This window comes from Peromyscus californicus, unplaced genomic scaffold (genome assembly GCF_007827085.1).
Source record: "Peromyscus californicus insignis strain IS unplaced genomic scaffold, ASM782708v3 Scaffold_2__1_contigs__length_46816999, whole genome shotgun sequence".
Classification (NCBI taxonomy): Eukaryota; Metazoa; Chordata; class Mammalia; order Rodentia; family Cricetidae; genus Peromyscus; species Peromyscus californicus.
In genome coordinates, this window is record NW_026294540.1 from 27,105,097 (window position 1) to 27,388,808 (window position 283,712).

At 51.1% G+C, this 283,712-nt stretch overlaps 6 protein-coding genes, 2 long non-coding RNA genes and 1 pseudogene across 15 annotated transcripts; 6 read left to right on the forward strand and 3 right to left on the reverse strand.

Annotated features, from left to right (window-relative positions):
• Positions 1-25,524: 25,524 nt before the first annotated feature.
• Col26a1 (collagen type XXVI alpha 1 chain) lies at positions 25,525-172,503 on the reverse strand. 3 transcript variants are annotated; one of them, XM_052754030.1, is made up of 13 exons: positions 172,161-172,503; positions 127,271-127,393; positions 114,377-114,480; positions 50,679-50,740; positions 42,145-42,301; positions 39,114-39,212; positions 38,372-38,524; positions 35,575-35,658; positions 33,389-33,441; positions 32,455-32,490; positions 31,203-31,253; positions 27,896-27,980; positions 25,525-26,975 (listed from the first exon to the last, which is right to left on the reverse strand). In XM_052754030.1, the coding sequence occupies exons 1-13, from the start codon at positions 172,316-172,318 to the stop codon at positions 26,815-26,817; spliced, it is 1,326 nt and encodes a 441-aa protein (XP_052609990.1). In that variant the 5' UTR covers positions 172,319-172,503; the 3' UTR covers positions 25,525-26,814. The 3 variants fall into 3 exon arrangements, with proteins under 3 accessions (XP_052609990.1, XP_052609992.1, XP_052609993.1); XM_052754032.1 differs by having other exon boundaries at positions 114,377-114,474; positions 172,161-172,501; XM_052754033.1 differs by lacking the exons at positions 50,679-50,740; positions 114,377-114,480; positions 127,271-127,393; positions 172,161-172,503 and adding an exon at positions 45,942-46,324.
• On the forward strand, positions 68,244-72,536 carry LOC128120713 (60S ribosomal protein L27-like; annotated as a pseudogene).
• A 17,943-nt stretch (positions 172,504-190,446) lies between the features above and the next one.
• On the forward strand, positions 190,447-196,847 carry Ift22 (intraflagellar transport 22). The gene is made up of 5 exons (XM_052754034.1): positions 190,447-190,580; positions 194,661-194,737; positions 194,862-194,951; positions 195,211-195,413; positions 196,389-196,847. Exons 1-5 carry the CDS (start codon positions 190,542-190,544, stop codon positions 196,535-196,537), a joined length of 558 nt encoding a protein of 185 aa, XP_052609994.1. The 5' UTR covers positions 190,447-190,541; the 3' UTR covers positions 196,538-196,847.
• Positions 196,848-197,874: 1,027 nt separating this feature from the next.
• On the reverse strand, positions 197,875-200,411 carry LOC128120264 (uncharacterized). Its single transcript, XR_008221815.1, has 2 exons — positions 198,439-200,411; positions 197,875-198,406 (listed from the first exon to the last, which is right to left on the reverse strand). It is a non-coding gene; the product is annotated as an uncharacterized LOC128120264 (long non-coding RNA).
• Positions 200,412-200,815: 404 nt separating this feature from the next.
• LOC128120265 (uncharacterized) lies at positions 200,816-222,061 on the forward strand. Of its 4 annotated transcripts, none has more exons than XR_008221817.1 (6): positions 200,816-202,006; positions 204,844-204,961; positions 208,266-208,480; positions 214,900-215,059; positions 215,235-216,406; positions 216,504-222,061. It is a non-coding gene; the product is annotated as an uncharacterized LOC128120265 (long non-coding RNA). The 4 variants fall into 4 exon arrangements; XR_008221818.1 differs by having other exon boundaries at positions 200,829-202,006; positions 215,235-215,271; XR_008221816.1 differs by having other exon boundaries at positions 200,831-202,006; positions 215,235-222,061.
• A 14,649-nt stretch (positions 222,062-236,710) lies between these two features.
• Positions 236,711-251,928, forward strand: Fis1 (fission, mitochondrial 1). Of its 2 annotated transcripts, none has more exons than XM_052754036.1 (5): positions 236,711-236,957; positions 248,242-248,374; positions 250,814-250,890; positions 251,298-251,403; positions 251,610-251,928. In XM_052754036.1, exons 1-5 carry the CDS (start codon positions 236,934-236,936, stop codon positions 251,705-251,707), a joined length of 438 nt encoding a protein of 145 aa, XP_052609996.1. In that variant the 5' UTR covers positions 236,711-236,933; the 3' UTR covers positions 251,708-251,928. The 2 variants fall into 2 exon arrangements, with proteins under 2 accessions (XP_052609996.1, XP_052609995.1); XM_052754035.1 differs by lacking the exon at positions 236,711-236,957 and adding an exon at positions 247,351-247,504.
• Positions 251,929-252,052: 124 nt separating this feature from the next.
• On the forward strand, positions 252,053-261,544 carry Cldn15 (claudin 15). Its single transcript, XM_052754038.1, has 5 exons — positions 252,053-254,009; positions 258,308-258,472; positions 260,114-260,195; positions 260,287-260,403; positions 260,491-261,544. The coding sequence occupies exons 1-5, from the start codon at positions 253,793-253,795 to the stop codon at positions 260,591-260,593; spliced, it is 684 nt and encodes a 227-aa protein (XP_052609998.1). The 5' UTR covers positions 252,053-253,792; the 3' UTR covers positions 260,594-261,544.
• A 4,683-nt stretch (positions 261,545-266,227) lies between these two features.
• On the reverse strand, positions 266,228-272,100 carry Znhit1 (zinc finger HIT-type containing 1). 2 transcript variants are annotated; one of them, XM_052754041.1, is made up of 5 exons: positions 271,958-272,100; positions 269,527-269,697; positions 267,053-267,132; positions 266,752-266,921; positions 266,228-266,658 (listed from the first exon to the last, which is right to left on the reverse strand). In XM_052754041.1, exons 1-5 carry the CDS (start codon positions 271,974-271,976, stop codon positions 266,637-266,639), a joined length of 462 nt encoding a protein of 153 aa, XP_052610001.1. In that variant the 5' UTR covers positions 271,977-272,100; the 3' UTR covers positions 266,228-266,636. The 2 variants fall into 2 exon arrangements, with proteins under 2 accessions (XP_052610001.1, XP_052610000.1); XM_052754040.1 differs by lacking the exon at positions 271,958-272,100 and adding an exon at positions 271,312-271,542.
• A 67-nt stretch (positions 272,101-272,167) lies between these two features.
• Positions 272,168-282,683, forward strand: Plod3 (procollagen-lysine,2-oxoglutarate 5-dioxygenase 3). Its single transcript, XM_052754039.1, has 19 exons — positions 272,168-272,297; positions 272,625-272,716; positions 272,840-272,976; positions 273,056-273,219; positions 273,329-273,441; positions 273,559-273,622; positions 274,917-275,014; positions 275,226-275,327; positions 275,470-275,595; positions 275,736-275,857; positions 276,057-276,161; positions 276,292-276,417; positions 276,669-276,810; positions 276,915-277,028; positions 277,158-277,226; positions 278,418-278,522; positions 279,356-279,502; positions 280,832-280,957; positions 282,061-282,683. The coding sequence occupies exons 1-19, from the start codon at positions 272,177-272,179 to the stop codon at positions 282,214-282,216; spliced, it is 2,229 nt and encodes a 742-aa protein (XP_052609999.1). The 5' UTR covers positions 272,168-272,176; the 3' UTR covers positions 282,217-282,683.
• The last annotated feature ends 1,029 nt before the right edge of the window (positions 282,684-283,712 follow it).

Sequence of the window (283,712 nt, forward strand, 5' to 3'; positions counted from 1 at the left end):
AGGCATCTCCCCAGTCAGTCTGGGCTCCTGGGATGCTCTGTGAGCTCATAGAGAAGCAAGGCTCCAAGCGGGCTCTGGGCTCAGGAGCTTCGGTAGATTCTGGCTGCCCTCCTTAGGTCTCAGGGGGCCGGCAGCCATCAGGGGACAAAATCTAGACACATGGGAGGCTAGAAGCAAAGTCCCTTTGACATTAGCTCTCAGCTGGACACAGTCCGGGATGGTGTGGATCTAATGTCACCAGCGAGGGGTTTTTGTTGTTGTTGTTTTATTATTTTTACATTTATTGTTTATTCATCTTATGTGTGTCTGCGTGCTCACACACATGTCACAGTGTGTCTATGGAGGTCAGAGGATGAGTTGGTTCTCTCCTCCCACCGTGTGGGTCCCAGGGATCAGACTCAAATCATCAGGCACCTTTACCTGCTAAGCCATTTTGCCAGCCCCTCCCTCACCAGTGAGTTTTGCCAGAGCTGACTGCCTGCCTGCCTTTTTTGCACCCCTTAAAGGGGACACGTCGGATGTGTCCACACTGCCCCGTTCTGTACTCTTTGTCCACAGAGCACAATGCCAGCCAATTCCAGGAGGCTCTGGGGCCTATAATTGTGTCCTCAATACTAGGTCATCAAAGACTTCAAGGGGCCACTTGCCTGGTTTCCATGACATCATGTACCTGAAAGCGGCCCGCCCCAGCCATGTGCCGTGAATGGGCCTCTTGTTCTCTCCAAAGCCAGCGTCATCGGTGCTGGGTTACGGGGAGGTGACTGTTAGCTGCTCTCACCCAGCCAGACCCCAGGGGCCAGGTGGGTCCGGGAGTGACTCAAGATGGCCTCCAAACATGTTCAGCAGCCGCAGGGCCTTGAGTTCTCTGCAGCTTAGCTGGCAGGTATGGGGAGTGGATGCCACACTGAGGAGATCCAAGCTCTGAGCCACAGTTGGCACCCTGGGACCTGGGTTGTCAGCGCCTGCAGTGAACAGCTGGGCACTGACATCTCCCCTCGGGACTCGGGGGCATCTAGGGCCAGTGTAAAGTGAATAAGTCATTGGTGGGGTAGAGAGGGAGGCTGGGGGCGGGGTAAGCAGAGACCACGCAAAGGGATGCTTCTCTACAGAAGTGGGGAAACATGAGATGTAGAGGGGGGAAGAAGCAGGGTGCCCGGACTCTGTGCTGGCCTCAGGAGGTGTCCTTGTCAAGCTCGGGCAGAGTCTCAGGATATAGCCCAGGTTGGTCTCAAACTCACATTCCTGCTGCCTGCGCCCAACTGAGTGCTGGGATTATAGGCCTGTGTCATCACACTTGGTTTATTTCTGGCCGTTTTAAAAGATGAAAAGCATTCATATCTGATGACATACAAAAACCAACAAGATGGCAACTGTTTGAAAGAATTCTATGACTAATTTTTTTTTCTTAAGACAGGGTTTCTCTGTGTAGCTTTGGAGCCTGTCCTGGAACTCACTCTGTAGACCAGGCTGGCCTCGAACTCACAGAGATCCACCTGTCTCTGCCTCCCGAGTGCTGAGATTAAAGGCGTGCGCCACCACCACCTGGCCAATTTGTTGTTCTTGTTAAGTAAATGAATACTTAAGAAAATCTTGGCTAGGGCTGTGGCTCAATTGGTAGAATGCTTACCTAGCATGCAGGAATCCCTGGGTTCCATCCTCAGCACCCCATAAACCCAGCATAGTGGCTCATGCCTGTAATCTCAGCACTGAGGAGGTGGAGGTGGGAGAATCAGGAATTCAAAGTCATGCTTAGCTCCACAGTGAGTTCAAAGCCAGCTCGGTACACAGGAAAGCCCATCTCTCTATTCATATCAGGGCTGAAAAGATGGATCAAGTGGTTGAACACGCCTGCTGCTCTTGTAGAAGACTGGAGTTCGGTTCTCAGCAGCCACATTGGATGGTTCACAGCCATCTGTAACTTTAGCTCCAGGTGGGGTTCCAACTTCTTCTTTTGGCTTCCACGGGCATCTATACACATGTGGTGTATATATTCACAAACAGGTATGCACACACATCATCATCATCAAAATAAGTAAATGTTTTTGTTTGTTTGTTGGTTTTGAGATAGGGTCTATGTAGCTGTGGCTGTCCTGGAACTCACTCTGTAGCCCAGGCTGGCCTCCAACTCACAGAGATCCACCTGCCTCTGCCTCCAAAAAGAGCTGGGATTAAAGGCATGCGCCACTATGCCTGGCCACATTTTTTTTTTTTTTTAAAGAAATGTTGAAAGCTCCTAACTCAGCTTCTGCCCAGGTCTGTGCATAAACTCAGGAGCCAGAATCTTGGATCCAAATACACAAGCTGAGCCAGGGAAGATCTTGGCACTTTGGGATTTTCCTTGTGGAGCAAACAGCTTCCTCTCTGAGCGTTGGCAGGGATAATCAGAGCATGACAGCTGTCACTCTCACATCAGAACGCTTGGCCTGGGTCTTTGGAGCAGGGTGCATGGGAACCACTCACTTGGCCTTCTAGGCTCTCCCACTCTCTTGTCTGTGAAACGGGCCCAGGTCTCCTGAGGATTCACTAAGCTGACATGTTCAGTGGGAGAGGCAGCATCTTTGTCCCATCACCTGGCAGTCCAAGGCATGACAGAGTGATGTTTAACCTGTGTTGAATGAATGGTTAAAGGCATCCTTGAATGCCTGTAGCTCTCCAAAACTACAAAGGACAAACTGGAGAGCTGGCCTAGAGAGACAGATCAGTGAGCAAAGTGCTTTTGAAGGCCTGAGGACCTGAGTTCCATCCCTAGAAACCATGTAAAAAGAAGGAGTCTGGTGACCCACGCCTGGAGTCGCAGCCCTGGGAGGCAGAGGCAGGAGGATTCCTGGTGCTCTCTGCCCAGCCAGCCTAGGAAACACTGAGTCCCAGGTTGAGTGAGAAACTCTGCCTCAGAAAACAAGTCAATGGCCTCTGAGGAACAATGCCCGAGCTTGCCCTGTGTCCTCCAAACTTATGGAGACTCGTGTGTGCCTGCGTGCACGCACATGCATCACACACACACACACACACACACACACACACACACACACACACACACACCATACAAAGGAAGATAGTAAGTACTAAACAACAAGAAACTCCCCCAAGAACCCCGATCTGCTGCCTCTTGGGAAGTGGGTTCCTTATTTTTGCATCACCATGACCACAACACGTGACAGAAACAGTCAAGAAAAGGAAGATTTGCCTTGGCTGGCAGCTTCAGGGGGTTTCAGTCCCTCACGACGGGCAAAGGAAAGCAGAACAGCTGTCGGGCTTGTCCAGCCTGTTGGTACTGAAGAGTGACATTGTCGTCTGCAATGTTCACACGCACACACAATATTACAGGCTGGAGAGATGGCTCAGCGGTTAAAGCGAGCTTGCGGCTCTTGATGAGGATCTAAGTTCAGTTCCCAGCACCCATGTCGGGCACCTCATATCCACCTGTAACTCCCACTCCAGGACATCCTATGACCTCTTCTGGCCTCCACGGACACCTGTATTCACATGTGTGCATTATCTACACACACACACACACACACACACACACACACACACGTACACATAATTAAAAATAAAATACATCTTAAGAAGCCAGGTGGACAGCTTTTGGATCTAATTGATGGTGGCATTGGAGGTTGTCATCACACACACACATACACACACACACACACACACACACACACACACACACACAACTAAATCAAAATTTCGAGGTCGGTGAAAGTTGCACGTTTGGGAGGCACAGGAAAGAGCAGCAGTGAGGCGGAGGCCAAAGCTAGTGTGCACAAGGCTAGCCCTTTCCTCTGACCTCCTGGCTCGGCTTCTCCCTTGCTTTGTCCATGCCAGGCTCACACGAGAGGGTCCTTGCAGGCAGAAGGTGGAGGAGCAGTGAGCGTATCCTGCCCGGGGAAGAGGAGACTCGGGGCAGCATTGTTCTTAAAAGTTTTTGTACGGATATTCAGGGCTCTGTGGAGTCCAAGCTGTGCAGGGATGAACCCCCCAATTAGAAAATCCTGAGCCTCCTCTCACTGGGGGTGGAGAGCAGAAAGAGCCTTTTTTTTAAATAGAACATCTGATTTTAGGACCCTCCTGTCTAAGTTGTAAGGGTATCATGAGGTAGAGGTTGGCATCGTGGCTCTGGGTCCCAGCACAGTAGCTTCCTGGTTATACTCTTGAGGGTAATTGTGTGTGTGTGTGTGTGTGTGTGTGTGTGTGTGTGTGTGTGTGTGTGTTAGGATCTCATGCAGTCCAGGCTGGCCTCACATTCAACATGTAGACAAGGATGGTCTTGAACTTCTGATGCCATTGCCTTTACCTCCCAAGAGCTGGGGTTAAAGGTGTGTGCCACCATGGCCAGCAATTGGTCTTGTAGCCTGCTGATTTCGGTCTCCACCCCCCTACACTCAGACACCCTCTGGATTACTTCTGCACTGCTGTGACCAAATGCCTCAGAGAAGCAACCTGTGGGATGGTGCTCATTTGGACCATGGTTTCAGAGGCTTCTGTGGTCATCGGGCTCCCCTGGGACAGCATGATGGCGGCAGGAGTGTGTGGAGAAAGAGGCTGTTCACTTCATGGTGGGTAGGAAGCCAAGAGAGACAGGAAGGAGCAAGTTCAAGATGCCCCCTAAGAACTGCCCCCAGTGACCTACTTCCTCCAGCTAGACCCCAAAGTTTTAGAACCTTAAAAAAAAGAGTGCCAGCTTCTGGGAGCCAAGTCCTGAACCCATGACTCTGGATTGCATAAGACTTTTTGAAGGGAATTTCATGTCCAAACTACAATACTCTCCTACTCAGATCATTTGATGAGTGAATGGATGGATGAGTGGGTGGTGGATAGATGGACAGATAATGGATAGGTGGATAGACATATGGATCATCAGGTAGGTGTGTGTATGCATGAATGAATACATAATGGATGGATGAGTGGGTGGATAGATGGACAAATAATGGATAAGTGGGTGGACATATTGATCATTGGGTAGGGCTGTGTGTGCGAGGTGTGTATGTGTGTGTGTTTGTGTGTGTCTATGTATCTGTGAATGAATACATAATGGATGGATGAGAGGCTAAATAATTGGATGAATGAATGGGTACAAAATGGATGTGAGTGGATAGATAGACAACAGATGGATAATTGGATGACTGAATGGTTGAATGGATGGGTTGGATGAACAGATGGTTGAATGACAGGTGGGTAAGTGAATGGAGGATAAACCAGTGGCTAAGTGGACAGACGAGTAGAGGGATGGGTAGAGGGGGCATGACCTTTTGATACAATTGCAGAGCACCCTCAACTCCTTGAGGTGGTTTATCCTCACAATGGACTTCAAAGTAGGGCTAGACTTACTAGTCCCATTCTACAGAATAGAAAACTGGGCCGGGCGGTGGTGGCGCACGCCTTTAATCCCAGCACTCGGGAGGCAGAGCCAGGTGGATCTCTGTGAGTTCGAGGCCAGCCTGGTCTCCAAAGTGAGTTCCAGGAAAGGCGCAAAGCTACACAGAGAAACCCTGTCTCGAAAAACCAAAAAAAAAAAAAAAAAAAAAAAAAAAAAAAAAAAAAAAAAAGAAAACTGAGGGCCAGCATGGTAAAGGACCTTGTGACTCACACAGGGAACAGCTGTGTGTCTCTTGAATCCTTGCTCCTGATGGGGTGTGTGTGTGTGTGTGTGTGTGTGTGTGCATGAGAACACACAACACATAAGCCCGCGTGTGTGTGTGCCATAGCATACCTGCGGAGGTCAGACGACAACTTGAGGGAACCCGTTCTCACGTCCACTGTGAGGAGATCTGAGGATTGAACCTGGGTCATCAGACTTGGCTGCAAGCCCTGCCATCTCCCTGCCTCACCTTGTTTGAGACAGTCATTTGGCTTCCTGACTGGGCTAGCTGGCCGCCCAGTGAACCTGGGAATCCTCCTGTCTCCACTCCCCCAGTACCGGGTCATATATATGCTCAAGTTTTTCTTATGTCAGTCCTGGGGATCAGACTCAGGTCCTCTCACCTCTGCACACGGAGCCATCTCTCCAGCCCTCCTGGTGTCTTTTCTAATTAACCCTATGATTTCCTCTTTATTTATTCAGACTACACCCCTTCTGGGCTACCTGGTGCTGGGTGAACTGGAGATGTGACCCACTCCCTGGGGAGCCAGCTCACGAATACCCAGGGAACAGCTCAAGTTGATGGTTTTGCCTAAACGCTGGTTGGCATTATGGATTCATGTGGGTGGGATCTGGGCCACGTCCTCGGGAAATGGGGCAGAGCTGGACCTGAGGGAAGGCTGCTCGCGCCAGGCAGGTGAGGAAGACCTTGCTGAAGCCAGGCTCAGGCTGCGTAGGAGCCGGGTCACCAACCCAGCTCCTATCTGTGACCCTGAAACAGGGCGTGGGCAAGGCCAGAAGCCGCAGGGGTGCATCTGCGATGTTGGAAGGGGTCCCCACAATAACAGAAAGGGACTGACACCTATCCAGGACCCCTGCATCCATCCAGGAAGCCCTGGGCAGGGAGCCACACTAGTCACACGACCCCACCAAGGCCTGTGGTCCCTGGGTGCCGCCTCCCTCAGGCAGCGGAAAGGCAGCCAGGGCCAGGGCCCACCCACGACTGCCCACCTCGGGCGGGCGAGCTGCCCTCCGCCGTCCTGGGAGACCTGGGGCTGGGTTGGAGGCCCAGCCTCAGAAGTCGCCTCCACGGGCGCCAGGTGCAGCACGGTGGTGCTCATTAGGCCTTGGAAGGCGGGCCGGGCTTACGGTGCAGCCTTCTGAGAATCCCCGGAGAAGAAAGGAAATCAAAGGCCGGGGATTGGGAAACAAGGATGAGGAGATAATGAAACAAGATTCCTATCTGAATAATTTCCTCTAATTGCTGGTAAGAGACATTCATTTTCCTTTTGAAGCTCCCGGGGCCCCCGGGGCGTCTTGGGACGTGCCAAGGTGGCAGCCCGTCTAGCCAGCTCGTCTCAGCGCTGCCTGCCGGGCCGGGCTGGCACCGGGCCACGCGGGGGCGGGCAGCGGGGTTCTGCTCCGCTTGGATGGGGTGCGGGGCTCTCCGCCTGGGATGTGCAAGAGGCCTCGGGAGCGCCGGCCTTTGCACCAAACTCGCGGTTTCTCTCTCCGGTCTGAGATGGGCACACCACTCTGATCCCGGTCGCTGCTTTGTGCAGCCACTGGGTTCTGCGGGGAGAGGCCTGACGACCCGCTTCTCCCCCACCCCCACCCCTTTTCTACCTGTGACTACAGATGAGGGCCGTGAGGTCAAGGCCAGTGTGAAAGCAGTCTCGTCTATCTGCCCACAGCGCCCCCTAGCTCCTCCAGGGAATTGCAGGCTCCATGGTGACGCCCACTTCACAGATGAGGGAGCTGAGGTTCAAGGAACAGGACTGGACCCACGGAGAGGGAAGCTGGGCGCATACATTCTGCCTTTGATATGCGCAGGGTCCCCGTGATACAAGAAGTGGCCCTCGCTTGAGACTGTGGGGTGGGGTGCATTTGTGGAATGTGGGGGGACGACTCCCTGGTCTCCCCTAAGATTTTCATTCTCTTTGATCCCTGGCCCTGTATGAAGAATAGGACGCACATGTTCCAGGTTACTGACCACAGAAATCGTGGAAATATTGGCTGATTTTTTTTTTAAGGAGTGTGTGTGTGTGTGTGTGTGTGTGTGTGTGTGTGTGTGTGTGTGTGTGTAAGTTTCTTTCAGATATTTTTCAAGAATCTTTGCCCAGGAAGCTGAAGAGCTGCGCTGCTTCTCATGTGATGGGGTGGGGAAGTGTCCCATAAAGGACTTGCGAGGACGACGTCCCTGCTTCCCTGGAATTTTGGGACAAGGCCAGAGGGCCGCCTGGAGGAGGTGGTACCTGCTGATACACAGACCGCCTCCAAGGCTAGGTTCCTTAGTGTGGCCTTCAAAGCCTTCCCCCTCCCCCCCCCCCCCCCCCCCCCCCCCCACAGACACACACACACACAGCTATTCTCTCCTCAGTCCTGAACTGGCCTCTCCAAACTTGCCATTGCTTCCGGAACTTGCTAGTCTGTTCCTGTCTCCATCTTTGTCAAATTCTCCCCTCTGCCGTGAAGGTTGCCTCTGTGCTTTTGGTCCCTAATGAACCCAGGCCCGGTGAGTGCCTGCCTGTCTGTTCAGTGCATACCTTACCTCCTCTTCCAGGCAGCCCCCTGTGTTTAACCCCAGCATGGAGAGGAGGAGGCCCCTCGTTTGACCTCAGAGCCTGGATGACACTGCCTGTGACCTGCCCCCTGACCGGGGTGTGTAGAGATCAAAGGCTGCTCTGTCATGGCGAGAAAATAACAGAGCAGCACAGATGAGCCCTCCCGGACGAAAGCCATGCACGTCATTTATTTTTGGTATTTTATGGGCCTCCTTGGAAGATGAGAGATGGACAAACAGAATTGCACCCTGGCAAGTCTCCGGTCTCATCCTTCGGGTGGAGGAGGGAGATCTGAAGACAGTCCCTGTGGCCCAGGACTGAACCCCCAGATCCTGCCCAGAGCCAAAGTCCCGGGGATGGAGCTGGCCACGGGCAGGTGCTTAAATCACAGCGGAGGTTCCCATGACTCACAGTCTCTCTCCATCCCTACCTCTATCCCACAAGGGTTCTGTGGCCTGTAGAGTGGTTGGGAGGAACCCAATCCTATTTTACAGATAGGTAAGCTGAGGTCTAGATGTGCCTAGTCTGTGACTTGGTTTCCCTAATATAAGAAAGTGCTGTTGTGAATTCTCACTGCCATGATGGGCCTGGTAGTCCCGGTAACTAACCATGAGCCAAAATGAGGAGGGAGGGAAAGAGAGGGAAGGGGAGAGAAGGGGAGGGGAGGGGAGGGGAGGGAAGAGATTGGGTGGTTAGGGGAGGGTGTTCTGCTCAGGTTCTGGCCCTTGTCTAGATGCTGATTTAGCAGGTCGCCTTGAGTCCATTCTTTACATAACTCGACCTCAGATTACCCCTCTGTAAAACAGGATTGGGATTCCTGGGGCTAGTGAGGGGCTGGGGTGTGGCTCAGTGGTAGAGCCCCTGCCTAGAATCCCCCAGTGAGGGGCTGGGGGTGTGGCTCAGTGGTAGAGCACCTGCCTAGAATCCCCCAGTGAGGGGCTGGGGTGTGGCTCAGTGGGAGAGCCCCTGCCTAGAATCCCCCAGTGAGGGGCTGGGGTGTGGCTCAGTGGGAGAACCCCTGCCTAGCAAGTGCAAGGTGCTAAATTCAAATCCCCAGTACCTGGGAGGGGAATTGCACATGGCTACAGCGCTGTCAGGCTTATGTAAACTGTGATGTGGGGGAGGAGGGCAGGGGCAGCTTCTGTCCAGCTGTTCAGAGCTGCTCAAGAAAGTCCTAAAACTGCAAAGACACAGGCCCCCCAGGAGGATGGTAAGATGCAGGGTCAGCCACATGATGGACATGCTGGGACAGGAGGACAGTGTGGGGGACTGCCTGTCCCATTCGCCACCTGCTGAGTAACGGATGGCAGGTAGGAGCCCCTGGGGACTGTGGAGGAAGAAGGCAGAGATGGCCCCTGATTTACAGGTACTGGGGAAGGAAGCGCAGGCTAGATTTATGGACACTCAAGTGACTTGTTGGAGCCGAGTTTATTACCCGTCACAGGCATCTGGATGTGGATTTATGGCTTTCCAAATGATCCTGTCTCGAAGAAAAACCATCCACAGCGATGAATCTATAGAGAGGGCTGAGCCAGAGTGAAGTTCAAGGCCTTCCCATGGTCCCCCGGGGATGCCTGGGGCTCGGGTTTCTGAAGCAGACCCGTGGGCTCTGGGTGCAGACAGCACCATGTTCTCTGGGGTCTTGCCGGTGCCCACTGTGCCAGGGGCAGAGGGCAGCATTGTAGCTGTGCATACTGATGAGGCAGGGGTGGGGTGGGGCGAGCGTAGGACATTGCTCCCTCCTCCCTGATTCTTTCCTTCTTTCCCCTTTCTTTCTTTCATTCCTCCCTCCCTCCTTCTCCCCTTACTGTTTTTGAGCCAGGGTCTCCTATAGTCCAGACTGGCCTCAGATTCACCCTGTGGCTGAGGATGACCTTGAACTCCAGAATGTGGGATCACAGGCATGTCCAGCTCATCAATGCTGGGGGTGGAACTCCAGGGCTTCCGGTATTCTAGGCAGCTCTCTGCCAACTGGGCCACGCCTCCAGCCTCCCTCCTTAAGACGGAGTCTTGCTTATGTAGACCAGGCTAGCCCTGAACTCACTATCCTGTCAATCTCTACCTCCAGAGGATGACTGGCATGTGGGCCCACTGTCTCTTATGGCTTAGCTCTGTCTCTTACAAGCTGTGATAGCCCAGGAGTGGCTCTTCTATAGAGGTGGGCAAGCAGTTGACATCCGCAAACTACCGAACCTTTCTGTTTCCTCATCCAGAAGTGAGCAATAAGTACCCAGGCGAGGAGTCCTGAGGCATACAAGATACCACACGCACAGTGCTTACCACAGAGCCCTGGCATTCAGTAAGGCCCCCATAAATAGTTCCTATTCCATGATCACAGTTATTACCCAGGCATCCCAGGCCGTGTTTGGCACAACCTGACCACCAAACAAGATGAGTTTTTGGCTGGAGCCAGCCCCATTCGGCAGAAGACAGACCACTTACCTGCTGTGTCTGCCTGGATTCCAGTGAAGTAGATCCTGGCCAGTCTGAAAGCCGCCCGAGCGGCTTGGATGATTTTACCAGAGCTGAGCTCGGTACACAGGACAGCGTGCACCGGCATGTTGCCAGCGCACACCCATGCAGTCTTTGCTTTATCCCATGTATGTGTGTTTGTGTGTGTGTGTGTGTATACGTGAGTGTGCATGTGTGTAAGGTGCATGCCAGTCTGCATGCTGTCCATCTTGGGTTTTTTTTTTCAGGAGAGGTTAATTTTTTAAGCAATTTTTCAGAATTTTGTACAATACATTTTGACCCCATGCACCCCCTCCACCAACTCCTCCCAAAGAGACAGGGTCTCTCCCTGGCCTGGAACTCACCAAGTAGGAAAGGCTGGCTGGCCAGTGAACCCCAGGAATCCCCCTGTCTCTACCTCCCCCATGCTAGGATTACAAGTACACACCGCCATGCCTGGCTTAAACTTTTTAAAATTGCAAGTGCTTATTTATTGTACATGGATGCATGTGTGCCGCAGCACACCGGGGGAGGTCAGAGGGCCAGCCTGTGGGAGTGGGCTCCTTCCTTCCACCACGTGCTTCCTGGGGATCGAACCCAGGCCATCAGGCTTGGCCGCAAGCGCCTTTGCCCGCTGAGCCCTCTCGCTGGCCTGCTTTTTGAGTTTTGATTTCCCTCTTCAGTTAACTTTCTTGGTCTGCAGAGAGCTGCCTTGTGTGTTCTGAGATTTTTGTTGTGCTCCATGGGAGAGAGAGGAAGGCACGTGCTTACACGAGTTTGACTGGACACAGAAAGCCTGGGGCTGAGTTTTACAGCCTAGTGTATTCATGCCCTTGCAGCCGGTTACTCATAGATTTTTAATTTTTCCTTCCTTCCTTCCTTCCTTCCTTCCTTCCTTCCTTCCTTCCTTCCTTCCTTCCTTCTGTTCTTTGCCTTCCTCCTCCTCCTCCTCCTCCTCCTCCTCCTCCTCCTCTATCTCTCTTTCTAAAAAGAGATTTATTTATGTGTCTGTGTGTGACCCAAGAGGGCTAGAAGAGGAAGTTGGATCTGCTGGAGCTGGAGCCACAGGCAATTGAAGTGCCGTCTTTCCACCCCTTTCCTCCTCCCTCTCTCCCTCCTTCCCTCCCTCTCTCCCTCCCTCCCTCCCTCCCTCCCTCCCTCCCTCCCTCCCTCCCTCCTTCCCTCCCTCCCTCTCTCCCTCCCTCCCTCCCAGTGCTGAGGATGGAACCTGGAATCTCATGCTCTCTACCCACTGAGTTTATATTCCCAGCCCCCAGATTTTTTGAATGCCGAATAATCTCAGAATGATAGTAATTCAGGTGTCGTGTTGTGTGTCCCCCCCCCCTTTCCAACTCTCCTGTCATTTTCTCGTCTCGCTGTGGGGTTGGCAAACATGCATTTTTGGGTTCGCAGCCCATAGGGCTCCCTTTGCATCTACTCTTCCGCGCCCAGGGCTGGGCGGCAGCAGCTGCAGACAGTGTGTGAGGGAGGTGTCATGGCCGGCACCAGTGTGACTTTATGCACACAGTCCCTCCAGGAGGACCCAGGAAGTCCATCCAGAACCACTCCTTTGTACAGGTGATCCCAACACTGATGAAAATGGCAAACATCAATTTTTTTATAACTCTGGAAAATTAACTAAAACCTTACAAGAAATCAAAAAGTGTTTCTTTCGTTGTTGTTGTTGTTATTTATTTGGTTTTTTTTTTTGGGGGGGGCTGTCATTTTTTGTTTTTTGGTTTTTTTTGAGACAAGGTCTTCTCACTCCAGTCTTGGCTGTCCTGGAGCTTACTATGTAGACCAGACTTGCTTCAAACTCACAGAAATCCCCCTGCCTCTGCTTCCCAAGTGTTGGGATTAAAGGCGTGCGCCACCATGCCTCGAGGCTATTATTATTTTTAAAACATGGTCGAGAGCTGGGGAAAGGTACAGCTGGCAATTATTTGCCCTGTGAGCACGAGAACTGGAGTTCGGATCCCCGGTATCTGCGTAAACGCTAGTGGGCATGGTGGCCTGTGATCCCAGCTCATGGAAGTAGAGACGGGATCTGCAGAGCAAGCGGGCTAGCTCAACCTGCCCAGCTATGGGTTCAAATGAGAGACCCTGCTTCAACAGGGAAGGTGGAGAGCAATCGAAGACACCAGTGTCAAGCTCTGCCACACACATACACACACACACACACACACACACCCCACCACCACCACCACCAAGCTACATAAAATGTATGTAGTTGAATCACAGTAAGATTGCTACATTTTATGGGTGTGTGTGTGTGCGCACGTGCACGCGCATGGGTGGGGTTTGTATATACACATGTTCGTATGTGTGTGTTCATGTCCATACGTGTACAGAAGCCAGAGGTCAGTGTTGGCTGTCTTCCTCAGTCACTCTCCACCTTGCCTTATGAGGCAGGGCCCCCCTCACCTGGAACTCACCGACTCTGCTAAACTGGTTGATCCCTGGGCCCCAGGGATCCTCTGGTCTCTACCTACTGAACACTGGGGTTAGTAGGTAGAGACCAGAGGTGTGCGCACACCCAGGTATGTATTTTTCTTTTTTAACATGGGTACCCAGAATGCAAACTCGGTTTCTGATGTCTGTATGGCGAGGACTTTACCAACCCAGCCCGGCTCTGTGCTGGTTTTTATTTGACTTCACCCAACTCTGAGGGCTGTGAGACCAGTTCCCATGGCAGCCGCTGACAGGCTTAGAGCTTCTAGAACAGTCCTGTCCCCAGGGAGCCATTGCGGTTTGATTTGACTGGAAGTTTCCTGGGAAGTTCCGTTCTGTGAGACGCTAGGGCTCTGACTGACTCACAGCTGACTGTGTGAGCAACTGTAGCTCCAGGGCGCTTCTCTGGACAGTCGCCCACAATGGTTTATCTGTTTAGCATGCAGCTTCCAGAAGAAGCCAGGTTGATGACAGGTTAAACTAGGACTCGAAAGGATGCTGGGCTGTGGCTCAGTGGCAGAGAGCTTGCCTCCCATGCCTGGTGCCCTAGGTTCAAGCCTACTACTGCTAAAAAAGAAAAGTCTCTAAAAAGAAAAGTTGGAGAGACCTCCTTGGAGGGATTCGAAAGCTCCACGATGCTCTGGGGACTCAAGGCCCAGTACACATTACCATATATATCCCTAAAGTCCTGTGGATGCCCTCGCCTTTCCCTCTGGATGGCTGGATGACTGTCCTCAGTGGCTTTAACTGTTTTGTTTTGTTTGTTTGCCAACTTGACACAAGCGAAAGCCATCTGGGAAGATGGAACCACAACTGGAGAAAACAAAAACAAAAACAAAAAATAAACAAAGAAAAAACCCCGCCTCCACCAAATCGGCCTGTGGGGCATTTTCTTGACTGATGATTGATTATGGGAGGGCACAGCCCACTGTGGGCGGTGTCACCCTGAGCAGGTAGTTCCTAGACACTATAAGAAAGCAGGCTGAGCAAGGTATGAGGAGCAAGCCAGTGAGCAGCATTCCTCCATGGTTCCTGCTTCAGCTTCTGCCTCTAGGTTCCTGCCTTGAGTCTCTGCCTCGACTTCCCCTGATAATGAACTGTAACCCGTAAGCTGAAATAACCCTTTCCTCTCCATGTGGCTTTGGGTCACGGTGTTTATCGCAGCAATCGAAAGCAAACCGAGACCAACAGCATGCGTTAACCACTGAGCCATCTCTCCAGCCTTGACTCGTCATATTCCTGAGAGCCACAGCTCAAACTCCAACAGACCCCTACTTCCCCACACAAAAGATTATCTCAGAAAGGTCGTGCACTTAAATGTAAGAGCCCAAACCATAAAGCCTTTAGAAGGAAATGTAGGTGACAGTAACTGTAACCATGGATTAGGTGATGGTTTCTTTGATGTAGCACTTACGATTCAAGTAATAACCGAGAACAAAGTAGACAAATAGGTGCCTTAAACACGAGGTCCCCCCCCCCATCTCACACAACAGGGGATGTTATCGGAATACAAACTCGCTCATAAAATGGGAGGAATCATTTGCAAACACTGGACACAGTGTTGGGTTGTTTGTTCATCTGGATACACGAAGAACAAGCCAGTGATAAAAATCCAAACGCGCCAGCTCAACTCCGACCCCTCAGCTGCGGGAGCGCTTGGTGTTCGGCGAAGAAGCCATTGCCTAACCAGAGGCCACAGCTATTTACACCTGCCTCATTACCAGGATGTTGCAGTTTTAGGTCTGTGATCTCCCCGGAGTTAAATGTTTTATATGCTGTGAGGTGGAGGCCTATTGTGAGGAGAGGGACTTCAATCAGCGTTTCTTCAAAGGCAAACAATGGAGGGAACAGTCTCTGGGAAAATGCAAATCAGAACAGCAGCAGCACTCCCTGCTCACGAGGGAGGCTGTAATAGAAAAACCATAATGACAAGGCTGGAGAGGCAGCTCCGTGGTTAAGAGCGCTTGCTGCTCTTGCAGACGTCCCGGGTTCAGTTCCCAGAACCCACACTGAGGGGTTCATAACCGCCTGTAACTCCAGCTCTAGGGGATCTAAGGCCTCTGCTTTCCTGCACGTGTGCACACACGTGGACTCTCACACGCACATAATTTAAAGAAAAGTTGGTCTTTAACTGTAAATTCTAACAAACGTTGTGAGGAGGGTGTGGCGGGGTTGCGAAACACTTTGAGAGTTCATCTGTCAGTGTCTGAGTCTGTAACCCAGTTACTAGAAGGCCTGGCTACTTCCTTGGAGGTATGGTATCCATTACCTCTCACTCTGAGGAAAAATACCTGACATGGACAGCTTAGGGGAGGAAGGGTCTGGGGTCTTACAGTTAGAAGGGAAACAGTTTACCCTGCAGGGGAGGGCTTGGCCACAGGCAGCTCCTGGGTAGGGTGGGGGTGGGGGCAGCGTGGAGGGAGTACTTGAACTCGTGCCTCCTCACGTCTTAGCGAAACAAGCTGCAGAGAGCAGAAGAGAGTAAGTAGGTCAGGGTTTTAGATGCTCAAGACCCACTCCCTCCAGCAAGGCTTCCCCCTAACGGCCCACAGCTTCTCAAAGCAGTTCTAGCAAACGTGTGAGCCCACGGGGGCTTCTCATACTCTAACCACACCAGATTGTTTGGGTGGGAGCCCGCCAAATATGGCTCCTCCCCCAGAGAGGCTCAAGACCACTCCCACAGGTCATATGCCCAGCTGCATCCCAGAAAACAGACACGTGGTTCTTCAGGTCTCTCGGTCTCTCATCCCAGTCTCCTCTCTGAGGGGCCGGGGAACCACCCGGAACTCTTTACCCATTAAACCTGGGCTTTTCCAATTCGGTCTGATTCGGTTTAATTTGTATTGCTGCGTCAGCGGAGAGGCTTCAGGGTGCAAAGACTTATCACAGGTGAGTGCCGGTAAGCTATGAAAACATACGTCCGCATGAAGCCACACACAGAGCTCAGTAGTTAAAAAGCACTGATCTCACAGGAGACCCGAGTTCAGTTCCCAGCACTCACACCTGGCGGTTGTAACCCCAGCTCCAGAGAATCTGATGCCCTCTTCTGACATCCCCAGGTATGTGTACACACACGTGCACACACGTAGGCACATAAAAAGTATTTTACAAATAAAAAGTCATACAAAGGTGTAAGTCTTAGCATTGTTATAACAGTCCAAAGGAAGACAGCACATAAGTGTCTTATAAATGGGTGGATAGACCACTGTACTCTCTGGAACATCCACGCCATAGAATATTATTCATCCATGAAAAAGAACCATGTGTTTGATACATACTGAAGCACAGCTGGATCTTTAAAACATGCTAGCTGAGGGCTAGTGGGTAAAGGCATCTGTGAGTGGATACATATAATTTTTAATTAAAAAAAACATGCTAATAGAAGCTAGGCACAAAAGTCCACGCATTATGTGAAGACTCACATTATATGAAATATCTGGAACCAGTGAGTCTGCAGAGACAGGACATTAGTGGCTGGCATGGACTGATGGAGACCTGCCAGTAGATGTAGGATTTTGAGGGGAGTGAAGGGTGAGATGTTTTAAAATTGCTTAGTGACAAATGAGGCTATAGGTTTTAATTTTTGTTGTTTTTTTGTTTTGTTTTGTTTTTGTTTTTCAAGAAAGGGTTTCTCTGTGTAGCCCTGGCTGTCCTGGAACTCACTCTGTAGACCAGGCTGTCCTGGAACCCAGAGAGCCACTTGTGGGTTTTAATTTTTTTCCTCCTCCTCCTCTTCCTCCTCCTCCTCTTCCTCTTCCTCCTTCTCCTCTTCTTTCTTCTTCTAGACCAGGCTGGCCTCAAACTCACAGAGATCCACTTGCCTCTGCCTCCCATGTACTGGGATTAAAGGCGTGCGCCACCACCACTCAGCAAGGTGTTTTAATTTCTTAAACATTTATTTATTTTGTGTGCTCTTGCATACTACAGTGTGAATGTGGCTGTCAACGGACAACTTTCAGAGTCGGTTCTCGCCTTCCACCATTTGGGTTCCAGGGATCAAACCTGGGTCGTCAGGCTTGGCAGCAAGCACCTTTTCCCACTGAGCCATCTTGTCAGCCCTGATGCTATGGTTTAAACATGTTCTTCAGGGCTGGAGAGATGGCTCAGAGGTTAAGAGCACTGACTGCTCTTCCAGAGGTCCTGAGTTCAATTCCCAGCATCCACATGGTGGCTCACAACCATCTGTAATGAGATCTGGCGCCCTCTTCTGTGTACATAATAGATAAATAAATCTTTAAAAAAAAAAATAAATAAATAAACATGTTCTTCAAAATCCCCATGTGTGAAGTTTAATCTCCAATGTGGCAGTGAGGGGTGGGGAGGCTTCTAATTACTGGTTACATCATGAGGTTTCCTCCCTCCTCAACCCATTAATTAACCCATTTAACTCCAATTCTCTCCCTCCTCCCTCTCTCCTGCTCCTCTCCTTTCTTGAACAGGGTTGGTCTTGAACTCACAATCCTGCTGCTTCAGCTTCTCACGTTCCGGGACAACACGCTGCTACCCAACACTCAGCTCAGGAGGTGGATCTCTTTGGCTCAGATGCGTTCAGCCTTCTTGTCTCTCGCTTCTCCTCATCTTCCGTCCTCCTCCGTGGACGGCACAGACACAGAGCACCCCCGCCCTGCCGTCCTCTTCCGTGGACAGCACAGACACAGAGCACCCCCGCCCTGCCGTCCTCCTCCGTGGACGGCACAGACACAGAGCACCCCCGCCCTGCCGTCCTCCTCCGTGGACGGCACAGACACAGAGCACCCCCGCCCTGCCGTCCTCCTCCGTGGACGGCACAGACACAGAGCACCCCCGCCCTGCCGTCCCATACTGGCCTCTCTGTCTTGACTTTCTCGGCCTCCAGAGCCAAATAAACCTCTGTTCTTTATAAATTATCCAGGCTTGAGTTTTCTATTGGAGCAGCATTGAAAGAAACCGATAGATGGTTTCATAGTTCTGGGGGTATATTAAAACCCAATGAGTAGGGGGCTTTAACGAAAGGATTTTATGCATTTTAAATTTCTATCTATCTATCTATCTATCTATCTATCTATCTATCTATCTATCCATCCACTATCATGTATTTATCATCTATCTATCCATCATTTAGCTATCTATCTACCTACCTATCATCTACCTATCATGTATCTATCTATCATCTATCTATCCATCATCTACCCATCTATCATCCATCTATCTATCATCTATCTATCTATCCATCTAATCTATCTATCTATCTATCTATCATCTATCTATATGATAGATGGATAAATATGATAGATCTATCTATCTACTACCTACCTATCTATTTATCCATCTATCATCTATCTATCATCTGTCTGTCTATCTATATCATCTACCATCTATCTATCTATCTATCTATCTATATATCTATCTATCTATCATCTATCTGTGTGTGGCACATGAACCCTGTGGCTCTTGTGTGGCCATCACAGGACAACTAGCATCGGTCAGTTCTCTCCTTCGACCGTGTAGGTTTCAGGGATTGATCTCAGGCTCTCAGGCTTGGTGGCAATCATCTTTCCCTGTCCAGCCCTCTTGCCAGCCCAAGAATGGGTTGTACAGGATGGACATTACAAGTCAATAAGGCTCTTATTTCAGCAGGCGGGGGACAAATTGACCCACAGGCACTAGTGTGACAGCTTTCCTGTTGTGTTGTCTGGGACCCCCAGCCCGATGCCGAGTAGAGCAGTGACGTCCGTACTTCATCTCTTTCCCAGCCTGCTACTGCTGCAGTCTTCTTTTCAAATGCACTTTAGGGGCTGGAGCGATGTCTCAGTGGCTGGGAACTCACTGTTCTTCCAAAGGTCCTGAGTTCAGTCCCCAGCACCCACACAGCAGCTCACAACTGTCAGATGCTGTCTTCTGGTGTGCAGATATACATGCAGACTAAGTATGCATATACATAAAATACATAAATAAATACTAAAATAATAAATAAAACAAAATACACTTTATTAGATAATCAGGAGTATTTTTCTTTCCTTCTGACAAAGGCTCTCACTATCCAAGGCCGGCCTCCAACTTGCTAAGAAGTCAAAGATGATTTTATTTTAAATATAAAAGATGAAGGGGGTGGTGGCACACTCCTGTGATCCCAGCACTTGGCAGGTGGAGGCCAGATGATCATGAGTTCAAGGTCATCCTCAGCTACTTAGTGAGTTTGAGGCCAACCCGGGCTACATGAGACCCTGTTTCAAAACCAAACCAGACCTCGTGGCTTTTGCCTATAATCCCAGCTCTTTGAAGGTGAGGCAGGGGGATTAAGAGATCAAAACTAGTCTGGGCTGCACTGGACCTTGATTCAACAGAACAAAAGGAAAGAAAACCCAACAGCCAAAAAGAGACTTAAGTTTTTGGCACATGTCTGTACGCCCATGTATACGTGGGGGACCACATGACCTCAGGTGACTCTCTTGGCTGCTCTCCAACTTGGGGGTCTCCTGCTAAACCCAGAGTTTGTTTAGCTAGCCAGCATCCTCCCAGATTCCCTGTCTCTGCCTCCCACATGCTGGGGTCACAGGCAGGCCGCCACACCTACCCAGCATTTTCCTTGAGTGCTGGGATTTGAACTCAGGTCTTCACACTTGTGTAGCAAGTGCTGAACCCGATGAACCACCTCCTTAGTGTTAGATATTTAATTCCATGTGTTAAGTTCTATCTTAACTGGGCTCTTGCAGAGCACCTGAGTTTGGCTCCCAGCTCTCCCTCACACCGGCCTGCCACTCCAGCTCCAGGGGACCTGACGCCCTCTTCTGGCCTCCATGGGTACCTGCACTCACATATCAACAAACACTTTTTCTATCTTAACCTTTGATATTTTTCTACTCCTTATTGATTTGTTTGTTTATTTATTGTTTTTCTTTTTCTTTGAGACAGGGTCATCATTAGCCTAGGTTGACCTCCAACTGTCACCCTCCCTGTCTGGCCCCCTGGGTGTTGGGATGGCAGGCAGGGGCCACCATAACAGGCTTCAACTGCTGTTATGATGAAAACATCTCTACTTACCCTAAGATCAGGTCTTTTCCTGGTATTTGTTTGTTGTGGCTGAAACAGGGTCCCATGCTCCTTAGGCTGGCTTCAAACTCACTATGTAAGCAAAAGTGACTTTAAACTTCTAAACCCCCACCCCCTTTCCTTCCCCAGTGCTGGGATCACAGGTGTGTGCTACAGCACATGGTGTGTGCGGTGCTGAGGATGGAACCCGGGGCTCTGTACATCCTAAGGAAAGACTCTGCCACCTGAGCTACATCCCTGGCCCTGGGTTCATTTTTAATGAATTTCCCCTTGTATATTTAATTCTTTAAATCTTTGGAAGTTGATATTGATAGACGGTGTGAAGGAAAGAGCTAATTTTATCTCCTTCCAAATAGCTAACCAAATGTCCCGGCATCACTTCTGGAATATTCTAGCCCGTTCCCTGTAGATCTGCAGAAGCCACTTCAGGAAACGGAGACCAGTGGTCACCATAGCAACTGGGGATGCATTCAAAGCCTCCCTGCTTATGAAGTAAAGGGCCGAGTTCAGCATGGTCTTAACGCCCATCTTACCTGATAAAGATACACTTTTTGGTCTTGTCTTTTTTAAAAAAATTCTCACGGGGAGAGTGGGGATGGCTTAGTGAGGCATGGGAGTTGAAAGGACCAGGCAGACACCATAACAGGCTGTCAGTCTTCTCTCAGAGATCAGGCCTCAATTTCAGTTTCCTGAGACTTGAGCAAGCAGTTTCTGGGAGGGCCATGAACAAAAGACAAAATAGTCCTTGCAGTAGCTCCCTTTCTGCACGTACACTGACCGTTCAAGGTTCAGCCAGTTGTTTACCGTCTGGGACCCCTGGGGACCCCTCACCAACTTAGAGCTATGTGCATGAGTCAAGAACAGAACCTGGGCCACTGAGTCAGCCCTCATAGCCAGTACGTGCTAGGCCAGCCAGCCTCCAAGGCAGCTCAAGGACAAAGCCTGGGACTTGTTCAGGCCTGCCCCTAAATGGATAACTGCAACCCCCAACTAACCCTAGCCAATTAAAAGATACTAACATGATTGCCACTCACATAAACCAATCATGACTCTTTTCTTATGTAGTCTGTAGACCCCAGCCCCTCCCTTGCTTTAAAAACCCTGCCCCATTGCTGTTCAGGGTCTCTCCTGCTCTGCTGCTGCATCAGATGGACGGAGAGTCCCGAATTAACTCATAACAATACAAAGACTCTTTGCTTTTGCATTGTATTCAGTCTCTTGGTGGTCTTTGGGGACTCTGGGTACAACAATAGTGTGTACTTGTAATTCTATGCTGGAGAGGCAGAGACAGGAGGATCTGGGTGGCCAGTTAGTTAGTTGAATTTGCCTGCCCCCATGCCACTGAGAGACTCTGACTCAAAAAAAATAAGGTGGAGGGTGCCTGAGAAATGATACTCAAGGTTGTCCTCTGGTCTCTACATGCCACACATGCACGTGCGTGCATACACACACACACACACACACACACACACACACACACACACACACACACAAATCAATGAACAAAATGTAATAAAAATGAGGCCTTAGTAGAAATAGGGCTTCTCCTGGCCCAGCAACAGTCCAGCCAGACTGAGTACCCCTTCGCTTCCAGGGAGCATGGCTTCTGCCTCTACAGACAACAAAACCCTTCCTCCCACACTGAGATTTCTGGCTTAGGTCCATGAATCCACTGACTTTATGTCCCTTTTGGTGTCCAGGCCTTGTGGAGAGAGAGGAATCCAGCCTGACCTTGTCAGACACAGAAGCAAGAGCAGTCCATGGACTGCACATGTGTGTCCCCTGAATTCACATATGAAAGCCTGTGATGGCTAACGTGTCAGCTTGACGGAATCTAGAATCACCAGTTTCTAGACTGGGCAAAATGAGGAGGGTGTGGTGGTACCATCCCAGGGGCCAGGGGCCTGGATTGAAGAAGAAAAAAAAAAGTGAGCTGAGCACCAGCATCATCTCTTTTTGCTTCCTGACTGTGGATGTCATGTGACCAGCCGCCTCACGCTCCTGCTGCCATCCATGCCTTTGCATGGACCATTCCCTCTCACTGTGTTCTAAAATAAACCCTCTTATCCTTTTTTTTTAAAAAAAAGATTTATTTATTTATTATGTATACAGTGTTCTGCCTGCACAAATGCCCACACTGTAGGTCAGAAGAGGGCACCAGATCTCATTACAGATGGTTGTGAGCCACCATGTGGTTGCTGGGAATTGAACTCAGGACCTCTGGAAGAGCCAGTGCTCTTAACCTCTGAGTCATCTCTCCAGCCCCCCTCTTATCCTTAAGACACTTTCATCAGGTATTGTCAAGACAATGAGGACAGTAACGTACAAAGCCTGACTTCTGCATGACAGACAGATATTTGGAGGAAGGAGAATGGAGGAAAATGAAAAGGAGAAAAGACGAGGAGGGTTTTGGGGAGGCGATGTGGTCCTGAGGAGGGAGCCCTTGGGAATGGGGTTCGTGTCTTTCTTAGAACAGACATGCATTGTGTGGTAATTTCTTCCCATGAATTGAAACATTCCATCATAGAGGGTGATCTTAAGACGCAGGAAGTAAGCAACTCATAAGTCTCAGGAAGTCCCTGAAATTTATCAGCTTCATAAACACCACCCCTGCCCCTGAGGTTCTATAAGGAGAAAGGACGGCTGAGAAGGGGAGACTCTCCAACCTGTCACTCTGTCTGTAAGTCATACAGACAGCTCCAATGTCACCCGTCACCCAGGGTGGGTGATGCAGCTACCTCTGAGTCATCCGTGTTCCTGTCCTTGGCTCACTAAGTTGGACTTTGGTGGCATCACTACTTTGGTCTGTCCTCAGTCAGTCCCCATCTGGAGTGGGTAGATATCACTCACCCCAGGAAACGTGCCACCTATGAGAAGATGCAGCAAGGAGGGAGCCATCGAGGAACCAGGAAGAAAGTCCTCAGCACAGTCATTCTGACCGCTAGTAACTTGATCCTGGGTTTTCCGTCTCCTAGAACTGTGAGGCCTATCTGTCCAGTCCTTGTGGTCCGTGGTCTATTTGTCACTGCAGCTCGAGATGCTTCTTGGGGGCCATCCTGGGAGCCCCGCTAAGAAAGACTTTATCAGGCGTTAGCGAATGCTTTTGCTACAACGCACCCACCCCTCGCCTGGCCCACAGGTAATCAGAAGCCTGGGGAAAGCCTGGCATCTCTGCCTTCATTCCGCATCCGCTCCTTGTCTTTGGGTCAGCTACGGTCTGGATTTCTCTGCCTGTTTCTGTGATGAAACAGAAGAAGCCCTTAAGGGAAAAGGGCTTCTTTTAGCTCATAGCTCCAGGTACAGTCGTTCTGACGCAGAAGTCGAGGGGACAGGAGCTGGAGGCAGCTGTTCGTGTTACGTCCGTGAACAGGAAGCAGAGAAGAGACACTGTTCCTGCTCAGCTCCCTTTCTCCATTCACAGCCAGGGAATGGTGCCGCCCACAGTGAGCAGGTCTTCCCCTATCAACTATCACTGTCCTGAGGTAACGCTCCACAGGCATGCCCCTGTGGGGAATGGTGGGGGGAGGGGCTCTCCCAGCTGATTCTGGTCAAGTTGGTAGTTAACACTAAACAGCATAGCTAATCATCTCTGCACGTGGGCCTGTCAATCACGCAAGGAGTGTCTTTCTAAAAACGGTGATACCTCACCCGACTCACTGGCTTCAAGGCTGACGGTCCAGGGGTGAGATTCACTGAAACCCCCTGGTGTCAGCATCCACACGGTCCCACACCACAGCCCTACAGCTTGCCTCTAAGCCAACAGTCACCTTGGACTCCAGGAACAGCCGAGCCCCACAGACATCCCATGATGAGATCACTCCCAAACAGGAGCGATCATGCTTTGGGGAGCAGCTCGTCCCCTCAAGCAATATGGATTGCATCGGGTCACCCTGCAGAACCAGAGCTGAGCTGATGATCAACCCAACCCCACCTGCATCAGGACTGCTTAATTACACACGCCTCTGTCCTCTGCTCCAGCTCTCCCTCCATCTAAACCTAAGTCTCGTGTCAGAGCCCTGAATACAGACCGTGTGTGTGTGTGTGTGTGTGTGTGTGTGTGTGTGTGTGTGTGTGTGTGTGTGTGACTAAACCCCTTTATCTGTCCCTCTTCTCAATATGAGTACATCGCTGAAATCTCCCTTTTCTACATTTTACCATTTGTCATCTCTTTAATTAGAGAATTGGGAACAAGTGACCCATCCGTTGGTCGGCTCTCACAGCTGGAGATTTTGCCCCCAACTCCTGTAACAAGATGTCAGCAACCAGTTGAGTGGCAGGCGACTGCTAAGCGGCCAGTCACAGGGGTTGGACAAGTGAGAGGTCCTGGGAGGAAGAAGTTAGCAGTCAGCAGAGGCTGTGCGGCTGGGGACAGAATGAAAGAAGGTAACAGAGGAGGAACACGCCGCATGTGTGGCCCAGAGGGACCAGCATCCTGCCTCTGTGACACTCCTGTTCCTGTCCCGAGGGTCCTCTTAGGTCCTGGCGTCTTACAGAAGTCCCTACAATCCTATCTTCTTGATCCCTTCCAAACATCTCCTTGTTCCCTGTCTTGTGACAACAGTCTTTGCGCCTGGTCTACTGAGCAAGTTCCAGGACAGGCTCCAAAGCTACACAGAGAAACCCTGTCTCAAAAAAAGAAAAAAAAAAAAATTGAGGTACTTGGTAAGCCATATAGAAGATGACCACACTGTCGGTGCCTTGTTTGTTCAGGAGCAGTGACCAGTTAATCAACCCCAGGTCCCCGGCATCCTGGAGGAGACCCCCGTGACCCTCCTTCAGTGCTGAGGATGCTGGGCACACCGTTGTCACTCAGCTGGAGAGGGAGGGCTCGCGTGTCCCCGCTGTCTACCTCAGCACACACGACAGGCTCCTCAGCTTCCCCCGCCAGCCCGCGCCTGGAAAGGTATTTAGTTTGCCTTTTACAATGTGTTTGTATGTGCACATGTGTGTGGCTAACTGCAGAGGCCAGAAGAGGGCATTCGATACCCTGGAGCTGGAGTTTCAAATGGTTATGGGCGGTCCAACATGGGTGCCACACATGGACCTTGGATCCTCTTGCAAGAACGGGAAGCCTTCTTAACCGCTGAGCCATCCCTCCAGCCCCGTCTTAAAATACAGATGCATTTATTCATTTGTGCATAGGGGTGCACATGCTGAGGTCAGAGGACAACTTGCAGGAGTCAGTTCTCTCCTGCCATGTGGGTCCTGGGGATTGTACTCAAGTCATCAGGATTGACGGTAAGCGCTTATACTACCAAGCCACCTCACCGACTCCAAGCAGCCACTTCGGAGGGGTACCTTCCTTCCCTATTCGAGCTGCTTTCTTGTGTTCCTCTGCCTCAGAAACCTTAAAGTCACCCCGAAGCCGGCCACAGTCGTTCATCAGTTCTCTGGCATGAATTAGCCGGGTGCAGTCCAGCCTCCCCCACAGCTGCCAAGTCACAGAAGGGCCAGAGTGGGGAGAGCACCTTTATTTGAAATAACATCACAGGTCTCAGATCACATCTTGGTAGAGACAGAGAATAGCCCAGGAATAGCCAACGGGGTCCAGGGGGACAAGGTTACAACCTTGCATCAGCACCAAGAGCTTTAGGGATGCTTGCTACTGCCAAGCGGGGAGACATACACGAGGGTGGTACCAGCCCTTTCTGCTCTCTGAGTGTAAGGGTTGTGGCCGGGAGAAGAGCACCAGGGTAGGTGGGTCATAAGAGGCCAAGCACCAGTCAGAGAGGCCTTCAGAGCTGTGCACCAGCTCTGCTGTGGAACCTGCCAGGACCCCAGCCCCAAGGTGTGGGGGCATGGCCTCTAGCAAGCCTAGGACATGGGTAGTTTGATTCTCCGTTGAGGGGACACGGACTTCCATTGTTCCACCAAAGCAGAAGGCTCTAGAGATGTCCATAAAAGACTCAGGGTGACAGAGGCTGTAGGTCCTCTCCTGGATGGACGGTCCCATCAAATGCTCCCTCCTTCTCCATGGGGGAAGACAAGTGGGGGCCAGTGGGCTCAGCAAGACTGGGAGACCATAGGGAGCTTTGCTTTCTGCTCATCTCATCCCCAAAGACCCTACTTCCTGGTCCCCAAGTCCACTCTGGAAGCTGTCTCCCTGTCCCCAGCCCTAGGAAATGACCAGAGGAAGCAAGGCAGGTCCAAAGCCCTGTAGTGCCCCTACATCTTCTCAGGCAGCCCTGCCTCCCAGCAGCCCAGCTGCCTCAGGAGTCCTCTGGGCTACACACCTCATAAAGAGGAGAAACTAGCAAGAGTTGTATGTCACGGCTTCAGCAACATGGGTTAAAATACCATATCGCACCCCCCACCCTGCCCCCACTGATATCCAAGATCTGGGTCATGTGTACTCTCCACACCTCGGTCCCCAGGCTGAGTGGGGATCACAGACCTACCTTTTAAGGGTTAAATGAGACAATATAGGGAAATCACCCTAGCTGGTCCTGGCCCCTGATGGAGCAGGGGCTCAGCCATTGAGAACTCTGGTTATTCTCCTACCTGCCATCCAGCCCACCCAGACCCGGTCTCCAGCCGGGAGTGGGAGGTGGGGGACAGGGGCAAAAGAAGGGCTCTGTCGGGGTGCTAGTCTGCACTGGGCTTTGCCCCTTGGAGGCACCATCTGTCCCCCAGGACCCCAGGCTCCCAATGTCTTTCACGATCGTCCCTGCCCGATGCCCAGTCCCGCACGGGGCGTCTTCAGGATGCAGCAGTGGTTGAGCCCCAGGGCTGGGCTTGTTCTTACTTCCCATCGCCAGCCTGGTCTGCGCTCCTCTGTGCAGGGTCCGGGCCCAGCAGGGCAGCCAGGATGCCATCAGGTTGAGGACCTCCCCGCTTCATCTTGAGGTTGGCTCTGAGGGCCGCGTCCTGCCCAGAGCCTCCCTCAGGGGAGGCCAGGGGATCTGGAAGGAGGGCAGAAGGGTTGCTCAAGACAGCCTCAGTGTACCCAGTGGCTGCTGCTACCAGAGTCTGGGTGTGTCCAGTGTGAGGAGGCAAGCAGGCTCTGTCTCGCATTCATTCACTCATTTGCTAATGCACTCACTTATTCATTCAGCAGCACACACATTCATTCACCTACTAATTTGCTTACCCATTCACTCATACAGTTCCCCATTCAGTTTTCTCTGTTCATTCATCTTTTCCATTCATTCACCCATGGAGTCATGCCACCATTCATTCATTTTCCCATTCATCCATTTTCCCATTCTTTCATTTGTGCATTCTTTCATCCACCTACTCATTCCCCTGTTCATTCCTCCCCTTCTTCATCCATTCACCTCCTTACCCCTCCTCCCATTTATTCTTCCACCAAGTCACCCTCCATTTGTTCGTTCCTCCGTTCACTACTTATCTATGCACCTGCCCACTCATTCTTTAACCCATACCAAGAGGCATGAGATCCAGACTCTGCAGAGGCACCAGCCACCCCCAGCTTCTGCAAGGAGTCCCCAGTGTATCAGGAAGACACAGGGGAAACTCCATGGGGACAAGGACGATAAGGACAAAGAGGAGGGCTCAGGATAGCTTAACCAAGGAGCACATTCTGATGTGGGCAGCAGGTAGAGGGACTGGCCTGAGCAAGACATAGAGGTGGGAGGCAGCCTGGCTTGTCCGGGTGTGGCTGGTCATCTCCTGTGAAGCCAGGGAGGGGGGCTTTGACATTGAATGTCCTTGAGCAGATGAGGGACAGATTCAGAGGGGTTTAGTGCAGGCCATCAGACAATAACATGGTGGAGTCCCTGAAGCAGGGGACCACACAGCTTTGGCAGCCCCCACGAGGGCAGTAGGTCATGGGAAAGTGGGAGGCCTGGTCGCTACTCACCGTGGACCCCAATCATGTGTTCCAGGATGAGGACCCTCTCTGCCAGGATCTTCAGGGCCTCTCGAAGCTGCTGCACACCCTCACCCTGGTGCGGATGAAAAGCCAAGTTCAGGGTCTCAGTCAGGCTGGGGTGAGGCCAGGCACAGAGGCTATGCAGACACAGTGGACATCCCTCACAGCCCTGCCTCTTTGGCAATGTCCACACCACTACAGACAGACATCAGAGCCAAGCACAGGCTGTGTACCAGGCCGGTGCTCCCAACAGGGCTCACCAACAAGCAGCTCAAAACCCAGTCAGTCAGCATCCCTGTAGTTACACAGCATGGACCGTGCTGACCGGGGCTTCAGCCCTAGACCTGATGGGCTCAAGCCTAAGTTTTTCTCCTGCCGTGGTTTCCTAAGGGCTCCTTCCCAGCATGCCCTATGATGATTTTGTTTATTTGTCAATTGATGCAAGATAGAGTTATCTGGAAAGAGTAACTTCAATTGAGACAATGCCCCCATCAGATTGGCTTGTAGGCCAGTTCATGGGGCATTTTCTTGATTAATGATTGATGTGGAAGGGCAGAGCCCACTGTGGGTGGTGCCATCCCCTAGGCAGGTGGACCTGGATTGTTTCAGAAAGCCAGTAAGCAGCATTCCTCCATAGTTTCTGCTTCAGTTTCTGCCTCTAGGTTCCTGCCTTGAGTCTCTGCCTCGACTTCCCCTGATAATGAACTGTAACCCGCAAGCTGAAATAACCCTTCCCTCTCCATGTGGCTTTGGGTCACGGTGTTTATCGCAGCAATCGAAAGCAAACTGAAACGAACAGCATGCGTTAACCACTGAGCCATCTCTCCAGCCCTGACTTGTCATATTCCTGAGAGACACAGCTCAAACTCCAACAGACCGCTACTTCCCCACACAAAAGATTATCTCAGAAAGGTCGTGCACTTAAATGTAAGAGCCCAAACCATAAAGCCTTTAGAAGGAAATGTAGGTGACAGTAATTTTAACCATGGATTAGGTGATGGTTTCTTTGATGTAGCACTTAAAATACAAACAATGACTGAGAATAAAGACAAATCGAGTGCCTTAGATGAGGTTTTTTTTTTTTCCACAACGAGGGATACTATTAGAATGAAAACTTACTCATAAAATGGAAGAAAACCGTTGCAAATATTGGGCACAGTACTGGATTGTTTCTAACCTGGAATATACGAAGAGCTCTTGCAAGCTTTGGCTTCCCCGATGACGGACTGCACCCTGAAATCCAAATGAACCCTTTCCTCCCCAAGTCGCTTGGGTCACAGTATTTATCACAGCAATAGAACTAACTCTGACTAGGACACCCACCTTCCAGAAAACACCAAGAGGCCAGAGCGCTCAACTCAGGGCCTGCAGGCAGAGAAAGCGATCCGTAACTGCCTGGACCGTCCACCTGAGAGCGTTGGCCAAGTCAGCTTTGTGGACTAGGCTGAGCCAAGCCAGAAAAAGGCTCAAGATGGCCAAACCTCCCCAGAGTGCTGGTAGGAGCTAGTGCCAGGCACATTTCCAGAACCTTCCTTCCGTGCGGCTCCGTGTGAGGAGACACCTGACTGCACCAAGGTGAGCTGCTGACCGTTGAGAAGATGGACACCAAGGCAAAGGCAAGCCAGGTGGCCAAGGGACAAGGCTGTCACCCCTGAGCTGGAGTCAGGGCGGATGTGTGTCTCTGCCTGTGGAACATGGTGGATCTGCTATTCCGCTCAGAGTCAAGGGGAGTCAAAGAGGGTCCACTAGGTGGTAAGAGTGAAGTCCCCAGTAGGAGAGAAAAGGCAGCTGTGTGCAGGGTCCGTGCCTCCCAGCTGGGGAAGGGGCTGTGGGTGGGGAGCGGGGTCTTCAGAGTCTCTGTCAGAGACCTTGACAAGCTGTCCCCTTCCCCTCCCTCCGCTCTCTCCTCTCTTCTCTCTTCCCCTTTCTTCCCTTCTCTTTTCCTTTTCCTTCCTTTTCTCCCTGCCCTTCCCCTCACCTCTCTCCCTCTCCTCTTCCCCCTTCTCCTGTCTTTCTATCTTTTCCTCTCTCATCTGATTTCCTTTTTCCTTCCCTTCCTTAGGTGCTTTGTTTTGTTCTTGTTTTTTAGACAGGGTTTCATTATGTAGCCCAGGCTAGCCTTGAACCTGTGCTCTTTCTGTCTCAGCCTCCTGAGCACCAGGATCTTCCTTTCCTTAAGTACAGCAAGAATCTTCCAAAGCTCCTCCCCCTCCCCCGTGCCCTGGCACAGCCTCACTCCTGCAGCCCAGGCCTCCTCCACCCCTGCTCCCAGCTCACTCTCCTCACACACACACACAGGAAGCCCCCAATGGTCATTTCCATTCCCAGCCTGTTTTTGTTGTCATTTGTTTTTTGATCCCCACCCCACCTCACCCTACCCTACCCCCACCTCCCATGTCTCAGGTCCCCCATGCTGGCTGAGGACAACATTGAACTTCATGCATGCTGGGCAAGTACTCTCCCAATGGAGCCACACTCCCAGCCCTGCTTTTACAGCCTCCCCTGAGGACCCCAACACCCCGGTTCCTTTTCCTCAACCTCCAAGCTCTGCTCGTCCCAGTCTCTTCTTGTTCCCATCCTCCCTCATCAGGATTTGAAGTGAAGCCCCTTCCTCCACCTGTTGTGCCTCACATCCACCAGCCCAGTACTCCTAGTTGGTGTGGTGGCTGCTCTTTGCAACTTGACGCTTAATAAGGGTCAGTGTCTTCTCCATAGGGTTGTGGTTTCCTACCAGCCACTCCTGAGAATACTCCTCCCATCCCAGCTCCCAGGGTCAGTGTCCCCAGTTGTGGCATGCCCACAGTTACAAGAGTATTCACACTGTCACCTCCTTGAGCTGAGAACTACCCGAGGACAAAGAGGGACTCTATCCTCAGCAGCCAGAACCCATCTCAGGGCTGGCCTTGGGGTCCCCAGCTTTCACCTCTAGTACATGATGTTGTGGAATAATCCTTTTGTACACTATGAAGATGTGCTGCTCTCCTTGGTTTAATAAAGAGCCAACTGGCCAATAGCTAGGCAGGGAGAGGTTAGGTGGGAGAGAAGACGGAGAGAACGCAGGGATGAAGAAGAGTGGACTTGCAAGGAGACGCGGGGAGAAGAAAGAAGAACACATCGTGCTGAAAAAAGGTGCCGCCACGTGGTGGAGCATAGATAAAAAATATGAGTTAGTTTAAGTTGTAAGAGCTAGTTAGTAACAAGCCTAAGCTATTGACCAAGCATTTATAATTAATAATAAGTCTCTGTGTGGTTATTTGGGAGCTGGCTGGTGGGACACTCTAACATACATAGTTACCTCTGCAGTGGTGGTTTTGTCCTCTTCTCCTTCCTTCACACTGGACTCACCCTAGGAAGCAAGTCTCATGGTCAAGATATTGGGTGCAATGCAAGGGCACCTCTCCACCCATGGGGACATGCAGAGACTGAAGATAGATGGTCTGGGGTGAGACAAGGGAGAGCGAGGCGTACACCAGGACATCACTTGTGCAGCCCATTATAGAGAGGTGTGTAGGATCACCTTAAGAACTGCTTCTGAAATGGGGTACTCAGGCTTGGAACCTGGGGAACTCATGTGTCAGCTCTTGTGAGTGTTCATTAAATTGCCTTCATCTCTGGGCTCTGTTTCTCTGTCTCTAAAATGGGGCCAGTAAGGCTAGCCACATAGCATATCATATACATGGCCAATGACTGCTTTGTGACTTCTAGAGGGTTGCTTAATCTCTCTGTGCCTCCATCACTCACCTCTAAAAGGTGATTAATAATAATAATACCTATCTCGTTGCTATGAAGGGGATGGAGTAGATTAATACTGAGCAGGAGCTTAAGCTAGCCTGGGTTCTAGAAGTGTTGTCAAAGCTGTTGCTGCCATTTTTCACTAGACAGAGGCACAGGAGGAGGCAATCTTTGGAGGCTGAAACTCCTGAGTTCAAAATTCCAGCTCTACTATTGTGTAGCTGTGAGATTTTGGGGAAAATTATTTAATCTCTCTGAGCCTCAGCTGCCAGTTCCAATTAATCAGTATAATAAAGCATAGTCTGGATAGGTGATAGTGAGACTTAAACACATGATGAAGGCTATGCCCCACTGTATCAGCACAGTAGGTATTCAGAAGAGATCCATCCTCCACCTCCTGATGCTGATATGAGGCTTGAACATGAAGTATCAGCTTCTTTGGTCTTGGAGACTGGAGCTGAAACCTATAAATTCTTGTGCCTGAAAAGGGCCATGGAAGCCAGCTGTCTGAGCACCAGATTCTAGGAGGTCCAAAGAACCAAAGACACCTTCCTGGTCATACAAATTAGTAATCTATAGCCCTAGGCTACAAAGTATTAATATAAAATCCTAGACAACTTGGTATATTAACCCAGGTAAGCTGTGAGTAGACCTTCCCAGGACAAGCCTCAACTTGAGACTGTACCTGGTTCCTGCCCTCCAATCCCTCTCCTAGTTGGAATAGACAAGCCTATGTTTGGGGACACTATAGGACTGCACACAGACATGGCTCCCAATTTCCCAGTGCCCAGCCCACTGGCTCAGCTCATACTTACAGATGGCCTTGCCACAACCTGCTCATCCACCAGTCCCTGGAAAAGAAAAAGGGCAGTGGAGCTCTCCTGCCTTTGATGTTTTCTGCCTCTGGCTCCACCTGTGCTGGGTCTCAGTAAAAGAGGAAGCTGGAAGTTCAAACTTGGAACCTGACTGGGTCTGTAACTCCACCCATAGCAGAAGTCTGACACTGAGCCTTGGGCAAGCCTTTGGTCTAATCTCTTGTACAGTGAAGCAATTCCAAGCATGGGTATCATGCAGAGGGGAGAAACAGGTGACTTTGCACTTGGGCAGAAATACCTACAAGTGACTGAGGCAGGAGGATGGTCTTATAAGTGCCAATCCAGAGTTTATATGTGCTGAACCCAGGGCTTACATATGCAGCTATTTCCAGCTGCTCACAAAGCACTTCTTAACCTTTTACCAAGTGGGGACCCTAGCTCCCACCCTCACACAGTGAACCAGAGGGACCTTCTAGAAATGCAAACAATAGCATGAGAAATTACTCCCAACTCACTCAGTTCCATCTATATGACAGAAACCTTCACAGAGGTCCACAATAATACCCAGACACCTCACCTAGTCTCACATCCCATTATCCTTTCACTCTCAGCCTTGTCGCCAGATCAGGGCAGCAGCACTTGTACTCCCGCTCTCTAAACTGATGGACCACATGGCTGGAGAGGCAGAGCAACCCTAGAGTTTGGGACTGCCCAGTCAGGCTTAGGACCTTACTCCTTCTCCAATAGGTGATCCCCAGGGAAGAAACAAGGGTTCAGGCATCGCTGGGTGACCTGATGAGAATGTCTATGTGGCTTCCAGCAACATCTAAGCTCTCTGGGACTCAGCTCATCAAAAAGATGGGAGTGGTACCACACTGGAACATTTACACCCCAGACTATCCCTATACTACCCTAGAAATGGCTGAGTCCTTACCTGGGATCCAGGTGCTCCTGGAGGTCCTGGGGGGCCATGTGGTCCTGGGGGACCTGTGGGTAGAGTCATTGATGAACACTTGAGGCCAGGAAAAGCTCACTGCTCCCCATCAGATCTGAACAGGGACATTCCCAGCATCCTGAGCTTGCCCTGGGCCTTCCCCCACTGGTAGCAAACGAAAGTTTGATGAATGAATATCAGAGAAGATCCAGATTCTCAAGACTCCCCCACCCTTCAGATCTCAGAGGCCCACCTTCATCTACCCATCTCCTTCCCATTTCTAAACTACATGGTCACCCCAATTCTGAGACCTGAAGACAGAGCAGGGAGCTAATCCACAATGTCCCAGCCCAGCCTGTCAGTCTCCTGCCAATTTGGAAACCTAGAACCAGCCCCTCTGACATCCCCCCAACCATTTTGCCTTGGTTACCATGAGCACCCACCATGCCCATCCAAACCACACATTTAGAAGCACTCTGCTGGGATCTCTGATGGCCCCCACTCTGGATAGACTTGATTGATAACTTGACAGTCTAGCGTCATCTGAGAGGAGATGCCCAAGTTGAAGGATTGCCCAAATTAGAATAGTGTGTGGGCATGTCTAGGAGGCTGTCTTGATCGTAGTTAACAGGAGAGCCAGGCCCACTGTGGGCAGCACCACCCCCTAGGCAGGTGGTCCTGGCTGGACAAGCTTGAGTCTGTGAGTGAACTGGCGTTGCAGCTTCAGGTCCCCGCCCTGACTTCCCTCAATGGCAGACTGTGACCCATAAGCTGAAACAAACCTTGTCCTCTCCTAAGCTGCTTTTGGCCATGGTGTTGGTCACAGCAACTGGATAGAAACGGCAACACCCCAAGTCTCCAGTCAGGCCCTCTTCGCCCTCACCCCATGGATACCCTTCTGGAAAGTTCCACCGTTGTTGTTTCTTCCCATCAATTGAGCAAACTCCCTATTATTCGTTCCTGGTTCTCTTAGGCAGCGCTGGCTAAGAAGAGCCTACAGGACCTTCTCCCCTTCATTATCCTCATATCTCTTTGGTGCGGGCCAGTCCCTGCTCATGGCCATCACGGGTTCCACGCCTGTTTCCCCCAACAGCCCAGGGAATGTCCAGAGGACCAGACTTTCAGTCCTCTTCCCTGCACAGACTTAACACGTCCCAAGACTCAGGGAACCCTCATCAGAGTGTGCCAATGTGGCCACTCTTAGGAGTAGCCATCCCAGGCTGCAGTCCAGTTATAAAACAAACACCACCCCTGCATCCCAAGCATGCCAGAGGTGTGGCATGGCACCTGGAAGTCCTCAGTACCCCACAAATCTGCTGCCTCATCTCTCTCAAATACAGCCTTCTGTATGAACCCCATTCATCTCCTTTTCAAATCTGTCTCTCACCATTGCTTTCTTCCATTCTACAGAAGCATGGGGAGGGAACTCAGATCCTTGTGCACTCAGCCCCTGTCCCCAGAACAGAGGTAAGCAGCGAGGCAGCGGTCACCTGCATTGTGTCAGCTCGCTTATGGAATCCGTGGAGCATGACCTGTGAGCCTCTGTGTACACAGAGGGCCTAGGAGGGATGGGAAATCCCCAGTCTCTCTCCTCCCATAGGGATCTTGTTTTTGCTGCCCACTGTACATCTGCAACACACCCCACGCCAAGGTCCTCAGCTCCCTCTGCTGCCCTAGTCTGCCCCTCGTCTGGGCTTGTACGGACCCTGGTGCACCTCACACTGTGGTTCACACAAAGACAACCGGGGACCACTTCATTCAGACATCTGTTCTAGTTGACTCGTTCAGGGCAGATGTGTCCAGTTGTCTCAGGGTGGGGGGCCTCAGGTCCAACTGGAAACCATAGACTGCCCAACTGGCCTTCAGTTTCCCCAGGACCCCTGGGCTTAGGGCTAAGGGTGAAACTAGGCTGAGTGCTTGACTGGGTTGGTTCCTAGCACTGCATAAACCAGGCATGCTGGGGGCACTTCTGCAACCCCAGAACTTGGGAGCTGGAGGCAGGAGGACCAGAAGTCGAAGGGTTATCCTTGGCTATAAGAGTAAATGGGAGGCCGGCCTGGGCTACATGCTACTCTGTGTCAATAAATGAATGAATGAATAAATAAATCAATAAATGAATAAATAAAGTAGGAAAAAAGACCTTTGTGCTCCAGATAAGCCCAAGAAGGAATCTTCAGTCTACTCACCAGGGGGACCAGGGGGACCTCGGGGACCTGGGACCCCAGTCAGCACCGTGTCAACAACAGCAGGGTTCAGCTGGGTGTCTCCATCTGCAGAGACAGTCACGTGATCAATAATCAGTTGGGATAGAGGTGGCCAATCTGGAGGCTGAGTCTGAGGAACCAGGGGGCTCCCCAGAGCTGAGTGCAGCACCCTCACCCTGTGTGCGAATGGACACTCTGCACTTCCTGCTCAGAAGTAGTCAGGGTAAGGGGTGGAGAGGTGGATCAGTGGTTAGAGCACCTGCCACACAAGCTTGAAGATCTGAGTTGGAACCCCCAGCACCCACATACCACAGCTGAGAGTGCTAGCATCTCCCTGCAATGCCTACGCTGGGGCCTGGGAGCACCAGGCTTGCTGGTCACCAGTCGGCACACCCCAGGCTAGTAGGAGACCCTGTCTCAAATAATGAAAAGCAGCGGTGGAAGACACTCGATGTCAGCCTTTAGCCTTTACACACACAGGCACACACCTGCACACACACACACACACACACACACACACACACAGGCACACACCTGCACGCGCACACACACACAGGCACACACCTGCACACACACACACACGCACATGCACACACGCACACACACGCACACACACACACACGCACGCACACACACACGCACATGCACACACACGCACACACCTGCACGCGCGCACACACACACGCACACGCACACACACACACACACGCACACACACACACAGAGGCACCCACCTGCACACACACACGCACACACACGCACACACACGCGTGTGCGCGTGCATCAGGGTGGATCCTCTGCTGGACTCCTCATGGCTTAGGGACACACTTTAGTGGCCATTAAGATCACTGCCCACTCCTCAGCACCGTCTGCCTTTTCCCTAACTAGGGACATTTCTTCAAGGAAGCCCAGGCTGCAGTCGAAGTCAGAACTGACCCCTGTCCCACCTGGCACCCTCTGAATGCACCTAGACTCCCATCCTGCCTGGGGGACAAACCCAGGGACCGTGTCCTTCAGTATCCAGAGTGGTTCCCTTAGCATGGCCACCTGGCTGGAAACTGGAAACCGAGGCCCGGATTCAGGAGCAGTTATCAGTGCTCCGGTTTGTGTTATGTGTGGGGGCTGAGCAGGGGTCTCCCCTACTCCATTCCTATCACTGCTAACAAGAACTCCATACCCACGCTGTCAATCAGGTTACCTCCCATCCACTTCTTCAACATTTCATTTTGAGGGCTGGCAAGGTGGCTCAGAGGGTAAAGGCACTTGCCACCAAGCCTGATGACCAGAGTTTGATCCCCAGGACCCACATGGTGGAGAAAACCGACATCCACAAGCTGTCTTCTGACCTCTGCATGTGAACTATGGCATGCTCCTCCCGATAGAAAAATAAGTATAATAAATTTACTTTAGTTTACTCTTCTTTTGATGCAATTGTTTATTTATTTATGGGGTACTAGAGATTGAATCCCAAGCCTCATGCATACTACATAGGTGCTCTACCACTGAGCCACACCCCAGCCCCTCACTGGGGGATTCTAGGCAGGTGCTCTACCACTGAGCCACACCCCAGCCCCTCACTAGGGGATTCTAGACAGGTGCTCTACCACTGAGCGACACCCCAGCCCCTCACTGGGGGATTCTAGGCAGGTGCTCTACCACTGAGCCACACCCCAGCCCCTCACTGGGAGATTCTAGGCAGGGGCTCTACCACTGAGCCACACCCCAGCCCCTCACTAGGGGATTCTAGACAGGGGCTCTACTGCTGAGCCACACCCCAGCCCCTCACTGGGGGATTCTAGGCAGGTGCTCTACCACTGAGCCACACTCCAGCCCCTCACTGGGGGATTCTAGGCAGGTGCTCTACCACTGAGCCACACCCCAGCCCCTCACTGGGAGATTCTAGGCAGGGGCTCTACCACTGAGCCACACCCCAGCCCCTCACTGGGGGATTCTAGGCAGGGGCTCTGCCACTGAGCCACACCCCAGCCCTAATTTTATTTTTAAATACACTTTGATTTTTTTTCTTTTGAGACAGGGTTTCCCTGCGTAGCTCAGACAAGCCTTGAGTTTGCTACGTATTCCTGACTGGCTTAGAGCTAGCATTGATTCTCCTGCCTCAGCTTCCTCAGAGCTGGGGTTTAGGCTTGTGATATCATGAACAGCTCCTCCAAGATTTTAAAATAACCCTGGGGTTAGGGTTAGGGTTAGGGTTAGGGTTAGGGTTAGGGTTAGGGTTAGGGGTTAGGGTCAGGGCACTTTACCAAAATTGCTCCTCCTTTTTGAGTGGCAGGCTCCCTCCCTCACATCGTCCCTTAGACCCAGAATCCTTGACCCTCATGCTCTGTGTCCTCACAAAGCAGGTATTTTTTGTGCTCTGTGGCTCACAGTCACACTGTGGTCCCCGAGAGACCAAGTAGGTCTAACTTGCCACTTTTTATGCTCAGTAAATGCCTGTTGAGTGTCTTACAGTGAGGAGACATCTGGAAGGAGATGTGACAGGGGGTGGCTTTGGCAGGGTGGCCTTGCCAGCTAAGAGAGCTGATTGCAGCTGGAGGTGGCCTGTGTCAGACCTGGTGAGTTGAGCCTTGAGGCCCAGAGCAGGGTTGGAGACCCTCACCATTTTCTCAGGGGCCCCTCCTTCAGGACCAAGCCTCATTTCCTGGCTGATCCCTACCTCTGGTGGACTCCCAGCTTCCCTAGGGTCCCTAGGGGAAAGCTATTTCCCCCCAACAGACAGCTTGGCTCACCCGGTCCTCCCACCCTGGGGCCCAGTACTCACTCTCCTTGTCTGTGGGTGGCTGCAGGGAATAGAGGACGCCTTGGGGACTGCTTGGCAAGAGGCTGGGACTGCCTGCTGGGCCAGGAGGACCTGGTGGACCAGGGCGCCCCATCTCTCCAGGAAGCCCGCGTGGCCCCGGTGGCCCCAAGAGACCTACAATGGAGAGCAAAGGATTTCAGTGAGACTGACGGCGGCGGTGATGTTTCTGACAGGGGAACTAAGGCCGGGAAGGGGAGAGGACTGGCCAGGGTCATTTGGGCACTCAGTGACAGGCTTCTGGACACAGAGAGGGTTTAATTAAACCTGTCAGGGTTAACGAGAAGGCTTCCCCTTCCTGGTCCCCTGCAGAGGGGACACAAGGTCAGCAGAGGATGGACATGATAACGTTAGAAGTGGAATCAGGACTCGGGAGGAGTTTAACTCTGAAGCAAGGACCAAGGGTGGGCCAGTCCTGAGCAGAGGTTGGTGCTCTCCAGCATGCTGGGAATCATGGGATCATGGGATTCCTGAATGGCGTTCCCGGTGCTTGGAATAAACCCTTGGACCTTCTCAGCCCTACCCTACCCCCAAAAGGTCCCTGTAGATTCTTGTCCTGAGGCACCCCTGAGATTGGGGGGGAGGGTGAGAAGAGAGGGAATGAATTTGGGGCTAACAAGCAAGATTGGGGTGCACGGAATGCAACCTGTGCTCAGGTACAAAGCAAAGCACAGTCTCTTTAATTCAGGGGACAAATGTTCCTTACCTGGAGGTCCCACTGGGCCCTTCTCTCCTGTCTGGCCCCGGTCACCTTTGGAACCCGGGGGCCCAGCAGGCCCTGGTGGTCCCATCTGTCCTGGAGGTCCTGGGGGGAGAGAATAATGGGAGAACACTGTGGATTGATGCCATGGAGGCTCCAATTCTGGTCACATTGACTGTGCTCAGACGAGTTGTTGGCAGGTGCTCTACCACTGAGCCACACCCCAGCCCCTCACTGGGGGATTCTAGGCAGGTGCTCTACCACTGAGCCACACCACAGCCCCTCACTGGGGGATTCTAGGCAGGTGCTCAACCACTGAGCCACACTCCAGCCCCTCACTGGGGGATTCTAGGCAGGTGCTCTACCACTGAGCCACACCCCAGCCCCTCACTGGGGGATTCTAGGCAGGTGCTCTACCACTGAGCCACACCACAGCCCCTCACTGGGGGATTCTAGGCAGGTGCTCCACCACTGAGCCACACCCCCAGCCACCCTGGTGTACTGGTTATTAGAGGTGACAAGCTGTCTTTCCCTGTCTGTGATTCCTATAACTGCGTTTTCCTCCCTTTTACACACAGGTAAACTGATCAGCAGAGAGGCACAGGCTCCTGCTCCCGGCCACAGAGTCAGGCTACAGGTTATTTTCTCACTTCAAATCCTTCTTTCCTGCTCTCTTCTTGCTTAAGATCCAGCACGTGTGGCAACCGAGCCCAAGTTGCTCTGAAGGGTCTGCAAGGTCGGGCCTCCCCCTTGAACCACTCCCCTCTTGAAATGTTCTAGAGGCCTGAGAGGAATGTGGCGCAGGTCCAGTTATCCCAGCACTTAAGAAGCTGAGGCAGGAGAATCAAAATCTCAAGGGTAGTCTGTCGACCATAGAAACTTTGTCTCACAGTTTGGTCAGCTGAGGGCCGTGCATGTAGCTCATCATTTAAATTGCATTTGACTCTGGTCTGTGAGGAAGAGTCGGGCTTAGGGGGTGGGGTGGGAGTGTGTTCTGAAAAAGTGCGCGTTGCTGGCCAGTTCCCCAGGTCGGGGAGGAAACCCAGGAGTCACCATTAGTGGGGCATGTCTGCCACCTGCTGGCCATGGCTAGAACTTCACTTTCTCTGATGAAGTTCCAGCCAAGCCCATCATTGACTTTGGAGACAGCCAAGTAAGTAGACCTGGGGCCTGTGTCCTTGGGGGACATGGGATAGGGGGCAGAGATGAATCCTGGGGTTTGCTGGGAGAGGAGAAAGAGGGGAGCAAATCATGTGCCCAGGACTCTTGTGGGGCTATGGATCACCAGCAAACTGGTGACCTTGGGGCAGTTACTAACTTGTCTGAGGGTCGATCGATACCTCTGTGACTCTGCTGTTCTCACGCTTTGATAGAAGGTTGGAAACGACACCTAACAGCCAGGCCTGGCTGCCTGCTGCTGTAACCCCAGCACTACTGGAGTGGGGTGTCAGAGTCAAGGGGATCGTGGGGACTTGCGGGGCATCCAGCCTAGATCCAGGTTCAGTGAGAGACCCTGTCTCAAGGGAATGAGGTGGAGAATGAGAGAGGACTCCTGATGTCCTTCTGTGGACCTTGTGTGGGGACAGGGGTACACACACACACACACACACACACACACACACACACACACACGTGCACGCGCACGTGAACTAGTGACTAACACTAGTGACTAGACAGTGACCCTGTCAACCGTCTAGTTAATCCCCTCCCCCAATACACACACATACACCACGACCACAGTAAACAGCCTGAAGCCAGCATGAGCCGGTGTCCTCGTTAGCTTTAATTGTCAACTTGACACAACCATGAGTCACCTGACAAGCCAGTCTCCGCTGAGAAACTGCCTAGATACCATTGGCCTGGGGGCATGTCTGTGTGTGGGGTGGGGTGGGGGTGTCTTCATGGTTAATTGGTGTAGGAGGCTCCAGCCCACGGTGAGGTGGTGCCATCCCACGCCGGGTGGTCCTGGTCTGTGTGTGAAAACCAGGTAACCATGAGCCTGGGAGTGAGTCAACGAGCAACAGTTTCTTCATGGCTTTTTTGTTTTGTTTTTGCTTCAACTTCCTTCCCTGACTTCCCTCAGTAACGGACCGAGCTGTAAGCGGAAATAAACCCCTACATGCCGGAAGCTGCTCTTTCTTGAGATTTCTTCATCAAGCCACAGGGAAGATACCAGGACCAGCAGACATTGACAACAGCAACTGTGTTGGCCACAAATGACAGCACCCTTCGGCCACCCCCACCCGGTACCAAAGCCTGGACCTCCAGGGACAGTCTATACAGAAAGGACATTTGATTTTTGCTCTTGACAAGAAGCCAGGGATGGTGGCCCAGGTCTACGATTCCAGCACACAGAAGGCTGATGCAGGAGGATTAGGAGTTAGACAGCAGAGCTTAGAATGGATCTACAGGGCTCTATGTGTCATAGGAGCAGCGGAATACTTCCAGATTTTTCTTTTTTCTTTTTATTTATTGCCATCCTGGGGGGATGAACCCAGGGCCTCACACATACTAGGCAGATGCTCTACCACTGAGCCACACCCCAGCCCCTTCACTGGGGGATTCTAGGCAGGTGCTCTACCACTGAGCCACACCCCAGCCCCTCACTGGGGGATTCTAGGCAGGTGCTCTACCACTGAGCCACACACCAGCCCCTCAACAGGGGATTCTAGGCAGGTGCTCTCCCACTGGGACACGCCCCCAGCCCTTTTTATACTTTCAGACAGGGTTTTGCTAAGTTTCCTGGGCTGGTCTTAAATTCGCTCCATGGCTCAGGCAGACCTTAAACTTATCATCCTCCTGCTTCAGCCTCCCAGGTAGCTGGGATCACAGACCTATGCCACCAGTCCTGGCCAGATCTTCACCATTCTAAAGAAGAGTGTGAAATACTGGTGTGATGCTTAATCCACCGTATTTTTTAGTCATGAGTTCAAGTTTCAACACATTACATGAGCAAATCAGACCCAGGAGGCCAGGGCGTGGCACCCACTCTGACCTCATTCCCTGGCCCAGTTCCTCCCCTGTGGGCCCTGCTCACCAGCTGGACCTGTGGGTCTTCTCCTTCGGGGCCCTGGGTGGGCAATGGGAATGGCATCTGGCAGGAAGTCCTCATTCCAGGTTGATGGGGTGCTCTGCGGGGGTGGCAGGTCATTGTCTGGGCCTGAAGGCTGCTCAGCTGCCTCCAGCAAGAGGACCTAGCCAGAGAAGGGAGGAATTCAGGCCCTGGCCAGCAAGGACGGGGATAGATAACAGGCAAAAAAATGGGGTCTCGATACACAAGGGAGTATTATTCAATCATCAAGAAGAGTGCCATTTGCAGAGACAGCATTAGGTTATGCAAAATAAAACAAAGAAAGACAAATACTGTATATTTTCTCTCACACTCAGGCTCTCTCTCTCTCTCTCTCTCTCTCTCTCTCTCTCTCTCTCTCTCTCTCTCTCTGTATATGTGTGCATATGTCTCTGCCTCTGTCTCTCTCTCTGAGTTGAATACAATTAAAAATACATGAAAAAATACAGCACACGCTTTTAGACAACTTGGTATAAAGCGTGGGCTGGCAACATGGCTGAGCAGGTAAAGGTGCTTGCCGCCAAACCTGATGACCTGAGTTCAGTCCCTGAGACCCACATGGTCCTGCTTGTCCTCTGGCCTTCAAATGTGCACTGTGGCATGTGCATGCCCCTAACCCCATATCCACAAAGAATAATTTTTTTTTGAAAAAAATTAACAAAAATGAAAAGAAAGCTGGGCATGATGGGCACACCCAGGTCCCCAGTATTTGGGAGATGGTGACAGGAAGATTAGGCATTTAAGAATTCAAGATCAGGCCGGGCGGTGGTGGCGCACGCCTTTAATCCCAGCACTCGGGAGGCAGAGCCAGGCGGATCTCTGTGAGTTCGAGGCCAGCCTGGACTACCAAGTGAGTTCCAGGAAAGGCACCAAAGCTACACAGAGAAACCCTGTCTCAAAAACAAAAACAAAAACAAAAAAAAAAAAAAAAAGAATTCAAGGTCAGCCTGGGATACATAGGAGTTCATGGCCAGCCTGGGCTACATGAGACATTTGTGTGTGTGTGTGTGTGTGTGTGTGTGTGTGTGTGTGTGTGTGTGTGTGTGTGTTGTTGTTGTTGTTGTTGAAACGGGACAGGAACATGGGTATGCAGGGACACATGACCCTGATGGTCCCTGAGACCGAGCTGCTCATGGCGGGTTCTGCCTCTCAGCATCCTTTGGTAGGTACATCCCCGTCCATCCTCTCTCCTCCCACATCACAGTCTTTATGACTCTCAGGCAGCACTTTCTGGACCCTCCAGTCATTCCACAGCCACTCGTCACTGTGACTGAGCGACAACCAGGCTCTCCCTTCCCTGACACAGAGGGACTGTGAGGCGGGTGCTCTGCTCCCTCTCTTTGTGGTGCTCAGATTCCTTTACCGGGGAATGGTTATGGATGAATGATGGACAGAGAGATGGGTGGAGGATGGGTGGTTATACGGACGGGTGGGTGGATGGACGGGTGAGCGGGTGGGTGGATGAGTGGGTGGGTGGATGGATGGGTGGATGGATGGGTGGTTATACAGACGGGTGGGTGGATGGACGGGTGAGCAGGTGGGTGGATGAGTGGGTGGGTGGATGGATGGGTGGATGGATGGGTGGATGGACGGACAGGTGAGCGGGTGGGTGGATGGGTGGGTGGATGGACAGGTGAGCGGGTGGGTGGGGTGGATGGATGGACGGGTGCGCGGGTGGGTGGATGGACGGGTGAGCGGGTGGATGCACAGATGGGGAGATGGGTGAGTGAATGGAAAGGTGGGTGAGTAGATAGGAAGGTAGGTGGATGTGAGGAGTGGATGGGTGGGTGGGTGGATAGATATGAAAGAAGTAAGATACACGTGGCCTGTCTTGGTCCATGGCCCTTGGTACCCACCTAGCAAAACTAAAAAGAGACAGTGACTCCTCAGTACCCTCTGCCTTTCCCTCTCCCCTCAAAGAAGGCAGGGGTCGAAGATGGCAAAGACTGGGAGCCTACGTCTGAAACTATTTCCCTTAATTCACGTTTTCAAGTAACATATGAAAACGCCATCATAAAACCCATAACTTTAGTGCTGACTTTTAAAGGGTTATTTTTATTTTATGTATGTGAATATTTTTCCTGCATGTATGTCTGTGCGCCATGTGTTTGCCTGGTGCCCACGGAGGTCACAACAGGGTATCAGATCCCCTGTTACTGGAGTTATGGAAGGCTGTGAGCCATCATGTGGGTGCCGGGATCCAAACCTGGGTCCTCAGAAAGAGCACCAAGTGCTCTTAACTTCTGAGCTATTTCTCCAGCCCTTTTATGTGCTGATTAAAATAATAATAATAATAATAGTAATAATAAAAATTAAAATTAAAATGTCCCAAACCTAGTGACTCCTAGCTGTTTCTGAAATTTCCAGCAGAGGGCGCTGTGTGCCTGAGCTAGACACAGGGCAACCAGGGCTGGGGTGGTCTAGTCTGGAGTCTGGTGGGTCCAACCTAGGGCAGAGGGGTACACCTGGGAACCCTGTTACTCCCACTGATGCCGACAATCAAAGGGACAAACAGCTCACTGGGGCTTCGGCTAGCCTGAGGTTTCACGGGAGTTGTGCCTTTCCAGGCCGGCTACCTGGGACCCCTCTCCACCCGGCGCCAGGACCATTCCTCCACGCCACTCTCTTTGATCCCTGAGCCAGGAAAAGCCTGTGCATCCTCCTCCTCCTCCTCACACATGAACCGGAAACAGAGGCCCAGAGACTGAGCTTAACTCCTTTGAGGTCACCCAGCAAGCAACTGGTCAGACCAAGGCCTTGGATCTCCTGATCCCAACCCCCGACCCCCCGCCGCCCCATCCCCCGACCCCCCGCCGCCCCATCCCCCCACCCCCGCCTCCCCATCCCCCCACCCCCGCCGCCCCATCCCCCCACCCCCCGCCGCCCCATCCCCCCACCCCCGCCGCCCCATCCCCCCACCCCCCGCCTCCCCATCCCCCCACCCCCGCCGCCCCATCCCCCCACCCCCGACGTCCCATCCCCCCACCCCCCGCCGCCCCATCCCCCCACCCCCCGCCGCCCCATCCCCCCACCCCCGCCGCCCCATCCCCCCACCCCCGCCGCCCCATCCCCCCACCCCCGCCGCCCCATCCCCCCCACCCCCGCCGCCCCATCCCCCCACCCCCCGCCGCCCCATCCCCCCACCCCCGCCTCCCCATCCCCCCACCCCCACCTCCCCAACCCCCGACCCCCGCCTCCCCATCCCCCCACCACCCCCGCCGCCCCATCCCCCCCCCCCCGCCGCCCCATCCCCCCACCCCCCGCCGCCCCAACCCCCCACCCCCCGCCGCCCCATAACCCTCACGACAAAGGGAAAGTTCTGACTCCTGCTTGAGCCTGGGGGCGTCCCAGAACTCTGTGCTGCAGAGGTGAGGGGGGAGTAACGGAAGGAATGTGTGTGTGTGTGTGTGTGTGACATGAGACAAGTGACTCGGGGCAGTGGACATGAACACGGGGTGACAGGAACCTCGTAGCCTGAAGCCCCAAGGGGGATTTTTGCCTGGCTACTGAGAACACAAAGTTGTCCATCAAACAAGGGCAGGCCCAGGGTGCCGTTGACAAGTAATTGGGGTGCACTATATCCCAGCATCCCCCAGGGCCCTAGAGATGAGCAAGGGGACAGTCTCAGGTACATGAAACTGAAGCAGGGTCATGTGAGAGGATGAGAATGTATTGGGGGGGATGGAGAGACGGGGGGACCAGGACAAACAGCAAGCCAGAGGGCCCCAGGAAGACGTGTCCACCGTATGTCGAGGAGGACTGACCCTGATGCTTTTTCCTGCTAAATTCCGGGCGTCTTCAAAGGGAACTGCCACCAGCTCTTTACCTCGGCACGAAATGCTTGGCTGACTCTTTCTGGATACGTTCACCACGGCCCACAGAGCCGGTGAACCCAGGCAGAGTTGCCCCGGCCTCAGCCTGAGCCCCCGCACTCCTGGCTTGGCAGGGCTGACCTCCCGGGGGGAAGAAATTCCATCTGCGCCCCGACTGGGCTTAACAGGTCTGACACGGAACACAGTCCAAGAAAGGCAGACCATGGGCTGGTGGGAGGGCTCCGGGGGGGGCAAAGGCGCTTGCAGCGAAGCCTGCCGACCTGCGTTTGACCCCCAAGATCCACGTGGTGGAAAGAGAGAAGCGACTTCTGCAAGTTGTCCTCTGCTTGCACACACACACACACACACACACACACACACACACACACACACACACACACACACACTGTGGCATGCGTACCTGCACTCAGGAGCATGCGCATCAGTCCATCAAGAAAAAGTAAAGATAGAAGAGAGAGAGGGAGGCAGGGAGGGAGGAGGGAGAGAGAGAGACAGAAAGAAAGGAGAGAGAGAGAGAGCCAGACTACCGATCTTCTGAGACAGTGACCCGATGGCGTCATCACAGCCAGGGCCCCACCCTCCTCCATCAGAGACCCGAATGCTGGGACTGTGTAACTTTCACTCCTTGGGGTTCCCTCCCAGTCCTTGTGGGTTGTGGAGCGGGAATGGGAAAAAGAGAGGACGGAATACGGAAGAGGAGCCGGGGCCCTGCTGGCCTCTTGCCCATCACCCTGCCCAGGATGAGAGGAGCCACACCCTAACCGGCCACCTGTCCCTCAACTGTCCCTTCATACCTTGCTCTTGAGTGTGGCCCAGAGAGGGAAACACCATTAGCCGTCAATTATGACAGTCTCTTTCTGCTTGCTCGGGTGTGACTTCCTGGCTGGTGACCCCTGGGTGATTCCACAGCCCAGTGCTGACCCGTGGGATGCGATGAGTTTGTTGGGGGCACTCTGTCTCACCTTTGCTTTTTTCTACATTATTGCTATGGTGTGGGGATGGGATGCCTTGAGCTGCGGCAGCCACTTTGTAACCTGAGGCATCCCGCGGGAGCTCAGAAACGGATTCACTGGGGAGGCGGAGGGGGAGAGTCAATGGCCGTCCTGGGTTCTTTAGTCACTGAACAAATCCCCAGACCATCAACTCCTGGACTTCCGTTTGAACAGACATACTCAGGGTATAAGTTGGCTCACTCCTGGTGACTAGGGTTGTCCCTTCCAACTTCATGCACCACACAGTCTCCAGGATTCTGCATAACTGTGGCTCTTAGGCAGACTGCTTCAATTGCCCCCCCCCCCTTTGCCTTTATAGTACCAGGGACTGAACCCCAGGCCAGGAGACACATGGGCACTGAACAGGCAGCCTGAAAACGACATTGGAGGTGAACCAGGAGTCCTCAGCCCCTACCTGAGCACTCAGGTGCCTGTTTGAAGCAACCTGGGCCGAGGAGCTGGGCTCTGCCCCAGGATGGGCCCCATGCTCCCCAGCTTCAAGCTGCCTCCCTGGATCCCGCGGCCCAAGCTTCTGGATGCTCCACCCCATCTTGTAGCTGGCCCTTTCATGATGCGCTGAGATCCCTCTGCCAGCCCGAAGGACAGAGGGGGGCCCGCCTCCAGCGGCTGCCGCTTGCACTGTTGAGACCCTATGGGCAGGGGCTGTCAGGAGTGGGGAGACAGGAGAGGAATTGCTCCCAGCCAGAGGGCATGCATGAGAGCCAGGTACGAGGGAGGCCGCTGGCCCCCAAAAGCTGTGACTTTTAACACCCAGAATACTGAACCAGAGCCAAGCCAAGCCGTCAGTTTTTCCTCTGTGCCAAACCCTACCACGGCTTTGGAAAATGCCCATCAGCCGACTCTCCTCCCCTGCTCTGAAACCTCGGGGGTAGAAGTTTGTCCCAGCCTCATCCCCAGCCTCCTATCCATCCTTTCCAAGGTTGCCCTGGCCCTGGCTGGGGAAGCCTTCCATCCCTCACCTTCCCCCCACCTCCAGAGATCTTGACTCCAGAGGGAACAGAGGCTGGCCTGGGCTGGGAGACCCTGCCTGCTCACACAGGGGTTTGATCTCAGAAAGCTGTGCATGTCCTGGAGCCTTGAATATCCTAGGTTCTGCATAATACCACCCACAGCCTGCCCTTAACTTTTTTTTGTTATGTGAGTGTGTGTGTGTGTGTGTGTGTGTGTGTGTACAAGGTGTGTACACAGTGGTGTACCTGTGGTCAGATGCTGTGGGATGGTCTGTATGTCAAATGTGTTGCTGATTGGTCAATGAATAAATCACTGATTGGTCAGTGGCCAGGCAGGAAGTAAGGCGGGACTAACAGAGAGGAGAATTGAGAGAACAGGAAGCTGGGTGAGGGAGACACTGCCAGCCGCCATCAGGACAAGCCGCATGTGAAGATGCCGGTAAGCCACGAGCCACGTGGCAAGGTATAGATTAATGGAAATGGATTAATTTAAGCTGTAAGAACAGTTAGCAAGAAGCCTGCCACGGCCATACAGTTTGTAACCAATATAAGTCTCTGTGTTTACTTGGTTGGGTCTGAGCGGCTGTGGGACTGGCGGGTGAGAGAGATTTGTCCTGACTGTGGGCCAGGCAGGAAAACTCTAGCAACAGTCAGAGGACAACTTGCAAGAGTTGGTTCTTTTCCTTTACCATGTGGATGCTGGGAATTGAACTCAGGTCATCAGGCTTGGCAGCAAGCACCCTTACCCACTGAACCAACTCACTGGCTCTTCTTCTTCTTCTTCTTCTTCTTCTTCTTCTTCTTCTTCTTCTTCTTCTTCTTCTTCTTCTTCTTCTTCTCCTCCTCCTCCTCTTCCTCCTCCTCCTCCTCCTCCTCCTCCTCTTCCTCCAATTCCTCCTCCTCTCTCCCTCTCTTTCTCTCCTCCTTTTTTTTTTTTTTAAGACAGCGTCTTGCTATGTAGCTCAGGCTAGCCTCAGACTCACAATCCTCCTGCCTCAGCCTTCTGGGTGCTGGGATGACTGGGCTAGGGTCAGGAGAGTCTTCCATACTCTTTGTTTCCCGAGTGTGCTCAACACTCCTATTTGTGTGCGCACATGTATGTGGGTGCATGTGGGGGTACACATGCATGTGTGTACACATTTGTGTGGAGGTCAGAGGATGATCTCAGATGGTCCTCAGGCCCTGCCCACCTTGCTTTTTGAGACAGAGTCTCTCGTTGGGCCCTGGGGCTCACCAAGTAAGCTGGGTCAGCTGGCCAGCCAGCCCCCAGGAGCCTCCTGCCTCCACCTCCCAGCACTGGGGGTCGAAAGTGTACACCATGCCTAACTTTTTCACCTGGGTGCTGGGAATTGAACCCGGGTCCTCATGCTCGCAAAGGCACGTGTTTTACTGACTGCGCCGTCTCCCAGGTCCACAGTCTGTGAATTTGACTCCTTGACAAATTATACAAATGGAAACTTGGGGCTGGCTCCAGGCACCCATGCTTTCTGCTCTCTCCTGGCTAGTCCTCCCTCTCCAGCTCCCTGGAGAGAGTTCTCTCTCTCTCTCTCTCTCTCTCTCTCTCTCTCTCTCTCTCTCTCTCTCGAGCTCAGGTGAGTCCCGCCTAACCCTGCTGGCTCTGTCTAGACAGCCAGGCCACTACAGAAGTTCCTATGCCTTCAAAAGGCTCTGTGGCCTCAGCAGGGCACACGCCCCCCCCCCCCCCCCCCCCCCCCCGGCCGCCCGCCTTGCTCATCACCCAGCCCTCTGGGCGTGGTGGGAACAGAGCATGGCCCTACCACGGGCATGCCATAGGCACCTTTGATCTTGCCCCCTGCTTTCTGGCCAGAGAGGCAATGAATGTATTGCAGGATGAAAGCAGGACAGCCATGCAAGAGCAGGATTGACTCCGAAGAAACCTCACCCAGTGGGGAACCAGAGCAGTGGCTGGGCTTGTAAGCTCCGGGTCGGCGGACCTGAGCGTTTGTTCCACAGCGCCCCCAAGCGGAACCATAAGGCAGACTCCTATCGCCTGGAAAGGGCAGTGTGCTCCCGGCTCCCGGCTGTGTGAACTGTCACCCATGCTGGGGTGGGCTGGGGTGATGCAGCTGTCTCTGAGCCATTTCTCTTCCCATAAAGTGACCCTTCACCCATGTTTCTGTGAGTAACCCCAACCAAACTCAGTGGGTCATCCCGGTGGACTTTGCTGGTAATCGGTCTGGGCTCCATTTCTAGGGTGAGTAGACACGCGCGCTGTGTTTCCCCAGGAAAGGTCTTGTTACACAACACACTCCCTAGAGGGACCACAGTGTGGAAGCCCGAGGCCTGTGCAGGGACCCAGACACGTGTGTCTGATGCACAGGGTTGCCTGTCCCCGGGACACCCGCTGAGGACTTGCCCCTCGGGCTGACAGTCCGTCCCCCATGGCTTTCCCCATCAATTCCCCTGTGCCAGTCCCAAGCAGGTCCTCTCAGCTGGGAAGAGCAGTGGGAACTGGGGACAGTACCTCGGGAGGGACATCGACTCCCCGAGACCTTATTCTCTTCCTGTCTTAGGAGGCTGCTCCAACTGAGGCCACCCAGAGCCGCCAGGCCTCTGCCGTTCTCAACGCCTGAGGCCAGTCTGCTCAGGCTAGCCGGGTTCCTTGGGAAGGGCCTTCCTCTAGTCACATCCAGCACATCCCTCCAACCCCCACTCACTGTCAGCTCCCCAGGCCACCATCTCACCTTGGCCTCCAGCGTGGTCAGGCGCTCACTCATGTCGCTAAGTCGGGTACAATTCATACATTCTGGAAAAAAAAAAAGGGAGAGAGAGAGAGAAAGAAAGGAGAATCAAAATGAGGTATAGTATAGAACCCCCAGGAAAGGGAAGCCTGGCAACGAGGGTAGCCTCTAGTTACAGCCGGGTGAGAAGTTTCTAATGATTTTGCCTGGAAAACTTCTATCCATCCGTCAGAGCCTTATCCTTGAGGCCCGCCCTCTACTTACATCTTGCTGTGCGTGAGTCAGGCTGGGTAGGGACAGTCAAGGAGGGCATGCTGAAGACTATGGTGTCTAATGGGAGGTCTAATGGTGGTTGATACGTGTTGAGACCCACACAGGCGTAAATGCAGGAACACTCTCTCTCTCTCCCTCTCCCTCTCTCTCTCTCTCTCTCTCTCTCTCTCTCTCTCTCTCTCTCTCTCTCTCTCTCTCACACACACACACACACACACACACACACACACAGCCACCAGTCACGAAGCTCCCCTAGGCCCTCACTACTTCTGGACTTTAATTGTCTGTTTACGTCTGTCTCCCTAGACCAAAGCTCTTTAATGTGGAAATAGACAGTTCAAAGCTGCTCTGGAGAGCTTTGATTGCCTGAGACCTCAAGGCTCATCTCTCAGTCGCTCCCTTTTATTCAACCAGTTCAAAGCCCAGATTTGTAGGAACCTCCTTCTGGAGAAACACATGGCGGGAGACTCGGGGGGGGGGGGGGGGGGGCTTTGCCGGTTGACTCAAGAGCTGCGCCCACGTGGGTGACAGGGCCTTGGCCACAGGCCGCTGAGAGGCTGAAACCCTGAGCGAGTGGCCTTGCTGGGTCGCTGCCCCCTCCGGAGGGGTGTGGGCAGTCCTGGTGTAAGGCTCTGGTTCTCTGAGTCTGCGCAAGCTAAGCCAGGCACCTGCCTGGTGTCCCACTCGCATAAACAGCGTGTTGTGGTGCACACTTATAATCCCAACCCTCCAGAGGTGGAGGCAGGAGGATCAAAAGTTCAAGGCCAACCTGGGATACATAAGCCTCTATCTCAAAAAAAGTAAAGGCTGGGGAAGTGGCTCGGTGGGGACGGCACCCACTGTGCAAGCATGAGGATCTGAGTTCAAATCCCCGGAACTCTTGTGGGGAGCACAGACAGGAGGATGGCTGGGGCTTTGCTGGCTGCCAGCTCAGGCAGGAAAACAGGGAACTCCAGGTTCAGTGAGGGACCCGCTCTCAAGAGAGTAGACATTTGCTGTCTTCTGTCCTTCTGGCCTCTGTCACGCACATACACATGCACCGAAATAATAAAACAAAACAAAAATAGCAGACTAAGATGCAAAAAGAAAGTGGGTGATAATGAAAAGCAGAGAGGGGATTTGGCCAGTGCACCCCGGGAAGAGGAGCCGACAAAGGGGTCACGTGACCCTAAGTCCATCTCTGGTACCGACACGAGCTCTTGGCTAAAGAGGAAGGGAGGGAGAGCCATGTCTACGTTGTTGCTTGTGGGGACAGGTCAGTTCTCAGAAGTGAGCTTCTTCAGCTCCTGGCTGCAGCCTCCTCTGCATGGGTAACTGTTCGTGTGGACTCGGGGAGGGGCTTTGTCCTGCTCTTTCTGGAATTCAAGGTGACTGTAGGTTTAGGGTTTTTTTTTTTTTTTTAAGATTTATTTTATTTTCCATTATGTGTCTGTGTGTATGACTGTGTGTGTGTGTGTGTGTGTGTGTGTGTGTGTGTGTGTGTGTGTGCATGTGAGTGCAGGTGCCAATGGACGCCAGAAGAGGGCATCGTATCTCCTGGAGACAGAGCTACGGGAGACGATGCATAAGTTCTTGCACCTGAACTCTGTCTTTTACAGGGATGGCAGTGCTCCTAACCACTGAGCCATCTTTCCAGCCACATGACTACAGGTCCGCATGACTGGAGCCTCTGTGGGTTCTGGAGGAGCTTGTAGATGCTGACCGTAGGGTGTCTCTTTGACTCTAATCTGCCCCTTCACTATGGACGGGTGATAAGCTAGATCAGGTAGCACCAAGTTTTAGATGGATACCCCGACTGACTAATGGACCTACGAGCAGGGGTAGCAGCTGACCCAAGTAAAGCATGAATGCAGAGCAAAGACGGGGATACCAGGCTTCCAGGCTGCTTTGACTTAGTTGCCTTATAGGTCCAGGTGAGGAGTCTTTGCCTCTCTGCAAATGAAGTTTGAAGTGTCCATTTGTATTGTTTTGTTTTTGAGATACTGGGGATTGAACTACAGTAAGTGAGCCACACCCCAGCCCCTCACTGGGGGATTCTAGGCAGGTGCTCTCCCACTGAGCCACACCCCAGCCCCTCACTGGGGGATTCTAGGCAGGTGCTCTACTATTGAACTACATTCCTGGCTCCTTATTGTAGGGTGAGGGAGGGCTCTAGGCAGGAAGCTCCTTCCCCAGCTCTCTCTCTCTCATTTTTTTTTCCCGAGACAGGGTTTCTCTATGTAGCTTTGTGCCTTTCCTGGAACTCAGTCTGTAGCCCAGGCTGCCCTCGAACTCATAGAAATCCGCCTACCTCTGCCTCCCCAGTGCTGGAATTAAAGGTGTGTGCCACCACCACCTGGTCCCTGGTCTCTTTTTACTTTGCATTTTGAGACAAGATTTCACTAAATTGCTCAGGCTAGTCTTGAACTCGTTCTATGGCCCAGCTTGATCTACAACTTTGCATCTCTTCACCTCAGGCTCCAGAGTAGCAGGAATGACAGGCAGGTGCCACCTGGCTCAGCTCTAAGTGTCTGTTACAGTAGGATTATGAGAACAGGTGAGTCGGGCTCTGTCCTCCACCCCCACCCCCACTTCCGCCCCCAGGCTCAAGCCGAAAATCCACTTAGCAAGAATGATGGCACCCAGCCCATCTCCTGCTTCCCAGCCCTACTTGACTTATTGGAAGGAATCACACGGCTTGCATGGAGCCCTCCCAGTACCACACACACACACACACACACACACTCACAGAGCAATCCTCCCCCCCCCCCCCTCCCCTGGCCTGTTCCACATCAGTGGTTTATAAACAGGTTTTAGGAACAAGGACTCTCTCTCCCCTCTCCATAAAACCCTGTTACCCCATACATAAAACAGATTAAAGATGGAGCGATAAACACTGAATATTAACACAAGTAGAGGAATGAGGATGTATACAGTATCCCAGGCTGAGGCCAGACAGCACTTTGCAAAGGAAAAGCGAGGGGTGGGGGGGGTGTTTCTGTTTAACTTGGTAGATTGGATGCACATGTTCCCCTAGAGGGGAACCAGAGGTAAAGAAAAAAAAAAAAAAGTACAGCAGAGCGCAAAGGCCGAGGCTATCTCAGCAAATGCCTGCCGCCAGTAACATCTTGTGAGACGGAATGTGGGCAGGCATTCCGCTCATCCTCGACGGGAGCCAGGTCAGTCGTTAGGCCCAGCTGAGGTCCGAGCAGAGAGGGAAGGGTCCTCTCTGGGATGGGACCAGCCGAAGAGCAAAGGGCCACGGACGCTGGAGTTTAGGGAGGCCACTGATGGAACACTGGGTCCCAGGAGACCTGCCTCTTGAGGTGGGCCTGCACGCATGTGTGCGTGAATGTGCGTGCGTGCGTGCGTGCGTGTGTGTGTGTGTGTGTGTGTACAAGTAAACCAGGGTCTGCAGCATGAGCAGGGGCCCTAGAGGATTCCTGACGCATCCCCCCTCTCTCAAAGCCAAGGATTCTTGGGCCATTTAAAGGAAGTCCTTTAAATGGGTGGATAAAAATCTAAAGGAGCCCAGAACCACCTGTCCGTCACTCCAGGCCCTGTCTTGTGCCACACGGTCCTGTTTACCCATTTTTCACTCATCTCCCATGTACCCTCATCCATCCCACACTGAAGTCCCGTGTCCCCCCCCCCCCCCCCCCCCCCCCCCGCATCCTCCACCATCACCTACTCACTCCCTGCCCATACATCATCTGTTCCCTGATCCCCCAAACCTTATCCCCTACCCATCCCCACCCCCATTTACCCCTGCCCATCCCCCTCCTCATCTACCCCCCACTTATGCTTCCTCATTATCCTCTACCTACCCCTTCTCCCCTCTCCACCCACCCCCATCCTCCTCCGTCCTTCACCCATTCCCCAATCCTCTAGCCACGCCCACACCCACCCTCCTTATCCCCCACCATATCTTGAAACTCACGTCCATCCTAACCTCCCAATCATCTCCCTACAGAACCCCTTATAGATCCCGACCCCACCTTGAGCCTCTGCCATATCCCTGAGGCCTTTTGTGGAGTTCGTCAACTCTAAAGGCTCTGAGCAGCAGGATGGTGTGTATGTGCAGCGGCTCTTTGATTTCCAGCAGCCATGACCTCAGGGCAGTTGGGACAACTTTGGACCCTTTTTTTTTTTTTTCTTTGAGACAGGGTTTTATATAGCCCAGGCTGGCCTTGAACTTGTTGTATAGCCAAGGATGACTTGGACCTCCTAATCCTCCTGCCTCCACCTCCTAAGTTCTGGGATCGAAGGCATGCACCACCACACCCTACTTGGCCGTTGCTGCAAAAGTGATTTTCACCTTGAGCCTTGGCACCCCCTGCCCAGACTGGGAGGTCCCCACCCCACCCCAGGGGGCCGCCTTGAAGAGCCAGAAGGCCACAGTGGACCTGGGTTGTGGTAAGTTCCTGCCTTGGTCCTTCCAGGTCTCCGGGCGAACCACACATTCCTGAGGCCTCTAAAGGCGTCTAAGGTCTGTTTCCAGGGTCCGGAGCAACAAATAAGACCCTTGGCAGGGGGCGAGGGCGGCTGAGGGAGGAACCTTAGGGCCTATGGGGACCTGTTTCTGGAAATGTTTTCGGCCCAACCCAGTCTGCTCTGGCTGCGGCTGCTTTGGCAGGTGCGTGGTGGCTTGGCCCTTGCAAGACACAGGGGGGTGAGGCATGTCCCACGCTCCAGCCTCAGAGGGGTGTCTCAGAGACCCAGCCAGCTTGGACACCCCATGCCACCAGCCTGAGCAGGCCTTCCACATCTGGTTGGTTTATGGCTCCCCTGGAATATGTCACCAACAGGCAGTTAAAGCCTGTTTGTTTAACTTGTTCTAATTATTAAGCAGCGTAGGTGGGGGGCTGGTCCTGTCCCCTGGCTCCGGGACCCAGTCAAAGATTTATCTGCCTTGCTCTGGGCCTCAGTGGCCCTCAGTAAGATGCAGGCTTTAATTTAGGGGACTCTGAAGGTTTGAGCACATCCTGATTACGGTCACAAAATACTCAGGGCAGGAGAAGCTGGCACCAAGGACATCCCTGGTACCTAGAACATAACCAGGCGGACAATCTGTTGATCCCTGTGAATCGTAAATGCCCCAGGTGACTGGGGAGATGCTCTCAGTAAAGGACCTGCCTTACAAGCATGAGGACCTGAGTTCGATCCCCAGAGACCACACACAAAAAAAAGATAGGCATGTAGGTGGTGCCCATCTGCGGGGCCTCTGGGCCCAACTGGTCATCTAGCTTATCAAACTTGCTAAGAACTTGAGAAACCTTGTCTCAAAAAATAAGATGGCCGGTTGTGGTGGTCCAGTAGGAGATGGAGAGGTGGAGGCAGGGGGATTGTGAGTTTCCAGGCCAGCCAGGACTAGCAAGGTGGCTCACTGGGTAAAGGTGTCTTGCCTTTCAGTCCCAGTAGCCTGAGTTCAATCCTCAGAACCCAAATAAAGGTGGGAGGGAGGACTGACTCTAGAGAGCTGTCCTCTGACCTCTGCGTGACCTCTGACCTACACACACACACACACACACACACACACACACACACACACACACACACGAGAGGGGGGACACCAGGCATGGTGGCACATACCTGTCATTCCAGGACAGAAGGATTACTGCAAATCTGAAGTTAGCCTGGGCTACAAGTGGGCTTTGGGCCAGCCTGGGCTACATACTGAGACCGTGGGCCTGAGCCCTCTCTTGCTCACTGCAGGATGATATTCGTTCCCTCATCTGTAAAAGGGCTCCACACTGGATCCGCTCCAGGGCCTTGGGCAGGTTCCTGTGGTCCTTCTTCATCCGTAGCTTCTCACTAACAGACTCCGCCCACAGCAGGGTCCTTTGGCTATTTGCATGTGTCCAGCTCTGCGGCTGCTGCTGGTGGCTCTACTCTCAGAAATCAGGCCCCACCTCCTGCGTGAGGCTGCATTCCCGAGGGTGGGCTCTGAGAAGGGCTTTGTCGGTAAGGTAGGAGTTGGCTACTCGGGGGAGTTTAGAGACACGGCAGAATCTCACTAGGAGGCCTTGACCATCGACCCCAATGGGGACTCTAAGGGGACAGTGATCTTGTTAGAGGCCCCAGAGTGGACGCCAGTAGGCACAGGCAGTGTGCTGTCAGTGGACCAATGCAACCAAGGGCTACTCCCAGGAGATTCTTAGATCAGGGAGACCCTTGATCTCTTAGGCCCTGTTGGGAGAAGAAAGAAAGGCCACAGGAAAAGACGCTGCCAGGCGAGGGCAGGGGGCAGCAGGGTGTTCCTCCGCCCCAGGAACAAGTGAGCTCAGTGTCCCCAGTGTCCCCCGTGTCCCCCGTATGGCAGGTAGCAGAAGGCAGAGTCAGGCCTGTCTCAGTTCACATCTATCAGGCTTTGTCCACTTTGCCGCACGTGGAGTCAGCTGTGCCCTGCCCAGGAGACCCGACCATTGCCGTCAGCCACACATGGTGGACTGACTTCCTCTTCCTCCTCTTCCTTCCGCCCTCCCCCCTCCTTCCCCTTCCTCCACGGAGTCTCTGAGGACTTCGATTGGTCACACTTGCCAGACAGCCCCCAAGGCTCTCCGGAAAGAGCCCATGTGATGGCAGGCTTACTGTTCCTGCCCACCCCATCGCAACACCCAGTCACCCTAAGGAAGCCACGACGCCTTCGGCTGGACCATGCCCCTCCCACTGGACCACACTCCCCACAGCTGGGCCACATCACCATTCGGGCCACACTTCTCACTGGGACGTGCCCTCTTACAGGGGTCAGGACCCCTACAGCAAATGTCACATCCCCTCCTTCTCGGACTCTCTCTACCTGGGCCACGCCCCCTCCCACTGGGCCACACCCCCTGGCTATGCCACACCCCTCTCATTAGCATAAGCTTCCTCCACACCTGGCCGTATCGCCTTCAGCCTGGCTGGACTCTTTCTTCTAGGATATACTCCCTATATCTTCCCTCACACCTTCCCCCAGTAAACCATAGCCCCTCCAGCTGCCTGCTCCTCATAGCTAGACCACATCCCTTCTCACGGGGACAGGCTCGCTTACAGTTAGGTCACGTTCTCTTTCAAATGAGCTACGCCCCTTCTAATAGGGCATGACCTCTACGGCTGGGCCAAATCTCTTGCCACTGGACCACACTCCTCCTGCTGGGCCACACCCATATACATACATACACACACACACACACACATATATATATCTGGGCCACCCTCCTTTCATCATAGCCAAGCCCCTCCCCTTCAGCCGAGCCACGCCCCATTCAGTGGAGACATGCATCATCCTGCTACTCCACACCCCTCAGTTTTGCCATAGCCCCTCTCTCTGGACCGTACTCATCCATGCATCCAGGCCTCTCTCTCCTTCCCGCCCAGCTCATGCCTAGTCTCCCAGTCTTGGCTCCAGACAGTCCCGTTTTCTGCCTCTTTCCTTGGCTCACAGTCCATCTTCGTTCTTGGAAACGGCACTTCTGTCCCAACTAGAAAGACGCCGTGGACAAGAGGGGAGCGGCACAGCTCTGCGGAGTTGGAGTTGGCTTCATCCATTAGCAACGCGCCGCGGAGAGGAAGCTGCAGGGCGAACGCTAGGGGGCGCTGCGCGCACACGGTCCGCGCGGCGTCGGGGGAAGGGTGTGAAGGGAGAAGGTGCCCATTGGATGCCCTAGCCGGAGTGGGAATCCTCACTTTAATAAAGGAGCGCTCAGTGGCTCCCAGGAAACTCAGCAAGGGCTCTGCCACAGTAAGATTCCTACCTGGGGAAACCCAGCAGCCCCCGCAAAAAAGCCGACCTAGAGGGGTCACGACTTTGGGCACGGCGGGATCTTCCCATAGAGAAGCCCCGAGTTCTAAAAGGGCAAGCTTGCCATGCCCATCGAGCGCTGGGCACATCAATATGGCCTCTACGTTAGGAGAGAAGAACCATTAGCTAACCGAGGACCAAGAACGCAAATTCAGAACAGACCGTGAGAAAGCAGAAGAAAATAAAAAAACAAATCTTCCAAAACCCCAAAGCAAAAATCACAATGTTATTCGGTTTATTCGGTATCCTTAGAGAAAAATGAGAGTATACTCTATCCTTGTTGTGATTATTTTTTACACTTATTTACTTTGTGTGTGCATATGGGTGTGTGGGCACGTGTGCCGCATGCGTGTGGAGGTCGTGCAAAGGATAACTCTCGGGAGTTGGTTCTCTCTTTCCACCATGTAAGTCCCAGGGATTGGACTCAGGTCCTCGGACTTAACGGCAAGTGCCTTTACCCACTGAGCCAACTCACAGGCCCTGGTGGCGGGTAGTGCTAACGGTCAACTTGGCAGAGCCTATAATCACCTGGGAGATGGACACCTGCAGATGCCTGTGGGGTTACCATGGTGAAGGTAACTGATGTAGGGGGACCCACAATTGACTGTGGATGAGACTGTTCCCCGGGCAGAGTCCAGGGTTCTGACAGTGAACAGAGCTCTGAGGATTCATGGCTGTTTCCTGACAGCTGGGGAGATGTGAACAGCTTCAAGTTCCTGCTCGTTTGACTTCTCTCCCATGACGGTTGTACCTTCAACTGTGAGCCAGAAAACGAAAAAACAACAAAACACTCTTGCTTTGGTCAGGGTGTTTTTTTTTTTTTTTTTTTTTTTTTTTGGTTTTTCGAGACAGGGTTTCTCTGTGTAGCTTTGCGCCTTTCCGGGGACTCACTTGGTAGCCCAGGCTGGCCTCGAACTCACAGAGATCCGCCTGGCTCTGCCTCCCGAGTGCTGGGATTAAAGGCGTGCGCCACCACCGCCCGGCTTTTTTTTTTTTTTTTTTTTTTTAAATCACAGCAGAGAGACCAAAAAAATGCACATTCAGAAATAAAATTTTTAAAAATCAGATAGAAAAGTCAGTGAAGGATTAAGATATAGGGATGTTTTTAAAAGATTAGAAGGGGGAAAAGAGCGGAAATTGAAGAGAAAGAAAAAAGGAAATTGGAATAGTAACGTTGGAGGTCCAAGGTTCAAGAGAAAGGAACCAGACAAATGGGAGGGAAGGGAACTAGCCAAGAAGTTATCGGAAAAGTTTCCCTAAAATGGAAATGTTTTTACGCGTTTGTAGGTTGAGGACCGTTGAGACGGCTCAGCAGGTAACGTGCCTGCAGCCAAGCCTGAAACGTGAGTTCGATCCCTGGCACCCACATGGTGGAAGGAGAGAACCGATTCCTGCAGGTTGTCCTCTGACCTCCGCAGGCATGCCTTCCCCCATTAATATAACTTTAAAAAAACATATGAGGGGCTGAAGAGATCATTTAGTAGTGCAGAGAAATAGCTGCTCTTCCATAAGACCGAAGTTCAGTTCCCTGCAATGGTATTGAGTGGTGTACAAACTCTTGTGACTCCAGCTCCAGGGAATCAGGTGCTCTGTTCTGTCTAGTCTAGACAGCTACACACACACACACACACACACACACACACACACACACACACACACACACACCACAGAGAAAGAAATAAAAACAAATCCTTAAAAAAGGCATACAATTGCAAAATTTCAGTCTCTCTGAGTTAAGGAAAACACTAAATGATTCCAACGATAAAACGAGGCCGATGGGAAATGTCAGAAAGTCAGGTTAGTGTTGGAATCCTGAATAGTAACAAGCAGATGGAAGGGGAAGGTGGCGCCACCAGCATTCTTTTGAGAAAGATGGTTTTTCTGGCCAAGATTCTATACCCAGCAACTGTCACTCAAGATTTGAGACTAGAATAAAGGCCTTAGTTTCGGACACGCAAAGTCTTGAAGCACATATTTATACTCCACACGCCTCCTCTCAGAAAGATGGTGAAGGATGAACACCGCCCGAAGAAAAGAATTAACAAGAGAGAAGAGCACAAAACGTGAATGTGCAAGACTGGGGCGGTCAACTTGGCTTTGAACCGCTGAGCCAAGGATGACCTCTTACTCCGAATGCTCCTGGGTGTGGAGTTAGAGGTGTGTGCCCCCAGGTGCGGTTTATGCAGTGCTGGGGATGACACCCAGGCTTCAAGCATGCTAGGGAGGTGCCTGACCAATGGGGCTCCATCCCCAGCTCCCACTTCCTGTTTTAAAAAGTTCTAAGCCTTAGCTGGGTGGTGGTAGTGCACACCTTTAATCCCAGCACTCGGGAGCCAGAGGCAGATGGATCTCTGGGAGTTTGAGGCCAGCCTGGTGAGATCCAGGACAGGCACCAAAACTACACAGAGAAACCCTGCCTTACAAACAAAAAATTTGAAGCCTTGAAGAACTGACTTTTTCCCGTATATGATATATTTGAAAAAGTTATTTTTGGTGTTGGCATTTAAACTCAGAGCCTTGTTCAGGCTTTGTATACTTCATATGCACACTCCCACTAAACTACATACCAGCCAAAGACAGTTACTCTTTTTTGTTTTTTGAGACAGGGTTTCTTTGTATAGCCTTTGCTATCCTGGAACTAGTTATGTAGACTAGGCTAGCCTTGAGCTCTCAGAGACCTGACTGCCTCTGCCTCCCGAGTGCTAGGATTAAAGGTGTGTGCCACCACCGCATGGCTCAGTTGCATTTTTTTTTAAATGGGGGGGAAATCAACACTACAGGAAAAGATGCACAAAATTGGATCTGTATTCTGTTTATAATTATATGAAAGATGGATAGCCAGGGATGGAAGACGATGTGGAAAAACAAAAATAGTTGCATTGAAGTGGGCAAGTTTTCCCCTGGTTTTTATAGAACTTCTGGGTGATGTCACATCTTGGCTGAGTTCGCTGATGTAAAAATAGGGTCGGCCATCTCTGCCTCTCTAGAGTTGTTGTGTGGAGTGGGAAGGAGTCAAGGTAGAAAGGGGTATCTATCCTTCCCATTTCCTTCTCTCTCTCTCTCTCTCTCTCTCTCTCTCTCTCTCTCTCTCTCTCTCTCTCTCTCTCTCTCTCCTTTTTTAAAAGTTATGTGTATACATGTGGGTCTGTCTGTGGGTTTATCGTAAGAGCACAGGTTCCTGCAGAGGCCAGAAAGAGGGTAGGGGATTCCTCTGGGACTGGAGTTATCAGCAGTTATGGACCAGCTAATGTAGGTGCTTGGAACTGAACTCAGGTCCCCGTAAGAGCAGTGTGCTGGCTGGTTTCTTCATCAACATCTCACCAGTCCATGGTGCAACCACTGCTAAAGAACTTCCTGTCTGGACTGGAGAGATGGCTCAGAGGTTAAGAGCACTGGCTGTTCTTCCAGAGGTCCTGAGTTCAATTCCCAGCAACTACAAAATGGCTCACAACCCTCTACAATGAGATCTGGTGCCCTCTTCTGGCACTCAGGCATACATGGAGGCAGAACACTGTATACATAATAAATAAATAAATCTTTAAAAAAAAAAAAAAGAACTTCCTGTCCATTTCTAGTAAGTCTAACTATAAGCTAACTTGACCAGGGAGGGGGGGAGGCTAGAGAGATGGCTCAGAGGTTAAGAGCACTGGCTGCTCTTCGAGAGGTCCTGAGTTCAATTCCCAGCACCCACATGGTGGCTCACAACCATCTGTAATGAGATCGGGTGCCTGCAGGGATACAAGCAGACAGAACACTGTATACATAATAAATAAATCTAAAAAAAAAAACCTAACTTGATTAACATGCCCAACAACAAAATGAACATAACATCTACCAAGAGGCATGCATGAGAACGTGTGTAGCAGCCTTGCTCATAGTAGCCCAAGTTACAAATAACCCTGGTTTCCGGACTGAGAGAAACGGCCCAGAGGGTGAAATGCCTGCCTCCGAAGCACGAGGACTTGAGTTTGCACCCCCAGAACCCACAGAAATCTGGATGTGCACACATCATCTGCAATCCCAGCTCTCCTATGGTGAGATTAGAGACAGAAGAATCCACAAAACTTCTCAGGCTAACTAGTGTGGCACAGAGAGAGCATAGACAGGAAAGGACCTGCCTCAAACAAGGTGGAAAGGAAGAACCCATCCGGAGAATGCCCTTTGACCTCCACCATGTGCTCCATGGCATACATGTACTCACAGAGTGAGAGAGCAAGCAGGAGAGACAGAGACAAGGAGAAAGAAAGAAAGAAAGAAAGAAAGAAAGAAAGAAAGAAAGAAAGAAAGAAAGAAAAAGAAAGAAAGAAAGAAAGAAAAAGGAAGGAAGGAAGGAAGGAAGGAAGGAAGGAAGGAAGGAAGGAAGGAAAGAAGAAGATTGATTCCCAAATCAGAAGCCCATCATGATGGTGCAGGCCTTAATCTCAGAGACTCAGGGGCCTAATGTAGGAGGATGGCCAGTGAGGGGCTGGGGGTGTGGCTCAGTGGTAGAGCCCCTGCCTAGAATCCCCCAGTGAGGGGCTGGGGTGTGGCTCAGTGGTAGAGCACCTGCCTAGAATCCCCCAGTGAGGGGCTGGGGTGTGGCTCACTGGTAGAGCCCCTGCCTAGAATCCCCCAGTGAGGGGCTGGGATGTGGCTCAGTGGTAGAACACCTGCCTAGAATCCCCCAGTGAGGGGCTGGGGTGTGGCTCAGTGGTAGAACACCTGCCTAGAATCCCCCAGTGAGGGGCTGGGGTGTGGCTCAGTGGTAGAGCCCCTGCCTAGAATCCCCCAGTGAGGGGCTGGGGTGTGGCTCAGTGGTAGAGCCCCTGCCTAGAATCCCCCAGTGAGGGGCTGGGATGTGGCTCAGTGGTAGAGCACCTGCCAAAATGCCCCAGTGAGGGGATGGGGTGTGGCTCAGTGGTAGAGCACCTGCCCAGAATCGCCCAGTGAGGGGCTGGGGTATGGCTCAGTGGTAGAGCACCTGCCCAGAATCGCCCAGTGAGGGGCTGGGGTATGGCTCAGTGGTAGAGCATCTGCCTAGAATCCCCCAGTGAGGGGCTGGGGTGTGGCTCAGTGGTAGAGCATCTGCCTAGAATCCCCCAGTGAGGGGCTGAGGACATGGTTCATCAGTAGAACACTTTCTTAGTTATATAGGAGGCCCTGGATTCAATTCTTCATCATTCAAATAATAATCATAATAATAATAAAAATAATAACAACAACAAACACTCCTAATTATAAACACAAGTAAGAGGAAGCAAAGTATAAAAGGCTAGCACCATGGACAAGTTATTATGCGCAAAGCTGAGCAGGAGTGGGTAGAGACCAGGCTCTCTGCCTCGCTTACAAGCTTTCCAGTCAGGTCTGCCCTCCCTCACCCCACCCAGGAGACCCTCAGCTGACCAAAATGGCAGCTTGCTTCTCTGTGGCTGTCTGTCTGTCCCAGGGCATCCTGGTAGCTTTCTGCTGGCATTTCCTCCTGTGCATAGGAAGTGCCTCCACGCACAGGAAGTGCCTCCACGCACAGCTGCTCTGTCCCCCCAACAGCTGTTCTCCATTTCCTGAGGGCCTCAGGTTGCAGGCGTGCAGGGATTAAAGGCAGAGATAAAGATCTTTGATAAAGATGGTTGGAGTTCCTACATCCTGGCTTATGTCGAGAGAGAGAGAGAGAGAGAGAGAGAGAGAGAGAGAGAGAGAGAGAGAGAATGGGAAGGGAGGGAACACGCACTCCCAGTTGCCTGGGTGGGCCCAGAGGCCAGCTACCTGGAGAGGACAGAGGGTAGAGTGAAGGAACGTCCCTGGACCTCTTGTCTCCTCTTCCCCAGTACTGGGATTATATGCATGCACCAACATGTTCGGCTTCTTCCCCACCCCACCCCCCTCCACATGGGTTCTGGAGAATTTGAACTCAGATCCTCAAGCTTGCAAAGCAAGAACTTTCCCCACTGAGCCATTCCCACAGCCTTACATCAGGTTTTTAGCGCACAACTTACTGATGAGTGAAGATTGCCTTTTTTTTTTTTTTTCTGGAGCTGAGGACCGAACCCAGGGCCTTGTGTTTGCTAGGCAAGCGCTCTACCACTGAGCTAAATCCCCAACCCTACCTTTTGCCTTTAAAGGACTTTCCCAGGGCTGTGTGTAGGGTGACACTGGATGACGCAGGCATTTCCCACAGAGGAGCAAGCTCCTCGGTTCTCTTAGCTCTATGGCTATGGTCAGTGATGATCACAGTGTTCCTGTCCCCTCACCTCACCCTGTGGGACAGACAGCCGCAGGGAACTGGTGACACCGCCCAGTTTCGAAAGACCAATGACAGTTCGGTCTGGCATCATCTGGCTTCAGTTCCCAGAGCCTCAAATTAGGCAGGGGAAATTAAGGATATACTTCAGATGTCCAAAGAAAACAGGGGTGAGAGCCAGAAAATGGATCATAAAAGAATCTGGATGACTCAGCCCCAGCTGCAGAGGGCAGGCTCGATCCCTGCTTATGGGAAGGAGCAAAGGGCGGCTTTCTTCCTTCACAGCCAAAGGAGACCGAAGGTCCCCTGGATCAGTACCTTCCCTCAGTGAGGTCCTGGTTCAGCCTATTTCCCAAACAGAGCAAGAGATGCTGGCTTCTGTTCCTGGTTGATAGGAAGTGAGCTGAACTTTTTTTTTTTTTTTTTTTTTTTGGTTTTTCGAGACAGGGTTTCTCTGTGTAGCTTTGCGCCTTTTCCTGGAACTCACTTGGTAGCCCAGGCTGGCCTCGAACTCACAGAGATCCGCCTGGCTCTGCCTCCCGAGTGCTGGGATTAAAGGCGTGCGCCACCACCGCCCGGCATGAGCTGAACTTTTATTTCCAATTGTCCTGTTTCTTCTCCTCATAGGGAAGTACAGGGGAGCGTGACTTGAATTTTTAAATTATTATTGTGTGTGTGTGTGTGTGTGTGCCAGGCACAGGTGTGGGGGTGAGAGGACAACTCTGGAGAGTCATTCCTCTCCTGACACTTTTCCCTGGGTTCTAGGCATCAAAATCAGTTCACCATGCTGGCACAGCAAAGAGCCTTTACTTGCCGAACCATCTCGGTGGCCCATGTCTGGGGTCCTGAATGAACTGCTGCCCCATTTGGACTAAGTCAATCTGTTTCCAAAGTCCACCTGAGAAGGGGCTGGACCACCCTCGGGGGTGGGTTTTTAATTTCATTTCTGTTGCTGTGATCGACCATCTTGACCAAAAAGCAACTTAGGGGAGAAAGGGAGTTTATTTGGCTTACATGCCGAGGTTATAGCCCATAATGGCATGGAAGTTAAAGCAGGAAATTGAAGCGGGTCATATATATCCAAGGTCAAGAACAGAAAGAAATGAACACTCCCTGCTGCTGTCCAGATAGCTTTCTTTAGTTCAAAGCCTAGGGAATGCTGCCCACAGGGGTGTAGCTGGAAGTTTTCCTGTGTCCTGTCCAGTCCCGCAGCCACTTAGACCCAAATAAACACACATAGGCTTATATTAATTACAAATTTATGGCCATGGTCTATGGTTCAAGTTTCTTGCTAGCTAGCTCTTATAACTAAACTCAGCCCATTTCTATTAATCTATATGTTGTCACATGTTCCGTGGCTCTACCTGTGTGCCATTACATGCTGCTTCCTGGACAGCGGGATGGCATCTCCTCTGCCTCTGCCTTTCTTCTTCCTGTCTCTCTCTTGGATTTCCTGCCTGGCTATACCCTGACTCCCCACAGGCTAGAGCAGTTTCTTTATTAACCAGTCATAGCAACACATATTCACAGCGCACAGAAAGACCATCCCACAGCACAGGGGAGTCAGTCTTCCTACATCAATAAACAATCAGACCACCCCTACAGATGCCAACAAGACAGTGTGGTTTGGGCAATCCCTCAAATGAGATTCCCTTCTCAGGTGACTCCAGGGTTTGGCAAGTTGACACTTAAAACTAACCAGCACAGTAGTCAAGTACCTGGGAGTCTGAAAAGCAACCCCAGGTGGGTGCACATCTGTAAACCCAGCACTCAGGAGGCGGAAGGATCAGGGTCATCTTTCAGATCATCGTGAGTTTAGGTCAGTCTGGGCTACGTGAGACCCTAGATCCACAAAACCCAAACAAGAGAAACGAAGGAAGAGGTGGGGGAGAAGGGAGGGAGAGCAGAACGTGAGCAACGCCCACCCCACAAGAAGTGAGACCCGGCGAAGATGAGAGGCTCTCTCCTCATCTACCAGCTTACCTGGAAAACCTAAGATCTAGATTTAGCGGAAGATCACAGAACCCTCCAGGATCCCAATAAGCAAGATTCTCTGTCTGAGGTGTGTCTTAGTAAACAAGTCTAGTTCTCAGAGAAATGGGTACATAACCCCTAAAGTCTAAGATCATAACCTTGTTTATTTAATTAAATTCCTCCTTTTGTGATTTTATATGTGTGTGGATTTTTATTTGTGTCTGAATGCATGTTGAGGCCAGAAGTCAACTCCAAGGGTCTTCCTCAATCACTCCTCATCTCACAACTTTTAAATGAAAGACTCATTTTATTTGAGTATATGCATGTGAGAACAGATACCATGGAGGCCAGGCACCAGAGCCCCTGGAGCTGGAGTTACACAGGTGTCCGTGAGGCCCCTGACATGGGTGCTGGGAACCTAACCTGGGTCCTCTACAAGAGCAGTACACACCCTTAACCGCTGAGCCATCTCTCCAGCCCCTCCAGTTTATTTTATTTTGGGGTTTCTCACTGAACATGGAGCTCACTTTTGTTAGTTGTACATGGTGGCACATACCTGTAATATCACCATTCAAGGGGCTGAGGCAGGAGGATTGCCACAAGTTCCAGGGTAGTCTGAGCAACACACAGAGTACTTGGTCAATCAGAGCTTTACAGAGAGATCTTGTATGGACAAAAACATGAAGAGGAAATTCATGGAAATTAAAATTAAAACAGAGACTCTTGTACACCTCATGACCTCATGAAGAAAGTGCAAAGACAAGCTATAGAATGAAGGGACACGTAGGTCACATGTCTGATGAGACCTTAATATTCAGACCCTGTCTTACAGCTCAACAACAAAAAAGTAAGCAGCCCGATTTAAAAAAGAGATTTGCCAGCCGGGCGGTGGTGGCGCACGCCTTTAATCCCAGCACTCGGGAGGCAGAGCCAGGCGGATCTCTGTGAGTTCGAGGCCAGCCTGGTCTCCAAAGCGAGTTCCAGGAAAGGCGCAAAGCTACACAGAGAAACCCTGTCTCGAAAAAAACCAAAAAAAAAAAAAAAAAAAAAAAGAGATTTGCCGGGCGGTGGTGGTGCACGCCTTTAATCCCAGCACTCGGGAGGCGGAGCCAGGCAGATCTCTGTGAGTTCGAGGCCAGCCTGGGCTACCAAGTGAGTTCCAGGACAGGCGCAAAGCTACACAGAGAAACCCTGTCTCGAAAAACCAAAAAAAAAAAAAAAAAAACAGAAACGATTTAGGACAAGATACAGTTATTAAACAATATAGTGGCTTCTCAGGGTGAAAGGTTAGCGGAAGTGCCCTTCTCTCCTTTCTGCTGGGTACTGGTTCCTTGCTGTCGAAATGGGCAAGTTCATGAAACCCGGGAAAGTGGTGCTGGTCCTGGCTGGATGCTACTCCGGACGCCGTCATCATGAAGAACATTGATGATGGCACCTCAGACCGCCCTTACAGCGATGCCCTGGTGGCTGGAATTGACTGCTATCCCCAAAAAATGACAGCTGCCATGGGCAAGAAGAAAATCGCCAAGAGGTCAAAGATCAAGTCCTTTGTGCAAGTTTATAACTACAATCACCTCCTGCCCACGAGGTACCCTGTGGACATCCCCTTGGACAAAACAGTTGTCAACAAGGATGTCTTTAGAGACCCAGCCCTGAAACGCAAGGCCAGGCGGGAGGCCAAGGTCAAGTTTGAGGAAAGATACAAGACAGGGAAGGACAAATTGTTTTCCAGAAGCTTCGCTTTTAGGTATATTTTTGTTCCCATCATTAAATATATATATAATGATTTCCTAAACACACCGGAGTCACTTCAAAGTGATTAGTTTTGCACTGTGTGACTCTAACCTCAGGAAGTCATTCTAAAAACCAAAGTCTATTACATGTCCAGTCTCCGTTAGATAAATGAAATGCATGGGACTAGAAATGTTTCAAATTTTTGGAGTTAATATTTGAGTATGTTTGCATAAACTTTATCAGTTGAGCTTGAAAATCCAAAATGTTCCTTCCTCAGGCTGGATGGACCCCATCCCTTTTTAGGCTCCTCAACCAATGCATTTTCTCAACAGTGTCTGAGAAACACAACCACCTTTTTCCTTTAGCTAGGCAGGAAAAAAGAGCCACCCAAATGGAATCTCTTAGGCTCTGTTTTTGCATGTGTGAGCTCTGCATGCATCAGAGATGACAGAGAAAAGGTACCTTGCAAAAGGAACAGGGTTTGACATGAAGCAACAGTACTTCTGGTTTTAATGATACTGTTTCTGGCTTTAAATATGGCCATTTCTGGTTTAAAGTTGGGCTATTTCCAGTTTCAAGGCTTCCATTTTTGTTCTCAAATAGCGTCCTTTCTCGTTCAAAGTTTTATCACTCAGCTCCAGGCTTACATATCTTGTCAAAGGGACAACCACCAAGCTTCTTAGAGAACTCCTTTCCACAGGAGCTTCACCCAGGACCCCTCCAGGAGGACAGCTTGTCTTTGGAGTCAATTTGCAAAATCTTCATCCCCCAAATTAGCGCGATGAAGCTGTCTAGAGAGGTTAGGGCCCCTCCCCTTTACCGTGTAGAAGCCAATGGCAGGGCTGGAACTGAGCCCAGTCTTCTGTTCCCAGCTAATGCCATCCCCATTGCCTTGGCTTTGTCTGTCAACATGACACAGCGGAGAGTCACCTGACAAGGGAGTCTCAATGGAGGACTTGCCCAGATCAGATTGGGTAGTGTGGATATGCCCGTGGGTGATTGTCTTGACTGTCAATTGACATAGGAGGACCCAGCCCACTGTGGGCAGCTCCATCCCCTGGGCAAGTGGTCCTGAACTATATACGAACACTATCTAAGCACGAGCTTGTGAGCGAGCCAGCAAGCAGCATTCCTCCATGGTTTCAGCTTCTAGTTCCTGCCTGAATGCCTGCCTTGACTTCTGTCAATGCTGGACCGTGACCTCATAGGCTCAGACAAACCCTTTCCTTCCCTAAGAGTGTTTTATCATATCAACAGCAATGAAGCTAGAGCCCCAAACTCTACAGTTCTCCCGGGGCATAGTCCTGCTACCAAGACAAAAACGATGGTCACATCCCTCTCCACCGCGCCTGCCTCACTCCGCTTTTCTCTCCTTTGGGCTCCCAGCTCTGCCTGCCCTCTCATTTCCAATTCATCATCACTCCTAGGTTTCAAAGCAGGAACCAGCATCCCCCAGAGACCAGCACGCTACCCTGCATCTCCCCAGGAAGGTGTTCAGGGCCCGGGCCAACCCAACCTCTGCAATCAGCCGTACCAGGCTAGAACCCAGATTTTAGAACCCTTTACTTGGCTGAGGGACCCCGAGCAACCTAACCCCAGAAAGTGTCCTGAGCTGTAAAATGGGTCTACCCATGAGGTTGTTAGCGGTGGTTTTTGTTTCAGAGTTTTTTGTTTTTTGAGACAGGATCTCATTAACTCAGTGAAAGAAGACACCGATGTTCTCTGTGGTGGTCAGTTCATGACAGGCCTTTGTGTGTATATGTGTGCATTGTGCATGTATTTGTGTAGTGCATGCGTGTGTGTGTGTGTGTGTGTGTGTGTGTGTGTGTGTGTGTGTGTGCATTCTTGCACTTGAACTCACATATGGAGGCCAGAAATCTTTCCTCAGGAGCTGTCTACTTTGTGTTTTGAGATCAGGTTTCTTTCTCCCTGGGTCCTGGGACTGGAAAATTAACTAGGATAGCTGGACCGTAAGCCCCCAGGGATCCGCCTGTCTCTAACCCTCCCTCCCTCCCCAGCACCGGGTTCATAAAGCACACACAACCATAACCACCATTTTAAAGTGTGAGTTCTGAAGACTAAACTCAGGTCCTCAGGCTTGCATGGCAAACACGGACAGCTATTTCCTGTCCCCATAAGTTGTATCATTCAACCTTCCCTAAGATGGACGAAATTCAGAGCCAAACAAAGCTCTGTCCCTGTAGATGGCAGGCTCACAGCTCAGAGACGTCAAAAGGCATTAAAGCTAGGCATGGTGGTACACGCTTGTAATGCCAGTGTTTGGGAGGCTGAGGCAGGAGGATCATGGCTAGCCTTAGCTACATAGTGATACCCTGTCTCAAAACAACAACATCCCCACAAACAAAAGGCCATCTGAGGGCCAAGGGAAGCTGTAATGGGATTTTATCTTAGGATTTTTGTCCAGGGACTGGGGGCAGCATGGAGGCCGAATGGAGGGGGCCTGACCAGCTCAAGTAATGAAAAACCTTCTGAGTCTTGAGCTACAAGGAAAAGTCAGTCTAAGAGGCAGGATGGGATGGGGTAGAGAGCTTCCAGCAGGAAGAACGCAGGCAAAGAAGACAGATGAGAGCTAAAAATCGGACAGGATTAATACAGCATTTGCAATGGGTCGGGCCCTACCTATCGTGTGCCATCTGTCTGTCTGTCTGTCTGTCTGTCTATCTATCTATCTATCTATCTATCTATCTATCATCTATCTATCCATCTATCCATCTATCTTCTATTTTCAATATAGAGATCTAGCTATCATCTGTTCATTATTTATCCATCTACTACATATATATCTTCTGTTTCTGTCTCTCTCTATATCACATCAATATAAAATACATATGTAATAATAATTACCATTTGAATTGTGCTAATATTAATATGATAGTATATCTGTATATTAGTATATTTAAATAGTACATCCGTGCATGAGTACACACACACACACACACATACACACACACACACACACACACACACACATATCACAGTGCAATGGATGAAACCCAGGGCTGGCTGAACACCTACTAGACAAGTGAGCTCCCACTGAGCTAATACCCTAGCCTCTCTAGGCCTATTTTAAACACTTCACGAATATTCACTCAGATAAACTTTACCACATCCACATAAGGAAGTATTACCAATATTCCCATTTTATAGGTGAGAAAACTGATTGTTCACGAAAGGAGTGCAGCATGGCAGAACTGAGGTTTGACTTTGGGTTTCTGCTGTTGTTTTAGACAGTGTCTTACAGTTAGTTCAAACTGACCTTGAACCCCCATGTGATGAAGGGCACCTTACTCTTCGATCTCTCTGCCTTTGGAGTGTGAGGATTACGGATGTGCACCCCCAGATCTAGTTTACGTGGTGCTGGACGGAACCCAGGGCCTCCAGAATGGTAAGCAAGCACTCCATCAACTGAACCACAGCCCCATCACTGAGGCTGGGATTCTGTCTCTAAAGTATTCCGCATGCCTTTCTGCCATGTTCTTATGCCCTTGGCAAACCAGAAACAGCTCTGGGTCATTGGAAGAGAAGATGTGAGCGGGTCCAAGGCTGCTGATTCAGGGACTGGGCCTGCACAGTCCTCTCCAGGTATCATGGATGTCATTACCACAGCCCTCCAGCAGATGGCAGCCACGCACCTCTGGCTGGGGGCGGGGCGGGGGGGGGGGGGTCTTTTCTTGCTTTGCACAAAGACATCTGTGTCCTAACACAGTTGCTGTTTGGCTTGTCGCCAGGCGGCGTGGACCTCCACTGCAAGGTCTCCAGTGGGAGAGTGGGCTGGCTGGCTTTCCGTTTTAGACAGCTCACTCCCGATGGGGTGACGCCGGTACAGCTGAGGCGCTTCAAAAGGGCCCCACAGACAGCACGACAATGGGCGAGCAACTGAGAGAAGGAACCAAGGGCTTTGAGATTCCAGATTCAGCAGCCAGTGGGTTGGACTGGGTGGTGGGGGCCACCCAGCAAGAATTAAAAGTGGTTCCAGGGAACAAGGAGAAACACTTCTTTTGTTTGGTTGGGACAGGGTCTCGCGTAGCCCAGGCTGGCCTTGAACTCACTATGTATCTGAGGATGACCTTGAACTCCTGATCCTCCCGTACACTGGGATTGTAGGCGTGCGCCAACCTGACGAACATGGTGCCAGCATGGTGCTGAGGATGAAACCCAGGGCTTGAGGCACGCTAGGGAGCAGCTTCTCAGGTGTGGGGGATGACGAGACTATGGAACACACAAGAAGGATGCTGGATACCCCAGAGGGACGCCCGGAGGAGGTCAGGATGCAGAGGTTTGAATCAGCGCATCCTGGATGCTACCTGTCTGACTCTTCAGAGGTCTGATGCAAATTCCATCGCACAAATCCAGATTCAGCCAGAATGCCTTCCCATCCTACCGCAGTGGGACTCTGAATCGCTGTCCATTTCCTGGCCTAAAATCTTATTTTGTGTGCGCACGTGCATGTGTGTGTGTGTGTGTGTGTGTGTGTGTGTGTGTGTGTGTGTGTGTGTTTATGTGTGCACAGGCATGTGGAAGCTAGAGAAACCTCAGCTGTCACATTTCAGACACCATCACCTTGCTTTTGGAAACAGGGTCTCACACTGGAACTCACTAAGCAGATCATGCTTTCTGGCCAGCGAGTCCAGGGGCCTCTGCCTCCCCAGTGCTGGGATTACAAGCACACAGTACCATGCTTGACTGTGTGTAGTGGGGTGAGTGGAGGGATATGGACATGGGTGTGGTGTGTGTGCACACGTGCATGCACGCGGAGACCAGAGGGGGTGTTATGATCTCTCCTTTATTACTCTCTGGTTTATTATTGAGTCACAGTCTGTCCCTGTCTGTCCCTGAACCTGGTCACCTGTGCTGTTTTTCAGCCGGGCTAGCACCCTGCAAGCCCCCGCGGTCCTCCACAGTGCTGGAGTTAGAGGCGTGCGTGGGGTCATGCCCAACTTGTCACTGTTACCCAGGTCCTCGTGCTCATGAGAAGCACTTTTACCCCCGCTGAGCCGTCTTCCCAGCCCGCCTGGGCCAAGGTCTTCAAATGCATTCTCTCCATGGAGCCCCAGTGCCTTCTGACTGAAAAACAGTTTGCATTTCCAGAAGTAGACAGGTGGAGTCCCATCACCACTCCCCACCCCCACCTGCCCCCCCGACACCCCAGGAATCCCTTCTGCAGTTAGGGACAGAGGAAAGGGATCCAGTGTCCCGCAGCCTGACCAGAGAACCCGGGCTGACACGGGCAACTTCAGCCAACAGACCGGCCACTGTCTGGGGGAGCCTCTCTCTCAACTGCTTCAAGCCGGAGCCACTGTCCCACGAGACAGGCAAGGATGATTTGGTTTCTACTTAGCCTCTCCCACCACCTCTTTGATTAGCAGCCAAGACATGTTTCTTTCCAGGTCCGAACGAAAATAAAATAAAGCATGTTACAGAGCGACTCCCTCTCCTCAGATTCATTTTTAATGTGGTTTTCAGCACTGGCTTACTGTGAATAGGCCTGTGTGTATAGGCACATGTGCTTGCAATATGCCCGTGACAGAGGCCGGCGGCCGCGAGCAGCCGGAATCGGCAGGAAGGAAGTCAGAGGCACGGCTTTGAGGATCGGGTCTCTGAGGGCCGAGGTGTCTGTCCGAAAGGCTGTGGGTAAATGTGTTTTCATCTAGAGACTTCGACCTCCAATGGGACCCATGGTTTTCTCCAGCCAGATAGGACGGGAAAAGGATGGACAGATGGATGATTCAAGAGCTGTGGCTTCCAGGGTAGGAAACGGTTCAAGAGCGTGGCTTCTGTTCACTTGCCTCACAAGCATGTGGACCTGAGTTTGGATTCCCAGAACCCACTAAAAAATCTGGGCACAGGAGTGTGCCTCTGTATTCCCGGGCCCCTGGGTGAGATGGGAGGCAGAGACAAGGGGACCTAGGAGGGTTCAGGATAGCCCAGCAGGTTAGGCTCTGTTTCAGACAAGGTGGAAGGTGAAGAGGTTATTGTCTCACTTCAGTGTGTGTTCTATTGCATGCAAGCATGCATGCGCGTGCGCGCACACACACACACACACACACACACACACACACACACACACACAAGCACTCACAAGCTTCTTAGAGCCATGAGAAGCAGAGCAAGGAGGGCGGGAAGCTCTCCTACCGTGGTTTCTCAGGGTCTGGCATGTCACAACACTGGGTCATCGCAGGCAAGTGCCTGTCCGTCCCTTAGCCGTTCGGCCTCAATTTCTCCACCCTTAAGAGTCACGTGGGTGTTGGTGAGATGGTTCGATCGGCAGAGACACTTGTTTCCCCAGCCTGACAGGCCAAGTTTGATCCCCAGGACCCTCGTGGTGAAAAGACAGCTCTGATTCCTACCTGCTATCCTCGGACCTCCGCACACGAGCCACGGCATTTGAGGACCCCAGACACACACACACACACACACACACACACACACACACACACACACACACACTAAATAAATAAATAAATAAATAAATAAATAAATAAATAAATAAATAATTTAAAACATTTTAAAGAGGTGTTTGGCTTAGATTTTTTTTTTTTTTTTTTTTGGTTTTTCGAGACAGGGTTTCTCTGAGTAGCTTTGCGCCTTTCCTGGGACTCACTTGGTAGCCCAGGCTGGCCTCGAACTCACAGAGATCCGCCTGGCTCTGCCTCCCGAGTGCTGGGATTAAAGGCGTGCGCCACCACCGCCCGGCTTTGGCTTAGATTTTTTAACTTTCATTTCTTTATTGTTTTTCTCTTCTCTTTTTAAATTAATTTTTTTTTATGTGTATGAGTGTTTTGCCTGCATGAAGGTAGGCACACCACATGCGTGTAGTGTCCAAAGAGACCAGAAGAGGGCATCAGATCCCTGAATTGGAGGTACGGAGGGCTGTGAGCCACCATGTGGCTGCTGAGAACAGAACCTGGGTCCTCTGCAAGAGCAGCCAGTGCTCTTAGCTGCTGAGCCACGTCTCCAGTCCCTTCTTTTTTAGTGTGTGTGTGGTTGCACACACGTGTGCCAGAGGACAACCACCTGTGTTCATCCTCAGGAACTCTATCCACTTCCTTTGAAGCAGGGTCTTTCATTGGCCTGGAACTCACCAACTAGATTAGGTTGGTGGGCCAGTGAACCCGGGGCTTCCTCTTGTCTCTGCCTCCCTGGCCTGCACACCACCATGCCCAGCTTCTTACAGGGGTGCTGGGATTGAACTCAGGCCCTTGTGCGTGCCAAGTTTTATTGACTGAACAAATACATTGAATTTATTCCCCCGACCCCGTCCCTTCGACTCTCACATTCACTGCTCTCCCTGGGTGGGGACATGAGGGTGAGGCTGGTGGCGTATCACAGTCTCTGTTAGAATTTGTCATTTCTCTGCTATTCTGTAGCCCTGAAGAGTGCCTTAGATATCACCGACACCCTCCCCACATGTTCTTTAGCTCTTTGCCTCAGTTTCTCCCTCCCACTAGTTTGTTCTTGGTGTCTCTCTGGAACCTGAAGTTCTTGCCTCTCTGGGCCCTAACCAGGGCTTGCTTCTCTTGGCCCCTGTGACAAAGAGCAGGTTCCTCTTGAGAAGATGGTGGACCATGCTTCTGGGTCACTACTTCTGTTTTTTGTGGATGAGTGAATGGATGGGTGTGTGGGTGGATGGATGAATGAATGGATGGGTAGATGGGTGGGAGGGTGTGTGGGTGGATGGATGGATGGGTGTGTGGATGGATGGATGGATGAATGGATGGATGGATAGATGGGTAGATGGATAGATGGATGGATGGATGAATGGATGGATAGATGGATAGATGGATGGATGAATGGATGGGTGTGTGGGTGGATAGATGGATGAATGGATGGATGTGTAGGTAGATGGGTGGATGGATAGATGGATGAGTAGGAGGGTGGTTGAGTGAATGGATTCTGTGGTATAGGATTGAACCTAGGACCTCACGCATGCTAGGCAAATAGTCTACCACTGAGTCTGTCCTGTCAAGCTTGGGCTAAAGAATGAATTTGAGGCCAACCTGGGGAACTTAATGAGATTCTGTCTCAAAATAAAAAGTTAAAACAAAAAAGAGTTGGGATAGTTTGACTCAGTGGTAGAACACTTGCCTAGAATCCCCCAATGGGGGACAGGAGGCGTGGCTCAGTGATATAGTGCTTACGCAGCATACATGAGACTCTAGATTCAATCCCTATCACTGCAAAATCACTAACTAAAGAATCAATCCGAGCTCAGACCTTCATGTGTAGGCATTGCGAGTGATTCATTGAATTCCTCTGAGCTCAGTGGCCTCATGTTTGAAATGAATAAGTAAAAACATCATAAAAATCCTCCCTGCCCGTTGGGCCTCCTGAGGCTCTGCAGAAGGGCGGAGGAGATGACAGGAGGGGTGTGTTTTATGCATCCCAGACCCCCATCATCATATCCCTCAGCTACAGCTTCAACATCTTCCCTACATATGGAAATGCTGGCCGCTCAGACGTGGAGCAGGGCAAGGTATGACTCTCTAATTCAGAAACTCCTCAGGTGAGAGAAGCTGCAAGGGCCAGCGAGAGGGCTCAGTGGCTAAAGGGGCTTGCTGCCAAGCTTGACAATCTGAGTTTGATCCCCAGGGACCCACATGATGGAAGGAAAAAACAAAAAAACCAAAAACATGATTCCCAGAAGTTGTTCTCTGACTTAAACACGTATGCCACGGCACACACATACACCAGCCCCTGTCCCAACACAAAATAAATAAAAATGTAATAGAGAGGGAGAGGGCCTTTGTCCCTGGTCCCAAAGAGAAAGGGGGGAGCTTTGGTGAAAAAGGTGTGCTGACTTACACAGGGCAGCCAGCCCATAGTGACCCGGGAGTTTCTGGTCTGGAGAGTTTGTGGTCTGTGCTGCGGTTTGAGGCCAGCAGAGTAAAGGTCTACTTGGCCCAAAGCCGCCCGAACCCTCGGCTCTCTGGCAGCAGAAAGGGCAGTTCAGGCCTCCTGTCTGATCCATTTCTTGGAACCCTCCATAATCCCCAAACAACAACACAACTGGAGATGGGCCGATGTAGGTAGACCTATCGTGCCATAAGGTCTCCACAGCACTACTGGGCTGTGTTTGGTATAGCTAAGGAACGGTCTCTCCAAGGAGAAAGACGGGCACTACCCACCCACGACCTTTGCCAGGGTCCATCTCTCTCTTCTCCAACCCACCCCTGCGTGTTCCCTCAGCAAGAGGCCCAGAGTCAGCCTAGAGGTACTATACTGACACCTCGACTGTCCCCAGTGTGGTCCTGTGTGCTTGCTGGAAAGGCAGGTGCAGGCCGAGTGTGGCGCAGCCGCTAATCCCAGCCCTCGGGAGGGGGGAACCAGATCACAATCTCCAACGCCAACACGAGGTGAGACGGTTCAGCCGATAGAGCGCTCGCAGCGCGCTTGGCATGACCTGAGTTCGGTCTCCCAGGAACGGGGCAACTGAGTCTGCAGTCATGCTCTAGATTCCACACGTTCACGTGTCCCCCTGTCACACACATGTGTAATAAGCGAGTTTTAAAAACTTAAAAACACAGGTTGGAGCTGGGCACGGCGGTACCTGTCTGTAGTCTGGTTGTTTGGAAGGTGGAGGTGGGAGGTTCAAGGCCGGTCTCAGCTCAGAGCAAGGCCGAGGCCAATCTGGGCTCTGTGAACACCTGTTTCACAAGAAAACAAAACAAAACAAAAATCCCGAAACAGAGAAACCAAGAGAGACGGGAAGCTCTTGCTTTGCAGGTGTGTGGGCCTGAGTTCCCTCCCCAGAACACACGTTAAAGAACACAACACGACACAACACAACACACAGACAGAAAGGAGGTGTGGCATGCACGGCCGTGATCCCAGGGCCGGGGAGGTGGAGACCGGTGGATCCCTGGCGCTCACAGGCCAGTCAGCCTTGCCTACTCGGTGAGTTCCAGGCCACTGAGAGACTCTGTCTCAAAAAACGACATGAACGGAATCTGAGGGACAACAGCTGAGTGTCTTCCGGCCTAAACACACACACACACACACACACACACACACACACACACACACACGCGCGCGCGCGCACGCACGCACGTGCACACACACACACCCCACCACCACCAACAACAACAACAAACGCGGTCGCCTGGGCCTTGTCCCAGCCCTACCCACTCTGACTTTTTGTTAGTGGGACCCCTAGGTGACTCCCGTGCAAAGACAGTGTGAAAAGCTGTCTCACGTGTCGTATTCCAGCCAAAGTATGCCAAACCAGGAGCATGGGCGAGACACTGCCCTGTTTCAGGGAGAAATGGGGTGTGGACTCCCCAGGGACCTTACAGCCCAGGCCAGGTTCTGGAAGGAAGTCCCAAAACTGACGAGAGAGGGGGAAAAAAAAGCGGGAAAAGGTTTGTGACGGAAGAGACCATTGCACAGCCCGTCCCGGGCCCCATCTTCCTGCGGTGGCGGGCACACAGACAAGGTGGCAGGGTGGGAGGAAGGCTGGACCTGGGAGCTGCAGAGGACCTGAGCGGCTGGGTCTCAGAGGAGGAGGGGGAGGAGGAGGAGGCCTAGGCTGCTTATCAAAGGGCAGAACAAACAGATGGGCCTCACTCTGGAGACTCAGTTTCCCTGGGCAGACTTCATGCAGGCCAGGCCCCCAGCTCCTCAGAGAAGGAGTCACGGGCCAAATGGTCGCTCTGAAGGGATCGAGTGCTCATCTCTAGAACCGCCCAAGAAGAGGTTAGGTAACCCTCTGGGGGCATGCTTGAAGGGAGGGTTCCTCCTCCAGTATCTCAAAAGCTGAGCCCCTGCCTGCCCAGAAGGCAGGTCGCCCAGCTGTGGGGAAAGTGACCAGTACAGTAGAGAACAGAGATAAATCTTTTTCATTTGTTGGTTTGAGATGGAGCCTCACTTGGTAGCCCAGGCTGGCCTGGAACTCCAGATCCCCCTGCCTCAGCCTCCCTGGTGCTGGGATTACAGGTGTGCGCCACCCACCTGGCCTCAGTGTGGTTTAGTCTGTGATGTGATAAGGAGGAACGCTTCCTGGGCAGTTCTGAGCGGACTCCGTGCAGGAACAAGGAAAGGCTCTCCAGGGTCTCGGTTTTCACACTAACTGTGGGTCTTACTTCCAGGAATCTCCGTGTCCCGCGGGAAGTTTCCTCTGTATTTCCCGATGGCAGACAGCAAAGGAAATTTAGAAACAAACTTGTACCCAGCAAGTTCAAAGCCAGGGACTGTCTCAGTTACTTTTCCTGTCCCTCTGGCAAAAGCAGTGTAAGACGCAAGGATGGATTTTTGACGCAGCCTGTGTCCAGTCGGTCATGGCGGGGCGGCTGGTCACATGGCATCCACATCAGGAAGTAGAGAGAGGGGGGTGCTGGTGCTCAGCTCAATTTCTCTTCCTCATTATTCCGTCCAGGACCCCAGCCCCTGAGATGGTGCGGCCCACATTTAGGGTGTGTCTCACCCAATCTGGAAATTTCTTCACAGCCCCGCCAGAAGTGACTCCAGATTCTGTTCGAGTTGCCAATCAGTGTTAATCTGCCCTGGACCTGCTAGCTTGGCTGGGGTGCCCCTGCTAGCCTCGCCTCGGGGTGCCCCTGCTGGCCTCACCTCGGGGTGCCCCTGCTGGCCTCACCTCGGGGGCGCCCATGCTAACCTCACCTCGGGGTGCCTCTGCTAGCCTCACCTTGGGGGTGTCCATGCTGGCCTCACCTCGGGGGTGTCCATGCTAGCCTCACCTCGGGGGTGTCCATGCTAACCTCACCTCGGGGGCGCCCATGCTAACCTCACCTCGGGGGTGTCCATGCTAGCCTCACCTCGGGGGTGCCCCTACCCCACGTCCTGTGGTCACGCAGGGGCTCTACTTCCCCTGTTAGCCCTGGTCATTGACAGAGCAGGCCTTCCTGAGTTCCTGAGCCTCACCTTCCCCATCTGCAAAGCGGGTGCTCATCTCAAACAAGGTAGAAAGTGATGACGGACTCCTTGGTTGTCCTCTGACCTCCACAGTGTCCTGAGGCATGCACACGCATCCGCACTCACGCACACACAAGTCCCAAGTTTGCCCCCACTCAGTCTAGGGCTCTGATTCTAGAAGGTTCTGCTACTACTTTGTGCTTGTTTAACTCTAAACGGGGGCTGTGCATGTGTGTGTGTGTGTGTGTGTGTGTCTGTCTGTCTCTGTCTTTCTGTTTCTGTCTCTCTGTGTCTGTCTGTCTCTATCTCTGCTTCTATGTGTCTCTGTCTCTCTTTCTGTCTCTGTCTCTCTCTCTTTCTCTATCTCTGCCTCTATGTGTCTCTGTCTCTCTGTCTCTCTCTGCCTGTCTGTCTCTCTCTCATTCCTGTGTATGTGTTTGTGTCTCTGTGTATGTACATGTGAGTGCAGTGCTCTTGAAGGCCAGAAGAGGGCATCAGGTCCCCTGGAGCTGGAATTACAGGTAGTTATAAGCTTCCCAATGTGGGTTCTGGGAACAGAACTCGGTCCTTTGCAAGGCACTGAGCCATCTCTCCAACCCCCTAAATAATACAAAGTGGGTTTTTGTTTGTTTGTTTAGTGCTGGGGGTTGAATCCAGGGCCTCCCTCAGTGCATGTTCGGTGTCCTAGTTGGCTTCAGCTGTCAACTTGACACAGCCCAGTCTCATCTGAGGGAGTTTCAGTTGTGGGGTTGCCCAGATCAGCCTGGCCTGTGGCCATCCATACCTGTGAGGTCTTGATGGTTGATTGATGCCCAAGCCGCTGTGGGCGGTGTCCTCCCTAGGCAGGGCAGTCTGGACTGCTTAAGAAAGCTCCTCCGTGGTTTCTGCTCTAGATCCCTCCCTTGATTGCCTTCTGCCCTGACTTCCCTCAGCGATGGACTGTTACCTGCAGGAGTGTAAGTCAAAATAAACCCTTTCCTCCCCTAAGTGGCTTTTGGTCATGATGTTTATTCCTGAAACAGAGCATAAGAACAAAGCAAGGACTCTGCCTGCATCCTCAACCTGAACAGGACCCTAACGCTAAAGGATGTGGGGAATGAAATGGACTCTCTGGGGTGACCACTGTCCTGCATCTATCTACCCAAGGGGTAAAAGAGGTTCCGGAGCTCCCTCACCCAGCAGCCCCCCCCCCTCTCTCTCTCTGTCTCCCCTGCTCAGCCCATCCTCCTCGAGAAAGACACATGCTCCCCCAATCTGGAAAGCATTGAGGGCGAACGGCTCCGTCTCAGGCGCAATCATTACAAACCCCCCTGGGGAATGTGAACTCCAAAATGAAATCTCCCTGTCAAAACTTTCGTGAATGCTCTGTCTTTGTCCTGGGATTGGCCCACATTCACGTTCTGCCCGTGAGCACTTGATGGGGACCAGATTCTCAGGGTGCAGAGCGGAGGGTAACCAACCCCCTAAACCTCCTCCCTCTGCAAACTCTGGGGAAGTCCGTCTTCAACCTGGGTCTCCAAAGGACGACAGCTTTTGTTGTGGGGACACGTCGCAAGCCGTAATACCACGTTCAGAGTTCAGAACGCAGGGCTACTCGCTTCAGATAATTCCTCAAAAAAAAAAAAAAAAGATTGTGTGTGTGTGTGTGTGTGTGTGTGTGTGTGTGTGTGTTCTTGTGTGTGAGTGGGAGAGTGTGTGTGTTCTTGTGTGTGAGTGGGAGAGTGTGTGTGTTTTTGTGTGTGAGTGGGAGAGTGTGTGTGCCATACCACACACATAAAGGCCAGAGGACAACCTCAGGCACTGACCCTCACCTTCTACCTTGTTGGGAGACAGGATCCCGACTTGATTGCCACAGTGTAATAACCAGGCTAGCTGGCCTGTGAGCTCCCAGGGGGTGGGTCTCCTATCGCTGCTCCCATCCCTCCCTGAGAACACTAGATTATAGACACATGACTTTCTGTGGGCTCTGGGAGTTGGGACTCAGATTCTCACGCTCACACGGGAAGCGTTTCACCCACAGAACCATCTTCCTAGCCTTCGAATGTAAGCTTTCCTGAAGGTAACAAATGAAAGAGAAAGTAATGCGGGGTGTGTATCCAGGGTGTGCATTGTGGCCAGGGTCCCATGATGATGTCACCTCAGAATCAATTTCTTAGGTTAGAAAAGGAGGCCCAGAGGCCTCAGCTACTCAGGAAGTCTTAGGGGGAGTGCAGAGCTGCCATGGGAACCTGGGGGCCCCAGGCCTGGGGGGCTAGAAGTTCATCATCTGTCAGAGCTCAAGTTGCAGATGCATCCTGCCTGCAGCCTCTAGGACTGTGTGACACACAGTCCACACTCCTATGTTCAGGACAGTATACCCTCCGCTTACCTGAGAGGTGAGGTAACGTGAAAAACCCACTTCGCAGTTGGGAAAACTGAGGCATGGGGATTCAGGCTGGAGATGAATTCCCTCATCTGCTGGACATGCCTAGGTTTCTGCTCTCAATCACCCTGATATAACTTGGATGGTCCACAGGGGTAGGGGGTGGGGGTACTGTGTAGCTGTATTCTCCACACTGAAACATTTCCTCATGGAAGGAGATTCATTAAGACTCAGGAAGTAGGAACTGGAGAGGTGGCTCAGTGGTTAAAAGCACTTGTCTGCTCTTCTAGAGGACCTGAGTTCAAATCCCAGGCCCCACAGGGTGTCTCACAATCATCTGTAACTCCAGCTACAGGGGATCTAACACCCTATTCTGGCCTTTGTAGGCACCAGGCACACATGTGGTGGACAGACATACATGCAGGCAAAACACCCCATACACATAAAATAAAAATGTTTTAAAAGACTTCGGAAGAAAATAAAACTCAGAAGGCTCAAACAGAATTGGTAAGTTTCAGGAACTCCTGAAGAGCTTCACCTCTGGAGTCAGAGAACTCCCTCTTCTGGGACCTGGTCACACACCCCAAAAAGTCCCCCAGACCTCTAAAGTTGTCATGATTTTGCATTTTGGGGTCAACTACAAGACAAACTTGTAAAAGGCTTGAGGAAGTTCCTAGTGCGGAACCTCCACACCATCACAGTGTACCCCACCTTCTTGGAGGGAAATAGAGCAGAGACCGCCATTCATCCCTGAGTACCCTTCCTGCGCTGAAGTCACAGAAGTGTGCCAGGACTCTGATACACTCGACTCGGCTCTCTCCACTGTGGTGCCCAACAGGTGTATCCTGCAGCCAACCTACACTGGACGCAGTGGCGCAAGCCCCTGTTTCTCCTAAGCACCCGAGAGATCTGCTGGTGAATTCTAGATGTTGCCTAGTATCGACCCTGTGGCCCTGGGTCACAAGTCAGCTCACTTGAGTCTTTTCCCGGTGGAAGCTCTCTACTCTGGGTGGTAACAAAAAAAAAAAAAAAAAAAAAAAACAAACCACCAGGGCTTCCAGGATCTGGGCTTGTCTTGCAATCCTGAGCCATCCTGCTGGTTACGAGAGTGACCAGATGTGGTGACAGCATGTCCCAGGCAACCCATAGTGACTGGCTGTTTCCTTGCACCCAATTCTACCTCCACAGAAAAATCATAGAGCGAAATGGTTTCTCTTAATCATAAAGGTAAAATCAGGGAGCTGCGGGAGACAGCCCAGTGGATAATGTGCCTGGTGCACACGTGTGAGGACCTGAGTTCTGATCTCTGGCATCCACTAAAAAAAGCCAGGCACGATCATGCACGAGGATAAGACCCCAGCACCGTGGGGGCGGGGGTATAAGCAGGGACAGGACAATCCCTAGAGTTCATTAACCAGCCAGTTGAGCCTAGTTGATGAGTTCAGGCCAGTGCGAGATTCTTAGCAGAGGGCACCCAATGTCTATCTCTGGCTTCTGCAAGCAGAGGTGAGAACTCCCTGCCCTCTGCTCCAGAGAGGCGAAATCAAGTCAGCATGCTTGCCAGAGTCTGCATCCCCTGGTCTACCTGGTATCTAGGCTGCGTCATGGTAGATAACCTTACAGCCCTCCATACTCAGGGATTACAGCTGAGGGCTAATGGTTCCTCTTCCCGCGGTCTCTCTGATGGCCTGACCTGCTCAGCGAATAGTGTAATGCCTCTTTAAGACAATGACATTCCAGGTCTCTCCCCGGCCCCTACCTCCACCCCCACAGGGCCAGAATAGCATCAGGTCAAGGACTTCCTTAAGCCGCAGCGTTTTCTTCTGCTGCCCCTCCCAGGAGGGGTCTAAAGCATCAGGGGAAACCGAGGCATGTGGAAGCCAGGCTTCGTTTTGCCGAGGGGATGGGTCACAACCATGGGGGGGGATGTACAGGGTCTTGCTTGCAACCTGTGGAGGGGCTGCTTATCACCCACATGGGGTAAAGCCAAGTCACGTCCATCCTACTAAGCAAACGCAGCTGGGAGAGCCTGGCCTGGCTCCCTGCCATACCTTCCTGGACTTAATTCTCTCACTCGCCCATTCAGCAAACCCGGGAGAGTCGGCCTGTCTGCAGAGCACAAACCGCGCGCGTTATTTGAGATACTGAAAAGACAGACGAAGGCCTTGAGGGACCCTGCCTCTGGAACTCAGGTTCATAGCTGGGGTTCAAGGGGGGAAGAGTTGGGGGCTGGTGAATTCTGGGGACATAGCTCAGTCTGTGAAGCACTGGCTTGCAAGCATGACGACCTGACTTCTGTCCCTGGTGCCCAGGGAAAACGCCAGGCATGGTGGCATGCACCTGTCGTCCCAGCACTGGGCAGGCAGAGACAGTAGACCCCCGGGACTAAAGGTCTCACCAGTTTAGCCCAATTGGTGAGCTCTGGGCCAATGAGGGCCCCTGTCTGGAAAGAGGAGGAAGGTGTTCCTAAGGATGACACCAGAGGGCTGCCTCTGGCCGCCATATATACATGTGCATACGTGTTTATACATGCTGCACACACGGACACCAGCACATACATACAAACACACACGCAGAATAAGTGAAGAAATAAATCAGGGGCTGGTGAACTTGATGAGAATTAGAACTATGGGTCAGAGTGGTAGAGCACTCACAAGGCTGGGGCGGGAGGACACATGCTTGAAGTTAGCCTGGGCTACACAGGAAGTAACAGGTCAGCCTGGGCTACATAATAAAACCTGGCCTCGTGGTTGGGAGCCTGCTAGGAGGGTGGGAGGGCCCACCATGTACAAGACCCAGATGACGCTTGTCTTCAGGACAAATGCAAGGTGTCCTGACTGCTCTGAGGTAGCTGCTGGAGAAAACTGAGCCTGCAAATCCCCATTCCCTCTTCCCTAGAGTGAAAAAAAACACACTTTTCCAACCAAATGAGCCCAACAACAGCACACGTTATTTACATTTATCTAGCAAATGCCTTTTTTTGTTGTTTTTTTTAATGTCTCCTCTCTTTTATTTATGTACGTTATGTATATGGATACTTTGCGTGTACATACATCTGCACACCAGAAGAGGGCACCAGACAGTTGGGAGCTGCCATGTGGGTGCTGGGAACTGAACACAGGACCTTCAGAACAGGAAGTGCTCTTAACCACTGAGCCATCTCTCCACCCCTTCTTCTTCTTCTTCTTCTTCTTCTTCTTCTTCTTCTTCTTCTTCTTCTTCTTCTTCTTCTTCTTCTTCTTCTTCTTCTTCTTCTCTCTTAATAGCTAAATTTCTCCTGAACTAAACAACAGACCTTTCTTGGAGGAATTGCTCCATGTACCCCAAGATGTCTGTTTGCTACCCTGAGGGTGTTTGTATCCCCCAATCTCTTCATTTCCCAGGTCACTGGGGGACAAGGTTGTTGCCACCTGCCTGTGATCTCAGAATGAGCCTTTTCCTTTCTTTCTTTTTTTTTAATTTAAGAGTAGGGAAGAGAGAGGGAGAGAGACAGAGACAGAGAGACTAGAACATGAACATCTACAGGTGCCTGGGGAGGTAAAAAGGGGCACAGGATCCCCTGGAGCCAGAGTTACAGGCAGTTGTGGGATGCCTGACATTTTGAGAACAGGACTCAGGTTTCTGATTGAGCAGCAAACACTCTTAACCATTGAACCATCTCTCTCCAGCCCCCAAGGCTGGTCTTCTGACCTTCCTGAGACTGTATATTCATCTCTAGATGGAGGCAGTGTTTGTATCCACCCACACTTCACAGTTATGTCCCGAGGGTCAGTAGGGGTGGATGTTAGTGTGGCCACAGACGTGACAGACGTCCTCCAGGCTTGCCGATCTGAGCCCAGAAGTACAGTGTAACAAGTGGGTGAGATGGTCTCAAAGCCTCCCTGCCTCCCTCCCTCCCTCTCTCCTCCCCCCTTCCCATGAGCGCACATGTGAATGCTTTTCCCGTATGTAAGTGTGTAAGTGCACATGGAGAGGCCAGAGGCCAACCTTGACTGTCTTCCCTCAGTACTATCCACCTTGCTTTTTGAGGCAGGGTCTCTCGTTGGCTTGGAACTTATTGATTCCGTCAGGCTGGCTGGCCAGTGAGACCCAGGGATGCACCTGATTCTGCCTTCTCGGTCCCGGGATTACAGGAACATGCCACTACACCTGGGTTTTTTTTTTAATGTAGGTTCTGAGGATCTGATCAAACTCAGGTTCCCAGGCTTGTAAGGCAAGCATGTGACTGAGCCCTCTCTCCAGCCCGAGTCCCTTTTAACTCTGGCCAGCTGACCCTGCAAGACTGTCACCTGCTCCTAGAGTGACAGGAGGGGGGATATTATCTGGTACCTCTTACTTCTAGCACACTGGGACAGCTGAGAAGGATCACGCCTTGTCCTCCCCACAGCTGAGGAGGTCTGGGCTCCGGCCCAGCTGCCTGACTTTCTCACCTGCCAAATAGAAGCAATGCCTGCCTGTTGAGGCTGGAGCCAAAGGAAGGGGGGGTGCAGGCCATTCCTGTCCCCAGCTGCCTAGCTACACGGTCTGTCCTACCGCTGGAGCCGCCTCCAGTTGGGAGACGGAAACGCTGGCCCTCGGCTGGGTGAGGTGGTGCGTGTCTGTAACCCCATCCCTCGGGAGGGAGAGGCAGAGACATGAAAAGTTGAAGACCAGCCTCTTTAACGGAGAACTTGAGGCCAGACAGGGCTACATGAGGCTCTGTAACAAAATCAAAACAGGGCTGCACGGAGGGTCCAGTTGCCTGCCTCACAAGCTTAAGAGCCTGAGTGCGTAAGCGTGAAGATCGGAGGTCAGATCCTAGAAAGCCACATACACACACACACACACACACACACACACACACACACACACACACACACACGCCAGGTAGTCATGAAGACGGCCAGCCTCAGAAGGTGAAGACAGGGAATCGCCAGATCTGGCTGGCTAGTGAGACTGGCCATCCCAATGAGCTCACCATTTGATTGGGAGACCCTGCCTTGAGGAATGAGCTAGAGCAGCTAGAGATGATGGTTCCTGACGTCTACCCCATGTCACCACATGCCCTTCCACACATATGTACATGCACCTACATATATGTGAAACCACACACACACACACACACACACACACACACACACACGCCAAGTCCTCACAGGAGCAAAAACACGTATCTCCCCCATCTGAAATGAGCAAACACCAAAGCTTTGACTCAGTTTCTCAATTAAAAGAGGGGCAGAGCCTGAGCGGTGTCTGTCACGACCAGTTCAAAGGCAAACGCACAGAACTCTGGGACCATGGATGCTACAGGAATGACAACATCAGTGGATGAATAGATGCAAAACAGGTGTATCCCCCCGGGGCGCAACCAAGAACATTCCAGAGGACGCAGTTAACTGACATGCATTTGGACAGGGGTCGTGCAGGCGATTTTGACATTTGTACAACTTCGCTGGGTTATAAAATTGCTAAAAGACCATAAAAGGAGGTGATAACCCAAGAGGGTGTGCTGGAGAGAGAACATCTGGTAATCTCCCCCCCGCTTTAACAGTTTAATCAGGGTGGTGGGAACATTCTGGAGATGGCCAGTGGTGACAGTTGAATCCACAACGTGAAAGCGCTGGATAGGACCGAACCACACACTTAAAACTAGTTAAATTAATTCTCCGAGTGGGAGAGATGGCTGAGTGGTTAAGAGTGCTCGCTGGTTTTGCAGAAGACTCGAGTTCAGTTCCCAGCCCCACGTGGAGCAGCTCAAAAACAGCCATACCTGAAGCTCCAGGGGATCCGACAGAGTCTTCTGGCCTCTGAGTGCACCTGCACTCCTGGGCACAAACCCACGTGCAAATACATGTAAGTCTGCATAATGCAAAATAATTAAATCTGAAAGCCGGTTCAAATGATCAATTTCATCTTATTTTCTCTGTGTGTGTGCCTACGTGTGCAGGTGCGCACGCTTATGGGGACCAGAAGTCGGTCTCAGAGGTTGATCTTCAGTCATTATCTACATTTTTTTTTGAGACAGGGTCATTAACTAACCTGGAACTCGCCAAGTAGCCCAGGATAGCTGATCAGAAAGCCCCAAGGCTTGTCCTGTCTCTGTGACCCCCGCACTGGAGTTACAAGGGCACATCACCATGCCCGGCTCTGTTTGTTTTGTTTTTGAACCTGACCCCCGCACTGGAGTTACAAGGGCACATCACCATGCCCCGCTCTGTTTGTTTTGTTTTTGAACTTGACCCCCGCACTGGAGTTACAAGGGCACATCACCATGCCGGCTCTGTTCTGTTTTGTTGTTGAACCTGAGTTCTGACAGCCATTTCATTAATTGGGCTGGTTCCTCAGGCTGGTATGGCTGTAGACAATTTCATCTTGTATATCGTTTATTGGATTAAAGAGAAACTGGGAATTGGCTCAGTGGGCAAAGTTCTTGCCATGGAAGTGTTGATGGCTCAGCGGTTAAGAGCACTGACTGCTCTTCCAGAGGACCTGGGTTCAATTCCCAGTACCCACATGGCAGCTCACACCTGTCTGTAACTCCAAGATCTGGCGCCCTCACACAGACATATTTGCAGGCAAAACACCAATGCACATAAACTAAAAATAAGTAAATTTAAAAAAAAAGAATCTGAGTTTGGATCTTCCAGACTCCCAGAAAGCCGGACACAGTGGTATACATCTGTAATTTCAGCACTCCTATAAAGAGATGAGGCAAAGACCAGGAGAGCCCCAGAAGCCCGAAGGCCAGCGATCCTGGAGCGCTCACCAGCCAACAAGAGACCTGGTCTCAAACAAGATGGACCTCCGACGTCTACACATACGCCACGCTACCCGTGCCCACAAACACTATTTAAAGAAGAGATAGCCTGAGTCCAGTTCCCGGTACCCACTCTGAGTGGCTCAGCATCCCATTTAGTCTAGTTCCACAGGGATCCAAAGCCTCTGGTGCACCTGCACTCCTGTGAACACACCCCTACACAGGCACATACACATTAACTAATAACATGGGACAGGACACACTGCCCCGTGCTGCCTGGTGCTGTGGAATTATAGACCTAATAAAACCCTTCCCTCGGTCTTTTCTTGTGGTGATTATTATTAGATTTCTGGGGCTAGACCTCAAGGCCTCATGCATGCTAGGCCAACAGTCTACCAATGGGCTCCATTTTTTTTTTTTTGCTCTAATTTTCTTTGTGACTAGATTAGGTTGAACTGGAAACACAAGGAACAACGAACAGTCTGTAGTGTAAAAGACACTCGGAACTCAACAGTGACAAGTAGGTTTGCTTTGTGACCCTCCCCAGAAGCTGTCTCATCTCTCCAGAATCTCTCCAGACCCCGTGACAAAGATGATCTTCCCTTAGATGGACAGTGACCAACCAGAGGGCTGGCATGCAGGGGGGCTGGGGACTCTGAGGACACAGAGTAATGGGCCCAGGGTCTCAGGTCTTCATGCAAACATGATGCATCTTACCAGGACTCCACCCTCCTTGTGGCCCAAAAGCATATCCCCCAGCAGTGAGTCTCTTCGTGAGTCCCACCTTCCACAACAGCCGCCCCCCACCCCAAGTGTGTCTGAGGAGTCCAGGGTGGCTAGAAGAGTACTGGATACCACAGCATGAAAAGAAAGAGTGAAGGATGGAGGAGGGGGAATCCCTTTCCCCCAGGGCCACATCAGTCCGTGGTCCCTGAGGTCTGTTTAGTCTCTGTGGTCTGGCTCAGGGCAAGACAGACCTTGGTGCCTCCCACATCTTCAGGGCCTGGAAGGAGGGAATTCTCATGGACACATGTTTCCCCTGGATGTGGATAGGCTGCCTACTATCTAGGCTTCAGTCTCCTCTCCCCCCACGCACCCCGTCTTTCTTACCTCATCCCCCCACTGGCGGCTACAGCCTCAGAATGTGATATTAAGATAATAATCCCCTTGGGCTGGGAAGATGGTTCAATGGATAAAGCACCTCGAAAGCACGAGAACCTGAGTTTCATCCTCAGAACCAACGTTGAAAAGCTACGGAGAGTGGCTTGTAATCCCAGCGCTGGGGAGGAGGGGACGGATGGACAGACTGACAGACAGATGGACGGGGGAGGGGGAGACCCGGTCACTAGTGGCAGTCAGTCTAGCCGCAGCAACCAGCTCCAGGTTCAGTGAGACATCCTGTCTCAAAAGCGAAGGCGGCTAAGGGGTGGAGGGAAACATCTCAACTCAAACCTCTGTCCTCCACATGTATACATACACACACCACACACTGACACACACAGTGACAGAGAAAAAATAAAAAGGTCACTGTTTAGAAAGGTATAGGGGTCCACTATGGCGGGGGACACATTAGGCAATACACTGGACACTATTCCACCCTCAGGAATCTTCAGGGCCTTTCCAGAAATCAATCTCTCTCTCTCTCTCTCTCTCTCTCTCTGTATCTGTGTGTCTCTGTGTGTGTGGGTTATACACGTGTGCATGTGCACTTGCTCACAAGGGCTCATTTGGAGGCCATGGGTTGACACTGATGTCCCCTTCACTCAGTCCGCATCGCATGTTTTTGAGACAGCGTCTCTCCTGAGCCTGGAGACGGCTGTTTCAGGTAGATGGGCTGGCCGGTGAGCCTCAGGGATCCACCTGTCTCTGCCTTCCCCAGTGTTGGGGTTACAGATGTGTGCCACCAAGGCTGTATTTTGTGCGGGTGCTGGGGATCGAAACTATGTCCACACGCTTGTGCAGCCAGACTTTACCCACTGAGCCTTCTCTGCCGTCCCTCCAGTGGGTCTGGAAGTGGTGTCCCACTCCAGCCGTGCCTTATCACCCCTCCTTGCTCAGCACCTGTACTCCAAAGGCTCCTTGTCCATCATCCAGCACCCCCGGCCTCTCTATCCATGTCTGCCTGGAATTCCCTTAAAACTGGGAGTTGTGGATGTGGGTTTCCTTCCTCCCCTCTGCCTCCCCCTACCCCAGGGACTGTGCCCAGGTTTCTGATACCACTGTGATGACCAGGAGGTGAACATGAGCTGGATATTTGCCCAGAGACTTCAGAATGAATAGCCGCAGAGTCTGATTCCAAAATAGCATACATTAACAACCTGGAATCCATTCCGTCCTGATCCCGTTAGGCAGGAGGAAACGTGGTCTGAAGCCAATAAAAGGCATCCTGGAACCCTTACGGCCTCCTCCATGGAAGACAAAGGCAGAGCGAGGACATTATGGGATGGACGTGCCTAATAAACGCCGTGTTGGCATCTCCCTTCCACTGGGACGTGGATTAACAGCAGATGTTCTACACGCATGTCGACTTGTATGCTAATCAAAAACAACTGTGAGGTTTTTGCAGACAGGAATTCCATAAATGCAGACCGGGGCTGTTCCTGCAGCTGCCGGGGGGGGGGGGGGGGGGGGGGGGGGGGGGGGGGGGACACGGGACGGACAGTGGTGGAGGCTGAAAAGCCTGATGGGAGCCCAGGCTCCAGCCCTCTCCTGCAGAGCTGCCTGTTGGGGTTGGGGGATCCCTAGCTCAGGGTCAATGATCCAGTTCCTTCTCTGTTCCGGAATGATGCCGAGGCTGTCTGCAAGCCTCACGGGGATGGAGCAGGACACCGAAAGCCTTGGGTTCCTGAGAGTGTGAACCAAGAATTCAACGTGGCTCCTCTGTGGCGGTGGTTCTCAACTTGTGGGCCATGACTCCTTTGAGGGGGGTTGAATGACCCTTTCACAGGGGTCCCTTATCGGATATCCTGCATATCAGACATTGACGTGATGATTCATCCCAGCAGCAAAGCGACAGTTATAAAGTTGCAACGGAAATATGATGTATGATGGTGGGGGGTGGGGGGGGTCACCATCACAAGAGGAGCCGTATTAAAGGGTCGCAGCAACAGGAAGGTTGAGAACCACTGCTCTATGGGATGGATCAGAGAAGACATCCTGGCATAAACCTCTGTCTTTCACATGTGCACAGACAAGTGAGCACACACACACACATACACACACACACACACACACACACACGCACAGACACACATCACACTTGCTCACACACAACAGAAAAGTCACTACTTAGGAAGTATAGGGGATCCACTGGACAGTGTGGTGGGCATCATGAGCCCTCAGAAGAAGAACCCCCAGACCTTTCTAGAACGTTCACAAACATAGGACCCGTATAAATTCTTCCCAGGCTCAGGAACAGGTTTTATCAGAGGTTCCCAACTTCAGAGGGTGAACATGGACTTTGGAACCCCTGGATAAACTTAGACCCCCTGAGACCCCTTTGCCTCCTACACGCCGCCATCTGAGATGAGCATCTTCGGGCGCTCAGGGAGAAGATAAAACCGTCTTAGTCACATGGACGTAGCATTGAGATGGAATCCCGATCCAGGTACCCCTTACCCACTGCCTCATGTTGCTTCCCCCAAGGACAGATACCCCCCAGATCCCCAACTCCACCCTCACCCCTGGCCACTGCCGACACCCAACCCAGGCACGGTTGCTAGAAAGGTGCAATCTCTCTCAACAGACAGATTTTGCTGAGGCCGACTGATGACTGATCTTAATTGCCAGTGTGATAGGATTAGAATCACCATGGAAACAGACCTCTGAGCTTGTTTGGGAAGGATTATCTAGATTAGGTTAACTGGGGGCCGGTGAGGTGGTTCACAGGGTCAAGGTGCTTGCCGCCAAGCCTGGCAACCTTAGTTCAATCCCTGGGACCCACACGGTGGAAGGAGAGAACTGATTCCTGCACGTTGTCCTCTGACCTCCACAGGTGCACACGTGCATGTGCATGTGCGCGCACACACACACGCACACACACGCACACACGCACAAATAAAAACACATGTAATTTTTTTTTAATTTTACAAAACTAAATAGATTAGGCAGTTAAAGTGGGAAGATCCATCTTAAATGCGGGCTGGCGTTCTGAGCTGCATAAAAGGAGGCCGTGAGCTGAGCAGCATTCCTCTCTCTCTGCTTCCTGACCATGGACACAACGTGAGGAGCCGCCTCACACTCCTGCCGCTGTGCCTTCCCACCATGCTGGACTGTACCCTCAAAATGGAAGCCAAAATCGACCTGTATTTCCATTATGTATGTATGTATTGTGTTATGATGTAGGGTGTGTGTGTGTGTGTGTGTGTGTGTGTGTGTGTGTGTGTGTGTGTGTTTTCATGCCACAACATGCATGTGCAGGCCAGAGGATAGCTTTTGGGAGTCAGTTCTATCTATCCACTGTGCATTCTGGGGATGAAATGCGGGTCATCAGGCTCGCCCCGCCCCCCTGCAGATCCTTTCCTTCCTTAAGGTACTTTTTCAGACATTTTGTTACAAGAAGGAGAACAGTAACTAAGTGTGCTGGGTGGTCTTATGTCAACTTGACACAGCTAGAGTGAACTGAAGGGAGGGAGCCTCATTTGAGAAAATGCCTCGGTGAGATCCGGCTGTAAGGCATTTTTTTTTTTAATTAGTGATTGATGGGGAGGCCCCGCCCACTGTGGGTGGTGCCATCCCCTGGCCGTTGGTCCTGGGTTCTATAAGAAAGCAGGTGGCACACGCCTTTAATCCCAGCACTCGGGAGGCAGAGCCAGGCGGATCTCTGTGAGTTCAAGGCCAGCCTGGTCTACAGAGCGAGATCCAGGACAAGCACCAAAGCTACACAGAGAAACCCTGTCTCGAAAAAACAAACAAACAAAAAAAAAAAACAACAACAAAACAAAAAAAAAAGAAAAAAAGAAAAAGCAAGCCAGTCAGCAGCTCCCCTCCACGGCCTCTGCATCAGCTCCTGCCTCCAGGTTCCTGCCCTGCTTGAGTTCCTGTCCTGATTTCTTTCGGTGATACAGACGGACAGACGTGGAAGCCAGACAAACCCTTTCTTCCCCAGCTTGCTTTGTGATCACGGTGTTTTGTTGCAGCAGGTCGTAACCCTGACTAGGACACTAAGACAGGTCTCTTCAGGGCACAGAAGAATGAATGAAAGTCACCAAGGCACTTATCAGACGTGAGCACCATAGGAAAGGAGGATGAGAGTACCAACAGGCTGGGACAAAGGAGGATAAATGGGGGACCACCGCGCCCCTGTTAGCTCTCAAGCCCATGTCCTTGGAGAAGTTTGGTGTCTCCTGGTGAGCTTATGTGAGTGCAGGTGCAGGTGAGAGGGATTACCAGTGTCTGTGACCACACCCAGATTTCTGTTCTGTTTTGTTTTTGTTTTTCGAGACAAGGTTTCTCTGTGTAGCTTTCTTGGTGCCTGTCCTGGATCTCGCTCTGTAGCCCAGGCTGGTCTCGAACTCACAGAGATCCGCCTGGCTCTGCCTCCCGAGTGCTGGGACTAAAGGCGTGCGCCACCACCACCTGGCAGATTTTTTTTTTTAAATGTGGATTCTGAGGATGAAGCTCAGGTCACCATGCCTGCAAGGTAGGTTCTTTATTGGCTGAGTTATTTCCCAAGCCCCAAGCTCACACCTTGAATTGATGCCTGACTTTGGAAAGTGGTTCTAGGCATGTATCTGGTCTTGTAAAACACTTGACTGCGTAATTGATTCAAAAACAGTGTGTCCTGGACCGAGAAGATGGCTCAGTACACACAGCAATCCCAGTGCAAGTGTCAGGATGGGAGTTCAGATTCCAAAAGCCAGGTGGGAATGGCAACCTGCTTGTAATTCATCACCCAGGAAGCAGAGATGGGGGGGTCCTGGGACAAACTAACTAACTAGACCATCCAAATCGGTAAGCTCTTGGTCTGGTATGAGACCCTGCCTCTAAAGATAAAGTGGACAGTGACTGAGAAAGATACCAGATGCTAACCTCTGGGCTTCATGCACGTGTACTTAAGGTGCACACGTGCGTGTGTACACACTCACCACATATACATGAAAATAATTGTATACTTGGTTGGGCTTCATGATGCATACATAACTGCACCCCCAGCATGCCCGAGGCCGAGACAGGAGGATCATGAGTTTTAAAGCAAAACTCTGTCTCAGATAAACAAGGCCTGTGCTGTAGTTCAGTGGCAGAGCAGTTTCTCAGCACGTGCCAAGTACTGGGTTTGATCCCAGTACCATAACATGCACACTCCAAAGATTATTACATTTAGTGTGTGTGTGTGTGTGTGCGTGTGTGTGTGCGTGTGTGTGCGTGTGTGTGTGTGCGTGTGTGTGTGTGTGTGTGTGCGCACGTGAAGGTCAGAGGACAACTTGGAGTCTCTTCTACCATGTGGGATCTGGGGATGGAACTCATCGGGCTTGGTGACAAGCACCTTTAGCCAGTGAAGAACCTTTCTGGCATGGAATTCAAAGATCACCATGAGATCCAAACAGATAAGTACATGGATTGATCCATAGACAAATCATCACGAACCTACAGAACACCAAAGACAAAGACAAAATCTGACAAATTAGCCAATGAGGAAGAAAGAGTTGCCTCCAAAGCCATTCAAAAATGCCTCTGAAATCATCTACACGGACCAGAAGATAACGGCACACGGTCTCCTAAAGGACACAGAGAGATGTCCGTAGACCAAAAGGGTGTTTTTTTATTTTTAGATTTATTTATTTTATTTTCGGTGTATAAACGTTTTACCTGCATGTATATATGTACACCATATGCATGCCCGGTATGAATAGAAGTCAGAGGAGGGCGTCAGATCCCCCCGAACTGGAGTTACAGACGCTTGTGAGTCACCATGTGGGTGCTGGGATGTGAACCTGGGTCTCTGACCACCAGTTTTATACACAGCTAAACTATCGCTCAAGAGCAATGATACAATTCAATAATTTGGAGACAAACAAGCCTGAAAGGAGCCAAAATTGAAGATGTATTAGGGAAATGCAAATTTCAAACTGAGTTACAATCTCTCATCTATGAGTTCACAAAACTTAGTAAGCTTCAGTGAGCGGCTCAGCAGGTAAGGTGTCTGCTGCCAAGCCTGAGGACCTGAGTTCAATCCCCAGGACCCACACGGTGGAAGGAGAGAACAAACTCCCACCTGTTCTCTGACCCCCACATATGTGCCCTGATATGTGTTCCCACACATATACACATGCACACACACACACACACACACACACACACACACACACACACACACACAAATAAATAAATAAAATTTAATTTAAAAAAATTCGGAAGGCCAGGCACTGCTGGCAGACACCTTTAATCCCAGCACTCAAAGGTAGAGGCAAATGGATCTCTATGAGTTCGAGCCCAGCCTGGTCTACAGGGCGAGGTCCAGGACAGGCAGGGCTACACAGAGAAACCCTGTCTCAAAACAAAAACAAGAAAACCCCAAAGTTATTCCCCGCAATTCCACTCACAATTGTATGAAAATAATTGCCTTTCTGTAAGTATCAGATAAACAAACCATAGCATGTTGGGAAATACTATAAAGCCGTTAAAAATCAACTAGAGGATGGAATCTATGTGGACGGACCTCACAAATATCTTATGCAAAAAAACCAAGCTGTGCACAGATGAATTCAGCAAAACTTCATTTTTTAAAAAACAATCCCACACAGCTCAGGCTGGCCTTGAACTCACTATGTAGCCAAAGATGACCTTGAACACCCAATCCTTCTGCATCTACCACCATGGCGCTTACTGGGATTACAGGCATGCAACACCGTGCTTGGCTCAATTATACAAATTTATATATGAAACAAAGGCACAAAACTGAGCCTGGGGAAGATACACCCGAACCATAAGTTAGTGTTATGTTTAGGAAGGAAAAGAGGAAAGGGGCCAGCAACATGGCTCAGCAGGTAAAGGAGCTTGCTGACAAGGCTGAGGACCTGAGTTCAACCCCTGTGACCCACATGTTGAAAGGAAAGAACCAGTTTCTGAAATTGTCCCCTGACCTCCACAGGGGTGTTGTATATCACACACACACACACACACACACACACACACACACACACACACACACGGTGTTGTATAACACACACACAGAGCGTTGTGTAACACACACACACACACACGGCGTTGTATACCACACACACATGCACACAGCGTGCACACATGCATGCACCCACGCACAAAGATGGGGCTCAGTAGTTAAGAACAATGTCTTCTGTTGCTCCTGCTGAGGACCTGGGTTCAATTCCCAGCCCCTACAAGGCAGCTCACAACTGTCCGTAACTCCAGTTCCAGAGGATCCGATGCCCTCTTCTGGCCTCTAGGAGCACTGCATGCATGTATGGTGTACAGACGTACATGCAGGCAAAACAGCCATTCACATAAAATAAAAATAAATGAAATCTTTTTTTTAATAAATAATAAAATCAAGAAGGAAGGGAAAAGCAGAGAGACTACAGTTATAACGATGCAGTCTGGTTGACGTCGCAAGACCCCGTCTCAAAAAGAAAAATACACTGCCCTGGACTTTTCTCAAAGTCAAAGTCAAGGAAACATTGAAGCAAGTATGACCTAATACTAACAGCTATTTAATCTCAGCGGTTGGTATATGAGTATTTTAGGGGGTGTTTTATATGCTTCTTAGCTCAGAAATATTTCTTACATAAGGTTTAAAAGTTAAGAGTTTAATATTACCATCAGGATGTCAGGAGGTTGGCGAAGGCTGGCTGTGCCCGCCTGCCCTGTGGTGACCTGCCTCTGCAAGGGGACATTCCATGGTTTTCTTTTTGGCTATTCTTGGCACGGATGGCAGATACGACCACATTTTCCTGAAACCCGACTGAAGTGACATAAGGGGATTAAGTTTAAAGATAGAAACGGATGAAGATAAAGAAATCCAACAGAGAAACAACAGAAAACAGGGGGAAAAAAATGGCTGCTGACTGTGCCCAATCAGGGAAGGCGAAGGTGGCTGCGGCGTGCACACCGGCAATCCCAGCGCTCAGAGGCTGAGACAGCGCGGTGTGCTGGGGGGGCAGCCTGGTCTACAGAGTGACGCAGGAGAGAGAGACCCGGACGGAGACGGAGACAGAACTCAGCAAGTAAAGGTGCCAGCTGCCAACCCTGATGGCCTGAGTTCAATCCTCAGGACCCACATGGTGGAGAATTGACTCCTGAACGTTGTACACACACACACACACACACACACACACACACACACACACACGGGGGGGGGGGGGGGAACTATTAAAAACAACCTGCTTCTCTCAGTAGAAAAAGAAGGATGAGAAAGAATGAGGGGGAAGAGGGAAAAGAGAGAGAATGAGAAAGAAAGAAAGAAAGAAAGAAAGAAGGAAAGAAAGAAAGAAAGAAAGAAAGAAAGAAAAGAAAGAAAGAAAGAAAGAAAGAAAGAAAGAAAGAAAGAAAGAAAGAAAGAAAGAAAGAAAGAAAGAAAGAAGAAAAGGGAGGGAGGAAGGAGGGGGGTGAGAGGGAGGGAGACATTACTTAGCTCAGCCCTGGTTCAGCAGCAGGAAGGGCTGATGAATTCTGGACCCCACAGAGCCCCCTCCCCAGCGGCATGTGCCATGTACTCGGCCTTGAAGGGAGAGAACACAGAGGGACTGAGTGCGGACTGGGTTCACGGGGGAGAAAGTCTCTGGGTTCCGTCCTCTCCTCAGGCAGAAAACTGGACTCTCCACAGAGGGGAAAAAGCAAATTGCTCCCTACTGGAAGACGCCAGCCATGGTGAAGGATGGAGAGCATGGTGAGACCAGGGAATGAGGTGTGAATTGACACACTGACTTGTCGGATGGTCCCCACCCTTCATTCTCCCGGCTCAGCTTCCAGATGGCCAGCGGCCAGACACACCCAGCAGGTACAGTTAGACACATCTTCTATGAGGAATCCGATCACGTCAAGAGGAGGTCATCGGCGGCTTGTTACACACACACTACAGAGAACACTTACACACGGCACCTCAACACTCACACACAAACACACGCACAGTCATCACAGATTTGATGCACTCACCCTAAACACACAGCCTGTGTGTCCCACCCAGCCGCACGTGCCAATATACACTCAGTGCTCCTCAGCTTACAGTGAGTTTACATCTCAGTAAATCCATCATAAGTTGAAAATACTGTTAAGTCAAAAGGCATTAAATATGGCCGGGGTGTAGCTCAGTAGTAAAGGGCTTGCCTGGAATCCCTAAGTCAGAGTCTGAGGGTGGGGCTCAGCGGGAGAGCATTTGTTTACATGTATGACATCCTGAGTTCAACCCTCAGCACTCTGGGGGGCGGGGGGGGGGGAGGAAGAGAGGAGAGTGTCCCAATAACAATTAAACAGCACAGCTAAAAGGATCAGAGAAAGAGTCAGTTCCTGGACCACTCAGAGACTGACCAGCTGGGAAGACAAACCCATAGGCAATTAAGAAGGCGGTAAGAACACTGCAAAGTTGTGAAGGAAGTGCTGAACAAGAGGCCCGGGCAATAAACAACTGTATTATAAAAGGCAGAGGGAGGCATGAAATTCTGGAACATTCCAAACCCACATTGGGGAATGCAGGCAATATCTGGCCATAAAGAACATTCAGTGGATTCGTGTGCGAACTAGGAACCAAGAGCCAAATACATTCCCTGGGACACAGAGCTAGAGACTCTTCTAGAAGCCCCTGGAACACATAAGCTGGAAGGTGTGAGGGTCTGAGCCATGGATTCCAGCGTTTAAGGGCTCCAAAGAGCATGTGGGCACACTTCATAAACTGAACAGGGGAACAGTTGGCAGGGTGAAGGCTGGCCTCATCTCGGCTGTACCATGCCCTCTTGGAGGGTACATGAGGGACATGACTTTAGACATAGATTCATGGGAACCAGAATCACACAGTCCCATGATTGGCCACACCCAGCCACACGTGACTACTGTGAGACTCCAGCCACCAGGTTCAGATCTCCCTGTCTTTCAGCCGTGTGCATTACCGGAGCAAAACTCCAAGCCCGATGACATGAGAAAGCCCCCCTATGGGAGACCTCATCAGAGGCCAGGACCACAGGATGTCACTGTTGGATACCAGGGCTTCCTTCAACTTTGGACTCAGTGCTAATGCTCACACAGGAATCTTTTAAATCTTGGGTGTTTTTTTTTTTATGTGCTTCTGTGTGCCTAATGAGTTTTATGTGTACTATATGTGTGCAGATGCCTGGAGAGGCCAGAAGAGGGCACCAGATCCCTTGGAAATAGACTTACCGAGACTTGTGAGCCACCATATGGGTGCTGGGAGTCAAACCCAGGCCCTCTTCAAGAGCAGTAGTGCTCTCAAATGCTGAGCCATCCCTTTAACTAACCCCTGTTTATACTGACATTTATTTATTTACCATGCTTGGGGAGATAGAGACTGTAGCACATATGTGGAGGTCAGTGTATGGGTTCCAAGGATGGACCTCAGGTCATCGGGCTGAGTAGGAGGCACCTTTACCCATGGAGCTGTCTTGTTTGCCATATTTATTACGTATATACACCTACAGAGTATATATGGTGTGTGTTCATATATACAAGTATGTGTATGCATGTGGAGGCCAGAAGTCTGCATTGAGCACCTTCCTCGGTCACTCTCTATTTTTTGAGACAAAATTTCTCACTGAACCTGAAGCCCACCATTTCCGCTAGGCTGGATGGCCAATGAGCTCCAGGAATCCTCCTGCCTCTGCCTCCCGGGTATTGGGGTTACAAGTGCATGTCATGATGTCTGGCTATTTCCCATGGCTTCTAGAGATCCGAATCCAGTCTTTACTCTTGCAGGGCAAGCAAAAATGCTGAGTCATCCCCCCCCTACACACACACAGCTCCACCCCACCCCACCCCCATCTTCAAGGCCGGCATCTTTATGATGGACAGGAATAGTTAAGACCAACTCAATCCTTGTATACTGTGCTGCCTAGTTTTTATGCCAGCCTGACATAAGCTAGGGACACGTGAGAAGAAGGAATCTTAATCAAGAAACTGCCTTCATAGGATTGGCCTTAATCAAGAAAATGCCTTCATAGGATTGGCCTGTAGGCAAGTCTGTGGGACATTTTCTTGACTGATGACTGGTGTGGGAAAGCCCAGCTCTCTGTTGCTGATGCTGGCCATGGGCAGGTGGTCCTGGATGGTCTAAGAAAGCAGGCTGAGCAAACCATGATGAGCAAACCATAAGCAGCATTCTTCCCTGACCTCTGCATAAGTTCCTGCCTCCAGGTTCCTGCCCTGACTTCCCTAGATGATGGACTATAAGCTGTAAAGCTGGAGGGGGGGGGACTTCCATCCCTAAGTTGCTTTTGGTCACAATGCTTTATCACAGTAATAGAAACCCTAATTAAGATACATCTGTTGCATAATAATGCATATATAGAGAGATGGGTACAGTGGTGCTTAGAATCTCAGCCCTGGGGAGGCTCAGGTGAGAGGTTCTTGGGATTGTGTCTGGGCTGCACAGTGTTCCAGGACAATCTAGGCTATAGAGCCAGACACGATCTCAAATAACATTCAGGGAGTTCTTGTGGGAACCAGGAACCACAAACCAAATCCATACCCTAGAACACAGACCTCGAGCCTCCCCAGAGGCCCCTGGAACACTTCAACTGTGAGCCACCAGATGTGGGTGCTGAGAACCGAACCACAGTCCTCTGGAAGAGCAGCAAGCGCTCTTAACCATCGCTCTAACACCCCTTCTCCTTCCGCTCCATCCGGGACTCCCAGCCCACAGAAGGTGCTGCTTACACTTAGGGCGGGTCTTCCTAACTCAGCCTAATGTAGAAACCCCCTCACAGACATGTCCAGAAGCTGTCTCCTCGAAGATTCTAGATTCCGTCAAGTGGCCAAAGAATATTAAGCAGCACAGTTCAATTTGATGCCAGAAGGACATATAACGCTGCCCATTTCTTTATCTAAAAGGATATTGTTTCCACTGCCACATGTACCCATTAGCCCTTTTCAGAGAAAGGGAGTCTAGGATTGTCAAGACATCTCCCCTCATAGTTGCTTGGCTCTTCACAGCCTGCAAAGCCATTTCTGAGTCTTGCTTGTTTTTTACCACCAGAGGCCTGGGAAGCAGGCTTTAAACTCCAAGCAGCAGGCATGTCTGTTGGGGTGCTCTGCCAGGTCATGGAGGATCAGGAGATGGAAACATTTGGGCTGCGAGGTTCATGCCCCAGCCTCAGTTTTACAGATAAGGAAACTGAGGCTGGAGTAGACTAAAACAAGCTTGCCCCTGCCGGGTCTACCCACGTAGCAGGTCTGCGCTCCAGCTGTGGGGCTTGTAAGAACCAAGGGCCATCCCAGCAGAAGCTGTGAGCTGAGACTCAAGTCATGGCCAAATGCTGAGGGCTTCATCTCCATGTGGTTTTTGAAGCCCCGTAAAAGAGGAAGTCAGGGCTGAGAATACATCTTGGTGGTAGAGCACTTACCTAGCATATGCGAGGCCCTGAGTTCAATTCCAAGCATTGTAATAAGTAAATAAATTAAATAGATAGATAAATAGGTAGGTAGGTAGGTAGGTAGGTAGGTAGGTAGATGATAGATAGATAGATAGATAGATAGATAGATAGATAGATAGATAGACAGACAGGTGGAACTGGGAGGTAGCTGAGTTGGTAAAATGCTTGCCAGGCAAACACAAAGATCTGGGTTCCCCACTACCCACATAAAAGGCTTGAGCATGGTGGTGCAGGCTTATACTCCCAGTGCTGGGGATGCAGAGAGAGGTGGATCCCTGGGACTTCTGGTCAACCTGCGTACCTTAATCAATAACCCCAGGTCCCAGTGAGAGACCTTTCCTCAAAAAACAAAGTAGCTGGCACCTGAGGAACAACATTCGAAGTTAACCTCTGCCTTACACACACATGCACATAGATGCTCTCTCTCTCTCTCTCTCTCTCTCTCTCTCTCTCTCTCTCTCTCTCTCTCTCTCTCTCTCTCTCACACACACACACACACACACACACACACACACACACACACACACACACACGAATACGTGGAAATGGAAAGGAGATGCTTGACTTCCTTCTCCCTACCCCCAGTCTTCCCCAGCACACATCTTGACACAGAACTCTATAAAGAGAGTTTGAGGCCAGCCTGGGATGCATGGGACCCTGTCTCAAAAAAGAAGCCAAGGAAAAAGGGGAGGAGGCAGAGGAACTGTGGTTCTCTGAAGCTTGGGGTGGAGACACTCATCTGTAGTCCCAGTCAGTGTTCAGGAGGCTAAGGCAGTGGGGTTTTGAGTTTGAAGCCAGCCTGGGCTACATAATGAGACCTTGTTTCAAAACTAAAACAACTTGACAAAATACTCTACCACAAAGGCCCTTCCTGTTGAATACAGGCAGGTTCTAAATCAGCCCAGAGTCCCTGAGGAGTGGCTTAGGACACCAACATCCTCTGAACCCTACCGCCAGCCCCAGGACATCTACTGAAAGCCTGGAGTGACATGGGATTGCACCAGACAGTAAGGACACACACAGGGTCCCCTTGACACAGACTCACACAGGCAGGGGAAATCTACATGCTTACTAACTCTCTTCCCAGACCTCACTCTACCCCACCCCACCGACCCTCTGTGAAAAGCCCATTGCCAAGTAAGTAACTGGAAGGGCTAAGAGTGTTCTGGGTGTACAGAAAGACCAGAAGCAGCACAATGTGTTTCCTGAGCTGAGCAAGAGCTTCCCAGAAAAAGTCAGGTGAGTGACATGGGCAAGCTCATGTGACACACGGGGCTCCGTGGCAGCATGACTGGAGGTGAGCAGAGATGTGATAACAGAACTCCATCCACTCGACCAGCTCTGGGTGAGATGGGGGTATCACAGGCTCAGGGTGAGATGGGAGTATCACAGGCTCAGGGTGAGATGCGGGCTATCACAGGCTCAGGGTGAGATGGGGGTATCACAGACTCAGGGTGAGATGGGGGTATCACAGGCTCAGGGTGAAATGGGGGCTATCACAGACTCAGGGTGAGATGGGGTTATCACAGGCTCAGGGTGAGATGGGGGTATCACAGGCTCAGGGTGAGATGGGTTATCACAGGCTCAGGGTGAGATGGGGGTATCACAGACTCAGGGTGAGATGGGGGTATCACAGGCTCAGGGTGAGATGGGGGTATCACAGGCTCAGGGTGAGATGGGAGTATCACAGGCTTAGGGTGAGATGGGGTTATCACAGGCTCAGGAGCTCTTCCACCAAGTCAGTGTCTGCTGAGTAAAAGCAGATACAATGAGGCAATGGGGCCTCGGCTCATCCCCCACCCGCACTGGCCCTCTGTCCTCACCAGGGCACAAAGTCTACCAGAGAGACTAAGGGAAGAGGGGTCAGGAGTGGGAGGAGCTAGGATTTGGCTCAGAGGTTAAAGCAGTTGCCACACAAGCATGGGGACCAGAGTTTGATCCCCAGGACGCACAAAAATGCTGGGCGGGTATGGCAGCGCCCCTGTAATTCCAGCCTGGGGATCCCTAGAGAAAGCTGGCGAGTGAGACTTGGTATATTATGGGCTGGCTCTGGGTTTGCTTGAGAGAATCTGTCTCAATGAACAAGGTGGGAGGAAGATTGAATACGATTCCTGATATCAACCTTGGGCCTCCACATACATACACACATGCAAAGATGCAAAGATGCACACACACAGACACACAGACACACACACACACACACACACACACACACACACACACACACACACACACGAAAAAAATTTTTAAAGTTGTGGCCACTGGGGCTGAGAGGCGGCTTCATCAGGAAAGCTCTTGGCATGCAACTGTAAGGACCTGAGCTTGATCCCGAGAATCCACGTGAAAAGCCAGGTGTGGGGGTGTACATCTGTGATCCCAGCACTTGGGTGCAGAGACACACAGATCTCTGTGGCTCACTGGCCAGCCAGCCTAACTGAAACAGTGAGCTCCAGGTTCAGGGAGAGACCCTGCTTCAAATCATACAGTGGAGAGCAATGGACGAAGACCCTGACGCTGACCTCTGACCTCCACACATGAATGTGCAAACACACATACACACACTCACCTGATCATGTCCATACACCACACACATGCAAACAAGGTGAATGTCACCTGAGGAATGACAATCAGCGTCCTCTAACTGCCACACGCAAATGCACATGCACACACACATGCACACACACACACACACTAAGTGGCATCAGATCCTATGAAATGTCCCCTCACCTGGGCCAGCAGCAGTGGCATCTTCGTCACTCAGCCTCAACTTCCCCAGTGACCTCAGCAGGACCTCACATAAATAATATCAACATTTCTTATTGTTGTTGTTCCTCTTTGTTTTGGTTTGGGTTTTTGTTATTGTTTTTGTTTTTGTTTTTTTTTTTTTTTGTTTTTTTTTGTTTGTTTGTTTTTTTTTCCGAGACAGGGTTTCTCTGTGTAGCTTTGTGCCTTTCCTGGAACTCACTTGGTAGTCCAGGCTGGCCTCGAACTCACAGAGATCCGCCTGGCTCTGCCTCCCGAGTGCTGGGATTAAAGGCGTGCGCCACCACCGCCCGGCTTGTTTTGTTTTTTAAATGGGGTCTCATGTAGCTCAGGCTAGCCTCAATCTCGCTATGTAACTGAGGATAACCCTGAACTCCTGATCTTCCTGCCACCTGGGATTAGAGGCATGTACCACTATATCTGGCTTATGTGGTCCTGGTGATTGAAGCCCAGGCTTCGTGTACGCTGGGAGAGCATTTCCCACTTTATTTCCCAACCGTTATTATTAATATGCCCCAACCCCAACATTTTCTGAACCTGCAGCTGCTCATCTACAGACGGAGGTCATGGGACATCCATTCCTCAGACTTCTCATCACTTAAATGTGAGATGTCCCCCACAGGCTCAGTGTTTGAAGACTTGGCTCCCAGGAGGTGGTGCTGTTCTGAGGGGTCATGGGACCTTTAGGAAGTGGGGCCTCATTTTTCAGGGTAGATCATCAGTGGGGGAGGGGTCTTCAGGTTATACCCAGGTCCTGTTTATGGCTGCAGTCATCTCTGCTTCCTGCTCCCCTGAGATCTATCAGAGACAGAATCAGCACACCTTCCCAACCGTGAGAGACTCTATCCCCTGAACCAAAAATCGACACACCTTCCCAACTGTGATAGGCTCTATCCCCTGAACTAAGAATCCGCACACCTTCCCAACCATGATAGACTATCCCCTGAACCAAGGGCCTATGTAAAACCTCTTCTCTCTAAATTGTTTTTATCAGCAATGAGGGAAGCAGCTAACACATCACCTCGTGTGTATGAAAGTTGGCTTTGCAGCATCGTTCATCCATTTACTCATTCACTCATTCAAGATTCTAGCTCTTGATTTGGGTTCCAGCTCTTGGGAGTTAGCAGAAGGATACATCTTACATGGAGGTGCATTCTGCAGGAAGACTCTGAGTGGCCATCATGTGTGTGTGTGCATCTGGAGGCCAGAGGACACTCTTGGGTGCCATTCCTTAGGTGTGGTTCACCTTGAGTTTTTTCTTGTTCTTATTTGCTTTGAGATACGTGCTGCCACTGGCCTGGAACTCACCAAGTAGTCTAGGCTAGCTGGCCAGTGAGACCCAGGGATCCCTTTGTCTCTGCCTCCGCATCCTGCTCAACTGTGCCCATTCTTTGCTGTTTGGTTTGGTTTTTGTTTTTGTGTGGGTTCTGAGGATCAAACTCAGGCCCCTTGTGCTTACGTGGAGGCACTTTACCTATTGACCAATTTCTTCAGCCCAGCATTGCTTTTTGTTTGTTTCTTTTTAAATTAAGCAGTATCTTTTTTAAAAAGATTTATTTATTTTTATTTTACGTGTACGAATGTTTTGCCTGCATATATTTAAGCGCACCACATGCATGAAGTTCCCAAGGAAGTCAGAAGAGGGCGCTGAATCCCCTGAACTTGAGTTAGAGATGGTGGCGAGCCACCGTGGGGGTGCTGGGAACTGAACCCAGGTGCTCTGCGAGAGAAGCAACCACTGTTCTCCACTGGGACACCTCCATCCCCCAGCCTAACGTTTTCCATTCTCTGTGGCTTATGTAGCTCTGTTGTCTTGGGGGAGAGTGGAGACTACACAGACCTGGAGACAGACTGCCTCCCAGGGCTAGATAATTCCTAAAGACAGAGAACAGCTCTCTAAGAAGGACACCGCTCCTGAGCAAATCATCACCCTCTTCACTCTCCTATCCCAGCACCAGGTACCAGACTCCTAGAGCCAGCCCCAAACACCGCCAATGACGCACAAAGCTGACACCCCAACTGTGCATCCTGCCCTGTCTTGTGTTTCCTGCAAAAGTCTATGGACAGCTCTGGCCCAGGCTTTCTCTTCAGCCTCATTCCAAAGAACCGGTGTTCCGTGCATGGCTGTCCTAGAACGGCATGACGTACGTGTCCCTCCTCTCAGGAGCTGCGAGTACTAAATTGTCCTAAAGGAATTCAACTCTCTCTGTTGTCGCCAGTCACACCCGGAAACGAAAATCCTAAGACATAACTGAGACAGAAAGTGAGGAGGAGGCTGGCCTCGTGGGTGGGAGAAGATTCTGGAAGGCCAGGGCCTGAGTCAGGGAAGGGGGGACATGCTTACAAAGAGCAAAGAGCCAAAGATGAGGCAGGATAAAAGGTGATGGGGAGTCAATCTGGTTTTTGTAGGTTGAGTCTGAGGCACTGAGGACAGAGCTCAAGACCTGGTCATGCCCTCACTGGGGGACTCTAGGCAGGGGCTCTACCACTGAGCCACACCCCCAGCTCTGAAGATTCTTTCTCTTGATGGTAAAAAGCACTAATGGGAAGGAACTAGAGGGAAAGGGATATGGATTAAAAAAAAAAAAAAAAAAGGACGGCAAATAGGGTCCTGTGAAAATAAGTGGAAGCCAGAGGGCCAAGCCTGGAGTTTCAAGAACCCCCACCCACCAATTTCCATCCCTTGTGGCTTCCACAGCACTTCAAACATACATTCAGTTACGTTCTTTCCCAGCACTGAATCCTCCACTCAGTTTTCCAGGTACATCTTGCAACCCTGCATCTTGGAGTGCCCCAAGCTTTCCCCTTCATCATGGTGACACATGCATCCAACACAGGACCCGGAGGCCCCTAAGTCCGCCATACATTTTAATAAATGGTCACACTTGCTCAAGCCCTGCTTTAACAGCAGCCATTAAAGACTGTGGAAGACAAGGCGAAAAGACCTCCTCGGATTCACTGGGAATCCCTAAAATTCTGAGCTCTACAGATTGGCCAGGGGTGGCCTCAGCCCCTCCCAGGAGAATTCCTTCTGGCTTTGAACCCTCTGCCATTCAAAATATAAACAGGCTCATACACAGAGTGTATGAGCAGGGTGAAAGGGCAGCCTCCTCTGGACTCAAATCAATCGGCTCCATGCTTGAGTGCGCTAGCTAAACCCCTCTGCCCCAGGCTTTCCTTGCCCCTAAAGGGACCCTGGGGATTCATTTCTTGCCCGTCCTAGATTTATTTCCAGCTGGAAACAAAGAAAGGAAAAAGAGAACAATTCCGCACTTAAGTTAAATTTGCCTCCAGCTGGTTGAGTCCCTTGTCAAAATCCCTCCAACACTCTCTTAGCTACTTTTCTGGTTGTGGGGACCAAATTCCTGACTGGGAGCTCTTTACGACAGGAGGGGTCTATTCCGGCTCAGCGTTTCAAGAGGTACAGTCCGTCTGGAGGGGAGGAGAGGAAGGCATGATAGCAAGAAACTCCGTGGTGGTGGTGGTGGTGGTAGGAATATGCAGCTGGGAATCCCCGCCTCCTCACATCTTAGAGGAACAGGAGGCAGAGAGCAGACAGGAAGTGGGCTGAAAACTAGCTGCGCGGCACTATCTCCCAGCCAGACAACCACCTTCTTCACAGGACCAGTTGTGCTCGCTTGCAAAAGGTCATCACAGCGGGACCGTTGATTGCTGACGTATGCAAAGAACAACGTGGTGGGGAGGGCCACTGGACCGTCATCTGATTATCCAGCCGCTCCCCGCAGACATTTGCTTCCAATTCCTGTGGCCATGGGGGTCTCAGGGAAGGGGCTGGGGTATATAGGCTGGGGAACCACCATCCATGCTGGGCACAGACCTTCCAGTGAGGTTGACTTAGGGTCACCCATGCTCTAACCTCTGACCTCTCTCTCATCCATGATCTGTAAGAAAACCCAACACACTCATTGGTTCCCCAGGATGAACCTTGGTGGAATGGAATCTTGCTTTGTTGTTGGGACCTTATGGAGGAGGGGAGACATTGCTTAGTCTCCCCATTAGGGAGAAAATTTTCACAACAAACCTCCAAGCCCACCCCACCCACCCACCCCATCCTGACCCCAGCCCTGTGACTTACTTCCTCCATCAAGTCTCTACCTCCTAAAGGTTCCACGGTCTTCAAACACAGCGCCACCAGCTGGGGACCATGTGTCAAAACACGTGAGCCCATGCGGGACGCTTCATATTCCAACCACAACAAGCACCCTAAATGAGATTGATCTGGCTTCTGAGTGGCTAGGAGCAGTGTCACTGTGGAGACTGGGGACAGACCCGGCCAGGCTTTGGCTAGGGTGACCAAGGGTGAAATTTCCTTGGGCCTTCAAAGTTCTGGACAGCAGAAAAAAGTTGGGTTCCAGCTCTGTATTGGACACTCATTAGCTTAATGACTCGGCTGACTTGATTTCTGCTTCAGACTTGTTTCCACATCCCTACAAGGGCAATATGGAGCACCTGGCTGAAAGATCTTCCTAAACTGTATCACATTCAAGGTGAGGAACATGGACATGACTAACTGGAGGACACCTGTCTGTAGAACGTGGGATTTATTATATATATATGTGTGTGTGTGTGTGTGTATGTGTATATATATATATATATATGTATATATATATAATTGTAAATATAAAGATATGTATATTTACATATACATGCATGTGGGGGGGGTGTCCATGTGTTGTGTGAGTACTCAAAGAGGCCAGAAGGCATCAGACGTCCTGAATCAGGGGTTATAGGTAGTTGAGAGCCACCCAATATGGGTGCTGAGAACCTAACTCCAGTCCTCTGCAAGAACAGCAGTCACCCTTAACTGTGGGGCCATCTCTCCAGCCCTATGGAACCACACTTTTTTATTTTTTTAATATTTATTTATTTATTGTGTATACAGTGTTCTGCCTGCATGTGTCTGTAAGCCAGAAGAGAGCACCAGATCTCATTACGGATGGTTGTGAGCCACCATGTGGTTGCTGGGAATTGAACTCGGGACCTCTTAACCACTGAGTCACCTCTCCTGCCCCCCCATGGAACCATTCTTAAATGGATGAGAAAGACTGGAGCCTTACTCATGTTCAGTGCTGCCTCCTGCACTTGGCTTTGGCCGATATCAGCATCCAGGTCCAGCATGAGTCAGAACCTTTATTTTTTTTTTTTTTTTTTTTTGGTTTTTCGAGACAGGGTTTCTCTGTGTAGCTTTGCGCCTTTCCTGGTACTCGCTTTGGAGACCAGGCTGGCCTCGAACTCACAGAGATCCACCTGGCTCTGCCTCCCGAGTGCTGGGATTAAAGGCGTGCGCCACCACCGCCCGGCGAGTCAGAACCTTTAAAAAAATGTCTTCTAGGGCTGGGGGTATGGCTCAGTCTGTAAACTGCTTGCCTGAGGACCCACGCTGGAGCTCCAGCATCCATGTAAAACCTGTACACAGCAACGTGCCTGAAATCCCATCGCCGGAGAGGCCGAGACGGGGATTGCTGGGGAGGCAGAGATGGGGATCGCTGGGGCTCACTGGGCAGTTACTCTAACAGAATCAGTGAACCCCAGGTTCAATGACAGACCCTGGCTCAGAAAATAAGGTGGAGAGAACTTGGGAAAGACCCCCAACGTCAACCTCTGGCTTCCACACATATGCCATGCCATCTAGATTCTGAGAGGATGTGAGAGGAAGCATGAACCAATTGTCTCTCTCAGAGCCTGCCTGGTTTTGCTCAACATGAAGTTCTGCCCCCTCCCATTTATTTCCTGAAAAATGATACTATTTCATTCATCTTTGTGGCTCAATAAAACTCCCTATGTATACATGCACATCTTCATCCACTCATCTGCTGGTGGGCATCTAGGCGGACTCCAGAACAAGGCTAATATTGTTTCCATTTAGAATTAACCGGGTCACCCCCTCCAAGGCTCAGGGACACCCCAGAGGAGTAGACAGAAAAGAAGGAAAAGCTGGAGGGAGGTGGGGGTGTTCCAGAAGGCTGTCTTGTGGGCGTGGTGCGGCATCTGGACTCTTGGACTCTCAGCAGCAGTCAGGTGTGATTGCCTGAAGAGACCGACTCAGACCCCATCCTGGGGGGGGCACCCAGGAGGCTCCACCCCTCCCTAAAGACCTATAGGCAGTGAATGGTTGCTGGGGGAAGGAGATACATTTTCTACAGTATCTGATGAGTTGTCCATGCTCCTGTAAATATCCCCTACCATGCTCTTGTAAGCAACCTTGATGAAACTCCTTGGATCCCCAAACCAGCAAACAAATAAATACATAAAGATGCAAGATGGAAAGATGGCTGGGGCTTGTAGGCTTCTGGTCAAACCAAAAACACATGAAATGAACTTCAGATTCAGGAGAGACCCTGCCTCAAAAAAGCAGGTGGAGAGGGCTGGACTGGGAAAGTGGCTCAGCAGGTAAGAGCACTGACTGCTCTTGCAGAGGACCCAAGTTCAATTCCTAGCACCTACATGTCCACTCACAAACGTCCAGACCTCCAGTTCCAGAGGCCAGAAAAAGATGCTCTTTTCTCGGCACCAAGTATGCATATGATGTACAGACATACATTCAAGCAAAACACCCATGCACATAAAATGAAATCTGAAACAAGGAAAGTTTTAAGGAGCAGACAGAGTGGTGGTGGGGGGGGGGGGGCTTTAGCTCAGTGGTAGAGCGCTTGCCTAGCAAGCACAAGGCTCTGGATTCAGTCCTCAGCTCCAGAAAAAAAAAAAGAGAGAGAGAGAGAGTGTGGTAGAGGATGCCCAGAGGCCTCTTTAGACCTCCACACTCACACATGGGCTATACAACCCACGTACATATGCATGCATACATACAGAGAGAGACAAATAGCTAATGTGCATTCAAGCATATGGGAAATTTACTTCATTCATGAAAGAAGATGTTTACAGGAATGCTATGCAAAAACTGGAAACAACTCAAATATCTTATAGTAGGAGTTTAGTTACAAATGATGTGTGTTCCCATATCCCATAACCACTAAAAATGGTATTATAGAAGGCCATCTGCCCACAAGATGGCATGATTGGTCCATAAGCACAAAAAAGGTCTCGAGTTTTGTTGTTGTTATCACTTCTTGGTTCCGTTTGGATTTTTGCCAAAGGGAGACTCCAGGCTGCTTTGAAAGACGTCATTCTAGGTGTTTCTGCACCTCAACACTGAGCATAAATAGGGCCTTTTGACTTATAATAGGACAGTGCCCAAATATACTCATTATAAATTACCAAAAATGCATTTGAGGGACACAGTAAAGCCTTGACCTGAATGCCACTAAGCTGGGTGTGCTGGTTGAACTGGTAATCTCCACACTGGGGAGCTGGAGATGGGTATTCCTGTGGTTCAACTGCCCATCCAACCAGCATACCTTAATCAGTGAGCTCCAGGTCCCAGTGAGAAACCTTGTCTCAAAATAATGAGCTGGATGGCTCCAGTGTCGACCTCTGACCTTCACATACACACAAGGCCTTGTGTACCTACATATGTATGTACATATTCTTTCATGTATGTGATATATATAATTATATGTAGTATTTATTGTAGATAATATGTATGTATATTCTTTTGTGTATATTATCTATATAATATATTTCTAGCCCCATGTGTTGTGGAATATTTGTACACTATGTAAAAATGTGTTGCTGTGATTGGTGTAATAAAAAGCTGAATGACCAATAGCTAGACAGGAGGTATAGGAGGGACTTTGGGGCAGAGAGAGAACTCTGGGAAGAGGAAGGCGGAGTCGCCAGCCAGCCAGAAGAAGCAGGATGAGCAGTATGGAGAGATGAGGTAACAAGTCATGTGGCAGAACATAGATTAAAATAAATGGGTTAATTTTAGTTTTAAGAGCTAGTGGGACAAGCCTAAGCTAAGGCCAAGCTTTCATAATTAACAATAAGTCTCTGTGTCATTATTTTGGAGCTGGTGGTACAGAGAAAGAGTCATTGCACTCGTGGGCAGCAAAGCCAGGCTGTGCCAGGGCCCAGGGCTTTGGGAAGGAATGGCTGAGCCTGGTCCATCTATCTATCCTTGCTCTGACACTGAGGGAAGCCAGGCACCACTTGGCACCCTGGCATCTGCCTGACTGTACCCCACTTAAGCTTGATCTGTATTTGTGTGGCCACAGATAGCTAGTAGTACCTGCCCCAGGTCTGAATGTGTTGGAGCCAGAATGAGAAGAAATGGGCTATCGCTCATGAGGCTCCCCCCATTCCCCATCCAACCAAGGTAAATAGGAACCCAAGTCAGGACCCACAAGCACGGTGGACCTCTTCACCCAGAGCACTGGGCTCAGGGGTTGTTAGGAAAATAAAGACCTGCATTCTCAAAGTCCATAGAAAGGGGACCAGCCGGCCCAAGGCAGTTGGGGGTGAGGATGAAACACCCACAAGCCCCACAGCCCAGATGACCAGGGTCCCGTCCCGTACTTTACCTTCATCGCAGTTACTCCCAGTAAATCCCGGGCAACACCTCCACTCCAGTGCAGTCACGGTGCGGTAGGAGACCCGGTAGGTCGGTCTGATGAGAGTCCTGTAACTAACACAAGGACGAGGTCAGTGGGGCGTGCACGCCTGCCCACCCACCCCAGACTGCCTGCTGGAGGTACTGGGCCTACTTCGAGCGCAGGAAGCCACCAGGACAGTGGACCTGTCACCTCAGCTTTGTGCTCATTGGCTCTGTGGTTCTAGACAAATCGCCAGCCCTAGAACCCCAGGCAGGGATCAGAGACTTCCAGAGTACTCTGCTTTCTCTACCCCCTCATTAGAGGATGCTTGCCAGGTGCTCTAACACCTTGAGATATGACCTGCCCCCAGCATCTCACTGGGGGATTCTAGGCAGGTGCTCGACCACTGAGCCACACCCCAGCCCCTCACTGGGGCATTCTAGGCAGGCATTCTCCCACCAAACACCCTCAGCCCTCTCTTTAAGACAGGGTCTTATTAAATTGCCTAGGCTGGCCTTGAACATGCAGTCTTCTGGCCTCTGCCCCTGAGTATCTGGACTGCTCACTGTACTGGCTGGTTCTGTGTGTCAGCTTGACACAAGCTAGAGTCATCAGAGGAAGGAGCCTCAGTTGAGGAAATGCCTCCATGAGATCCAGCTGTAAGACATTTTCTCATTCAGTGATCAATGGGGGAGGGCCCAGCCCATGGTGGATGGGGCCATCTCTGGGCTAGTGGTCCTGGGTTCTATAAAAAGCAGGCTGAACTCGGGAGGCAGGGGCAGGCGGATCTTTGTGAGTTCGAGGCCAGCCTAGTCTACAGAGCGAGATCCAGAAAAGGCGCAAAGCTACACAGAGAAACCCTGTCTCGGAAAAAAAAAAAAAAAAAAAAAAAAAAAAAAGGCAGGCTGAAAAAGCCATGGGAAGCAAACCAGTAAGCAGCTCCCCTCCATGGCCTCTGCCTCAGCTCCTGCCTCCAGGTTCCTGCCCTGCTTGAGTTCCTGCCCTGACTTCCTCCAGTGATGGACAGTGATGTGGAAGTGTGAGCCAGACAAACCCTTTCCTCCCCAACCTGCCTTTTGGCCATGGTGTTTTGTCGCAGCAACAGAAACCCTGACTAAGACACTCCGCCAGGCATGTACCACGGGACTGCTCGTCCCTTCCTTTCTCTAGCTCTCCAAACGCATCCAGCTGTTGTGGGGAAGTGTCTTACATTCTGAAGTGACATTGGGGTTGTACTGTGGTAGGAGCAGGTGCCGCCCTCAGCAAACGCATGTCAGTGAAAACTCGGGCAGCCACAGTAGAATCCTTCCTCAGCTCAAACTCCGAGCCTCGTCAAGGTGGTTAAAAGCAGGGCTGAGGGGACGGCGTGGTCAGGAAAGTGCTTGCCTTGCACATACAAAGACGTAAGTTTGATCTGCAGAACCCGCATTAACAAGCCAAGTGTGGTGACGTGTGCTCATGATTCCAGCGCTCGGTGGAGGCAGGAGAATTCCTGAGGCTTGCTGGCCAAACCAGTCTACCCACATCGGTGAGCTCCAGATTGAGTCTTGACAAGCAAGGTTGAAGGGCTGGTGTAAAGGTATGATGGGTAAATAGGCATTTTCTGCCAAGGCTGATGACCTGAATTTAATCCCCTAGACTCACATTGGAAGGAGAGAACCAACTCCCAGTCTCTGCTGCTATGTGTGCCCTGTGTGGGCATGCATGCACACGCATGCACGCTGGAGAACACGCACACACAGAGAAACATTAAAAAATGAAATCGGGCCGGGCGGTGGTGGCGCACGCCTTTAATCCCAGCACTCGGGAGGCAGAGCCAGGCAGATCTCTGTGAGTTCGAGGCCAGCCTGGTCTCCAAAGCGAGTTCCAGGAAAGGCGCAAAGCTACACAGAGAAACCCTGTCTCGAAAAACAAAAAAAAAAAAAAAAATGAAATCAAGCCCAATGTTATGGTGCACACCTGTGATCCCAGCACCTAGGGAGGCTGAGGCTGGAGGATCTCATGTCTGAGGCCAGCCTAGGCTATTTATAGTGGGACCCCCACCTCAAAAAAAAAACCCACAAAAACAAAAAAACACCTGTGTGGTCAAAGATCACAAGCCCAGCTTCATGTGTGTGGCTTCAACTCTCTACCCAAACATGTCTGCACCAATCCCCCTTTAATAGAAGACTACATGACTTCACAAACATTTAAATCCACTGCCATGGGGGTGACTCAGTTGGCAAATGGAGAAATGACGAATTAATTGGTAGCAGCATCTGGAGCTACCCTGTTGACAGGAAAACACACAAATCACAGCCATTTCTAAAATTGGATTTTAGAAATAGAGCTCTGCTTGTGGGAATTCTTGAGCGTCCCCTCCAAGCCGTGTTTCATAAGCACTCCAGGGTTCTGCTACAAGCCCCTGCTTTTCTTGGGGTGGGACAGGCCCCTCTACACACCGTGTCACACGCTGCCCCTCCCCCTCCCAGCCTCTGAGCCCCTCGGGGTACTCCAGCCCACATCTCAAGCGATGATGCTGGTCAGAATCCTAGTACAGGGCTGGAGACATGGCTTGGCAGGTAATGTGCTCACCGTTCAAGCATGAGGACCTGAGTTCAAATCCCCAGTACTCATGTAAAAATGCCAGGTGTGGTGGCATGTATTTGTAATCCCTGAACAGGGAGGCAGAGATAGGAGGACCCCTGAGGTTCACTGGCCAGCCAGTCTAGCCTACTTGTGAGTTCCAAGCCAGTGAGAGACCCTGTCTCAAAATAGACAGCCAGAGGGCTGGAGAGATACCTCAGTGGTTAAGAGCACTTGTTTCTCTTACAGAGGACCCAGGTTCAGTTCCCAGCACCCGGCTCACAACCATAACTGCAGTTCCAGGGGATCAGAATCCCTCTTCTAAACTCTGAGGCAGCACACACATGGTACATATATACACATGCAAGCAGAACACTCATACACACAACATAAAATAAATCTTTTAAAATTGTTGTGAGGGGCTGGAGAGATGCCTCAATGATTAAAAATATGTACTGCTCTTCCAGAAGACCCAAGTTTGATTCCCAGCACCCACGTTGGGCAGCTCATAACTGCCTGTAACTCCAGCTCTGGGGATCCAACGCCTCTGGCCTCCACGGTCACCTGCACTCACGTGCACATACCCATACTCAGACACACACCATACACTTCATTAAAAACAATTTTAGCCAGGCGGTGGTGGCGCGCGCCTTTAATCCCAGCACTCGGGAGGCAGAGGCAGGCAGATCTCTGTGAGTTCGAGGCCAGCCTGGGCTACCAAGTGAGTTCCAGGAAAGGCGCAAAGCTACACAGAGAAACCCTGTCTTGAAAAACCAAAAAAAAAAAAAAAAAAAAAATTTAAAAATCTTTAATTGTTTTTTAAAGTGGACAACATCCAAGGACATTTGCATATGCACACAAAAATAATTATTATCACGATACAGAACATTTAAAAAAACTTTATTATTATTATTATTATTAATATTATTATTGTGCGGAGAGGGCTGTGCACATACCACAGCACACACGGAGTGATCACAGGACAACTTCCAAGGGCTGGCTTTCTCCTTCCACTCTGTGGGTGCCGAGAACCAAACTCGGGTCCTTAGGCTTGGCAGCAAGCACCTTTACCCGCTGAGCCATATCACTGGCCCTAATACAGTAAATTGAGATTCAATAACAGCCAGGGGGATACTGCGGCAGGCGGCTTATATCCGCTCCTGCAGAACAAGGCAAGAGGTAGAGACCATTCTGGTTCCAAGCTTGCACATGTGGAAACCGAGGCCGGAAGATGTTAAGAAACGTTCACAGCAGCCATGCTACCAGTCCGTGGCACGGTGAACTGAGCCGGAGGAATCGTTCCAGGAGCCAGTTATCCTGTTCAGGCTATCCTGTGCCAGGGAACACTTTTCCTTCCAGAAGCTGCCCTAGGCTTCTGCTTTCAGGGCCCTGGACTGCAGGGGGAGAGCTTGTCCCTCCAACACAACCCACTGGTTCCTAGTCTCCGGGCCACGCTGCGGTGGGCTGGTGGCACTCAGACTTCCAGAACTCCGTAAAGCTCCTAGCGGACCGCAGCGACAGGCACAGGCTCCACCAGTGGGTGGCGCTGTTTCACCAGCCTGGCCGACCAAAGCTCCGGTTGATGGACAGCTTTGTCTCCTGGGTGGATACCCAGAAGGCTTCGTATGTTGTGAGCCACCTGCCTATGTAAGACGGAACCTCCTGTGTCAAACCTCCTGTCCCTGGTCTTGCCCACGAAGGTTCCCTTCCCTATCTGCCTTCACAGTGAAACTCCAATGTCCCCTCCTCTATGAAGCACCTCTGTCCCCTGGGCAGAGTGACAAGCTCCCTCCTCTTCCCCTCTTACTCATCTTGTGAGAGAGCTTGGTGAGAAGTCACTCTTGCTCTCAGCAAACCATTGCCAACAGTCTGCTTTGTGCAAGCGATGGGAACGTGATGGCACATTGGTCGTGTCCACCTTTGACCCCAGCACTCAGGAGGCAGAAGCAAGCAGATCTCTGTGAGTTCAAGGCCAGCCTGGTCTACATAGCAAGTTATAGGCCAACCAGGGCTGCATAGTAAGATGATAAGACTCTGACTGTCCTGGTTAAGGTTACTATTGCTGTGATGAAACACCATGACCTAAAGCAAGTTGGGGAGGAAAGGGTTTATTTGGATTACACTTTCACATCACAGTGCATCACTGAGGGAAGTCAGGACAGGAACTCAAGCAGGGCAGGAACCTGGAGGCAGGGGCTGATGCAGAGGCCATGGAGGGGAGCTGCTTACTGGCTTCCCCTGGTTTTCTCAACCTGCTTGCTTTTCTTTTCTTTCTTTCCTTTTTTTTTTTTTTTTTTTTTTTTTGAGACAGATTTTTTTTGTGTGTAGCCTTGTTGTCCTAGAACTCACTCTGTAGACCAGGCTGGCCTCGAACTCACAGAAATCTACCTGCCTCTGCCTCTTGAGTGCTGGGATTAAAGGCGAGGGCCACCACTGCCTGGCTCAACCTGCTTTCTTACAGAACCCGGGACCACCAGCCCAGGAATGGCCCCACCCTCAATGGGCTGGACCCTCCCCATCAATCACTAATTAAGAAAATGCCCTACAGGTTTGCCAACAGCCCTATCTTATGGAGGCATTTTCTTAATTTAGGCTCCCTCCTCTTAGATGACTTAGGTTATGTCAAGTTGACATAAAACCATCCAACACACTGGCCAAAAAACAAAAAATAATATACAGGGCAGGCACAGAAGAGTGAGAGGCCACCAGCAGATGGGTATGACGAACAAAATGCTGACTTTCTCCAGTTTTGTTTGTGTGTGTGTACGTGTGTGCATACCACAGTGTGTGTGTATGTGTGTGCGTACCACAGTGTGTGTGTACATGTGTGTGCGTACCACAGTGTATGTGTGTGCATGCCACAGTGTGTGTATATACACATGTGCATACCACAGTGTGTGTGTATATGCGTGTGCATACCACAGTGTGTGTATGTGTGTGCATACCACAGTGTGTGTATACATGTGTGCATACCACAGTGTGTGTGTGTGTGTGTGTATATACATATGTACATACCACAGTGTGTGTGTATATGTGTGTATACCACAGTATGTATATGTGTGTGTGCATTCCATAGTGTGTGTGTATATGTGTGTACATACCACAGTGTATGTATACATGTGTGCATACCACAGTGTGTGTATGTGTGTGCATACCACAGTGTGTGAATACATGTGTGCATACCACAGTGTGTGTATACATGTGTGCATACCACAGTGTGTGTGTGTGTGTGTGTGTGTGTGTGTGTGTGTGTGTGTGTGTCACAGAACAACTTGTGGAGTCAGTTCTCTCCTTCCACCATGATCAGAGAACAAACTCAGGTCCTTAAGCTCGGCAGTGAGTACCTCTCCCTGTGAGAGAACTCACCTCACCACGTGCTTTCCAGAGAGACCTCCACCTGAGGCCAGACGGGAAGAGAGGGAGTCGGGGGCTGCTAACTGAGAAACAGGGGCCCAGCAGGGACAGATGGCCTGACTTTACGGAGAAGAAAAGTAACACCAGAGGAGAATCAGGTCAGACTCCAAGTAGTGTAAGTTTGAAAGATGCAGCCGCGCGGCGGTGGTGGTGTACACCTTTAATCTCACCACTCCATGAGTTCGAGAGCAGCCTGGTCTATAGAGTGAGATCCACGACAGGTTCCAAAACTACACAGAGAAACCCTGTCTCGAAAAACAAAACAAAAGCAACAACAACAGAAGACTCAAGCCCCAGTGGGACCAGCGAGTATGCTCCGCGTGCCTGCTGAGCAACATATCAGAGCTTTTTGCTGGAGTCTTGGGAGGTGGCTCCACAAGAGTGCTTCCTCTGCAGGCCTGAGGACCTGAGTTCAAATCCCAAATAGCCAAGTATAAAGCCTGGGCCTGGCTACATGTACCTATAACCTCAGAGCTGTGACAAGTCGAGACAGGAGAATTGCTGGGGCCTGATGGCTGCCAGCCTAGCGCAGGATCAGTCAGAGAACCCGTCTCAAGGGGATGAGGAAGGAAGCGATAGGAGAGGACACTTCCCATTCGCCTCTCACCTCCACACTGGACCTGGACCCTGAGCAGTCAGAGAGGCCTGGTCTTCTGCAGCAGCCCCCAACCCTGCAGAGACCCTCTGCGGCAGTTACTATTGATCATCAGCTTTACAGAGTCTGGAGTCACCATGGGGACAAACTTCTGGGCACGTCCATCATAGAGTTTCTAGATTAGCTCAATGGAGGTGGAAAGACCCACCTTGAACATGGGCAGCACCATCCCCTTGGCTCAAGCTGGGGTCCTGGACGGAATAAAAAAGGAGAAAGTGAGCTGAGCACCAGCATCCATTTCTCTCTGCTTCCTGACTGCAGATACCATGTGACCAGCCGCCTCACGCTCCTGCCGCCATGCCTTCCCCTCCGTGATGGATGGTACCCTCCGACTATGAGTCAAAAATCAAACTTCCTCAAGCTGCTTTTGTGGGGTATTTTGTCATCGCGATGAAGAAAGTAACTAATTGCACTGTGGAGTTCTATGTCAGCTTGACACAGGCTAGAGTCACTTTGGAAGAAGGGACCTCCATTGAGAAAATGCCCCCACTGGATTAGCCTTTAAGTAAGCCCACGGTTCATCTTCTTGATTGATGATTGTTTGGTGTAGGAGGTCCAAGCTTGCTGTGGGTGGTGCCAACTCTGGGCTGGTGGTACTGGGTGTTGTAAGACAGCAGGCTGAGCAAGCCCATTACTCCACCACGGCCTCCACCTCAGTTCCTGCCTCCAGGTTCCTGCCCTGAGTTACTGCCTTGACTTATGTGGATGATGGACTGCAGGTGGGGTGATGAAATAAGCCCTTTCTTCCCCAAGTTGACTTTTGTTGTGGTATGTTCTCACAGCAACGGAAACCCTAACTAAGATACCAACACGCTCTTCAAGGTCCTCCAAAGAAATTGTCAAAGTCACAAGAATGTGGCATGAAGAGAACTCTGAGGGGGTCTTGTTACAGGCCCACAGCTATGCAGTGACTGTCCTGGAAGGCTGCGGATGTGCCCAATGTGTGCCCCAGAGCAGGTTGCATTTAAAGAGATTAGAAGGGCTGGAGAGATAACTCAGCCCGTAAAGGCGCCTGCTGCCAAGCTTGACAACCTGAGTTCAATCCCCGGGACCTGCCTGACAGAAAGAGAGACCCAACTCCTGGAAATTGTCCTCTGACCTCCACATGTGTGTCATGTCACACACACACACACACATTTTAAGAGAGAGATTTGAAGAAAGTATTCCCATCAGGGATAAGATACCCGATCACTGGAGATAGATGAGCAGAGGCCATAATCCTCTGCCCTTCAAAGGAGACATGAGGTCTCTTCGTGGGACCCTGGGTACCACCATGATCCAGAAGCCTCTGGCTCAGCCCTAATTCTTCATCTAAAAGACTCTGACATCTCTCTCTCGCTCATCCTTCCAGGATCCCTGGCTTGCCTGGTCCTCTGCTTCTTCATCAGAGACCACAATGAAGAGGAATAGGCTGGGAGGTAGCAAGACAGGCCAGAGACAGGATGGAAAGGGGAAAGCAGTGCTGGGGGAGGATTATTTATCTCCTGGGTCACAGCAGAGCACCAGCAGGCAGGGAGGGCTGGTCCCACTGCAATACTGAGGCTGGAGGGGTTGTCTCCGGCCTCTGGCACTCCCCAGTGTCAGATGGAAGGGGCAGCAGCCAGTCATGGTAGCTCAGCACTTGGGATTCCCTGTGATCTCCGCTCTTGAGAAACTGAGGCAAATGAATTGTGAGTTTGCGATCATCCCAGGCCACCCAGTAAGTAGGTCAGTAGACTTCATCTCAAACAACGCTGAAGTCAGGTAGAGGCTGGAGAGAGAGCTCAGTGGGTAAGGCACTTGAAAGGATGAGGATCAGAACCTGATGCCCAGTACCCATGTGAAAATGTCAGTCACTGGCCAGCAAGATGGCTCAGTGAATGAAGGGCTTGCCACATAAGCCTAGAGATCGGAGTTCAGTTCCTGGAGCCCACGTAAATGTGGAAGGAGGCAATTGCCTCCATAAAATTTGGCTTACGACCTGCACATTCACACACACACACACACACACACACACACACACACACACACACACCCCAACTGTGACAACAACCGTAATAATAATATTTAAATGTCAGGTGGAGACAGGTGGACCTCTGGGGCTTGCTAGCCAGACAGCCTAGCCAAATTGGTAAATTCCAGGCTTTCGTGAGAGATCATGTCTCAAAAAACAAGGTGGAGATTCTAATGCCACCTGAGATAGACCTGTGCACCTGCACACATATTTTTGCATGTGCACACATGCACGCATGTGCACGCACACACACACACACTCTAAGAAAAAACAGTGAAAATACAGCAGACCCAGCAGACAGCCTCTTCCTTGTAGCTCAGGTCCACAGAGGTGGGAGGCATCACCCAGACACGGGGCGGGGGGGGGGTGTCTAAGCTTCCACTCCACAGTCAGGGGGAGGAAGAGGAGGAGGAGGAGAAGGGGGAGGAGGGGGACAAGAGAGAGGAGGAAGAATGGGAGGGGAGAAGGGAAGGGACAGGAAGGAAAGACCACATATTAAAGTATTTAAATCAGAACTCCATTTAGCCTGGCAGGAGTCTGCCCCCTGAGCAGCAGGCAACCCCACCAGAGCAGGGGGCCGGCCAGCAGGGGATCATCTGGCAGAGGAGGAATGAGGAGCTGATGACGCCCTGGAGAGTTCCTACAAAGCCCTCCGCTCTGCACATCTGGAAAAGGTTGGCTGGAATGCCATCAAAGACCTCAGAGGGGCTACGGAGTCCGCCAAGGGCAGAGGAGGCCTGGTGGAGAAAAGTAACCCACCCCTCAGCCCCTAGGGGACTCCTTCCTCCAAGTCTGGCAGACCTTCTGAAAGCAGCTCACCACTGCCAATGTCTGACTGAGGGACTGGGGGTGCCTGGCACCCAAGGGTGGCATCCACACCATCTGACACTCACTGCAGGGAACAGACACAAACCAAGCCTATTCTCCACTGCAGAGCAAGGAAGAGATTAAGGGGTCGTCTCCATGCCCCAACTGGGAAACTGAGGCACTGAGCAAGGAAGCCCAGATGGTCCTTCCCGTCTCCAGGTCCTTTGTTAGTGCTGTGGCAAAACACCTGACCCATGGAGGAGGAAGGATTGATCTGGACTCACGGTTCACAGGTACAGCCCGTCGGGAGAGATCGGCGGCTGGACGCATGGCATCCACTGGCTGGACGCATGGCATCCACAGTTGGGAAGATGGGATGAATGAAGGCTGGTGCTCAGCTCCTTGTTTTAAATGTTTACTTAATTTTATTGATTTCTCTCTCTCTCTCTCTCTCTCTCTCTCTCTCTCTCTCTCTCTCTCTCTCTCTCTCTCTCTGTGTGCAGGTATCACATGCATGTCTACATGTGGAAGCCAGAGGTCAACCATCCACCTTGGTTTTGTTTTGGAGACAGGGTTTTCCACTGGCCTGGGGCTTGCCATCTCAGCCAGGCTGGCTATAGGTTAGCTGGCCAGTGAGCCTCCGGGATCCACCTGTCTGCCCCTTCCCCAAGCTGGGGTTAAAGTGGACACCACCACACCCTGTTTTTAACCTGGGTTCTGGGGCTTGAACTGGGGTCCTTAAGCTTACGAGGCAAGCACTTCACCGACTAAACCACATCCCTCCGTCAGGTCCAACTCTTGCTCCGTTCACAGCAAAATCTCAAAATCTCAAGTTTCTCCCATCTTCATACCTACCACATCCCCAGAAATGTACTTACCGCTGTCCCCAGTAACTCACAGTGCTATATCCTCTGGTATTGTCCCTCTGGATGGCCAGAGAGCACCAGGGAGCCACCTTCCTCTGCCTCCCCAGTGGTGGGGTTACAAGCATGTGCCACTGTGCCCAACTTTTTTACATGGGTCCTGGGGATGGAACTCAGGTCTCTTTTTTGTACAGCAAGCACTTTACCAATGGAGCCATCTCCCGAGCCCAGATTAATTATCTTGAGTAGAGCATGAGACTCTTAATCTCAGGGTTGTGGGTTTGAGTCCCACATTGGGCGCCATTTGTAGGTGGAATTTTCCTGTGCTGGCAGCCGCTCTTGAATAAATAATACTCAGAGTCTTAATATTAATTATAAATGCTCAGCCAATAGCTCAAGCTTATTACTAACTAGCTCTTACAACTTAAATTAATCCATTTCTATTCATCTATGTGCTGCCCCAAGGCTCATGGCATTTACCTCTCTGGCATGTCTTGCTTACTCTGTCTGGTGACTCCTCTCTCTACCCTTCCTCCCAGCATTCTGTGTCAGGCTACCTCGTCCAATCTCTTCCTGCCCAGCTATTGGCCAATCAGCTTTTTATTGACAATGAGAGCAATACATATTTACAGTGTACAAGGATTGTTCCATAGCATTGATGTAGCCCAGGTTGGCCTGAAGTTCAGTCTCCCTGCCTTGGCCTCTTGAATGCTGGAATTATAGGCACCCAAACAATCTTCCTTGAATCTCTCTCTCTCTCTCTCTCTCTCTCTCTCTCTCTCTCTCTCTCTCTCCTCTCTCTTTTTCTTTTTCTTTTCTTTTTGAGACAGGGTCTCATGTAGCCAAGGCTGGCCTTGCTATGGTAGTGGAAGATAACCTTGGACTTCTGATCCTCCTGCTTCCACTTCTGAATACTGGGATTATAAGCGTGCTCCACCATACCTACTTTATGCAGTGCTGGGTTTTGGAAGCCAGGCCTTTATGTATGCTAGGTGAATGCTCTCCCTACTGAGCCACATCCACAGCCCTTTACTGTCTAGGGCCGACCCAGACTCCAGCGAGTAAAGCCATGTTACTACCATGGAGAAAGCAGACAGACACCAAGACAAGCAGTTTGCAACTGATCTCAAGCTTAGTGAAGTGCGTTCTGTGTGTATCCCGTTTTCCCCGCCACGGTTCTATGCCAACACAAATCAAGGCATCCAGGAATGCTTCAAAGGATGGGGAGGACCAAAATTGGGCCCCACACAGCTTCAGAAAAACGGGGAGGAGAAACAGACAAGAAATACAGAAACCTGAACGCTGCTATGTAAATGCTGCGGTTGAAGCGTGGCCAGACACGCTGAGCAACGGGGGTTCTGAGTGAAAGAATAGGCCGGAGTCAGCGCGGGTGGGGCGGGGGTCCTGCTCGCATTTGCTTCCCTAACCTCAGAATGAGGAATGCAGGCACACAGCATGCCCAAGCCTGAACCGCACCAGGAGCTGCCTGGGGGCTGAGCGCCTGGAGTTGCCTTCTAAGCCCTTCGCCACACATCAAAAGCCTCCGCCTCAGAGTTGATTAGGAGTCAGGTCCCGGTGGGACTCCCATCATGGAACCTCATCTCCTCCTCCAGCGACATCTTGAGGCCGTATTCTGGATTCTGTTCCCTCCGTTTTAAAGTAGGGAAACTGAGGCTTGCGGAAGGAGTCCTAGCCAATGAGACATCAAGGGAAATCTCTAAGGAGGCTGGGTTGTGAGAGGTGGAGCTGTGAGAGAAACGGGAGGATGGCTGGGAGTGGTGTACTTGAGGGGGAGGGGCCTAGCATGGGTGTGGCCTTTAAGGGGCGTGTTTGTTGGAGGGTGTGTCTGTGGTGGGGCGTGGCTATGGTGGGGCGTGGTTACGAGAGGGTGTGGCTGTGGTGGGGCGTGGCTATGAGAGGGTGCGGTTGTGGGTGTGGCTATGGTGGACGTGGCTGTGAGGGGGCGTGGTCGCGTGAGGGTGTGGGGATGGTGGGCGTGGCTATGAGAGGGCGTGGTCGTGGGAGGGTGTGCTTATGGTGGGCGTGGCTATGAGAGGGTGTGGTCGTGGGAGGGTGTGGGGTGTGGCTATGGTGGGGCGTGGCTTGAGAGGGTGTGGTCGTGGGAGGGTGTGGCTATGGTGGGGCGTGGCTTGAGAGGGTGTGGTCGTGGGAGGGTGTGGCTATGGTGGGGCGTGGCTATGAGAGGGTGTGGTCGTGGGAGGGTGTGGCTGAGAGAGAACTGGCTGTGGAAACCTCAGGAGCGGTGTTGTACCAGCGCTGCGAAGGGGCAGCTCTAAAAGCTGGATTTCCAAGCTCCCCAACTTAGTTTATTTACTTTCTTCGTTAGCACCACCCCTCACCATCTCCTCTGACCCCTCCCCCCAAGCATCTGCAGTAATCCTGGACAATGACATTGTGTCAGGTAGGAGCATGTCCCTCTCACGGCGGCATGTGCACCTCACTCCCTGTACACAGAATCTGCGCTCTGCAAGCGTCAAGCCAGCCAACCCCAGAACTGTACTTGGGTCATACCATGCAAGGGAACAGAAAGGCAAGGCAGAGCAGGGCACCCTGGGTGCCTTTACCTCACGAGGTTGGCACAGGGCCCAGGCCACCGGCAGCTCTGGTAGACTCGCTGGACCACCGTCTCGGAGCCGTTCTGCACCTGGCAGGAGACTGTCCTTGTCACCGTGTGATGGCACCAGTGCCTGCGGGGACAGCAACAGTCACATTAGCCTTGGCCATTCCCAGAAGGCCCAGCGGCAGTTTAGGAGGTTGTGCTGTGGGGAAAGGCGAACTGTCAAAATGAAATACCCAACAAAAGCAGCTTAAGGCATGAAGGGTTGATTTGAGCTCAGAGTCGGAGGGTGCAGTCCATCCATCATGGCCAGTAAAGCATGGCAACAAGAATGTGAGGCGGCTGGTCACCTGGCAACCACAGTCAGGAAGCAGAGAAAGAGGGATGCTGGTGCTCAGCTCCTGCTCTCCTTTTTATTCAGCCCAGGACCCCAGCCTAGGGAATGGTGCTGCCCGTTTGGAGTGGGTCTTCCCATTTCAATTAACCCAGTCTAGAAACATACTCAGAGCTATGGCTCCTGAGTGATTCTGGATTCTGCCAACTTGACATTATTAACCATCATCGGTCAAGACTGGACCAGATCTGCCTGCTGTGGGACTCCTTCTAGGAAAAGGCACTCCAATGCCAATGAGAATGGAAGAGAGAAGATGTCACGGGGGTGTGGGAAGCACAGCTTAGAGTAAGCATTGGAGAAACCAGGGCTGTCAATCACGTGGGCCTATTTTCTTTAAAAAAAAAAAAATGAATGATGCCTGGTTACCTGGAGTGCTGGAGTGGAACGTGGCCTAACAACCTGGTGATGCTTTGCTATTCTGTTAGGAGCTAGCCTCCACTTGAATCCACACCTGCCCCCATATCCTGAGCATTGTTTATGCTCTAATCCTGAGCTTCGTCTCTCAGTGAGTAGAACCCATCCTTATGAAAGTGGTCCATGTACTTTGCATCCTCCACCAATAGCATCCATCCTTAAACTTAATACAAATCCTTCCTCCCTGGGCCCTATAGCTGAGTTGATGCATCAGCCAATAGAACTCATCCTTATTGCAAAGGTCACAGTGCTTTGCTACTTTGCTACAGAGTTTCTAGGCAGCTGCGCCTACAACTTTGTTGTGATACTATGTTGAAACGGGTAACAATATAACTGGGGGTCAGACTCTTGGGTGGTTTTGACCCAGTGCCTAAAAAGATGGTACTGACTCATAGTTTTATTCTCCATCTCCCGGCCAGCTGTGAGGCTTCTGGGGTCCCCAACACCCGTGGACCGAAGCCAGGACAGCTCTTGAAAGGCTTCGATCCCTAGTCCCGTTTGTATCCTGTATTATACTCTAAAACCACAGGTGGGGCAGGAGGGTAAGATTTTACAGACACCTATGTGGCAGTCAGCAGGGTGTGGAGGGCAACGACCCATTGCTTCAGCTAATTCTCCGGGTCATTCTGTTCCAAGGTAGCAAGGGAAGCCATGTTTGGAGCTGTAAGTGAATCGGTAAGTAAACCAATATCTAATCACTGGTCTTTTCTACCTTATGCTCTTTCATTCTCTTTTCTTCACATCCTTAGTTTCTTCCCACTCCCATCCCCAAGACACAGTCTCACTGTGTAGCCCTAGCTGGCCTGGAACTTGCTATGTAGACCAGGCTGGCCTCGAACTCACAGAGATCCACTGTCACCAGCTCCCCAGGTGCTGAAATGAAAGGCGTGTGCAGTAGCCCAGATGAACTCCCAGGTAACACTGAACTGTGTCTCTGGCCTGTGGTGGTTCATCTTTAGAGTCCCCTAGGAGACACACCCCTGGAAGTGTCTGTGAGGCCTTCTCAGAGCGCTGAGGTGGGAAGGGCCACTCGGAATATGGGCAGCACCATCCAGGGCTCCGGGGTTAGGGACAGAGACAGCAAGCTGCTTCCTGACTGTGAAGACAGTGGGACCAGCTCAAGGTCCTGTCCACATTCTCACCTGAAGGAATCCAGACTAGAAACTCCCTCATAGACCTGTCCAGAGTTTTGTTTCCGCTGTGATTCTAGACCCTGTTGAGCTGACAATATAAACTCTCAGAGCCCCTGTGTCAGGGACTGAGGGGAAGGGAGATCATGCAGGAGACTCAACCCCACCGTGCAGCAAAAGGCTACTCTAGTTGGGGATGGTAGAGAAAGACATGGTTACAGCACCAGAACACAGGAGAAGAGATCCAAACACCCGATGAGCCCAAGGAGCTACAGGAACAGAGCAGGGTCAATTCTAGGAAAAGCTCCCAGCTAAGGGTTGAAAGATCAATCCATTAACTGCAGTTATGTCCGCCATCAAGGGACAGCATTAGTGCAGAAGGATAAATGTGGGCCAGGAGGGGTGAAAGAGATACAACCATGTCAGAAATCCCTGTACAATTAGAAGTGTCCAGGAGGGCACAGGCCTGCCATATCAGCTCCTCTGGAGGCTGAGGCCGCTCAGTAGCAGGGCACCTGGCTAGAATCCCCACTGAGGGACTGGGGTATGGCTCAGCAGTCTACTGCTGTTAGGTTCCTGTTAGAATCCCCAGTAAGGGGTTGGGGTGTGGCTCAGTGGTAGAGCCCCTGCCTAGAATCCCCCAGTGAGGGGCTGGGGTGTGGCTCAGTGGTAGAGCACCTGCCTAGAATCCCCTGGTGAGGGGACAAGAGTGTGACTCAGCAGGACACTGACTGGCTCCAGGATAAGAGAAAAGGAGACCTGAGCAGGGATGGCAGAGGTGAGGAAGGAGGACAGAACTAATAATGTGAAGATTGGGCTAAGATGTCCAGCAGGAATGGACTCCCACCCCCGCCACCTACCACCATATCCTAGAAATTTCAAAGCTAAAAATATATCCCAAGCCACATTAGAAAATGAGAAGCAGGGGGCTAGACATTTTGAGGCTTCCAGGAGAGACAGAAAGCAGATGGGAGCAATTTGGAGGAGGAGAGCACAGCCGGAAATATGCAGCCAGCAGGACCAGCGCTAATGATGGGGGCAGTTTAAGAGCAACACATGTGGCCAATATGGAAGGGAACCACCCCAGGTGACTGTCAGAGGGTAAGGCAGGGACCACAGCATCAGAGGGTGAGGCAGGGATCACAGCATCAGAGGGTAAGGCAGGGGACCACAGTAGAAGTGGTAGAGGGCAGAGGTAAGAACCATGTCTCTATCCCTGCTGGTATCAAGAATCAGGCATTGCAAGGGGTGGTGCACATCTATAGTCTTAGTCTTCAGGAAACTGAGGCAGGAGGATTGCAAGTTTGAAGCTATCTTGGGCTATGCAGTGGGTTCAAGGCCATTTGAACTATCTGCAAAGCACCGTGGACTTACAAACTGGTGACCTTCAGTACACCCTCAAAGTCAGAGAGCTGAAGTCGTTTGCACACTCCCCATTCTTCACCCACACCACCAGTGTACCAAAAGTCAAGGTATCCTCAGGTGATGTTGGTGCATGCCTTTAATTCTGGCACTCAGGAGGCAGAGGCAGGTGGATCTCTCTGAGTTTGAGGCCAGCCTGGTCTACAGAGTGAGTTCCAGGACAGCCAGTGCTACACGGAGAAACCCTGTCTCAAAAAAAAAAAAAAAAAAAAAAAAAAGCAAAAAAAAAAAAATCAAACAAACAGAAAAGTCAAGGTATCAATAAACAGAAGTAAACTCATAGAAATAAACAAATACCAAGACAAATTATTTGAAGAGAAAAATAAAATAAACAAAGGCACCAATTCGATAGGCAATAAATCACAAAGAAAAACAACAAAGGAACCAACCAAATAAATGTGGAGTTTTTGTTTTGTTTTATTTTGCTTTGCTTTGTGACAGGATCTCATGTAGCCCAGGCTGGCCCCAGTCTCACAATGTATCTGGGGATGACCTGCAGCATCCGATCCTCTTGCCTCCACTTCCCGAGTGCTGGGATTACAAACTTATTCCACAACGTCTAGTTTATATGAGGCTGGGAATCAAACCCAGGGCTTTTTGGATGCCAAGCAAGTCTTCTACCAACTGAGCCACATCCCCCAGCATGGAGAGAGTTTCTAAATATTTTATTAATATCCTCAAAGAGATAAGGTAATACACTGCTTATAAAATTATGGAATGAGCTGGGCGGTGGTGGTGCACACCTTTAATCCCAGCACTCAGGAGGCAGAGTCAGGCGAGGCCAGCCTGGTCTACAGAGCGAGATCCAGGACAGGCACCAAAACTACATGGAGAAACTCTGTCTCAAAAGACCAAAAAAGAAAGAAAGAAAGAAAAAGAAAAGAAAGAAAGAAAGGAAGGAAGGAAGGAAGAAAGAAAAAAGAATGAATGAAAGAAAGAAAGAAAAAATTATGGGATGAAAACTTTTGGTCTCTTAGAAACAAAGTGAGCCAGGCATGGCGGCACACACCCGGATTCTAGGCACTGGGCAGACAGGCAGGAACAGAGCTTCCAGGAAAGCCAGGGCTTGCTTCTCAGCGGGCTCTTTTCTCTAAACGACGCAATGGTGGCAGGAAAGATGGTTCAGCGGCTGAGAGCACTCGCTGCCTTCCCAGAGGGTCCTAGCTGGGTTCTCAGCACCCGCATCAGGCAACTCACAACTATCTGCAACTCCAGCTCCGGGGAACTTGACGGCATCTTCCTGCGGCCACCACATACATGTGACACACACACGGAGATACACATAAGCGAAAATAAATCCTTTAATAAAATAATAACAAAAACAGAAAGCAAAAGAAATGACAGGTAAGACTTCAGGATGAGCTTCCAAACAGAACAGAAGCAGCTGGGGATGCTCCAGTGAGCTGGGAGCCTCAGCTGTGGACTTTCCCATGAGGCCTTGCAAAAGAGCCAGAAGGCAGGCAAGTACCAATATCTACAATTAGTATTCTAGAAGGGGAGACCAGAGAGAACAAAGAGAAGCATACAACTGAAAAATCATGCCAGGTATGGTGGCGCATGCCTTTAATTCCAGCACTTGGGAGACAGAGGCAGGCTGATCCCTGAGTTTGAGTCCACTCTGGTCTACAGAGCAAGTTCCAGGACAGCCAAGGCTATCCAAAGAAATCTTGTCATGAAAAAAGAAAAATCACAAAGAAACCAGGTTTCATGGCACATACCTGTAATCTTAGCACTTGGGGAAGTAGAGGCAGGAGGATCAGGAGTTCAAAGTCATCCTGAGCTACCTATTGAGTTTGAGTTCAGCCTGGGCTACATAAGACCCAACAGAAAGATTCGGGGAGGAGAGGGAAAGAGAGGGGATGAAGAACATGAAAGAGTGAGAGACAGACAGAGAACACAGTAAAGAAAATTCACCAGAAGCTGGGTGGTGGTGGTGGTGCATGCCTATTTAATCTGAACACTTGGGAGGAAGAGGCAGGCTGATCTCTGAGTTCAAGGCCAGCCTGGTCTACAGAGCAGTTCTAGGACAGCCAGGGCTACACAAAGAAACCCTGTCCTGAACCCCCATTCAAAAAAAAAAGAAAGAAAGAAAAGAAAAAAGAAAAAGAGAAAGAGAAAGAGAAAGAAAATTCACCAAAAGAAACACATGGCTTCCTAATCTGAAAGGCTCTACTAAGTGATACTATAGTGAAATTTCAGAAGAATTCAGGTGAAAACACTAAATGCTATAGGAGGTGGGGAGGGGGAGCTGAAACTCCAACTCCAGAGACTCTGGCGCCCCCTTCTGGCCTCCAAGGGTACCATCACTCATGTGCACACACACACACACACACACACACACAGATACACAATTCAAAAATTAAAATAAATAAAAATATTTAAAAATTGAGCAAATAACAGGTATCCTTTTCACATTTTTAAATTTTTAAATCTTGGTAGTAGTGATATTTTGAAAGCTTGTGGCAACTTCAGGATGAAGGACCTAGCTAAAGGAAGTAGGTCACCGAGGAAGGGGCGTGGGTGCTATTATCACTGGTCACTTCCTGTCAGTCTCTCCTTCCTGGCCGGCCATGATGTAAAAGGACTTGTCTGCCATGTGGACCCACAGTGACAGATTGAATCCCCTGAAGCCACCAGGCAAGAAGAATCATTCTCTCCTTCAGCTGTTCCTGTCGGGTGTTACGCCACGGTAAAGCAGAGGTGACTTAACATAGAAGGGAAAGCATGTCCTGAGGTTGTGTGACCTCCACAGCATGGGCCAACATTACAGCAAACCTGGAGAGGCCAGGCAGCAACTTGATGTGGGTCCCGGGGATTGAACTCAGGTCTCTGGGCTTGCGTGACAAGCTCCTTTACCAGCTGAGCCATCTCGTCAACCCCTTTCCTTTCACGATAAAATAGCATGGGTTCTATACCACCACTCCGCGTGTGGTGCCAAAAGGGCACAGAGCTGTGATTCTTTTCTAAATGACCTACTGCCAACTTGAGGACAATGCCCAACCTTGAAACGCATCCCGTGGAGACCAGAACAGACAAAGAGCTCAGCCACCTCTGGATCACACCAGGTTGTTTCCACAGGGAAATGAACTGCAAATTGGAAAACATTTTCCAATGGTTTGACTCATCCTTTGCAGACATCTGATATTTTCATGGGCTGTCAATGGCTTCCAGCAACCAAAACCTGGCCCCGAACAGTGAAGACAACAGAACAGAGACACAGAACAGGGGCTCTGGGCCTGTCCAGACAGACTGGGAAGCCCAGTCCATCAGTGCTGGGGAGAGGGCTCAGGCAGGGAAGTGATTGCCGCGAAAGCATGAGACCCTGAGTCAGGAACCACAGCACCCCTGTGAAAACCCGCCAAGAGTGGGGCACACCTGGAACCCCAGCACCGGAGGAGCAGAGCCAGGAGGGTCCCCAGGGCTTGCAGTCGGTCTAGCTGAATCAGAGAACTCTAGGTTCAGTGAGAGATATTATATCAAAATAATAATGTGGAGAGCAATTAAGAAAAGCATTTGATATTGACCTCTGACCCCCACACTCTGCACGCACACATACACCACACAACACACACAACACACAACACACACACAAACACACACACAACACATACACAACACACACACAACACACACACACACTAAACTGAAATACAACAAGACATTTCATCTCAGAATCTCGCGGTTCTGAGGCCCCTCCTAGGTTCGTGACCTTCCTAGAATCTCCGTGTCCCGTGTCATCAGCCACGTCTTCTGCTCCTTGGAGCCATGTTCCACTGCCTCCCCACACATTCCAAGTCTTTCCGTACTGCAGAGCAATTCTAGGCAGAGAGGTGTGTCTCCTTCCTTTGAGGATGGATTCAGACTCACAGAACTTGGTGGTGTCTGCACTCATGTGCACATAACACACAACACACACACACACACACACACACACACACACACACACACACACACACACACACACAGTTAAAAACAAAATAGGACTGGAGAAATGGCTCAGGGGTTTAAAGTACTTGCTGTTCTTGCAGAGGATCCAACTACTGTTCCCAGTACCCATATACCGCTGCAGATCCCAGCCCTGGAGTTACAGATGTGTGCTATGACTCCCCGCGTTAGATCCCTGCCCTGGAGTTACAGGTGTGTGCTATGACATCCCTCTGTAGTTCCCAGCCCTGGAGTTACAGATGTGTGCTATGACATCCCTCTGTAGATCCCAGCCCTGGAGTTACAGATGTGTGCTATGACATCTTGCATTAGATCCCAGCCCTGGAGTTACAGATGTGTGCTATGACATCCTGCGGTAGATCCCAGCCCTGGAGTTACAGATGTGTGCTATGACCCCCCGCGTTAGATCCCTGCCCTGGAGTTACAGATGTGTGCTATCACATCCCGCTTTTGTGCTGGGGATGCAAACTCAGGCCCCTACTCTTGCACAGCAAGCACTCTACGGACTGAGCTAGCTCCTCAGTGCTCCTGCGCTGAGTTTTCGTGAAGGACCTGAGATAGTCAACACACCCCCAGCAACGGGAATGGAGCGGATCTGACTTCATCCTGCTCTCCTTCCTCGGGAGAAAAGACACCAGTCCCTGTCTGAGAGCTAACTAAATAAATCTTAACAAATAAATATGGGCATGGTGGTGCAAGCTTGTAATCCTGGAGATGGGGAGACAGACAGATCTCCAGGACTCCCTGACCAGCCAGCCTAGCTTACCTGCTTTGTGCTAGGCCAGTGAGAGACCCTGTGTCTGAAACCAAGGTGGACCACAATTGAAGAATGACAGTTGAGATTGCTGTTCGGCCTTTGCACTGACATGCACACACATGCATACATATGCCTCCAAACGTGTGTGCATGCATGAGCTCACACACACACACACACCACAAAACAAACACACCAAAAGAAGAAGAAAGATTCAAGCTGCCACAGCCCGGAGCAGAGAACCAAACCTAACAAGATACAATGGGAGCAGTGAACATACTCAGGCTACAGCTCCCAAACTCAGAGACTGAACCCCACATAGGGCACAGGGGTCCACGCCAACAAAAAGTTCCATGTGAGACCGCTGGGAGCCGCAGAAGTATGAAGTAGGAATTCAGCTAGCTATGGCAAAAGCTAATACCTGGAAGAAGCCAAGGGCATTTCCAGAGGATAAAGCCAAGGCTCAAGGAGTCTTGGTGATATTGACTCTTGAATATTAAGCCATTTTTCCTGCAATGAATTTCTTGTGTGCTCTTGTAGCATAGCGTCTCCATTTCTAGAACAGTGTGTTTGATCACTCATTGGGGACAATTTCCCCATTACTATTGGAATATTTGGGCAACCCTCTCCCAACTGTGCTGCAGCAGACACAGTCAAGACCCCTAATTTCAGGCCTTTCTGTAATTATCGTCATTAGCAAAATCGGGCCAGGACATTCTCCAGACGAAAGTATCTTTTTTGTTTGTTTCTTTGTTTGTTTTTAACTGGTTTTTTGAGACAGGGTTTCTCTGTGTAGTTTTGGTGCCTGTCCTAGATCTTGCTCTGTTGACCAGGCTGGTCTGCCTGGCTCTGCCTCCCGAGTGCTGGGATTAAAGGCGTGTGCCACCACTGGGGCGACAAAAGTATCTTCTCTGAGATTCTTCCCAGACTTTCTAAGAACAGACTTAAGCATCCAGACTATCTGTTTGAGGAAGTCTGGCGGATGTGCTAATTAAGCTTAACTTTTCTTCCAAATGCTATCTCTGCTCTAGATCAATTAACTCAGAACTAAAGGGTTTTTACTTGCCAGGTACATCAAGCTGTGACTCAGTTTACCCAGCCACCGAGTGCACTCCCCGACCCCGCCCGAAAACGGCTTCAGCCAAGATAGCTTGGACAGATAAGTGACCAAAGGAAAATAAGGCAGTTTTAGTTCCACTCATCACTGAGAGACTCCTAACACCTTACCTCACCACTTCTAAGAACAGAGTTTGAGCACATAAAATCCCCCTTGCTCAGATATTAACCAAAATTGACCTTCAGTTGATTCTGTTCCCTATTAGTCACTTCCCTTTTGGGTTGCAGATGATGGCTGGCAATTACTGCTCTTTCCTGTAGATCTTATTGCCCCTCCTTTTGACCCTGAGGGAATTCAAGCCTGGTGACCTTGCTTTAGACAGAGCATTGCTATTGCCTGCGTATATAACTGCAAACCTCAGAGACTTAGAGAGAACTAGATTGCAGGACTAGAAGAGAGGACTAGAGGAACGAGGTGGAAGATGAGGAAGAGCCAGATGGGGAAGAACAAGATGATGAAGAAACAGATGAGAGAGAAGGAGACGGGAGAGGAGCTGAGATGGGAAAGAACTAGATGGATGAGAACCTAGATGGGGCGGAACTAAGATAAAGGAGTTCGATAGGACTTAGAGGGGACCGCAGATTAATGTAGAGAGAATCAGGTAAGAAAGGAGCTAGGCATGAGAGCAGAATAGAAGCTGTGGAGAGAGAATTGACTCAGAAGAATAAAGTGAATGGACGCAGATTTATTCGAGTATCTCTCAGATTAATTAATCCGCTACTGGTAGCGTCTCTTCTGGAACTCTGGGAGAAGGCTATCTGGGGGTTGGACCCCAGTGGTCTTCATTATGAGACGATAGGGTTGTGGCCTCCGAGGGGCCAAGGCAGAATCCAGAACCATGAAAAGGAAAGATGTCTCAGTGGGCAAAGGGGCTTGCTGCCAATCCTGATGACCTGAAATTGAACCCCAGGATTCACAAGGAAGAAGGAGACCTGACTCCCTGTAAGTCTGTCCAGACTCCCACATGCTACCCATGGTAGTGGCACCCATACTTATACATACAAACAAGCAAGACGACCAAGTTAACAAAGAACTGGATGTTTTAAACTGTTTATGTGTATGAGCGTTTTGCCTGCATGCATGTAAGTGTGACAGGCGTGTGCCTGGTACCCAGGGAAGCCAGAAGAGTGCAGAACCCCCCTGGAACTGGAGAGACAGATGGTTGTGAGCCATATGTGGGTGCCGGGGCCTCTGCGAGAGCAGCCAGTGCTCTTAACTGCTGAGCCATCTCTGCAGCCCATAAATAAATACAAATTTCAGGCCAATATGGAGGATAAACCATGCTCCCCTTCACACACTCCACCCATGAGTGCTGCGTGCTGGGACACGCCACTCAGGTACCCCGTGCATCTGTTACTTTACTCATTGATATCATAAAACACCCTACAAAAACAACTTAAGGAAGAAAGGATTAGCCGGGCGGTGGTGGCGCACGCCTTTAATCCCAGCACTCGGGAGGCAGAGCCAGGCGGATCTCTGTGAGTTCGAGGCCGGCCTGGGCTACAGAGCGAGATCCAGGACAGGTTCCAAAGCTACACAGAGAAACCCTGTCTTGAAAAACCAAAAACAAAGAAAGGGTTGATTTATTTCACTTAGTGTGTGGGGGAGGGGTGGGGAGGAAAGGTGTGTACGCTGTGGAGTGCGTGTGGAGGTCAGAGGATAATGTTTGGGAGACGCTTCTTCTCTCCTTCCACCGTGTGGGTCCTGAGGCTCAAACACATCAGGCTTGCACAGCAAGTGCTCTACCCACTGATCCATCCGACCACCTGGAAGGGCTGATTCTGGCTCACAGCTTGAGGGTACAGTCCACTGCAGGAGGGAGTCATGGCGCAGAAGCGTGAGGTGGCTGGTCACATCGCATCCTCAATCGGGAAGCAGAGAGAGAGGATGCTGGTGCTCAGCTTACTTTCTCCTTTTTATCCGACCTAGGACCCCAGCCCATGGGGTGGTGCCCAACCTCTCCAGTGCGCAAGTGTGGTTAGAAGTGTGGTCAACCTCAGCGGTCATTCCTCAGGTGCCATCCATATTGAGTTTGTTGTTGTTGTGTGAGGCGAGGTCTCACTAGCAGAACCAGGCTGGCCTCAAACTCACAGAGATCTACCTGCCTCTGCCCACCAAGTAGTGGGACCAAAGTCGTGTGCCAAATGACAGATGGAGCCAACCAATAGGAGAACAGAGAATCTTCCAGTACAGTCAGACACATTATCCATTGTGCATTCACCCCCTCACCTTGATGTTTAAAGACAGGTCTCTCACTGGCCTGGGGCTCACCAAGTCAGGTAGGAAGGCTGGCCCCAAGGAGCCTCCGGACTCCACCTCCCCAGCTCCAGGATTACATGTGTGAGCTGCCACGCCTGTTTGTTTGTTTGTTTGTTTTTTTAAATATGTATTATTGTTACGGAGGGAGTGCATACATACATGTGTATGTGTGGGCATGTGTGTCATGGAACTCAGGGGACAACATGGAATTGGGTCTTTCCTGCCACCTTTACAGGATCCAGGGATCAAACTCAGGTTGTCACATGATTGCACGGCAAATACTTTACCAACTGATCCTTCTTCCCAGCCCAAACTGCTGATTTCAGATTGAACGGTGCTGATCTGAGACCTCCGTGGCCACTGCCCAAATCTCCTGGCAAAACAAGAAGGCAATGACGTGGCTTCTGGATTCTGGGATCCGCCACTGAGGTTTGAAGGATGAAGAACATGTGTGGAATTGTGTCCCAGAGGGGCCACTCCCTTGCAGTGACCCTGTATAGAGAGCAAGCTGTGTGCCTTCCTCATATCCATTCATTACTCCAGGCATTCTTCACCAGAACCTTTCATGGTGAGAATTCCAGAGCCTACTCCCCATGAGTGCACCCTTCAAGGACCATGAGCTCATTCCCAATACGCTGGTCAACCGGAAGGATAGTTAGGACCAGTTAGGAATCAGAGGGGTGTATGATTAGGACAACAGACCTAACTCATTCACAGGTATGTCAGAGAGGATGCGCTGAGAGAAGAGGGTGCCAAGTGCTCTCTCCATGAGATCAGCAACCCCCACGACACATTCAGGACACTGAGGAACAGGTCCTGGCCAGCCCTGGGCAGAGCCCACAGAACTAAAACTAAGTGGCTATTTCTTGTTTTTAAGTTCCGGACCCAGAACCCAGTGCTCTACCACTGGGCCACACCCCTAGCCTCTCACTAGAGGATTCTAGGCTGTGCTCTACAGCTGAGGCACCCACCTGCTAGTCACACCCTCTTCCCACAAGAAAGTAGGAGGGAGATTATTTGGGAAGAGGAAGAGGGGGTAACAAGAGATGAATGTTATCTCAATACACTATATGGGGTTGAGGCGATGGCTCAGTGCATAAAAGCCAGGCAAATGTGAGGACCTGAGTTCAAACCCTCGGAACACACGTAATAAAAACCTGGACACACAGTATGAGACTCTGTAATCCTGGATCTCCTAGAGGAAGATGGGAAGTGGAAACAGGAGAGTCCCCCCAAAGCCACAGGCCAGCCTGGACTATGCAGTGTAAAGACAAGTGTCTCAAACAAGATGGAAGACCGACAGGTAAGGTGGTCCTCTTACCTCCACACATGCACCACATGGCAGACACATACCTCTTACCACGTGTAGTTAACATGTTAAGGGACCTGAGTGATTGACACACATAATCCCAGCATTTGGGAGGCTGGATGAGGCGAGAGGTGATGAACCAGTCTATCTCCATCTTGGGCTTGAAAGCCATCTTACGGTGAAATAAACTCAGTTCAGTCCTGTTTATGATTAAACCTCTGTTTCTCAAGGATTGGGCCGTGCCCCACCTGTGACCTTACCCACAAATGGTTCTGTACTGCCTGATCCGGGAAATGGCAACCGTGCCTCTGTATCAAAAGGTTGTTTTGACCACCTGTTGTCATGACTACCTGGTTTAACCACCTTGTAACCAGGCCTTTGTTTTAGGAGATTTTTATGACCCATTCGTTATGCTTATGTTCTGCTCTTGTCACCCCACCTATTTGCCTGCCAAATTGCCCATTTGGAAACCCCCCACCCCTGAGCTATAAAAACCTTATCTTCCCCGGGTCCAATGCTGACCTTTTGAACCCTGCCTTAAGGGGCAGGCGGCCCGTGTACACAAACAAAAAGCTTGCTAATTAATTTGACCATGATGATTTGGGTTGGTGGTCTTTCTCACTACTTTGGGATTAACAGAGGATCGTGAGTTCAAGGCCAGCCTGAACTACACACTGAGACTGTTGTCCCAAAACAAAAACATCCAGCAAGATGGACCAGTGTGTAAAGGAGCTGCCAAGTCTGACCGCTTGAGTTCAATCCCAGGAACATACTTGGTAGAAGGAGAGAATTGTCTCCTGCAGTTCATTCTCTGACTTTCACATGAGCACTGTGGCACAGGTGTGCTTACACACACACAGAGCATTTTTTTGTACCCTGGATCAACGTGAATAAGCAAGTGTGCACGTAGTTGTAAATTATAAAGGATCCCTAGCAGTCCCTGCCATACCAGTGAGTGAACATTTATGGAGTCAGCAGCCAGGTGCCCAACTGCTGAACTGGGAGGTTCCAGGACTCTAGAATGTTCTCTGAGTGCCTGGTGCTTTGGAACGAAGTACGCCAATCTCAGCCATCACCATTGTTCGAACTGGATGTCCATAGACCTGGGGCAGCGCAGAGCACGTTAGGATTCTGCCACTTCAGCTATGTGACCGCACATGCACAGTTCAGTAACTAAGCAAGGGATCATACGTCTTATGTCATCAGTGCGCTGCGTGATTGCACAAATGCGCGCAGCGCAGTCAGTCACACAATCAGCACATGCATGGCGGAGCTCTGTCAGCCCACCTGCGCATGTGCAGGAGAATCCTCAAAAGGCCGGTCACAGATTCCTCCCCCACTCTCTCTCTCCTGCATTGTCTCTGCCCCAGGCCTGGCCACGCTCTCTTCTGTTCCCCCCACCTCCTCCTACTAAAGCTCTGATACTGGGTTTTGCTGTGCCTCTGACCTTTCCTCGCACACACGATTACCGTCGTGTTTTGTTTTCTGGGAGCTTTGCGGTGTGGACTTGGGTGGAGACAGGTGAAGGCTTTGTGCTGCAGGAGGGTCTTAAAAAGATCCTTGGTGGGGGTGGGGTCGTGGAGTGGAACTGTCTCACTGGGTAAAAACACATCTTGCATAAGCGGGATGACCTGAGTTCAAATCCTCAGCACCCATGTGAAAAACTGGGCCTGGCTGAGACCCACCTGCATACTGGCTGGTTTTGTGTCAGCTTGACACAAGCTGGAGTCATCAGAGGAAGGAGCCTCAGTTGAGGAAATGAGATCCAGACATTCTCTCAATTAGTGGTCAGTGGGGAGGGTGGCTAGCACCATGATAGGTGGTGCCATCCCTGGGCTGGTGGTCCTGGGTTCTATAAGAAAGCAGGCTGAGCAAGCCGTGGGGAAGCCAGTAAGCAGCACCCCTCCATGGCCTCTGCATCAGCCCCTGCCTCCAGGTTCCTGCCCTGCTTGAGTTCCTGTCCTGACTTCCTTCAGTGATAAACAGCAATATGGAAGTGTCAGCCAAATAAATCCTTTCTTCCCCAACTTGCCTTTTGGTCGTGGTGTTTCGTCACAACAATTGAAACCCTGGCTAAGACAGCCTGCAGTCCCCGGACTGAAAGGGGCAGACAGGAGGACCACCGGGACTCCCTGGCCAAGAGCCTGTCTCAAGGGAGTAAGGTGGAAAGTGAATATAGCAGGGCACCACACACACACACACACACACACACACACACACACACACACGCACACATGCACGCACGCACGCACACACGCACGCATGCTAACACATAAAAAAAAAGAAGAAAAAAGGTTCTCTTGCCTCACCCCCCACTCCTCCCTCCCTCTGTCTTTCCTTCCTTTTTCTTGTTTTGGGACAAAGTCTCACTACGTAGCCCTTGGCTAGTCTTAAACTCATGATTCTCTTTTCCCACCCCCTAAATGCTGAAATTACAGGTGTGCACTACCAGGCCTGGCCCCAACCTCCAACAGGTGAGGAAATTAAGCCCCTGAGAAGGAAAGGGCCTCCCATAGTGGCCCAGCAAGCTACAGGCCGAGTCAGCAAAAGCCAAGACTGCTGTGTTTCATTTTCTCGGCGATCCATCTCCTTGCGATCAGCAGGGAGACTGGTTCCCGTGTTCACTAGAGGAAAAAACAAAATTGATAAGAATCTGTGGAATGCAAGTGAGCACTGAAAGGGAATGACCACAGAATTTGGCATCTGATACCCCGGGGGGGCCGCTGAGGCCCCTGGGAAGGTTGCAGGGAATGCAACCAGGATATCTCACCATGAGCAGTGCACCTTCTGGTCCTGAACCCAAAGGAACTGCTCCGGGGGCTGGGGAGATGGTTCAGTTGGTAAAGGGCCCTGAGGACCTGAGTTCAATCACCAGAACACGTGTCCAAAATCAGACATGGTGGTGCATGCCTACGATTCCAGCACTGGGGAGGCAGAGACAAGAGCATCCCTGGAGCTAGCTAGCCAGTCCAAACAAACCAATCATCTCCAGGTTCAAGGAGAAATACTGTCTGGAAAAAAAAAATGATGGGGCTGGGGACATGGCTCACTGGTTAAAGCAGCTGCCACCAAGTGTGGGGACTCATGAAAACGAAAGGGTGAATGCGAATTCCAGAATCAATCCTGCTGTTTCTGAGGCTAGCCTTTTGGGTCTCTCCAAGCCTGGCTTCTCCTCCCCGCCTCTTTGAGGTGGTTGTGGCTGGTGGTTCCTCAAGTTCCCAACTTGTGAGTTCAGACGTGTGGCTGAAGACCGTAAGACCCTACAGCTGTAGACAAGGGAGCTGATTCCAAAGCCTTGTGTTAGGATCATGCTGTGGAATCACAGTGTGACCTTACAGGGACTATCCCTCTCCCCCAGGACAGGAACAACAGCCTTGAAGCTGGGAGGAGCTTCAGAGCCCATCACACTGATGTGTGGATAAAAGGGTGGAGCGCTGTGGCCTGTCTCCCAGAGGCTGTGCAGGTAAAAACCAAAGTTCCCAAGTGCATTATTTTTCTGGGGACAGGTTTCCACTGCCCCCCTGGGTTCATCTTCCAGGGATAGCCTCGGGCTTACCCTGCAAACATCTGGCATGATGGGGTCATCTTTAGGTTCACAGGGACTTTGTGATAACTTCCAGCCAAGTGGCGTCAACTAGAAAGGCCCACGTGCTGATGTGTGTTCCTGTGTCTCTTCCTTCCAACCGTCCCTTCTGGTGGGTAGATCCCAGAGTTCTGGTCCCTAGCTCCCCAACCCAAGGATCAGCTTAGGATACATATTGATAAGGGCACATGTGAAAAGATGAGGTAGCCTGTGGTGAGATATTGTGTACCCTAATAAAATTTGTCTGAAGATCAGAAAACCGAACAAGCCACTAGCTTAAACATAGAGGGCAGGCAGTGGTGGCACACACCTTTAATCCTAACACTCGGGAGGCAGAGAGATCTGTCTGGATCTCTGAGTTCAAAGCCACCCTGGACTACATGAGATTGACTCAGTCTAGGAGAGAAACAGAGTCAGGCCGTGGTGGCACACGCCTTTAATCCCAGTACTAAGAAGGAAGTGATATGGCGGAGAAAGGTATATAAGGCGTGAGGAAACAGGAACGAACACCCTTTTTCGGCTGAAGCTTTTTCAGGTTGAGAAATCGTTTAGAGGTAAGACGCGGCAGTGGCTGGCTCCTTTGTTTCCTCTGCTCTTTCAGCATTTACCCCAATATCTGGCACTGGGTTTTTTATTACAAGACCTTTAGAAATGTGTGCAACCTTAGACTGAGGTCTGCAAGGACAACACCTGTCCTCAAGTCACCATGACTGAACCCTGCCTGGTCCTCTGGCAGCCCCCGTCCTGAAATACAGGGCTCTAACTATCCCCTGACTCCCTCCCACCTCCTATACCCCACCCCCACTCCTCACCCCCGCTCAGGTGGAGCTGGACTCACATTCAGACTTTCAACCACACAGATGCTTCCAGAAATGCCCCCATTTCTCTTGCCACTCTGCCTCAGTGAGGGATACCTCGTCTCCTCCATGGTTTGTCAACAAAGACCCAGCTAACAAGGGTTCCTGGATCAACGGAGTCCAGGCTCCTCCTTATGGAATCCCCCTGAGCATGCTAAGTGCCACCTTGGAGAGTGATAACCACGAGGGAGGTAAACTGAGTAGCTTTTCAGGACACAGAGAGGATGAATAACTCATGCATTTTTAAAAATTGGAGGGGCAGTAATATGTGTGTGCATGTGTGTGCACTTGCCTGTGTGAGTGTGTTGGAGACCAATGATGGATGTCAAAATGTCTGCCTCTGTCACCCTCCACATTATTTTTCAAGACAGGGTCTCTTGCTGAAACTGGAATTCAGAGAGTCATGCCCTTAGCCCTTCACTGGCATTTTCTTGACACACACTGAATAGTTGATACACACTGCCAGCCCCTCACTGGGGGATTCTAGGCAGGGGCTCTACCACTGAACCACACCCCAGCCCCTCACTGGGGGATTGTAGGCAGGTGCTCTACCACTGAGTCACACCCCAGCCCCTCACTGGGGGATTCTAGGCAGAGCACTTAGAATAACCAAGGCCCTGAGTTCCATCCTTAGTGCTGCAAGGTAGACAGATAGATGCATGTGCATGGATGCATGCCACATTTTTTGAGAGCCTTGCTGTGGGATGTTCTGCATGGCAAATGTGTTGCTGATTAGTCAATAAATAAAACACTGATTGGCCATTGGCTAGGCAGGAAGTGTAGGCGGGACAAGGAGGAGAATAAAGCTGGAAAGTGGAAGGCTGAGTCAGAGAGACACTGCCAGCCGCCATGATGACAAACAGCATGTGAAGATGCCGGTAAGCCACGAGCCATGTGGCGGGGTATAGATTAATGGAAATGGATTAATTTAAGCTGTAAGAACAGTTAGCAAGAAGCCTGCCACGGCCATACAGTTTGTAACCAATATAAGTCTCTGTGTTTACTTGGTCGGGTCTGAGCGGCTGTGGGACTGGCGCGTGACAGAGATTTGTCCTGACTGTGGGCCAGGCAGGAAAACTCTAGCTACAGAGCCTCTCTATTCTAACTTCCAAAGGTAAGAATTTGGAAAAACCCAAAAGCCCAGAAGAGTAGTGAGCAGCTCTGTGGGCCGGGAGTAACTGGTTGAGGGGGTGAGATGTGAGGCTGGGACTGGATCAGCAAAAAAGCCAATCAGAGAAGGCCACTGGGCCTGGGACTGGAACCCTGGCCTGAGGCTGTAGGAAGCCATGTAAAGACATTTAGGTAAGGACTGGATCTCAACTGAGGCAGGCATCAGAACGTGTTCTCCAGCCCCCTCCACAGACACAGTGGCCCCGGCAGCTGAGTGAGACCCCCGCCCCCACTGCAGCAGCCTGCGGAGAAATCTGAGCTGCCCTCAGTCTGTAACAGGCAATTAATTGCCCGGCTTTGTTCTCCGCCTTGATCAAAGGCAGATGTCCCTCTGGTGGAAGGTGCTAGGAGCCCACCTCAGCTCTCTTCCCCCTCCCCAGACTGCCTCGCCCAAGTCCTGCAGGCACCGTGGGGGCCCCACCACCGCTATACCACAAGAAAGACCCCGAATCACCCAGAGGATCTGCAGCTGTTTTAAGTCCTCGATTTGTCCCTGCAGGACTCATCCTCGCTCCCTCCCATGCCACACACCCGGCAGTCTCCCTGATTAAAGGGTTTCCCTTCCAGGAACCCCTGCAGACCCAGCGAGGGAGATTCCCACCGAGCGCCCCGAGGAGGAGCCCGGGCTTCCGCACCTAGACCCGGGAGCCACCGCCTCGCTTGCTTGTGGCTTTCTCTGTGGGATCAAACAGAAAATTAAATCCATCGCAGGCTGCAGAATGCGCCGAATTAGGCTCATCCGTGAAAAATCTGAACGCTAATGACTTGCAGTTGCCTTACCAGAAAGGTTTCCTTTAATCAACCCTGGGGTGGGTTTGCCAGGCTTTGGGCTAGAATTCCTTGGGATAAGTTTCTCTCCCTGTAGAGGGGAGCCTCACAATGGGACATTTGAAACAGTGAAGTCTAAAAAGTGCTTTTGTTTCCCCCCTCACCCCCTCCTCCTCCTCACCATCCTCCCCCTCCTCCTCCTCTTCCCCCTCCTCCTCTTCTTCATCATCCCCTCCCCTCCTCTTCCTTTCTCTCCCTCCTCCTCCTCCTCCTCCTCCTCTCCCCTCCCCTCTCCACCCCTCCTCCTCCTCCTCCTCTCCCCTCTCTACCCCCTCCTCCTCCCTCTCCTCCTCCAGGGCTCCAGCTCCCATGAATAGTGACCAGTGCTGGGGTGAGCTTTAGCTGATGGGAAGAGCCTTGAGTCATCCCATACTCCTGTAAGGAATCCCAAAAAACTCACTAGTTCAGCAGTTTGGACTGTGGTGGCATCCTTACTCTGTGGTCTATCAATAGTTTCCTATCTTTCGTAAACGGGGATTTGTATGCAGTCTCCCCAGGAACACAATATCTGAGGTTCACACCAGTAAAGTAGGGTCACTGCTATCCCCCCATAACTACACTCATGGGTACTTATCTTTCATTACAGTTTTACTTCTGTGTGTGCGGGTGAGCATGTGCAGGTCAGGGGACAGCCTGCAGGAGTCTCTTCTGTCCTTCCAGCATGAGGGTCCCGGGAATTGAACTCGGGTCCTCAGACCTCCACCCTCTGAGCCATCTCTCCATCAGCCCCTGCTTACTTCTGCACGGTGACACTCAACAGGGGCTCTCATGGAGTCCTAAATGTTAACTACGTTTCCAGCTTCTGCAGCGTTAATGCATTAACGTATATCCTGCACACATCTATAAGGACATGCTTGGTTCTAGACAATCGGTAATGCAGTTATGGTTTGAATCTGGACTATCCCACCCAGGTTCAAGTCCCAGCACCCATTCAGAGGGCTCACAAAAGCCTATAACTCCAGCTCTGAGGGATCTAATGCTCTACTCGTTTTGGGGGGGCACCTGTGTTCACACACATGTACGCACACAAACACACACAATTAAAAATAAATATTTTTTGAGAAACTACAATAAACACCCTTACCCACATGGTGCTCATATCCCTTGCTTCCTACCTGACCCCAGACCTTATCTTTGTGTCCCCTGTGTCACACCCCTTCCTCTTGAGAGCTGTAATAAATTCCTTTACAATGACATGGTCTCTGCAAATGTAAATGTTACTATACCTCACTTTTCTATTCATACACTGGTGTGTGTGTGTGCGCGCGCATACGCGCGCACTTGAGTACACATGCACATGCTATCCAGAGGTCAATGTAGGGTATCTTCCTCAATTTCTCTCCATCTTTTTTGTTTGTTTGTTTGTTTTTGTTTCAAGACAGGGTTTCTCTGTGTAGCCCTGGCTGTCCTGGAACTCGCTCTGTAGACCAGGCTGGCCTTGAACTCACAGAGATCTACCTGCTTCTGCCTCCTGAGTGCTGGGATTAAAGGTGAGCGCCACCACCGCCTGGCTCTCCACCTTTTAAAATAGTGTCTCACCAAACCTGAAGTTCATCGGTTTGGCTAGACTGACAAGCCAATTGCCTTCAGGAAGGTGCCTGTCTCTGCACCCCATTGTTGTGGAATAATCTTTTTGTACACTGTGAAGATGTGTCTCTGTCTAAGGTGCTTTCTGATTGGTTTAAAAAAGAGCTTAATGGCCAATAGCTAGGCAGAAGAGAATAGGTGGGACTTCCAGGGAGAGAGAGGAACTGGGAGGAATCTGAGGCACTCAGGAATTTGCCAGGGGGACATGGGGAAGTCTGACGTACAGTATGGAGGAGAGGTAATGAACCACACTGCAGAATGTAAATTAATGTAAGCGGGTTAATTCAAGTTATAAGGGCTAGTTGGGAGCAAGCCTAAGTTAAGGCCAAGCTTTCATAATTACTAAGAAGTCTCCATGTCATTATTTGGGAACTGGTGGTCCCAAAGGAAGTTCAGCCACACCCCACCCCACAAGCACTGAGGCTGTAGACAAACAGCGTATGCCCAGCTTCTACATGGGTGCCGAGGGTCCAAACTCAGGTCCGAATGCTTGCTCAGTAAACACTACCCACTGAGCCATCTCCCCAGTGTGAGGATGCTCTGCAGCCACTCCATCCATCCATCCACATGCAGGCTCCAAGTTGCAAAGATGGCAGGAAGTGTGGTACAAGAAGCCAGAAAACCCAGGCTCGGAGCTGGGCTCCGAGCACCATTGGTAGAGTGCTTGTTTAGCACTCATGACACCCTGGGTTCGAATCCCCAGCATCACATAAACCAGGAGTTGTGGTGAATGCCTGAGTTCCCACACTTGAGAGGTGGAGGCAGGAGGTTCAGAGGTTCAAGGCCATCCTTGACTATCTAGTCAGCCTGGGGGACATGAAACCTACATCCCAATACACACACACACACACACACACACACACACATCAAAACCCAGGTTCCAGCTCTGCCTGGCTCAGTCACTCTCTAGCTCTAAGACTTTGGGTAAGTCCTTCTTTGTTTCTTTCTTGAGAAAAAAAGCCCTTACTCCCACAGCAAGGGATGCATATCAGCAAACAAACAAACAAAATAACCACAGTGCTGGGAGCCTGCAAACGGTTCACTGGATAAAGGTGCATGCTGCCAAGCTTGACTACCTGAGTTCAATCCCCGGAACCCACGTGGTGGAAGGTGAGAACAGAGTCCTGAAAATGGTTCTCTGTCCTCCACAGGCATGGCCTGGCACAAGTGCCCACGCACATATACACTCACTGAACAAATGAATGGATTTTTTTTTTAATCTTAAAAACTATAGCAGCAAGATTCTGTTCCCAAACTTAAGCCTGCCGAATTCTGTAGGCCTTGAAAATGTGTAAATATAAATAGAGTCCAAATGTAAAAACTGTCCCCTTCTCAAGTCTCAGAGGATCTCTAAGGACTGGATGGGGGAAGATGCAGCTTGCCTTTGCCCTGGGAATTTCCTGGGCCCAGCCATCACTCAACAGGACCTTTCGCTGATGTTGTACGGGATCCCCCGGGCCTCGAGGCGGGTCATGGCCCCTGCCCTGGAAAAATTGACAGCACAGACAAAACCAGATCGTGGAGAATATAAACAAGGACACTCTCATCAGGCTCCAGGACACAGCCAAAGAAGAGAAGATGACCTCCAGCTCTCTCCGTGCACCATCATATGTGAGCAAACGCTCCAGCCAGAAACACTCCAGCCCTGTGCTGGAACCGGATGCCCCAGAGAGGCAAACAGACCCTTGTTTTTCTTCAGCATCTGCTCTGGCTCTCAGAGGCCTGAGGCCCCGGCCCATCCCCCTTCCTTCCTGCCGCTCTGTCACCAGCCTGGGAGGGTCCTGTTACCACGGCCAGGCAGCACGCTGACCTCCGGACAAAAAGGCTTTGGTTAGCAGGTCAGGCTAGCAGGATGAATCCCTGGAGCTCAGTGGTCATAGCCAATTGGTGATTCAGTGAGAGAACTTGTCTGAAAAATGATAATAAGTAAGGTGGAGAGGGACTGAGGAAGACACCCCACGCCCACTTCCAGCCTCCACATGAACAGTCACACGTGTGCAACACACAAGCACAAACTTATAATAATAATAATGCCTCTGGAAGATGCAGCCAGGAGCCCTTGAGATTACAAAGCCGCCCATGATGAGGAGCAGGCTTCTGACTGCTGGGGGATGCGGTGGGGGTGTGGGAGGCAGGGTGTGTGTGGAGTGTGTGTCAGGGACTTGCCATTGTGCTCAAGTTCTCCATCTATGGCGCTGGTCCTCTTGTCTCCACTTGTCACCAGGTGAGGTGTCTCATTTTGTGGTTTTTGACTCCGGGTCCCACTTATCCCAGGCTGGCCTTGAACACGTTGTTTACCAAGAATGGCCTTGAACTCCTGACTCCGTCTCCCAAGTGCGGGGATTCCAGGTGCGTGCCATCACACCCAGTTTTCCTCAGGGCTGGGGATGGAACCCTGGGCTTCACACATGTCAGACAGATGCTCTACCCACATCCCAACCTTAAGCTGAGGTTGGCCTTCCTGCACATTTGGGTTCTTTGATCTTGTGGGTGCCTCATCTGCCTCAGACACCCCACAGTCCCCAACACTCAGAAGACAACCCCCCAGCAAACACACACACACACACACACACACACACACGCACACACACACACACACACTACATAGAGTGTCTGAGTCGAAATACCATCCACACAGAGGCAAGCTTCCCCATCCTGGGACCAATGGAGAAAGATTGGCATCTTCTCCAGGTTGGCTTCTGGCTTTCCCTCTCTTCCATTTACTGACAAAGCCCTTCCTGATCCCACACAGTGAACGATGCCAACTAAAAAGTGCCAAGCTGGAGAGATTGCACAGTGGTTAGAACAACGAATGTTCTCCTAGAGGACCCAAGTTCAGTTCCCGGCACCACCCACATCAGATGGCTCACAGCAGCCTGGTTCTAGTGGACGTGCAAACACACATATACACCTTTAATCCCAGCATTGGGGAGGCAGAGACAGGTGATTGCTGTGAGTTCAAGGCCTGCCTGGTCTACGTTAGCAAGCTTCAGACTAGGCATGGCTACATAGTAAGACCGTATTTCAAAATAAGAAAAAAAAAATGCTTGTACATACATACACACACACATACACACACTACAATATGCAAATTACTTACTGTATGGCTACGTTGGCAAGAAAGGAGGTAAGGCCTGGGAGGTGGTTCAGTGGGTAAAGGTGCTGGCCACCAAACCTGGCAACCTGCATTCAAGGCCCTAAAACCACACCAGGGAAAATCCTGTTCTTGCAAGTTGTCCGCTGACCACCACACACACGCCATGGCATGGGTGCACATGCACGTGCAAGTGCACATACACATACACGCATAAAAACAAACAAGTAAATGTAATTAAATACAAAAGAAATAAATTCCTACAAGCAAAAAAAAAAAAAAAAAAAATGTGCTTATCTCAGCCATGGCTCAGGCAGAATGGCTTCCTCAGAAAGCTACTGAAGGATGTGTTCCACCTCCGTGAGGGAGTGAACAGGAAAGTCAGCCGCTGTGACCAGCAGCCATGAAACGCTGGAGAGAAGCACACAGGGTGAGACTCCGTGCAAAGATAGTCCTGGGATAACGGTGAAGGCCGATTCCAAAACTGTCCGTCTGACGTCAGTCCCTGAGCAGACGGCAGCTCAGGTTCAAGGACAACCGACCTGGGGGCTGGAGAGGTGGCCCAGAGGTTAAGAGCACTGGCTGCTCCTCCAGAGGTCCTGAGTTCAGTTCCCAGCACCCACATGGTGGCTCACAACCATCTGTAGTGAGATCTGGTGCCCTCTTTTGGCCTGCAGGCATATATGCAGGCAGAACACTGTATATGTAATAAATAAATAAATCTTAAAAAAAAAAAAGAGCAACCAACCCAAGAGCACAGATCTGTAATGCATCGTCAGGAGGAAAGCTGCACGGGGAAAAGGGGGGTTGGAGATGGTTCAGGACAATCCAACAGAGGGCCGAGTGCGCCGAAACCGGAAGCAAAGGTGAGAAGGGTTGGCAGAGCCCCTGCCTAGAATCCCCCAGTGAGGGGCTGGGGTGTGGCTCAGTGGTAGAGCACCTGCCTAGGATCCCCCAGTGAGGGGCTGGGGTGTAGCTCAATGGTAGAGCACCTGCCTAGAATCCCCCAGTGAGGGGCTGGGGTGTGGCCCAATGGTAGAGCACCTGCCTAGGATCCCCCAGTGAGGGGCTGGGGGTGTGGCTCAGTGGTAGAGCCCCTGCCTAGAATCCCCCAGTGAGGGGCTGGGGTGTGGTTCAGTGGTAGAGCACCTGCCTAGAATCCCCCAGTGAGGGGCTGGGGTGTGGCTCAGTGGTAGAGTGCCTAACATGCACAAAACCCCGGATTCCATCCCTACCATTACATTAAAACCAAGCATAATAGGCAGAGGCAGGAGGATCAGAAATTTAAGGTCATCTCTGGGTACTTAGTGAGTTTGACGATAGCCTAAGCTACATGAGACTGTGCCTCCAAAAAAAAAAAAACTAAATTAAAATAAGAATTCAAGTTGTGACTCAGTGGTGTAACAGCATACGTTTTAAAGGCAGTTCTGTTTATCTTTCACCTTCAACTTCAACCCCGACCTTCAACAATACCTTGTACCTCCATTTCTCTATGTCCCTTTATGCTACTTAGATTTTCTTCTCTGTGACGAAGTACCTGAGATAATAATCTTGAAAGAAGAAAAGGGCCGTGTCTGGGGAAATGGCTTCGTCAATAAAGTGCCTGCTGTGGAAGCATGAGAAGCTGAGTTCAAAGCCCCAGATAGAAAGCTAGGCACAGCCAGGCAGTGGTGGCGCTCGCCTTCAATCCCAGCACTTGGGAGGCAGAGGCAGGTGGATCTCTGTGAGTTCAAGGCCAGCCTGGTCTACAGAGTGAGTTCCAGGATGGCCAGGGCTACACAGAGAAACCCTGTCTCGAAAAAAAAAAAAAAAAACAAAACAAAGAGCTAGGCATGGTGGCCCCTGCTTGGTTGTAATCTCGGCACTGGGGAGGTGCAGACAAGAGGATCCCCAGGGCTCTTGGCCAGATAGTGTAGCCAAATTGATGAGCTCCAGATCGATAGATCTTGTCTGAAAAGATAAGGTGCAGAGGCTAGGGAGCCGCTCCGTCTGTGAGATGCCTAGCCAGCAAGCGTGAGGACCGAGATTCAGATGCCCCCGGCACCCCAGGAGAAGCCAGGTGAGGTGGCGCCCACTTCTAATCCCATTGCGGGCTGGATGGGAGGCAGAGACAGGTCAGGTAACCTAGCCTCTGTGGCAAAGCTCCAGGCCAATGAGAGACTCTGTCTCAAACAAACGAGAAGTGGAAAATGCCTGAGGAATAACAGCCAAGGTTGTCCTACACACACACACACACACACACACACACACACACACACACACACACACACACGCGCGCGCGCACACACAACTCCCTCGCTCCAGGTCTTTGTGATTTCCGCACTTCGGATGGCAATTGCTTGCTTCACCCTCCACTGGACTTCAAATCTTGGACTCTCAGCCCAAGTCATTCTATGCAAAAGACGCAGCTCCCAGGAAACCACGATCTTCTGTACGCGTCTAGACAGCGAATGCGTCTCCCCTTCCTGGAGACTCCAGACAGAAGACACTGGATGGAAAACCCAGGCTCCCGAACAAAGCGCACGGACTTCCTTCCTCAGCAACCATTGCGGGCTCTCAAACTGTGCAAAAACAATGAATGAGCAAGTGGGAAACGCCTACAGGTGTCGTTTCTTCAAATACGGGATTACAGAGTACGGACTCTCTTCTGAACGCACGGCAAAAGGGTGATGCTGGGTCCTCACTTCCTATCTTACGTCAGGGAAAACTTCGGGGAGAAGGCAAGATGGTGCAGCGGGGGAAGGGGCTTTGCCACCCAGCCTGACCACCTGAGTTCAGTCTCCAGAAGCCACACAGTCAAGAGAGCTGACCTGAGAGTTGTCCTCTGACCTTCACACACGTACACAAATAAATGCATACATGTGAAAAAAATGCTTTTAATCCAGAGGTTTAATCCAGATGGTTCCGCTGGTAAAGAGCTTGCTTGCCTTGCAAGCTAAGAACCTGACTTCAGTCCCTGATGCTCATGTCAAAAACAGAAGGCAGGCATGCAGCACGTGACTGTTATCCCAACGTTGGGGTGAAGAGAGATGGGTTTCTGGGGCTCCCTGGTCAGCCAGTGCAGCTTACTTAGCCAGTTCCCCACCAGTTAAAGAGACTTTTGCAAAAATGCAAAGTAGGGCTAGCAAGATGGCTCAGTGGGTAGTGCATGGCTGTACTACACTACCCTGAAAGGGGTGTTGAAAGGCAAGTTTGGTCACCTGAGTTCCATTTCCAAGGACCCACAGGGTGGAAAGAGAGAATTGATCCTTTCGAGCTGTCTTCTGACCCCCATACACATGCTGTGGAATGGGTGCCCCACCCCCTAGTAATTACAGTAATTATCAATAGAAATTTCATTTTAAAAATTAAAAACAAAGTGGATAGTGCCTGGGAAATGACACCTGGGGTTGATCTCCAGCCTGCACATCCAACCCCACACAAACATGTACACCCCACACACAAGCAAACATGTACACACACACACACATACCCCAGAAAAGTAGCTCAGCTGGGTGTGACCATGCTCGCTAATTTTTCTGTTTGTTTTGTTTTGAGACAGGGTTTCTCTGTGTAACAGCCCTGGCTGTCCTAGAACTCGCCCTGTAGCCCAGGCTGGCCTCGAACTCACAGAGATCTGCCTGCCTCTGCCTCCCAAGTGCTGGGATTAAAGACCTGCGCCACCACCACCTGGCCCAAGCTCACCCTTATTCCCAACATTTAAGTAGCTATAGCAGGAGAGTCATAGTATAGCCAGCCTCAGCTATACACAGAATTCAAGGCCAGCTTGGGCTACCAACACCCTGACTTAAAAAAAAAAAAAAAAAAAAAAAAACTCCAAATAAACTAAAGGTCTTAATGCAAGACCCAAGTACTACAACTCTTCGAAGAAAATGCAGGGGAGAGTTTCATGACATCGGATTGGGTGCGAGTTCCTTGGCTAGGACACTGAAAACACAAACAACAAAAGAAAAAGCAGATAAATTTGATTATGTTAAAATTGAAACCATGTGGGGTCTGGGGAGACAGCTCAGTCAGGGCAGGACTTGCTGCAGCTTGAGCATGAAGCACCCATGTGTAAAAGTCAGGCATGGGCGCATGCCTGAACCCCAGCATTCGGGCATGGAGACCAGAGGAGCTCCAGAGCCTGCTGGCCAGCCTTGTCTAATCAATCACCGATCTCCAGATGTAGGTAGAGATCTTTTTTGTAAAAAAGGAAGGTGGAGAATGATAGAGGAAGACACTCAACATCAAACTCTGGCCTACACACACACACACACACACACACACACACACACACACACACACACACACACTTCATGTGCACGACAAACACAGTCACTTTTTAATTTGTATTTATTTATGACATGCTCACGTGCACACACACACACACACAACGTATACTTCATGAACACTGCATACACGGTCATTTTTTAATTTGTATTTATTTGTTTATGACATGCTTACGTGCACACACACACACACTTCATGTGCACGGTAAACACAGTCACTTTTTTTTTTTTTTTTTTTTTTGTTTTGTTTTTCGGGACAGGGTTTCTCTGTGTAGCTTTGCGCCTCTCCTGAAACTCACTTGGTAGCCCAGGCTGGCCTCGAACTCACAGAGATCCACCTGGCTATGCCTCCGGAATGCTGGGATTAAAGGCGTGCGCCACCACCGCCCGGCCACAGTCACTTTTTAATTTGGATGTGTTTGTGTGTATTGGTGTTTTGCCTGTGTGTGTCTGCGTACCACTTGCATACCTGATGTCTGTGGAGGCCAGAAGAAGACATTAGGTTTCCTGCAACTGGAGTTACAGTTCTGAGCCACCGTGTGGGTGCTGGGAATTGAAGCCGGGTCCTCTGCAAGAGTAGCAAGTGCTCTTGACCACTGAGCCACCTCTCCAGCCCCACTTTTTGTTTGTTTGTTTGTTTGTTTGTTTGTTTGTTTGAGAAGTAGATAGTTTGAACCGGTCATGATGATGCATGCCTATGACATTCAGGAAGCTGAGGCAGGAGGATGATGAGTTCAAGACCCACCTGGACTAGCAAGTGAGATCCTATTTCGAAAGGGCAATATCAACCAGAAAGAAACAACTGACAGGCAACTCTTCACTGTTATAGGAATGGAGTATGTCATTGCCACTGTGAAATGGGGCCTCAAAACACAGAACGGCGCTATGATCCAGCAATTCTGCCTCTGAACTTGCACCCAAAAAAGTGAAGGCAGGGATGAGAAATGATGCTCCGTCAACTGTGGTCTGCAAGACAAATTGCTACACGGTCTTATTAATAAAAAACCCGGAGCCTGATATTGGGGTGAAAGCCGAGAGTCAGAGGAACAGGACAAGCCACACCAACCTCACCTTATCAACTCCTCAGCCTCCAAAGAGACCTGCTTCCTGTACACCCACGCCTATATGCCTTTCTGTTCTGCCATCTCACTTCCTCTTTCCGCCCAGCTCTGTCACTTCCTGTCTGTCTGTACAGACCTCCCTCTTCCATGGTTAGTGCTGGGATTAAAGGTGTGTGCCCCCACACCTGGCTCTGTTTCCAGTGTGGCCTTGAACTCACAGAGTTCAGGATGGATCCCTGCCTCCTGAATGCTAGGATTAAAGGTGTGTGCTACCACTGCCTGATGTCTATGTTTAATATAGTGGCTGGCTTTGTCCTCTGATCCTCAGATAAGCTTTATTAGGGTGCACAATATATTGGGGGACACAATACATCACCACAGTGGTCTTAGAAGCTATGTTACGACAGTCAGAAGCACATAGCAAGATCCTGTTTTACACACACACACACACACACACACACACACGCACGCACGCACGCACACACACGCACGCACGCACGCATAGGCTCAAGCACAAGCACGCACATGCACACACACGAACATAGGCATGCACATATGTGCATGTGCACACACACGCAATCCACGCACGCACGCACGCACGCACGCATGCACGGAGTCACAGGTTTGGAAGTTACCTCAGTGAGCAAGCAAGCAGGAAGGACCTTGGCTTGATCTCCAGAACCAACAGAAAACAGTTAGGAGGAGTGGCGTGCACCCGGAACCCCCGTGCTGGGGAGGCAGAGATGAGCGGATTCCTAGGGTTTGCTGACCAAACCGACTAGCTTATTCAGTGAGTTCCAGACTCTGTCTTAAATTAAATAAATAAATAAACAAACAAATAAATAAATAAAGCAGGGCAAGGAACGCTAGAGAGGTGGCTTGGTAATTTCTAGAAGACTGCCCCGGCAGGGGACTTGAGTTCAGTTCCCAGTCCCCACACCCAGTGGCTTGCAACCACCTGTAACTCCAGCTCTGGGAGATCCGACTCCCTCTTCTGGCCTCCGCAGGCACCTGCAGGCAGATAATGCACATACAAGCAAGTAGGCATGCACACAAACACACCAAACACACACACACACACACACACACACACACACACACACTAAAAAATTGATATGTAAATAAAAACAACTGAAAATAAATCTTTTCTTTTTAAATATAAGGTGTAGACTCGAGTAACAACACTCACGATTGACTTCTGGTCTCCACACACTGGTGCGCTCACACATGTGCAGTGTGCCAGCACTTTTAAAAATAGATGAGCGAGCCTCACCTACACATCTGTGCTGGCCCCAGGAGCCCAAGCCCTCACAGCTGCCCCGCTGGCTGAGCCACAACACCCACCAGCTTCCTCTACCTGACACCGACATTTGGCTTCCATTTCTGGCTCCTCACATAATTCTCAGGGACCAGCTCTTGCCTGGTTTCAGGACCAGCGGAAGCCAGAGGCTCTTGGGAGAGTCAGTTTGCATCTCGAGGGGTGGGAGGTGGATTTGACTGGGCCAGCCTGTGGACTGTCTTGCCCAGCCACCCCCTGGCGCCCCAAGATCCCATCCATCCTGCAGGCTCCCCACCCGCTGTCAGCAGGGCAGGCACACTTCCTAGTGCAAGGTAATCCTAGCCGGCTCTGCTCCCCATGGGCTTGCCTGAGCTCTGTTATTAATCTCCGGCAGATCCTGTGTCCTGAAGCTGAGACAGCTGTCCCCATGTGCAGCTGTTCCAGGACCAAAAACAGCAGGCAGACAACTTCCAATGTTATCGCTTTTATGGAGACAGAGGGGGAAAAAAAAGGCAGCAGCCTAGGTAGACCCTCACACTGTCAGGGTGCAGGGTTTCCTGGTCCCATCTGCTTAAACTCAGTTCCAGCCTCAAGAGTTCATGGATGTGATGCTCATCTCAGTCAGAAAAGTGAAACGCAAAAGAGTTCCATTGAAACTGAAGCAATAAGGGATTGTTGGGGCTAGGATGTGATTCAGTGATAGAGAACTTCCTTGAAATCCCCTGGTGAGAGGCTAGGGGTGTGGCTCAGTGGTAGAGCACCTGCCTAGAATCCCCCAGTGAGGGGCTGGGGTGTGGCTCAGTGGTTACCTAGCAAATACCTGGGTCCCATCCCCAGCACCACAAGTGACAAACAGAACAGGGCTTTCTTTAGTCCGCGCCCTGCTCAGTCCCATATCACCTGCTATGGCACGTGGCTCGGTGGGCTAAGTGCTTGCCTAGCATGCATCAAGTCCTAGGTTAGATTCCTAGAACCACATTAAACTAGGAGCTGGGGCTAGAGAGATACCTCAGTGGTCAAGAGTGCCTACGGCTCTTCCAGAAGAGCTGAGTTCAGTTCCTAGCACCCAGGTAAGGCAGCTGTCAAATGCCTCTAACTCCAGCTCCAGGGGATCCAACACCCTCCTCGAACATCTTCATTCACATATACATACAAACAGACACACACACACGCACACACACACATTTAAAAATAAGATTCATTTGGTTGGACACGGTGGTGCACACCTCTAATCCCAGCACTGGGGAGGCAGAGGCAGATGAATCTCTGAGTTCCAGGCCAGCCTGGTCCGCATACTGGATTCTGGGCTAGCATGGTCTACATAGACATCCTGTATCAAAAATAAATAAATAACTAAAATTAATTAATTATTTTTTTTTTAAGGAAGAGGTAAAACTGGGATTAGTCACACGTCTCTGCGATCCCAGCACTCAGGCAGCGGAGGCAGGAGGGTCAGAAGTTTAACTCGATTGCTGAGTGTAGACCGACTTTCTTGTGCTCAGGTGGTGTGTGCAGCCAGTCCTGGGTCACACAAGGAAGGCTTTAATGCACACACACACACACACACACACACACACACACACACACACTCTTGGGAGATTATAGGATTTTTCTCAAAAGCCCTAGAAAACCACCTGGTAAACCATTAAAATAGTTTAAACAATTTCTCGCCAGGCGGTGGTGGCGCACGCCTTTAATCCCAGCACTCGGGAGGCAGAGCCAGGCGGATCTCTGTGAGTTCGAGGCCAGCCTGGGCTACCAAGTGAGTTCCAGGAAAAGGCGCAAAGCTACACAGAGAAACCCTGTCTCGAAAAAACCAAAAAAGAAAAAAAAATAGTTTAAACAATTTCTCAAAAATAGTCTGGGCGGCGGCGGCGGCGGCAGCAATGATAGTGCATGCCTTTAACCCCAGCACTCAGGAGGCAGAGGCAGGGGGATCTCTGTGAGTTGGAGGCCAGCCAGAGTTATACAGTGAGACCCTGCCTTTAAAAAAGACCAACTTTTTATTATTACTCTGTGTGTGCGTGTGTGTGTGTGTGTGTGTGTGTGTGTGTGTGTGTGTGTGTGTGTGTGTGATGGGGTGAGGGGATGCATATGTGTGTGTGTGTGATGGGGTGTGGGGGGATGTGTGTGTGTGTGTGTGATGGGGTGGGGGTGCATGTGTGTGTGTGTGTGTGTGTGTGTGTGTGTGTGTGTGTGTGTGATGGGGTGGGGGTGCATGTGTGTGTGTGTGTGTGTGTGTGTGTGTGTGTGTGTGTGTGATGGGGTGGGGGTGCATGTGTGTGTGTGTGTGTGTGTGTGTGTGATGGGGTGGGGGGATGTGTGTGTGTGTGTGTGATGGGGTGGGGTGTGTGTGTGTGTGTGTGTGTGTGTGTGTGTGTGATGGGGTGGGGGGGATGTGTGTGTGTGTGTGTGTGATGGGGTGGGGGGTGCGTGTGTGTGTGTGTGTGTGTGTGTGTGTGTGTGTGTGTGATGGGGTGGGGGGATGTGTGCTTCGTTGTGCATGTGGAGATCAGAGGACAACTCTGTGGGGTCGCTTCTCTCCTTCCACTTTACGTGAATTCTGGAAACGGAACTCAGGTTGTCGGGCTTTCGAGGCATAAAGAGTTTCATGATTTGGAAACGGGGAGATGGCTTAGTGGGCAAGTACTCCTGCGGCGCAAACCTGAGGACCGAATTCAGCTACCTGGCCCCGATGCAGAAAGCCGGGCATGGCCACGCCCACCTGGACCCCCAGTGCTGTGTAGGCGGTGGGACAGGAGGATCGCTGGGACTTGCTGGCTGCCTCCTAGCTCCGGGCTCAGTGATAGACCACCTCCAGGGAGTAAAGTGGAGTGTGATACAGCGGGACACCTGAGGTCCTCTTCGGGCCTCTGCACGCTTACACACGGGCACACGACAAAGAAATTCTCAGGATCTGAGTGAATTGTCACCAACAGCTGCAGAACAAAAGAGAGGATGAGGCTGACACATTCCCCAGCAGCCCAGAATCACATCACCCCAGAACTGGGTGCCCAGGCAAGCCAAGACCTCTCGGAGTCCGGGACCAGCCATATGGCCAAGTCAATCACAGGGACCCAGGCAGAGAACCGCAGACAGGGCCTGGCAGGGTTTGGGGGCAGGAAAGATAAATGTGTCAGAAGCCAGAGGTGACCCGCCTGGATGTTGACAGTGGAGCCAAATCAGGAAGAAACTGCCACACTCATTGGGATGCCCACAAAACACGGACTGTCAGCACAGCCAGGCGCCTCCACGGGGCATCAGGGAAGATCCCGGGAACATTCTAGGGACAAGGAAAGCCAGAATCATCCACAAGGCTCCAAGGAGGGAGACAACTCATTGGATGAAGCACTTTATGTGTGATCATGAGAACATGAGTTCAAATCCCCAGAACCCACTTAAAGCCAGACAGACACTGTAATCCTGGTGTTCCTATGGTGAGATGGTAGGTGGAGGCGGGAGAATCTAGAATCTCCAAGGTTATCATCTAGTCTACACACACACACACACACACACACACACACATTTTTTAACATGTTACATTTAACCAGGAGGCTAATCAGCTCACACTTGTCTACAACCTCACAAGCCGCTATCAGGTACCCTACCCAGAGCCTGTCTGTGATCTGTAACAGGCATCGTCCCCCCTCCCCTCCTCCATGCCCATACCTGGACCCAGGAAAGACATGTTAAGTCCCAGACTAGATACTGCTCGGGTTGTACTCATCTGTTGCACGCTTTATCTCCATCCTCATAGGTGATTCGGGGGTCCCTGTTGCTGTCCAGAGAGGCAGACATCCTACCCAGAGCCTTTATTTATTTATTTACAAGTGTCTGGATTCCAGGAGAGTGAGAACGCCGTTCTCGCTTCCTCCAAGGAAGCTTCCAGACCTCAGGTTGCCAGCCCTGAGTCATCTGAGGACTAAAGCTTATCCCGGGGGCCGGGATCTTACAGAACGCTGTCTGGAGTTTGGATCTAGACTCAGTCTCCTCTTCACACCCTCTCTCTTTCAGAAGAAAACCCTGCAGCTTTGAAAAGAGTACTTCAGCCTGTTTTATGGAACCATCCATTCCAACATGCACAACAGCGTACATCAAAGCTCACAGGGTCTTAGATAACCTTCATGAAAGTCCCTCTAAAAGCAGCTGGGATGATGGTCAGGCTATTGAGACAATGGTGCCCAAGAAATTGGCATTTCCCCCGGAATCTCACGCTAGGAGAAGAGTCAAAGCCTGCTGCCAGTCAGAGGTGGGAGCTATCTAACTCTGTGCAGAGATTTCATATTTCCGACAGCTTATCAGACCATCCTGCAGGAGAGACTGGAGCCAAGACAATGGTGGCTCAGTGATAATCAGGACCTTGACCAGAGCTGCTGAGCCGTGCATACATTCCTTTTGCCCTGACTTTAACTAAAGCTTATGTTATGATACCAAAGATAGACTTCGGGAGGGAGGAGTCGCTGGACTTTCGAGTTCCTCTTCCCAATGTGGCCAGTTGAATAAATCTCTTTCTTTTTGCATTGTGTGTGTGTGTGTGTGTGTGTGTGTGTGTGTGTGTGTGTGTGTGTATGCGCACGCGCACATTCCATGGCACATGTGTGGAGGTCAAAGGACAACTTGCAGGAGTCAATATTTCTTCCCACTCTGTAGGTCCCAGGGTTTGAACTCAGGTCGTCAGGCTTGGCAGCAAGCCCTTTGTCCACTGAGCCATCTTGCCAGCCCTGAATTAATCTTTTTTTTTTTTTTTTTTTTTTTTTTTTTTTTTTTTTTTTGGTTTTTCGAGACAGGGTTTCTCTGTGTAGCTTTGCGCCTTTCCTGGAACTCACTTGGTAGCCCAGGCTGGCCTCGAACTCACAGAGATCCGCCTTTTCACTATTGGATTGTCTTTTCAACTGACAGATTGAAGACTGGTGTCTGCACTTAGGAGCTACCTGAGCCTAGGCTCTGTGTCAGATGAGGACAGACAAAACACCAGAGGACTCACATCTGTCCTCGATTAGGACCCAGTAACCTGGACTGAATGTTGCCTATTCCAAAGGGAGAGGCAGCTAGCAGGGCGGGACCCCCGAAAGATTCAGAGACCAGTATATGATGTGCAGGTTCGCCGTGAGATCGCAGACCGGCTCCCCCTGGCATGCGAACATTCCCGAAAATCCTCTAACAGTTCGTTATGGAGGCCCGGGTCACCGCCCCAGGGGCAGCTGGTCTGCATCCAGATCACACATTCTCCAAACAGCAATGAAGTGTGGGGGCCAATCGGAGCCAGGAGACGCTGGTGGGGGGTTTCTACTGCCATGGCCATGCTTTCTCTGGGAGTCGATTTTTAACATAACAGACAAGCTGTGAGAATAGAGGGATGAGATGAGAAAGAAGTCAGAGAACCCTGGGGCTTTCTGGGAAGGTTCACCCCGCCCCCGGCTCCCCGCGTACCTTCCTGCACTCAGACACATCTATGAAGACCCTTCTGTGTTCCCGTGCTGGAGGAAATGGCTCCGTCAGTAAAGTGCTTGCTGTTCCAAGTATGGGGATCTGAGTTCAAAACCCACGTGAAAGGCCAAGTGTGGCGGTGTGTTCCCCTAGTGCCAGCACCGGGGGACACAGCGGTGGGAGAACCCATGGGGCTCACCAGCCAGTCTAGCTGAACTGGTGAACTCCAGGTTCAATAAGAAACAATGTCTCAAAAAACTAAGGTTGCGGGCCCACAAGATGGCTCAGTGGGTTGGAGGTGACTGCCACCAAGCCTGACTGCCTAAGTTCAATACTCACGTGGTGGAAGGAAAGAATCGGCTTCCACAAGCAACATAGCATACAAGCTCACATGCATGCACATACATGCACACATAAATGGAATTTAAAAACATTTTTAATCTGTGTGTGTGTGTGTGTGTGTGTGTGTGTGTGTGTGTGTGTGTGTGTGTGTTTCTATATGTATGAATAACTGAAGGAGCCAGAAGAGGGCACCAGATGCCCTGGAGCTGGAGTTACAGACAGTTGTGAGCTGCCCCACAAGGATGCTGGGAATAGAACTCCAGTTCTCTGCAAGAGCAGCCAGAGCTCTAAACCATTGACCCATCTCTCCAGCCCCAGTAAATATCATTTAAAAAGGAATTAGGTTTCCAATCCTACATGAGAGGTATATGCACCCATGGCCCCTCCTGCTAACTCCAAGGTATGTGTTTCTGCCCATGTGCAACCAAGTAACTGGGGTTATGTTCCCACCGGCCATGGGCCCCAGTCTCACTGTGGGAAGCCCCGTGCAGAGAAGTCCTGCCAGGTCTCAGGATCCCCAAGCCACCAACAGTATCACAGCTGCTCTGCCATGCAAGGGACAGGCTGAGTGACATGCTTTCCAGCGAAGTGCTCTCTGGGTGTGCCCTGGCACTACCAGCTCGGGGAAGGGACCACAGCCAGGATGCCTTGATTTGGGGAGCCCATTCCCTTATCTCCCTGAACCACACATCTAGACCCCAGCCAGAGGCAGGAGCAATAGCCTTCAGTGGAAAGTAGAGAGGAGACACCAAGGTGGGCTTGAGGGGCTCCAAGGTGGAGAGATTAGAAACCTAGCTCTTGGGTAGCAACCTCCTCCAACTTCAATACTCCATCCTTGAGAGAAATTCTTTAAAACTCAATAAGTTCTAAAGGGAGGCTCCTTAAAACTCAGCAAGTAAACAACACACAAGGCTTGGGAAGTCCCTGAAACTTAGCAGATTCACAAAGGCCCTCTCCACTCAAGGATATATAAGCAGTAAAGACCACCAAGGAAAAGAGACTCTCAAGCCTGCTGATCTGCCTGCAAGTTATGCGGAGAGCTCCATCTTTGAAGAGCCATCACCCATGCATGCCCTCAGGGATGCAGCTGCTCTGAGTCCTCCATGTTCCTGTAATTAACTCCTTATCCATACTCCTGTGAGGAACTACACTGAGTTCATTAGTTCACCAAGTTGGACTTTGATGGTGTTGTTGCTTTGGTCTCTACTGGTTCCATATCTTGGGTGTGTAGATGACTGTTCACGCCTCCCCAGACATAGAGTCACACAACACCATCCTAGAAAGGCCAGGAGGCTGCAAAGGGTAGCGTATCTCCTCAGCTGATATCCAGGTCATCAGAAGATATTGTCTTGTCCCATCAGATGTCACTTACAAGGTTAAAGATAAGAATATTGAGTGGCTGGGGAGATGGTTCAGCCCAGAGAGTCTTGCCTTGAAAGCCTGAGGACTTGAGTTTGATCCCCAGAACCCACAGTTTTAAAAAGCCAGGGGTTGGCAAAATGGCTCAGCAAATAAGGGCACTTGCCACTAAGACTGAGGATCTGAGTTCGATACCTGGGACCCATATGGAGAGAGAATCAACTAACCCAAGATGATCTCCACCTTCTATGAGTAGGTCCCTGGCTGGGAAGTATAGGACTGTCCCGGGAGATGTCCTTGATGCTGGTCCTTCCTGAGGAGACTTGAAGAAAGGGTAGAGATGGAGAGGGAGATAGAAAGAGCAGAAAGGAGGGAAAGGGAGGAGGGACGGGGAGAAAGAGAAGGCAAGAGAGGAGGGGGAGAAAGAGTGGGGACACAGCCCTGTCATCACGTCAGGGCTCAGAACCTTTCCCAAACAGACCTGCCAGATGGTTTCCCAGTGGGCCACAAAACGGTTTCAGGTTCTGCATTCGCTCCGTCCATCTGTACAGAGGACGGTCAGGAAATGGGCAAAGACTTTGCACATGGAGCCAAGACGTAATTGAGTTTATTTTGGTGAGAAAGGAAGTGTGTGCGTGTGTATGCACACGTCAGTGTGGGAGCCGGCACCAGCGAGCCTACTGTCTCTACCTCGCGTGGTGCTGGGGTCACAGGTCCCGTGCACGAGCATATTCGGCCTTTTATGCGGATGCTGGAGGTTTGAACTCGGATCCAAAGGCTTGCCCGGGGAGCACTTGAACTCCCTGAGCCATCATTCCTACAACTGGGATTCCACAGGACCGAAAACAAACGCCGCCCTGCGGAACCCTGAGGTCTCCCTGTGGCTCCGCGGCATTTCTGAAAGGTGAATGTGGGACTTGTGCCTCCCCAGCTCTCAACGGGGTGTGCTGGACGAAGAACCCCAACACCTGAAGCAGGCAGCGCCACCGAAGTTATGACTTAGAAGAGCGTGAAGCACCTGGGGGGCCGCCTCCCGCAGGTGGGGCTGGTCAGGGGGACAAAGGAGTGTGGCAGGAGGTGGGGGTGTGAGGCGGGGCTATCTCAGATGAGGAAGGGCCGAGCACAAGGCTAAGCAGTTCTGACTCTCCTGATTGCAGCTGGAAACAAAACAAATAAGGGGCTGGAGGTGTAGTTCAGGCTCTGGAGCGCTTGCCCAGCATGTAAGAGGCCCTGGGTTCTTTCCCCAGCAATGCATAAACCAGGTGTGGTGGTGCACACTCGCAATCCCAGGGGGACTGGGAGTACAGTGTCATCCTTGGTAACGTATTTTTGAGGCCAGCCTGGATAATGAGAGACCCTGTCTAAAAAGGAGAGAGAGAGAGAGAGAGAGAGAGAGAGAGAGAGAGAGAGAGAGAGAGAGAGAGAAAGAGAGAGAGAGGGAGGGAGATCTGGGAGGTACCTCAGTCAGTGAAGTGTTTTGCCATTTGAAAATGAGTACCTGAGTCAGATCCTCAGAACCCATGGGGGAAGGGGAGGGATAAAGCCAGATGTGGTGGTGACACACATTTGCAATGCCAGGGAGACAGACAGAGAAGCACTTGGGCTCCCTGGATAGCCAGCCTGGCCGGCTTGGTGAGATCCAGGCCAGCGAGAAACCCTTTCTTCAAAAAGTGAGGTAGGTGGTGTCTCAGTGAGGATGCACAAAGTTGTCCTGTCCTACACGTGTGTGTGCACATGGGTGCATTTGCACACACATATGAACTCCCACACATATCAACATGTGAGCGCTCACTCCACCCCACACACATGTAAACAAACAATAAGGAACCTGTAAAAATGAATGAGGTTAGATGGGTATTTTGCAAACCCCCAAATCCTCACATCCCTTTCTACTCCCAGGATCTCATGCCTATTCTGGTCTCTACAGGATCCTTATCATATGGACCAGATCCTGGTCTCTATGGGATCCTTATCATATGGACCAGAAAACAGGCTCTGGGAGATTAAACATCTTGTACAAGACTGCTATCCAGACAAGACCAGATGACAAGGGCCTTGAGTCACCTGTCAGGAGACTTCACTGCAGTTTTGTCAAAGCAATTTCAACACTGGAGTCCATGCTGGGCTTCTTTTTCGAGACAGGGTTTCTCTGTGTAGTTTTGGTGCCTGTCCTGGAACTCACCATGTAGCCCAGGCTGGTCTCGAACCCACAGAGATCCACCTGGCTCTGCCTCCCGAGTGCTGGGATTAAAGGCATGCACCACTGCCACCCGGCGCCTTGCTGGGCTTCTAACAGGTGATCAAGGAGAGTCACAATGGTCGGGTGACTGCATCGTGAGGGCTCCAATGTCATCGACGGATAGACCATTCCAGCTTCTAGTGTGATGGTGGTGTTTGGAGGTGAGAAAGACCAGGGGTGAAACAGGATTCTCTTACACGGACCCAGGTATCCATGGAGGCTACGTGAAACCCTAGTTCTAAAAAACAAAATAGGGCTGGAGAGATGGCTCTCTGATTAAACACTACCCCCACGCACATGAGGACTGGCGTTCAGATCCCCAGAACCCACATAAAGACCGGGTGGCATGACGACCAGCCTGTAATTACAACATTGGAAGACAGAGACAAGGGATCCCCAAACCAAGCTGGGTGGCCAGACTAACCACATCAGCAAGCTCTGGATTTGATTGAGACACCCTGTCTCAGTGAATAAGGTAGAAGAATGATTGAAAGTGATTCCTGCACCAACCTGGGCCCTCTCTCTCTCTCTCTCTCTCTCTGCACTCACATCCAAGTGAAACACACACACACACACACACACACACACACACACACACACACGCAAACATACACATACCCCCTACACAAGCACACTATGCACACATGAAAACAGAAAAAGAGTAATAATACGGGCTGAGGATATAGCTTAGCTGGCCCAGTGCTCGCCTTGCAGGAGGCCTTGGGTTCCCTTCTCAGCAACACATGCACACGCATGCATGCTGCTTCAATCCGAAGTTGACTGAATGCACAGATGCAGATCCACAGATTCATGGGAGGGGCTGTGTGACTCTGGTCTCACCCTAGGACTCTCTGTATAATATTTAATGGCTCAAAAAAAAAAAAGTATCACACACACACACACACACACACACACACACACACACACACAAATTATTTTCCAAGCCAGGCACAACAGTATATGCTCATAATACCAGATACTTGGAAGGTTGAGGCAGGAGGACCACAGGACTGAGGCCAGCCTGCGCTACACAGCAAATTCAAGACATGCCCAAGCACCTTATTGAGACCCTGTCCCAAAAAGACATTTTAAAAGGAGCTGGAGAGAAAGGACTTGGTGGTTAAGGATCTGGTCCATATGATAAGGATCCCGTAGAGACCAGGATCTGGTCCATATGATAGAGAAACAAGCCTGAGGACCTGAGTTCAAATCCCCAGTGCCCACATAAAAAGTCAGACATGGAGCACACCTTTAAATTCAGCACAGGGAGGATCAGGGGAGACGTGAGCAGGGACAGGAAGGTGTCTGGGCATTACTGGCTGCCAGCCTTGTTCTGGGTTCAGTGAGAGGCCATCTCGTGAGGGGGGGGGGGGGGCGGGGAGAATAAGGCAGAGAGTGACATAGGGGGCAGTATAAATACAAAACATTCTCCTCTGGCCATCACATGTGCGTGCAAAGGACGCACATCCAAACACATGTGCACACATACACACACACACACACACACACACACACACACGTTAGCTAGTAGTCTTTTAATAAAAATAATTTAAAGGGCGGGGGATGTAACTTAGGGGTAGGACAGTCGTCTAACGTATACAAGGCAGTGGGTTCGATCCCTGGACTACAGGGTTGCGGGGGAGGCTACGTAGGAACTCTGTGTTCCATAAATGACATCTCACTGTTCAGACTAGTCTACGGCTTACAAAGCTTGCTCACTGCTATCCTCCCATGCAGAAGTGTGTAGAGTCCACACTTCTGCAGGTGTTTGGAAATCTCTTCCAATAGAAGCTTCTAGAAAGCATTTCCAAACAAAATGAAAGTGATAAAAATCACAGGCAAACTTGTGTGTGTGTGTGTGTGTGTGTGTGTGTTTGGAGAATCCTTCTAGTAAGCTTCTAAAAAATTATTTCCAAACAAAATGAAGGCAGTCGAGTTCCATGTAAACTTGTGTTTGTGTGTGTACACATTTCTCTGTGTGTGTGTGTGTGTGTGTGTGTGTGTGTGTGCGCGCGCGCGCATGTGTATGTGTGTATGCAGGCAGAGGTCAATGTCAGGCGTCTTTATCACTCTCACTATCAACTTTACTTTTTTTGTTTTGTTTTTCAAGACAGGGTTTCTCTGTGTAGCCCTGGCTGTCCTGGAACTCACTCTGTAGACCAGGCTGGCCTCGAACTCACAGAGATCCACCTGCCTCTGCCTCCTGAGTGCTGGAACTAAAGGCGTGCGCCACCACCGCCTGGCTTCAACTTTGCTTTTTGAAGCTGGGTCTCTCACTAAACCTGGAGCTCAATGACTCAGCTAGCTTTGCTGACCAGCAAGTCCCAGGCATCCTCCTGTCTCAGCCTACCATGCACTGGCATTGCAGGCACACACTGAAGCCCTATCTAAACCACCTTTCCTGACCCAGCAAGCAAATTTTAGCAGAGGAAGAGAATCTGCTTTCCATGAAGCATCTGTGGCTCCCAGCACAGAGTGTTCTGGTCTCCTTGTTGTAAAATGCTGATAAAATTCCTGGTTACGGTCACTGGGTCTAGTATCTGTTTATCCAAAGTTGGCTGATTCCAGAGATGCAAATTAATAGATTAGGGGAGGTGTGTGTGTGTGTGTGTGTGTGTGTGTGTGTGTGTATGTGTGTGTGTGACTCCAGTCCTCTGCTTAGTCCCCTGTATAATAGCTAGCAGCACAAAAACACTATCACACACAAACAAAATTACTTCCCAAGCCAGGCACAACATACATGCCTGTAATCCTAGCTACTTTAGAGGTTGAGGCAGAGGGATCACAAGACTGAGGCCAGCCTGTGCCACACAAGTTCAAGACCAGCCCAGACACCTTAGTGAGACTCCATCTCAAATTTTAAAAGGTTTTAAAGGGAGCTGGAAAGGGAGTTCAGTAAGTAAGAAAGTTTGGTGTACAAGCATGAGGACCTGGGTTTGAATCCCCAGCATCCATCTTCGGTTGCGTTCCAAAATGAGATCACAGATCACACTGTACAGAATGTTCTGCAACTTCCAAAGCTTGTTTATTGCTATCTTCACACATGGAAGTGTGCAGAGTCTACATTTCTGTGGGTGTTTGGAGATCTCTCCCAACAGAAGCTTCTAGAAAGTATTTTCCAACAAAATAAAGGCAATAAAATCACAGGCAAACTGGTAATAGGACCTGGGACCTAGTTCTTGGCTTCCATAAGAGGGGACAGGGACTGGGGTGGGGGGGCTATAGAACATGTTTTAAGAAAGAAGATTGGAGTCACCCCCGCGTGCTGCCAATGAATTTGGAGAGTGAGGGCTTCAGTTTAAAAGACAGTTTTATTTTTTTTAAGTGTGTGTGCGTGCGTGCGTGTGCGTGCGTGCATGCGTGCGTGCGTGCGTGCGTGCGTGCGTGTGTGTGTGTGTGTGTGTGTGTGTGTGTGCAGTTTCCTCAGAGGCCAGAGGAGGGCCTCAGATGCCTTGGAGCTGGAGATAGAGGAGGTTGTGAGCCCCATGCCCTGGGCACGGGGACCCCAACCCGAGTCTTTTGCAAGAGCATGAAGCCTGTATGTTAAAACCCTCTCACTGCTCTTGAAATGGCGTAAGGATCAAAACACGTGTCGTGGGGCCAGTACAGGTGTGAAGATTGGAGATACCGTCAAATGGGAACGCTAAACTCAGGAAGACGCGTAAACCAGGCAGTCAGTGGGTGCTCTTCTTTGCTTTAGGAATTCAGAAGCCTGTTGAGACTTTGCGCGAAGCCATCGGGGGAGGCCAGCGCGCCACCTGGCGGTAGATGGAAGCAGCGGGCGGGTCCCGGCACCGAGGGCTGAGTGACCCGGTGCCTCCTCCATCCCCACACCGGAGCCCTGGGATCCAGGTGGGTACCACGTCCCGGAGTGAATGGGAAGTCGCAGCCAAGGTGGCTCCGGGCCCCAAAGACCCGATGAAATGGCCTCTCCAGGGTCGCCAAGCCGCCAAACGGACTCACGGCCTTGGCGACTCTGGGAACTGTGGAACACAAAGCCAAGGCCGCCCAGGTGAGCCCAGCAGCTTCGTGGAGGCTGAACCCCGAGTCTTGTGAGTCCGAGGAATCCCCTCTACGACTCCCGGATGCAAGTCGGTGCCACCTCCGTGCGAAGCCCCGGGCTGAGGGGCAAAGGGCAAGAAAACCAGGATGGGAAGAGACGGAGGGACGCAACCCGAGACCACCAAAGCCGGGGCGCCTCGTTCCCAGCACCCTTCTAACACAAGTTGGCGCCCGGACCTCCTTAGGCCCGGAGTCCCCCGCACACGACCGTGGTATTCGCTCCCACCCCCTGAACCCAACCACAAGATTTCTACCGTCGGGCGTTCTAGCCATCCGGAGTGCCCAGGCCTGCGTCCGTCCGCAGCACCGGGCCACTGTGCCTCGGAGGCCACCCCACTGTCCCCCTATCTCGCTTTCAGTCTCCGCGCCCCCAGGCCTCGGGCTGCAAGCCCCATGTCCCTCCTTCCCAATCACTGGGCCACTACGCCTCATAGTCTCAGTGGTGCGTCCCCAAGCCCGGAGCACTCAGCGTGGGGTCACACGCCTTGGAACACACTCTGGCTCTCATTCTCACGCTCCCATGTCCTGGGTCCCCCAACACCGGACCACCGCGCCTCGGAGTCCTCACTGTCCCTCGATTCAGCCCCTGCGCCCCCAGCACCCAGCCACCGCGCCCCAGGGTCCCCACTGTCCGGCGATCCAGCTCGGCGTAGCCCCAAACCCCGCGCCTTGCGACCCCAACAACAGGCCACCGCTCCTCAGACCCCCTCGATCCGGCCCTCACTCCTTCGAGACTCTGTTCTCTCAACCCTCGACCACAGTTTCTCTGGGACCCTTAGTCTCTCGATCCAGTCCTTGGTCCCCTATCCCGCGCCCCCCAGCACCCGGCCCATGCGCCTCACAGCCCCTCGATGTCCCTGGAACCATCACCCCCCGCGCGCGTCCCTGGCCCACTGTCCTGCGTCCCCAGTACCGGGCCACGGCTCTTCCGAGCCCCCACTGTCCCTGGATCCAGCCATCGCTCCCCCCAGGCCCGGCCCCCGGCGTTACTCACCGGCGACTCGAGTAGCCGTTGCCGGGGGAGCCGGCGCTCTGCTCCGGGTAGCCGTGCTGCTGCAAGGCTGCTGCCGGGAAGGGGTAGAGGAAGCCGGTGGCCAGAGCCGACCCGCACAAGCAGCAGCAAGCCCATGGTAACAGCAAAACCAGCTTCATTTTGAATGGCTCGCCCGCGGGGACCCGGAGTCCCGGGAGCTGGGGACAATCAGGAGCGCCCCAGACGGCTGGACCGATCCTGCGGCCCCAGGCTGGATCGCAGGGAGCCAGCCGGTGACTGTGTGAAGTCAGGGTCTGAGGTGGAAGTCGTCTGGGGGGGCGCCCACGCCTCTCCAGGGCCGCCTTTTCAAATTCAGCGAGGTGGGCTCTGCGCAGTCAAAGGGGGCGTGGGTCTTTCTTTTTAACCCTCAGAGGTCCAGGGCTGAGGAGGCGTCTACCAAGCTAGGGGTGCCCCGGGAGGTATATGTTCCTGAACACCAAATCTTACATCCTGGGCCCTTAACACGCATTTTGAACTTTCCATACCAAGGTGAGAGACATTTCAGCCAGTACCCAGTTGGTCGAGCTGCATGAGCAAAGATCGTTACAGTCTCCATTTTTCAGAAATGGAACCTGAGGCTTAAGGAAAGTTAAGCTAGGTAGATGGCTGTGTGGGTAAGAATGTGTGCTACAGAAACTTGGGGAGTTGATTTCGAATCCCCAACATCCATGTAAAAGGCCTCTAACCCCATCCTCCAGCCGGGGGAGTGGGAGCGGGAAGATCCTGAGGATGCCAGCTTCTGTCCCAACTCCAGGTTCAGTGAGAGAAACCCTGTCTGAAGGTAATAAAACTAAGAAGAACAGAGCAGGGCACCCTATGTTGTCCCCTGGCCTCCACACACCTTCAGCCAAGCTAGTTGGGTGGCACACCCCTATAATCCCAAGACTCCACAGGCCGATTGTGAGTTAGGAGTCAGCCTAAGATGCATAGTGAGCCCCTGCGGCCAACAATAACCAGAAAAATCAAATGGAGTTCTTTTCTTAGTGTGGCACCCACAGCACAGGCCAGTGGCAGCAGTGTGGAATTTTCCTGCCTTCTGCATTATCCTAGGAGCAGAGGGAAGGTTGAAAGACAGTTGCTTTCAAACCCAGGGGACGAGGGGGCTGTGACCTAACCATTTATTAGACTTAGCCAGTGTCCACGAAACACACTTCAGATTCCTTTGGGAGGAGGGATTGATCCCCCCTCCCCATAAAGCAGGTTCTCCAAATCCATCAAGCCTTGAGGGTGAGATGAATGTGTAAGAAAGGACCCCAAGTCTAAGTCAGGCATCCCATGAGGGGGCTCTCCATTCTGTGATGACTAACCTGGCCTCCAAGACTCACGAGGACAGAGTTGGGCTGATCGTGGTGGTGCATGCCTGTGATCCCAGCACCTAGGAGGCTGAAGCAGGAGGATTGACCGGACTGGGCTGGAGCAAGATGTGTTAACAGTCAAACAAAACAACCAAGCTGGGATTTGAAGGAACTCAGGGGACAGGATGGGTGACTTAGAGAAGAAGGGAAAGAGGGCTGAGTGTGATGTATTTGGCTACTCACATAAGAAGGTACATATGTGTCGTGTATGTTACGTATGTACATATGAGTTACGTATCTATGGGGCTATAGGGGACCAGATAACATGTCATCTGAGTGGGGCTGTCCACCACATGTTCCTAATAACAGTCCTACAGCAAGATGGTGAGGTAGATGATGATTCCAACCCCAAGCAATAGGAACGAGACGTTGAGTCCAGCCTGAGCTATAGCAAGACCCAATCTCAAAGGGGGGGGTGGGGCGCTGAAGTTGTAGCTCCTGTACAGAATCCCCCAGCAAGGTGCTGGGGTGTGATAGAGCACCTGCCTAGAATCCCCCAGTGAGGGGCTGGGAGTGTGGCTCGGTGGTAGACTGCTTGTCTAGCATGTACAAGGTTGTGGATTTGAGCCCTAGCAACACACAAGAATACACACACACACACACACACACACACACACACACTACAATTCTTTTACAAAATCTACTGTAATTCCTTAAGCACGGGCACCTTCTACAGCTTGTCTGTCATACACATCTTACAGATTGGAGGTTACCTTGGCAAAGTCAGAGCATCTCAGAGTTTGCTTGACCCTCAGGATGCTACCAGGAGATCCAGTAAAGTCTCCCGGCCTGTAGAAACAGAGCACAGGCCAGGTTTCCTGTCCCATCTGGTATCGTACAGGGTACAGCCCAATACAAATCAACCCAGGGCCATGCTAGCTTTGGGCTCAGTGTGAGACCTGGAGCTCCGTGTCTCCATCTGTAAAACACAGGATGGGGGAAGGCAAGACGGCTCAGTGGATAAACGCGTTTGCTGCCAAGCCTGACGACTTGAGTTTGATCCTCAGGTCTCACGTGGTGGATGGGAGAAGCAGCTCCAGCAAGTTGTTGTCCTCTGGCCTCCACTTGTGGACCACAGCACACTCATGCACACACACACACACACACATACACACACGCTAAATTCAAATGCAAATAAAAATAAGACGCAACACAATAGAGGAAGACATCTACCATCAACCCTTGGCCTCCACACACACACGAAGACATCCACAGGAGCACATACATACACCACACGCAGAGACACAAGAACAAGCTTTTTAGGTAATTTCTTTGTAACTCAATTGCGCAGTTCTCCAGCATGAGTCTAGCAGGTGACAATGTCATATTTCGATGTCAACATTGCTCTCCTGTCCCCAAAACAGCTGTGGATGCAGACGACGACAAAGAGCTTCCCTTTGTATCCCTGGCTGTCCTGGATCTCGCTCTGTAGCCCAGGCTGGCCTCGAACTCAGAGATCCACCTGCCTCTGCCTCCCGAGTGCTGGGATTTAAGGAGATTTTTGAGAGGCAGCACCACCCAGTAGTGGGGGATGGGAAAGTGGAGAAGGCATCTGCGGTAAATGCTCTCCCGCCTCCCCCCCCCCAAAGAGAACAGCTGTTGCTGTGTCCCATTCCACAGAACCAGCTGTGTGACTTTAGACAAGCCACTCAACCTCCCTGAGCATCCTCATCTAGAAAATCAAAAGAATCATCATAGTATCTTGTGGGCAAATGTCATAATGAAATCCACGATTTCGTTTGCCAACTAACAAAAATCAATTTAGAAAATAACAACAACATTGGGCTGTGGCTGCAGCTCAAGAACTGACGGCTTACCTAGCATGCGCATGACCTAGAGTTGCGGTCCCCACACTGCACGAACTAGCATTGGTGATACAAGCAAGAAAAAGAGACATGCCGGCTTGGCCGTGCCCACCTTGAATCTTGGCACTTGGGAGGCAGAGGTAATCTGACCTGTGAGTCCAAGTCCAGCCTGGTCTGTAGAGCTAATTCCAGGATAGCCAGGGCTACACAGAGAAACTTCATCTCAAAAAATCAAAATTCAAAACCAAGGAAAGATAGAACAAGAAAGAAAGAAAGAAAGAATGAATGAATGAATGAATGAATGAATGAATGAATGAATGAATGAATGAGTGAATGAATTTAGGAAGGAAAAAAAGAAAGAAAAGGAAAAGAGAAAAGGAAAAAGAAAAGAGACAGGAACGTCAGGAGTTCAAGGTCATCCTTAGCTAAGTAGAGAATTTGAGGCCAACCTGGGCTGCATGAGACCTTGTCTCCCTGAAGCAAAATAATACTATCAGCATCTAATTTATGAATTTGCTGAAAGGATGTAATGAATTATTCAGACAATGTACTTGGAACCATGTGCCTAAAACACTGTAACTATCAATAAATACTATGGAGTATTATTAATTAATTGAAGTACGCTGGTATCTCAACTCCCCATGGGTGAGAATAAACAATAGACTCATAGGCAGAACACAGGCTTTCTCAGCGGACCAGACTTAATACCTCTTTTGTGTGTGCATGGTATGGTGCCGGGAATTGAACTCAGGACCTCACTCACGCAAGACAAACACTCTACCAGCGGAGCTATGTCCCCAGCCCCTGGTACAACTTTGTTATTGTTGTTCTATGGAGAATAACTTAAAATAAAATTTCGATGTGAAGAAAATACAAGCCAGGCATGGTGGTACACATCTGTTGTAATCCTAGCACTCAGGAGCCAGAGGGCAAACAAAAGCAGAAAATCCCACCAAGGAGAAGGTGTGATGTGCACAACTTTTCACATGGCTTTTCTTTCCACCACGTCGTCGTAGCTCCCAGGCATTAAGTGGAGGTGGTCAGGCATGATGGCAAGCACCTTTATCCCATGAGCCACCTCTCCGGTCAGAATTCTATTAAAAGATAAAGCAAAGCGGGGTGTGGTGGTGCATGCTTGTGACCCCAGCACTGGGGGGGTTGAGAAAGAATGATCAGGAGTTCAGGGTCATCCTCCGCTACATAGTGAGTTCAAGGCCAGCCTGAGCTATGTAGGACTCTGTCTTGAAAAAATAAAATAAAATACAAAAAAAATAAAATAAAATCTTTGAAAATTAAGGATAAACGCTCTAAGTGGTGGGCAGAAATTTAGGGACATTCCAGCGGCCTTGGAGTCCAGCACTCCTTAGCGAAGCCAGCAAAAGACAAATGCGTTCTCTTAACTCCTTAGAGAAGCCAGCAAAAGACAAATGCATTCTCTTAACTCGAGTGTTCACAACTGCTGTTGCTACAGCTGCTGTCCCCGCCCCCGCAGCGCTGCCCCAGGGGCCTCTGATCAGTTCTCCACACGGGCATTTGTCTGTGTTTCAAAACTGTGTTCCCAGCATTCCTGAAATACATGGGAAAACTTCCGGAGAGGCGGAAGCCATTGTTCACTTTCCAAGAGCCCCAGCAACCTAACATCCCAAGTCTGGAGTTGAGAAGAGGTCTGGGTGCTGGCTTTGTCCCTGGGGGCCCTCTACAGTCACAGTGGGAGAGTCACCATCCGCGGAGGAGGAAGAAAGCTCCCTTGGTAAAGCGCTTGCTTTGCGAGCCTGAGGATTTGAGTTAGATTACCCATCCACCCTCCCCAAAATATAACCGAGGGCTGGTGAGATGGCTCAGGGGCTCAAGGCGCTGGCCCCCAAGCCTGACCTTCTTGTCCCATCCCCACCACACACAGGGTGGAAGGAGAGAGAGGACTACCCTGGGTTGTCCTCTGGCCTCCACACATACACAGGGCTTATGTACACACACATGCACTCAATTAACAAAACATGATTAAAATAAATAAAATAATAAAATAAAATCAGGGCGTGGTGGTGCACACCTGCCATCCCACCATTGGACAGGAGGATCCCTGGGCTGGCTGAGAAGCCAGTCTAGCCCCAGGTCCCAGTGAAAGACTGCCACACACACACACACACACACACACACACACACACACACGTCCATGTGCATGTCCATTCACCTGTGCACACACAAATCCGCATACACATCAGGACAAAGGCTTTGCCTCACCCCTAGAGCCTCATTCACTCACAGCAAGGCAGGTCAGAGCTTGCAGTGTCCCTATCTGACAGATGGAAGTGACTTGTCCCAGATCTACTGCTCCTCCCCTTCCAAGATGGTGAGCCAACTGCTTGTGCAAAGTGGGGTTGGTGCTGGGGATCGTGACTGGGATCTTGAACATGATGGACACGTGCCCTTTGAGATGTCTGCTTTGTCTGTTTCTGATCCTACCTGGGCGAGCGGCTCCATGGTGGTGGTTTTGGCTAGCATACACACACACACACACACACACAATGAGCTAGATATCCCAGCCATCAGGAGGCTGAGGCAGGAGGATCATGAGTTCTAGAATAGAAAAGAGAGAGAAGCAGGGGCGGGGGAGGGAGGGAGAGAAAAGCAAGCTGTTACAGAGAAAGCAGTTTTTGCAAATCCTAGTTTGCCAGCTCTCCTGATAAGAAAATCTCATCAGCATCCTCTTCGGCCCACAGAAAGCAACCCTTGGCTTCTGCTGAAGTCAGCAGAGCCGCTGAGCGGGGAAGTAAACAGCGAGCAGGCCGAGGCCAAGGTAAATACTGACCTCTTGGCATGATAAATCTTCCTGTTAATCTAAAACAGGAATCTCTCCCAACCACCACCACCACCGGCCCCAGATTGCCCCATAACAGGACACGGATTCCGCAGGTCTCAGGAAGGCGGAGGAAGGAGCCTCCCGCCCCCCCCCCGCCCCCCGCAGCTCCGGCTCCCAGCTGTTTCAGGTCCCAGAGTAACAGGAGAGTAATCCGGAGCGCGCACTCCGGGGAACGGCAAAGCCATACCCGAAGGACTTCTTGCCTCTGCACGAGTACTCCGTGCTTGATTGCGGGAAAATGCAAACTGACTGTGGATATCACAGAAGAGCCCAACCTGAGTATTCTTCTTTCCCTCCCCGCCCCCCACAACCCCAAATTCCACCCAGCCCCTATGAAATGAATGGATCCTCCTCGGCTGAGCACTTCCGTAAGTGGAAATCTGTCGCCCTAGCACTGCCGAGAGACAACTAGAGCATCAGAAGACAGCTCATGAGAGCTTGGCGGGAGACCCGATGGTGGAGGATGTGCCTAGCATGCTCGAAGCCTGGGGTTCCATCCCCCAGCACCACATACACAAGGCGTAGTGGTGGTGTCTGTGATCCCAACACCCAGGAGGTGGAGGCAGGAGGATCAGATCAGGGTGTCCTCAGCAAAAATAGCAAGTTCCAGGCCAGCCTGGATTACATGAGACTCTGTCCCCAAAAGAAATCAAATGAAATGAAATAAATAAATAAAAGTTAAAAATCTGAGACTCGCACTCGGGAGGCAGAGCCAGGCGGATCTCTGTGAGTTCGAGGCCAGCCTGGGCTACCAAGTGAGTTCCAGGACAGGCGCAAAGCTACACAGAGAAACCCTGTCTCGAAAAACAAAACAAAACAAAACAACAACAACAAAAAAAAATCTGAGACTCTGTCTCAAAAAGGGGGGGAAAATGACAAAGAAACAAGAAGTCAGTGAACTAGTTGGCCATTGCGGTGGTTGGTTACGTTTAATTGTCAAATTGACACAATGTAGAACACCTGGAAAGAGTTTCCACCAGGATTTTCTTGATCAGGTTGGACTGTGAGCATGTCTGTGGGGCACTGTCTTGATCAGTGGGAGACCCACCGTGGGCGGCACCATTCCCTGGACAGAGATCCTGAATTATATACCAGAACGGTGGGATCACAGAGATCCTGGATTACACCAGAACGGTGGGATCGGCATCCACGCATTCCTTCCTTACTCTCTGTTCTTGACTGGGGGTGTCATGTGACCCGTTCTCTCAAGCTCCTGCTGTGCCTGGTGTGCTGGACTGTAGGCTGATATTTTGAGCTAAATAAACCCTTTCTCTCTTCAGTTACTTTGGTCGGGGTGTTTTATCACAGCAACAGGTAAAGTCAATAACACAACAGTCCTGGGTTACCTAGCAAAACTTGGTGCCAACAAAGTAAGAAATATGTCAAGGTTAGTCTCTCTTTTCAGTTGTTTTTTCTCTCACTGAAAGGTTTTTTTGTTGTTGGTTGGTTGGGTTTTTTGTTTGTTTGTTTGTTTTTTGGTGATTCCAAGTCTTTATTAACTACAAAATTTAAAGACATAAAATAATAATCTAGTTTGAAAAGTGCCTGTGAATAAGTATCTGCCATCAATTTCTCTATAGATTTATGCTCCAGACATCATTTGTTTGTGAATTGGTGTCGTTGTTGTTGTTGTATGTTTGTGGTCTATCTCTAGTCATTAATCAAAATTCATTCAGAGTTGAATTTCTCCAGTTAGAGGAAGGCTCTACACTGACATTACTTCAGACTTTTTATGTGTTTTTGAGGCAGGGTCCTATGTAGCTCAGGATGGGCTCATATTTACTATGTAGCCAAGGTTGACTTTGAGCAGCCTTTTTAAAAAGTTTATTTTTATTATTTGTGCGCGCGCGCGCGCACGCGCGCGCGTGTGTGTGTGTGTGTGTGTGTGTGTGTGTGTGTGTGTGCTTGCGGATTGGGGTACCCATGCAAGAAAGTACATATGGGTTGTGTGCCTATGGGGCTATATTGGACCAAAAAGCAAGTCACCTAAGCAGGGATGTCCCACCACATTTTAACAGCATTCCTACAGTCATATATGGTGGGGTGATCTGTGAGTCTAGCCCTCTGCAGATCCAAGCAATAGGAAACAGCCTTTGAGTTCTACCTTTAAAAAGCTGGAAGAGGGCATTCAACCCCCTGGAGCTGGAGTTCCAGGCTGTTGTGAGCCTCCAAACACGGTGTTGGGAACTGAGCTCAGGTCCTCTGAGAGAGCGGGGTAGTGCTCTTGACCACCAAGCCATCTCCCAGTCCTGGTTACAACCTCTTAATTGACAAAGGTGTCATGAGTCTGTGGGACTTTAATTTCAAAAAACAACTGGGTGAGGGGGAGATGAGAACGCTCTGCACCTGCTTCGTGACTTTTCTGTAAAGCTAAAAACTATTGCAAGATGAATACAGCACCCAGGGACTGGGGAGGTTGCCCAGTGGGTAAAGCACCTGCCACTTAAGCGTGAAGATCTAAGCCGAGACCCTTAGAACCCACGCAGAGCTGGATGCCGTGACACACATCTGTAATCCCAGTGCTCCGGTGGAGAGATGGGAGGAGACAGGAGCATCCCTGGAAACTCACGGGCCAGCTGGCCTGGAACATAGAGTGATGGACAAGAGACACTGTCTCAATCAAGGTCAACTGTGAATACTGGCTTCCACACATGCATCAGAGCATATGTCTGCCCACAGTCACACACTCACGTATGTGCACACACACACACACACACACACACACACACACACACACACAGGTGTATGTATATGCATATATGTACATATCCAAACACAACCGGCTGCCTTTGTTCAAATTTTAGTTTTGAACAAATCAAAAGAAAGCATCTTGATGGCGGAAAAATTTGAGGACAGACTCAATGTTAAATAACATTAAGACATCATTAGCCATTTTATTATGTGTGATAATGGCATTGCGCTTAAGTGTTTGTTTGAAGCATCTCTCTGGTAAACACATGTATCTATGGTGAAACGACATGTTGTCTGGGATTGGCTTTAAAATTTACCAGAGCTGGGCATGGTTGCGGTAAACGCCTTAGTCCCAGCGCTTGGGAGATAGAGAAGGCATGAGGACCAGAGGTTCAAGGTCAAGCTCCGCCACACGGGCTGTTCGAGGCCCGCCTGGCTATGTGAGACTCTGTCTCAAACAAAACAAGTAACAAGAAGAAGAAACCAACACCAGAAAAACAGAGAAGCTGATGGCAGATGAATGAGGCTGAACCTTGATGAAGTAGTTGATGGCACGCATTTTTAACTCTGGGCCACTGAGATGGCCCAGTGGGTAAAGGTGCTTGCTGCCAAGCCTGATTCCTGGTTCCTGATGAACTGTTAATCCCTGGAGCCCAAATGGTAAAAGAGAGAACCAACTCCGACAAGCTGCCTTCTGATTCCCACATGTTCTCCACGGCATGTACACGCACAAACATACACACACTGAATCAGTGTAAAAAAAAATTTTTTTTTTGCATAAACAGCACCTGAGATTGTTCTCTGGCCTCTGTTTGAACATGCATGCACATGTATGTGCACCACACCCACACAAGCATACACTGTGATTGTAATACCTAGTGCATAGGCTGCTGAGAATTTTAAATGAGATGCCAGTAAAATGGCTCAGTGGGCCGGGTGGCGATGGTGGTGGTGGTGCACACCTTTAATCCCAGCACTCGGGAGGCAGAGCCAGGAGGATCTCTGAGTTCCAGGCCAGCCTGGTCTACAAAGTGAGTTCCAGGACAGCCAGGGCTACACAGAGAAACCCTGTCTCAGGAAAAAAAAATGGCTCCATGAGTTAAGGTGCTTGCTGCTAAGCCTGGTGACCCTAAGGCCACTGTGACCCTCGTGGTGAAAGGAGAGAACCAGCTTCGTTGTACACATGTGTGCACACACACACACACACAAACACAAATCAGTATTTTTTTTTTTTTTTTTTGGTTTTTCGAGACAGGGTTTCTCTGTGAAGCTTTGCGCCTTTCCTGGAACTCACTTGGTAGCCTAGGCTGGCCTTGAACTCACAGAGATCCGCCTGGCTCTGCCTCCCGAGTGCTGGGATTAAAGGCGTGCGCCACCACCGCCCGGCCAAATCAGTATTTTTAAATTTGGGGTTTTTTTTGGTTGGTTTGTTTGTTTTGTTTTCAAGACAGGGTTTCTCTGTGTAGCCCTGGCTGTCCTGGAACTCACTCAGTAGCTCAGGCTGGCCTCGAACTCAGTGATCTGACAGCTTCTGCCTCCAGAGTAGTGTGGGGTTAAAGGTGCAGTGCCACCACTGCCCAGTTATTTTTAAAATTTTAAATGAGCTGATACGTGCGAAGGGGAGGTGAGGATGCAAAGCCTTCCGCAAGCTCTCGTTGCGGCCATTGCACGGATACTTCTGCTCCGCACAAAGGCTTAGCTGCCACAGCCTGTACACGCTGATGGCCAGGGAGCGCTTAACGTCTCTGCCTCTCCTTGGATCCATAACGCATCCCATATGAACGTTAAGAGTCGCCTGCAGCCATCTGGCCAGAACTGTGTCTCTTCGTCTATCCCATGCTCCTCATGTTCAAATTAATGTCTCTTGTTTTCACGGTCATTGTCAAAAGCAATTTGACGAATCCTTTTCACGGCCTCGAAAGACTTCGCTGAGGGATCCCTCTTGCAAAAGAGCAATCCGCCAAGCCTCGTTCCTTAGCATCGGCGGACAGCAAGCCTAGTGGGACATGGATTTCCAGGGGTTTATTTCACAGGGGGGCAAGGAAGTCTGTCTGTCCATGCATCCTTCACGCTGGGTGGACAGTTCCAATGGCCATGTAAAAGAGAACATGCCTTGAATTACGATCTGTCTGGCATCCTGGAGCTCCGCATCCTGTCTACCCTTACAGCTGGACCACGGGCAGAATGGGGGATGTTCAAAGAAATTCTCTCCTAACATATGAAACCTCCCCGGAGCACACCAGCTCTTTGCAGCATATTTAGTTAATTGGTTTATGTTTGATTGTTCTACACAGTGCAATCAAGCCACTTCCTGGCTCTCCCGAGCTTCTAATTCGCAACGATCCAACATGCTTTTCTTTGGGCTTTTCTATTCTTCTACAGAAAGACTGGCCCAGGAATACAAACATATGCTATTGGACTCGGGCCAGTTTCGCATTTATAAAAATCTAATGTGGAGCGGCTAGAGAGGAGGTTCAGTGGTTAAGAGCGCATCCTGCTTTGCGGAGGATGGGGGTGGGGTCAGTTCTCAGCACCACGTCAGGAGGCTCACAACCTCCTGTAGCTCCAGATTGGGGGGGGCACGTCTGACACCCTCCTCTGGCCTCCTTGTGTACCTGCACTCGTGTGCACACACTCACACACACATACACTCACACCCAGACACACATGCACACAAATAATTAAAAATGAAATCTTTTTTTAAAAAAATCTGGTGTGTAGGAGTGGCGTGTTAAGAGAGCTTTCTACGCAACCACAAGGCATTCAGATTCCAACACGCGTGTAACAGGTCGGGTGTCCTGTCCAAGCCTGGAACCCCAGCTCTGAGGAAGGTGGAGACAGTTGAGGTTTGGTGGCTTTCAGCTTAGGAGAAAAAAACAAAAGCCCCAGGTTCATCGAGGGACCCTACCTCAAAAGAACAGGTATAGAGTTATAACAGAGGAAGATATCCAACATCCTTTTCTGGCCTCTGAGCGCAAACAGATGTGCTCATCCCTCACACACGTGTGTAACCAGAAATACATGAGTGAATAAATAAACCTTTTATAAAAGGGGAGAGAGGGCTTGGTTCCACGAGTGGAGCCAGGAGTTCAAGGTATCATGGGCTGGAGAGATGGCTCAGCAGTTAAAAACACTTTCTGCTCTTCCAGAGGACCAGCGTTCAGTTCCCAGCACATGAGTAGGCTACTCAAAACACCTGGAACTCCAGCTCCAGGGGATCTGGCGCCCTCTTCTGGTTTCATGGACAGAGGCATTTATACTCATGTAAACATACACAGAGACACACAAACATAAAATACAAAACGAAAGAGAAAGAAAAAAATCAACACTGGGCCTGCAGTGTTGGTGCAATCCAGTAACTGCTGCACTCCGAGGCAGGGGGATTGTGCGTTCGAAGCCAGCCTGAGGTATCTAGCATGACCTGTCTCAATAGCCAAAACAGTCCTGGGGCAATGGGTCAGTCTGTAAAGGTCTGCTGAATAAGCATGAGGATCCCACATTTTAAAAGCCAGGTTTGGTGGCACATGCTTATGATCCCAGTGCCGAGGTGGCAGAGACAGATGGATCCTTGAGGCTTCCTGGCCAGCAAGACTGGTCAAAGCAGTGAGGTCCAAATCCCAGCCAGGGACCCTGTCTTAAAAAAAAAAGACAAGGTAGAGAGTTCCTGAGGACAACACCTGAAGTTGACCAGTGGCCTCCATGTGCACACACACACAAACCAGTACAGACTGGTACCCTTGCATACACACACACACACACACACACACACACACACACACACACACATACACACAAACCAGTACAGACTGGTACCCTTGCATATACACACACACACACACACACACACACAGAGAGAGAGAGAGAGAGAGAGAGAGAGAGAGAGAGAGAGAGAGGACTACCACCACCACCAACAAAAACAACCACATCTAAGGTGTATGGACCACCAGTGTGTCTCAGAGCTAGGCCCTGGGACAGTCAACACTCCAGATGCGGCTGGAGCTTCTCTGTCAATATGATGGGTTGGATCACACCAGTCTGTCATTGGTTTTGTTGCCACTGCTGTTGTTTGATTGGCTGGTTGGTTATTTTTTTTTCCCCAGGTGTATTCATGCCGGGCTGTGTGTGGAGCACCTTGATCCACACTGTCTAATACTTGACATGTTTATTTGTGTGTGTAAATCGCCGAAGGTAAAGATGGATGCCTTTGGCTCACACACTAGAGGCATGACTGAACCTCAAGCTCCCGCTAAGTGTTTCAGAGAGGTTGGGTCACAGTAGAAGAGGGGACCTTTCTCAGGGGCCAGCAACGGAGCAAAGCTACAGGCCAGGGACTGGGCCTCTGGCTCCATGTTCCTTTATCGTGTGCCTCAGGCATGAGGAAACTGTCTCGCATCCAAAACCCACTGTGAGCGTTCACTAGATAGCGGGGGCTTTGAAGATAGGAATTGGGGAAGCAGGAAGTACAGTGTGTTTGGGTTGGTTCCCAGAGATGGAGGCTGATGGATTGGTCTGCTCAGGTGGTTGGATTCCGTGGGTGGGAAAGGAATCTTTTCCCACAAAGTCTCTCCTTCAGGAACTAATAATAATACTAACCCACCCAGTGCTGCTCCCCACCAAGCACCCCAACACACAAGCATGTCTTCCTTCAGCCTGGTTGGTTTATAAGGAATAGGAAACTTCTTCAAGAGACTTCATCCACGCACTGGCCCATGAAATGCTGATGCTAATGCAGTTTTCAATGTGTGACTTTGGGTGAGGTGGTGGCACACTCCTTTTGTCACAACACTTGGGAAGCAAAGGCAGGTGGATCTCTGTAAGTCTGAGGCCAGCCTGGTCAATGTAGCAAGTTCCAGGCCAGCCAGGGCTGTGTAGTGTGATCCTGTCTTTAAAAAGGTGAGAAGAGGCCAGACGGTGATCGTGCACACCATTAATCTTGGCATTCGGGAGGCAGAACTCTGTGAGTTCAAGGCCAGCCTTGTCTACAGAGTGAGTTCCAGGACAGTCAGGAGAAAATATAGAGAAACCCTGTCTCAGAAAGAAAGAGAGAGAGAGAATAAAAGAGATCAAGGAAGACACTTTGTAGCAAGTAGCAGATAATTAAAAGGAAACGATGTGTAGAAAAACGTCATCAAATCAAGACTTTACAACATCCAGCAGAGAGACAACTGGAGCAGCCTGGTTGGGAGAGGGAACAAGGGACCAGCGAGCTGGCTCAGCTGGTAAAGGCACTTGCCACCAAGCTTGACAACCTCAGCTCTACTCCCAGGACCCACCCAGGAACCAATTCCCCGAAGCTGCCCCCTGACCACACAGGCACCGTAGTGTGCAGGGCCACACAGACACAAATAAATCAAACGTTTTTTAAAAATCTGTACAAGTTCTGTATTGAATATATTTTATGCCGTATGTGGGTATATGAGTATGGGTGTGCACATGCACACATATGGAGGTCAGAAGACAACTTCCAGGAATCAGTTCTCTCTTTCCATCATCAGAGTCTTGGGGATTGAACTCAAGTCTGTCAGACTCGGCTCCTCTCTACTGATCAGCCATCCTGCCCAGCCAGTCAAGATCTATACGAGAGAGGAGGGACATCTGGGCCTGGTGGTACAGCCCTATCATTTCAGCTGCTCAGGAAGCTGGAGGAGGAAGGTAAAAGACTCAAGGCCAGCCTGGGCTACAGGGTGAGATCAAAGCCAGTCAGGCAACTTACGGAGTTCCTGTCTGGAAACAAAAAGTGAAAAGTCAGATATGATAGCATGCAGAAGCAGATGGATCTCTGTGGGTTCAAGGCTGGTCTTGTCTGCATAGTTCCAAGACACCCAAAGTTACATACTGAGACCTTGTCTCAAAATAGATAAATTAATTAATTTAATTAAAAGCAAAAAGAAGGCTAGGAGTGTAACAGTGGTAGAGCCCCTGCCTAGAATCCCCCAGTGAGGGGCTGGGGTGTGGCTCAGTGGTAGAGCACCAGCCTAGAATCCCCCAGTGAGGGGCTGGGGTGCTCAGTGTCACAGCATCTGCCTAGCAAGGTGTGATGGAGAGGCACAAGAAGGAGTAGGGAGGGGCTTAGAAAGATTCACAGGCTTTTTCAATCTCAGAAGTGTGGAGAGAGGGTCAGTTGGTCATTCCTCCCCCCCCACTCCTCCACCTCTATTTCTTTTTTATTTATATTTTATGTATGAGAGCTCTGCATGCACACCTGCAGGCCAGAAGAGGGCATCCGATCTCATTATAGATGGTTGTGAGCCACCATGTGGTTGCTGGAAATTGAACTCAAGACCTCTAGAAGAGCAGCCAGTGCTCTTAACCCCTGAGCCATCTCTCCAGCCCCTGCTTTCTTGATCGGGTTTTTACCCCAATATCAGACTCCCGAGTTGTTATTGATAATAGAACAATTTAGATAAACATTTCATGGACCTGTAAGCTAAAACAACCCCTTTCCTTCTCCATGTTAGTTTTGTTCCAGGTTTTGCCTCAGCAATAGAAAAGCACAGTGAGACAATGTTCACACACACACATGGGTGCAGGTACCTGAGGAGGACAGAAGAGGGTGTTGAATTCTCTGAAGCTGGAATTACAATCAGTGGGGGGGCCACCCCATGTTGGTGTGTTGGGAACCGAATCTGGTTCTCTTGCAAGAGCAACAAACCTTTTTTAACCGCTGAGCCATCTCTCCAGCTCCTCCACCTTATTTTTTGAGGCAGGGTCTCTCAAGGAACCTGGAATTTACTGATCCAGCAAGATTAGCTGGTCATTAGCTCCTGGGATCTGCTGCCTCAGTCTCCCAAGCAGTGGGATTACGGGCTCTTGCCCTCACTCCTGACATTTTACATGAGTGCTGAGGATTCAGACTCAGGTTCTCCTGTATAACAACACTGACTGAGCCATCTCTGCGGCCCCCTGTTTGTTTGGGGGCGTGTTGTTGTTTGAGATGAGGTCTCACATAGTCTGGGCTGACCTTGAACTCCTGATCCTCTTGCCTCTGCCCCTGAGTGCCAGGATTACCCAGGCTTGCACATTGTGCTTGGCTTTCTCTGGAATATTAAAGGATGGAATACACAGCACCTTCTTCCCTGTGTAAAAAACAAACACCCAGACTGACGCAGCCTGCGCTCTGGACCAGCCAGAGCTGGGGAGAAAAAGAGGCAAGCCATTTCTACACACAAAGGAAGCAGTGCATCTTGTGCATAAAGGGGGAGATGGGAAGGCTGGGGCATGGCTCGGTAATAAGTGCTTTGTAGCTGAAGTTTTCTCCAGTCCTTCCTGGCCCACGGTCAGGACAAATCTCTCTCACCCTCCAGTCCCGCAGCCACTCAAACCCAACTGAGTAAACACACAGAGACTTACATTGCTTACAAACTGTATGGCCATGGCAGGCTTCTTGTTATCTAGTTCTTCTATCTTAAATTAACCCATTTCTGTCATGTATATGTCGCCACGTGTTCTGAAGCTTTACCTGTTGTCTTTCTTTACATGCTGCTCCCTGGACGGCAGGCTGGCGTCTCCTCCAGACTTCCACCTCCCAGCCTCTCTCCTCTGTTTGTCCCGCCTATCCTATACTTCCTGCCTGGCTACTGGCCAATCAGTGTTTTATTTATCAATCAATCATAGCAACATATATTCACAACATACAGGACATCCCACAGCAGTGCTTACTATATAAACAGGGGGACTTGAGTTCATTCCTAGTACCCATGTAAAAGCCAGACATAGTGGTAAGCATCCATTGTCCCAGGACTGGAGAGGTACTAACAAGAAGACTCATGGAGCTTGTTGATCAGCTGACCTGGTGAGCTCCATGTTCAGTAAGAGACTCCGTCTCAAAATTTAAGGTGATAGGGCTGGAGGGATGACTCATGGGCTGGAGATTTGATTCCTAGCACCCCATGGCAGCTCACAACAGTATGTAACTCCAGTTCCACGGGAATCCGACGCCCTCTCCTGGTCTCCTCAGGTACTGCATGCAAATGGTGCACAGATGTGCATGCAGGCAAGACAAAATAAACACAAAATAAAAATTAAAAGATCAGCCGGGCGGTGGTGGCGCACGCCTTTAATCCCAGCACTTGGGAGGCAGAGCCAGGCGGATCTCTGTGAGTTCGAGGCCAGCCTGGGCTACAAAGTGAGTTCCAGGAAAGGCGCAAAGCTACACAGAGAAACCCTGTCTCGAAAAACCAAAAAAAAAAAAAAATTAAAAGATCTTGGGAGGAAAGGCGGAGAGTGCCAGGCAGTGGTGGTGCACACCTTTAATCCCAGCACTCAGGAGGCAGAGGCAGGTGGATCTCTGTGAGTTCAAGGCCAGCCTGGACTACAGAGAGAGTTCCAGGACAGCCAGGGATACACAGAGAAACCCTGTCTCGAAAAACAAAACAAAAGGTTGAGAGTGATAGAAAACACCAGACATCTACCCCTAGCTCTGCACACTGTATACATGCACGTGCACAAACACACATGTGTATGTACCTTCATGGGCACACACATACACAAACATGTGCATACACATTCATATACACGCACAGAGAAGGGGGGGGGGCTGGAGCACTAGAGAAAAGCTGTGGTTCTGACTTATTACCGCTATCACTTTAGACACAGACTCCTTACATTGTGTGTCAGTTGCGTTTATGTCTATATTATATCGCCCAAACTGGACAGCTTAAGGGAGGAAAGAATTTTGCCTCGAAGAGTTCAGTCTGTCACAGTGGCAGTTCAGTCCACACGTGGCGGACAGGAAGCAGGAAGCAAGACAGGAAGGCAGCCAGGTATAACATACCCTGAAGGACCCGCCCCTGGCGACCTATTTACTTCATCTAGGCCCGATCCCCTAACATGTGCCATGGCAGATGCGAGCGTGTCTGCGCGCGCGCAGACACACACACACACACACACACACACACACACACGAAGAAAGGGAGAGAAAGAAAAAAAAGGAAGGAGGAAGGAATAAAAAGAAGAGAGAGGGGGTAACTTCTTAAAAAAGAATGGAGGTCGAAAGTGGCGCACGCCTTTAATGCTGGCACTTGAGAGGCAGAGGCAGGTTGGACCTCTGTGAGTTCGAGGTCAGCCTGGTCTACAGAGCGAGTTGGACTGAGGATGTGGCTCAACTGCAGAGTGCTTGCCTAGAATTCATGAGTATCCGAGTTCAATCTCCAGCACCCACCCTCGGAAAACAACCAACCACCTTTTCGAATCTGCATGAGATGGGCTGGAGGTGTAGGGCAGGCTAACCCCTATGAATAAGGCACGGGGTTTCAATCCTCAGTACGAGGAATAAAAGAGGGGGGAAAAAATCACAGTTCTGGTTTTCAGCCCAGCTCAGCAGCTCCCTGACTCCCTGGAACGTTCACGGTGACCGGGAGAAATAAAGCGGATTAGAGCCCGATCATTCCACCCGCTCCAGGGCGCTCAGAAGGCCGTCTGCAGACCCAGCTTTGCGTTTTCTCTTTTGGTCCTCCCCAGCTTCCATAGCAGACCCACTGAACCGGCGGCGTTTCCTGGGCTTCTGCGCAGCGGTTCCCGGTCGCCGTGGAAACCGGCCAGCCAATCAGAGCGTGTGGCCCTACTGGCTGACGCGGCGGGGATCTCAGCGCGCTTGGGCGGTGGGCTTCCTGGGCTTCTCGGTACACGGACAGCGATGCTGAAGGCCAAGATCCTCTTCGTGGGGCCCTGCGAGGTGAGGCCGGGTTCGGGAGCCTCCTGGAACTGGGGCTGCTCCCGCGAGGTGCAACTTGGAGCCAGCATCCCCACTGGGGGCGACGGCTGGCGTTGCGGTGGCCCACGGAGCTGCCAGGCCTTGATCCAGTTCACCCCACCCAAGTAGTGGAGGAGAATCTTGAGGTACCCAGGTCCTAGTGCCAAAGGGAGTGAGGGGCGTCTCATGACTCCCCCTCTGAACCTTCCCCGCAAAAGGAATTTGTCCACTGGATGAGAAAACCAGATTTTTCAATATAGGGTCCTGGAGCAAGTGGTTGTTAATTATGAGGGAATTACTACATAGGTAATTCACACTATACACCAAATTAAAGTTCAGATGGGCCCGAACTAAACATGCAAATAAGCTAACTGTAGAAGGAAGCTGGACGTAGTGGCACACGCCTGTATTACCAGGACTCGGGAGGCAGAGGGAGGAAGATCATAAAGTTCAAGGGCAGCCTGGGCTACATACTGAGTTCTGGGACAGCCTGGGATGCAATGTGAGGTGCTGTCTCAAATAACATAGTGGGTGGGTGGGTGGATGGATGGATGATGGATGGATGGATGATGGGTGGGTGGATGGATGGATGGACGGACGGATGATAGGTGAATATATGAATCACCTAGATGGTTCGTTAACGCTCATATCTCTGGGTCCCAGCTCAGAAAGTTCGCTTATGTTAGGTTTTGTTATTTGGTGGGAATGTCTTGCTATGTAGTTCAGGCTGGACTTGAACTCAAGATTCCCCTGCTTCAGCTTCCTGAGTACTGGGACTACAGGCCTGTGTCACCATGCCCTGGACACCCTAGCTGTGGTTCCTGAGTAGGTCTGGGAAGAATGTGGGAAGTCATATTTTGTACACTGGTCTGTTGTTGTTTGTTTTTGCTCTTTTTGGGGGGCCCGCCACCCGACTACCAAATAAATCACACACAGAGGCTTATTCTTAATTAGAAATGCTTGTTTCTTGCCAGCTTTTCTTAACTTTAAATTATCCTGGCTGTCTTTTGCCTCTGGGCTTTTAACTATCTCTATTTTTGTATACCTTTCTTTCTTACTCCGCTGCTGGTTGTAAAGCTGAGTGGCTGGCCCCTGATGTCCTCTTCCTCCTCTTGTTCCTTCTCCTTTTCTCCCAGATTTCTCCTTCTATTAATTCTCTCTGCCTGCCAGCCCCGTCTATTCTTTCTCCTGCCTCACTATTGGCTGTTCAGCTCTTTATTAGACCATCAGCTATGTTAGACAGGCACAGTAACACAGCTTCACAGAGTTAAACAAATGCAGCATAAACAAAAGTAACACACCTTAAAATAATATTCTACTACATTGCTTCATGGACCAAACATGAGAACTACTGTACCTTCATAGGTGAATATATGGCAAAGATGTGTTCTTAATCTTGTTAGGAGACTGGGGATGCAGCTGGATAATAGAACGTTTGCCTGGCATATGGAAATCCCTGGGTTCAATCCTCAGCACCACATAAAACTTTCATAGTGGCACATACCTCAATTCCAGTATTTGGAAGGTGGCGGCAGGATGATCAGGAGTTCAAAGTCACAGCCCTGGCTACAGTAGCAAGTCTGAGGCCAGCCTGGGATACATAAAACCTGTCAAAGGAAAAACTTCCTGAGTTAAGGAAGATGTTTAGCATGCACAAAATCAAGTAAGAGGGGGTTGGAGAGATGGCTCAGAGGTTAAGAGCACTGGCTCCTCTTCCAGAGGTCCTGAGTTCAATTCCCAGCAATCACATGGTGGCTCACAACCATCGATAGTGGGATCTAATGCCCTCTTCTGGCATAAGGTCATACATGCAGATAGAGCACTCATATATACATAAAATAAATTAAAAATTCTTTAAAAAAAAAAAATCAAGGAAGAATTGAGCCATGTATGATGGTGCAGGCCTATAAAAGCACACAGGAGTCTAAGACAGGAGGATTGCCACAAGTTTGAGGTGGTCTGGGCTACATAGTAGTTTTGAGGCTAGCCTGGGGCAAAGAGGAGGAGAAGGCTTAAAGGAAATGCCAGCAGGGCCTGGAAAGATGGTTTGGTGATTAAGATCACCCACTGCTCTTGCAGAGACCTTCGTTTGGTTCCCAGCACCCATGCCAGCTGACTCACAACTGCCTACAACTTCCAGATGTGACAGCTCCAGCCTCTGGGCACACACTCTCAACACACATAGTCACACACACAGACTGCGCATAATGGAACATACATTTAATTCCAGCACTGAAGAGGCAGAGACAGGTGAATCTGAGTTGGGGCCAGCCTGATCTACATAGTAAGTTCTAGGCCAGCCAGGGCTACATAGTAAAACCCTGTATATGTGTGTGTGTGTGTGTGTGTGTGTGTGTGTGTGTGTGTGTGTGTGTGTGTGTGTATAGGTTTGGTGATAGACACCGGTAATTTCATCATTTTGAAGGCCGAGGCAGGAAGATTGACAGTTGGTACCCAGCTTGGGCTGCATAACAAGTCCTTACCTCAAGACAAGTAGTTTAGAGAACAGAGTATAATTGCAGAGAGGTATTTATTTATTTATTTATTTATGAAACAAGATCTCATGGAGCCTAGAATGACCTGGAACTCCTGGTCTTCCTACTTCTTCTCACCACCTCTCCAACCCTTCTCTTCCCATTCCTTTCTCCTATCCTGTAGAGTTTTATAAGGGCTCACTCAAATGTAAGAGATTGGCTTCTGAGAAATAATTTTGGAGGAGAAGGGACCTTTGTTTTGTATTTAGTCATGTGCAGTATTTGTTTAGTGGATGGTGCAAATACATAAAGAAGATCTGAGCCAGGCGGTGGTGGCGCACACCTTTAACCCCAGCACTCGGGAGGCAGAGCCAGGCGGATCTCTGTGAGTTCGAGGCCAGCCTGGGCTACCAAGTGAGTTCCAGGAAAGGCGCAAAGCTACACAGAGAAACCCTGTCTCGAAAAACCAAAAAAAAAAAGAAAAACCAAAAAACCAAAGAAGAAGAAGAAGAAGAAGAAGAAGAAGAAGAAGAAGAAGAAGAAGAAGAAGAAGAAGAAGAAGAAGAAGAAGAAAGAAGAAGAAGAAGAAGAAGATCTGAAAAGCAGATTATAGCTCTGAGGAGAGAATGGATGGGTGGATGGGTGGATGAGAGGCTGAGTGGGTGTTTGAGTGGATGGGTGGAATGATGAATGGGTGAGTGAGTTGAGTAAATGGGTAGAAGGATGGATGTGTAGGTGGATAGATGGATGGATGGGAGGGTTATTGGGTAGTTGAATGGATGGATGGGCATGAGTGAGTAGTTGAGTAGATAGGTGGATGAATGGGGGAGGTGAGTGGTGGTTGGATGGTTGGATGGATGGATAGAAACCTGGTCTGGGTAGAGGGCTCAGAAAGGTTCTTACTGTCCTGTTGACTGTTTATAGGAATGTTGATTGCTTACATAATACATGAGGAGAAGTAGATTGCTGACTTGGTGACCTAACCAGCAAGAATCCACACACCTGGGTCTCAGTGTTGACCTTGACCCTCTTGGTGACCTCATATCTGTAACAGACTAATGGGCTAAAGCTGTGGAGAGAATCAGGGGAGGGGTGGTGGGACACATACTTACCTGGGGTTTTGTTGTTGTGTGCTTTCTGCTTTTCTGTTCTGTCAGGTAAGCTAACTGAGCACCAGCCAGGCTGCAGGAAAGGCATGCTGCTGAGTACCAGCCAGGCTGCAGGAAAGGCATGCTGCTGAGTACCAGCCAGGCTGCAGGAAAGGCATGCTGCTGAGTACCAGCCAGGCTGCAGGAAAGGCATGCTGCCAATCTAAGCCCTGCCCACTGTGCTAGGGCGGGGCAGCATCCTTCCAGACAGAGAGCGCTCTCTGTCCTAGAGATCTCAAGGAGTCATGGCCAGTACTTCACCACACCTAGGCCCAGGCTGGCTACAGGGTCTCACTATGTAGCCCAGGCTAGCCTGGAACTTACGTTCTTGCTGCCTCGGCCACCTGAGTGCTGGGGTTACAGGTGTGTGCCACCATACATGGTCGATGAGGGATGCCGTGTGACTGATTGCTCTGCTGTGTTGGCTTTTGCTTTCACAGAGTGGCAAAACAGTGTTGGCCAACTTTCTGACTGAATCTTCGGACATCACTGAATACAACCCAACACAGGGTGTGAGGTGAGCCTGCCCAGTCGGCATCTCTAAAGCAGTTGTGAAGCACGGTTCATTCCTACCTTCGGTGTGGGGCACATTCTGAAACGGCCTCCTAATAAAGGGCCTGCTGCGCTGTTTGTGTTTTTAGGATCCTGGAGTTTGAGAACCCACATGTCACCAGCAACAACAAAGGCACGGGCTGTGAATTCGAGCTCTGGGACTGTGGTGGTGACTCTAAGTAGGTTTTCTTTAACGTTGCTCTGCTTCGACAGCTGACTGACAAAAAGCAGGGTTGGGGTTGGGTGGCTCAGTGGTAGAGCACCTGCCTAGAATCCCCCAGTGAGGGGCTGGGGTGTGGCTCTGTGGTAGAGCGGTTACACAGCATGTGTGAGGCCCCCAATGCTGCAATAATAATAGTAATAATAATAACAACAACAACAACATTTAGCAGCGAGGATGACCTACCGCTGTCTCTTGGCTTCCTTTCTACCTGACAGGTTTGAGTCCTGCTGGCCAGCCCTGATGAAGGATGCTCATGGAGTGGTGATCGTCTTCAATGCTGACATCCCAAGCCACCTAAAGGAAATTGAAATGTGGTATTCCTGCTTCGTCCAGCAACAGTTCCTCCAAGATAGTCACTGCATGCTTGTGGCCCACCACAAACCGGGCTCTGGAGGGGACAAGGGCAGCCTGGCTTTGTGTAAGCACCCTAGACTTCTTTTCCTGCTTATGTCTCCACTATTTCAAGCATTTCTGTGTGTGTGTGTGTGTGTGTGTGTATGTACAAGTGCACAAAAGCATAGGTCTGCTAGTGTTTGGAGACCATAGATCAACCTTAGATGTCATTCTCAGGAAAGCCATTCACCTTGGGGCTTTATTTTTTTATTTTTTTGTACTTATTTATGTTTGTGTGTCTGCCTGTGTATGCATATGTACCTCCTGTATATGGGTGTTCATAGAGGCATGTATTAGCAGTAACATGCTTGCCTAGAATCCCCCAGTGAGGGGCTGGGGTGTTGGCTCAGTGGTCGAGCACCTGCCTAGAATCCCCCAGTGAGGGGTTGGGGTGTGGCTCAGTGGTAGAGCACCTGCCTAGAATCCCCCAGTGGTGTGGCAGGGTGTAGCCCTGTTACAGAGCACCTGTCCAGTATGCGTAATGCTGTGCAGCACCACACAAAAGACAAAAACAAGCACCTGCCAGTACCTGTTTGGGTGTCTTTCCCATTGCCAAGGGTAGTTTCAGTTTTTGGTTTGGTTTGGTTTGGTTTTTCGAGACAGGATTTCTCTGTGTAGCCCTGGCTGTCCTGGATCTCACTCTGTAGCCCAGGCTGGCCTCCAACTCAGAGAAATCTGCCTGCCTCTGCCTCCTGAGTGCTGAGATTAAAGCCTTGCACCACCACCAAGGCCATTCCCTGTATGTCAAGCAGGTTAAAAGTTTTAGGAGTTCAGCACGTTTCTGAGTGTGCTAGCACAAGTGTGTGATCTCAGCACTGGCAAGGCTGAGCAGGACCAAGAGTTCTAAGCATGCCTAGTGTATATTGCAAGACCTTCATGGCGGGAGGGAGGAAGAGAGCGAAAGAGACAAGTGATATTCCAGTAGCCTGGGTTGTTGCGTGCTAGAGAGCTCATTGTTCAACCGTGAAGCCTAATTAATCGGCCTCGTTTCCCTGTGGAGCTTCCCCCTTGAACAAGCTGAAGCTGGTGCACTCAAACCTGGAGGAAGACCCCGAGGAGGTCCGGGTGGAATTCATCAAGTATTTAAAAAGCATCATCAACTCCATGTCAGAGAGCAGAGACCGCGAGGAGATGCTCATCATCACCTAGTGTCCCGGGGCCGCCTCCTCCCAAATGACGCTGACCTCCCCAGGCAGAGCTGACATCCCACCCAGCTGCTGACACGCCCTTCTCCTTGTGGCTGTCCAAGTGTTCCTTGTCTGCTAGAAGGCACCAGGAAGAGTCAGGCATGGTGGCACACGCCTGTGATCCCAGCCCTTGGGAGGCTGAGGTAGGAGGGTGGAGAGTTCAAGGCCAGCCTGGGCTACAGAGGGAGCCCTTATCTCAACCCCCCTCCAGAAGCAACAAGCTGCCCCGCCTTCCTGTCTCGCTGTCACACCATAAACACATCCTTCCAGCAGCCTTCTTGGTGCTGTGTTTTCAGGTTCAGCTCTTTATAGGTGATGAATGGGATGAAATGGCCCAGAGCAGAGGGATGATGTGACCTCTGATGTCCCTGAGGACACATGTGCTAGAGCTGCTTTCGGGCTTGACCACAGGGCTATTTGCTATAAAAGAATAAGCAACAGGGGCCAGTGAGGTGGCTCAGTGGGTAAGAGCACTTGCTGTCAAGCCCTAAACCTGAGTTCAATCCCCAGATCCCACTTCAAGGTGGAAGGAGAGATCTGCTCCTCCCAAGCCCTCCACGGCACAAACACAGTATAGAATTTAAAAGAGGAATCAGGCTGGAGAGATGGGTCAGTGGTTAGGAGCACTTGCTGCTCTTGCCAAGGATCTGAGTTCAAATCCCTGCACCCACACATTGGGCAGCGGTGCCTGTAACTCCAGCCCAAGGAGATCCAGTGTCCAGTGTCATCTTCTGGTCCCCAAGGGTACACACACACACATACACACACACACACACACACACACACACACACACACACACACACATATACACACACACAGCATATACTCACACAGACTGTACTAGTTACTTTTCTGTTGCGTGAAAACACACCATGACCAAGGCAACTCTAAGAAGAATTGATCTGGGCTTAAGTTTCCAGAGAGATGAGAGTTCATCAAGACAGGGAGACGTGGCAGCAGGGACAGGAGACTGAGGCTCACATCAAGCTACAGACACACATCAGAGCTCAAGCAGAGAATGACACCAGTGTATAGACTTCGTTCCTTAAGCAAGGCCACGCCTCCTAAAACTCCCAAACAGTGCCGTCCATTGGGAGGCAAGTATTCAATGCCCAAGGCTATGAGGGACATCTCCTTCAAAACACCACACACACAAATACACACAAATTTTTTCAAAGCGGGGAGGGATCAACACATGAGTGGGCCAGTTGTGTGGCTCCACAGTGGAGCATGTGCTTGGAATCCCCCAGCGAGGGACTGGGTTTAGAAATAGATCACTAGCTTAGCATGCGGAGACCTTCCGTTCCATTTCCAGAACTGAAAAGAAAGAAAAATCAACAATGCCAAGTGTCTTTTTAAATGAGTACCAGGGGTTAGGGAGATGGCTCAGTTGGTAGAGTGCTTGACTTACAAGCCTGAGGAGCCAAGTTCAGTCCCCCAAACTGGTATAGACGCGGGGCATTGTGGTGTGCACTCGTAATCCCGGCACTGGGGAGCCAGAGACAGGCGGATCCCCGAGGCTTGCTAGCCAGCAGCTAGCCTGTTCTGTATGGTGAGCTTCCAGCCTATTAGAGATCCGGTCTCAAAAAAAGGTGTGGGCTGGATTCAGAGTCTCAGAACTCAAAGTCAGGCAAGTGTGGCAGCTGCCTGTAACCCCGGTACAGGAGGGGCAAAGACGGGACCCACGGGGAAGACTGGCTGGCTGGATGAGCTGGAATCGGCCAACTCTGGGTTCAGCTAGAGACCTCGACTTATAAGCAAAGTGGAGTGTGATCGAGGAAGATATCATCACTTTGGGGCCTCTGAAGGCACACACGCACACACAGGCACCTGCAAAGACACACACACACACACGCACGCACACACTCAAGCACATGCAAGGAAAACAGATGTGGTACCTGAAGGACAGACTACAAGGCTGTCCTCTGGACTTCACACCCATGTGCACACACATGCACCCACAAAGGAAGCTTGTTATTTGGGCACATGCTTGTAATCACAGCTGTCAGAAGTAGAAGCAGGAGAATCAGGACTTCAAGTCAGCCTCAACTATGTAACAATTTCAAGGCTAGCCTGGGCTACATGAGACCCTGGATTGTTTCTGGAGGACAAGCAAAATCAGCATACACGAGATCACTGGTGAAAATGTGAAAATGGGATTGCTCCCAGCGTTCACCGCAGTCACCATTCTCGGTAACCTGATGGAATGTTGCTAATGTTACCAAGAAAAGGCTGTGAGATGGCCCAGCGGGTGATGGTGTGTGCTGCCAAGCCTGATGACCTGGGTTTGACCTGCAGAAGCCACGCAGTGGCAGAAAAGAGCCAACTCCTGCAAACCGTCCTCTGACCTCCACACGCACGCCCCACAGCACGCTCACAAGTGTGCTCAGAAACACACACGGACACAGAAAATAAAAATAAATTAGCAAGAATCTTGCCTCGATCTCTTCTCATTGTGAGGCTCCACTCTAAATACTGGGGGTCGGAAATCCAAAACTGATACCTACTGGGTCCAAATCAAGGTGTCCCCAGGGTCATTATCATGCTAGGTGAGCCAACAGAGTTACTGTTTTTGTTGTTTGTGGGGATTCTTTTAGAGGCAACTCTCACTGTGTAACCCTGGGTGGTCTGGAACTCACTTTTTAGATCAGGCTAGACATAAACTCACATATACCTGCCCGCCTTTACCTCTGCAGTGCTGGGATTAAAGGCATGCACCACCAACTGAAACCTGGGGGACCATGAACCAAAGAGCAATCTTCTCTTTCTTAAAAGTTACCTCAGGCCGGGAGGTGGTGGCGCACACCTTTAATCCCAGCACTCAGGAGGCAGAGCCAGGCGGATCTCTGTGAGTTCGAGGCCAGCCTGGGCTACCAAGTGAGTTCCAGGAAAGGCACAAAGCTACACAGAGAAACCCTGTCTTGAAAAACCAAAAAAAAAAAAAAGTTACCTCAGGTAGTTTGCTACATTAACAGAGAACTGACCACTGCCTCTGGGGTCAACTGGGGTAAATAAGGACCCAGTCAGAAAATGGTTTGTAAGTGTCTCCAAGAAGGATGAGCAAGTGTCATGTTTGTGTCAAAAAGGTGACAGGAAGTGTTCTGAAGCCCATTGTACAGAAAACTATGCCTGGCTTATGTGGTAATTTGAATGTCCATTTCTTAAAATTGATCATGCAAAGCCCCTGGAGATCACTATACTCTGTGTTTAGGGACAGATAATTGCTCTAACGGGATTTTTCAGGTCACAGAGCACATAGATCCATGTTTTTTTTTCCATGTGTATGTGGATAATGCATATACACATGGATGCAGGCTTGCAAGCTCGTGTGTACACACAGAGGCAGGAGGATATCCCTAGGTCTCCATTTTAAAAACCAAAACTAAACGGCTGGAGGTGACTCAGGCATGCTTGTTGCTCTTAGCCAAGACCTGGGTTTGCGTCCCAGCGCCCACTGGGCAGCTTACAAACATCTGTAATTCCAGCTCCAGAGGGTTTGATGCCCTCTTCTGGCCTTTGTGGGCACTGCATGCATGTGGTACACATACATGCATGCAGGCACACACTCTTACACATTAAAAAAGAAAAATTAAATTGCCCAGTCTGTTAAGAATGATAAGCTTCTCTTTGGAAGCTGGGGAGATGGCCGGGTCAATACAGCATCTGCTGTGAGAACATGAGGACCTGAGTTCAGAGCCATAGCCTTCACGTACAACCTGGCATGATAGTGATTTCCTGCAATTTCAGAGATGGACAGATCCCCAACACCTGCTGACCGCCAGTTAGCCAAATTGATTATATATATATATATATATATATATATGATGGAGGTACTGGAGAGATGGCTTAGTGCTAAAGTGCTTAAGGGCAGAGTTCAGATTCCCAGCACTCGCACAAAAGCCAGGCATTGAGGCACTCCTGGGAGGGGGGTGGGGCAAAGCCAGGAGGATCTCAGTAGTTTGCTGGCCAGCCCGTTTAGCAAACCAGTAAGCTGAAGATTCAGTGAGAGACCCTATCTCAAAAAAAAAAAAAAAAAAAAAAGACAGGCCGGGCGGTGGTGGCACACGCCTTTAATCTCAGCACTCGGGAGGCAGAGGCAGGCGGATCTCTGTGAGTTCGAGGCCAGCCTGGGCTACAGAGTGAGTTTCAGGAAAGGCGCAAAGCTACACAGAAAAACCCTGCCCAAAAAAAAAAAAAAAAAAAAAGACAGGAGAGTGATTGAAGAAATTGAAGAAGACATGGCATGGACCTTTGGACTGCAGGCACACGCACCAGCTTCTGCACCTGCACACACATAGGCCAGAAGAGGGCATCTGATTCCATGGGCTAGCCTGCAGAGTATAAGGCCATCAGTCATCCCAACTTTAGTCTTGCCCCTCTGGTCAGGTGGTTGGCATTGTCTCTTGAGAGTCCACTCTCCGTAATTATTGTCCCTCGGTGTGTGGCGGGGGAAGATTCACATACCAAAGCCTTGCGTTCTTGTGCCTGTCCTCGAGTGGACATCTAGATTGAAGATGAACTCAGAACAAATAAGCCATTAGCAGTTCTTAAGCTTTATTCCTACAGAATTGTTTACCGTACAAGCTATGAAGTGCGTCTATCAATTTTATTAGCCAGGGGTTACTTTGGGCTGCCTTTGCGTACAATCAACCGAGAAGATGGCTGAAGACAGACTAGCCAGGTACAAGCTCCAATTAGGAAATGCAGTGTCTGAATGCAGCTCCGAGGGTTGACATTAAAAAAGGACTTATGAGTACTAATTACTCTAAGTACTTATGAGGCAAATTCTGTGTTTGAATAGTCAAGATGCAAGCGGAAGAATTTTAACCCTTTAAATGGTTGGCTAGTGATCAATGGACTACATTTCCCATAGTTCCCCAGGCAGTTTCATTTGCACTTCCCAGAGGGCTGTTCGCCCTTTGCTCTGGCCCTGAGCATCCGTGGGGAGAAAAAGAGGCGCTGTACTCGTCAGCATTGTTTAAATCAAATATCGTATTCTGTCCTTCCTCGTTCCTCTCTTCTGGATTCTGATTCTTCACTCGCCGGTTTCCGGAGGCCGGTCATCGGTGCGGCTCCTCAAAACAGGAAGCCGTGCGTGCCGGAGCATTCTGGGAGATGTAGTTTTCGTTCCCTTACAGGCTGCAGCTTGTCTTCCTCCACCTCCTCCCGTCTAGTGACGGCGAGCGCGCGAACAGACGGATGGCAGCTGTGAGGGTTAGTGACAGGTCTGCGGAAGAGCACCTTGCGGGCCGCCAACGACCGCGAAGCCAATGAGTTTCCTGTCGCGAGCCCGCCCTGTAACCGGCTTGCCGCGGAGAGCTCTGGGAAATGTAGTTTTAGGCACGATCAGCTGCCGTTAGCTGCTGTCCGTGGCGGGGACCGGGGCTCCGCGGCTCCGCAGGTGTTTGCGGCTCGGATCAACCTTACACGGTGAGGATTTTCAGCCGGGATATCAGGCCCAGACCGGGGTTGGATGCGCAGGAAACCGGGCCCTGAGCCGGGTGTCGTGCTTGCCACCTCTCCGGTCTTGAAACCGTTCAGGTTCCTTCATTTTGTCCGGAATAGCAAAATGAGTCCTGGTGATCAGAGCGAACCCATAGAAAGGGCCAGAGTGGAGCGTTTAGATGCGGCCCTTTGGCTGGGGAGATGACTCGGGGGATAAGAGCGCTTGTTGTGCAACCACGAGGACCTGAGTTCGAATCCCCAGCACCCACGTTAAAACAAAACAATAACGTCAACAAAAACCTGGGCATGGACACACCCACCCGGTACGCCAGCGCTGTGGGATCGGAGACCAAAGGATCGCTGGGGCTTGCGGGCCGCCAGCCTAGCCAGCTTAGCCTCAGGTTTAGGAAGGACCCTGCCTCTAGGGAATACGACTGCGAGTGTGCAGGTACACACGAGCTTGCACCCAGACGTGAGCATATACCACACACACAATAAATAACGATGGGTGCTGCCCCAGCCACAGTCGTCCTCTATTACAGAAGAGAGAGCTGGGGTCAGAGTCAATAATGTACCTCAAATCGACAGTCCAGCTGGGGGGCGGACAGACCACACGTCTGCAGTGCTTCGGGAGCCGTTTCCTTCTAAGAGCAAACAACGGCAACACTCCAGTAAATAATAGTTTTTTAGGTTGCTTTTTCTTCTTTTTAAAGTATCTGTTCTGGGTTCAGGAATTGATTCTTTCCTTTGGCCATGTGGGTCTTGGGGCCTGAACTCATAGGCCAAGCTTTGCAGGGACCACATTTACCTGCTGAGCTATCTCACCACCTCTCTTGGTTTTTCAGGGTTTTGTTTGTTGTTTGTTTGAAATACCGTCTGTATATGTGACCCTAGGCTGGCTTGGAACTTGGGGCGATCTTCCTGCCTCAGCTTCCCCCAGTCCTGGGATTACAGGCAAAAAACCAAAACAACAACAACAAAAAGCACCAGGCTGGTTGCACATTCCTGATTCCAGTCCTCAGGAGGCAGGACAGGAGGATCAAGGCTCTTTTAAGGCTAGGCTGATCTACATAGCAAGATCCAGACCAGGCAGGACTACAGAGTGAAACCTTGTCCCCTCTCCACATAAACAGGAGTGGGAGCAGTGAGGTGCCTGGTGGGGGAAAGTGCTTGCCACCAAGCCTGATGTCCTGATTTCAGTCCCCAGGACCCACATCACAAAGCCAATCATAACGGGCCACACTTGTAGTCCCAATGCCGCGCCGGGGAAGCAACCACAGGCAGATCTCGAGAGCCCACTCGCTGGCCAGCCACGCCAGCCAAGTCAGGGATCGTGAAGCTATCGAGAGAACAGGTCTCAAAAACAAGGACAGTGACAGGAAGGACACCCAGGGTTGACCTCTGACCTCCACGTGCACCGGTTCATATATAAACGTGAGAGCCAGCATTTGAGCGTGGGTTCTGGAGTTCCAACTCTGCCGTTTGACGGCACCATCCCAACAGCCCCCCCCCCCCAAATGTACTGCCTTTACATATATGCAGATTACAGCTCCTTTAAAGCTTTCCAGATTTTCAAGCCATATTAAAATTTGAATAATTGTAATTTAGATTATCTCTTGAGAGAGAAGATTATGAAGGGCATTTCCTTTATACTTTTTTTTTCTAGTGTGGGTGAATCCAGGGACTTTCACATACTAAGCAAGTGTTCTTGTAAAGCTACAGGAACCCTGTCTTTGAACATTTTATAAGGCTGTAAGTTTTTATTATTATTATTTAGTAGTAGGTATTTGTAGTAAATAAACATTACTTTTCTAGCCAGAAAGCTGTTAAAAACAAAAACAAAAAGAAAAAAACTAGGGGCAGAGAAATGACTCAGCAGTTAGGAGTGCATGCTGCTCTTGAGAAAATCTGAGTTCGGACCCCAGCATCCACATTGGGTGGCTCACAACCACCTGTAACTCCATATCCAAGGGATCTGATGCCCTCTTCTGGACTCACAAACATGTACACATGCACATAAATAAAAATAATACAAAGGAAATCATTAATAAAGAAAAATACGCCGGGTGGGAAGAGGTAGGGGGAGCACACAGCGGCACACACCCATGATTCCAGAAGCAGAGGTGGGAAGTTGCCACAAGTTCAAGACCAGCCTGACCATCATAGTGAAAGGCTGTGTAAAGACCCTATCAAAAAGCCAGGCGGATCTCTGTGAGTTCGAGGCCAGCCTGGTCTCCAAAGCGAGTTCCAGGAAAGGCGCAAAGCTACACAGAGAAACCCTGTCTCGAAAAACCAAAAAAAAAAAAAAAAAAAAAAAAAAAAAAAAAAGAACTAAAAACAAGCTGGGCATTGTGGTGCACAACTTTAATCCCAGCACTCGGGAGGCAGAGGCAGACAGATCTCTGAGAGTTCGAGGCCAGCCTGGTCTATGTTTGGGATCTAACAATTTTCTTAAAAAGGAGGAAGTAGGGCTGGGGCTGTGGTGCAGACAGTGTTCGCCTAGCATACACCAAGCTCTGGGTTCCATCCACAGCACCACATACACTAGGTGGGATGGTGCCTGCCTGTAATCCCAACACTTGGAAAGTGGAGGCAAGAGAGAGAGGATCAGGAGTTCAAGGTTAGCCTCGGCTACGTCGTAGTGAGTTCGAGGCCAGCCTGGGATATATAAGACCAACAAAAAACCTTTAGTGTCCTGTGCCTGTAATGCAAGGACTTACCTAGCTAAATCATGAAAGAGAGAGGTGGGGAGAGAAGAGAGAGGAAGGAAAGGGGGGTAAACACGGGCCTATGTCCACCCTGATAGCTCCTATTTCTTTTAGCGTTCCCGATGTTCTAGCATTCTTGATGGTTCGGGAAGCTTCTGGAACACAGGACAGACACCTGTACAATGGAAACAAGATCTGCATCATGAGCTTCAGATGTGTTCTTGGAGCCATGGTAAGAACAGGACCCACCGGCGTCCGTGCCCCCTGGCCAGGCCTGGAAAGCAGTTGAACCCTTCTCGCTCGGCTTTGAGATCTATAAGGACCTGGTGTGGTCCTCACTCCACCCTATGAGCCCACTTTGGATTAGAAATCGGAGAGGGTCCTGAGGTGATCGTGGGAGCGGGGCGGCCCTCCTCTCTCTATCCTTATGTGGCTTGTGACCTCCATCCCCCAAGAGTTGCCTTAGGACCTCTATGAGGCTTTCCCCCTTTGCCATCTGATAGCTTTCTAGGCGACCCGCACGCCGCAGGGTGGCTCCGGAGCAGGTTTGTGGGCGACACTGGTATCTCTCCTTTGCTTCACGGAGCCTGGACTCCATTTCCGGGAGGTGTCCCTGGGGACTAGCCAGTTCCTTTGTCCTGGGAGAGCCTATTCCGGGAGGAGAGGCTGCAGATGAAAACAGTAGACCCAAGCTGGGTGTGGGGCTTCACACTGACGATCCCAGCACCTTGGGAGGCAGAGGCAGAGCGTTGGTGGGAGTTTGAGGTCAGTTTGAGCTGTGTAGTGCAACTCTGGGACACAGCTGGGACACAGCTGGATGAGAGTCACTTTAGCCACACCCTCTCAGGACCAGTCCACGTGGTTCAGCTTCTAATGGTGGTCAGGGCCCTTCTCCAGTACTGGAGCAGCATTTATCCTGCTAATCCCCGGGTGTGTGGAAATCTCCAGATTCTCAGTGGTTTTAGTGTGTTGACTAGAGCCATTCTCTACCTGCCCAGCCCAGTGATGCACAGCCACCAGCTAGCTAGAGGCAGGCTGTGGCTCCCTGTGTGCAGCTGTACAGGCTGGTGCAAGTCCTTTAAATTCTCTGAGCCTCTGGCTCTCTGTATATGAATATCAGACAAAATAACAGATCTGGAATGTGCCTCAGTGGTAGAGCACCTGCCTAGAATCCCCCAGTGAGGGGCTGGGGGTGTGGCTCAGTGGTAGAGCACCTGCCTAGAATCCCCCAGTGAGGGGCTGGGGTGTGGCTCAGTGGTAGAGCCCTTACCTAACACACACAAAGCCTTGAGTTTGATCTTGATGCCCAGATGATATATCAAATAAGTAGTAGGTTTAAAAGGACGTTATAAATTACAGTGTGCTAACATATGGAAGTTCTTTTTATTGATGTTTTCTTGTGGGGGGGTGTGTAAGACAGGGCTTCACTGTGGAGACTAGGCTGACCCCAAACTGTGGTTCTTCTGCCTCAGCTCCCGAAGCTTGGGATCACAGGAGAGAGTCACCCGTTCGGTTCATTCCTCTTTATTATTGGCACTCGCTCTTTGCCCGGCAGCAGTGTGGAGCCCAGCCTTCCTGCCTCTTCTGCCATTATCTCCTGCAGTTGCCCCGGGTCTCACCCCACAGCTGCCACCCAAGTCCTCCTAAGATTGCGCAGCCTCCACCCTGTCTCACAGCAGCAGTTGCTGCCTGCCTGAGCACCAGGACTCTGCCCTGGGAGGCCATCAGCACCTCTTCACGTGCCAGTCACACTTTCGCGAGCACCTGTCAGCCACACCCTCCACTGGGTGGTCAGCAGAGCTGAGTTATTCTCATCAAACCCTTCATAGGTCCCGTCCTCCCTCTCCTCAGAGTCTTCCTCCTTCCTCACCCCACCCCAGAGATGTGAAACTGTAGTTGGCGAGCTTTCTCATGGATGTGGTGGTGCACGCTTTTAATCCCAGCACTCTGGAGACAGAGCCAGGCAGATTCTGTAAGTTTGAGGCCAGCCTGGTCTACAGAGTGAGTTCCAGGACAGGCTCCAAAGCTACACAAAGAAACCCTGTCTTGAAAAACCAAAAGAAAAAAAAGAAAGAAAGAAAGAAAGAAAGAAAGAAAGAAGGAAGGAAGGAAGGAAGGAAGGAAGGAAGGAAGGAAGGAAGGAAGGAAGGAAAGAAAGAAAGAAAGAAAGAAAGAAAGAAAGAAAGAAAGAAAGAAAGAAAGAAAGAAAGAAAGAAAGAAACCAAATGAGCCTAGAAAAGAAAATGGAAGTAAGTCAGAATCTCTCTGAGATCATCATAGTCCATAACCTGCTCTAACCCCGAAACTGAGGCAGGAGGATCAGGGTTGGGGTGGGGGAGGGCCTGGACAGATAACTCAGCAGTTAAGAGTTCTAAGAGTTCCTATTACTCAAGCATGAGGACCAGAGGTCAGATCCCAGCACCTGCGCAACAAGCTGAGTATCACACTCGTGCCTGCAACCCTAGCCCCAAGGGGTCAGAGACAGGAGGACTGCTGGGACTCCTTGGCTCCCAGCCTAGCTGAGAAATCATGAGCCCCAGGTTCAGGGAGAGGCCCTGCTTCCTCTGCATATACACTCGGACACAAATGCACACAGATAAATAAATATTTTTTAAAAATAGTCTTTAAAAAAAAAAAGGCATGGTAGATTGCACCTTCAATCCCAGCACTCAGAGGCAGAGGCAGGCAGATATCTGTGAGTTCAAGATCAGTCTGGTCTACCTAGAGAAGTCTAAGCCGGCCAGGGCTACAGAGTGATACTCTGTCTCCAAAATATTTCTTGCTGTGACTGTGACTGTGACTGTGGCATAGTATGGATGGATCATTAAGTAACTAAGGGCTAGGGACGTAGCTCAGTTCCTGGGGTGCTTACCTAGCATGTACAAATCCCTGGTTTCCATCCCTGCAGTACGTAAACTGGGGGTGGTGGTACACACCTACACACCTGCAATCCTAGTGTTTGGGAGACGGAAACAGGAGGATTGGAGGCTCGAGAACATCCTTGGTGCTGAGTGGTGGTGGCGCACACCTTTAATCCCAGTGCTTGGGAGGCAGAGGCAGGTGGATTTCAAGGCCAGCCTGATCTACATAGTGAATTCTAAGACAGCCAAGGCTACCCAGAAAATCACTGTCTTTCAAAAAACATATATATCGCATCCTTGCTATAAAGAGTTCAAGGCCAGCCTGGGCTACCGGAGACCTTGTCTCAAACAAGCAAACAAGAACTCTGATCCCTTGAGACTGTGCCATTTACTGGTGGCGGTGACGCACGCCTTTAATTCCAGCACTCGGGAGGCAGAGGCAGGCGGATCTCTGAGTTTGAGACCAGCCTGGTCTACAGAGTGAGTTCCAGGACAGCCAAGGCTACACAGAGAAACCCTGTCTTGAAAAACAAAACACAAACAAACAAACAAAATTATACCAATCACATCCCATTGTTGTACTGTACTCCATGGTTACTTGGTGGGTCCAGAAGGGAAAGGACTTATTCGTGGACCGTGAGGTAATAGAACCCATTTGAATGTTCTGTTTTTTAGACCAAAGAGCTCACCTCGAATTGGGACTTTCTGGAAGTTAATCCATGAGGGACCTCCAGCAGAAGCTCTGGAGAGGCCTCGCAGCACCCATGCTGAACATCGCGGCGCGTTCAGGTACCTTCTGTTGGCTTCAAGATCTCCTGGAGAGAAAACTGAGCCATATCATTCCTGGGAGAGGAGATCCAAGCAGGCTGGAAGAGGGAAGAGTGATCCAGGTAAGCCCCTTCCTTGTTCCAGTCGGACCCATTGGTGTGACGCGTGTGCCTAGTGCCAGGTAGCATTCGCAGGTCTGATGGAGAGTGTCTGTGTAAGCAAGAGGTTCTGGGGAAACCAGCCTGTCTTCCAGGGGTGCCACTCCTCCATTGCCTGGGGGAGAAAGAGTGAGCCCCGAGTGTGAAGTACTTTTCTTGTCCCTTGGCCAAGATACCTGACAGGGCTGGAGAGACGGCCCAGTAGTTGAGAGTACTTGCTGCTCCTGCAGAGGACCCGGGTCTGGGTCCCAGCACCCAGATTGATTGGCTTACAACCACCTGCAACCCCGGCTCCAAAGGACTTGACACACAGTGACCTGCACACACACACACACACACACACACACACACACACACACACACAAGTTTAAATTGTTTAATGCCTGACAGAAAATAGCTAAAGGAAAGCAGGGCTTATTTAGGCTTATGGTTTAGACCAGTGGCTCTCAACTTGTGGATCGCAACCCCTTTAGGGAGTCAAACGACCCTTTCACGGGGTCACCTATCAGATATCCTACATATCAGATGTTTACACTACGATTCATAAGAGTAGCAAAATCACAGTTATGGAGTAACAAAGAAATGAGGTTGTGGTCGGGGTCACCACAACTTGAGGAGCTGTATTAAAGGGTCGCAGCATCAGGAGGGTTGAAAAGCACCTAGAGGATTCAGTCCATCCTGGCAGAGAAGTCGGGGCAGAGCTCAGGGGCGCAGGAGTGTGTGGCAGAGACTTCCCATATGGTGGTGGGTACGGAAGGTAGACTGGAACCGAAAGTGGGTATAGTCCTCAGAGGCCTGCCCACAGTGACCTACTTCCATCCGCCAGGCCCCATCACCTGCAAATCCCACAGCCTTCAAGATAGCACAAGAGATGGAGAGATGGCTCAGCAGAGCATTCCTGCTCTTACAGAGGGCTGGAATTGGTTCTTAGCACCCACATTGGCGGCTCAAGGCACTCTGATGGCCTCTTCTGGCTTTCTCAGACACTGGCACTCATGTGGCCTGCCTCCTCACACATGTACATATAAAAATAAATATACAAATAGCAGCCCATGCCAGACACTGAGCATTCAGAAGGTGAGCCTTCGGAGGACATCTCAGTAATTCCACAAATTGTGGAAAGGCCTTCCCCCCCCACACCACTGTCTGACCCGGCAGAAAACCACGCTTGAGGGTAATCCACAGGTGCTGTGCACATGGAGACCCTGTGTTCGTGGTCAGTCCCTGGAACACCCCATTTGGGGTCTGTGGGCAATTTCAGGCTTGTCATAGGCTTGACTCACAGTTGCACCCAGTCTGCAGGGAGCTTTCAGAGAGACGCTGTAAAAAGACCGCAGCCGGTGCCTCCTTGCTGAGAGCTGGGTGTGGGGCCGTGCCTGCAATCCCAGCCCTGGGGAGGCAGAGGAAGGTGGATCTCTGTGAGTTCGAGGCCAGCCTGGTCTTCATAGTGAGTTGTAGGCCAGCCAGAGCTACATAGTGAGACCCTGTGTCCAAAAGAAGGGAAAGAGAGAGGTGTGGTGGGGGAGGAGCAGAAGAAGAGAAAAGAAGATGACTGGGAGCCAGGCCTGATGATGCACATGCAATCACGGAACTCGGGAGGCTGGGGTAGGAGGACCACAAGTTCGAGGCCTGTCTGGGCCACTTAGTGAGAAAAGAAGACAAGAAGTCAGGGGTTCCCCTGATGGTCCAGCTCCATGGAAGGGGCCACAGACTGGAGGCCTCCTGAGCTCAGATGACAAGACTCCTGTCCCTTTTATTGTGTCTGGCCCTGTGCCACAGCAGGTCCACCCTGATGGAAGATTGACCCAAGATGCCCTCTGAACAACCAAACTGATGGGCTCGATATAGGGGCTGACCAGGGTTGGACGTGGAAGTCTGGCCTTGGCTCCAGGTCCCTGCCGGGTGACGAGGCTCTGACTCACCTTCCCAACCTAGACTGGAGTGTCAGTGTGCGGCTGAACTTCAGCAAGCTTGTTTCGATTCAGCTTATTTACATGTGATTTTTATTTTGTTCAGTGTGTGTGTGTGTGTGTGTGTGTGTGTGTGTGTTTCTGAGAGAAAGATAAAGAAGCACGCATATGCCATAGCACATGCAGAAGTCAAAAGACAGCCTGTAGGGGCTGGTCCTTTCCCCTTGTTGAGGAGGGTGTCTCTTGTCTCTTCCATGCTTGGGAACCCAGGTTAGGTGGCCCCCGAGCTTCCAGCCAAGCCTCCTTCCTGTCTTCTGCCTCTCATCTTCTCTCTGGGAGTTACAGACGCTCACACCACCCCACTGGGCTTTTTTACACAGGTGTTAGGGATCCAACTGAGGTCTCCAGGCTTGCGCAGCACGCAGTTTTACCCACTGAGGCATCTCACCGGCCCCCACCCCATGTTCATTGACCCCCCCTTTTCTCAGACGCACACACACACACACACACACACACACACACACACACAGAGAGACAGAGAGATTTTTGCAACAACCCTTTTTTTTTTTCTTTCTTTCTTTTTTTTTTTTCTTGAGACAGGGTTTCTCTGTGTAGCCCTAGCTATCCTGAAATTCGCTCTGTAGACCAGGCTGGCCTTGAACTCACAGAGACCTGCATGTCTCTGCTTCCCAAGTGCTGGGATTAAAGGGTGTGTGCCACCACTGCCCGGCTGCAACAGCACATTTTTATAGTTTATATAATCTTCCCTGTAACTTTGTGGGAAAGATATTTTACATGTGATGCTTTGGAGACCCAGGGAAGTTCAGGACCATACAGTAAGGGCAGCCTCTCCCCTTGGCAGGTGCGTGAGCTGAAGGGTCCCAAAGAACACAGAGAGGTCTAGTGGGCAACCATTCATCTGGAACCGGGCTTTGTGACCAGCCTGGTTTGGAAGGAAGGGAACTGGAAGCTGCCCTGAATGGTGGTTCACAGACCAGCATCAGCTCACGTTTCAGCAGCCTGGCTCCCACTTACGTTCCCCCTGGGGGCCAGTGTTCTATTGCTTGTGACCTTTGTGTGTTTAGGGGGTTGGTATTGTGTGTGTGTGTGTGTGTGTGCACACACTCACCTGTAGGCTTACACATACCAGCTTTTGAGAGTTGGCTCTTTTTTTTCTACTGTGGGTCCCAGGGATCAAACTCAGGTTGTCAGATTTACACAGCATGTGCCTTTACCCACCGAGACATCTCACTAGCTCACTTCTTCTCTTTTAAAAATTTCTGTATTACATTTTTCCTATTAATAACAAACGTGAAAATAATAACGTGAGAAAAGTCTAGTTTGCAGTCGTGAAGAATCATGGCTGACATTTGAATACCTTTGGAACACTTGCTGACTAGATGAATATGCGTGTGTATGTTTATACGTTTTCCTCATTAGTCACCCTTAAAAGAGGAATCTCAGGCCGCTAGCGCCTGCAGCCCTGGCATTGACGTCACTGGAAACACTGGGCCTGTCTTTAGCCGTCTTGCTCTTCTGGGCAATACTGCTCTCAGCCACAAGGGGGCGACATTTGCCCATGAATGTCCCCCACAAAGCCTACTGCGAACAGCAGCCGGGGCACCTGATCTGCATGTCCTTCGGAGCCTTCTCCAGGGACAGAAACAGGTGACTGTTTTATCCAGGTCACCCTGAGCTGCCCTCAGCTCACTCTGCTCTCTGTACCTCCAAGAAACCTTGGGAGTTGGGCATTCGAGCTCACACAGTGGCATAGGCAGGTGGACGGATCTCTGAGTCTGAGGCAATCCTGATCTGCATAGAGAGTTCTAGGACAGGCAGACAGGGTGCTTAGTGAGATCCTGTTGAGAGGGAGGACTCTTGTTAATTGGGTAGCTCCACTGGTAAAGAGCTTGCCTCACAAGCACAGAACCTGCCTTGGATCCCCAGAAACCCCACAAAAGGCCAGCTGGTGGCCTCAGGCTCGTAGTGCCAACAACGGAGAGGTGGGCAGGGGGACCCCTGGCCTTGCTGACCAGCCAGCCTTGCCTAATGGTTGACCACATAGGGACCCTGCCTAGAGAGACAAGGTTGGGGCTGGAGAGATGGTCCAGTGGTTAAGAGCACTGGCTGCTCTTCCAGAAGACCCGGGTTCAATTCCCAGCACCCACATGGCAGCTCACAACTGTCTGCAACTCCAGTTCCAGGGGATTCTGTCGGATCCCCTCACACAGACACGCATGCAGGCAAAACACCATTGCACATAAAATAAGTAAATAACTTAGAGAGGGAGGAAAGGAACATGCATGGTGCCTGAGGAACAATACCCAAGGTTGTACACACACACACATACACACACACACACACACAAACACACACACACATTCATACACACACACTCTCACACATACACACTCACATACACACTCACACTCACAGTTCTCACACACATACACACTCACACACATACACACACACATTCTCACAAACACACTCACACACTCTCACACACACACTCACTCACACACCTTGGCTTGTGAGGAAAAAGAGAGCTCACTCGTTCCCTGGCGCTGCCTACATTTGACGGATGTCCCTTCATTTTGCAGCCTTGGGCTTTAAAGGAAAACCTAGATGATGGAGCTAATAGGGCCACCCAGACTGCTCCCCTCGACCTAACACCCTCCGCTGCCTCCCCACTCCAAGGACTGAGTCAGAGCACCTTACCAGGGTCACTGGGCCACGCAGACCTCATCCCTCCTCATCTCCCTCTACATGTTTTCTTTCTTTGTCTTTTGGGTTTGTTTGGTGGTGGTTTTGTGTTTAAGACAGGGTCTCACTACAAAGCTCTGGCTGGCCTGGAACTCACGATGTAGCCCAGGATGGCCTCAAGCTTTCAGATTAGCCTTGTGCCTCTGCCTCTGCGGCTCTGGGGTTCCAGGCATGCCCCGCCATACCCAGCTTCCTCTGTTTCCTGACTACCTTAGGCTTCCTGCAGCCGCCCCCACACTTGTCCGTCAGCATCAGATCTTGCCAGGCACTTCCTGGAAGGTTCTTTCTGCATTTCACCAGAGATCACCTTCCCAGAAGTCTCTGCGGACTCCATGGTGTCAGATGATGTAATTCTCCCCCGAGGCCCAGTACATCCACTTGAAAAACACTTAGCAAGCTGGATTCTCTGCCTCCCTTCTAGAACAGGAGTCCCTGGAGAGCCTGGGGTCAGGCCTATCTGTTCACTTCTCCAGCACCGCGGCTCCCGGTTCCCCTGTGAGGCTCGGGAGAGGTGTGCTCCGTGGGTGCGTCTGTTTCACCCTTGACCTTCCCGTTCACGTGACCTCCCAGTGCCCAACGAGTCTCTAGAAATTCATCCCCAGTAGTGGTGTCGCCAATTCTGCCCCTCGTCCCTTTTGGTGATAGAGAGACCGTGTGGTTTGGTCTAAGATAGCTTCAATAGCCTCCGGTGTGGACTCTGCCACTTACAGACTACACATGTCTCTTATTTTCTTCCTTTTGTTTGGTTTTTGTATCTGTTTTTGTTTTTGTCTGTTCGTTATTGTTGTTGTGTTTTTGAAACAGGATCTCACATAACCCATGCTAGCCTCAAACTCATGACATAACTGATGCCAGCCTTGAACCCCCAAACCTCCCCTATTATTCTCCTCAGGGCTAGGATTACAAGCCTGAGCCACCGCACTGGCCTGGAACTCAAGATCCTCCTGCCTCAGCCTCCCCAAGTGCTGGGGTTACAGGCCTACATCGCCACACCCAGCTTGATTTCTGATCCGCGCAGAGTCCATGGCTGAGCTTGCAGGGCTGCTGTGGGAAACAAGCGCAGCCTGGCCCTCCCCGCCCCCCATGGCAGCCATCATGCCACAGTTCTTCCTCTCTCTCTCTCTCCCAAACCCTTATCTGCAACCTCTGGACGCAGGTACCCCTCGAATCCCAAGAGCACCACTTGGAGCTCACACTGCCTTCTTCCTTGTCTTGTGTACTAGCACTACTGGACAGGACAGGCGCCCTGAAGATACTTGTCACGCCTCAGCCAGCCATAGCAGCAGCCGCTTCCAGAACACACAGCTGGCCAGGCCTTCCTGCCTATTGCGGGCAGGCAGAGTGCCTGGAGTTTCTGGTGTTAGGAGCCCTCACAAGGCCTAGGCAAGGAACTGAAGAGAGGAGCCAGATTTTCCTGAGGAAAGAAGAGGAGAGAGGGACTGAAGAAAGCATGTAGCCCAGAGGGGGAAGGAAGCTTCTGGAACCTCAGAGCCTGGATTCTTCTCTCCTGTACAGGGTTGAGGACCCTTAGTGGACCCCAGGGGTCACCTGTGCAGGGCTGTGTCTCATCTGGAGACCTCTGTCCCAAAGGTTCAGTACTTGAAACCTAGCCTTTCTGTTCTGTTTCTGCTCTCCCTCCCTCCCTGCCTGCCTGCCTTCCTGGGTCTCCTGGTGCCCAGGCTGTCCTCACTCTCTTTATAATTACAGATGACCTTGAACCCCCGATCTTCCTGTCTCTACCGCCCAAATGCTGAGGTCACAGGAGTGCATCCTTATGCCAGGTTTATGTGGTGCTGCGGATGGAACCCGGGACCCTGTGCGTGCTAGACAAGCGTCCTGTTAACTCAACTGCCTTCCTAATTTTGAGGTAGAGGCTCTGTGTAGCTGAGGCTTGGCCCAAACTCTCTTGAAATCAATTATTTACTTATACTACTTTCTTTTAATTACACTTAATTATTTGGGGGGTGGAGCACATCCCACTGTGTGGATGTGGGGGTCAGAAGCCGTCTCGTTGAAGTCAGTTTTCTCCTTCCTCCTGGTAGGACCCAGGGATTGAACTCAGGCCCTCCAGCTTTGGTGGTAAGTGCCTTTACGCACCGAGCCACCCCACCGGCTCCTCGCAAACTGGTTTGGCCCAGGTCTCCCAAGTGCTGGGATCGCAGGCCTCCACGGCCGCACCTGGCTCTCTGCCTCACGAGGGCCATCAAGACCCCTTCTAAATCGGTCTCCTCCGTCATGCTTTCCTCCTGTGTGAGCACTTTAGGTCACAAGTGCTCCAAGGCTCCATCACTGTCCTCGGCCCGTCTTTGCTATCCTTGTCGTGTGAGATGGGAGCGCCCCCGGGGCTTCGTCACTGATGACAAGCATCCACCCTCTCCCCAGCCGGAACCTTCAGCTGATGAATAAGACTTGATTGTCTTATGAACCATCACCACCCCCGCCCGATTCATCCCATTCAAAGGCTTTCACTCCAAATGGCTCATGTGACGTTGCTGGGAGCCGTGGGCCCCTCGGAGCTCCACTTCCACACGTGGAGGATGTGCGCTGTCTCCTGTGATGGGCTCCAGAGTGATGAGCTCTGACGTGGGTTCGAGCCTATTCGGGTGCTGTATCCACCCTGTGATTTTCCCCTCTATGGCTGCTTGCCTCCATCCAAGGAACAGCCTCCCTCCCTGTATTCATCAGGCGTCTCTCCAGTATGAATTATGGAGTGAATGGAAATTTTCCCTTATTCATCGCATTCAAAGATCCTCTCTGCCACGCGAATTTGTTGGTTAGCTACCGAATCCCATCCAAATGTCTGGGCAGAGCATGGCCCAGAGTGAGGGCTAGGCTTTATCTCAGTTTGTTTTCTGTGACTGTCGGAAATACATGACCAAAGGCAACTTGGGGAGAAAAGAGTTCATGGATTTATCCTATAGGTTCAGTCCACCATAAAGGAAGCCAGGGCAGGAGCTCAGAGCAGGAACCTGAAGGCAGGAACTGAGCAGAGACCATGGCGGAGTGTGGCTTGCCTCTCCTGCTTTTTTTATCCAGCTGCTGTTCTCATACAGTCCAGGACCACCTATATAACCCAGGCTGGTCTCGAACTCACCATTCCCGTCTCAGCCTGCTGCATGCTGGAATTACCAGTAAGAGACAGGTGCCCGGCCCTCTGCCCATCTCTCAAACCTGCCCAAAGCCCACCTCTTCTCGGCAGCCCTCCGGTGATTCTGTGAGCCACATTGACACATTTCTGTGAGAATTTGATGTCTACAGATGCCTTCTTCACCTGCGATCTATTTATACCTTGTTTTTTCCTCCTCTGACAGATCTAACATTTGAAGGTGAGCCACATCTTGTCCTTTGCATTCTCCATGGAGCCTTCAAGTGCCAAAACACCGAGGAAGGGTGCTGTGGCTTGGTGACTGTGTGTCACTGTGGACAATGTGGCCATTTGCCTTTGAAGATGAAGCTCGCCTTCTCCAGATGATTTTCTGTCTTTCCTTCAAGGTCGCACAGGGAGGCAGGGGATTTCTTATTGCTTCTTCTTCCTCCCTGCTCTGCCCACCAGGCAGCCCAGCCACGTTAGCTCTGAAGACAAGTGACAGGAGCCCCCGCTGCCTCCCCTCTGCCAAGGAGATGGTACTAGTTAGTTGGGTGTTGTGCTAGGACATAGGAATGACCTTGGGAAAGGTCACCTGATGACTAAGCAGGAATGGGCACTGGTGTGTCTGTTCACCACATCCAGGGTGTCGGGGAGGCTGGCTCAGGGACCACCCCCAGTGTGAATTTGGAGCTGTGCTGGCTCAGCTTCCGTGGCACCTAGGTCTGTACCTGTTGAGGACTTAGTGGACAGACAGTATATGGAAGTAGCACACAAAAGTGAAGGAATACACCGAGCTACCCTGCCACCCCCTCCCGACCCCCATGTAAAGGTCACATCCCTTCTTTCAGAATATGGCTGAGTTCTGGCTCCCACCAAGGATAGACGCCCCCTTCCCTGTTGGTTATAAAAATCTCTTATCTCATGTATAAAAAGGGGTTGGCAAATGTCACTAAACCTAAGTTCTTATATGGCCAAAGCTCCCTTCTGACCTTTTAAAGCAAGCACATGAAGGGATAGGGATGTAGTTCAATTTGGTAGGGTGCTTGCTTAGTATGCACGAAGCCTGAGTTCCTTTTGTAGCGCTCTGTAAGACGGGTGTGGTGGAGCATGGTTGTAATCCCAGCACTTGGGAGCATGTGGACAGGTTGCCAAGTGCCAAGGCAGAGGGAAGGGAGTGCCTGCTAGAGGCCACATAGGAATCCATTTGTCTCCAGTGTTCTGTACCACTGTCCTGGAAATGCATTTTGTACTAAGCTTCTAGAACATCCTCTCTAGTTGCCCCTAAGATCACCATCCCAAGACCACTTTCCCTAAGAAATGACAGAAATGGGTAGAGGGAACAGAAGTAGAGGAAATGCATGCTCTTGAAGGAACCAAGGCCTAAGGTGAAAGGTTACCCTAACCCAGGCCCTCCAGGGAGCTGCTGATGTCCACCCCAAAGAGGGCTGCTGGGAACCTACTCAAGACAGTAGTCGAAAGCTGTAAAGACCCCCCCTCCGTGTCTTGACGGCACACACCAGGAGTCGTAGCTCTTAGGAGACGAGGCAAGGCACTTAAGAGTTCAAAGTGCGGTTGAGGCCAGCCCAGGCAACTTACTTGAAATCCCTTCTCCATGCTGCGTTTCCCATCCCCCTACTTCCCATTCTGAGGTTACCAGCAGGGCTCCCAGTCTCTCTCTCTCTCTCTCTCTCTCTCTCTCTCTCTCTCTCTCTCTCTCTCTCTCTCTCTCGTTTGTTTTTCGAAAAAGGGTTTCTCTGTGTAACAGCTCTGGCTGTCCTGGAACTCACTCTGTAGACCAGACTGGCCTTGAACTCACAGAGGTCTGCCTGCCTCTGCTTCCTGAGTAAGTGAGAGACTCTCCTAACAGTACCTCACTTGTTAGCACTCACAGTGACCTGGGAGTCCCATGCAGCGCCTCACTGAATCTTGTCAACAAGCCTTTGGAATCTGTCTTTGGGCCATGCTACAACTGAGGGAAATAGGTGTGGAGAGCTTTGCTCAGATCTCTCTCAAAGCCCTACAACTCCTGGGTAGAGGAGCTAGGACTCAAATGTACACTTCCTAGTAACTATGCCCATGAAAGTCCTGGGGTTGGTTGCAGGAGTTTCAATTCCATTTGCTGGTTGAAAATAGCACTGTTTTTACAGTCTCATCTTTAGCCTGCCCAAACCTATCCAATACTTTACAGGTACATGAGCTCCCTATAAGAGACATAAGCTTCTTATCAGCAGTCGCTAGTGTATCTGCTGTGGGAATTGAAGGGACTCTTGAGTTGGGGCAGATTCAAGAGCCTCTGGTTATACCATTGAATCTGCAAATCAGGCATTGTTACGGTTTATCTCGGCTCCACTCTGTCTGAGACCTTCTTTGGATTAGCTGGAGATAGCCAACATGGTCCAAGTAGGGCTCTGTGTCTGGAGCCTTTGCTCTGCCTGCCAACTGGGTTTCTCCTCTCCCTGTAAAATCATCCGGGGCTAAGATGTCCCTAGTGCCTCTACCTTCGTTTATGTGTACACTGTCTTCAGATGAGTAGCTTCATCTTATGCTCTGGGCTGTCCGAGCCCACACTATCAATATCCCTCTCCACTGCACTCCACTTTACCTATCCTACCTCTAGCCAGTAGTACCTAGGTGGCAGAGTCATATACTACAAGATTCTACCTCTGTGCATGTATTCTGTTCTTTGGACCAGAGTCTAATACAGGCTGGCCAGCAACTTTTGAAGTCATTTGACTCAAAAATGGAAGGAAATCCAGTCAGGCTAGGTAATTTCCCCCTTTTTTTTGAAATCTGAACCTGAAATCAGACTGATTGACAGTATGTAGCAAGATGTTATGATGGTAAGTAGGGCTTTGATGGTCCAATGTTCTGGCCAAACTCACAATGGAGAATTTTAATGAGGAAATAGGAAATAAGTCTATTATATAGGGAAAATCCACTTACTGTGGAAAAGGAAATAAACCTTTCTTTGGAACAAAGGAAAAGAAGAGAATGCTCAGAGTAGGGTCATGGCTAGTAAGCTGCCTCGCTGCCCTGTAGCTCACCAGGCCGTCCTCGCCTGTATGTGCCGCTGTAGCAAGCTTGTATTTTTTACTTTTGCTCTTGCTTGACCTAGAAGTGGTCATGTGACCCAGTTCTGCTAATACACTTACGGGGAAATTGTTGGGACCACCTTGCATCCACGAGGTAACGAGACCAAGGGGGGGACACCCAGATGAGGATGACCAGGCAGATGAGCAAAAGGAGCCAGAGGAACCATCCCCTTCCAGCCTGCCCTGTGCCAGCCTGCTGTCTCCTGGTTCCCGTCCTGCCTTTGGGGCCTGAAACAGCTCTTCACGGAGCTTCCCTGCCTCCCCGCCCTCACTGCTGCCCTATGGGTCTCTCTGTGGCTCTAAATGGAGAAAACAACCCAAGTTGCTGTCTTCCTAAGTGTTGGTGGGAGAAATGCACCACAGACGGTAGGAAATGGACACGAACCATGAAGGGCAGGCTCCGCCACAGCCTAAAGAGCAGGCCCAGTGATTAGTCATAACCCTGCAGGCCCCCTGGACACAGATCAGGAAGGATGAATAGTTCTGGAAATTTCCATATGCATATGAGCCCAAGTCTTCTCAGCCAGGGCTGAGGCATAACTTTAAGAAAAAAACATTTTTTTAGTTAGTGCCTGAGATCCAGAGCCCAAAGAGTGAGAAATCAGGATAGGCCAGGTGAGTAAATTCTGAAGGCAATGACCAGGATCTGCAGCTGGCGGTTGGAGCAGTTTGTGGCATCCGGAGCCAGCAGGTGCAAAGGCCATACTCAGGAGGAGACAGCCTTAGTGTTGTTTTAAAATGGTCCTCTTGGAAAAAAGGCTGTGCCTGCTTCCTCTCTCTCTCTCTCTCTCTCCCCCCCTAACCCCCTTTTTCTTCCTTTGTTCAAGCGAAGAGGGCAGGAGCCGGAAGTGCCGCTGAGCACCTGGAGACGGGGAGGCTGGGGGTGTGGCTCAGTGGGCAGAGTGCTTGCCTAGCAGGCACAGAGCCCTGGCTTGGGTCCCCAGCACTGCCTAAACTAGGCATGGTAGTACATGCTTGTAATCCTACCCCTTGGGAGGTGGAGGACAAGTCCGAGATCATTGGAGAAGCTGAACTCAAGGCCGGGCCCGTCCTCTTTGAAACTCTGTTTTCTAAATTCAAAAGCCAGGCTTCTCCTGGAGCCTCAATATACTCGTCACGTCACCCCCATTATAAGCAGACTCTAGAAAAAGCCACCCTCCCTCTGGGGCAGCTCAGAATAACCCCAGGGGCCCAGCCAGGGCTGCGTTAAATCAGTGAGAAGCTGTGACGTAGACACCGGCCCTCAGGACATGCCTGTGTGCCCCTGTGTATACACTGTGTATATGGAGCTGGGCCCCAAATGCCAAGGCCAGTAGCTCGCATCTGTCTCTTGTAGACTCCATTCGCTCAATGGGAATAGGCTAAAACCAGCAAAGTGGATCTCAGCTTATAAAAGGGACAAGGAAGATGAGTCACCAGAGAGGGGAAAAAAACCAAACCAAACCAAACCAAACCTCCTGTGAGGTGGAAAAGGAGTGAAGGCTGGGTCGGGAGCTGAACCGGCAAAAAGAAGCATTTCTATGTGTGCCTTGTGACAAGTCAGGGCCTCCCCCTCCCCAATATTTTTTTGTATGTACAGAACCAGAGATTGAACCTTGGACCTCACATATTCTGGAAAGTGCTCTCTCACTGAGCCACACCCCAGCCCCTCACTGGGAGATTCTAGACAGGTGCTCTAACCACTGAGCCACACCCCAGCCCCTCACTGGGGGATTCTAGGCAGGGGCCCTACCACTGAGCCACACCCCAGCCCTCTTTTGACTTTTGATTTTGAGACAAGGTCTTACTGAGTTGCCTAGGCTGGCCTGAATCTCACTCCCATCCTTCCTCCTGCTCAGCCCCCTGAGTCACTGGAATTATAGACTTGCCAAAGCTATTGCTGACACTTTTTAACCCAAAGTCTCCCCCCACCCTCGCCCCCACCCCCAGAAAGCCTCCCTACAGAGATCACGGCTTTGTAGTCTCTTAAATCCAATAAAGGGAAGCAGGAGCTTTCCCCTGACCCTCCACATGAGGGCTTTACACCATGCAGCCATGGGGTGATGTGTTCGAGCCTCTCCCTCAACCTTCACGGGTTTCTTTCCTGTGGTCTCTGATGAGAAGCACCGGGCCATCTCTGCTTGCCAGTTTCTCTTGTAACTTCCTCTCCAAACACACTCCCCACCACTTCTCACAAGTGCTCTGTCGTGTCCATGTCCCTCACTGGTGACCAGTTTAGGGTTCAGATGACTTAGCTAATGGTGTCTGGAATGAAAGAGCTGGTACAGTCAGTAGATTAGGATTCTGACCAAAGGTTCTTCACCACCCATTGTCTCCCCAGGGTCTCTGTCTGCAAGCAAACCCCAGCAGTCTAACAGCTGCAAGGCCCTAGTGAGCGGGATTCATTGACATGCCCTCACGAGCATGGCGCTTTTCTCCAGTGTGAATTCTCTGACGTTGAATGAGTTTCGTGGCCTTGAAAGCCCTCAGGTAGTCACTGTGGTGGGTTTCTGTTGCGTGGAAAGTAGCCAGGGTGTGTGGGGATGCTGGCCGATGCCTCCTACATCCCCAGGATTCTCTCCAAGGTGGATGTTGCTACGATGTTGAGAAGGTTGGGAGCCTCCGGGAAAACTGCTTTGTACGTACAACAGTTGCCGCCGTTCCGACGGTACCAACACTGTGATATGGAATAAACTGGATTCTGACATGAGACTCAGCCTTTGGTGGAGGGTAGTGTGTGTGTGTGTGTACACGCTCACCCATATTTGTGTCGGTCATAGGTCACAACCTTGGGTGTTGTTCCTCCAACACCGTCCACACTGTTTCCTGAGTCATGATTTCTCTGCAGTCTGGAGCTCACTAAGGAGGCCAGGCCGGACGGATCTGCCTGACTCGGTGTGACTGACAAGACACCAGCACGCCCAACTTTTTTACGTGGGTTCTAAGGATCAAACCCAGGTCCGTGTGCTGGTACAAGCCCTTTACTAACTGAGCATCATGGCTGCCCTAGATCCCGATCTTCCCGTCTCAGCCACCTTTGTGCCGAGATAACAGGTGTGTGATAACGTGTGTGTGCCGCCATGCCTAGCCTTCCCTGGGCTTGTTCACACCCCTCATGCTTTATTTTAATTTAAAATTTTTAACTTTATTAAAGAACTTGCCTAGAATCCCCCAGTGAGGGGCTGGGGTGTGGCTCAGTGTAGAGCACCTGCCTAGAATCCCCCAGTGAGGGGCTGGGGGTGTGGCTCAGTGGTAGAGCACCTGCCTAGAATCCCCCAGTGAGGGGCTGGGGGTGTGGCTCATGGTAGAGCCCCTGCCTAGAATCCCCCAGTGAGGGGCTGGGGTGTGGCTCATGGTAGAGCCCCTGCCTAGAATCCCCCAGTGAGGGGCTGGGGTGTGGCTCATGGTAGAGCACCTGCCTAGTATATATAAGGCCCTGGCGTGGATCCCGGTAGAATAAGCGCCAACTCTTCCCCACTTTCCCATGATTATCCAATTGTTTCTAATGAATCCCTCTTTTCCCAACTATTTTGAAATTCTGCCTTTATTGTTAAATTCCTGTTCAAGTTGGTTATTAACCTTGAATCTGCTTGAACCTTCTCCAGTACCTAATTATCTCAGCGTATAATTTGCTTTGATAGCTGATACAATTGGTCCCCCTTTTACGGTTTCAAAATTCTCACAATGGAAAACAGGCAGCAGTTGGAGCTGATGAGAGTCACTCTGAGGTTGAAAAAAAAAAAATTCTTAGTGAGCTGTTATCTGTGGCCAGTTGTCCACAGAGACAAGAAACTCGATAAAATGAAAAAGGATGAATATAATTGAAAAAGAAAATGTGTTCACCGTGACAGGAGCCACACAAGCCGCCCAGTAGCTCATTTTAAGCAGTGGTTCTTTTCTCCACAGTGTATTCCTGGAACCATTTTTTTTTAAATCATGTTTTCAATAATGATTCTTGATGAGAATCATTCTTAGTTTCAAATGAGAATTTGATTTTAATCCATCCTACAGCAGTGACATTAGGTCATGTGACATTAGGGCTCTGTCTCAGGACCGGAGACTTCACAGACCTTGGTAGACCATGCCGCAATGCCCAGACTGTCTGTCTTTCTGTCTCTTCTAGAAATAGTCCTGTGACAGAAGGCAAACATTAGCCATTGTGTCTCCCTTTTCAGGCGTCGGTGGAATTGGGAGAAAAATTATGTATCGGCTGCCCATCTCTTTAAGCATTTCGTAGAAAACAGAACTGGACCTTTGTCATGTGACAAAATCTCCTGAAGCCCACAGGAGCCTTCAGAATTATTCCATGGGTCTGTACCATTTGAGGAGTATCCATGTCCTCTTAGGGACAATAGGTTTTGGGGGGGGGGGTTGTTGTTGGTGGTGGTTGGTTTGTTTTTGAGAAAGAAATTTTTATTTTGTATGTATGAGTGTTTTGCCTGCATGTGTGTGTGAGCGCAGCATGCATGCCTGGTGCCTGTGGGAGACCAGAAGAGGGACCAGATCCCTTGGAACTGTAGTTATGGATGGATGTGAGTCACCATGCAGGTGCTGGGAGCTGAGCCTTGGTCCTCCGCAAGGGCAACAATGCACTCTTATTGGCTGAGCTATCGCTCCTGCCCCCCAGGACAATAGTTTTAAGTACATCAAGCAATTGTGTGTGTGTGTGTGTGTGTGTGTGTGCGTGCGCATTCGTGAACACACGTGAATGTCTGTGCATGTGTACACTTGCTCCGTTTCCCCCCCATCCCCGCCTCCCATCTTTCTATTCTCCTTCCGCTGGCCCCACATAGCTCACATGAAAGCGTTTTCACAGTTAAGATTTATTTCAGCAGATACATTCAATGCAGGCACAGCGGGGAGGGGATATAAATAGCTGAAGGGTGGCAGGGTCAAGCGCACACTTTCCTGTTTCAGGAGCACACCGCCCGCAGGGGCTGATCTGGGATGTCCTTGTCCTGGAAATCTCCCTGGAGCCCTAGGGTCACAATTCTCCATAGGAGGTGGTCACACGCCGGTTGTGTGACCACCCCGGCCCCATACCAAGCACCAGATGAGTGTTGTGAACCCTGGTGCCCTCCCTCTTTAAACATGCCGTAAGGCTGGAGAGATGGCTCAGTGGGTTTGCTGCACAAGTGGGAAGACCTGAGTTCAAATCCCCAGACCCACAGAAAGCAGCCACGGCCACATTGTGACCCAGTGCTGTGGAGGCAGGGACAGGAACTGGGGCTTGTCAGCGGCCAGCCGAGCTCCGGAGTCAGTGAAGGACCCTGCCTCAAGGTCGTGAGGCTGAAAGTGATTGAGCAGCAGCCTCTGCATTTGCAAATGTGGGTGCACACACACATGCATACACAGAGGGCCGGTGAGATGCGTCAGTAAGGAAAAGCCTGGTGACCTGAGTTTGGTCCCTGGGACCACATGACAGGAGAGAACGGGCTCCTGCAAGTTGTCCTCTGACCTACACACACACCCCATAATTTTAATGAACTAAACCTGCTGTGTTAGCTCTTTGTTACTCTGACAAAATACCCGAGGCAGTCAACCAGAAGAGGAAAAGTTTATTCGAGCTCGGGTCAGCCCGGTCTCCCGACTGCTTTGCGTGGGTCTCTGACAGGGCGGGAGTCATGCCCGGAAGCAGGTGTGAGGACAGGGTTGCTCACCTCACGGCCTCTGGACAGCAAAGAGGAAGAGGAAGGGGTAAGGACACTGTAAGGCCCTCCAGGTCCTACAGGGATGGATTCCTCCAACCAGACCCCACCTCCGGGGTCCCGTCACCTCCCGGGCTCGCCATCAGATGGGTGCGAAGCAACACACGAGGCTTTGAGGGCATTCCAGACCCAAACCAGAGCTACCAGGACAGCCAAGTTCACCGTGGTGTTAAATTTTCTATAGATGTGTTTGTTGTGTGTGCTCACATGTGTGTGCGGTTGCACATGCCTGTGGGGAGGACGCCGGCAATCCCACCATATTGCCTTGAGACCAGGTCTCTCACCGCATTTGGAGATAGACCGTTGGTCAGCAAGCCCTGTGAACCCCCTGTCTCTGCCCCCACTGCCCTGGGGTTACAGGCATGTGATCAGCCAAGATCAGCTTTTTTTAAATTTTAATTTTCTTATTGTATGTGCATTAGTGTTTTGCCTGCATGTATGTCTGCGTGAGTTACAGAAGGTTGTGAGTCACCATGTGGGTTCTGGGATTTGAACCTGGGACCTCTGGAAGAGCAGCCAGTGCTCTTAACTGCTGAGCCATCTCTCCAGCTCCCATGATCAGCTTTTTACACGATGATGGGTTTTGAACTCAGGTTCCCACGCTTGCAGAACAAGCACCCTTGCCCACAGAACCATCTCTCTGGCTTTCAGTTCGTCTTTTTCTTTTTCTGATACACTGTTGCATGTAGCCCAGGCTGGCCTCATACTATGTAGCCCAAATAAACTCGTCCTCATCCCCCAGCCTCCACCTCCCAAGGGCTAAGATTGCAGGTGTGCTGCTCTGTGCTGGTTTACAGCCTGCTTCGTCCTGATTCTATTTTGAGCACAGAGAATAACTCCTTCCCAATAGCTCTGTGAAGATTCTTGTTCAATTTTCAGAATGTGACCAAGGGTCATTGCCATGGCTACAGAGATAAGTGAAATTGCGCAGTGAAACAGACCGAAACAGACCTGCTCTGTTAACTCTATCCTCACACTCAGAGAGGAAATCTCCAGGCCAGACTGAGGGATTCTGCTCATATCTGAAGAAATATTAAGGGCCAAACACAGTGGTACAAAGCCATGATTCCGGCTCTCTACAGGCAGGAGGACCGAGAGTTCAAGGCCAGCCCAAACAACGGATGAGGGTTTTGTTTTTTGGGGTGTTTTGTTTTGTTTCTTTTTAGACAGGTTCTACTATGTAGGCCAGACTTACCTGAAACTCACAGACATCTACCTGCCTCTGTCTCCCAAGTATGAATTTTCAAAATGAATATAAAAAAACGGCTGGGGAATCAGTCTCTGGGGTAGTGTGTTTACTAGCATGTGCAAAGTCCTGGGTTCCATTCACGGTACTAAAAAAAAAGAGAGCTAAAGAACTTGGGCCCGGTATAGCAACGGAAAAAGAGCCGGGGCTAGAGCTCAGTTGGTCGAGTTCTTGCTGAGTACGCAGGAAGCCCGACACTACATAAACTAGCTTTGTGGCCCTGTGGGCAATCCTAGTACTCAGGATGTAGAGATGAGAAGAGGAAGAGTTGAGGGGCATCATCAAGGTACTTAGCAAGACGAGGCCAGCCTGGATCGCATAACAGCAACCCCTAAGGCTGTCACATCCCTGCTGTGACGGACTGTCACCCGAAATCCTGAGCCAAATAAACTCATCTCCCCTAAGTGGCCTTTTGTTGGAGGTTTGGTTGTTTGGTTGTTTTTTTATTTTATTTATTTATTTATTTATTTAGGTTTTGAGACAGGGTTGCTCTGTGTAGCTTTGGAACCTGTCCTGGAGCTCGCTCTGTACACCAGGCTGGCCTCGAACTCACAGCGATCCTCCTGCCTCTGCCTCCCAAATGCTGGTATTAAAGGCGTGCACCACCATGATAGGCTTGTCAGGGTATTTTATCACAGCACCAGAAATGATGCCAGATCAGCAGTAACCCAAGTGCTTGGCGCCACACCCCGCATGTGCAAAGGCCCTGGGGCCAATCCCAAGAAGAGAGGGAAGAAAAAGTAGGGAGAACAGTGAGCAGTGAGGGGAGGCTGGGCAGGGGAGAGGAGGTTTTGAAATAGATAGCAGACATGACGAGGTATTTACCCCGAGTGGATACAGAACATTAATATGATTGACCATTAGGAAGATGCCAATTAAAGTCACAATAAGGTAACTCGAAGCCTCTATTAGAATGACTAAGACAGCCATTAATCCAGCACTTGGAAAGCAGAGGTAGGCAGATCTCTGTGAGTTCAAGGACAGTCTGATCTACAGAGCAAGTTCCAGGACAGCCAGGGCTACACAGAAAAACCCTGTTTCAAAAAAACAAAACAAAACAAAAAAATGACTAAGGCAACAATATTGATAATATCAAGTCCTGGCAAGAATGCAGAGAAACAGCGGTTCTCATGTGCTTTTAGTGGAAATAAAATAGCCCAGGGCTGGTAGTGTGACTCAACAGAAGAGCACCTGCCTAGAATCCCCCAGTGAGGGGCTGGGGTGTGGCTCAGTGGTAGAGCACCTGCCTAGAATTCCCCAGGGAGGGGCTGGGGTGTGGCTCAGTGGTAGAGCACCTGCCTAGAATCCCCCAGTGAGGGGCTGGGGTGTGGCTCAGTGGTAGAGTACCTGCCTAGGATCCCCCAGTGAGGGGCTGGGGTGTGGCTCAGTGGTAGATCACCTGCCTAGTCTAGTCTGATTGGTGAACTCCAGGCCAGGCAGAGACCCTGTCTCAAAGGAGGTGGGTGCTGTTCCTAAGGTGGTGTTCTCTGGGCTCTACACACACACACACACACACACACACACACACACACACACACACACACGTTTTCAATGTTTTATAAAAACTTTCAATTTTTAAAAAATGAACTTTGAGGCTTAGAGAGATGGCTCAGTGGTTAAGAGCTCATTCTGCTCTTGCTGAGGACCTGAGTTCAGTTCCCAGCAACCACACTAAGCAACTCACAACTTTTTGTAAGTCCAGCTCCAGGGTGAAACAACACCCTCTCCTGGCCTCTGTGAGCACCTGCATTCATGTGCACACACAGGGACACATAATCTTTGCTTAAGAGATTGGTAGCCGGAAGCAGGACACTTGCGGTGGGAGAGGCTGGGGCCTCAGGATGAAGGAAGATGACCAGCACTCTGGAAACTGAAGCAAAAGGACTGAGAATTCCAGGCCAGCCTCGGCTGTGCAGCAAGAGCCCCCATCAAGAATAAAGAGAGCCTGGAGATGGCTTGGCAGGTAAAGGTGCCAGCCACCAAGCCTGATGACCTGAGTGTGATCCCTGGGACCCACTTGGTGGGAGGCGAGAAAAGACTCCTACAGATTGTTCCCTGACCTCCATACTCAGCGATGGCACGTGCTCACGGTCTCTCCCCAGCCACCCACACACAATAAAACAAAGAATAAAGGGCAGAGGAAAGGAGGGAGGGGGAAGGGGAAGTGAAAAGAAAGCCCTAAATAGAGTCTATTATCAGGCACCACAATTAGGACTTGATTCTGTGACTTTGGGGATAGAAGTTGGGGCACCATTCTGCCCGTAACACATATAAAGCTCGGGGTTTTGTTCCGTATTGAACAAAAACCTTCTAAATATATAGTGGGGGAGGAAAAAGAAGCCTCATCTAATGAGCAATTTCTTTGCAATTCTGCGCTCCCTTCATCCCATCTTCAGCTGCTTAAATCAATAAAAGTCTCCGCAGTTTAAAAATACTTGGACAACTTTGACACCGAAGAACACTCCGTGCCTAAGCGAGTTCCCAGACTCGCTCGGCTTGATGGGATCTGCTTCTCCAGAGGAAGCGGCCTCCACTTAGCTCTTAGTCATAGCTGGCCTTCTAGAACATCCTTCCTTAGCACCTGTATATCCCCCAGCGCTTGGGGGTGGCTGGGGCATTTGGGGTAACCTCTTCATGATGATGAGCTCCCCGAATTTTCTTAGGGAAAAAAAAACACCAAAAAACCAAACTGAAAACAACAAAAATAGAAAGAGTCGAGGTTGCTTTGCAGAGACTTTCGTTTTTCTAAGATTTATTTTATTGTTGGGGAGGGAGCGGGGTGCAAGTGCGTGCAATACCTGAATGGGCCAGAAGGGGGAGACAAAACTCCTAGAGCTGCATCCACACCTGTAACTAACTGGTTGTGAGCATCCAACATGGGCGTAGGAGGGTGTACAGACACACGCGTGCAGGCAGGGCACTCACACACGCAAAATATTTAAAAGGAAGAAGGAGAATGAAGAGAGAGAGGGAAGGAGGGAAGGAAGGGAGGGGTGAATGAATAATAAATAAATAAATAAATAAACAAACAAATAAATAAATAAATGGGATCGGGGACAGCGCTCAGTGGGTGAAGGAGCTTGCCACCAAGCCTGACAGTTTAAGTTCAATCCCCCAGATCCCACACAGTAGAAAGAGAAAGAACTGACTCCTGTTGGCTCCTCTGACCTTCACACACACCCTGAGGCATGCATGTGCTTAAAAACACAAATGCACACAAAAATTGGGCAAAAAAAAAAAAAAATTATTGCCCTAAAGTGTGAATCCAAGCACAGATGCTGAAACATCACCCACCCAGTGTAGAATTGCCACCCAGGGGGCGACCAAGTGTCTAGGGCTCAGATCGTGACCATGAGAAGAACTAGCGGCTGCTAGTCTGTTAGGAGACCCCCTCTGCCTTCTTTTTGTGTTGCTGTGATGGAATACACAAGACTGAATATCTCCTAAAGCAGAGAGGTTTGTCAGGCTTGAGTTCGGAAGGCCGAAAGTCCAAGGCCAGGCTGGGCCTCTGATGAAGGCCTCCTGATCCACGTGGGAGATGGCATTTCAAGGGAGAGCGCGGGCCATTGGGTAAAGGAGGAAGAAGACATTAGAGACGGGCCGTGCTCCCTTTTTTAACTTTCTTTTTATTTACTCCATGTGTCTTTCACATCACGCGTCCTGATCCCATCCATTTCCCCTTCACACCTGCCCTCTGACCCTGCAACCCACCCCCAAATAAAACAAAATTTAAGAGAAAAGGAACAGATTACAGTTCTCGTCCTGGAAGCTGCAGTGTGACACAGCAAAGCCTTTGTCCATAGATCTGTACGTGCAAGCGTTCACTGCAAAGAGTCACTGGTCTGGTTCGAGGTCTGGTTTCTACTACACTGTGGATGCTGGGCCCTCACTGGGACTCTTCTTGGATATCCTGCTGTTGCCCTGTGTCGCAGAGATCCTGCAGCTTTGGGTCTGCAGGTCAGGCCCCTTCACATGCTCCAGCAGATCACAGATGAGGTAGACGTTGGGGCGGGCCAAGTCATAACCCTGGTTCTGGGCCTGGGCAGCTGCAGGGCTGGTCCGCCCTCCAGTTCTCACCTGTCCTCACGACCAGGGGGAGCTCTCCAGCACTGCCCCTGGCTAATTCACTGCTTGCAGCAATGATCGAAGTGTGGGGCCAGTTCTCCTGCTTCCACACCCTCAGAGTAGGCTCTCCCACACCTACACCGTTAGGGCCAGCTCTGCCGTGTTGCCCAGACGAGGTGCGGGGGCCACTCTCCCGAGTGCGGCAGCTGGTGAGGGGTAGGGACGGCCCTCCCACTCTTATGACCCCAGGGCCAGCTCCTCTACCTGTCTCAGTCATGGGCAGGGGTGGGGGAGAGGGCATCTCTCCTCTGCCCATGCCACCACATTGTCAGATGAGTAATGAGGACAGCTCTTCCTTGCTCAGAACATCAGGGCTGGGTCACCCACACCTCCAACAACAGGGCCAGCTCTGCTGTGCTACTACCCAGGTGAGGAACAAGGACAGCTTTTTTGAGTGCTGCAGCTGGCATGGGGGAAGGTCATCTCAATCATCTGTTGCGGGCTGTAAGAAGTAGGGGGTTAGGGGAAGCATCTCTCCCACACCTACACCACCACATGACAGACGAGTAGTGGGGACAGTTCTTCCATGCTTACAACTCCGGGGCCGGCTCACCCACACCTCCGCCAACAGGGTTGGCTCTACTGTGTTGCCCAGGTGAGGTGCAGGGCCTGCTCTCCCAAGTGTGTAGCTGGTAGTGGGGCAAAGACAGCTCTCCTGCTCTTGTGACTACAGGGCCAGCTCTCCCACCTGCCTCAGGCATTCACACACACACACACACACACACACACACACACACACACACACACACCAATGCAGGCTCACTTTTTAACCAGTATAGTTTATAATGTGTATGTGATGGCTATTTTTGGTTGTCAGTTTGGATGTATCTGGAATGAACTACAATCCAGAAATGAACAGCACACCTGTGAGAGATGTTTCTGCTTGGTTTGAAGTGGATGAATCTACTTCTAGTCGGGACCTCTGATCTGGATCTTGAAGTGGGAAGACACACCTTTAATCCGGGCCACACGTACTGCTGGAAGCCTATATAAGGACATGGAAGAAGGATGGTCTTGCTCTCTGCCTGCCTGCCCTTGCCTTGCCAGCACATCCATTACTTCACTGGCACTGGAGCCTACTTCTTCTGGTTTCCAGCATATACAGAAGACCAGCCTTGTGGGACTGAGCAGCTACTAGATTCTTGGACTTTCCATTCACAGCTAGCCATTGTTGGATTAGCTGGACTTCAGCCTGTTGTTGGATTTTCTTTTACTGTAGCCCCACATTGGACACCAAAATATGGTCGTTTGTTTTTGCTCTTTTAGGGGTCCTGCCACCCAGCTCCCAAATAAAGCACACGGAAGCTTATGCTTATTTATAAATGCCTGGCCTTAGCTTGGCTTGTTTTTTGCCAGCTTTCCTTAACTTATCCTGTCTACCTTTTGCTTCTGGGCTTTTCCCATTCTCTTACTTCTGCAAATCTTACTCTTACTCCGTGGCTTGCTGTGTAGCTGGGTGGCTGGCCCCTGGAGTCCTCCTCCTCCTTCTCTCCTCCCAGACTTCTCCTTCTATTTATCCTCTCTGCCTGCCAGCCCCGCCTATTTCTCTCTCCTGCCTTGCTGTTGGCCATTCAGTTCTTTATTAGACCATCAGGTGTTTTAGACAAGCACACAGTTTAGACAAGTAACAAAGCTTCACAGAGTTAAACAAATGCAACAAAAACAAAAGTAACACACCTTAAAATAATATTCTGCAATGGCAGCCTGGAAGTCACCCTCCTCTGGCCTCTCTGGGTATCTGCATTCATGTACATATAACACACACACACATACACACAGATACACACAGACACACACAGACACAGACACAGACACACAGACACACAGACACACAGACACACACACACAAAATATCTTTTTTTAAAGGCCAGGTTGGTAGCACATTGTAGATGTAACCAACAGTCTTATTAAATAAGAAACACAGAGCCAATTCAGAGAAGAAAGCCAAGAGGTCAGAGCTAAGAACCTCACCCTTCCTGATTCAGGGATCCTCTTCAGCCAAGAGAGCTCTCCGAAAAAAAAAAAAGACCTACTTCCTGTGTGTCTGTCTTTATAGTCTTTCTGTTCTGCCTTCTCATTGGTTGTAAACCCAAACATGTGACTGCCTCGTCACTGCCTGTATGTACCGCCCTCCAGGTCCTTAAAGGCGTGTGCCACCGCGCCACGCACTTGCTATGGCTCTAATAGCTCTGACCCCCAGGCAACTTTATTTATTAACATACAATTAAAATCATATTTCAGTACAAGTAAAATACCACCACAGCACATGCCTTTGATCCCAGCACTTCCAGAGGCAGGTGGATCTCTGTGAATTTGAGGCCAGGTCAGCCTGGTCTACACAGTGAGGTTCAAACCAGCCAGGGCAAGAAACTAACAAACAAAAAAAAAAAAAAAGGAAAATAGGTTTTTCCATATCAGTTAACCTAGTCAGGATAACCTCTCACAGACATGCTCAGGCTCATCTCCCAGGTGATTCTGTGGTACTGACAGTTAACAAATCACCACACTGGACAAGAAGCAAAGAACAAGGGCTGTGTATATTTTTCAAAGGCCCATCCTTAGTGACCTACTTCCTCTGGCTATGCCCCATTTCCCAAAGTGTCCAGAACCTTCCAAGACAGCACCACCAACTAGGAACCAAGCATTTTGGTCAAGTTCAGATCCTACTGACCTCCATGTGGGACTCCCAGCTGGTTCGGCACAAGGTGAAACAAACCGACAAGAAATATGCAGGGGCTGAGGGAGCCTCAGAAAGTGCACACGCGAAAAGACTGTGTGTGTGTGTGTGTGTGTGTGTGTGTGTGTGTGTGTGTGTGTGTGTGTGGTTTTTCAAGACAGTTTCTCTGTGTAACTCTGGCTGTCCTGGAACTCGCTCTGCAGACTAGGCTGGCCTCGAACTCACAGAGATCTGCCTGCCTCTGCCTCCCGAGTGCTGGGATTAAAGGCGTGCGCCACCACTGCCTGGCATTGGAAAAATACTTTTTTGAAGTCTGTGCTCTGTTGTTGTTTTAATTACAAGCGTGTGTGTGTGTGTGTATGTGTGTGTGTGTGTTTACCGTGGAAGTAGAGCAAGAGCAGAGAGCTGAAGCTAAAGAAAGAAATCTGTTAAAAAAAAAAAAGACAAAACAGTGCCACCCTAGAGCTGGAGGGGCGGCCAGCAGTGAGGAGCACGGCTGCTCTTCCAGAGGACCTGAGTTCGGCTCCTGTAGTTGTTTTTTGTTGTTGTTGTTGTTTGTTTAAATTCACTGAGACTTATTCTTACTTGTGAATGCCCAGCCTTAGCTTGGCTTGTTTCTTGCCAGGTTTTCTAACTTAAATTATCTCATTTCTCGTTAGCTACCTTTTGCCTCTGGGCTTTTCCTCTTTCTCTCCTTCTTCCTCCACGGCTGGTTGTGTGGCTGGGTGGCTGGCCCCTGGGGTCCCTCCTCCCGTTCTCTCTTTTTTCTTCTCCTTCTTCTCCTTCAGCCTAGATTTCTCCTTATGTTTATCCTCTCTGCCTGCCAGCCCCGCCTCTCCTTTCTCCCGCCTCGCTATTGGCCGTTCAGCTCTTTATTAGACCCTCAGGTGTTTTAGACAGGCACAGTAACACAGCTTCCCAGAGTTAAACAAATGCAACGTAAAAGAATGTAACACGTCTTTGTATCATTAAACAAATGCTCCACAGCATAAAGGAATGTAACACATCTTAAGCTAATATTCCACAACACATTCCTAGTATCCACACCTGGCCCTTGACAACTGCCTGCCACTCCAGTTCCAGAGGATCCAACGCCCTCTTCTGGCCTCTTTGGGCACTTGCACACATGTGGTACATATACATACACTCAGGCACACACAGACATACACATTAAATAACAAATCTTTAAAACAAAACAGAACACAGGCACCAGTCACAGGAGGAGCTTCAGGGATCTGTCATGCCTTACGAGCCAAGGTCTCAGACGCTCCAGGCCAGAGAACAGCAACATTAGTGACATCGGGTACAAGGGGACACTGAGACGCACTGTTAGAGCTGAGTCGCTGACAGACAGACAGACAGACAGACAGCAAGATGGCACAGCAGCATGGTGACGGCTCTGAAGCGGGGGTTTCCTCTTATACGTTCCTGGGGATGGGGGAGGTTTCACAGCAAGAGCCTGTAGCCAGATTCTGATTCCCAGGCAGGAGGGAGGATAGGGTGGAGAGCAGGATGTATGGCGACCCACACCCACTCTGATGTAAACTCACTTCCCAAGTAAGAGATCCTGGCACCTGGAAGTGTGTTATCTAGGCACTCACAATGTCTCCACAGTGTGCCTGTCTGTATGTGTGGCTGTGGTGTGTGTGTTTGTGTGTGTGTGTGTGTGTGTGTGTATGTGTGTGACTGCTGCAGGTACCCAGCAGCCTGCAGCTGGATTCTAACACATCCCTAAGAGCTGAGGGCCCCACAACTTCAAGACCCATTCACAGATGACCGCCCCCCTTTCTGCTCGAAGCCAAAGATCACAAGAGCTGCCAAGTGTCAGGGGCTCTGCTGGTTAAAGTCCAGAGCAATAAGCCCCAGCACTGTCCACTGGCTTCTAAAACCTGGAGCTACATACCCCTAGTTTTCAGGGCTTAGAGTTCTGGGTCTATCAACACAAAAAGAACTTCTTCTTGCCTACCCACCGTTCCTGTCAACTAGTAGAGGAAAAGCCTAGCCAGAAAGCTAGCGATGACACCTTTAAGTAATTTATAAGACAAAATCCTCTAAAGGTAGCTTCAGGTCTCTTAGTTATTGTAGGAAAATGCCTGTTAGCTCTCATTTCAAAGCTGAAGGCCAAAGGCCTATGATCTTATCTCCATGCAAAACTTATTTGCTGTGGGCCATGGAAATGGTTCTGTTGGGAAAGTGCTTCTCACACAAGCATGAGGAACTGAGTCTGGATGCCCAGAGTCCACATAAAGAGCTGTGCATAGTGGGGCAGGCATTTGTAAGCCCAGTGCTGGAGAGGCAGAGACGGGGATTCCTGGGCTCACTGGTCAGGCAGACTATTTGGTGAGCTCCAGGTTGGAGGGTTAATTACCTAAAAAGCCTCAGGTGGACTGAAAAGCTCTGGACAGGAACGTTGACTTGACTGATAAGGAGATCCACACACCAAACCCACCAGCATCCACCACTGTGACACCGTAGGGAACCGACCTGTGGATGGAATCCCTAAGATCTCCTGTAAAACCGTAATGGCCCCGTGCCATCCCCACAGTCCCACTTTCAAGGAGCGACTGTGTCCAGCTGTTCTGATGAAAGGACGCTTAGGCCTGTCGCCTCGATCAAACTCTGACACAGGTTCAGTGAGAGAGCCCGGTATGGTGACGCACACCCTTAATCCCAGCACTGGGGAAGCAGAGGCAGGCGGATCTCTGTGAGTTCGAGGCCAGCCTGGCATCCCGGGCCGGACAGGACTTCATAGTGGACCCTCTCAAAAGTAAAGAGGGACTGAAGAAACCCAAGGCTGACCTCTAGCTTCCACAGGCACGCACACACATATGCGCCACACACACATACACTCTAACTTAAAATAATAAATTATTTTATTACGTTTTATTTATTTTGTGTGTGTGCACACCACACGGTGTATGTATGGAGGTCAGAGAATAACTTGCAGTAGTCCAGCGCTCGCCTTTGACCCTATGGCACCCGAGGATCGAACTCACGTTATCACGCTTGGCAGCAAGCACCTGTACCTGCTGAGCCATCTTGCAGGTCTGTAAAAATAATCTTTTAAAAATCTGATAAATGAAACGGGCGGTGGTGGCGCAGACCTATAATCCCAGCACTCGGGAGGCAGAGGCAGGTGGATCTCTGTGAGTTCGAGGCCAGTCTGGTCTACAGAGTGAGATCCAGGACAGGCTCCAAAGCTACACAGAGAAACCCTGTCTCGAAAAACCAAAAAATAAAAAATAAAAAAAAAATTGAAAAAAATATCTGATAAATGGAGAGACCCTTCTTCCAGAATCGGGTCGCGCCCCGCCCTCCTCGCGTCGCCCCGCCCCCTTGCGGAGCAGCGTGCGCTCACTGGCCCGTGCGGCCCTCTCTCTCCGCCCTTGGCCCCGCTCGGCCCCGCCTCCTTGCGGAGGGCGGCTACTGCGCAGACGCAATGGCGCCCCCTCCCCAATGGAGCCGCTCCCGGTCCTCCGGATCACCGAGCCGGCTTCCTAGAGCAGCCCCTGCGGGGGGCGCCAACCCGGAAGTTCGGGCTCCCAGAGGGGCCCCAAGCGTGCTTCCGGTAACGCCCGCCTAACTCCTGCCCTGAGGCTGTCCTCAGGTGGCTGTCATTTCCCCGAGAAGACGAACCGGGCACAGTGGCTGTGGCATGGAGGGTTGCAGGGCCGCGTGGTGCGGGACGGACCCCAGAGTGCCTGCGGAGAACAGCCCCGGGCCGAGCCCTGGCGCGGCGCAGGATGGAGGACTCCGGGTGATAGATCGCTCCGGATAAAACGGCGGGAGGCTGTCCTGGGATCACCCTCGGGTGCAGGGTCCGTGGATGCCCGCAGATGAGACCGCGTGGGTAAGTGGGGTCGATCCCGAGGGCTGAGACGTTCAAGCACTGTCTGGAGTAGCCTCTTAGGTATTTCTTTCTTTATTTTTGAGACAAGGTCTTGCCCTGTAGCCCAGCCAGCCTGGAACTGAAGAATGCCCCTGCCTCAGCCTCCCAATTGCTGTGGTCATAGGCATGCACCACCACCACTCTTGGCTGTGGATGGTGTTTTCATAAGGACATGAGTGCTCCTAATGTTGACCATGAAATGCAGGGGTGCCAGGCTGGGCTGGACTGTGTGGACGGGCTGGAAGCAGGACCGGTCTGATTATGTAATGTGTGCATTCGTTAGCTGTCCGGGCTCTTCCACTACGGTGTAACTTCCGTGAGAACCAGGGTTCTGTTCTCCCACCTAGCATTGAGAAGAATGCCTGGCATGTAGTAGCTGCTTAAGAAATAGTGTGTGAGTGGATTTACTCTCGATAATACACCTTAAATTACCGCACAGCCAGTGCAACTAAGAAGTGGAGGGAAAGTAACTGAAGGTTGGAAGAGCATCAGAAGCGGAGCCTTGGTCAGGAGGGTTTGCTGGGCACTCCTGAGCAAGCCCCTGCCAACAGGCTCCGATGGGCTCGAGGGAGCCCTCTCTGCCCACACCCATGCCAGAGTTGGAAACTGTTTTGGTTTTCTTTGAATATTCCCATCTACAGGTCCGAAGCCAATATGCTCGTGTTGTTTAAGGCCTCTGTAGCATCGTTTAATAAAACCGGACCCTGTGGTTTCCCTCTGAGGTGATACAAGATGGATATCTTCGAGCCTGCCTTTTCCGCTGCTTCCCCTTTCGTTGAACGTTTTCCCAGAGCATGTTCCCTAGCCACATTATATTGTGTTACTGTATATTAACTTTCTAGAAGGTTAATAATGAAGATGGGCACGCCAATAATCCCAACTTGGAAAGGGGAGGCAGTACAAGCAGGACTTCAAAGCTAACCTGGGCTATTGGGACCCTGCCTCCGTGTGTGTGTGTGTGTGTGTGTGTGTGTGTGTGTGTGTGTGTACTTACATATACATGGGAGGCAGGTGAAATGTCTCTGTCCATAAAGGCACTTCCTGTCAAACCTGATGACCTGAGTTTAGATCCTCAGCACCCACATAAAATCCAGATGTGAATGGGCACATCTGTGGGGAGAGCAGGAGAGATGGGTGGGTCCAGGCAAACTAGCCAGTCTAGTGGGTTCCCCTGGGTTCAGTGAGGGAGACCTGGTCTAGTAAGGTAAGGCTGGGGGGCAATAGTGGAAGAGATTGGATGTCAGCTTCTGCCTCCACATGTGCGTGCGCGCGTGCGCGCACACACACATGCAGACACACACATAATAATTTTTAAAATGAGGGGATGGAGAGTTGGCTCGTAGGTTAAGAGCACTTGTTGCTCTTGCAGAAGACCCAAGTTCAATTCCCAGCACCCAACATAGTGATCCACAACCATCCAGAACTCTAGTTCCAAGGGATCCAACACTCTGTTCTGACCTCCGGGGCATCAGGCCTGTATGTGGTACACATACATACATGCAGGCAAAACACCCATACACAGAAAATGAAAAATAATTGTTTTTAAAGTTATTAATGGCAAGAATCTGTTTCCTCAGTAATTATGACTTGAGTGCCTACTAGGTTCAGTGCTGAACTGGGCTCAGTAAGAGCAGACAGACGTAGATCCTGCCCTTTTGTACCTCCCAGGCCAAGGCAGGAGACCAGGATTCATCCCATCATCAACCCAGGTGGCTGATTACACACTGAAAAATAGCACAGAGCAAACAGAGCCACTAGCGATGAGAATGAAATCAGATTTACGGTTTCAAGAGAACTGGGGGAGAAGGTGCCGGCGATTGCTTCACCCATTTGGGGTTTCGAATTAACCTGCACCGTGCCTTCCTACTTCCCCTGCTGATCAAGGTGGAGCCCTAGTTAGCGGCAGTGAGCAAGTCATCACAAACTTAGGGACTGGCGAGACGGCTCAGCGGTGTGCGGGTTAGCTCTTTGCCACCTTGACACAAGCCAGGGTCATCTGGGAAAATGGCTCCATCAGGTTGGCATGTAGGAAGTCTGTGGGGCATCTTCTTGGACTTTGAGGTGGAGGGCCCAGCTCGCTGTGGGTGGTGCCATCCCTAGGCTGGTGGTCTTGGGTTCTGTAAGGGAGCAGGCTGAGCAGGCCACGGGGAGCAAGCCAGTGGGCAGCACCCCTCCCTGGCCTCTGCATCAGCTCCTGCCTGCAGGTTTCTACCCTGCTTTCCTCCAGAAATGGGCAGTGTTTGGGGTGGATAAGTCAAGTAAACCCGTCCTCCCTAAATTGCTTCTGGTCCTAGTCAGCAACCTAACTGGGGCAGGCGGGTCAAGGTGCTCACCACGGAGCCTGGCAGCTTGCATTGGATCCCCGAGACCACATGGTGGAAGGAGAGAGCTGGGTCTGCAGGTTTTCCTCTGACCTCCATGTGGACATCATCATCATCATCATCATCATCACACACACACACACACACACACACACACTTGCCGGCCATGGTGGCATAATCCTTTCATCCCAGGGAGGCAAAGGCGGGTGGATCTCTGTGAATTCGAGACCAACCTGGACTACATTGCAAGTTCTAGGGCAGCCAGGGTTACACAGTGAGACCCTGTCTGGAAAAGAAAAAAAAAAAATAGAGACTGAGGCCTACGTTTAGTTATAGAGGAGTAATTGAGCTGTACATGAGGATCTATGCAGACTCTCCCTCCTGTTTGGCCATAAGCACAGCCCGTTCTGTCTTTCCTCATCTGACGTGGCGGCGGGAACCTGGTGTGGAATTGAAGGCAGCTTCAGTTCAAAGCAAGTAGAAAAGGGTTCTGTGGGGGACTGGGGGGGGGGTGCGTGTAGCTCAGTCCTTAGAGTCCTAACTTAACATGCGTGAAATCCTGAGCTCACTGCCCAGCACCACATAAACCAAGTGTTAGTACCGCAATCCCAGTACTCGAGAGGTGGGGGCAGGAAGATCAGGCGTTCAGGGTTATCCTCAGCTACTTAGTGAGTCTGAGGCCAGCCTGAGCTAGAGACTGGGAAGGGAGGGAAAAAGGAAGGGAAATGGAGTAAGATAACGAAGACCTCCTTTGAGGCAGGACTGAGTTTAAAACTCCCAGGTCTGGGGCTGGAGAGATGCCCAGTAGGTAAAGAACTTGCTGAACAGGCCTGATGCCTGAGTTTGAGCCCCCTCCACCACGGAAAGGTGGAAGGAGAGAGCCAGCTTCACACACACGTCCTCTGATCTCCGTAACTGTGTTACGGCCCTTGTCATGTGCACTAAACACACACAGGAGAACAGTAACTTTCGAGAACCCGTTCCCTATGGCTCAAGAGGCCTACCCCAAGGAGGAGTTGAATGGGTGTCGGTCTGCCAAGGCAAAGACTTGTTTGTCAGCCTGGTCTCACAATTTCACCAACTCCCTGCTGGTCAGACTTCAAGTCCTTGTTTTTGTTCAGTGCCAGGGCCAGAGCCCAGACAGCTGCAAATGCTAAGGATAGAACCCAGACAGTTGCAAATGTTAGGCAGGTGCTCTACCATGAGCCACACCCCAGCCCCTCACTGGGGGATTCTAGGCAGGTGCTCTACCATGAGCCACACCCCAGCCCCTCACTGGGGGATTCTAGGCAGGTGCTCTACCACTGAGCCACACCCCAGCCCCTCACTGGGGGATTCTAGGCAGGTGCTCTACCACTGAGCCACACCCCAGCCCCTCACTGGGGGATTCTAGGTAGGTGCTCTACCACTGAGCCACACCCCATCCCCTCACTGGGGGTTCTAGGCAGGTGCTCTATGACCAAGTTATGGTCCTCTGGCTTTTTATTTGTTTTTGAGATAAGATCTTTCCATCTAGCTCTAGCTGGCCTGGAACTCACTGCATTCACCAGGCTGGCCTCAAGCTCATAGAGATCCTCCTACCTCTGCCTCTCCAGTGTTGGAATTAAAGACATGCCCCACCATATCTGACTTTAGTTGTTTTTGTTTATTGTTTACTTTTGTGGTTATTTTATTTGGGGCAGGAGAAATGACTCTGTTGCAGAATTTTTCTCTTTTTTTTTTTTTTTTTAAAGATTTATTTATTATGTATACAGCATGTGTGCCTGCAGGCCAGAAGAGGGCACCAGATCTCGTTACAGATGGTTGTGAGCCACCATGTGGTTGCTGGGAATTGAACTCAGGACCTCTGGAAGAGCAGTCAGTGCTCTTAACCTCTGAGCCATCTCTCCAGCCCCAGAATTTTTCTCTTTTTGGGGGGGCCTGCCACCCAGCTACCAAATAAATTACACATGGAGGCTTATGAATGCCCAGCCTTGGCTTGGCTTAGTTTCTAGCCAGCTTTCCTTAACTTATCCTGTCTACCTTTTGCCTCTGGGTTTTTCCTGTTCTCTTACTTCTGTAAATCTTACTCTTACTCTGTGGCTGGCTGTGTGTGTAGCTGGGTGGCTGAACCCTGGGTCCTCCTTCTCCTTCTCTGGCTGCGAGCCCTTTCCCTCCCAGATTTCTCTTTCTGTTTATCCTCTCTGCCTGCCAGCCCCGTCTATCCTTTCTCCTGCCTCGTTATTGGCCGTTCAGCTCTTTATTAGACCATCGGGTGTTTTAGACAGGCACAGTAACACAGCTTCCCAGAGTTAAACAAATGCAGCATAAGCAAAAGTAACACACCTTAAAATAATATTCTACTACATGGCTCTACACTTAAGATCACTTGCTGCTCTTACAGAGGACCTGGGTTCAGTTCACATCACCCACATGGTAGCTCACAACCATCCATAACTCCAGTTTTGAGGGATCTGATCCCCCTTTCTGACTTTTGAAGGCACTGGACACACACAGTACACATATATACATCCAAACAGTACATTCATACATATAAAATAAATTAATTAAAAATATTTTATTTTTATTATGTGTGTGTGAGTGAGTGTGTGCTGTGCACATGAGTGCAGGTGTCCTTGGAGACCAGAAGGGTATGTCACATCCCCTGGAATAATTGTGGTTTCTGGGAACCAAATTTGGGTCTTCTGCAAGAGAATAAAGTCCTCTTAACCACTGAACCACCTACACACACACACACACACACAAACCCCTTTTATTCTTTATTTTGAGACGTGTTCTCACTAAAGTTCTCTTGGCCTTGAAGTCACTCTTTAATCCCGGTGGGCCTTGAACCTGTGATCCTCTTACCTGCTCCTGCTATAGCTAGGATTTGGGGGTCACAAACACCAGGCCCAGTCTGCCCTTGCCTTTGTCTGCCTGGACTATCCCGTTTGTCTTGGTTGCTCATTCTTCGTGTCGTTGTCCCAGGCTTCTGCACCCTCTTCGAGCATCACCGAGTTCCTACAGCAGCCTCCTTTTCCTTGGGTCCTGTCCTGTAACTTTTCATCATGCTTTCAACTCCCTCGGTTACTGTGTGGGTTTGGTTTTTGTTTGTGGTGGTTTTCTTTTCCTTTCCCTGCCCCCCACATTTGTCCATTTTTTGTGGAGGACTCGCCTATGTTACAGTCTGAGTGTGGAGGTGAGAGGACCACTTGGTGAAAGTTGGTTCTTTCCACCATAGGGGTCCCGGGGAGCAAACTCAGGTCATCAGCCTTGAACACAAGCAGCTTTCTGACTGAGCCATCTTTGGGTGCTAGTGGTCAAGCCCCGGGCTCATGCTTACTAGGCAACACCCTGTACACTGAGCTACAGCCCACGCCCCCATTTAAACGAGAAAACGATTTCTCTCCTCTCAAAACATCTCACACCCACTTGGGTTCTGACTCCTCTAGATCCCAAGAGATTCTCCACTTTGTGGACCTATTTTGGGGTCTGTCTTAAAATGCAGTGCTGACACTAGCCCCCCCTGTGCTGGCATCTGAACCCCCAAGTTAAAGAGTGCAGTTCTTCAGGATACTGCCTGTTTCAGATACCCCCAAGCCCCAGTATACCAGCTGTACTTCTGAGTGGCTTGTTTTCAGATTCCTCGCTTCTGGGTGGATAAAGAACTGTAACAGCCGAGGGACTCAGGGGAGCACCTGCCATCTCTGGTACAAGTCGGGAGTGGCCAGTTGGAAGAGGTGCATGGGCACCTCAGCATGGCCTTCATGACACTTCCACGTGATTACCAGCCCAGGAGCTCTGGACTGCACTTGAGAGCCTTTAATAGAGGCTTCACTCCCCTAATGAATGAGGTGTGGGTAAGGCACAAAGTCCCAAACTTTTCATCTGAACTGTGTTCTGTGAGCGGCCTCCATCCTGAAACTACCCAGGACCCACCAGAATCCACCGCATGAGAATGAAGATTGTTCTCACCCCTCAGGAAGATCCGAGGAATTCGGGATTAAGATGTTCCCATGACTCCCATCTGGGTTCTTATCTGGGTGTGGTAGCACGCACCTTTAATCCCAGCACCTGGGAGATAGAGGAGGTAGATTTCTAAGAGTTTAAGGTTATTCTGGGCTATGTAGGCCATTTCAGGCCAGCCAGAGCTACATAGTAAAAACCCTGCCTCAAAACACCAAAAACCAGGGATCTTACGAACCGTGTGTGTGTGTGTGTGTGTGTGTGTGTGTGTGTGTGTGTGTGTGTGTGTATGTATCACTTTGTCACAATGTTTTGGGTTTTGTTTGTTTTTCATTTCAAAAAAGATTTATTTTTAATTATGTGTATATGTGTGTGTACCTCTGTGTATATGTGTGGAGGTGCCCCCAGAGGCCAGGGGAACTGGAATTACAGGAGGTTGTGAACCCCTGACCTGAGAATGGCAACTGAACTCAGGTCTTCTGGAAAAGCAGGCTGTTTTCTTTTTTCCTTTATTTGTTTTGGTGTTTTGAGGCAGGATCTCTCTCCATAGCCTTGACTGTCCTGGAATTCACTCTGTAGACCAGGCTGGCCTCAAACTCACAGAGATCCACCTGCCTCTGCCTCCAAGTGCGGGGATTAAAGGCATGCAATCATCACACCTGGCCAGACAGTTTTCTTTACTAAGCCATCTCTAGCTCATTTTTTCATTTTTTTAAAGACAGGGTCTGGGGGGCTAGAGAGGTGGCTCAGTGGTTAAGGGCACTGACTGCTCTTCCAGAGGACCCAGATTCAATTCCCAGCAACCACATGGCAGCTCACAACTGTCTGTAACTCCAGTTCTAGGAGATCTGATCCTCACACCAATGCACATAAAATAAAATAAAATAAAAAAATGATTTAAAAAATATTTTAAAGACAGAGTCTTAACCTGAACCCACAGAAATAAAGGTGCTAAGGGGCAAGACTGGAGACGAGAAATAAAGAAGACAGATAGCTGGGCCCGGGAGGTCTTGCTTAAGGTGATGACTTCTGCTAAGCAAGTGTATTAAGAAATGCAGCATCCTGCCTTGGATTTAGCTCAGTGGTACAGTGTGCAAGGCCCTAGGTTCGGTCCTCAGCTCTGGGGGGGAAAAAAAAGAAAAAAGAAAAAAATATCATGAGCTATGCATAAAATTTATGGGACTGGAGAGGTGGCTCAGTGGTTAAGAGCACTGACTGCTCTTCCAGAGGACCTGAGTTCAGTTCCCAGGACCCACATGGCAGCTTAAAACTGTAACGCCAGTTCTAGGGAACCTAAAACCCATGGCAAAACACTAATGCACATAAAATTTAAAAAAAAAAATGGGGTCGGGGATTTAGCTCAGTGGTAGAGTGCTTGCCTAGCAAGCACAAGGTCCTGGGTTCGGTCCTCAGCCCCGGTGGGGAGGGGACAAATGCAGCATCTTCTATGGTATTTGTAAGGGGAGAATGGGCCAAAGTAGCAGAGAGCTAAATCAGACAGTGTGGGCAAAGAGAATACAGACTAGCTGAGACATGTACGTCTGCTTAAGGACTGAGAGCCACAGCCCAAAGGGAAGAATAGCATCCCCACAAACCGCAGTTTTCACGCCTTCGAGGCACAGGCCCCAGCCGCAGACCTTGCCAATTGGACAGTGACACAGAACTGACATCCCCTTTGTCCTTTTATCCAGGCCTCTGAGAAGGCCTTGAATTGTCAGGCTCCCGACAGAACCTCATGTGCCCAGGTGGATTTGAACTTGCTGTGTAACCAACCAAGGATGACCTTAAACTTCTGATCCTCCTGCCTCCACCTCCCAAGTGCCAGGGTTATAGGCATGCACCACCATTCCCAACCCTGCTTTTATTTATTTTATACCCCCTCCCCCCAGTGTAAGATGCCTGAGGACAGGAGTTTTATTTTTATCAGTGCCAATCCTTATACTTCAACAGTGAGCAGCACATAGGAAATAGTCAATCATGAATGGACGAATCAGCCAATAAGCAAGGGGCAGGGTAACAGGGACTGTAGATGCAGAGGACCTGTGATCACCGGGGGTTTCAGAATCATAGGGCAGGGACAGCGCGTGTGCTGACTAGACTGTCAACTTGACACACAAGCTAGAGTTATCTAAAGGAGTGACCCTCAGTTGAGAAAATGCCTCCGTAAGCTCCAGCTGCAAGGCATTTTCTTTATTAGTGATTGATGGGGGAGGGCCCATTGTGAGTGATTCCATTCCTGGGCTGGTGGTCTTGGGTTGTATAAGAGAGCAGGCTGGCTGAGCGGCGGTTGCACATGCCTTTAATCCCAGCACTCAGGAGGCAGAGGCAGGTGGATCTCTGTGAGTTTGAGGCCAGCCTGGGCTACAGAGTGAGTTCTAGGACAGAAACCAAAACTACTCGGAGAAACCCTGTCTCGAAAAACCAAAAAAAAAAAAAAAAAAGGCAGACTGAGCAGGCCAGGGGAAGCAAACCAGTAAGCAGCACCCCTCCATGGCTTCTGCATCAGCTCCTGCCTCCCAAGTTCCCAACCTACTTGAGTTCTTGTCTTGACTGCCTTCGATGATGAACTGTGATATGTAAGTGTAAGCCGAATAAACCCTTCCCTCCCCACATTGTTTTGGTCATGGTGTTTCATCACAGCAATAGTAACCCTGACTAAGGCAGTGAAAGAATCTGTCTCAAAAAACAAACCAAAACCAGGTGACTGGCACCTAAGGAGTGATATCCAAGGTTGACTTTGGGCCTCCCCAGGAGCATGAACACAGGAAAGGGAGGGAGGGAGGAAAAACCGCAACCAAAAGAAAAGGGTTTTGGTAATAACTTTCTTCATATTTTACTCAACAAAAAAATGCATTAGGATGCTGAGTATGGTGCACACAACTTTGATCCCAGCACTGGAGGCAGAGGCAGGCAGATCTGAGTTCAAGGCCAGCCAGGGCAACATAGTAAGACACTGTCTCAAAAAAACATACCAACAAAAAAGTGTGTTGAGGCCGGGCGGTGGTGGCGCACGCCTTTAATCCCAGCACTCGGGAGGCAGAGCCAGGCGGATCTCTGTGAGTTCGAGGCCAGCCTGGTCTCCAAAGCGAGTTCCAGGAAAGGCGCAAAGCTACACAGAGAAACCCTGTCTCGAAAAACCAAAAAAAAAAAAAAAGTGTGTTGAGTCCTTGAGCCTTAAATTCTATTGTGTGCCTAAAGGTCAAGATGAAATGTCCATAGAAGTCACCCTTATTGCTCCTAATACTAAAATGCCAGAAGTTAGCATTTGCCCCTTGCTCCTCCTCAGACTAAACGCCTTGGGTCATTACTTAAGACCCTATCTATAATCCTCAGGTACACCAAGAAGATGGTTTGGCTAATTATATTTGAAAGATCTGACCCTGCAAGGGTAACTTCTCTTTCTTTTTGGTTTTTCAAGACAGGGTTTCTCTGTGTAGCTTTGTGCCTTTCCTGGATCTCGCTCTGTAGACCAGGCTGGCCTCGAACTCACAGAGATCCGCCTGGCTCTGCCTCCCGAGTGCTGGGATTAAAGGCGTGCGCCGCCACCGCCCGGCTAATTCTCTCTTTTTTTTTAAGTTTTATTTTTAATTATGTGTATGCCTGTGTGTCTGCGTAAGGACATATGCACGGGAGTGTAGTTGTCGGGAGGTCAGAAGAGGGCCCTGGATCCCCCTGGAGCTGGAATCCCAGTTAGGAGCCACCCAGTGTGGGTCCTGGGCACGGAACTTGGCTCCTCTGCAAGAGCAGTATGGGCCTTTAACCCGAACTGTCTCTCTTGCCCCATCAGCATTTCTTCATATTCTCATTAGAGTGTCCACTGTGATCATGTGCCCCAAGTCTGCGGGGAATGGTTACCAAATCCTCTTGCAGTGTGTAAACCAAGGCCCGTAAGGATTTTGTTGCAAACAATGACGATAAAAGCCTCCAGGCTTCTAATCCGGCACGGTGAGGGGTTGTCAGACTGGTCCTCAGGATAATGTGATCCTCGGAGGGGGTAGGGGCAGCTAGGCACCAGGGGAGTCCAGAAAACCACAGAGGACCCAGCGTAGGCGCTGGCGCCACCTCCGCCCAGACACAGGAGGAAGGGGCGGGGCCTCCACAAGCCGATGCCGGAAGTGCCTCTCCGCCCCTGCCACTGGACCATGGAGACCGTGGCCCAGTAGAGACCTTAGTGCGAGACTTGCAGGGGCGGTGGACATGGAGGCTGTGCTGAACGAGCTGGTGTCTGTGGAGGATCTGAAGGTGAGGCCCGGGCCAGAGGAAGGAGGAGGGCAGAGTCGGAAAGGACAGTTCTGAGGAGAGCTGACCAAGGCCGAATACAGCCGGCTTAGGCTTGCTGAGGAAGCCGAACTACGGCTCCCAGAAGCCTCTGCGGTGTCCTGCTTCTTGCGGGAACCTGCGCTTTATCCCTCGGCCTGATGGGAGTTGTAGTTTCCAGGATTTCGGCAACTCAGACCTGAGGCCTGGAGTCTTGGGGGGTTAAGTGTGATGCAGAGTTGGGAATTTGGGGTACTCGTGCAAGGGATGAGGTAGCATAGTCACCGGCGTAAGCTTTTGCTAGTGTTGAGTCCGGCATGGTTCACTGCATGTTAGCCCTCATTCTTGTAGCGGTATTGTCTTTCCTTTTCTAGAATTAAGGTAAGTCAGATCCAGGCTCAAAAGAGTAGGTGGGACGGGACCAGCAGCCTTAAGCGAAGTCCGCGTAGAAGGTCATTTATCTGCTGGGACAGTATGTTTACTGCTCAGCTACTTGGGTCAGCTGGTCTGGGAGCAGTGCCCGCAGCTGCCACCAGGTGGCACCTCCTCTTGGTACCACTAGGGGCTGGGTGCAGGGGCCTTGTGAGGGGAGGGCACAGAGCCTGGGTACCGAGGCGGCGGACGGGAAAGTGTCGTCTAACTGGGACTCCGACACCAAGATCAGCTGGAGAAACGGAGGACACCCTTTGTTCCTAACTGATTCCTCTTTTCTCTAACGACAGAATTTTGAAAGGAAATTTCAGTCCGAGCAGGCAGCTGGCTCTGTTTCCAAAAGCACACAGTTTGAGTATGCCTGGTGCCTGGTGCGAAGCAAGTACAATGACGACATCCGTAAAGGCATCTTGCTCCTGGAGGGTAAGGCGCTGGGTCCCCTTGACCTCACCCGTGCAGGATCCTTTTCAGCATGGAGCCCTCACCTCATAGCTCACCCAGTAGCCACCAGTAAATTCACAGCAGCAAAGGTCTAGGTTGATTCTCTATATCCCCAATTTCAACATCCGAACATTCATTCAAGTGGGAAAAAATACATTTCTCCGGCTGGGGAGATGACTCAGAGTGCTTCCTGTGCAGGTGTGTGAGGACCTGAGTTCAAATCCCTAGCACCCGTTGGCAAAGCTGAGTGTGGCCACAAGCACCTGTATATAGAGAGAGAATAGGAATGAAGTGCTGCTGGGGGATTGCTTGCTGCGATCTTTGCCCCAGGTTCAGTGGGAGACCCTTTCTCCAGGGAGTGGGCAGAGAGTGCCTCTGGCCAGGCCTCTGTGCGTGCATCTGCTGCACACAAGTTTCCATATGTACCACACCCACAGTGTCCACAAAACATTTCTTGTTCAGTTATTAATTGCTCTTAATATAGCATTTACATTGTATTGGATAACAGTAATTTAGAAAGTTTTAGAGATGTAAGATATCTGAGGGGCTAGTGGTATTGGGGACATGTGACCCCAGCACTCCAAAGGTGGAGGCATGGGGACATAGTTCAGTAGTAGAGCATTGACTGCAGAGATGAAGGCAGGGAGTTCAAGGCCAGAGTCAGCTACATACTGATCAAATTCAGGTCAGCCTGGGCTCCCTGAGTTCCCCGTCTCAAAAAAGCATCTTTGAGGAATACAACTAGCTATCTATGCAAACACTATTTAATTTTACATAAGGGCCTTTACATCTGTAGATTTTGAAATCTGAGGGGCATCTTGGGATAATCTCCGAGGCCCTCAAGGGACAGTGTTGTACCAACAGAACATGCCTTTGTCATTTAGTTGCTTTTGAGTTTGACTCAGGGTCTCTGTATAGCTCAGGGAGCTCCGGCTTCTGACTCCTGCTTCAGCCATCTTAGTGCTAGGAGTTGAGGTGTGCCAGGAGCTCCAGGGTCCCTGTCCCTGGACTCTGGTCAGTGCGGATTTTTCAGGTTTCTTCTGTAGTAGGACACAACAGTAGAGTGGTCTCGGAGCATTTGAGTCTCACTGGGGGCGCAGTACCGACACTGCACAACTACTCAGCGGCAAAGTATGGTTGCACACACCAGTAACGCCAGCACTCAGGCTCGGGCACCCTGATCAGGAGTTGGAAACCAGCTTGGGCTACATAGTGAGTCCCTGTCTTTTTTTTTTCTTTTTAAGACAGGTAGTTTTGGTACCTGTCCTGGAACTCACTCTGTAGACCAGGCTGGCCTCGAACTCACAGAGATCCGCCTGGCTCTGCCTCCCAAGTGCCAGGATTAAAAGTGTACATGTGCTGCTGCCGCCACCACCACCGCCATCACCGCCGCCGCCGCCACCCATCTGTTTTTTAATTTTTTTTATTTTATGCGCATTGATATGAGGGTGTCAGATCCCCTGGAACTAGAGTTATGGACAGTTGTGAGCTCCCATGTGGGTGCTGGGAATTGAACCCTGGTCCTCTGGGAGGACAGCTGGTGCTCTTAACCACTGAGCCATCTCAGTTATGAGTCCCTGTCTTAACTCCTATCACACATAAACACATACAGAGAAAATGAAAAAATTTCAGGTGACGGTCACTCAGGAAAGCTGAGTTAAAAGAGAAGGGGGCGTGGTGTGGAGGTGCACGTCTTTAATCCCAGCACTCGGGAGGCGGAGGCAGGGAGGGGGATCTCTGTGAGTTTGAGGCCAGCCTGCTCTATAGAGGGAGTTCCAGGACAGCCAGGGATCCACAGAGAAAGTCCATCAGCAGGGTACCTGTCTACTGTGTATGAAGCGCTGGTTCCATTCCACTCCCACATGGCATAAACCAGGCGTGGTCCTGTACCACTCAGGAGGTGGTAGCAGGAGGATTAGAAAGAAGTTCTGGTCATCCTCGGCTAGATGACACAAAGGAGGGACTGCGAATGTGAGGCAGGGGGTGACCTTGCAGTGACACCCGTAGCTAGTCCATAGGGATGCACCCATCAGTGTGGACTGGAATCCCCGCATCCGCCGCAGGTGTCTGTAACTAGAAAGCTAAGGGTGGTAGAAAATGATAATGGAGGTCTAGGACAGTGACCCTCCCATGATTGTAGAGTGAATCGGCATGGCAGGACCTGTGGGACACAGTGTTAAAAGAGAATCCAGGGGCTGGAGAGATGGCTCAGCAGTTAAGAGCACTAGATGCTCTTCCAGAGGATTTGGGATCAATTCCCAGCACCCACATGGCAGCTCACAACTGTCTATAACTCGGGGTCCAGAGGATCCCAGCAACCTCACACAGACATAACATGCAGGCAACACATCAATGTACATAAAATAAATATAAATTTAAAAAGAGAGCATCCATCTTTCTCTTCTCCCCTCCCCTGTCCAGAGCTGTTGCCCAAAGGGAGCAAAGAGGAACAGCGGGATTATGTCTTCTACCTGGCAGTGGGCAACTACCGTCTCAAGGTAAGGTACAGAGCCTTTCTGCCCAATGCACATTCCCCCCAGACAGAGCCCTGGCCCTCAGGAACCCGCAAAGGGCAGTGGGCTGGGGCGATGTAAGTGCATGGTATAGAGTAATTCCAGGACAGACTCTAAGGGAAGATGAGGGAGTTTCAGGGTGTGGGGACCGTGGTGACGTCAGGATTGGGGTGCAGCCTCGTGCCTCTAGCTGTTATCTCCACTAGCTTATCACCCCCCCACAGCTGGGCTGTTTGTGGACTCTACTCTGTGGGGTGGGGCTGTAGCAGGAATGGAGGAGGAGGAGGAAGGATGAGCCTGAGCCGGGGCCAGAGGACACCCCTGGGTGGGAGCTAGCAAGAGGAGCGTCCTGAAGAGCGTACGGTGTGAGGTGTTTTTCCCTCTGGTTACAGGAATATGAAAAGGCTCTAAAGTATGTGCGCGGACTGCTGCAGACTGAGCCCCAGAACAACCAGGCCAAGGAGCTGGAGCGCCTCATTGACAAGGCCATGAAGAAAGGTGACAGACCTCTCGGCCCTCATGCCCGGGCCCTTGGGAACACCCCCACATAGTCCTTTACCACACTTACCTTCCAAGGGTCTCTGTAGCCTTGGAGTCCCAGCCCCCAGACTCTGGGTACAGGTACCCCTCTTCTGTGGAGGGGAGTGTGGTCAGGGGCCTCGGGGGCAGGACTGATCTGCTCACGGCCCCTCTTTCCTTTCCAGATGGACTAGTCGGCATGGCCATTGTTGGTGGCATGGCCCTGGGTGTGGCGGGACTGGCTGGACTCATTGGACTAGCTGTCTCCAAGTCCAAATCCTGAAGACAGCCTCACCCGCTCTCTGCCCTGGCGCACTTGGGAGCCTGGGGACACTGGAAGAGGGTCCTGTCCATCCTCACCGTGGCCTTCCCTTGTCTTCCCCAACCCTCTTCCACCTCCACAGTCTCCTCCGTGACCTTCAACCTCCCATCCCCGACACCTGTTGTTAGCCCTAAGTCATGCTTTGCGATGAGTGTAAATAAAATTGGGCTGTGGCTTGGGAACCTCTCTGTCTGAGCGACTGTTGAGGAAGGAGCAGGTTCCCTGGGTGCACTGTGGCCCCCACTACCCCCCCCCCCAGTCTCCTGTGCCAGCATCCCAGCCCACACCCTTCCTTCCTCCCCTATCCTGAATCCTCAACGCAGGAACAGGGCTAGGAGGACACGGCTTTTCCATCGCCCCAGAATCCTGGAAGAGAGCAGCAAACATTAGAGAGAACAGCGCCTGGGATTTACGACTGTGGTCTCCTCTGACCCACTAAGCTGCCTGGGAGTTTTCCACTGCAGGGGGCCCCCACTGGGCTTCCTCCGAAAACCTCCGCCCTTCCCTCCCTTTGTCTTCCTGCCCCCTCCCCTTCCTCTACCCAGTCCTTCTCCTCAGGGGGACATGGATGGATGACGTAGAGAGAGGAAGCCCTGTGAAGATGGCAGGGGCCGTGGGGGCCGTTGGGCACAGGATTCCCCAGTCCCAGCCTGTGGGATGGGAGGCAGAGATCTCACCCCACGCCCCCTGTGCCAGGCTGTGCGTGGGCCTGTTTGGCTTCTCTGCATACTTCTCATTCCACAGCCCCTGCCAGGCTTGCTAGGGGGTGGGAGGAGGTACCTGAGGGGAGCCCGGAGGAGCTCCCAGAAAAGGTGGGGATGGGGAGCGACAGAGGGCATAGCTCTGCCTCACCTATTCTGGAAAGGGAACCCTGGTGCCAACGTGCCAAGCAAGAAGTGGCCAAGAAGGAAATTATGCTCAGCAGGGTTGGGTGAGGGACCCAGAGGCTTCCATTTATCACAATTAATTAATAGAACTGGTGATAGTTCCCAGTTAAGTGGATCGGTAGAGAGATTAACCAGAATCATGCCCTAGACCTGTGATCCATCCCTCAACCCTGGGCCCCTGGCCCCTTGGCAGCGAGATCAAACTCAATGCCGTAGAGTCAAAGGTCAGCTCCGGGAGGGACAATTCAAGTTCAGGAAGTTTGGAGGAAAGTAGCATTTAGTGGCCTCACCTCAGCCCTGCGGCATTCAGATCCAGGGCAATTACCAACCGCTGGGGCAATAGGAGTGTGCCGGGAGCTGTGATCTGTGGTCCCAACTTCCATTACAACCTAAGAAGCCAATAATGTTGTGTCAACAAGGCTGAGAGCCAAAATCCAAGCCCAGGGCCCTTTGATAATGTTGGAGTCTAGTGGGAACCTGGTGGGAGGGATCCCAGAGCTCCCGTCACCCCGGAATCAACCTTCATGGTCCTCGGAGATTAAAGGGTCCCAACCCCGGGTCTTCAGTGTCTTAGGTTGCTCTCAGGGTCTCTTAATCCATCATGGAAGCCTGTGGTGGGCCTGTTGGAAGTTTTCTTCTCTCTTGACACTCTGGTCTCTCAGTTACCTAAAACTCTTTGTCCCTCTGATTTTATTCCCTGACCCTGGTGACAGCTGAGTCAGAGACAGGCCACTTCCCCTGGATTCCTGATGGATCCCTGGGGGCTGCTCCTTGGCTGTATCCGAGTCTCCTAGTAAGTCCAACCTCCCCGCTCCTAGGGCGGGGAGTCCCGGGCTAGGCCGGGGGAGGGGGTGGACTTTTGGCCCGTTTATTCCCTCCATCACAGTCAACAGCTGCCGAGCGGAGCGGAGCGGGCTTGGCTCATTCCTCTGACCTGCCAGGAAGCAGACAGTCCCAGGGACTGGACCGAGACAGTCAGACCTGAGCTCCCGGGGAAGGCCGACGGGGATCGCAGCTGGACAGGCTGCCCTTCAGCCTTCTCCCTCCTCAGTCTGCCTTAGCATCTCTTTGGGGCCCAAAGCCCCCAGAATTCACCTGGAGGTACCACCTCTCTCCCAATCCCTGGGGCTCGAGCCCCTTGGGGGACCTGCACCCCAGCATGTCTACGGCTGTGGAGACCTTCGGCTTCTTCATGTCGGCCCTGGGACTGCTGATGCTGGGAGTGACCCTCCCAAACAGCTACTGGAGAGTGTCCACCGTGCATGGGAACGTCATCACCACCAACACCATCTTTGAGAACCTGTGGTACAGCTGTGCCACCGACTCCATGGGAGTCTCCAACTGCTGGGAGTTCCCTTCCATGCTGGCCCTCTCTGGTATGGGGTGAAGGGGGCTCTAGGGGACAGAGGGAGGTTGGGTGGTCGGCTGGAGATAGCCTAGCGAGAGGGTGGATGTGGTTGCCTTTGGCCTGGCCTTGGGCACCATCATGATACAAGTTCAGATGAAGCTCTCAGTTCTGGGCCGCTGCAGCAGAGTTCTTCATGACCCAGAATGGAATGGGATGCATGGCTCTCCGCCCTAATATGCGACCCTCTACCAGCTAAGTCAAGCTTCCGGACGCAAGCCAGGCCTTGGCTAGCTCCAGGCCTCAGATGAATGAGGGAATGCATTTGGTCTTGGCCATCTGCAAGCTAAGAGTAATCGTGGTGCCAATGCACAGGTGGTCATGAGGCCCCGACACGTGCAGGCGTGAACGGGATGTTGACCGTATGTATACTTTAGTGCTTTATTCTGGGGAGGGTTTGCTCAGTTGGCAGGGGTGAGAACAAGACACCATCTTGGTTGATGGACTGCCAGCCTCAGCAGCTCTTTAGACAGCCACAGATGGTGGTCTACCTACCCTGCTGAACTCGGGGGGTGGGGGTGGGGGCTGGACACAGCTCGCTTGTTTTGGAGGAGAGTCTCCTGGGAAGTCTGAGTGGATGCTGGAGAGGTGGTTATGTGGACGTGCCTGTGTGTGTGGGGCTCAGAGTGTGGATTTTGTTGTCGTTTTGTTTTGTTCTGTTTTATTTGAAGGTCCTAACATGGCTCCAGCCTGCAGCTCTAACTTGGGCCCTGGCGCTTCTTTGCTGCCGACATTGCCTGTCTCTTGCTCTCCTGCACAGCCCTCCCTGGCTCCGCCTGCCATCGTTTCCCCCAAGGAGTCCATTTGGACTTCCTAGTCTCCCCCATGCTACAAAGACTAAGAGTCGGTGACTGTGAACCAACCCTCCCCAGTTGTTCCTGCCACTAGGTCTCAGTCTCGCTTTTCTAGGACTCTGAGACCAGCCCAGGGTGGGAAAGCGAACACTGTGAAATGGCCCCATGAATCTGGAAGATGCCCTGAGCAGTGGTGGTGTCCGGGTGGATCTCCTGAGGTAGCTGTCGGCAAGGGTTTCATCCTCCGGGACCTCTGATTGTGCTCCACCCCAAATCTTTGGAAAAGCTGGTCTATTCTGGGCCACAGACTCAGAGCAATAGGAAGGGACCAGAAGCCGGGCGGTGGTGGCGCACGCCTTTAATCCCAGCACTCGGGAGGCAGAGCCAGGCGGATCTCTGTGAGTTCGAGGCCAGCCTGGGCTACCAAGTGAGTTCCAGGAGAGGCGCAAAGCTACACAGAGAAACCCTGTCTCGAAAAACCAAAAAAAAAAAAAAAAAAAAAAAAAGAAGGGACCAGAGATGTGGGCAACTCAGCGCCCAGCCAGCCTGCTGCATCTCTGGTGTACAGAGGCCATTTTGCTGTGAGTCTGGCCACCTAAGAGGGACCTTACACGGTGTCACCACTCTTTGACTGCAAGAGAACGCGAGTTTGGAGGAAAGTCACATGGGAGTTTGCTGGGGGTGATGGAGGATAGAAGGCCTTGAGGTCCCCAGGCCTCCAGGGCTCCTGTCACCTCCCTTCCATGTTTTTTGGTTTGGGTTGGTTTGTGGTGTGTGTGTGTGTGCGTGTGTGTGTGTGTGTGGTGTTTTGAGGCATAGTGTTGCGCTATGTAGTCCTATTCTTGATCTCACTTTATGGTCCTAAACTCGGAACTCAGAAACATCCTCCTGCATCAGCCTCCTAAGAGCTGGGATTACAGGTGTGCACCACCATATCCAGTTCTCCTTTTATGTGGACGTTGCCCTCCCCCTCTCCCGCCCTGTGTACATCTATGCTTTTCAGAAATATTTACAACGTTAACCTCATTTTCATCAAAGCTGGACCACTCTGCAGAGTTAAGCAACCTGCCTAGAGGCAGAGGAAGTGGACAGGAAGCTATGATTTGAATTCACTGTCTGGGCTGAGGACCAGTTTATTCCTCTGTGGTCTGCTGAGTCCCAAGGGAGATCCTGTCTTTCTTTGCAGCCAGTATTAGAGATTAAACAAAAACCATATGCATGCTAGACAAGCACTGAACTACACTCTGCCCCTCACTGGGGGATCCTAGGCAGGTGCTCTACCACTGAGCCACACCCCAGCCCCTCACTGGGGGATCCTAGGCAGGGGCTCTACCACTGAGCCACACCCCAGCCCCTCACTGGGGGATTCTAGGCAGGGGCTCTACCACTGAGCCACACCCCAGCCCCTCACTGGGGGATTCTAGGCAGGGGCTCTACCACTGAGCCACACCCCAGCCCCTCACTGGGGGATTCTAGGCAGGGGCTCTACCACTGAGCCACACCCCAGCCCCTCACTGGGGGATTCTAGGCAGGGGCTCTACCACTGAGCCACACCCCAGCCCCTCACTGGGGGATTCTAGGCAGGGGCTCTACCATTGAGCCATACCCCAGCCCCCTTTTTATTTTTCATTTTGAGACAGTCTTGCTGAGATGCCCAGGCTGGCCCTGAGCTTGCATCCCTCTGGTCTCAACCTCTTGAGTGCTGTGGTGATTTCTGACATTGCTCACCCAACCAGGCCTAACTATCAGTTAATGACTTCACACCTGTGCCACCTCTCCACGGTTCCACCAATGGATCCACATACCTGTTGGCCCTTCAGTCGTCTTTCCTTTGTCCATCAGCATTGTCTGAACATTAAGAATTGGTGGGGAGCCGGGCGCTGGTGGCGCACGCCGTTAATCCCAGCACTCGGGAGGCAGAGGCAGGCAGATCTCTGAAATCTAGGTCAGTCTGGTCTAAAGAGCGAGTTCCAGGACAGCCAGGACTGTTTCACAGAGAAACCCTGTTTTGGGAAAGAAAAAAAAAAAAGGATTGGTGGGGAATTTTCTAGAAGGTGTGGCCGGGAGTCTTATGTCCTCCCAGAGAACTTTGTCCCTCCTCCATACCTCTTAACTCCAAGCTACTTCATCTCTTCCTGGCAGAGACCCAAGCCTTTGGCTTTCAACACGGTGCCATGCGCCCCACCCGGGAAAGGGGTACAAGGTCCCTGAGAGTGCTTGGCAACCATCAAAAACAGGAGGAGCCAGCAGCTTCCCTCATCTTTGAGAAAAGGGAAACTGAGTCACCAAAAGATTGTGGGCTGAGCTGACTGGGATGGGTTCTTAGGTCCAGGTTTCTTGTCTCCCCACCCCCCAACAACCGCGGCCCTCGACCCTCTGCCCTGAGTCATTGCTGCCCCCTGCTGGTTACTCCAGAAGAAGCTCAGCTCCAACCACGTCCATGGTGTTGGGTAGGGTGGCACATGCCTGTCTGTAATCCCAGCAAGCCAGAGGCTGAGGCAGGAGGATCAAAAGTTACCTCAAGATCGTCCTTGGCAACATATGAAGTCTGACGCCAGTCTGGTTTATGTGAGACCTTGTCTCAAAAAATAAAATAAAATAAAAACAAAAACAGGCAGGGCATGTAGCTCAGTAGAGTGTTGGCCTAGCATGCCGGAAGCTCTGGTGAGATCAGGTAGCCCTGCTTGCTAGAGGCTATCAGAGGCAGGCGTGTGGACTGTTGACATTATCTTAGAAAAGGAGAGGGTGGGAAGAGTCATTGAACCCTCACCCCAACCTCCCAGTCATCCCTCCCAACCTTTTGTTTACAATTCTGCCTTAACTGCCTGTGGCCTGGGATCCCGGGGAGAGGCTAGATGATCCAGGCTGAGGGGAGCCATGGTCCGTCAGTCCGTCCGTGCTGGCTGAAGACTTTCTGTTGTGGCTCCTTTGGGGTCAGCCACCCCTCTGCCAGTGAGTGCTCACCCATGCTCTCTGTGAGGCAGCCCGGCAAACGCGCTGCTTCCCCCATGGCGATATTTGGTGGATCCTACTTTGGTTTGTTCTTGGGACCTTGAGAAGAAGGGGTAGATGTTGATGACATTCCCCCAGGAAAGGAATTTTGCCCACACCTGGGTTGCATCCTCAGCACGACCCACACCTGGCCTGGTGGTGTCATGCCAACACTTGGAGGCGAAAGATCAGATGCTTAAGGTCGTCCTCAGCTGTTTAACAAGCGTGCGGCCAACCTGGCCACATGAGGCCTGGTCTTTTTTTTTTAAGGTTTCAACAGTGGCACCCCAGCAGGGAAAGAGGGAGTGCAGGGCGAGGGAGTCAAGATTGAACAAAAGGGATAAGGAGGGAGGTTGACGTGGATCCTGAAACGGGGAGTTGCTAGGAGTTTTAGGTGCAGGAGAGCAGGAGGAAAGCATGCCTTCTGAGGATGGAGGTGTGTGGAAGGAAAGGACTGACGGCTTCACCCCTGCACGCTCCCCAGGGTATGTCCAGGGCTGCCGCGCCCTCATGATCACCGCCATCCTCCTGGGCTTCCTGGGCCTCTTTCTAGGCATGGTGGGGCTGCGCTGCACCAACGTGGGGAACATCGATCTCTCCAGAAAGGCCAAGATACTGGCCATTGCAGGGAGCCTCCACATACTTGCTGGTAATGGGGGAGGAAGGGGATGCATGGGTGGGGGAGGCCCTCGCCACAGCCCCTGGCTTCTCTGTCTTCATCTCCTGTTCTCAGGGCTTGCCTCACCTTCCCCTTTGGGTTGACCCCTGCCCTCTCTCACTCATCTCTCCCCTCTCCCCACTCTGTCTGTACTCTGCACATCTCTAGTCCACAACCCAGTGTCCAAGAGTAGGGCTGCCCTGCTCGAAGCTGAGCCAAATCCCAGCCAGGCCTGAGAGGCCATTTCCTTCCGAAACTTACAACTGGGAGGAAGCAGAGTCAGGGCATGTACACACACACACACACACACACACACACACACACACACACACACACACACACACACAGTAACAATGCTACAGATGGCTATTACTGTTCAGCTTATTTCTGCACACGTCCCTTCACGATAAACTATGCAGGGCTGGTGAATGATGACCCAAGACTGATCCAGGGGTAGATGGGAAGAACCAACTTCTGAAAGTTATCACTTATACCTCCACATGAGCATCTGCACTCACACACATACACCACACACAAATAACAAAATAAGAACAGCAGTCATTTTTAAAAATCCTGACGGGGTGGGTGTTTCCCGTTTCCTAGATCTGAAGGTTTGGAAAGGTCCCTTAGCCAGTGCGGCAGTGAGGAGTGATAACTCACAGGGATGTCAGTGGGTAGGAAAGACTTTCTGGACTGCTGGGCTTTCAAGATGGGTATGGTTACCATCTAGGGGTCATGATCAGATTCATTTTCTCGGCCAGTTAAAGAATTAAGAGGCAGAGAAAACCCTCAAGCTGGACAGGTCGCAGATGAGAAACCTTGAACACAGCAGATGATTCAGCAGTTGAAGGAAGGTGTTTATTGGGGATGAGGAAGCACATGAAGGCAGCAGACACAGAGAAAGACTCTCCACAAAGCGGAGGGAGAATTGAGAAGCCGAAAGTCCAGTGTCTTTTCGAGGCGGGACCTCTAAGTCTGAAGAGCCTTTCTCCTTCAGGGTTGGTCGGTTTGAGGACAGACAGGACGGCTGATTGGCCCTCAGCTCTTGTGTAACATGTCCTGATCCAGCATTGAACTGTCAGTTCATCCACGACTGACCGCTGGCAGGAGAAAAAAGGAGTCCACAAGGCCTTTGTTTTAAGCTGCCAGGCTTTTGTCTCAAGTCCAGGAGGGAGGGAGAAGCCAGCCATCTTAGAAGTCCACCATCTTTATTACCTAGGCATGGCCACCCTCCTTGTCTCCCAGGGAATCTTCTTTAATCCTCAGTATATTTGAGGGCTAGAGTGCAGAGAATCCTAAATTCTATCCCTGGCACTGAGTAAACTCTGTGTGTGGGGTTCATGACTATAATCTCAGGAGGTAACAGGATCATGGTTATGCCAGGCTATGTGGTGAGTTCAAGGCCAGCCTAGGCTTCCTAAGAGCTTGTTTTAAAAAATGTGAGCTACCTTGGGCTTAAGTGGCCTGAAGGCTGCACTTTAAACAGGTCTAGGTCACAGGCTGGAACAGAGAAAAGGAACTGTTACTCTTGAACATCATGTCCCGTCCCTCAAACTCCTCATAGCTCACTTGCTTTGGGAGACAGTGGCTACAAGAAGGGCCTTTAGGACGATCCTCCATCCTTTTTTCCAGGGGCCTGCGGAATGGTGGCTATCTCCTGGTACGCCATCAACATCACTACTGACTTCTTCAACCCCTTGTATGTTGGAACCAAGTAAGTGAGGAACCCTGCCCTTGGGGACAGTGGGTGGGTAGGTCTCGGCCCCGCCCCTCTGGGCTGGCACTTACCTCTTCCACTCCTCCAGGTATGAGCTGGGTCCCGCCCTCTACTTGGGCTGGAGTGCCTCCCTGCTCTCCATTCTGGGTGGCATCTGTCTCTTTTCCACCTGCTGCTGTACTGCCAAGGAAGACCCCGTCGCCAGGTGAGGGGACGAGTGGGTGGAGGCCTGGATTGAGGACTACAATGTGCTATGACCACCTGTGACCCTGCCTCCCTCCTAATTCCACAGGACTGGCCTTCCCTACAAGGCTTCTACAGTTGTGGTCCCCAAAGCCACCTCGGATGAAACTGACATCAGCTTTGGTAAATATGGCAAAAATGCCTACGTGTAGGAGCTCTGGCCTGGTGGACACCATTTATTGTCCCACTGTCCCCAGGACCCTCAGACCACTCTCCAGTTAATAACCTCAGGACAGACCATTTCCAGACTCCACCCTGTGCCTGGAAGCCCCGACCTGCTCTGGGCACGCCTTACCTGTCACTCCAGCCTCTCCCAGGAACAGAAGCTGTGGAGGCTACTTGCGAGGCCTCCTACAGCTGGACCCAAGGGGACAGAGGTGTCTGCAGCTTGTGACACCATATAAATACATGTACAAATAAATGTATATTGTGATTGTTCAGGGGCTTCAGGGGTCATGAAGGTGCAGCCAAGCAAGGGGCTCGTTTTCAAACCATGGACTGTCAAGACCATCCACTTGAGCTGTCTCAGCTAGTGAAACAATGTGCCAAGGGGCTGGGGAGATGGTTCGGTGAGTTAGAGTGTCTGCCACACAAGTTTGAGGACCTGAGTTCAAATCCCCAGAATCCACGTAAAAAGCCAGGTATGGTCACACTCCTGTAACCCGAGCGCGGTTGGGGAGGCTCTCTGAGGCTTTACTGGCTTCCAGCCCAGCTCGAGGTTCAATGTGAGACCCTGTCTCAGAGGAATAAAGTGAAGAATGATAGAGCAGGGTGCGAGAAGCCCTCCTCCAACCTTTGCAGGCACACAGACTCATGCACAAACAACACACACACACACACACACACACACACACACACACACACGCACACGCACACGCACATGCATGCACGTTCTTAAAAAAAAAAGTGTTGCAAGCGATTTGAAAGAAGAATAGCTAATTACCGCTCAGAGTCACCCACCTCAGGGAATCATTGTTAGCTGGGATGCCCCCGGCCAGCTGATAGTCTCTCTCTTTTGACTCTTAACCTGTTTTCTTACAGCTGCACAGAGGAGCAGTTGGTCTAGAACAGGAGTTTGTGTGTGCGTGTGTGTTTGAACTAGATTTGGGGTTTAATAAAGATATTTTAAAAGATGCATTATTTACATGCATGTGTGTGTGCCTTCGTGTGTTCCTATGCACCATGCGCCTGCAGGTGTCTGAAGACCGAAAGAGGGCACCGGATCCCCTGGAGCTGGAATTACGGTGGTTGTGAGCTGACCTATGTGGGTGTTGGGAACAGAACCCGGATCCTCTATCAGAGCTGCAAGGGCTCTTATCTGTTGGGCCATCTCTTCAGTCCCTTAATAAAGATATTTTAATATAGATTAAGGTCAAGGGTCAAGAGAGAAGACCTCATAAGAAAACGATACCCAAGAGCGTGGATGTCGGCATTTTAGAAGTCTTAGAAAGTAAGACACCAAAATACAGTATGGGATCCTCAAAAAGGAGCCACCGGGACAGCATCTTGTTCATTTCACCTGGGCCTGAGTGTGGTCATCAAGGCCGGGCCGGGCCTGGTGTGTATACATTCCTGTGGGAAAGCTGCAGTATCTTCCAGAAAAAGGCTCATGTATATCCACAGCTGGCTGGGGATGGTGTGTTGTGAACAGTGTGATGTGGGCCTAGTAGGGACTGAATAGAGCTGATACCTGTTCAAGAAAAGAAAACGAGGCTGGGTGTGGTGGCGCACTCCAGTAATCCCAGCATTTGGGAGACAGAGGCAAGCAGATCAGAAGTTCAAGGTCATCCTTAGCTACATGAGACCATGTCTAAAAAAAGCTGGGGAGCTCAACTGGGGAGCTAGCTCAGTTGGTAACGTGACTTCCTTTCAAGTATGAGGACCTGAGTTTTATTTCTAGAATTTAAAAAAAGGAGGGGGGGGGCTAGGTATGGCGGTATATGCACCACTGAGGAGATGGAGTCACAGCCTCTCTGGCTGGCCAGCCTGGCAAGACCGGCGACCTACAGGTGAAGGTGACAGACTCCAGCTCAACAAATAGGGTGGAAAGTGACTGAGCAAGACACCTCTGCTTTCTTTGGCCGTGATAAACGCCATGACCAAAAGCAACTTAGGGAGAAAAGGGTTTATCTTAGCTTTTGATTCCCAGGTCACACTCCATCATTGAGGGAAGACAGGGCAGGAGCTCACGCAGAAACCACAGGGTGATGCTTACTTGCACTTTTCACTAGTATTTTTATAGAGTCTAAACCCACCTGCCTAGGGATGGAAACGCCCACAGTGGGTCGGGTCGGGCCCTCCCTCATCAATTAGCGGTTAAGAAAATACTCCCACAGATGGGCCCACGCACCATTCTGATCCAGCCAGTCCCCCAACTGAGACTCCTTCAGATAATTTTGAGCTGTGTCAAGTTAACAGCAGCAGCTAACCAGAACACCAGTTGATCAGCACCCATCACGTATACATATGCAAACACACACACACACACACACCAAAAGAAAATAAAATGAAGCCACTAGGCAGAAACCTCTGATCCAGTGGGAGGGGTAGACAGGATGCGGTCAGCTGACTAGGTGTCTTCTGCAGCACTGAGTGGTGACCAGGGTCCGCTCTGGGTTCTGCCAAGCAGCGCTTTTTCTATACCGCATCCACGCAACTACATCAACTCCCCCACCTGCCTCTTCTCTCCTTTTCCCTCCAGGAAACCTGAGCCGAGCACACAACTCAACACTGAACACTTAACTGTAGTGAGCATGATCGCTGGGTTGGGTTTCCATTTCTTCAGTCACTGTGTGGTCACGTGACTATAAAAGACCAAGGGAAACTTCAAAAAACAAAACAAAAAACAAACATTTTCCTTTTTTTTTTAGACAGGATTTTTGAGATGTGTATCCCTGGCTGTTCTGGAGTAGCCCAGGCCAGCCTCGAACTCAGAGAGATCTGCCTGCCTCTGCCTCCTGAGTGCTGGGATTAAAGGTGTGCGCCACCACTGCCTGGCAGGCCATATTATTATTATTGTTGTTGTTGTTGTTATTATTATTTGTGTGTGTGTGTGTGTGTGTGTGTGTGTGTGTACACACACGTGTGCCACAGCATATACTCGCAAGTCAACTTGTGGGAGTCAGCCCTAGGGATCAAACTTGGGTCCTCAGACTCAGCCACAAGTGCCTTTACCTACTAAACCATCTCACCAACCCAAAATTTTAAGTGAGAACTTGTGTCAAAAAACAAACCAAAAAAACAAAACAAAACAAAAACAACAACAACAAAAAACCTCACAAAACTTTGCTGGATCTCATTAGCAGCTGATTAAGGTCATTTGTTCAACAAATACTTAGGTCGCCCCTGCTGTGTGTTTAGCAGGGTAGTTTCCAGGATTACGTGATTACAGCTTGCAATCCACTTAGACATCTAAGTAGTGAGTCTGGGGTCCTGTAAATGCCACGGTCAGTCTTAGCAGCCAGCACCATCCCCGTGCTTCCCAGCAACGTCGTGGTCGAATGCTGGCAATAATTTCACACACTCTCCACTTCTGACATCCTAAGGACAACTGTCGCTGCACACTAATTAGTAGCATCAGGGACAAGAAGAGTCAGCCTGACTGGCCCCACTGAGTTAAGTATCAGACAGAACTGGTTCCGTCTCACGTCATTTTGCATCATTCCTCAGCCCTCACCCCACTAGTCCAGTTACTCAGCCCTTGTAGCTAGCTCAACCCTGAAAATACTTAAAGGGTTGGTGGTAGTGTAATCTGTAATCATAGCTCCTGGGGAGGCAGTGGCATGAAGATTACGAGTTCAAGGCCTGCTGGAGCTAGAGTGAGGTCAGCCTGGGCCACCCAGTGAGATCCTGCTTCAAACTATACAATAAGCCGGGCAGTGGTGGCGCATGCCTTTAATCCCAGCACTCGGGAGGCAGAGCCAGGCGGATCTCTGTGAGTTCGAGGCCAGCCTGGGCTACCAAGCGAGTTCCAGGAAAAGGTGCAAAGCTACACAGAGAAACCCTGTCTCGAAAAACCAAAAAAAAAAAAAAAACTATACAATAAAAAAGTGAGCTTGGGATGTAGCTCAGGGGTCGAGTGCTTACCCAGAATCCTCCAGTTGAGGCCTGGAGGTGAGGTTCAATAGAAGGGGGCTAGCCTAGCTTGTGCAATTCCTCAAATCCCATCAAAAAAAAAAAGGAGACAGCAGAGAGGAGGGGAGGAAGAAAGAAATAAAAATAAGTACAGAACCAGAAAGATTAAAAATACCTCCTTCCATGGTGGTACATGCCTTTAATCCCAGCACTCAGGAGGCAGAGGCAAGTGGATCTCTGAGTTCGAGGCCAGCCTGGTCTACAGAGGGAGCTCCAGGACAGCCAGTGCTACACAGAGAAACCCTGTCTCAAAACACCGAAACACACAAATAAACAAACTCTAAAAACCACACCTCCTTCCAAACTAAATTCATAACTAAGAAATGGGGCCAGTGAGATGGTTCAGTGGGTAAAGACACGTGCTGCCAAGGCCGACAGCTGGGGTTTGACCCCAGGGACCAACACAGTGCGAGAAGGGAACCAGTTCCTGAAAGTTGTTCTGATTTCTACACGCGTGCTGTATCTCCTACACACACACACACACACACACACACACACACACACACACACACACACACACACTGTTAAATTTAAAAAAACAAGGAAAAACTCTAAGTAACCGACAGGAGGGAAGAAGCGGAGTTGTAGCAGGCCACTAATCACCGGGGTTGATGGGGCTGGCTTAGCTGGCTGGGTGGGGTCCCTCCTTATCCACTCTATAAGCTTCCAGCAGAAGCTGTGAGCTCTGGTGAAGAGGATGACTGCCCCCAAGAGAGGGGGAGGTTTTTTAGCTTTTGTTATTTTATGTGTGTGTGTTTTGTGCATGAAGTATCCTCAGAAGAAGGCGTCAGTTCCCCTGGAACTGGAGTTACAGATAGTTGTGGGGTGCCATGAGGGTGCCGGGAATCGAACCTGGCTTCTCTGGAACAACCTGTGCCCTTAACCACTGAGTCACCTCTCTAGCCCAGTTTTTGTCAAGGGTACACAGGCGGCTGTTGTTTCCCTGCTGGGCCATTTATAGGGATATAAATTTATATCTCAATATTTTGGGGTCCATTTATAGGAGGACATATGGTCCTCAGGCTTTCCAAACACCAGACATGGGCAGGGGAGATGGCTGCGTGGGTAAAGGCCCTTGAAAGTCTGATGAGCCACATTTGAGTCTTGGAACCCAGACATGTCACAGCTCCTATCTGTAGTCCCAGCACCTCTCCAGTGAGATGGGAGGGAGGGGAGTCACTTGGAAGCTTGTGGGCCAGCTAGCCTGAAGTCCACCGAGCAGGGGGCAGACACAATAAAAATCTTGTCTCCACAAAGTAGGAGGAGGTACCTGATTCCCTCAAGAGTTGTCCCTGGACGTCTACAATTCACTGTGGCATGTGTGCACGCACACACACACATACATAAATATGGAGGAGAAAGAATTCAGACATATGTAAAAAACCAGTATTTAAAAAACAGCACTTGGGGGCAGTGGTGGCGCATGCCTTTAATTCCAGCACTTAGGAGGCAGAGGCAGGAGTTCGAGGCCAGCCTGGTCTACAAAGTGAGTTCTAAGACAGCCAGGGCTACACAAAGAAACCCTGTCTCGGAAAAAGAAAAAAAAAAAACAAAACCATGATGGGGGTGGGGGTGGGGGCAGCACTGGGAGGTGGAGCCAGGATTAGGAGTTCAGTCATCCTTCGCTATATATATAGTGAGTTCAAGGCGAGTCTTGTTTACAGTAAGACTTTATTTCTAAAACCAAACTAAAGCACCAGCTAATAAGGGCAGAGATGAGTTGAGAGTAGCTGGAGTTGGGACATAAACCTCCCACGACACACGGGCAGACAATGGGAAGCTGGAAGAGGGAAGACAGAGTATACGCAGGACTGACGGCCAACCCTGACCTTCACCTCCAAACACCTCAAACAAGCAGGCAGGTTCCTGTCACCGGGCCATTTATTATCACAGCACTCTGGGGGCTGGACCAACCCCACCACAGTCCCTGGGGTCCATGTGGCCTTCCTTGGTTGGCAGGACAGAGCTTTGCTGGGTGAATGGGCAGTTCCTTTCTCTAGCCTTTGAGGATGAGCTGGGGGAAGGGCTGGGGGGACGGACTTCCTCTCCCTGATGCCAGGTTTACACCGTCCACTTCAGACACCTGCAGAGAGAGGAAAGAAGCTGATTGGAGAGGAGGAAGGTCCTCGGATGCTGTGTGGGGTGAGACTATGGGCACGGTTAGGCTCGGGCTCACCTGGTCTCCTGGTGGGTGCCCAGGCAGCGGACTGTGCAGTACCGGGCACCACAGCTTACGCAGGTGTATGGGGATGGGAAGCCACACACAGCACAGAAGGGGCGCTGGGGTCGGGACGGGGGACCCGCACAGGCTGTCAAGTAGTTGGGGCCCTCAGATGTGCTCAGGTTCTGCAGGGACATGAAGGGACAGGCGTCTTGAGTTCTCCACTCTACCATGCAGCCGGTGTCTACCGAGGATCCTGAAGAGCATGGACACCCCACCCCACCCCCACATACCACCAGGCTGAGAACTCTCTTACCTGCTCCTCCAGCAAAGCCTGGAAGTTTTTCCGGAAACGAAGTTTGAAATGGTCACCTCGAGTTTTCTTCTTTTTCTTTCCTGGGGGAATCAAGGGCAATGAGCTGCTGGGCAGCTGCTGTGACACTTGGGGTCTGTCCCTCCGGAGCTGCCTGCATCTGCCCTGTACCCTGACATCTCCAATCCGGGTCGACGGTCAGCTCCTTAAAGTTCAGTCTGCTCCATCTTGTTATTTTGGAGACAGGAGCTCATGTAGCCCAGGCTAGCCATGAACCACTCACTATATAGACAAGGATGACCCTGCACCGGTTCTCCTGCTTCCGCCTCTCACGGGCTGGAACTACAGGCCTTCTTGTTGTTGTTTTGACGCAAAGTCTCATGACATACCCCAAGCTGACTTCAAACTCACAACGTAGCCCAGGTTGACCTTAGATTCTTGGCAATTCTCCTACCTCAGCTTTCTGTGTGCTGCGTCTACAGGTATACACCATCACACCTGCTTGCTACCTCTTTTTTATTCCACACACATAAAGAAACCCAGGCGCAGAGAGGGAAGACAGTTGCCCCAGCACAGGAGCTAGTCCCTGGAAAGCCAGGAGCAGCTTCCAAGTCACCTCCCTGCTGGGACCCTTCCCACAAGGCCTTCACAGCCCTGACTCCTTTCCTCTCCCAATGGCAGGGATACTTTTGTATTCTGTATTAGAAAGACACACTTGTGAGGGTGTGGGGGTGGCGCACGCCTTTAATCCCAGCACTCGGGAGGCAGAGCCAGACGGATCTCTGTGAGTTCGAGGCCAGCCTGGGCTACAGAGCGAGATCCAGGACAGGCTCTAAAATTACAGACAGAAACCCTGTCTTGAGGGGGGAAAAAAAAAAAAGCCTGAGTTCAACCCCTAGAACCCACATTACAAAAGAGAGAACCAACTCCTGAAAGTTGTCCCCGACATCCACCCACACGCCATGCCATGGCATGCATGTGTACACACACATGCACACGCACACATATGCACAAATAAAACAATAGAAGTTGTTCACATTTTCAAAAATCTCTCTGGGTGTCATAGCGCACCCCTTTGATCCCAGCAGCTGGTAGGCAGAGGCAGGTGGATCTCTGAGTCTGGTCTACACAGAGAGATCCTCTCCCAAAAAAGAGACTATGGTTGGTTTTTCACTCTTTTGTTCTTTAGCTCATTTGGGGGGCCCGCCACCCAGCTCCCAAATAAATCATACACACGAAGGCTTACTCTTACTTATAAAGCCCAGCCTCAGCTTGGCTTGTTTCTAGCCAGCTTTTCTTAACTCAAATTATCCCATCAACCTTTTGCCTCTGGGCTTTTTATCTTTCTCTATTCTACCTACCTTTCTTTACTTCTCACTCCACGGCTTGCTGTGTAGCTGGGTGGCTGGTCCCTGGAGTTTTCCCCTCCTTCCTCCTTCCCTGATCTCTCTTGCTTCCTCGTCCCTCTTTTTCTCCATCTGTTTATTCCTTCTGCCTGCCAGCCCCGCCTAGCTTTTCTCCTGCCTTGCAATTGGCTATTCGGCTCTTTGTTAGACCAATCAGGTGTTTTAGACAGGCAAAGTAACGCAGCTTCACAGAGATAAACAAATGCAACATAAAAGAATGCAGCCCATCTTTGCGACATTAAAACAAATGTTCCACAGCATAAACAAATGTAACACCTCTTAAAATGATATTCCACAACAACAGACAGACAGACAAAACCCTCCTTACAACAGAAAGAACAGGCACACACATTTATGACTAGCTTAGTGTACACAGCTGTTGACGGTTGTTTTGTTAAACCCTCCCTCCCAGTCCAGGTGTCTTTGGAGCACAAAGGTAACGCCAGCAGACACTAACTTGACCCAGTGGTTCAAAGTGCCTGAGCCCAGCCCAGACATCCACAGACTGAGAGACAAGTACGAGGGACGATAATGAGAGGCACAGTCGTCACAAGTCTCAGAAATGTGGCTGACACCTGACACACAGGACAAAGACTGGACGTCACCCAATCCAGAGTGATTGACAGCCCTGTCTCTGTCTGCAGCTTGCTGACTGGAGATGGCTCTTTAGAATAGTAACTGTCGGCTCTCTGAATCAATCGAAATTTTAAAGAACCAGGGGCTGGAAACCTTGCTCAGTGGGTAAGGAAGCCTGCTGCCCAACCCAGCAACCTGAGTGACCCAAGTTCAAACTGTGGAAGCCACATGGTGGAAGGAGAGAACCAATTCCTCTAAGATGTCTTCTGACCTCCACATGCCAGCATGTGCAGACATGCACACACACGCGCGCACACACACACACACACACGCGCGCACACACACGCACACACGCATGCACAGCACACACAATAAAGAAATCAAAAATACAATAAAGACTCAATTCCCATCCCTGCTCACTGGCATCTGCAGTGGCAGGCTGCCAAGGAGCTTCGTGACACCGTCTCATTCTCTCTCCCACAACCCCCACCTCACCTGTGTCTGCATCGTCATCAAACTGAGGCAGCCTCTTGCCCAGCTGGGGGAGGCCCGCGTGGGGGTCGTCCTGGAAGTTGTCATTCTCTAAAGCTTCTAGCTGTCGATTGATCCGGCGCTGCCGGGCTGCCCGGTCCAGCACCCGCCGCTGTCCAGGGTCCTGGGAGCGAACTAGATGGGACGACAGAGTTACAGGGGTCGGGAAAGGGGGAGAGCCGGGCTGGCACAGCCTCCTGGCCTCAGCCCCGTCATGATGCTGTGGGAAGTTCCCGGCTCTTGACCCTGCTTCCTTCCAGCTTGGGAAGCCGGTTTCGGCCCTTCATGCTGACTCTTAGTCATCCAGCCCCAGCAGTCACTACAGACACAATAAACTGCAGCTGGACAGATGGCTCAGTGGTTAGGGGCACTCTCCGCTCTTGTAGCGTGCTAGAGTTCAGTTTCCAGTACACAGGATCATCAGCCTCCAGGGTGGTCCACAACCGCCTGTAACTCCAGCTCCAGGGGATCCAGCTCCCCCTTCGTCCTTCACAGGCACCTACACTCATCTACACATATCAACACACACACACACACACACACACACACACACACACTTTAAAAAATAAGGGAGTACATTTAGAGGACTGACATTATGCTGACCCCTGGCTTCCACATTCAACACACCTGTGACTTCGTAGGGCAAAATCCAGTGCAAGTTTCTAGAATGTTCCTTTACTCTGAGTTGCATTTCTATGCCCTGTGACTGCATGGAATACCTTCCTGGGACTAAAAGGGCCCTCCTCTCTCGTTGGCTATGCTTCCCAGTCCCACATCTTGGCTCCCCTCCTGCTCTCCAGGCCACCTCTGCCTGCCCTTCTTTTATCGATAACTCTGACTCTTTCCCACCCCTACCCCCTACAACCTTCAATGGGGTCTCACCAAGCCCAGGCTGGCCTGGAACTTAGTATGTAGCTAGGAATGACTCCGGATGACCTCCTGTGCACCACCACGCCTGTGGTTTATGTGGTGCTGGGAGTGAAGCAGAGCTTTGTGTACGCTAGACAAGCACTCTACCACCTGAGCCAAATCCCTAGCCTCTTTTCTGGCATTTCTTTCTTCAAAAAGTTCATTTGTTCTATGTGTTTCTTCGCGCATGTGGGTACCGCAGTAGAGGTGTGGAGGTCAGAGGACAATTCGTGAAGCTTTTTCCTCCCATCATGCGGGTCCTGGGGACTGACCCAGGTGGTCAGGCTTGGCAGCAAGCTCCTTGACCTACTGTGCCATCTTGTCAGCCCATTCCTGGTGCTTCTAATCCAAACACAAAGCTGTGTTTCCCATGGCACGACAGTCTCAAGCCAAAACCCCCTCAAACCACAGACTTGGTTACAAGGCATCGAGAAGCCCAGGCAGGACCAACCTAACTACACAGGCAGCCTAGGCTACAAAGTGAAACCTGTCTCATTAAGTAAGACAGAAGAAATAGTAGGGGAGTGGAGTGGGGAGGGGAGGGGAGCCTAAGGCCAAGCGCTCTGAGTTCCTACGCTTCTCTGTCCCCTCCATCCCGAAGCTGGGGTGGGTACAAGCGCTCACTGCACCCAGGCTTTGGAATGACAAGCCCTCCTCTCCATGCCCGCGTCCAGCTTGCAGCAACCATTCACCAAACATGAATGAATGGTTGCGCGGCTACCCCAAGGCCGAGCGGGAGGGCCTGCGAAAGGATCTGACATGGATAACGGGGCGGACGAACGTTATGGTGGACTCGAACTTGGGATGAAGAAAAGGGCGAGCCTCTAAGGGCTCACATACCGGAGGGTTTCTTCTCCACCATTTGCGCAACACAGTTGCCGGGAGAACCGCCTGCGCAGGCGTGTTAACCACCCACCCGCGGTCCCCGGCGCATCCCTTCCGGTGGCCTGCCCTCGTGCGCGTGCGCAGTCACGGCGTGACGTTCCCTTGGAGACCAGAAAGCTTTTCCGCCATCTTTGATTAGGGCAAACCTACTTCCGGTCGCGTTGTGGTTGTTAAAAAAATAAACCTGAGGGCCCGTCTCCCCCGCACCCCGCAGAGGGTCACTTTTAAAACACGACGCGCGTGGTCTTCTCTGGTCCCTGAGGCCCTTCTGCAGCCCCGGAGCGTGTCCCCGGGCAGGGGCGGGGGGTGGGTGGGTTGGGGGGGGGGGCTTTGGTGAAGCCCCGCCCGCGGCGATGTCCTGCATCGAGCTTCCCGGGGTGGGGGTGGGGGACCCGTCAGTCCCCGCCGCGCGCGCTCCTCCCCCAGGCCTCGCCGCCCAGTCCTCCTCCGGGTCAGGGCCGTGGTCAAGACCCGCCCCCGCGTCCCCTGGACCCTCCGCAAAAGGTCACTTCCCGGTGCGTGAGACTCGGGCCGCGCCGGGGACCCGAACCCCGGCCGCTCCCCGCCCCCCGGCCCCGGCGCCCCGCGGGACAATCCTTGCCTTGTCTCGCCGTCTGCATCTCGGGGGGTTTCGGCGGCTTCGGGTTACGCCTTTTTTTCCAGGGCGGAGTCCCGAGCACAGCTCCTCCTCGCCGCGCGCGCGCTCGCTCGCCTTCCCCTCTTCCCAGAATCTTCTTCTCCCGGAGTCCGGAACCCAGGCTAAGCTCGGCCCCGCCGCGGGCCCGGGTGTCGCCGGGGTGTGGGGCCGCTGCCGCCGGCCATGGCTGCGTCGGGCCCGGAGCCCCGGCTTCTGCTGCTCCTGCTGCTGCTGCTGCTGCCGCCGCTGCCCCCCGTGACTTCTGCCTCCGATCGGCCCCGGGGCTCCAACGCCGTCAACCCAGGTGAGAACCCGGGAGCCCAGTGGGCAGAGTCGACACGTCTGCCAGCCTGGGAGGGAGTGTCCAGCCCCTCCCGGGCCCCAGAGCATCACCCTGTCCCCCACGCTGAACCAAGGGGTCCCAGTGCCCCCTGACAGCGGGAACACCCCAGCCCCCATCCCTGGGTGTTACTCTCACCCGACTCTTCTGGAGACCACATGTCCCCTGGCAGGGGGAAGTTTCAGGAGGGAAGTGGGAAGAACTTTAGTGAAATAACGGGGAGGTGGGTGGGGATACACACGTGGGACACCGAGCCGTGGGTCCTAAGTGCCACTCCCGTGGCTGTGACAGACAAATTGCTGGTGATCACTGTGGCCACGGCAGAGACGGAGGGATACCGGCGTTTTCTGCAGTCTGCGGAGTTCTTTAACTACACCGTCCGGGTGAGTGGGGGCCGCATGGGAGAAGCTCCGTCCGGAGTGGGCTGGCGGCTGGTCCTGTTTCCTCACCTTGGCCAGCTGAACCTCTTCCATGGCGTGGGCGTGCGGGGGGGTTCTTTCCTGCAGACCCTGGGCCTGGGCCACGAGTGGCGAGGGGGCGACGTGGCTCGAACCGTTGGTGGAGGCCAGAAGGTCAGATGGCTAAAGAAGGAGATGGAGAAATACGCAAACCAGGAAGACAGGATTATCATGTTTGTAGACAGGTAAAGAGGGTCTGGGGTGGACAGAGAGGGAAAGTGAGAATACGGGGAGAGAGAAAGAGAGACCCCTTTCCTTGCCCAGCTACGACGTGATTCTGGCCAGCAGCCCCGCAGAGCTGCTGAAGAAGTTTGTCCAGAGCGGCAGTCATCTACTGTTCTCTGCTGAGAGCTTCTGCTGGCCCGAGTGGGGGCTGGCAGAGCAGTACCCTGAGGTGGGCACGGGGAAGCGCTTCCTCAACTCTGGTGGTGAGTGGCAGAGTACTCAAGACAGCGCTCCCTTCCCTGCATGCTCCAGGTTCCCCAAGGTTGGAGAGAGAGTGGGATCCTGGGATTCTATCTCTCTTCTGTCCCCCAGGATTCATTGGCTTCGCTCCCACCATCCATCAAATCGTCCGCCAGTGGAAATACAAGGATGATGATGATGATCAGTTGTTCTACACTCGACTGTACCTGGACCCAGGGCTGCGGGTAGGGAGACTGGGGATAGGGGCGTTCCCCTAGTTGAGTGGGAGAGAAGGCATGAGGGGAGCTGGAGAAAGATAGGGTACCACCTGCCCCCGCTCATGTCCATCTCATGCTGTCTAGGAGAAACTCAAACTTAATCTGGACCATAAGTCCCGGATCTTCCAGAACCTCAATGGAGCCTTAGGTGAGGAACAAGATGGTTAGAAGTGGGTGGTGAGGAACGGGTTCCTGCCAGAACTAACTGGGCTGGTCTGCAGATGACCAGTGTGCTAACTTATCCAATACCTTAAGCATATTATATGGTGTTAGCGATAGGGAGGCTGGGAGTGTGGCTCAGCAACAGAATGCCTAGACTCCCCCAGTGAGGGGCTGGGGTGTGGCTCAATGGTAGAGCACCTGCCTAGAATCCTCTAGTGAGGGGCTGGGGTGTGGCTCAGTGGTAGAGCACCTGCCTAGAATACCCCAGTGAGGGGCTGGGGTGTGGCTCAGTGGTAGAGCACCTGCCTAGAATCCTCTAGTGAGGGGCTGGGGTGTGGCTCAGTGGTAGAGCACCTGCCTAGAATCCCCCAGTGAGGGGCTAGGGTGTGGCTCAGTGGTAGAGCCCCTGCCTAGAATCCCCCAGTGAGGGGCTGGGGTGTGGCTCAGTGGTAGAGCACCTGCCTAGAATCCCCCAGTGAGGTGCTGGGGGTATGGCTCAGTGGTAGAACACCTGCCTAGAATCCCCCAGTGAGGGGCTGGGGTGTGGCTCAGTGGTAGAAGATGTCCCTAGCATATAGAAACCCTAGGTTCAATCCCCGGCACCACCCAAAAACAAAAAGGGAAAATGGTGGCTGGAGCTCAGGTGTCGACCGACCGACCGACCAACCGGGCATATGCTGAGGTACCCAGTCAGGGGCTCTCCCACTGTGATTTCATTAACACAGAGCTGCAAAGTTCCCTGACTTCCCACCTTGGAAGACCCTTGGGCAGGTAAGAAATCTGACTCCCTTAGGGCCTAGTGAATCACCCAGGTCACTCAGGTAGAGTGGCTGAACTCTCTCAGGTAGCAACAGCCTGGTCAGACTTACAGAAGCCAAGGATGGTGTTATAGCCCTGATCTCAGATCTCAGAGGAAGGAGGACCTTGAGTTGCAGGCCGAAGGGAGACCCTTTCCAAGGAAAGAAAGGACTCAGAGAAAAGCACCAAAAAAAAAAAAAAAAAAGGTTTTTTTTCTCGTGTATTTGTTTTGGAGGGGAGCACACGTGCCGTGGCACGTGCGGAGGTCAGAGGTCAGCTCTTGAGCGTCTATTCTTTCCTTCTACCGTGTGGTTTCTGGGTCTCAGGCCTGGTGGCAAAGGCCTCTGTCCACTGAGCCGTCTCACCAGCCCCAGTCACACACACTAGATGATGACTTAAACCAATTCAATAATGTTTTTGCCTGTTGCTTTGCGGTCCCCAAATAAAGGGACTCTTGAAAGCCTTCCCTTTTCCGCCCCCAGATGAAGTGGTCTTAAAGTTTGAGCAGAATCGTGTGCGCATCCGGAATGTGGCCTACGACACCCTTCCTGTTGTGGTCCACGGAAACGGTCCCACTAAGGTGCCCCTGGTGCCCTCAGCCCTTGCTTGTCTCAGGTCCTGGGTACCCCATCCCTCCTGGACCAGACGTCTGGTCCTCCCCAGTCCCAGTGGAAGACCTGCTGGGATAGCTGCCTCTCCATCTTGCTGAATTCTCCCTGTGCTGAGCCCAACTCACCTCTTGTCTGTCCCCAGACGCCTCCACTTTAGCTACCCACCCCCTGTCCCCACAGCTGCAGCTCAACTACCTGGGGAACTATGTCCCCAATGGCTGGACTCCCCAGGGAGGCTGTGGATTCTGCAACCAGAACCAGAGGACACTCCCGGGGGGGCAGGTGAGGAGAGATGTGATGTAGGGCAGCCTCCATTGCGGAGCTCCTGGGCATCCCAACCTGGCCGAGTGGGCAGCGGCTGGTGGGGGCTACGGGGCAGAGAGAGGCCCGGGCTACTGTGAGCCTTGTCCTGTGGTGTCCCCAGCCTCCCCCCCGGGTGCTTCTGGCCGTGTTTGTGGAGCAGCCTACACCCTTCCTGCCTCGATTCCTCCAGCGACTGCTGCTCCTGGATTACCCCCCGGACAGGATCTCTCTTTTCCTTCATAATAACGTGAGATATGGGAGACCCCACCCCCACCCCCGCACACACGCCCTGCATCCTGCACCTCTTCCCATCTGCTCCCCCCTGATTGCATCCCTCATGGACCCCCTCTCACTTTCAGTCCAACCCTCTCCCTATCCCGTCTTCAGGAGGTGTACCATGAGCCTCACATTGCCGATGCCTGGCCACAGCTGCAGGACCACTTCTCAGCAGCAAAGCTAGTAGGACCAGAGGAAGCGCTGAGCCCAGGGGAGGCCAGGGACATGGCCATGTGAGTGACTCTCCCTGAGCCTTCACATTCCACTCCCCTGCCTCATCATCTGCCGTAGACGGTGGAGCCCCTGGGAAGGAGACTCCGACTCTCGTCCTCATCTCGGAGCTGGGAGACCCCCTCATCCCAGCGTCCCCGCTGCCCTGCCTCCATGCCCCATTTGGCTCATCTCCCCATTTTTGTGGGTCTTCCGCTCCAGGGATAGCTGTCGGCAGGACCCCGAGTGCGAGTTCTACTTCAGCCTGGATGCTGATGCTGTCCTTACCAACCCCGAGACCTTGCGCATCTTGATTGAACAAAACAGGTGACCAGCCCCACCCATCCGTGGAGCCCCAGGAGGGCCTAGGAGCTCCACCCCTTCCCTCGGTGGGACTGGTCCTGTCCCCTCTTGTTCACTTCCCTCTGCCCATCCTTCACCTCTGTTTTATCCACAGGAAGGTAATAGCCCCCATGCTTTCCCGCCATGGCAAGCTCTGGTCCAACTTCTGGGGTGCCCTGAGCCCCGACGAGTACTATGCCCGCTCCGAAGACTACGTGGAGTTGGTACAGCGGAAGCGAGTGTGAGTCCCACTCATGTGTGCCATGCCGGTGCCAGAGTCTTCCCTGGGTCCCCACTCGGTAGCATCCTATGTGGTCATTAGGCCGCAGCTGTGGGTAGGGACTGGTAACGGATTGGGTGGTTATATTATATCAGTGATGTGATGGCTTCAGGCCCAGGGTTCTGGGGTACCCTGAGGGAAGGAGCCTCTGCGATGAACAAAGTGTAATCTGGGGGGTTGTCTGCCTGGCTGATCCTACCTCGTGCCGGCAGGGGCGTGTGGAACGTGCCCTACATATCCCAGGCATATGTGATCCGCGGGGAGACCCTGAGGACGGAGCTGCCCCAGAAGGAGGTGTTCTCTGGCAGTGACACTGACCCAGACATGGCGTTCTGTAAGAGCCTCCGGGATAAGGTGAGTGGGGTGGTTGGCATGGGTTGCCACGTCTGGGACTTGATGCTGTGCCCACAGCCTCCTGTTGTCCTCCTCACGCATGCCCACCCTTTACCCCACTCCAGGGCATCTTCCTCCACCTCAGCAACCAGCACGAGTTTGGCCGGCTGCTCGCCACGTCTCGCTACGACACTGACCACTTACACCCAGACCTCTGGCAGATCTTCGACAACCCTGTGGTAAGAGGGGCCCTTTGACCCTGCTTCCACCCAACAGGGGCCCCCCCTCCACTGCCCACCGTGGGGGGCGGGTAGCCCAGTGGTGGGAGTAAAGAAGGCTCCACTCAAATGCCCCAACCCCTCCCGCAGGACTGGAAAGAACAGTACATCCATGAGAACTACAGCCGGGCCCTGGATGGGGAGGGGCTGGTGGAGCAGGTAAGCTGCCCCAGGACCTCGGCCTGTGTGAGGCGCCCACCGCTGGGATTGGTGGGCTCCAAGCTGAGCCCCCAGGGACTGAGGGTTTGCTGTTTGGGCAAGACGGAGGCTGATAGCTACACTAAGCATCACGGGCCTGTAATCTTAGAGGTCCAGAAGCTGATGTAGAGGGATGGAGAGTTCCAGGCTAGCCTGGGCTACATAGTGAGTGCCGGACCAGCCACAGTCAGGAGACAAGACCAAGTCTCAGGAAACAGAAGGGGCAGACGAGATGACTCCGTGGTTAAGCCCTTCACACATAAGCATGAGGACCTAGTTCAGATCTCCAGAACCCAAGTCAATGCTGGGTGTGTGGTGGCCCACCTGTAATTCCAGCCTGAGAAGGCAGGACTGAGGATCCTTAGCAGACTGACTAGCCAGACCAGCTGTATCAGTAAGTTCTGGGTTTGATCAAGAGGTCCTGCCTCAGTGGAGAAGGTGCAGGAAAAATCGATCAGTTCCTGGTGTCAGACTCAGATGTCACATACACACATTTGAGCACACCCTACACAGGTGTGCCTACACTCACATGACGACAGATAGCGGTGTGGTGCGTGTCTGTAATGCCAGAGTTCAGGTAGTGGAGGCAGGAAGAGGAGGGTTAGGAGTTACAGGCCAGCCCGAGACACATAGCAAGTTCAAGACCATCCTGGATTACATAGTAAGACCTTTTCTAAAACTAAGTAAATGGGCCGGGGCTGTAGCTCACTTGGTAGAATGCTTGCCTAGCATTCACAAAGCCCCAGGTTCAATCCCCAGCACTGTATAAACTGAGCATGGTGCTGCATGCCTGTGATCTCAGCACTTGGGAAGTGGAAGCAGGAGGATCAGAAGTTCAAGGCCAGCCTCAGCTACATAGTGAGTTTGAGGCCAGCCTGGGCTACATAAAACCCTGTCTCAAAAAAAAAAAAAAATGCAGAACAGGGTCATTGTCCTAGATACTGGGGCTCCAGGCACCCTGCTTCTGCCCTTTTCTGCTCAGGCCTCTTCACTGACTACCCCCACCCCAGCACCTGCCTAGAGAGCTCAGGTGGCCCTTACATAGATCCTCCCCGTCCGTCTCCCCGCCCTGTCCTGTTGCCTGCCCCACCCTCTGCGCCCCTTCCTGGAGTTCACCTTGCCCTGTCCCTTGTCGCCCTGTCCTGCCCCCAGCCATGCCCAGACGTGTACTGGTTCCCACTGCTGACAGAGCAGATGTGTGATGAGCTGGTGGAGGAAATGGAACACTATGGCCAGTGGTCTGGAGGCCGGCACGAGGTGAGGGCTGAGGGGTCCCAAGAGGGACAGGGTGGGCCCGATGGAGGGACCATGGGATTGGGGTACGGAGGGGAATCCCGGGACTCATTCCGGGTACATTCTTTACTTGTCTCCTCGCTGTGACAATATCTGACAAGAGCAGCTTGAAGAAAGGGTTTCTGGCAGCTCACAGTCTGTGGGTGCAGTCCGTCATGGCGGGAGGGTGGCAGCGGCAGGAGCGTGAGGCGGCTGGTCATGTGGCATCTGCAGTCAGGAAGCAGAGAGGGATGGATGCTGGTGCTCAGCTCCCTTTCTCTGTCATTCAGGCCAGGACCTTGGCAAAGGGGATGGTGCCGCCCACAGTGGTCAGGTCTTCCCATTTCTGTCACCCTAATCCAGATAACCCCTCCTGACATGCCCAGAGGCTTGTCTTCTAGGTGTTTCTAGGTCCCATCGAGTTGACAGTCAAGGTTAGCTGTAACACAGAGGGCGCTTATTTCATGGGCTACAGTGTTAGATAGCATGGCCAGATGACATGGGAAGGTCGGAGCGATTCATAGGAGAGCTGACAGCAGCAGAGACTGGAAGGCCCAGATAGACAGAAGTGTTAAGACTCGGGCTGGGCGGTGGTGGCGCACACACCTTTAGTCTCAACACTCGGGAGGCAGAGCCAGGTGGATCTCTGAGTTTGAAACCAGCCTGGGCTACAGAGCGAGTTCCAGGACAGCCAGGGCTACACAGAGAAACCCTGTCCTGAAAAAAAAATGGGAACCAACAAGATGAAGCTGTTGTTGTCCCTGAGGAAGACTGGGCTAGCCCAGGGATGTGAGTGGCTCAGTGTCTGTTGTCCGCAGGATTCCAGGCTGGCTGGAGGATACGAGAATGTTCCCACCGTGGACATCCACATGAAGCAGGTCGGGTACGAAGACCAGTGGCTTCAGCTGCTGAGGACATATGTGGGGCCCATGACCGAGTACCTGTTCCCTGGCTACCACACCAAGGTGGGCTGTCCCAACCACTGCTGTCCCCTTCCCCCAGTGCCCCGGTCCTGGGAGGCTCCATACGCACCCCCCTCTCAATCAGTGTAGTAACTCAGGCTCCACAGACCTAGGGCTTGGGATGGAGATGGGCTTGGGAAGAAGTCAGGCCTCCTACTTGGGCTGCTGTGCCTTTAGAAGAATCACTGGAGCGGCATGCAGACACCTAAACCTCATCACTTGAGAACCTGAGGTACGAAGACCAAGAGTTTGAGGAAAGCATGGGCTGTCTCAGATCAGAAGAGGAGGGCTGGAGGTGTGGGTCGGTTAGAGTGCTTGCTTGGCATGCACAAAGCCCTAATGTAGACTGAGATTTTCTGTCCTGACTGCCCCATTCCCAAATACCTCGCAGCTACTTTCCCAAATTACCACACAGAGGCTTATATTAATTATAAACGCTGGGTCGATAGCTCAGGCTTGTTACTTGCTAACTCTTACAACTTAACCCATTTCTATTCATCTGTGTATTGTCACATTGCCGTGGCTTTACCTGTCCTCCAGCATGTCTTGCTTCCTGGGCGGCTGGCTGGTGTCTCCCAGACTCCGCCCTCCTTCTTCCCAGCATTCTCAGTTTGGCGTTCCTGCCTAACTTCCTGCCCAGGTACCAGCCTGCCAGCTTTTCATTAACCAGTGAGAGTAATACATCATAGGGTAGAAAAGGATTGTTCCACAGCACCCTAACTTCCATCTCCAGCACTGTGTAAACTGGAGGTAAGGTAATAAGCACAGGACTGTAATCCCGGCACTCAGGAGGATCAGAGAAGTTCAGGGTCATCTGTAGCTACATAGTTACATCTGTAGTTTGTGGGCTATGTGATACTTTGTTTCAAAAAAACGGGGAAACATGGGGCCGGGGAGATGGCTTGATCAGTAAAGGGCTTGTCATGTAAGCATGATGACCTGAGTTCATGTCGTCTGTAAAAAGCTGGACATGGCATTCCACATCTGCACTCCCAGTTCTAGGGAGGGACCTAGGGTAGAGGAGGACAAGTAGGCCCGGGTGTGGTGGCCCACGCCTATGATCCCAGCACTCAGGAGGCAGAGGCACGAAGATCTCTGTGAGTTCAAGACCAGTCTGGTCTACAGAGTGAGTTCCAGGACAGCCAGGGCTACACAGCAAGACCCTGTTTTGAAAAACCAAAAAAAAAAACTAACGAGAGAGAGAGAGAGAGAGAGAGAGAGAGAGAGAGAGAGAGAGAGAGAGAGAGAGAGATGGACGAGAGAGAGGGAGAGAGATGGAAGAGCCGTGGCTTTCCTTGCCCTTCCTATAGCGTCCACCTCATGTCTCCACAGACACGGGCGGTGATGAACTTCGTGGTCCGATACCGGCCGGATGAGCAGCCCTCACTTCGGCCACACCACGATTCATCCACCTTCACGCTCAATGTTGCCCTCAATCACAAGGGCGTGGATTATGAGGTGAGTCTGGGGTCCTTCCTGGCTCAAGACGCTCGGGCTCCTCCACACACTTCACCCTTGCAGCCTTGTCTAGCTCCTTTCCCAGCCTCTGGCTGGGCCTTCTCACATGTCTCCTTCTTTTGGGTCATGTCTTGGCTCAGCTGCTCACAGTCCATCACGGAGGGAAGCCGAGGCAGGAACTCAAACAGGGCAGGAACCTGGAGGCAGGAGCTGATGCAGAAGCCATGGAGGGGTGCTGCTCACTGGCTTGCTCCTCATGGCTTGCTCAGCCTGCCTTCTTACAGAACCCAGGATCAGTAACCCAGGGATAGCCCCATCCACAGTGGTCTGGGCCCTCCCCCATCAATTATCAGTCAAGAAAATGCCCACAGGCCAGTCTGATGGAGGTGTTTCCTCTGTTGAGACCCCCTCATCCCTGATGACCCCATCTTTCAAGTTGGCGTTAACCAGCACAGCTGGTTCCCTCCTTTTTCGATTCCCCAAGTCTGTATTGGTTACTTTTCTCTTTTGGCTCACATTCTGGGAGTGTGGGTGAGGAAGGCATGGAGCCCGAGGGAGGCTGCTAGTTACATTGTATCCACAGTCAGGAAGCAAAGAGGGGAAGCCTGGTGCCCAGCTCGCCTTTCTCCTTCCTTTTTTAAATTTAATTTTATGTGCAGTGTTGTTTTGCCTGCACGGATGTCTGTGTGAGGATGCCATATCCCCCTGGAACTGGAGTTACAGACAGTTGTGAGCTGCCATGTGGGTGCTGGGAATTGAACCCGGGTCCTCTGGAAGAGCAGCCAGTGCTCTTAACTGCTGAGCCATCTCTCCAGTCCTTACTTTCTCCTTTTTATCAGTCCTAGCTGCCAGCCCGTGAAATGGCACCGTCCTTATTCGGGGTGGGTCTTCCCCGACCCTCTTCAACCCATTCTAGAAGCTCCCTCTCTGATATTCCCAGAGGTTTGTTTCTCTGATGACGATAAATTCCATCAAGTTGGCAGTCCAGATTAACCACCAGCCCCTTTGAATGGCGCCTCTCCCACGCCAGTTGCCCCACTGCCCCCACATCCCCATGTCCACTAACCTTACTTTTATTTTTATGTTCTCTCTCATCTCCCCAGGGAGGTGGCTGCCGCTTCCTGCGTTATGACTGCAGAGTCTCATCCCCCAGGAAGGGCTGGGCTCTCCTGCACCCTGGCCGCCTCACACACTACCATGAGGGCCTGCCCACCACCCGGGGCACTCGATACATCATGGTGTCCTTTGTTGACCCCTGACACTCGACCAGTCTGCCAAACCTTCTCTGACATTGTGCCTTGTTGGGCCCTGGGGGTCCCATTCTGCTATTCTCAGAGAGGGGGGCCCTGGCTCTTCTCATTTCCTGAGTGTGTCTGTGTGCCTGGGACTGAATGTCCGGCCCCAGCATCCCTCTCAGGAGGTCCCTGGAGTATTCCACCTTCCCACTGACCCCATGGACTCAGGGGGAGTGAACTCTTCTTTTTTTGTTTGTTTGTTTTTTGTTTGTTGAGACAGGGTTTCTCTGTGTAGCTCTGGCTGTCCTGGAACTCACTCTGTAGACCAGGCTGGCCTCGAACTCACAGAGATCCACCTGCCCCTGCCTCACAAGTGCTGGGATTAAAGGCGTGCACCACTGCTGCCCAGCAGGAGCGGACTTCTGAGAGTTCCCTGCCTAATAAATTATTGTGCTTCCTCAGCCTCACTTTCAATAAAAGGGTGTTTGTAACTGTTGAGTCCACGTCATATATATATGTAAAGTCAGGGTCTCATGTAGCCCAGGCTGGCCTCCAACTCACTAGAGGGATTACAGTTGTGCACCACCATGTCCACGTTATACAGTGCTGGGGGTCAAACCCAGAGTCCTGCATGGTGGCAAGTTCTCTACCAACTGAGCTCCACCCCCTCTCCTTTATTCTTTTTTTTTTAAAGTAAATTTTGTGTATGTAAGTGTGGGTCTATGCACATGAGGTGTCCACAGAGGCCAGAAGATGGCATCACACAAGATGGGACTAGAGTCACAGGTAGTGGGGTTGAGAGCCGCCTGCCTGGGGTGCTGGGAACCAAAGTCTGGTCTCTGCAAGAGCTGCCAGCACTCATAACCTCGGAGCCAGCTCTGCAGTCCCCTCCCCCTTTTATTACATTGTGTGTGTGTGTGTGTGTGTGTGTGTGTGTGTGTGTGTGTGACTTGTGGGGATAGGTTTTCTTCTACCATGTGCGTGCTTGGTAGTTTCTGTCAATTTGACACAAGCTAGAGTTATCTGAAAGGAGGGAACCTCAACTGAGAAAATGCCTCCAGAAGATCCAGCTGTAAGGCATTTTCTTAAGTAGTGATCAATAGGGGAGGGCCCAGCCCATGGTGGGTGGTGCCATCCCTGGGCTGGTGGTCCTGGGCTCTATAAGGAAGGAGGCTGAGCAAGCCATGTTGAGTGAGCCAATGAGCAGCACCCCTCCATGGCCTCTGCATCAGCTCCTGCCTCTAGGATCCTGGCCTGTTTGAGTTCCTGTCCTGACTTCCTTCAGTGATGAACTACAACATGGAAGCATAAGCCAAATCAACCCTTTCCTCCCCAACTTGCACTGGGTTGGTGTCTTGTCGAAGCAGCAATAGAAATCCTGACTAAGACAGTATGAGACCCAGAAATGAAACTCAGAATAATCTGTCAGGCTGGTGACAAGCACCTTTACCACTGAGCCCTCTCGAGGCCCCTTCTTAGCGTTTTTTTTTGTTGTTGTTGTTGTTTTTCGAGACAGGGTT

Bases quoted from the DNA above. Each gene is read 5' to 3' on its own strand.
- Col26a1 (XM_052754030.1), bottom strand. From the start codon at position 172,318: ATGAAGCTGGTTTTGCTGTTACCATGGGCTTGCTGCTGCTTGTGCGGG. The intron at 50,741-114,376 runs GTAAAGTACGGG...TTTTTTTTCCAG, and splicing joins TGGGAGTAACTGCGATGAAG to AATGTATGAATTGTACCCGA. The intron at 42,302-50,678 runs GTGAGATGGTGG...TTCTCTGGCTAG, and splicing joins TGACCACGCTGGAGGCCAAG to GTCCTCTTGCTGGAGGCAGC.
- Ift22 (XM_052754034.1), top strand. From the start codon at position 190,542: ATGCTGAAGGCCAAGATCCTCTTCGTGGGGCCCTGCGAG. The intron at 194,738-194,861 runs GTGAGCCTGCCC...TTGTGTTTTTAG, and splicing joins AACCCAACACAGGGTGTGAG to GATCCTGGAGTTTGAGAACC. The intron at 195,414-196,388 runs GTAAGCACCCTA...TTCCCTGTGGAG, and splicing joins CAAGGGCAGCCTGGCTTTGT to CTTCCCCCTTGAACAAGCTG.
- Fis1 (XM_052754035.1), top strand. From the start codon at position 247,460: ATGGAGGCTGTGCTGAACGAGCTGGTGTCTGTGGAGGATCTGAAG. The intron at 247,505-248,241 runs GTGAGGCCCGGG...CTCTAACGACAG, and splicing joins TGTCTGTGGAGGATCTGAAG to AATTTTGAAAGGAAATTTCA. The intron at 250,891-251,297 runs GTAAGGTACAGA...CTCTGGTTACAG, and splicing joins TGGGCAACTACCGTCTCAAG to GAATATGAAAAGGCTCTAAA.
- Cldn15 (XM_052754038.1), top strand. From the start codon at position 253,793: ATGTCTACGGCTGTGGAGACCTTCGGCTTCTTCATGTCGGCCCTGGGA. The intron at 254,010-258,307 runs GTATGGGGTGAA...CACGCTCCCCAG, and splicing joins TTCCATGCTGGCCCTCTCTG to GGTATGTCCAGGGCTGCCGC. The intron at 260,404-260,490 runs GTGAGGGGACGA...CTAATTCCACAG, and splicing joins AAGGAAGACCCCGTCGCCAG to GACTGGCCTTCCCTACAAGG.
- Znhit1 (XM_052754040.1), bottom strand. From the start codon at position 271,333: ATGGTGGAGAAGAAACCCTCCG. The intron at 269,698-271,311 runs GTATGTGAGCCC...CGTCCCATCTAG, and splicing joins GGTGGAGAAGAAACCCTCCG to TTCGCTCCCAGGACCCTGGA. The intron at 267,133-269,526 runs GTGAGGTGGGGG...TGATTCCCCCAG, and splicing joins TGATGACGATGCAGACACAG to GAAAGAAAAAGAAGAAAACT.
- Plod3 (XM_052754039.1), top strand. From the start codon at position 272,177: ATGGCTGCGTCGGGCCCGGAGCCCCGGCTTCTGCTGCTCCTGCTGCTG. The intron at 272,717-272,839 runs GTGAGTGGGGGC...TCTTTCCTGCAG, and splicing joins TCTTTAACTACACCGTCCGG to ACCCTGGGCCTGGGCCACGA. The intron at 275,328-275,469 runs GTGAGGAGAGAT...TGGTGTCCCCAG, and splicing joins GGACACTCCCGGGGGGGCAG to CCTCCCCCCCGGGTGCTTCT.